General features: G+C 44.2%; 1 protein-coding gene and 1 long non-coding RNA gene across 7 annotated transcripts; both read right to left on the bottom strand.

Annotated features, from left to right (window-relative positions):
* Nucleotides 1-12,768: 12,768 nt before the first annotated feature.
* GRIN2B (glutamate ionotropic receptor NMDA type subunit 2B) lies at nt 12,769-237,694 on the bottom strand. 6 transcript variants are annotated; one of them, XM_038153478.1, is made up of 14 exons: nt 237,589-237,694; nt 236,352-236,790; nt 200,666-201,094; nt 150,436-151,034; nt 108,134-108,248; nt 63,740-63,948; nt 63,251-63,422; nt 62,429-62,582; nt 60,766-60,891; nt 57,693-57,922; nt 41,487-41,647; nt 38,366-38,553; nt 36,276-36,514; nt 32,552-34,459 (listed from the first exon to the last, which is right to left on the bottom strand). In XM_038153478.1, exons 3-14 carry the CDS (start codon nt 201,074-201,076, stop codon nt 32,552-32,554), a joined length of 4,512 nt encoding a protein of 1,503 aa, XP_038009406.1. In that variant the 5' UTR covers nt 201,077-201,094; nt 236,352-236,790; nt 237,589-237,694. The 6 variants fall into 6 exon arrangements, with proteins under 6 accessions (XP_038009410.1, XP_038009406.1, XP_038009408.1 ...); XM_038153480.1 differs by lacking the exon at nt 237,589-237,694 and adding an exon at nt 237,286-237,361; XM_038153477.1 differs by lacking the exon at nt 237,589-237,694 and adding an exon at nt 237,103-237,215.
* Nucleotides 237,695-273,476: 35,782 nt separating this feature from the next.
* Nucleotides 273,477-279,988, bottom strand: LOC119708841. The gene is made up of 3 exons (XR_005259230.1): nt 279,773-279,988; nt 277,065-278,525; nt 273,477-276,537 (listed from the first exon to the last, which is right to left on the bottom strand). It is a non-coding gene; the product is annotated as an uncharacterized LOC119708841 (long non-coding RNA).
* Between the last annotated feature and the right edge of the window lie 8,370 nt (nt 279,989-288,358).

Genomic DNA, 288,358 nt, shown 5'->3' on the forward strand with positions numbered 1-288,358 from the left:
GTCACTGGGAAAGTTTAGTCTTCCCCTGCTGGACTTCCGCTCGCTCCATGGCCATCAAGCTACCCTGTTCTGTGAGCAGACCACGTTGTGGGGGTGGCGCTCCAGACAGGGAAGGGATTGGCAGCTCCTGCACCCCGGAGTCGATCCCAGACAAAGTCCACCCGAGGAAGGGAGTGATGAGTGATTCCCCATGCCCAGACAGCTTTTGGAAAAGAGAGAGGTAGGTCACTGTCTTACACCCCTGTCACAAACATTCATTTCCTTGAGAAAAGTTAGACACAGAGATTTATAATGATCCTGTGCCTTGAAAATTTGCAATTTTTTTGGGGGAGATTGAAGCTTGCTCGAGATACTCAGCAGGCATGTCAGTGATATGAGACCTTGGACTGTAGCATAAAATAAAATAAGTCAGTGTTCAGCAAGGGATATGTGAAGCTGCCAAAAGATGAAACTGATCTCTGTTCTTGCAAATGGAGTTTACACATTTCTATTCCCAATTCCCATCACACAACAGGGACCATTTCAACATGTGCAGCCTGTGACACAGAGGAGCTCTCATCATTGCAGTGCCACATGGAGAACAGGTCACATGGATTTCTCTTCCTGGAAAAGAGAACAGGTGGAGGAGATGGTGTAAACCACTGGCAAGTTAAGGATCACTGTGTCTTCGTGCCACTGTGCAGAGGACACCATGTATTACAGCCTAATGCAACCCTCCAGCTCATGAAAGCCATTCTGGAGGGCTTGCATTTGATCCTTGCAGAGTTGGCATGACAGCAAAATTATCCCATTTCGAGTTTCAATTTGTGTCACAGAGCTGAGGTCTACAGCTACACAGACAGAGGTGAGAGCTGGCAGCTGAGAGGCAGTGGAGGCCTGCAATACAGATCTTGCCTAAAAATGCACAGGCACTGAAAAACACTGCAAGCTAGGTATCAATGCCAGGGTATGCATGTCAGCAGAATTGCCATTCAGCAGTGAGTGCAAACAGCAAGGCAAAAGTTGATAGAGGATTTTCTGCTCTGGATGAGAATGCCACATAGGAAAGGTGCCCTGTTTCTGCCATAAACTAGCTAGCAGACTACAACATTGATGATCCCATTAGAGAATGCTGTAAGGAAATACAACAGTATTATACAAATCTGAAGTATTTTAAAATTTTAAAAAATGGGCCCTCTGAAATAAAATTAATGCTCAAAAATAGCAGAAGAGGACCTCTTGACCTTGGAATCACCATGAGTACTTGTAATGGCAGTGAGGACAGTGCTCCTGATGGGCAGAATCAGATGACTGCTGGGCCTGAGCTGGCTTGCTTTTTAACATTAACTCTCAGCTGAGATGTGTCTGTAGCAGTGGTCACAACAGCACAGCACTTGGGAAAAATAAATGTTTTAACACTCTAGCTGACAACTGCTTAAGGTTACTTACTGCCCACACTGAAGCACAAGCTAACACTGCAGGAACAAATACACACCTAATTAAAAAAACCGTGGTAAATAGGGCAGGGACACAGCAGTGGCTAGACTGCCTTGCACTAAAGCAGAGACAACCTCAGCACAGCAGAGCAGTGTCCAGGCACAATGGCTCTGTGTCGCGCATGCTAGAAAACCATTGGAGAGAAATGTTCTCAGCAGAAAGAAATGTAAAATGAGTTAACTAAATGTCTCTGAAGGACAAAACCCTGCTGATGATTTAAATAGCTGTTTTGAAACCAGCCTTTACCACAAACTGGTTTGTGATTGACAGAAAGAAAGGAACAAAGAAGCAAAGGAAACATGACAGATCAAGCCAAGCATATCTACATCACAGCAAGCTCTTCTTTTGATAAAAATAATTTTCTGAAATGGCATCCCGGGGGTCCATGGAGCGAAACTAAGCCTAACATCTTTGGCTTTACCAAGACAAATTACAGAAGTGGAGTTTGTAGTAGGCAGCCTCACCTGGGTGTAGTTTACAGAATGAGTTGCCAATGACGACATTACTGTTGACCTGGGATGTTACACACAGAAACAGAGCTCCCTTTGGCACTCACCAAAGGGATTGTGGCTGCATTTTCTTAAAATTTCTTCTTTCCCTTTTTTTTTTCCCCTCATCAACAGAACTTTATGCATTTTTCTCTGCAGCATGCCCAGAGAAGACCGTTTAATGGAGCATAAACAAACAAATGAATAAGATTATTTAAAAAGAACTGCTGTGAAAAAAGCAGTTAAAAATCCTGGAAAGACATTACTAATGGGAAAGAAATCTGCTAAAATGCAGGACTTTAAATAGTGGGTAAAGTGATAGTTACACAAGGTATTTCTGCTTTGTTGCAGCTGAATTGCTGCAACTGAACTCATATAAGGAAAGGCTGAGAATGCTGTGGCTGTTCACCCTGGAGAAGAGAAGGCTTAGGGCCTGTCAATGTGCACAAATGGCTGAAAGGGAGTGCAATGACATTGGAGCCCAGATCTTCTCAGTGGTGAACGTTGACCAGAGGCAATGGGCACCAACCAAAACACAGGCAGTTTCCTCTGAACACCAGGAGACACTTCTTCACCATGACAGCAACTGAGCATTGGCATGGGTTTCCCTGAGAGGCTGCAGCATCTTTATCTGTGAAGGCACTCAAAAGCCATCTGGGTGTGGTCCAGAACAATGCTCAAGGTGGTCCTTGGCACTGTCTGATGAGCAAGGCCCCTTCTACCTCAGACATTCTGTGAACCTAACTGGCAACAGGATAAGCCTTGGAGAAGTAAAAGAAGATAACTCTGAAAGTTGACAGTCTAAGATGTTAGGTAGTGTGAGATCACAGAGAAGGAGCTGTTGGAAAGGTTATCAATCTATGGCATCAACAAAAATCCTAAAGACAAGTTGGCAAAGGATCCGTGATGCTCCTAGGGGTTACTAATTGTCCATTGTGCAGCTACTGTTTGGATTGAATGAAATGGGAAAAAACTATTCCCATTTCTGTGAAGCAAGCTTTGCACAGCAAGGAATGAGGGTTAATAGAAGTAAAAAATTGCAGGAGTTTTGTAGCAAGTTTTGGGTGCATTCCTAATTAGTAACGATTCATTTGTGTGTTCCTCCTCGATGTGTCATTCCAAGCACACCATCAATGCAGAGTCAAATAGGGTAAATGAGAAATCCATACAAATGACAAGAGTGCTGGATAGATCAAGTCCTATTGGATTCAAGTGATCTGTCTTAGCACAGAACAAAATATCTGGCAGCACATTATGAGATTTGCCATTTCAGAGATTCTTGAACAGGAATTCTGCCATTGTCTAAAAAGTTTTTGGATCCAAGATTAATTAATACCAAAGTTGCTACCAAATAAACCTATGTGCCTGAAGACACAGAAGACCTCTCTAAAAAGGGGGTCAAACTGTTACTTGCTAGAGAAATGAGAAAGAATTTGATGTGTCATAACCACTAAATGAGAGCATGTGGCAAGACTGACCATGACATGTTTGTATAAAGACAAACTACATCAAGAGAGTTTGAAATAGAAGGCTGTGCATGAGTCTAATTTAAAACACAGCCTGCCACTGATGAAATCACATCATGATCAAAGGTCCAATGGCACGGCAAATAGATTTTGAAAGAAAGGAAAAAAGCTGACGTAAAACACCTCTGCCACCCACATCTAGGTCACATGTCTGAGATGTCTCTAGAGGTACCCCCTGAGAGAAACAGAAGATTGCACCTCCTTTTCCAGGGCCCATACAATGTCAGTAATGTTGCTCTGTGTCTGCAGAACTCAGTCCTTCATGGCATGAAATGAAGTTATCCACCTACTGGAAACAAGCCAGTGGCAAAAGTGCACAGAAAGGACAAGTTTGGTAAACCAGGAATGGTTTGCTGATCAGAATAATGTCCTTTTACCACTGTCTGACTTTTGTTGGCTGGACTGAAATTACCTCTAGTAGTATTTTTTGATTACTGGCTTGATATGCTCTTAGGTGTTTTAATAAAATAACAGAATGCCACATGAACAAAGAGGAACCAGAATGTGTATCACTGAGGAGTCACTTATACTCCCATATTACAGTGGGAAAACAGGGAGATTTTTCAGGCACACAGGTATTTCTTTGTGTTTGAAAGCAGCAAGCTTGAAAGGTTTGTCTCAAGGCCCCTTTGCACCCCTTCAACAGGATTAAGAAAGGCTAAGACTTCTCCTCCTGTACATCCATAGCCCCTCACTTTTGTAGCTGAGTGACTGGATCACCTGTGTATATGGCAGATACAACTGGTCATCAGGCCAAATATGTTTGCACTGTCCCTGCAGCAGCTCTCCTTGAGCAGACACACAAACCTGCTTCCCCATCCTTGCAGCCACAAGGACACAGGAGAGAACGGAACTGGCTCATGTTCCGTCCATGCCTGTCACAAGAAGAGCAGTGCCAGGGGACTTCGTGCCACGTGTCAGTTCCCTTTGTAATATTTCTCCCTTCCAGTATTTCCATTCAGGACCCTTCAGCATTTAACAAAGCCAAGCAGCTGAAGGAAGTACAGGAGTGAAAGCAAAATGTCTAAATCCATCTAAACAGGAAAAGCAGCTCTGACACTTACCAGCTGGTCACATATATACCCTGCCAGGAGGATAGATCCCATTTTACTCCCAAGGGCAAGGAATTCCCATGCAATGCTGCCACTAGCTGCTAACCCACTCCATGAGTTTGCTTTTGTTTTGGGATTAATTTCCAAGAGTGCCCATGTGGTTTTATATGACTGTTTGTTTCTAAAAACATTTAGCTCACCCTTTTGAGTTCTGCTTTTCTTCCACTGGAAGATAAAAGCCTCACAAGGGACTGAGTCCCCACTGAAGTGCTTACAAATGTGATGTAGGTGGCTAAAACATATTGTTTAATTTCAAGAAGCTCACACTATGTTTGTGGTGTGGCACAACTTTGGAGACAACCTCAGCACATAGCGAAGTCCCACCTGCTAGCTGCTGCACAAGCACAGCCCAGAGGTTGTCCCTCCTGCATGAGTCCTGCACACCAGACATGGTGAAAAGCTGCTGGCACAGCAAGACTGCCAGAGGAGGCACAGCCCATCAGCCAGGGAAGAGGCAGAAGAGCCAACACAGGGACCCAGAGTGGAGATCCCCTTGTCAAGCCTTGCACCTATGCCCTGGCAGCTGCTCTGCTTTCCTGACCTCTCAGCAGTAGGATAATCTGTGGTTATGGCATACCCACTGCCTAGCCCCTCTCAAGAACTTGTTTAACTATCACAGAAAGAGAAGTCTGAGGCCAGAGAAACTCTAGAGTAAGATGGAGGGGGGAAGGAGCAGATACACACCTCTGCTCCAGCTATCTTTTCTCCCTCATCATGGCTTACCTAACCATGGCGTGGGTGGTCCAGCAGCAAGGGGTACCTACATGAGCATCCTCTCATTCATATCAGCAGTGACAGAATCACATCACAGACATCGACTGTCTCCACTCCAGGATTCACACTGAAGAAGCAATAACACAAGTGCCATTTGTGCTGCGTGCAGGTACCAACAGTCAGCATGCTTTAGGTGGCTGCTTTAGACTCATCCTCCTCATCTCAGTGCTCCTGAGTGATCCCTCAGAGAGGAGACCCTTCTTCTTCTGCAGCTTGTCTTTCCTGTGGCCTAAGACACACCAGCAGGAAAGGTAGTAGTTTTTCTTCCCTACCTGAGCTCTGCACTACCTGTAATTGGAAAATCCCCTCATGTCTTCCTCACTCTATGAGAAATTAATTTATGCTTTTGATTTTGCTCTTGGTAAATTTCAGCCAAGTTCTTGTTGGGGCACAACACTCCTACATTAATGTCCAATCTGTAAATTTGCTATTCCTGGTGCTGTACTGTGACAGTGGTTTTGGTCTGGACAGGTGGGAATTGATGAATCTGTTCCTCTCTGAGGGACATTTTGAGCCATGAGAACTCCAGCCAGCTGGACTGATGTGGAAAACAGCTGTAAGTCTTTCTAAGGACATTTCACAGGAGCCTTGCTGTTGATAAATATCTGCCTTGCTTTCCACAAAATCTGTTACATTATATATATATCTGATGTATGCAAAAAGAACCAATCCCTGGGACTGATTAATTGCAGGGTGAGAAATGTGAGTGCCGCTAATCTATAAAAAGGAAAAGCATGCAGCCTTTATGACTTTCTCTCTTGTATTAGGCTGGCTTGGAGTGTCTGTTGGCCTGTTCTTGACCATTCATCATGCACCTGTTTATTACCTACACTTTGGTCTCCAGCATCCCTAGTCCCATCATGCAGCAGCTCCTTGCTCATGCCCTGACAGCTCCCCAGACCCTCTTGCTTTGGATCCCTTGAATTGCCCTTCACTGGACCTCTATGATTTCTGCACTCCTCATTAATTACACCGTTCCTGTCTTCTCTCCTGTGTTTATTCTTCTCTTGGTATCGGCACACCTCTGCTTGTTTTACAACCACCTGGCAACACATGGTGACAGGGTGTTGAAACAGCTTAGTTGGTGAGGGCTGAACAGCCGTCAAAATGCCATGTTAGTTACACAGGCGCTGCTGACTGAGGAATTGGCTCAGACATTCAGTCACCCAGTACAGCACATTCACATTGCCTTTTGACTGAGCTGAGGGAGGGGAGAGGCCTGCCTGGCCACAAACATCACCACACACATCTCTGTGGGTGTGAGCAGAGCAGCAGAAACATTGGGCAGGTGAAGAGAAAAGCTACAGCCTCCTTCGCTATCTGATGCACACAGACAAGGAGACAAGGCTTGGGAGAGATGCTTGAAGCTGTTTGTTCCCAGCACCAGCAGTGACATCATTGTCCCACTAGTTCTCAACACTGTCCATAGGCTAAGGAAGCCAGCCATGGACACTATTTCTGCACTCTTCAGCCATACTGAATAACCCTCCCTCACGCATCTGCCCGGTGGTGGGATCTGCTGTGCCAGTGAGGACACCTTCCACAAGCTGAATATAGAGTCTAAGTACCTACCAGGCTTCCAAAAGGGTCAGTGGCAATTCTGCTGGCTCAAACTGATGTCCTGTGAAAGGGGACATACGTGCAGAAACCATCTTACTCACCACTAACATACAACCACCTCCCACAGTCACTGCTACCCAGGTACTGAGGTGGTCACAATCTGGCATCAGAGGTGAGGAGAAGGATGGGCAGAAGGACACATCTAAGTGCTTTGGGAGAGCACCCTGACAGCTCAAGCAAACGCCACTTTATGGGCATGTCTCATTCGCAGTCAAACAAAGCATCTCCTCACCAGAAAGTGTTTAACACTATCATTCCCACAGCAAATATGTTAATGTGAACAGTTTCAGTGTTGGCTACATTAACTACACAGCACATTGCCCAACAGAGTGGGGCAGAGCACCTTTGCCATGCCCGAGCTGCTGCATTCCTCCGCTTTTATAAATGGGTTAAAGTAGGCAATTCCCCATGGCAGGGCTCAAGTAAGAAAATACATACAACAGCCCTTCAGTCAGGCAGTAAACCAAAGATTTTTGGTAATTTTGGGACAGACATTTTCCTCCATGTTGTTAACTAAAAATATTTCTGCAGAGAATAGGTATCATCTCACAGAATAATCTTTTTTTCTGATTGCATCTCCTGAGCTCAGACATAGCCAAGTGCATGTGCAGTGCTGAGTATATGCCTGATTGCTGAATAAAGAGCAGCATTCAGATAGCTGGTGCAAGGAACACTATGCAGTAATAAGCAGTCAGTGTTCGGGAGATTTGGATAGTTCAGGGTATTTTCAATATATGGGTGCTTAATCTTTTTTGCTTTCTTGGCAGGATATTATTGCATGTAGCCCCATATAGCACATTGCATGATCACACAATAATTTAAGCAAAGTGAATTACAGCTTTTGTTGGCAAAACAACACAAAAGATACAAAGAGGGATGTAAATATGCATGCATACACGTATGTAAAGGAGACACAAAATATTTAAGAAGTCACAGGAATAAAAAAAAAAAAAAGAAGTTAGTGGTTTGAAGCTGTAGTTGGGAAAAGATGAAAAAATCCATCCATACTCATTCAAAATTACAGGTAGAATTTTTAGATAAGCAGAAATTAATTATACAAGCTGGAACTGGGCCAGGACACTGTCCTTTTCTATACTACACAACGTTATCATGTTTGAACATGCTTGTAGCAAATTGAGTCACAGGACACAAAGCTGAGCACAACTTTCCTCTGAGAGCAGGAACAAGCCAGCACAGCCCCCTCAGGGTCACCCTGGTCTTATTGTCATGGGACATCATGCTTTTGAATGCAATTTTTCCAGGGCCCTGCTAAATCAGTCAGGATCCAATCTCTGACTGAACACAGTGTTCAAGTACAAGGCACCACTGTCCTTCATGCTCTTGTAGCCATTTGTGCTAATGTACACCAGCTGAGAAGAGAGCTCACCAGGAATTAGATACTGAAAACACCCCTGTGCAGCTGACGCCAGGGAGCAATTCACAGGGGCCTGTAAGCTCTCTACTTGCACAGTGCTTTATTTACAGCTCATGTGGCAGAAAATGGGGGGACAAGAGGGGAAACACAACATTGCAGCTGACTGACAACCTCAGTCTTCTTTTTCACTCCTGACTGAAAGCACTGAGTACTTCTTACACCAATAGATCTTCCTGCAGGACCTTGTTTGCTCTCCCAATGAGGCTCTATCCTATGCAAGGCACCACCGTGATGACTTTTGCTTTACGGTCCTCTAATAAGCCTTCCTAATTTGAGAATAATGAAGACTGAAGGGTTCACATCCCTCAGGCCAGTCAAGGAAGAGGGCAGCCCAGGATAGTAGAGGTTGGGGAGAACACTAATATATTTTAATTGCTTGCTAAACTTTTCTTGTTTGTCTGGTACAGAAAGGGGCCCTCTTTGATCCATTAATTTCACTGCTGGCACATGATGGAGTGATTTCATCCCCCTCACCCTGCACGGGAGGATGTGGCAGCTGTCACAGGACCTTTCCTGGGGCAGCCATGTTTCTGCATAGCTTGGGATTAATGTTGAAAAGACACAAATAGGAAGATGGAAGGCAGTGCACACAATGCAAGAGGTGTTGGAAAACCTGCCTGCTCCAGATCGGTTGAGTCCATTTGCCAGCATTTTTTGAGGGACAGACACAGGACATGGTGCACTGTTGTGATGCACTGGATGGGACTGCCTGAGTGCACCCAGCAGAGGAGAGTTGATCCCCAAGGCAAGTGCAGGAGCAAAGGTCCTTCTCAACTACAGCTGCACTGTCAGCGGTGTGGAGAGTGTCAGGGGTTATGTCCTGAAGAATGGCAGTGTGGTTGTGTTCTGGGACAGACATGTGGGGACCCTTGCTGTACTGAAGACAATATCAGCCATTGCAATCATAAGTACCTTTGATTTCAGCTACATTTTTTTCCCCAAAGACATACATTATTTTCTGACTCTTTTTGCTGCTTATTGATCTGCCATTGAGTGCAGGCTGCCAAGAGATACTTCAGACAATAGAGTTCATTACAGTTCATTGTGCTCCCATTTTACATCACTCAGCCCTCTCCTCCTCTGTGCCTGACATTTTCAGCTACCCTGCAGCAAAGAACTTGGCCAGGAGGGAATTCCAATTCCACCTCTGTCCTCAGGGCCTGTCACTCAGTGCAACTCACCTGTAAGGGAGGCATTTACCCCCTAGTCATGTCTGCCATCTTCAGTTAAACACAAGCAGTGGGCTTTGGTTGATCGGTCCTTGGTTGTCTTCTGCTGAAGATGTCCATGGGTCCAAACTCCTAGCAGATGTTTCCCAGACAATGAGCTTGGTGGGAGATTTCTCTGAGCCAAAAGAGATGTCTCTTTGGAGAGGATGTAAATATTTTCTATAGTCCATTGACTAGACAGAGTCTAGATGCCAGTGAAAACCTAAGCATATAGCTGAGGTTTGAACCCCTAAAGCTTAGGTGAGCCCCTAAATACACACGCACACACACACACACTCTCTCCAATGCCAGTCATCTGAACAATCATAAAAGAAATGCTCTTCCAAGGGCAGTTGTGCCTCCTACTCAGGCCTCGGGCCAGCATAGCCTGTGTTTGAGAAATGCTTTATGCTTGGAGGAAAGAGGCTTGGAGATATCCCCTGCTAGACACTGGTTAGGGTGTCCCTGTTAGGGACATGCATGCCCACCTATGTGGTGAGGATAGCAGATCCTGGATGGAGCAGTGAATAACTCTTTTCTATCACTGTGTTCCTGTGCTTTGCTTAAAAGCTTTTTTTTAAACCTTGGCTCTTCAAAGAACCAAAGGGGTCAGTAAGTGCTGCTGACATCAGAATAAACCTATACTTGTCAAACTTGAGTACCGTTAGAGCTGTGATAATGTGATTATTTCCCTACATATTTTTACCCACTTTTTCATACCTAGTCCCAGCTCACCAGATTGTGGCTGAGGTGAAAGTAAGAAGAAAATCTATAGAGGAAAGCTAAGCGATCTCTTCCCACGTTCAGCACATTGTTGTCCATCTGGGAGATTTAGAGAGGCAATCTGATTTTTCAGTTGCTGTCCCAGTCACTGATAGCATCTCCAGGCCTCTTAAAAATCATTTGCTTCAGCTAAACCACTGTCAGTTGAGCCATTTAAAAAGCTCTGGTTGGATTTTATTTCAGTGAAATTTACAGAAGTAAAAAACCCCTGAGAAATACTTTTCTACTGTTCCAATCCTTCTTCAATCCCTTTTGATTATTATCTTTACTTTTCTCTCACACACTCCATTTATTTTTCTGTTTGGATTACTTGTAGTCAATTAGGAGTTTTCAAGTGTGCAGCTTGGCCAAAAGGTGAATATTTTTTAACCTGAAATTAAATTGGCAAACATTTATATCTTCAAAACAGAACCTGTCAATTAAAAATTTCAGTAATGAAAAATGTTTAGAATGGTATTGAAAAGATAAAAGCTCAAAACACTGAAACTTTCACACCTTTAGTTTCCCCTGCACCTCCATCCAAGGGTTCATTCTGGCTAGCAAGTGAAATCTCATGAATGCCTGCCTGCCTCTGGCACATGAACCCAGACAAAAAGCTAAAATTTGAATAAACTATACGGTATTTCAGCTAAGAGTTGGAAGTTAACCAATTTTGGTGAAGTATCCTGCATTTGAGTGGGACTTAATGCAGTTCCATTCCAGACGCAGAAAACAAAATTTTGTTTTCTTAACAAAAAATATGAGGTGCTGGCAGAATTGGCACGAAAATCACATTCAATTTTTGCATTAAGCTACTGCCAAAAAAGTAATTATTACTTATCAAAATAATGTTGTTGGAACTCAGAATTTTAAGGGTGAGTACCTTATATTCCCACATGATTTGAGACTGAAAACCAAAACCCCAATATTCACCTTTGTTTTTTTTCTGGTATCATTAAGGTCACAAGTGCACCTTGTGGATTTTGAGACTGGGAAGAACCACTGTCACAAGGCTACCCACACAAGCAGCAGCTGAGTCATTTCGCTGCAGCAAGCCCAGTGATTTACTGGGGGAAGGGAACAGGGCAGGTATATCAGGGGGTGCAGCTGTGACAGTGGAGGCCTGCAGCTGCACCCCTCATTGGGTTGCAGATAATGTCTCACTTCCTTTGGTGATGAACAGCAGTGCAGACATGGGTAATGACCCATTTGTCTGTCCAGCTTCATATAAAAACTGAGTATTGAGCCTTTCAATACTCAGTTAATAATAGCCTCTCCTGTGCTATTATTGACTTATTTCTCATCATTAGTACTTAACATCTATTTTCAGGATTTTCATGGGCTTGTGTATATATAATCCTATTTACCTTCATGTTTACTAGCTAGAGATTTTCTTTCCCTGGTTCACAGTTTTGCTCACCTTATGAATTATCTTCATTTACTAACATTTAATTTGTGTCAGCTGCTATAAGCTTCTTGGCTGAACACCACATTTTCTGTTCTGAATCTGACTTGGTGCATCTGAGTGTTTCTGCTATGTTCCACACTTTTAATTGCACCCCACAGGTAGTCTAGCATCCTCTGACTAACTCAGCTAGTCCATTTTCTTTATTTTTAGCTCCCCTAAAAATAACTGACTGCCCTCTCACCATTAAAGGTGATGCACAGCTCTGTATTTCCAAAAACATGTCAGTTCTTAGCATTTCTTTATAAATAACCTCTTGAGTGTTTTCCATTGTTTGGACCAGGGTAACCTCTGCAAAGATTAACTCCTTCCCTCAACTTTCCTACAGTCTTGGGGGTTGCGATTAATGACTGATGCCCAGATAAGGTGACATCATTGAAGACTTCCCTACCATCTTTGCCACCCCTGTCTTTGCCACTCCTCTTTAGTCTCAGTATGGGCTTTGTTTTACATAAACCATGTGCCAAACCTTGTCACTTGCTGGCTGACATGAGGGGTTCAAGATATCTCCAAAGTCTTGCAGGTTGGTTAGCAGGGATATCAGCAACTTTGTGGTGGTTTTCATCATGCAACACCCAGAAACACTTTCAGCCATTATAAAGGGAGATCCATCCCATTGAGACAATCTCCCATTCCCGTCTCTACTTCAATATTGTTTGTGTTTCGGTAACGTGATCAGTCTCCTTCATCCACTCACTCTCATCATCCAACCCCAAGAGTGTAGCCTCAACCCACAGCTAATAGTGGACACCAGGGCAAGAGGCCCTCTCAACTAACATTGTCATCCTAATTTCAACTCATCACCATTTCAAGCTTTCAAAACATTCCTCATGCAGCAAAATTCCCAGGCATCCTCCAAGTTAAGAACAAACTGAACAAAGACAACAAAGAAAATATTCTTATTATGGGTTCCAATTTTTTTAACCCTGATATTCTGTGGTACATTTCTTTATTTTTGAATATAAAGTGACAGAAATAATTTGTTGTTAGAAAAGAGAAAGTATCTTTGACTATTTACAGGTTTTGTACATCACAAAGGTTTTCATGTTTTTGTTGATTTTTCTTCTTTTTTTTTTTTCTTTTTTTTTTCTCCACATCCTTTAAACAATGCTGAACTGGAAATCTCAACAGTTCACAAAAAAACTCTTCCCCAAAAAACAAACCCCAATGAGAAACAAGAGAAATCGAAGGGGGAAAAAATTAACTCATTTCATAATTGTCCAGGAAATCCATTTGCTTAAATACATATATTTTTATATTTATAGATATTATTTTTTTCAAGTTCAAACACCCAAAATTCAAGAGAGAAAGGGGAAAAAAAACCAAAACAAGTGTCTTCCCCACCCCCCTCCAGAATCCGTTGATCCCTGCTTGTCCAAAATCAGAAAGAGTTATTTACAGAAAGAAGAACCAGAGGAGGGTGAGGGTGTAGGAAAGAGGAGAATGAGGTTGTGACAGGCGGAGAAAAGATTGTAGGATTAGGGCCTCGGAGAGGTGAGGCAAGCCTGAGTTCAACTGCGCTTTCCCTTGGGAAGACGCTACACTGGGGAAGTGTCCCCAGTGTCCCCTTGCCCCCATGTTCAGCGCAAGGGTGCTGCCTTTCTAGATCCTGTCTCAGCCCCACACCAGGAGCTCGGTGTTCGTCGTTGCCCTTCTCCCCACACCCTCCCTTGGTCTTCCCACGCCAGCTAGCCAGCCCTGGACGTCTCCAGCCAAAGGTACACAAGGAGAAGAGGGAGTGACTTGGGGGTGTCTGCTGCACCCAGCTGAGCCCCTTCACACAGATCCATGACTGACAGCAATGGTTGCTGCCCCTTTCCCTCCCACCAGCTGCTTTTGCTGCTCACCCATTTCACTCTCAGTCTGAAGTCACTGAGTGCTCAATTAAACTGTGTGTTCACAGGAGCCTAACTCCACAGGCCCACAGGTTCCATTATATGGGACTCATCCTGCTGCCAGCTAACCTTGGCACTCTCTTCTGTTTCATGACTGCAGGGCATTGGCAAGTAATAGGCACTATGGAAAGACTTCACAGAAAATCCACCTCGAATCCCAATTCTTCCTTCCCTCTTTACGATATTCTGACTTCAACTGCAACCTGCTGGAAAAGGTCTGCCAGATAAGTCAAATTTTACACCACAGAAAATGAAGTTTATGTTGCAGATGTGAGCCTGCAATTTCCACATGATTTGTGTGTATTATAATGTATTAATCAGGAAACACTATGTAAATGTGTGTAAATGCAGACCACGATCTTAAATCAGTTTTGCATAATGCAAGTAAACAAATTAATCTCCCAATGTGCTTGTAAATGTTAATAAAAACTTGACATTAACCGTTAAGATAATGTCACTAGATGATAATGTTACTGGATGAGAAAGCAGTGCTGTGTGTCACATGTGTCCTTTAAATGCAAATGAGTAAAATCTACATGTCCAAGAAACATGTTCTTGAGAACTCAAATTGCTGTTTGCTGCAAGTCATGTAAGCTCTACTTTATCCGTCAGCAGATTCTTTTTAAAACACTGCCTCCTCCCTGGAGAGAGTAAACCATCCAAAATGTAAGGAACCCTTGAATATTTGAAGAGTGGTAGTGACTGTGTAAGTAGGAGTATGCATAATTTAAAGGGGTTCTGGCAAGATAGACCTACAATTTTGGAGCAATTAATTAGGCTGCAAATTGAACTAAGCTGACCTGTAACCCTAGGAAATCTGGCTTTATCATCCTAGACGTTTGAAAACAAAAGGAAGCTGGGTCAGCCTCTGTCCAGTTGCAAGTTTGTTTGCACTTCAAACCATCCTTCAAGGTTTGAAAGCAATGCCCCAGAAGCAGTTGGCCAAAAAGTTCAGCCACTATTTAAACAGAGCAGGATGTCTTGGATGAAATTCATGAAGAGTTGCCAAGATGAATGAGCACTTTGCATGATACAAAGAGGTTCTTGATGAAGCTTCTCCAATGTGACAGTCTGAGGTGTTACTGCACACTGGTGGAACTAAAAGAAGGGAAATTATTTTCTATACAATATTTTGACAGTCTCCCTGTAAATGCTGAAAGTTTGTAGCAGCCTGACAAAAGCAGCAAAGGGATGCTCAAGACTACTTGTGAGGAGTACAGTAAGACCTTGATATGCAAGTTTCCAAAGAAGGGAAATGAGTTGTATTTTGAATCCTAGTAGAGATTCAGCTGAGAGAATTAGGTCAAGCTGGCAGGAGAGGCTGAGCCCCGTGCACTGCACACATCCTCAGAGAACATTTACAGCTCAGCACCTCTCTGGATTAGATCCTTACATGCATTTTCCCATGCTACCTGTAACAGTAGAGCTAATTGAAAATGCACAGAGCAATCAGAATTTATGGTTCAGGTTCTCTTTGTCCAAGGCTGGGATAAGTTACAGCATCCTCAAGGCTTTGCCCAACTGAAGAAGTGAAATGAAGCTGGAAAACAAGAGCACTGCCAGAATAGCAAGATTTCTCACCAAACTCACCTGAAGCAGATGTTGATTACCCTGGGCATGCTGTCATCCCTTCATGAATTCCAGAAGTGTAAGAAGAAAACATCCTTCCAGGTATTAAAGTGGTGACTCTGGGGTCTTGTGGCTTGCTCCTGAGTGGATCACAGATGCACCTCCTCACTCTTCCCCTGCCTGTGTAGGAAAACCTAATCACTTTGGAGCATGGGGGGGAATCTCTGTGGGGTGGTATGTGCACAATGCTGCAAAGACATGAGTGTAACTCTCTCAAATCTTGAAAAGAAACAAACAAACAAACAAAAAAAAATCCCAACAGGCTGAGACCCTGACTGGCCCTGGCCTTTCAGGTTGAGGTCTATCAACATCCCAAACCAAGTCTCCTAGCACAAACTTCCTGCACTACTTCTGACTACATCCCAGGAAGTTACTACAATGCTTTCTCCAAACAGCAATCATGAACATAATATTTTTCCAAATGAAAATGCCAGATGTCCTTTTCCTCTGTTCCTAGTCTTTATACCTCTTCATACAAGTCATACCAAGTCACCTGGCTTATCACATCTGGATGCCTCAATTATTTCCCTTATAAAATGTATGTCTCATTTAACCTCAAGAAAATTAGATGCAAATACATGCAAGATTTCAGGATATTTGCATAATATATGTAAACTATGGCATCTGTCAATTTACTTGTTAATGTAAATGCTAATATTAACGTATTTTAGTTTGGCATCAAAATTGCAAACCCTTTGAAGTAAGGACTGTGGCAGAGTGAAGCATCAAATGGACAAATCTTGTCTGAAAAAAGGACCTAAATGGTTTTGATCAATTTTATGTCAGGGTTTCACCCTGCTGGCACAGCATTTCACTTTACTTGCTGCTTTCCAAATGGACTGACATGGTCCAACTCCACAGCAATAGTGTTGTTAGGAGAGGTGGAGTAATTTTGATCAACACAAAATTACCCCTGAAGCCACCAGTCACTGCTTACATTCAATGTGCATCCCCAAGCATACCTTTCTGATGAAATCCTGCCCCACATGCTACCTACTTCCCCCTTAGTGACAGGAGCTACTGAGGAGGGGACTTTTGCATCTTCTCAAGGGATCTTCATATCCTCAGCTCAACCCAGGGCATCCTCCAGGATTAGTTGGTAGTTGAGATTAATATCACAATATTTTAGGCTCAGGAGAACTCAATTTACCTCAGTATTAAATACTCCAGCCCCTTCATAAAGAGATTTTTAAAAAGAATAAACATTTCTAGCTTCTGTAACGGAAATTTCTAAAGGCATCTGACCATCTAAGCACTATTGGCTTTCAATAAGAGGGGTTTTGATTTAACAAATTTCTTATGTGTTTTTAAAAATCCTTCCCTATGTGATGAAAATATGGCAAAAGCATTAACTGTTTATTTCTTCCCAACACGCAGTGCTGATGGCTCACATCTGGGGTTGTCTGGGGTGCTCTAGGGGGACTTGGAACAGAGCCAAGCAACTGGTAAGTGATTGAGACTTTGAACTCAGGGCTCATTCCTTGAGACCAAGGTGGCAAAGAAATTGACCCTGACCTCTGTGGCAGGAAGTAGTCTATTCCCTCAAAAAAACCCAAGTAGAAACATGCCCAGAGGCTGTATTTGAGCACCAGTCAAAGATCTGCCTTATTCTACCACTGCAAAACAGTGCTCTCCGTGGAGTGACAACAGTCAGAATTTCCAAGTGAGGGAGGAACCTTCCCTTTCTCCTTTCCAGGAAATTTTCCCTTGGGAGCTGGGGAAATAGAGAAGGAAGAAACCAATTCCCTCTTTGCTTCAATGTGAGTCTACACACAGCCTTGAAGGCGTGGCGAGCACACGGTGTAAGTCACTCAGCATTCCAGTGCATGTCCGCTGCTGAAGGACAAGCGCTTACCCAAAGCTTCACCTTGCAGCTGGCAGGCCTCGGTCTCTTGCCTCCTTGGCAAGAGAACTAATCAAAGGGCCACAGAGACAGGTCCAAAGCATCATGCTGCTCCAGTTTTAATCTAATGCCTCAGATAAGAAAGCAGCCACAAAGCCCTCACATCCAGCATGTAAAATGGGGAAGGTCAGCAGGGACAGCAAATTTGGTCACCGCTGCAGCACAGAGAGAGCCCTGAAGTGGCTTGAGGAGGAAGAACATCTGAACAGTTAGTTCCTAAGCAATGTGAAGCTGCAAAACTAGAAGAAGTGGCTGGTTCATTCACAACTAGCTCTTCTTCATTCCAAATAAGATGCTTTTACCTGTATCTTAGCAAGGTTCAGCCTCCAGAGCTGAAGAAGGAGTATCTCTGTTTAGGAAAGGACCAGAACCTGGGGAAGTGCCTTCATTACATGGAAAAGTCCTTACATGTGAAAGGCCTAAGAGAAGCCTAATCATTTGCTTCAATAAGTAAAGAATATCTGATAATCTTCCCCAGGTATGGGAAACACCCCTTTTCTGTAACTACGATCCTAATCCCTTGTTCAAATGTCAAAAAATCACATTGGATAGCTGTTTTTTGCTGACATAATCTTGGTTTCCTAGTGGTCACAAAAATAATCTATGAGGGCAAACAAACCCAGCAGCACTTGTTAACAGAGACATTTCAAGAGTATCCAAGGCTTGTGTGCTCCAGACCTCCAGACTCCTGCCTTTGCTGCACATATGTACTGGAAGGAGTTCTGTCCTCCCTCTGGCACGGTTGAATGTCTACCTGAAAAACCTGATATCTAAGCAGTTTGGTGCAGAGGCAAGGTGAGCAGAATGAAAGCTGTTCCACTTTGTCATTAGGCCACGTGGGTCTATGGGAAGATGGGCCTCCTGCTTCATTCCAGAGAAGGGAAGGTGAGCGAGCACACAGGCTGGAGTAGAATGGCCCTTGGCCGAATTTCCAGCAAAGCACATTGCCACAGCCCTGGTTCCAGAGTCTGAGACATTACGCTTGCAAATCTGAATCTTCAGAGCATTCCCCAAACATCTGCTTTAACTCTGTTCCACTGTATGGGTCCACCAGTAACAAATGCAGAGCTAGTGCAAAATGGTCACGGGTGGAAGTTACCATATTCTTTGTAAGGAAGCAGGTGGAATCTACAAGGTACTGGAGCAAAGTAAGATAAACAATACCTCTAAGTTGTGTGTAATGACTTCTCTGCCCTCATAAATCACTGAAGGATACAAAGGAGTCTCCTATAAAGGAGCGAGGGCCCTTTTTCTTAACATGCAAGGGCAGGAGGTCACAAGGGCAAAAAAGATGGGACTAGCAGACAGAACAAGTGGGAAGAGTGGTAAGTAGCCAGATAGTCACTGAAGGAACAGCCTAGATTTGTAACTAATAATGAGAAAAGCTTCATAAAGCAGACAAAGTCTCTTCTTCCCTGTGGGAGTCAAAAAGCAATCACAGATAGTGCATGGCATAGGGATTGGCAACAGGGAGAAACAGGCTAACTAGTACCCACAGAGGCCAAGAAGATGCTTCAGGATTTGGTCTTTTTTATGCTAACAAGACTCTTCTCCTCTTTTTTCCACCAAGAGGTAATGTTCCCATGGATCCTCTTTCACGCCTGGTTCAGAACTCAAGAGCCTACCAGTCTAGCCGGTCTACACCATCATTGCCTTCAGGTCCTCCTTATCTACTTCACCCAAGTCTATATTGACTTGAGCACAAGACAAGATTTTTATCCAGGATTCTTTTTCCTAGAGCACTGCTAGAGGTGTGGCCTAGGTTGATACTGAGACTTTACTGTTTTCCAGACTTCTCAGTCAGTGCTGAACACTATTTAATAGCTTATTTTAAGCTATATGGTACACTATTTGCTTCTTACCTTCCAGTCTAGAGTGTAGAAAACACCCAGACAAAAAGGACAGGAGCAACAGAGAACGTCCCCTGCTAGATGACCAGGCAATGTTTTAATGATTGTGTAGGAGACGAGAACATGAGGGAGCAAAGCTGAAATTCATTTGCAGGAGATGTGATTCACTCAGGCACGTGGAATACCTTCAAGGCAACCTTCGGAGCAACCTGCCAACTTTCCTTGACCATTCCAGAAACCAGCATCTCCTGTCTTCCAGGCAAGAAGGATTTACAGCATGTGCTGAGGAACCACCTTGATCCATAGCAGGGTGGGGTGAGTGCTATCACTTGCTCAAAGGCAATGTAGTGCTCCAGCACCTAGAATCAGAGCCCTCAGTGGAGATAAAGAGCACTGATCCCTAACCACCTTCAGGCGAGCAGAGGATCACAGCCATCATTTCTAAAAGGGTCTGGAATGCTGAGATGACATACTGTTTTGTCTGGAAGTTGTAGAGGCAGTCTGCTTCCTTTAGTAAACCAGGGAGGAGGAGTAAACTTTTTTAAAAGGAGTGAAAAATGGCACCAATATATCCTGCAAAAGGACACTACCTTATTCTTTTACTCAGAAGGAAATGTGAAGAGCCCCTGGTTTAACTTCTATAATTCACATTAGAAAAAAAAATTTTTTTCAGTCCTTCGTTAATGTCTTACCTCCTTTGTACTTGCCTACCACTATTGCTACCTCACCTACTCAACAATCTTAAATCAAGAAGAAAAAATCATGATGAATGCAACACTCAAAAGCAATTCATGGCCATTTTCAATTTACCTTTTGGTTTTTTTAGTCCTTGGGATTCATTCTGTTCTTATTTTCAAGGTTTTCTTCCCAGCAATCATAGATAAAAAAGATCTTTTCATATAGAATGAGTTGTGTTTTTTCTTTCTTTTTTTTACATAATCACAAGATTCCAGCTACCAAGATTGAATACCAAGACTGAAGAAAAACATTATGTATTGTGAATCTCACAGTAAAAGCCATGACTGCAGTATCCCTATCTCATACACCACTGCTTCTCTCTTCCTTCTTTTCCCTCAGTAACTAAACAAAAACACCCTTTGCACAGCTTTTATTCTTGATCATTTTATTTTGGTGGTTTTCATGCTACATAAAAATTAGTTTTTATATCAAAAAATTATTCACAATATTTCCAAAATAGTTCAAGTTTTTTTTTTCCTTTTTGTGTTTTTTTAATATTTTTAATGTATTTTTATTTCTTTTTTTTTTTACTGCAGCTAGGGTTACAAAACATCCCATTTCCTCTTGCCACCACCAATTCACTGTCAGTTCCCTTTTACATTTGCATATGTAAAAAAAAAAGAAAAATAACAAAACTTTTTCTGTCATTTACTTGAGAAATAAAAAGTCATTTGGCACTCATGTCTCTGTGGCTCTAATTTTCACCAGTGAAGTGGCTGGAGGTGGGCGTGTGTGCGTGTGTGTGCATGTGCACACACATATGCATGCATTAAGGGTATGAAGAGGAGGCAAAATTTAGGCAAAGATGGTCTCAGAAGCAGATAGGATATATCTGCTGTGTTCAACAGCCTGATGGGTGGCCAGGTTCACCGCAAGGTACCAACAGCTCAAGAGAAGAGGAGGTAGCAGTGTTGGGCAGTAGAAGACTTAGACTAGAGGTGAGTATTTCTTCTTCTTTTGGTTGATAGATTGAGCTTATCAAAGGTGCTCTCCAAAGTAAATGTACACTAGTTAGAAAGCAAATACAGCTGAAGTTGACCTGTGACAGGTCTAGAGACGCTACCTGCCCCAACCCTAGTAGACACAACAGTCCTCCACTGCTGCCCTCAGCCACTTCCATGTACCAAAGGATGAAGGTGCTGGGTTTTCCCTTAGGTGTCATGATATTGAGAGCTGGCCAGCTGCCCATGCACCACCTATAATTCCTGCTTCATGATCTGTGAGACTCTGCTCAGCCTTGAATGTTGTTGTCCAAGTTCAGAGTCATTCCTACCCACTTGCAAATAGGTCAGGAGAGGCAAGGCTGAAGAGCTCTGGCCCATTCAGGGTCATTCATTTGTCCCTGTTGTAGACCTACATGCCTGTCTCCTGCTCCAGTGTGGGAAGGACTGTGCAGGGATCAGTCAGTGAACCATCTTCCCCTGCCTGCCCTCCAGCCTGATCCACAACCCACACATACTAGAGGATGATCAGCTGTGGATGAGCATTCCCTTTGGGTCGGACCCCTGTGCTACAGGGGTCTTGTCACAAGAATGGCCATGGAAACTGCCAATTCCAGCCTCACCAGGACAATCTTGCATGGCTTCAGAAGGGCAGGACCCAAGGCTCAGACAGGCTCCCTGCTTTGCAGCAGCCTTTGGTGCAATGGCCAAAGCTCACTGGAGAAACATTTTAATATTTTTAAGGGAAAAAAAGAGACATTTTAAAAGGAAGGAAAGAGAGGGAGTACCAAAAAAAAAAAAAAAAAAACCCAAAAAAACCCCCACAACTACAACAAAAATCTCCAAAGCCCACTTGTGCAACAATTAAATATTTTGTCTTCTGTGACTCCATAGGGAAGTCAGTGAAAAGCTACTTCCCGAAAGGCTGCTGCCTCCACTATATACCAGGCCTCACCTCCAATTACAGATGGTGCTTTGGTCACTGGCAAAGAGACGTTTCAAGATAGCCCTGCCATTCAGGAAAAACATGTACAAAGGAAAGACCCCAAACACAGCTGAACCATACAAACAATAACCGCACAGAACTGAGGTCTCGGAAAGTTGTATTGCTGAAAACACCTCCCTGCACCCACTAAAAGGACTGTGTAAACAAACAAACAAACAAACATACAAAATAAATCAACAGCTAAACAATAAACCTTCCCCCCCCCCATGTTAGAAATTTTGAAAATGCAAAGCTAAAAAGAGCAGGTCTGTGTTTCTAACCTCATGTGAGAGACAGCCTGCTCCAAAGATAGGAAAAGCAACCAGATAGGCAGAGGCCTCCAAAGCTAGCAGCTTTCTGTGCTAACCTCCACACTGACTGCTGTCCAGTGGGAAGGTCATTTCCTACAGCACCTCTTGAAGGCTCCAGCTTGCTAGGAGTTTTTAGGTGTATAGCATGTTGATAATAGCAATAATATCTAAAATACGCACACGCACATGTACAAGCATTCACACACATATATCTTCTCTTCCATAAAAGACAAACCTGGCAGAACACAGGATACAATTTGATGGAGAGGAAAGAGCAGCTAGGCATGGAAGAAAGCAGAGGAAGTGGATGGAAGTGGTCTGACAGAATGAGTCATTGGAGACCACAGATTATTCTCTTACATTTCATATATATGAAGAAAAATAAACCATCACAGAGGCCCAGTGACACCAGCACTAAAGGGCTGGTTAAGCAGACTTAAGATAGGCTAAATGATGAGTGCCCTAGCCTCTAATGTTGCTCCTTCCTTGTCTGACTAATCACGGCATCTCTTCATTGGGTCCTGATTGTCTTTTCTGGCTGCTGACAGAGGACAGCCATGTCATGTTCAGCAGTTTGGCCAGTTGAAGCGCTGTGCCAGTTGCTATAGGGCCCTCCCAGAAGGTCATCCTCTCTGGTGCTAGCAGTTTTGTGATGTCTCCTGGGAATGAATGGGATGGAGAATGACTGCAGAAAGTTTACTTCCTTCTAGTAGAAGGAAGTAAAAAACTTTTCACTGTTCCCTCTGGAGAAATGGAAACCCTCTAGAGTGCAGGATTTGCAAGCTCCCTACTGAGCTCCAAGCAGCAAAAGTGATGTTCTTCCAAGTAATGGGATGGGAGACCAATTCACCTCAGCTCAGCTTTTTTGTGTATCTATCTGACACAAGAGCAAGAAAGGACAGGGTTAGTGTTTTCTTGCAACTGGAATTTCAGTGCTTGCATCGCCCTCGGAGGCAGCAAAATGAATAGCAAGGGAGTCTCTTTTTACAGTCATAGATCAGATTGACCAGATCTCTCTCAAAAGACCTTACCAGTCAGTGTGTGATTGTCTTCCTGCACCACCTACCAGCTAAGGCCAAAGTAGGTAATGAGTGCGGCACAATGGTTTGGAAATGTGGCACAGTGGATGAAGCACAGAAGTGAATGAACACATGGAATGGGTTTCTGATGCTGTAGTCAAACCCTCTACAGGGGTCTGCATCCCAGCCTCATCACTGATTCAGAGCTGGTCCCCTGGAATCCAGAAAAAGCAGCCATGCCAGGATGTACCAGGAAGGAACAAAAGGGTTGCCAATTTACCTGCAGGTACCTACCATCACCTGGTTTTAGCAGCATACGGCTCCCATCACTTTTGTCTCAGCTCAAACACATGCGTACAAGCACCTAAGCACACGCACAGTGGCACCACACATACAAATGTGTGCAGGCTGCATAAATACACATACCAACATGAACCCACCCCTGCCCCTCACGACAGACACGTGCAAGAAATACAGACAAATAGCAACAGGCATGCAACATACACATGGTGATCCCAAGCAGAGGGAACCCCTCTAAGCTATGTTCAAGCATGGTAGGCTCCTGGGAGATGAATCCTGGCAAAATACACTGCAGGAAGAGGCCCACGCAAGGAAGAGAATCCAAAAAAGCCATTCCAGGCATCTGAACCCCTAAGTAGCTCTTTCAAAAGCTCCTTGAATTTCACAGGAGTTTAGCTGCCTGTGAAGATGGATCTGGCTCCAAGGCCTGGAAGGAAAGCAGAGGGGAAAAGTACAAAACTTGAATCTTATCCTCTTGACTGATTTTTGTTCAGGGACAGGTATCACTTTTTTCCAGTTAACATGGGACTTACCAGCCAAGTGCCCAAGGACCTAGAGAGAAATCTCATGTAATGGATGCATTCTCTCTGGACACTCTGCAAGTGTTGCCTTTATGCTGTACTTTTGGGACATTGAATAAGCGAAGGAAACACAGCAAAGGGCCTCATGATGTTCAGAAAGGTAACTCACTATTTTGCCATAAACATGCCTAAGGGATGTTCTCCCAAGGAGATACCTACCTGCATCATTGCAGTAGCACTAAATGAGCCAGCATTTCCAACTCCACTTACGTTTAGCATTCTGCCAGGAGTCACTCAAATGAGCAAACATACACCTCCTCCCAGACTTACAGGTATTTGTAGCCATGGATTCACCGGTCCACATGGACCCTGCTGGGACAGTTATGCCAACATCATAGCAAGGGTACATCAGAAGCCTGACTACCCTCACACCTGGGAGCAGAGATCCATTCCCAGGTGGCTGTGGTGGTTTTTCTCACCCAGAAATCAGAAACACAGGCCTGCAATGGAATGGCAGGTTGAGCAAGAGTTAGCTGCAGCTGGGAGAAGACTGCTGCTCTAAATAACCTCTGGCCATGTTGATCCTTTGCATTGCTCCCTGCACTGCCCATGTACTTCCATACAACTACAGTACACACAGAGAGCCTGACTGGCTCTTTCTCAGACTGTGGCCAGCAGACCCTGGGGTCTTCAGGGATAAGCAGCCAGTGCCAGGGACATTGAGGATGGTGGGTTGGTGGACATTCATTAAGGAACAATGCAAATTGTCAAAAAGGGAAGGAAGGAGATGTCTTGGCATTTGCCTAGAGCCTCTACCAATCTCGCATTGGCTCTCTCCATGCTTATTCACCATCCTATCACTCTCCTTACTGCTATGACATCAGACCACCAACCCTAGCAGCTAATGCCAAGTACCAGTTTATACTGACTTGTCAGACAGAAAGGGACCAAATACTGCTGGGCATTCACTCCCAGGTCTGCAACACAGCAGAGCTTCACATAGGTCTTTAGAAGCTTCTAGGCAATAAAGGAAGTGCCCTGTGCTTTTAAAAGATAGCATACTTCTCTCCAGCAGCCTTGCTTTATTCACATAGAGCAAAAGCAAAGAAACTGTACTGATCCTGATATGGGTCAACCTGGAGTGGATAAAAACTGTATCTCTCCCTGCTATAAATTTATCAGTCAGCCATCAAGGACAGAAATTAGGTTCTTTCTCTGGGCTTTCTCAGAAAATACAATTTCACTGCTACCTTGCATGGGCAAATTTGCCATACTGATGATTTCTTGAGTGTGCAAGAGCAGAGCACTACCTCAGTGAACATGACAGAGAAGTCAAAAATAGCTACAAAATATAATCTTTTAAAAATCTGGTCATTTCCAGGAGAGAAGAAGTGGATACCTGCCCTTCACTCATCTTCTACACAGCATTGCACAGGCTGATGAAGACAACAGAGCAACAAGAGAGTAATAAGAGGAGAGTGGGAAAACAGCCAACATAAGTAATTCTGAGGGAAGAGGCATTAAGATGAAATTGAAGAATTGCTGTAAGATGGGAAAGTAGATAAGAGGCCAGGGAGATGAAGCAGTAAGCTGCTGGAGAGATCAAAAGACCTGAAAATGAGGTTCTGCTAAGAGGAAGGACAAAGAGCAGAGGGAATTAAGTGGTCAAAAATGGCACAAAGGGTCTGAGACCATGCTCCCTCCCCTTTCACTGGTACTGGAAAGACCACAAAAAGAGGGAGAAGGAAGGGTTGGCCAGGAGAGGAAGGCCCATAGGGAGGTCCCTGTAATCCACAGTAACAAATGTACCCTGCTGACATCCCAGGGAGAAGACAATGGGGACCAGGGAAGAGGAAGTAATCAAAGAGCAAAGCACATAGAGAAGGAAACAGCCTTGTGCCTCACACAAACAGTCCCTAGCAATCAACACGGCTTTTATTACAGGAAATTATTAACACCCTCTGCTACCCACCACCCCTTACCAATCCCAAACCTCCCCTCTCTGGGGACCCTTTCTTGGCACACACATATAACATCCAGATAAACTTTCCGAACCAGCAAAAGCAACCACTGAAACAACTTCAAACACCACAGACCAATAAAACCACAATTTAGAAGTTAACTTTCCCAACCCTCCCCATGCCATTATTTAATAAGGAAATACTGTACAGATATAAAACCCACCCTTTTCCCAACCTGAATATAATTGCTTGAGCTAGTTTCTGTACATATATACACATGTATTTACACAGTAATGCTGCAGTCAAGAAAGCAGATGATGTAAAAGTCACAAAGTGAATACATAAATTAAATAACTACCAGCAGAACATTAGGAAAGGTCACGCTGTTCCTACTTGGCAAAAATGTGTTGTGGGACAGAGTCATTAAGTGTACTGCAATGTACTCTGTGTCGTGTGTGTGTGTGTCTGTGTGTCTGTGTGTGTGTACATACGCAAACCTCACAGCTTCCTGCTGTCTCAGGTTTGTTCACGTATGTCTCACTTCCCCAGTATATCTTGTATGTGTGTGTGTGCCCAGAGGAACCCCTGTTCCACAGCATGGAATTATTTTCTGACCTGTTGGAGTGTATACAGTGCTTGCTGTGAACCTTTAATGTCAGGAAGCCAGCAGGTTAAGAGATCTGAACTACTAACACATCACGGAGATCCTTCTTTACCTCAGCACTCAGGGGACTGTCCCCTTGACATTGGCAGACATGAGTCCTGCTCTCTGCAATATGGTTTCACTGCCTTTTTCTGTACACAAGCAAGTTTGTGCTGTGTCAGTTTTGTTGTCAGCAATGGCAGAAGGGTGCCAGAATTCACTCAAATGGCATGGCTAGGAGAGGAATTTGGGGAATCTCAAGAAATGAAGAAAAAAACTGCAAGCCAATTGCAAAGTGGTTTTCATTGTTGCCATTCTAGTGGCAGACACCCAGGTTTGTCTGCAGTCAGCCCCAGGGAGGTCCAGAGGGCCCATGATGAAGATGAAGCAATAGTGTTCATATTGCCAGTGAGACACTCGGCACCCCAGTTTGCCTTTGATGGGGGAGGAGAGAGGAAGCCACAGGGAAGTGTAGGTAAATGCAGCGAGGGTCTATGGCTTGGAAATCTATTTGGCTGCAAATTGAAAATAAGCCCTTGTGGGGACAACAATCAGGTCCCACTAGTTACTATCTCAATGTAACTACCTGCAGCATCCAGCAGCATGGTAGGTGTGTTCCAGGTGGACACGCCAGGTGTGTTCAGCAGCAGGGAAGCACTTATGGGAAAGAGTGGGTGCAGATGGGGATCATGGCTTGGAGTCTGTCCCCATTTGTTGCCAGCAATTTGGTTCCTTTCTCGCACACAACTCCCAGGGATTCCTGTGGTGACCAGGCATATGGCACAGAAAGGAAGCATAACTGGACCCTACCCTTTGCCAGCTTGGATAGAGAAGAAAGGGTGAAGTGTAATTCCATAGAGCAAGGGCACAGAGGGTCAGCACAAAGTCCTTTCATCAACACTCCTGATGTTTATCTGCTTCCATTTTCTCTTTCTTTTTTGCAACCAAAAATATGTGGGGAAGTGCAACCTCCCACCCTTCTCCAAGAGAAGGGCTCATCAAAGGTTGCTTGACTGGAGTGGAGGATGTGTGAAAGGCCTAAGTCTGATCATTGGCTGTGTTCCCAGGCTTGCTTCCATCTGTTGATAAGCAATGAAGGTGGGAGGATATGCCATATTTGATAGAAAGCTCTAAAGCAAAGACTTGCCTATGAAGATCCCTGAGGTATCTCTGATCACTCCAACCTGTCACCACCATCATATTCATTCTTTATCTCCCCCTCTCTCTTTTGCTGGCAATTTTGCTGCGAGCAACAGCCTGATCTAAATGTACAAAGGAGCACTATTCAAGATGGATGCTAGTGTCTTCTTGGAGTGAGGAGCTCAACATCAGCAGACATTGCTGAAGAAGAGGCCCATCCTGGCAACTTTTAACCCCTCCATCAAATCCTTTGCAACGTCACAAAGCAAGCTTCCTCCCCCAGTATGCTGGAAATTGAAGTACCAGTTCCCTACAAGCAAAGTTCATACTTTGATATTGCTGAGCATTTTGAACCCACTGGGGTTCTCACCTGGAGAGTTCTGACAATGCATGCTGGATTTCAGAGAGAATGGGATTTTTTTGTTGTTGCTGTTGTTGAGGTGGGGACCGTGTGCTTCATTGTCTCAACTGACAACAAGTTCTGACTGCAGCTTTTCTTGCCTGCTTAGGATGTGACATTGCAAGCTCTGATACTGCCCTCGCTGGGAGGCATGATGGGAGACAGAGAACTAGTACACCAGCCTGTGTTGTGTTGCATTACAGTAAAAAGCCAGTGTGAATACTCCAACAAGGTTTATGATGTGGAGATCCATGGCTGCAAGTTCTACCTGCCAGTTGCTTTCTACTGTGTATGGCACATTTCTGATATTTTTTGCATATTTCCTCCATCTCCTTCATAGACATCCTCCCCCTGCTGAGTACATACACTCCAGTACCACTTCAGAAGAACATGGCTCATGAAAATACCTCTCAGAGAGCCATGCCTCTGGCTAGAAGTGAGGAGGTAAATGTCAGAAACATTGCCAAAGGTGCCTAATCTTTCTTGGGAGGCTGTCTGCAAATAATCAGTAGAGGTCACCAACTGTAGAGGACACAATGGTTTTTGCTCAGTATTCTTGTGTGCAGAAAACTTCAGAGAGAGGAAATATTCCCAGCCACTGCCCCAGGAGATACTGGTGTTTCTACAGCAGAGAGAGAGAAATGGTAAGGCAGGGGATGTGGAGTTTTGTCAGGCTCTGGTATGAAATCCCATTCTTTTCTGGACAGGTAATAAACAGCACATGGGTGATTTTCTAGTATAGACAACACCTGCTGCTAATATTACCTCTTTGATTCACTTGAATACTTACAATGAAAATACACCAAATCTAAAATTCTAAATATATAATCAGAGTTTAATAACATCATTGATTTATTTTCTTGATTATGAATTATACCCTCCCCCCTCCCACCCCTTCCCCTTCATCTCTGTCCCAAAAACTTATTGACCTGTCAGAACTAAAATAAACAAAGCAACCAGAAAAGATCACTTATAGGAGAAAGGATTAACCTGATGGACACTTGGCCTAATATATTATGGGAGGAGGCAAAATACCAGACTCCTGTGGTTAGACCAGTGGTGCAGTCCAGAATTTCCAGTTCTTCTTTTCTGGTTGCCCTAGAGCATTCATTTGAGTGGTTTGTGGCACAGTTAATATTTGCAGAGCACTCGGAGTGTTAACAGTGCTACAACAGTAAGAATACTAGATAATGATTTTGGCAAACTATCATTTGCCGATCAGTGGAACAAGGGACAGACCAGTTCGGAGAAAATACGAACCAACTTTCAACCCGGAACACAAAAATCAGAACCTTTAAGAAGAGATTTGAAAAAAGTTCCATTAACTTCTTTTTGGTTTGTTTTCAGCTTAATTTCCCTGCAGAGCCACCCTCCAGGTTTCCTCGTTCCAGGTGGGGAGGGACAGAAAAGTACCGAGATAACCACCAAAGAGATTAGCTGCCCTCGTCAGCTGTCAAGCTTCCCAACCCCAAGCCCTTAGGAAATACCAGAAATTATCACGAGCTTTCCCAGGTCCAAGATTTCTAAACCAAAGTAGCATTGGAGAAGTCTTTTAATGTCAAAATGATGGTCCAACCTGAGTGGCCAACTTGATGATTCACCCCACCACTATCAAGACAGGGTAGTGCCTTGAGGCCCAAATTCCACAGAGAGATGCTGGTACAGAGAGTTTATATGCAAAAAGGAATTGGGGGTGCTCCCATCAAAACATGAAACCCTGCTGGCAAGGCTTGAAGTGACGTTCCGGCGTCTTCCATTCATGAAGATAAAGGTGACAGGGCAATACAAGGGGCCTCAGGGGAACACAACACACACGGGTTTCTCTCTCTCTCTCTCTCTCTTTTTTTTTTTTTCCTCATTCATACGGCCTCGACCTGCGTAAACCGCTTCCAAAAATGCAGCCTGAAAAGTCATAGAAAACAAACAGAACGGAAACAAACTTCCCCTCCCTCCCACCCCACGACCTGAATATTCACGAGAAGAGAAACACCAATTTATACAAAAACGCAATAAAAAAGAAATATTTACAAAAGAAAGGAACGCCTTCTTGGTGGCTGCTATCAGAGGTGTCTGACAAGCTGCCTTGTGTTCTGGATTGCAGATCGCTCTGTTAATTTGTTTGGTTTCTTTTTTTTTCTCTTTTCTTTTCCTTTTTGTCCTTGTAATGAGAGAAGAGGGAAAGAGTAAGAAGTTCCCTTACCCAAAGACTAGGGGGTGGCATGACAAAGACTCTTCCCCTCTTCCCTCCTTAATTTCCTCTGTGAAATATAAGAAAATATTCCCCTCATCAACCCTGCCCATCCTCTCCTCACACACTTTGACTTTACAGGTAAATCCCACCCTCCCCCCTGCCTCAGCTTAAAAAATAAAGTAAATAGGTAAATAAATAAAAGGCCTTCTGTTGGCTTAAAAAGATAAGATAAAATCAACCATGGCATGTGAGGAATGTGAGAGAGGTGGCTTTCAGCTCAAGAAATGTGGCTCATAATGACAGGGTTGCCATCTCCCTTCAGAGTCAATCCTCAGCAGTGTCCCCATGCTCTCAGCACAGGCCTCTCTCAACCCCTCACCTGATGAGCCATGGTGATTGAGACACTGGGACAGACCCAGGATAAGCCATAGAGACTTTGCCATATCTCTCAGGATGGGAGAGGTCGGTCCACACCCCCACCTCAGGAGATAGATGACATATGAAAGGTGTGTTCAGCTTCTCACTCCTACCATTGCTCCTTCTCCTTTAGTTTAGCTTGCATCTAAAATGATACAATGAAAAGAAAAAACACTCTTACTGATACTAAGTGCACCAGGAAAGCTGTCACTACAACTGCAGGGATGGGAAACCCTAGGCTATTCCAGCTTTACACCTGTGCTAGTATCTCTCTCTTTCACACAGAGGCACACACACACGTACATATCTCAGCTTTGAACATCTTCAGTCTTCAGCACAAGTTTCTGTGCTCTCTGGCATTTATTCAAGCACATCCCTTCCCAGGAAGACAAGCTGTGTACTTCCTCTGTACATTCAATAGTAAATATACACATGTATTTCCCACGGGTGCATACACCCTCCTCCCATTTTCACATGTGCAAGGAGGCATTGAAACAGTCCACCGGCACTACCACCACCACACACAACCTTCTATGGCATTTCTTTTTTCCTTTCCACCATTGGCAGAGGGCACTCTATTTCTTTTGTTCCAAACTGCTGGCCAAGTGTAGAGAGAGCAGAAGGATTAAGCTCCTTCTTTCTCTCCCATCCTTGCTGAAAGGACATGCCAAAATGGGGTTGGTGTCCCCTGAAGTGACAGTGAAAAACTCCCCACCTTTCCCTACTCTTAAGCTCTGTTCCACTGTGTTTGTTCTCCAGACACCTCATAGGATACTGGGTTTATTTTGCTTTCTTCACACACATTTCAAGTATAAAGTTATCGTATATACTCGCAAACAGGCAAACCCATCCTATATACTGCTCCCACCCTTGAAGAATGTCGGAACTAGTGAGCAGCTCACAGCTAACCAACCAACCCTGTTCCTCTTTCCCCAAATCCTTCTTATTTCTGTGCAAACCAGCATCTTTTGTCTAAGTTTGGGAAACCAACCCTGGAGTCAGGAAGACTCAAACTCATACTCCACTTCTTTTCTCTCTCTCCCACTGGTCTGCCATAGATTCAATGGCTGTAATAGCCATAGTGAAACCACTAGCCTGACCTGCAGACAAATCTTCCCTCCCTCCCTCCACACCCCCCAGCAGACAATTCAAAATTTTAGCCTAAAATTTCTCAGCATATACGCAAATATATATATATATATATATATTTTTCAGCCCTAAACCCCCATAGTCTTCACAAAATAATGTAACAAGAACCTCAATATAGCTAACATGTAAGTGCATCATCAACTTAGTGTTGTTATTCTTCCTTCACTTTCTCCACATCAAACACTACTCTTTTCTAGGCAGTTTTAGGAACAGTTGCCTGAGCAAGCATATTTTCCTGCATGTCCATTACACTGCTGCTGCTGCCTCCTCCTGTCACACACAACAGAGACGTGTGCGCACGTGCCTTTCCCTGCTGAGAGCGGGCAGAAGTGAACACTAAAGTCACTGCTGCTTCTCCTCAGCCCATCCCTTCCCTGCCTTTTTCTCTGCTTCCTGAAACCATGAGCAAGGATATCCAACTCCGACATCACTGTAAAGTGCAATGGCCAGGAATGGAGGAGAATGGGAAGAGCGAGAACATGGAAAAAGAGATAAAACAGGAGGCTTGGGAAAGGAGGAGGAGGAGGGGAAACCAAAGAGGTGGCACTTGTCACCAGTGCTGCACTACTCACAACTCCAGTATCCCACAAACTAAGGACGACTCAGGAGAGTAGCTGATGGGATTGATCCCACCCCACCCTCCCATGCTCCACATACATCCCCAGTCCCTCCCCACGCTCTTCCCCTCTCACTCAAACGTCAGACTCAATACTGGAGAGTTTCTCATAAACATGCCCATTGCTGGAGCCATTGAAAGCCCTGGGGTTTTTGTTGTTAGGCACACAGGGGTTGGACTGGTTCCCTATACAGATGTCCTTCTGGAAACGGGCTGGCACAGCCCCATGAAGGGCTGAGACCACCGGCTTGTTGGTGGTGACAATGGCTCGGAAGTCTGGCCTGGCTTTGGGCCCTCCTGCCACCACAGGCTGCCTGAAGAAATAAGATTTGCTGCCGTGGAGCAAGCATTGGTCATCCCCAAAAGTGGGGATGAAAGGGTTTTGGGTGACCCGGTCGGGGTAGAGTGACTTGCTGAGCATGTAGCCCCCACTGCTGCCGGGGTTGTTGTGGTGGTGGTAGCTGGTGGCGGGCACTGAGGACTTGTTGTTGGCAAAGGTGGTCTCACTGGCTGGCATCTCAAACATGTGGGCGTAGGGGCTCCCCTCCAAAAAGCGGCCCTTGTCCTTGAGGCTGACGCTGCGGGGGGCCAGGGCCGAGTCATCCTTCTGCAGGTCCACAAAGGTGTCGTAGGAGTGCTGCCGGCGGAGTTTGTTGCGGTTCTTCTTCTGCACCTTAGAGGCAGAATTGGAAGGGCTCTGAGGATATTTGGAGGAGGAGGTGGCACTGGTGGCCACGGGCACAGGGGCAGGTGGCTGGTCCAGCTCTTGGAGCGAGTTGTCCTCACTGATGTCATACAGGTTGCCTGCTTTCTTGCAAGCCTCACAGCGGATGCAGGCCTGGCGGGTGGAGTTCTGCCCCACCGTTGATGGCGTGTAGTTGTGCAGTTTAGAAGGGCAACTGCGGCAGAAATTAGCCCCGGTCCGGTCTTCCCAGTCTAGATTGGTCAGGTTCTTCTCCCATGGCGCTGGGACCCCACTCACAACGCTATGCTTGTGCTCATTGCCTCCAGTAAACTCGCCTGAGCCGTGCTTGTGATGGGCCCTGTTAGTGCAGGATCCACCCCCTCCTCCTCCCGTGTCACGCTTAAACTCATCTCCCCGTTCTTTGTAGATATCCGTCAGGTCCACGTGTTCCCAGTGCGGTGAGTTCTCCTTCGTCCGAAACTGGTCAAGGTAGAAGTCCCGTAGCCCTTCCTTGTCCCTGAAGTAGCGCTTGTGGTCAGGTGAGCGGGGTGGGCGCCGGCGGTAGGCCAGCTCTATCTCATCAAATTCCCTCCGGGACTTGGCGGAGGCTGGGCGCTTCTTCAGGCTGTCCTTGTACTGCTGCTTCCGCCTCTTGGCTGCATTGCCCTCAATGTTGCCATAGGTGACCGTGTGAGTGGAAATGTCAGAGACGTCTGAGCGGATCAGGTCGTCATGGGTCCCACTGCCCCCATAACGGTCACTCTTGAAGGAGAACTTGCCATAAAGGTCACCCAGCTGGCTGTGCTTGGCAGGGGGTAACCCCAGGTCCAAGGGCTTCTTCCCGATGGAGCGCGACTGGGCGTTGAAGGGTGGGTTGTCACAGTCATAGAGCCCGTCAATGGAGCTGGTGCTGCCAATGCTATGGGGGCGGTGGTGGTGGTGGTAGTGGTCCTGATACACATTGCTGTCCTTCAGCTGGAGATTGCCAAAGGTCCTTTCCACCTCACTAATATAGTCACTAAAGAGGTTCTCCTCACAGGGGGGGTTGTTGTAGGATTTGCAGTCTGAGTGGGTGAAGCTGCGGCGGTGCTCAGAGATATCATAGACAGATGACTCGCGACGGATAAAGTCCAGGGCACTCTGTGGTGAGCCATTGACCCCTGACAGGTTGGCCATGTTCTTGGCTGTCCGAAGCAGGCGGAGGATGTTTGAATGGGTGTTGTTCATAGTTGCTGTGGGGGAGTTCATTGCTGACTGGCGTTCTTCAATGGCCACGCCATGGATGCAGCTGTAGATACCCTGAAATGAGAAAAAGAAAGAAGGTGAGCGGTCCTGCAAAGAAAACACAGAGAGGGACCTAAACTGGGAAGCACCGTGTGCATCAAGAGTTTGTTCCTGTAGGATAGTAGGGCCTACCAGCCTTCCATCATGAAGCACAATCAAATCAAATGAAATCAGATCTGCTCTACCAACCCTTGCTGTTCTCACCCTCCTTCTTGACCCTCACATTTTTCTTTTCCCTTCATTCCTCTTCCTCTGCTTTGTTTCAAGTTGTATCTCCAGGATGCAGGAATGCCTGCTTGCATCAGTAAGAGTTAGTCAAATCTAGCAGGTATAACACAGAATTGCAAATGGGGACAATAATATCCTTGGGAATAAAAGAATCAAAACAAATGATTCTGTGTGGATGAGAGGATGAAAGTCTGTTTTGGCCCCTGAAAATCATCTGGGCATCAGTGAATCAATGAGACAGGAGCTATCTTAAAAGGGAACAGCTTCATTTGTCATAAACTTAGCTACCTTTATCACCAGTACAGATTAGAAAAGGAAACAGAAAGAGCAGAACTCTAGAATAGGTATTTAGGTATTTTGCATGTGGTTGACTGAGCTAGGATAGAATTCTTAATTCCATTCTGTTAAATTTAACAGTAATAATAGGCTCTAAATTGACACCCCTGAAAGCAGAAATCCTCTATTCAGCCTCAAATCAGACAACAGAAAGGCCCAATTTCTCCACATTCTCCACAAGCTCATTTCATCCATGACTGTTTGCAAGGGCTATCCCTAGGAACAGAACGAAAGGGGCTCCTTTATTCTCTGACCTTCCAAATGGTGCCTGATGATTAATGTCAACTTTGAAATGGACACCATCACATCATGTTATCATGGTTTCTCAGCAGCTAGCAGATGATTAACACTTTTCAGACCTTTCACCAACCTGGCCCAGGTCTAACAGATAACCACAGAATGAAATAATCTATTCTTAGCTTAGGGTCACCAAACACAATGCCCCATCTCATCTCCAGACTAAACCACATTAGAAACTAACAATATAGAAGAGAGGCTGTGCCCTTGCATTCAAAAGGCTTTGTCATTTCTCTTCAATATGTTATGCAGCAATTATATACTCCTTGTACAATCAAAGTAACTTCTGCTACATCAGATGCTGAGCTAAAAAATGCCAAGGTTTGACCTCACTTCAAAATGGATCAGGAGAATGGACCAGTGACTTGAAAGAAGGAAAATAAAGCTCCAAATGGGATACTGCTAGTAACAGTAATAGTAGAAGATGACTCAGAAATGGCTAGAATCTGTTTTAAATGCAAATGTTGTACCCTAAGGCAGATTTGCATGAAGCAATTGCTAAGTTTATGTGGTCATCCTCTGTAAAAAGATTTCTGCATAGTTCAGGCCATGGCTTTTGGTTAAGGACTTCTGACTGTCAATGAAGGCACACTTCTAGTTAACAAAAGGTCAGCTGCAAAGCTGTAATTTAGAGGACAATGTAAAACTCCTGACTTTCTAATCATACTATCCATCATTACTTGATTACAACTCACAACTCACTTTGGAGGAGCAAACAGTCACAGTTAACTTGTCTTTTCCTGTGTTTTTATCTCCATGTGAAATTTCCATTTCCTTTACCATAATCCAGCAGAGACCAGAGATGTCACAGAAAAAAACTAACATGTTTTTGCAACATTAACAGAGCAAATATGAGACTGTGCAGACTGCCACCTCTCTATTAGACAGCCTTGGTAGATATTCCCATCTCCAGTACCCACGACTGTCTAAATAAAGCTTCTGTTCATCCCTGACAGTTAATGGCACTCACCCTGCTGATGGAGAAGACCACACCGGGCTTGCCAGAGCAGACACCCATGAAGCAGTGGCGGAATTGCCAGTAGAAGAGATGCTCACAGATGAATGTGATGAGACTGAGGGCCATGGCTGCTCCCAACATGTAGAAGACACCTGCCATGTTATCTATATCCAGCTGGCTGCTCATAACCTCATTCTTCTCATTGTGACAAATGCCAGTGAGCCAGAGAGCTTCCAGCTCCTCCATCTCCCCTAGAATGACAGACAGGAGGAAAGAAACTGGTTAGATAATCCTGCAATGGCTGAAGAGCTCAAACTGGGCAGACTGAAAGCAAGATCTAATGTAATTTCCAGTCTCCATGTTCTTTTTCCGCATCTATAACATCCATAAAATATCCTGACTGCCCTTCTGATGGGCGCAAGTGCCATTTGTCACAGGAAAGTCAACAGGATTTTTCCAAAGCCTGATATTAGCCATAACAAGCTGTACCACAGGACACAGCTATGATACTGCTGGATGTTTACACTGAGATCCTGAAACAGTTGTCCACCACGTGACTGAAGACCTGGCCTCACAAACTTCCATTTTCATTAAATCAATGAAGGGAAAAATTAGTGACTGATAGTGGTAGACAAAAATTAATCACTTTTAGATGAAAACATTGTATGTTTCCAACTCGGAATCAAAATATTGATTGTTTTCAATCAATTTTTGTTTCCATCATATCCATAGCTCATTAAAACCAGGTGCAATGTTCCAAAAAACATTTGAGTATTTTTACTTGTTTTTCTTCCCTTCAATTTTGTCCAAATTCAATACTTAGAAGGGCTTTGACCAATCAAAAATTTTACTAATTTGTATCAGCTATGAGCAAATGTTCTGTACTCTAATTTCATACACCACTTACTACCATTATGGTGCTTTCATGAGGGGTGAGAGAGAGGTAAACACTCACACACACGCACATACTGAGACATTCAGAACAAACTAATTTTGCAGGATGACAAATTGTTTCATGCTGTTAGAAAAGTTTGTTTTTCACATTTTCAATCTCTGGTCCAGTGGCGGGGGGAAAAAATCCATACATTTAAGTAGTCATAACAGAGTCTTTGAAGTTTTGTGGAGAACTTATATCCTTCTCTGAAATAATACATCCTAGGCTTTTTAAGAAACAGAACAATCTATCTGCCAGGTGGCCAATTTTCTGAAGTATGTCCAAGTTTAGTTATTTCCATATTTATAGTACCATATGTTATTTTCAGATTTCAGGGGAGAAAAAGAATACTTATAAATAAAATAACCTGTGAATTTTATTTAAACATAAAAAAAGGACAGAAGAAAATATAATGTGAAATTGAAAGACAGGAAAATACTTGCTAAAAAGGAATTTATTTTCCCCTGAACAGTTTTTATTAATACTAGCATTTTCTCTGTAAATTAAGAGGTGAATTATGTAACTATAAGGTTCTAATTCATTCCAAAATATGCTTCTGAGTCTCAAGTTTTTCTTGGTGTTTTTTGTTGTTGTTGTTGTTGTTTGGGGTTTTTTGTTGTTTTGGTTTGGTTTTTTGTTTGTTTGTTTTTGTTTTGGGGTTTTTTGGTTTGTGGTTTTTTTTTTTAGGTTTTGGAAAACATGATCTAGCTCTTTCACCCAGAAATATTTATCCTTTAATTCAGTAAACTCTGCATGAATTGATCCTGTCTAGAATATAAAGTATGGAATAACCACAGACAGTCCAGTATAATTAGTGGGTTTGGTCATGGCAAAACCTCAAAGCTAGTGAAAAATTCACACCAGAGTTCTTGTTTTTACAAGATATTTTTCACATAAGATATTTTTCAAACACACATCTGATCCTGTTCTATGAAAACTTTAGTGCTTTTGGCACTAAAGCTTTTTGATGATACCGCTACTCTGCATCAATAACAAGAAAGAAGTGACATTCTCGCATTTTTGGTGTGTTGCCTCTTAAAAAACCCCATTAATAATTCCATGTTCTCAACTCACATCTGAAGCACCAGAGCTGGAAACTTTCATTTCTTACATGCAAAACTTGGTACTTCTTAGGAAAATTTCAGCACTTCTTTTTCTTGTCACTTACCATCTCCAAAAAGCTGTAGAATCGCAAGATCAACCTGGCGCTTCCAGCCTGAGTCCTTCTGGATGGCAATGCCATAGCCAGTGGAGGCAAACACTTTCCCACTCCCAATCGTCACCAGCTTGCAGCCTTCATCTCTGCCAGCCATGTAGTTTAGCACTGCTGCATCATAAATGAAAGCATCCAACTTCCTGCACAGAGGCAAGAAACAAGAGGGTATAGTATAGAAAACATAACATCTGCACATAACATCTGCATGAAATCAAAGGTGGTTTTAGGTAGCTAAGGAAGAAATTAACCTCTTCAAGATGGACTGCAGTATGTCATGTAGAATCATAGAAAGGTTTAGGTTGGAAAGGATCTTAAAGGCCATCCAGTACCAACCCCCATGACATGGGCAGGAACACCTTCCACTAGACGAGGCTGCTCAGAGCCCTACCTAGCCAGGCCTCAAACACTCCTAGGGAAGGGGCATCCAAAACTTCACCACCTCACAGTAAAGTGCTTCACCACCATCATGCAGAGGATTTTTTTTCCTAGCACCTAATCTTTCAGATTGAAACCATTTCCCTTTGTCCTGTCACTACATGCAAACAAAAAGTTTCTCTCCAGCCCTCTTGTAGGTTCCCTTCAGGAAGGTCACAATTAGGCCACCCTAAAGTCTTCTCTTCTGAACAATCCCAATTCTCTCAGCCTTTACTTGTAGAGGAGGTGCTCTATCCTTTTAATAATTTTGGTGGCTTCCTCTGGACTTGCTCCAACAAGTCCATGTCCTTCCTATGCTGGGGACCCCAGAGCTGGATGCAGCAGTGCAGGTGGGGTCTCACCAGAGCAGAGCAAAGGGGCAGAATCCCCTCCTTCATCCTGCTGCCCATGCTCCTTTGGATGCAGCCCAGGATACAATTGGCTTTCTGGGCTGTGTGCACATTGCTGGGTTGTGTCCAGCCTCTTGTTCACCTGCACTCCCAAGTCCTTCTTGGCAAGGCTGCCCTTGATCCCTTCATCCCCCAGCTCATGTCCATACCGGGGTTTGCCCCAACCCAGGTGCAGCACCTTACACTGGGTCTTGTTAAGCCTCATGAGATCTCCATGTGCCCAGCTCTTGAGCCTATCCAGGTCCTTCTGGATGGTATCCCATTCTTCAGGTGTCATCTTCCCTTTCACCATAGTTAAATAAAAATCTAAGCCTAAAGCTGTCTTACAGGTGAATCTGGGTTATAAATGAGAATCGTCTATTTCTTTCTGACTATCTGCTAATTGTCATTTCTGATCTTAAAGGAAATTTGGGATACAAACATACTGCAAGATAAAGATGAATGAAGAGGAAGTGAAGGGGATCTATATCCTTAAGAATAGCTTATATTTCTGTACTGCCTTTCATCTCAAAAGAATCTAAAATGCCTTATAAAATATATCAATATTAGATAGTAAAGTAGGGATTGAAGTAAGGAAAATATTTTCTTCAGTTCAAATGCTGGCATGACTTAGCTGAGAAAAATGATTTTTTTTCAAATCAAATACAGTCAGGACATTATGTTTAACCCCTCAGTTACTGTGAAAAGTACTACCAGATCTTTACCAATGTCAGCTGGCCATGAGAGCAGCTTTACAGTTTACCCTGTTGAATTGGTTTTTGTTAAAGAATTTTCAGCTGAAAATCACACCGAAAATTCTGTTTCAACACAGAGAAATCCCCATTATGGACTGTGTAGAGAGCACAATGGCCTGATGAGAGCCTTTTCACACTGCAACAAATAGATGTGGATGTGGGGGACAGTCTCAGGAGGCTGCATCTTCCACAAACCCAAAGACAGCTGATGAGTAAATCTTCCCACTAGATCTGAAATGAAACATTTTCTGATAAATGACCTAAGAGCTTCCAGTTGCACATTCTCTCTCACATACTATGTTTACAATTCACCTCCTGCACATATATTTACAGTATGGTGAGTATCTCAGTTCAAGTGCTTATCTGTGAAGAGGTCTGTCCAAGGGTGACTATGTAGCCAGGATGACATCCATCACAAGTGAGGACCTCTATCTCCTCCATACATTTCCAGGACAGTGCATATTTATTTCCTGAATGATGACTATCCTGGCAAATGCACCTTCCCAGGATTATATCCAGCTATGGTACAGCCATTTGTAATGGGCTGCGGGCCTCTGAACCTGGCAAACAGGTTTAGGAATATTCAGTCAATCTAGTAATTAAATTGGCTAAACACCTTAATTTGTGCTTTGAAATGGACTTTCTCCTAAGGGTTCAACATGAGTGTAAGCAAAAATGTTTTTTATTCACTGTGGCTGGGCTCTGACAACCATAATGGTCAGTTCTGAAAGCAGGTCTTTAATTACAGAGGACAAAGGCTTGCAAAATGTCATTTTGAGTTAGGTCCTTTGCAGATTCACTGTTATTAAAATAGGATGAGCCATTCAAGCATGCTTTTTGCTAACAATTTTTCCTGTGTCTCCAAAATTACCCAAGGAAACGCTTACATTTTTATACTTCCATATCATTCAAATAATGTTTTGTTTAGTCCTTGATACTAAAATATTCCAGAGAGTAGGCTACTTCCAAACTATTTGCTTCAAACCTACCTTCCATTATATTGTATTAGCTGGTGATACACTGGGGTGGGATTAGTCTGACAGCTTCCTGATTAACATAATCTTTTATACACAGAAGGAGGGAAAACAAGGGAATTTCCAGATGACAATATAAATGCTCTGAAAAAAACTTTGTCCACAGAGACCTGGGAGCTTTTCTTCTGTATGCATAAAAACCTATCAGCATGAAACATCTTGATGAAGCAAGGTCTTTGGGACCAATACACACATGTATTATGTACACAGGGATACAGTAGGTCCTCTTTTTCTTTTTGTTTTTAAATTCTTATAAACACAGCAAAACCAGAAACTTTTATACAGATGTCAATAGAAAAACCTGGTAAAAAGAACCACAGAGTCACTCTCCTGTGCTACTGAGCTGTGTGTGGTCTTGCTGTACTTTTAACCACGGAATGACAATAGAGGGTCATTTTTCAAACCCTAAAACATAAATTTTCCAGACAAGCATGCAAAAACTCAGGTTTCTGTGGAGAGTAAGCATGTAAGAAAGCCTCACCCAGTCTTCAGTGAGAACAGTGCATCGTCCACCCCCCTCTGATTGAACTTCACCATGTAGCTGTGCATTTCAGGGTAGTTGTTGCGGATGTTCCTTTCCGTGCTGCCGTTGGGAACTGTCCCGAAGCGGAAAGGGGGTGAGAAGTCATTTGGTTTCTGGAACTGAAGAGACAGAAAAAGGAATATTTCTGACAGTCTTTCAGACTGAAGCAGTCAGCTGGTTGGGAGAACATCGGAAGGTTGATCTGATTTTATTTTACTATCATGTAGAACACATAATTGAGAAGATATTACATTTTATTGTTTTCAAACATGAATATCTCCTATTAATACCTAAGAAACAAGAAGTAAATCTGAGCAAGCTGTTCTTTTTCTCTACTCTGGATTAAGTGCATGAAATAGTGATCAGAGATTAAGTAGGAGGCTAGATAAAAGCAAAAAGGAAAGGGAAAATGTAACAGTGGTGCTGGAACACAGTCAAGAAATGGTTTCCAATAAAATCTATGTGATGTGCTTTTTACCCACAAACTGTCATTTAGTTCCTAAGAAGTATCTTTTTTAGCTCCGTGGATGCCTTTACACTTCCTGGTCCTGACAGAGATAGAAAAGTAATTAATGAGGAGAGATGCCTCTCAGCACACCTCACACCCACTTCACCAAACAAATTATTAGCTTTCAAAGTTTTGGGCAAATGTCCCAAATAAAATGCTGTTAGTGGCTGCGAGTTACTAGTTACATTTGATGCCCAGAACAGAGCTGGCAGAACACTCCAAAGCTTTTGCTGCTCACAAGAAATACATTCATCATAACATTCCCCCACGGCTGCAAGCCTGTGAGATTTTATATGCCACTTGCTTAACTCAAGTCATAATCAATGCTCTCTGGGACTTTATGAGGAGTAAAATTTAGACTGTCAATTATCAAGACTGCTTAAAACCCCTAGAACCAGCAGATGAGAAGGAGCACAGAACTATAAACCAGGAACTGAATAAGCAGTAAAGAAAAAGATGTAAAGGTAAGTTAAATGGAAGGAAGCCTCCTCCTCTCTGGATATACCAAGCAGTAGCTTGCCTTGTGTTATTTCTTGTCCCCCAACTGTGCCTGTGTATTTCTATGATCCTGAGAAGCATGCTGACAACAGGCTAACAGTTAAACCAAAACCATTTAACAGCAGGAGTGCACCTGGTTCATGAATATGTGGCATGCACTGCCACCTTCTATAGGGCTGCAATCTACAGGTAGTTCTAGCTTAAAACACGTGCAGATGAGCCTTGTTCTTGAGCTCTGCTTAAAGCCATTTTGGAACTTGTTCAGCTCAGCTGAGGAAGCCAGAGCTCCTAAAGCAGAGGGTCTCGTTCACATCTCAGCCATGAGGACAGCTAGAAGCTGGGTCTGTGGATAGGTGAACACACTGTTCACCTGTTTCTGTGTACCAGCCAACTAATCTCTCCAGTTTGGATGGCAAGATGGGCTAACTTGTACGTGCATGTGTGTGTGTGTGAGAGAGAGGACACGTATCCTACTGCTTTAAGCCAATAAAAAACATCGGGGCTGTTTTTCTGAACTCAGGTTAGTGCATCACCAACAAAACAGAAGTTTCACATAGCATAAAACAGACAGTAAGGTGTCTCTTAGAACTCTATCACACCCTCTAGGGAGGAAGACAAACTCACAGTTATCAAAGACTATAATGAAAGCAAACTTTGATGGGAGAAAAATCACTGCAGCATGCTAAAATTATTCTTTTTTACTAAGCTGATTAAAGAAGCAGCCTAGGGGACCCATCACAAGGAGGGCACTGCCATGCCAGACACAAAGAAACACAGTCTCTCCCCTGACATGCTAAACCAGGAGATTGCAGCATGGGCAACTTACTTTCCCAGAGGCTGCAGAACCCCACCTTAAAGGCATACAGGATGTTCCCATTCTCACAGAGCCCTCTGACAGAGTACAGTCAACAGCAGAAGCATCAGGCAGGCCTGACCAACATTTGTGTGACTGAGTTTTGGCAAGTCCATTTTATACTTCCATCCTCCATTCCCAGTGACACAATCTCTACTTTTGTCTGCTTTCATCATGGTGCCTACAAACTGGAGTAAGAAGGATTACAAAGGCAGGCATTTCCCTGTGATAAGGGAAATAATCCCAGCTCTGAAGTATCTTTTTTTCCTACGCTGTTCTAGAGCCCATAATAGCAGCCACAGGTGAAAGGCTCCAGAATCTCCTGGGCAATCAATAAATAAATGAAAACATTTCTCTTGTAAGAAATTACTGTTTCTGGCAACAGGAAAAGCACATTTCTAGAGAAAGAGGTCACGTTGATGACTTCTACAAATTCACATACTACTTATTCACTCATCAATCCTTACCTCCTGCTGATTCCTTAGTCAGAACAGATCTTCAAATGCAAATTACTCTCCACAAACCAACATGCACACACACTTCAGCAATACCTTGGTGAACAGCAAGACAGGAAATCATATGAAAGCATCCATACGGGGCCCACACCAGACAATTTTAGCTTGAGTGACCAAGAGGAACACAGATCCCCAGCTAACCTAGCTTAATGTTTACAAAGCTGAAAGTAACCAATGTCCAGCTGACTCCACAGTCGATGCAGCCAGAGATAACCGCCTACTTCTCCATATAGGAGAAGTAATAGCAATACATGCATGCAGCTTTCTGATAGGAGATAGCAGTTCAAAAATCCCCCTGTGTGTTTCTTGGCAGTAAGTGGGCACAGCCCAATCCAGGGATAAAGGGATCTCCAGTGAGCTCTCCAGAGTAAAAAACTATTGCATCATTCTGAACTAACTTCTGTCCCACTCAGCTCATCCTGAGGGAACAAGAAGACATGTGAGCCTTCCCGGAAAGTTCATGGGACAGATGGGGAAGGAGTTTTTCCTCTTCTGCCAGCATGAATGAGGAATATGTGGAGGAGCTGGAGATGATCTGCAAGGAGGAAAGTTAATTGACAGATTGTCAAGGAGTTCAGTCAGGAAAGCGACTTGTTTGATTTCCTCCTGGGGCTGGGACTGTGAGCCTGGATCATATAATCCCCAGGGAAGCGAGGCACTTTGGCAGAGAGGTCTATAGGGAGTCTGAGACACACGGCAGGAACTGATGCACAGTGCAGGGGCCATTACAGGAGGAAGCCTGTGCAGAGGTAATCTCAATGCTGCAGTGAACACATACAAAGGAATTAACCACAGATCTGGACAGAAAGGGTCAGAACGTAGATTAATTAGAGAACTGTCCCATTATTTAACGCAAAAATTTCTCCTGCCAGAGTTTTAAGTCACAACAACTCCACTCCAGGCATCTGTGAAGAGGAGTCCTGTGAGGTTCTAGCAAAAAAATATGTGTAATAGGGGAAGGGAAGATAAGCAACTACATCAGTTGCTGAGAAAACCCAGCTGTACAGAGTCCACACTTGTAGGAGCCCCACTTGCCTGCAGCAGGAAACCTGTCCTGCTGCCCAGCTCTACCTACCTCAAGGGGTGACTGCCTGTGAGGGAACCAGCAGAGCTCAGCTGCAGTCCCGTATCCAAAGAGCCCCAGACAAAGATGTATCCCACTTGCATCCTCCCACTCATTCACCATGGAACCTCTGTTGTGAGATACTCCCTGATTGTGTACCCATGGCGATGTGCACAACCTCTCACCCATGAAAGAAGCCCCACTTGCTTCACATCAACTGTGAAGGTGGATGCTAGAGATGGGGGTGAAAAGCAGGCACTGAGGATGCCTGAAGGGCTGCAGTAGCTCTGGAACATGAAATATCTATGTTCAGACCCCAATGGCTGCCTGCCTTTTCAACCCCTCCCTCCACAAACTGAAATCAAGGAGCATTAAGTGCAAAGCAGACCTCAGCTTTGCAAAAGTAACCTCTCCGAGTCAGAGAGCAGAAATCTTCCTCCTCTGGAGAGCAATAAACACACAGGCTGGGAGCTGTTAGCACATTCAGGAGGGAGAGCTGCTTGGCGACTCCTCTCCACATCTCTCCATGAGAGCTGTCAACAGCGGCAGTGAAAGCGGGTTTAAGTGACTCGGCTGGCAGAGCTGTTTCATTAGCAATTTGGAGCCATGCCGTGCAGAAAGCAGCATTGTTCTCAGATGTTCGGATATCAATCTGCATAATGAAACAGGTGATAGGAGCTCTTCCCATTCATGCAGCAGCAAATGGAGGGGATTTAGAGATGAGGGGAAGGGGTTATGTCTAATTGGCGACAATTAATTTGATGAGATTTCTTTTTCCAATATATTGTCCATCATCGAATGGATCCTACAGAAAAGCACATCTGCACTTATTTATCTGCCTCATGTAGGCCCTGTTTACACTGTAAAGTGTTTGCCAATAGCGTTGAAAGCAGTTTCCCAAACTCAGCAAGCTCTTGCTACAAAAAGTCTCTTTTTTATCAGCCGATCTACTTTTACACAGCTGAAAAAAACCCCAAATCAATGCACTGCTGAATAACATAATGAACTGGCAGAACTTGGTGCAAGGATGGGTGCGGGGGTGTGTGGGTGTAGTGCTTTACCCTTATACAGCTTCTCTGGGAGGACTCCTTACACTTTGTAAGGCCCTGATGACCAGTTAAAGTTCTCGACCACAGGAAGCTCCACAGCTCTGACCCATCAAACTGAGAGCCACAAATTCAGCTCCTCTGCTAGCTTAAGCCCATGTTAGATACTTTGAGCTCACTTCATTTACCCAAAAGTAAGTGCCAAGCTGAGATGCCTAGGGAATTTCACCCTGGGAACAGGTCTCTCATAGTCCCTGTGTCAAATTTGCCCACCACCTGAGGGTAGTTTGGACACCCCCAGTACAACTAAAATAGCTCTAGACATCTACATCGGCCCAAATGAATCTAGCCACTGGGTCATTCAGCTCTCAGGGCATCTCCCACCAAAAGGACAGGGGGCCAACCAGTATGGGTAGCAACAAGCCCAAAGTGCCCACCACCCCCCTAATGCACAACCTCTTTGGATTGCCCAAACATCCTCGATTGTCTCCTCTTGTTCTGGTTCAGCTGTATGTCACTGCAGTCAGCTTGCCCCTTTCTTCATTGCCTGAAAATCCAACCAGGCTGTTTGCACAAGAGCTTCCTTCAGAACCTTAAAAATTTAAGAGTGGGTCAGTGGTTTTGAGGTCTAACTCTGAGGTAGCTCTATGCCTATACTTAAGTCCTGATAGGTTACAGATGTCCACAGCAGCGTGTCTTGCCATAGCTGCCTTCTATGTCCTCTGTTTCAGCTAGAAAATTAATTCCTTCACAGCTAATGGACAACTCTCAAAGAGAAAAAGCTTGTTTTTTTCTTATCCCCAAAATATATAATTTTTGTCCCCAGGCTGTACCACAAACAATGCCACAGAATCCCAAACCTGGATTTGACCCTGAGAAGATGTCTTTTCCACCTCTGTCTCTCCGGTGAGTCCCTCCGGGGCATCACCATTCCTGACAGCTCTTAATCACTGTGGAAGATGGCTGGTGCTGGAGACTTCTCCATTCCCTGGTCAATGCCCACCAGAGCTTTACTACTGGAAAGTTCTTCCAAATATCTGAACTAAAGTCTTCCAGCTGCAAATACAACTAAAATATTTTCTGTTATCTTGTCTGTGGACAGGGAAATCCAAACAGTTTCTTCTTCTCTGAAGATGCATTTTATGTTTTTGAAGACCATTGTGCTTTTGCTTCTCTATGTTCTTTGAGTACAGCTAAAGAAGCCCAGTTGCTTTAGTCTTTCTTTGCAAGCTGTGTTATATGGACCTGCAACCATTCTTGCTGTTGTCCTTTGGCTGTATCCTGTAGGTCTTTCCTTGACTTACCTTTGGTTGGTGAACATGTGATCCACCATACCTAGAACAATATGATCAAGATCCAAAGATGCTGAGAGAATATTACAGTAAAAAAGCTTGCAGTAAGGCAACACAAACATTGCTAGTCAGAGTTCATGCTTATTATTCCTCTTCTCAGGGCCTCTCTGAATTATATCATGTTTTGTCTATCCTTCATTTTCAGCTTGCAAGTTCTTCAAAGCTGCAACTCTGTCCTGATCTGCATTCAGGTAGCGATCAGCTTGTTTCTGGAATGTCAATCAACTTTGCCAGCACCGTCTTCAGAGCTTTTACTGTATTCTTTTCTTTCTGCAGCTTGGATTGTGTGCATAGGCACAGCCACAAACCCATGCCCCCATTCACCTGTCCTGGTAGAGGAGGTGCTCTACAGATTTCGAGCGCAGAACTTGCAACTGTTGGTGGCTTGGTGTTGTAGGCACTTTAAAATCTACAAAATTGCATCCCAGCTAGAAGTGTGCCAGCTGTGCCAGCCCAACAGCATTGGTAGAAAATCATACTGCAAACCTAAATCTTAGCACTGGTACAAGTCGGTGAGGAGAGCAGACTAAAGTGACTATGCTGCTTATTCTGTATTATTAATAACTCTCTTGTACAGATACTTCTCGAGAGTCATTCCGAAAGTATTCCTCTCCCCTCTGCACAGTCATGTAGTTTTGACATTACAGACATTTTTTATTTCCAAGGTGGAACTCTCAGCCATTTCTAAGTTACTATGAGTTTTCAGATCATCCTTTTACCCTAGCTCTTTTTAGTTCCCTCCTGCATTCCATCACAGTAACATTCTCTGCTTCCTCAGCAGTGGCTGGGACTCCTCACAGCTCTGAACCCAGTTGCCACATCAACACTTCCTGAAACCCCAGTTTCTTGTCTTCACTAGTCAAACAACATGTCTTGATTTATAAACAAACAAAAAAAAAAAAGGAAGCTAAAAAAAGGGGACCAAATAGCACCAAATCAAATATGTCGATTTTGGTAGGGCATAAAATTACCCTGTCCTCCCTCAGACTTTGACTTTGTGGTTTATCTTATTATTCAGTACCCAGTGATGTTTCAAATTCTCTGTCTTGCTTTGCATAGCGCTTTCACCCATGAATTGCTCTAGATAAGTCCAAGAAAGGAGTTATCAGTTAGTGCAGCTGACTGCAGTGAAGTTGGCAAAGAATTCTATTAAAGTCCCTTTTAAAGGAAGATGTAGTGTGGGTCAGACCCATAAACAAGAAAGAAAAATATCTGTGAATGTCTGTTGGTGAAATATGGACACATGTGGGTCAGGAAAGGGAACGGAGCAACCTGGTGACAATGTAGAGGTGGGGGGGGGCAGGTGAAAGCAAAAGAAAAGAGTTCAAATATAGCAACTTTAAAAATAGTTGTCCTTGCAAAATAACTGAGATGAAAGCAGAGATCCAAATGGTGGAAGAAGCCTCCATCACATGCAGTTATTGCCAGAGCAGTGCACACAGTAGGACTGTGCAGCCTCTTTGCAAGCTGGATTGCCATGCACAGACCTGCTCTGCGCCACTTCTGCACCCTGGGCAGGGCAGCACCAGCCCAAACAGACGGCATGTCGGGGATCCCACGTCCTCCATGAACACACCTACTCGTGCCTGCTGCCACCACACTGCCTTTATGCTGACCCAGGTCTGAGGGGCCACTGCAGGATCCCACCATCATGTACAGACAGAGTCCATCCACCACCAGCAGAGCAGGAGTCTTTTGGGTGGAGCAAGTGCGTGAACATTACGCACAGTCTGTGCAGTTTCTCCACCTGACAGGTAATATTAATGCCTTAAATATTCCTCGGGACATATTTGGCAGTATGTAGGCTTCAAGTCACTGTTAGGTGTCCCCCAAGCTTGACCAGAACTGACTCACTGATCTTCACCAGTCAGAGCCAAAAGCTGCTTGCACAGCTGAAATGTTAGTACATATGGTATCAGAGCACCACAGTCATATCTGTTGAAATGAAGGGTGCTATGAAATCATAGCTATGGTACACTTAACTTTTGGTCGCATGCGTGTAGAGGATGAAGATCATCTGTTTATCCAGCATCAAATCATGCCAAGCATTTAATTCATGAAAGTCAGCTTCCTTGGAAGCTAAACACAGGGGGACAAAAGGTATCTACTAAATAATCCCAGGCAAACACAAAAGAGAAATTCATGAGGCAGAAAGATGCCACTTACTACACTCATGTTAATATCATTAGGAGTGTAGATGTTCATTCAGAGGGAGAAAATTAACTGATTAAAAAGACCTTGAGAGGAGAGGTGACAGCTAAGTACAGAGGAATTTGAAATCTGCTTTGTTTGCACATGAGACAGCTGGTTAACAAATTATGAAACACTCTGAGAAATTCAGAGGATGTAGTTTGGTGGGGAAGCAATGTCATTTTTCACCCATTTTCACTAACAAAGGAAGGTCAGATCCTCCTGTCTTCTGAATACTAAGAGTAGCCAACCTACTATCATGTGGGTACTATCCACTGGGCAGCAGGGTGAAACCCTGCACAAGCCTAGCAAACCTCTAGAAGACTTCACAGGGGCCATATTTTTCATCCAAACAATTTTAAAAGCTTAGTAATTACATTAGTGCAATTTCTTAAGCATATCTGTAGGGCAGAGATGCCAAGCAAAAAAGCAGGGCACTTCAGACAGGGCAGCACCTTCCCAGAGCTGGGAGATAATGCCTTCCTTTAACCTTCTGATGAAAACTGCCTCTTACCTGCAAGTGAAAGACAGAGAAATTAAGGCCATATCGCTCCCATGTGAGTCCTGGGGCACTGAGCTACACCTGAAGTAAACAAGTCTACTGGGCCACCAAGATTATGGGGAAATTTGACCTTGAGTAGCCAAAGGCCTGGGAGAAGCAGGGCAATAAAGTAGAGCACACAGTGAAGTAAAAATGCCTGGAAAGGTACAACCTGCCAAATATTTATCAAATGTATGTATGTGCACATAACTCCAAATGTCACGGTCACCAGGCATCAGGAATCAAAGTGTGGGGATACAGCTCTTGTATTTTTTTTTTTTTAAATCCTGTAGATCTTATACTCGCATCCCTTCCCCACCAGTAATTCAGCCCTGATCATTCAGCTGGAGGAGGCCAGCTCTCATCTCTCAGGCTGCCAAATTTTGGTGGCAGGGCCATTGTCTTTTATTTGACTGCAAAGTGCCAAGTACATTTATGGCACCATATAAATAATAAATAAAAATATTCATTGTTTTCCTCTCCCCTGACTTATACTGATGTGAGAAGCAGGACAACCCTTTGCTTCCTTCTCTCACTCTCCCCCTTACGTAATTCTCCAAAGACAGCTTTTTCCAGACTGCCAAGCAATTAGCACAGAAGCAACCAAATTTAACCTCTCCCTCCAAAGGGGGACAGCTCCGAGAGCAGGTGAAGAGGAAGATGAAAAGGAAGGGTCAGTGGTGGCCAAGGCCTGGGAAAGGCCAGGGTGCTGTGGAGGGGGAATCCAAAAGCTGCATGCTAAGGACTACATCACGGCCCCCTCCCCAAAGACCCTCATCCGGCAACTCTCGTCTGTAATTCCAACAATACCCAGGGGTTTGCATTTCTTCCTTTCCAGCAAGGATGAACTAAGCTGACAGTCTGACTCTGAGCATCCCCTCCACTCACATCTTACCTGCTTAAGTTCCCAACTAAACTGCCTTTTAACTGTCAAAAATCCTGAATAGTTCCATTAGAGGTTTTTACTCTCATTAAATAATAGAATGGGGTGGAGGGGACTTTAAAGATAATCTAACCCCAGTCCTCACGCTGTGGGCAGGCACACCTTTCACTAGACCAGTTGCTCAGAGCCCCATACAACCTGGCTTGAAAAGTTCCAGGGATGAGGCATCCACAATTTCTCTGGGCACCACTTCCACAGCATCACCACCATCACAGCAAAGAATTTTTTTCCTAATACTTAATTTAAACCTATTCTCTTTCAGTTGAAAGCCCTTACCCCTTTTCCTGTCATTACATGCTCTTGTTAAAAAGTCTCTCTTCATCTTTCTTGTAGGTTTCCCTTCAGGTACTGCAAGGCCACAATTAGGTCACCCTAAAGCCTTCCCTTTTTCAGGCTGGACAATCCCAATTCTCTCAGCCTTTCCTTGTAAGGAGATGTGCTCCATCCCTTTAATAATTTTGGTGGCTTCCTCTGGACTCACTCTAGCAGGTTCATGTTCTTTTTGTTCAGAAGACAACACCTCGGAGCTGGATGCAGCAGTGCAGGTGGGGTCTCACCAGAGCAGAGCAAAGGGGCAGAATCCCCTCCTTCATCCTGCTGCCCATGCTCCTTTGGATGCAGCCCAGGATACAATTGGCTGTCTGGGCTGAGTGCACATTGCTGGGTTGTGTCCAGCCTCTTGTTCACCTGCACTCTCAAGTCCTTCTTGGCAAGTCTGACCTTGTTCCCTTCAACTCCCAGTCATTTTTGATACCGGGGAAGTCCCTACAGATGAACAGGAAAAGAGAATCCTGAGAGACCAAGTGAAGGCTAAAGCACACTGCAGCCTCCTTGTTGCTCTGCACTGTACAGTGCTGAGCTGAAGAAAAAGAGAGAGAATGGCAAAGAAACTAGGACTGAAGCAGGGTGGAAACAAAACATGCTTGAAGACCCACTGACCTTATGCATTTATAGTCTTAAAATCTACTGGATCACATTTTAACACGCAGGCACAGAGGTTTGTTCCAAAGATCTCAGAAAGCATAAAAATTATCTCAATACAAAGACTGCAGAATGTCTAAATCTATGATAAATACACCCATCTGCAACTGCAAAAAATTATCTAAGATTATATTTATGTATACAATAAATGTAAGTCACAAATCAGAAAGATCTATTACTAACATATGATCAGCTGTCGCTATTTAATAGCTATTTATTAATAAGAAACTTTTAGCATAATATGTAATTGCACATAGTACACATGCATTATGTGTGTTTACACATAATATATAGCTACACTATATAATATTTTAAAATACTTCTTACTATAGCACCTGGTGATTTACAAGGACATGCAGAGAAATAATCAGATTTTAAGCCATAATAGTTCAGACTATCAGAGCTCTGAGTTTGTTACACTTCACTATGAACCAGTGTTTCTTTTATTAAGCACTCTAGTTGATACCACTGTTATTGATAAAGGTCATATTTAAGCAAAAGGCACAGTTCAACTCATTTACAGGGAGATGTACCCCCAGGAAAGCACTGTGGAAAGAAATTCAACTCTACCCCATGAAATAAGGTCTGGAGATTCAAGAACCTCTTTATTTTGGGGAGGTTTTTTTGTCAAGTAAGGTGCATCATATTTACGCATTTTGGAAAAGATCACGATTTATCACAAGAGGACAGGATTGGAAGTGGCATGGTCCTTCTTCTGTCTGCCGAACTCATATCTCCACGAAGGTGTCCTGACAATAAAAATCATTCTGCTGTTGAAAGATGACGTACTTTCTGCTTTTGGACACTGCCACATAAAACTTCCTTTGTATCCTGCTGAAATGTGTGGAAGTACCACAAATGTCAGTTAACACTAAATATTTAATCCCGTGGAAGATTTGTACTGCCTCCAAGCCATCCAGTTAGACAATCTTCCCCTCGTAGAGCTCACAAGGCACAAGACTGACCCTCACTTTTAGTCCTCCTGAAAAACATCTAGCTGAAGGTATCTGCTCTGCATTTTCCCTAGACTTCTCCAGAACAGGTATTTGTTGTACAAAAGCTGCAAGCTCGGGGAAGCATTTAACTTCAGTCATGTGAATAATAGCCCATTGACTTTAATGTCACCACTCATGAGCACAAAGTTAAGCACACACTTAAGTCTTCTGCATATCTGGGATCCTTGTATAATTTCGATTTAATGTGCCACAAAGTACAATCTGGGAAAGAATTCATTTTTCAGTTTCACAGCCAAGCATCTGTTACTGCCAGAAAAGAGCAGATCCTTTTCTTTCTGTAGGTTTTTCAGTGAGGCTTTTGTTTTGTATCAACCTCAAATGTTCCATTCACCTCACCAGATCTACCTATGTTATTTCTTCTTCAAATTATCTCTGTCTGTCCCCTTCCTTTGTTACAGAAAAAAAAATCTTTTTTCCACTTTTTTCCCCCTTAAACGTAGGACAGTTTTATGAGTAGTGCCTTTAGAAAATGACATGTCAAAATATATATCAGAAATATCAAAGAATTTTGTAAAAAGTATACTAAAATGAGCTATTTTGGAAAATATCATAAATTCCTTCTGCCTTCTTATACTCTCCTCAAGTTTTTTTCATAAAAATACTGGCCAGTTTTAGCTTCAAAACCTACCTTTCAAAAAAAGAAACTCATATCTATTGAAAAAATAACTGACCCATGCTGCATTTGTCTCAACATTGCATTAACATCTTAAAAAGCAAATAAGTCAAATACATGTGAAATTTCAGCAATCTATATTAATTTGCAGGCATGCAGAAATCAATTTCTCTCCCTTTCAAGTCAATTACAAATTACCATTTTGATACTTTATTAACTTCTTTGGCATTTCCAACTAATTTATAGGAAAGGATACTATTTTTTTATTATTATTAACCTACTGCCTTCTAAATCATTTTATTTAAATGCCCTGCTGGCTGTCCACATTTGCTTTTATTCTATTACTTCTTTATATGAATGGAAATTACGTATAGCTATTAGATTACTTCACACATTAGTTCATTTTATATAATCTTTCCTGTATTTATTGCCTTCGTTAGACTGAAATACCGCAGGCGCTTGTTTCTCTAATGTGTCTGAAGCTCTCCCACTAATGGAAATTGGGTTATATCTTCTGATTACACTCAGATGAAATCCAGACCCAGGAGCTGACTGCATACTCTGTGACAGGCCCTCTTACCACCGGGGCTTTCGCAGGGCTCAGGGCAGCAGCAGCCCCCCACATGGATCCTGCATGGATGCAGCCCAGCAGCATGTGCAAAAATTCTCCAGCTGGGCTTGCTGGGAGCTGGCACGGCCAGTGTGGCACTGCCCCTGCCAGGACCACCTCCAGCCCCTCTGCTGCACGAGGTGGACCAGTGGAGGCGGAAGGCGCTGCTTCGGCACCTGCACAGGAGGAAACTGGTTCAGCATGCCACAAGCACAGGGAGCTGGAAAGGAGCTTCTGTGAACAGCAGGACTTTTCCTGCAGAACTGACGGTGCCAGTGCTGCTCTCAGGCAGGAGCAGGTTTCCCCTCCCTCAAACTGCCCATGGCTGCCCCAGAGTTAAGAGTTAAGCTTGATGTATGATTTACCAGATCCCAAGGTTAACATGGGGGAACTAACAGCCATCATAAGGTGGGTTCCTGCACCAACTCTGGCACCTGTTTTGAGCCAGCTATGCTCAAAGGGTGGCATTCAGCAAGGTGAGCATCATCTGGGACAGAGAGAGAGTGGCAGAGGTCCCTACATTCATACTGGAGGCCTCCAGACACCCTCAGTTCAACCTGGTACCCTGGGACAGAGGCATCCACTCCAGCCCAGCTGAGACAGACATGGTCAAGCATCCACAGAAGCACAGTGGGAGCATGACGTTAGTCACTGTATTGCATGCCATTAGGAAGTAAATGCTGGGGCACAGCTAAGATATCATCCAAGAGACATCCACCATCCTGAGATATCTGGAGTATTTCAGTCTGCTTTTCTAGGGAAGTGGCATGCCAGCAGCTGTAGGCATCTCTTGCAGTGGTTTTTCCCAGGCAAAACCTAAGGAAGAGGGTCCAAGGAGATGCTCAGGGTTGCTGTTGCAGAGTGTAGCCAGCCTGACCTTGGCAAGTGCACCCCAGCCAGGCACAGGAATGGATTTTGTGAGTGCATCTGGCATTTTGGCTGCTCTACAGTGTCAGTGGGATGCCTTCCCCAGGTACTGTTGAACTACAGAGACGTTTGCAAGCAGATCTGGGTCTAGGCAAGTAGGAACACTATCATTTTGTTACTGTCGCTTTGTCAATTGGCTGGGATTACATCATCTGCTGAGTCTCTGTGCTGGACACAGGTGCCCTTATCAGCTGATGGAGAAGGCCAGGGGACCAAACTGCCTCACTTTTGCTGTGGACACCAGATCATACATTTGGGATAAAAGAGATTGGAAGCGACAGTCTTTCCTCTTGGAAAACAGTCTTTCCCACCTGGCTTTGAACAGTGACTGCCTCTTTTGAAAGTCTGAACTGGCTTTAAGCAGCAAGAGAAGTGAGGTAGAACTCAGCACACCTCCATGCGCCCTGGATGTGGCTGTGCCCTTCATCTTGGCCAAGCAGTGCATTGAGAGGGTCAGTGAGCTGCAAGCAGTGTGTGAGCTTCAGAAAAGGGTGAAGATGAGATTCAGAAGAGTGAATTCCTCCCAAACCAGGGGATCTTGAAGCACTCTGACAAATGTCTGGAGGACTGCTCACAAATCCTACAGGGCCCTTTGCATATTCAGAGAGTAAAATAAGCCCAGTAGATCAAGCTCATTCACTCACTTTATTTTGGATGGATTTAGTCCCACCTGCCTTTATTGCCCAAAGGCAGCTGTTGGCCTTCAGTTTCACCAGCCAATTTTCATTTGATTCCAGATGCTCTGGTAGTTTGTAATCTTACCCAAATATTGCACTTGCACTAGCAGCTATGTTTGAGGCATATCACAATCCTCTATGTACTATAGCCTTTCTTTTCCCCAAGGAAAAAAAGCACATATGCTTTAGCGTAGCAAAAGTAAATACAGGTACATTGGCAGAGAAAAGTAGAAGAAAATGGCCTCAATCCAATATACACAGGTGGCCCTACAGTGAAATCAACTAAAACAGGCCCAGAAATTTGTATTCAAAGGCTCTGTGAAGCTCCAGTAGTCACTGCTTTCAAATGATATTTCATGCACATATCTCTGCAGGTATGAAGAATATCTTGAAAAACGTGAGAATGAAAGCATGTTTTCTCCATGAGCCTAGGCACAGCCTGAAACAATAGATCACAGGTACAAACTATCCCATTTAGCTCAGATAGTTGAAAACCTAATGATGACAAACTAATGTTACTTCTGATAGGGCTGGCTGGTTTTAAACAGTATCTTTTAATCTGAAGGTCAGAGCTCACAGCTTCTAAGGAGTCTGCAACAATCTCCACCTGACAGAAAAGCATCCTCCCCTCCACCCCATCCTCAACACAGCACATTGCAAATGAGGAGACAATGTGAAACAAATTGAGGTCAAAACTAAAACAAATAACAGGAGCACTTCTGCATGAATTGTATTATTCTGTGCCATGTTTCATTCCAGAAAACAAACAAACAAACAAACAAAAAACCCAAAAAAAACCCAAAAAACAAAATGAGTAAGAAAAACTCGTATGGTTAATCCATCACAGAATTCCCATCCTGCTGAACAGGACACCTTATACACAGTAGGCCTGGCCACAAATTATTTCTAGACTGTCATGACGGACACAAGAGTCAGTAACTATAACCAACGCAGCAGCCACAACTGACACTTGCAGTCCTCCTCTTGCTGCTATCCCCAACAGCAATGTGTGCAACCCATTGCTATTTGGCTGCCCAGCAATGGCATGACCCCCTAAGCAGCCCCAGTGACTGAGTAACAAGCTCAGCACAGGCAATTGAGCCTCACAATACTCAACTCCTTGTGAGCAGCCTCACCACAAAACAGAAGTAAAGGAGTGCACAAAGCATTACATCCTCACGAGCCAGACAGTGCTACCCTGCATGTATCAGCAATCTTCTCAAAATCCTCAAGTGTTCAGAGTCCAGCAAAAGTGAATGCTCTGCATGGACAAAATGCTGTGCAGATAAACAAGGCATTGAAATGCAGTCTGAACACAAAATTATTTCTTGTGGTAAGCCTCCAAACACCTTGAAAAAACAACAGTATAACTTCAAATGCAAGCAACAGTAAATCATCAAAGGCACAGTGATTTACCCCCATGAACAGAACTTGTTTTCAGAATAAATTAACAGATCATATTTGCTAGCCTAATGGCCAGCATTCCTACCCAAACCAAATAATTTAATCCTGAAAAAACACGTTACAGCCATTATACGCATTGTCTCCAAAGCTCCATTAATTTGTTTCTTGCTGACAGTCAAGGTGTGGTTTGGGATCAGGCAAGCAAGCACAGTTCAGTTCTGTCTATAATTCATTCCTGAAGTGCTTAACGCACGCAAAAGTGCAACTGAATACCAATGAAGAACATTGTGCTATTTAACCTAGGGTCTAAAGCTATGATGTGACTCTGAAAACACCTGCCCACTTTCCTTAAGAAAGGAAAGAAGAGAGGGTAGAGCAGCCTATTCTGTGGAAAAGGCTGCTTTAGGGGTTTGGGTGGATACATTACCTTTTTGTCACTCAAGCCAGACACCTGGTCCACGTATTCCTCTTGGATCATGAAGGCAGCCAGGTTGGCAGTGTAGCTGGCCAGAAAGATGACAGCGAAGAAGGCCCACACCGACACCATGATCTTGCTAGTGGTACCCTTGGGATTCTGTACTGGCACAGAGTTGTTGAACACCAGCCCCCACAGCAGCCAGATAGCTTTGCCAATGGTGAAAGAGGGACCTCCTGGCTCTAGAGTGATGGAGAAACATGATCCCACAGTGAGCATCTGCGAGTAAGTGGTCTGCATTTCCAGTCATATACACATCTTGATTTCAGACTCAAGAGCAGAATCTATTCCCACTTGTGAGGTGAATACCTGCAGCTGCACTCCCCTAAATTCATGCTACTGTATCTCAGCTAAGTACAACCTGAAAAATTATTTTTTAAAAATGTCTTCAGGCTTCCACGTTTTTTTATCTCAGGGATTTACAATGAAACCTTATACAAGGGCTTTTTTTTTATTTGATTGAAGTATGTAGAAGACCAAACATTTAATTTTGGTTGAAGTGTTGTCCCCAGAAACAGAATTTCCTCAGAAACATTCTATCCTCATTTCCATCTGTTCAAGAGTAATGTCCTCAGACTTCCAGTATACATCTGAGTAACACATGGCTCTCCTTACTGTACTTGTAAAGGTATGAGGAAGAGCACCATCTGAAATAACAGGGTTCTACAAATACTTTTGCATCAATGTTTCATTACTCAGCCAGTTGAATATCCATGAACCAGAGAAGAACACAGCTCCCCCTCCCCATATTTTGTGTCTAAGGTACATGACAGTGACATATACTTGTTCCACCTTAAGAAAATCTGCAGGTCTGACCTAGATAGTCCAGGAGCAGATCCAATGTTTCAAAAGCTCCTATTTCCCCCTTATTCACTTTTCAGTGTGGAAGCTCAGTCATACCCCAGAAGCCATGTGTGCTAATGAAGCACTATATCTGAATACATGTGAAATGGCACCTGTCTCCCAGCAATCTTGTACCCCCAGCAAGTGCTGGTTCCATTAGTAGGAACCTAACCCAGAATTTCCTCAACTTGAGCACAAGAAGAGCTGAGAGGGAGAATGCCGGTGTGGTCACTCTTCGGACACTGAGAAGATCCTCTTAGGATGAATGGAACAGTTCAAGCATCTGTCCTTTCTCCAATGGTTCCAACCTGATCAGCATCCCATGCTTTATCTCCCCAGGCAGACTGATTGGGTCCTAGTGCTGCTGCCTGTGGTTAAGATTGACTCCAGCAAAATAGCAAAAGGGAAGAAAGTTTTGACGTGCCTCTCCAAACCTCCGAGCAGCAAATAGCATCGATCATCTGGAAACACTAACCATGTTACCCTAAATACAAATGAACAACACAAGGGGCTCATTTTCTACCCAGGGAACTGCACACCAAGTTCAGAGCAGAATCATCACCTACTAAACAGATGCCTTTAAATTCCAGGGAGATAAAGTTCCTAAGAGAAACATAGTTCGGCAGTCTTTGTCTTTTTACATGCTGGAGTGGTATTTTGATATCCCTCTCTACCTAATGTGTCCTAAGATATACAGGTGAAAGGCCTGAAAAACATCAGTGGGAACTGTATGGTGGAAGGAAATCTTGAGAAGTTCCCTTCTAAAAGCCTTCCTCTGTCCACTGATCACCCCACGTGCTTCCACAATTACTTTGTCAGACACAAACCAAGATTACAATGGGAGATTCCAATCCAAAAGTCTTGATGTCCGTAAAGAGAAAATGCAGCTGTTTGAGGCATACTGTCAGGAGCGTACTGTCATAGTTCAAATGCCGCCAAAGTAACATTAGCCAGGGTTCTCATTACCCAAATCAGCATTGCAGTCTCTGCAGCAGATTTCCGTATCTTCATATTTCATCTCTCAGGGATAATATCTGTCTGATCATGCAATACTCTTCATAATTACTCAGAAATATTGATACTTGAAGCTGCAGTTCGGCTAACTTAACAACTGCAGAACTGCATGCCTGTACTAAAAACTGCTTCCAGTTCCACATCTGTATTAATACCTCCTAAGAGACTCAGGTTTCTCAGTACTTGTGCCCACAGATCCATGCAATTATGATCAGGTGCCATGAAGGCCCTCTACAGCTCTATGTTAAGAGACATAAGCTCTCCACTTCCCCATATATGTAGTTCTGCTTGCATTCTCATCAACACTTTTTATTTTCACTCCTCTCTAATTTGATGGCATAAATTCACTCAAAGCACTAGATTTGGGAGCAAATGAGTGCATTTTCCAGTAACTGTCTCTCTCCCACTATTCTGTATGAACCAATAAATCCAGAAAGGTTTGAAGGGCTGATTCACCAGGGGATGAAGATATGCAGATGACAGAAGACTCAACTTGCTAATTGTTTTCATGTCAATAAGGGGGAAAGGCTGTATCTTAGGAAGGACAGACAGCCTTTCTTTAATTCATCTGTTTGCCTTCTGAAGATCAGAACCACAAAAATGGATCACTTGCTTGGTCCCAAATTTCCTGCTGCTCTAGAAAAATAATTCTTTACCCACTCCCAAGAAAATTAGTTTCTCATTCTAAGTTGGTCTTAGAAAGCCAGAAAGGCAGGAAAGGACCTGACCAGGTGAGAGATGTGGATTCTGGAGGACACAGCACTATGTCAGGAGGCCAGCAGAGTGACTTGCTCTGCAGGGAGATGTAGCACTGAAGAATGGATTCACAGTGCTGAGCTCTGTGATTGCCTCAGAGTGCAGCATCATAGGCCCTGCCAGCACCGGCTACCAGGGCCCATTTTCCTTCAATGAGAAACAAGTTGGAGCTGGTATGTGCTTTAGACATGAAAGGCAACACAGCTCCGTCTCTCACGCCAAGCAAATTATCTATTATACACATCTGCTCTCTTCACAGCCTTTTTCCCGCCTCCACCCCTGTCCTCTTCAGTCTGAATGCAGAGCTCAGAGTGGGCTAGATCCGTATTGCATTCAAGGCTAAGGAACACCCCAACAAACAAACAGAGACTGGAAACCAGAGGGGATCATAGCAAGAAACAGCTCCCCTTACCTCTGCCATCAGCAAGGCACCGATTATAGCCCACAGGGCTGAAGTACTCAAAGACAAAGACAGCCACCGCAGAGATGATAAGCAGCATCACAAACATCATCACCCATACGTCAGCACTGAAAGGTTCTGGAGAGGAAGAGAAAACCATGGTGAAAGACCTGATAACACCTCACCTCCTCTGCTCTCCAGAGAAACCCAGTGTGGGGCAAACTGGGTTGGGGAAAAGCAGAAGTTAAAACAAAGTCTTCAACCTGATTCTAAAAACTTCTTGAACTGGAAAAAACTGAAGTTTCTGTCTATGTAATAACTGCATTCCATCGTACTGTTACATTTGTGACACATGGCTCCATCTGGAACCACACACAGCCATTGTGGCATGCATTGATAAAATAAAACGCATTGATAAAAGATTGTTCCCAGGAAGTCCTCCAGCACCATCTGGAGAGAGTGGGGAAAATCAGGCAGAACTGGCAGAGTTTCAGACAAGCATCCAACTTTCAAGATGTTATCGAGCCAAAGAGCATCTCCAAATTTCTAAGGTTCAGCCATAATGACAGTAGGTTTTTAGTATTCCATCGCTCTAGCAATGGATGAACCACCGGCTCATTCTAGAAATGTTAGTGTTCATGTTCAGCAAGTATTTGATCTCTGCCAGGTTTTCTCCTTCTCCCAGCCTGAACAGAAAAAGATAGGACTGAACCAGATCAAAGAAACGCAGAACTTTGCTGCAGAGTATAGCCAATATTACAACTTCAGTTAAATTGCAGTTTAGAACTTTGGAGATAACTTTAACATTGCTTTTACATACCCCAGCAATATTGGTGGACTTGCTAAGGGAAAAAACTCCTGAAGAGTTAGCAGTCATGAAACTCATATTTAAAAAGGTCTGGGAAAATTTCATTACCCGTATGAAAGTATTTCTGTCTATGAATGTTCTCGGGACTCTGGCAGAGAGCAGACAGTAATTTCATAACTCATCTAGTGTGTTTGCAGCATCATAAAGCATTTTATAAAGCCAAATAGTAGACACTAGGAAGGCACAAATGTCCCAGGGAAATGCAGTATCATTTCCGTATTCTCTGATCACCCTCCATCGCTGAAGGACATTAGAAATGCCTTTATTGTAAGACACAGCGTCAGCACAGAACCAATGGCTCAACTGTTCTTGAAAAGATCTATTAGTTCTCTAACTTCTACTAGGTGTCAAGGGAGGGCCAAGTTAACAACATCTTTACAAATACTGTTTCTCAATGTGCAACTATTTATTGCCAATTGCTATCACCAAGTGTTACGGTATCCCCCCTATAAGATTTGAATCCATTTTCTTCTGGCCTGCACTCCTTGAACATACTATTGGTTGAGTCACTGCGAAACCACGTGCTGCAGTGTATGTGACAACTCTGAGTGAGCCCAATTTTTATAGGATTAGGAATGCAATTGTGAAAATGCCTTGGCTTGGAACTCATAGGCAGTGCCTATTTGCACTTGCATTTGCCTGGATTTGCTTGCCTGGGACTCAGTTCTAAAACATCACAGTTATTTTTATACACCTGTCCCACAGGTACTCCCAAAAAAGAGCTTTCAGGCTAAGAATCACAAGCAACCTTCACCTATTTTTTTTATGACCACCAGGTGAAGTTTTAATTTTAGATTGAAACAATACCTAAGAAGGCAGAAGGTGAGACAGTTCCATTGCTACGTGACACCATGACACTGATTCCCGTCTCAATGAAGGGCACAGAGAAATCCACTACTTCTGAACGTTCCTCATTAATGGTGAGGGATCCCACAGCCATATAGGCCCGTTTGGTGACAACCTGGAGGAATAAAAGAAAGAGATCACACACAGACATGAGGCAGCCCTCAAGCACCACAGTCAAGCCCCTTCTCATCTTCCTGCCTTTCAACACAATCCTTTTACTCCCGTAATCCCATTCCCTATATTGTTTGTAACATCTCTCCTTTCTAATCTTTTATCAGGACACCTTCTTCTTTCAGAAAACCTATAGACATTAATCTTCTCCTCAAAGCTGGTATGTGTACAAAAAATAAATCCACAGAGGACTTAGGATAAACACATCATCCACGGAGAAGACATCTTATCTCATTTTTTGTCCTTGCTTTATCCTCCCTCAAACACTGCAAAGCCTTATTTCATTCTTTATTCACCTTATATACAACCTAAGTATAATCTAAATTGCAGCAACCATGGTGAATGGATATCAGCCTCTTTCTAAGACTGTGTAGGCCAAATCTGTGAGACCATAGAGAATAATAATTAATGGTCAGACAAGAAAGGTTGTCATGGTCAGAGTGTCAGAGCAAATTAATTCACTCAGTGCCAAGAAAGAATGCAGGCCAGTCATTTCTAGAGTCACCTCTTTCCTTGCCTCAGAAGTGGACCCAATAATGATGAGAGGCTAGACCTGACCCATATCACCCAGCCCAGAGTTGAAGCCCACTGTGCCCTCCCTTTGCTGCTGACCTCTCCAATCATTCCATTCCATGTCCCATTGATCTTTTTTCCATGCTTGCCATTAGTCACCAAGTAGAGGTCATAGGTGAACTTGACAGACTTTGAGATTTTCTTGAGGATGTCTATGCAGAACCCCTTGCAACATTTCTTCATGTAATCTGGCTCCTCATCAGTTTTGTTCCTGAACCATCACAATAATAAGGGGTTAAAAGACTGGGAGAAACAACTGTAATTCCCCTCTGTTGTCAGTTTGCATTCCCCCTCCCATTATATAATGTGGACAATTTATATTGTGCTATCTGTGCTGGAGGGTGAAGGGACACACTACAATGATTTGACCAAAAGGGCCCATCATGAGTGGACGTGGAACAGGCTGGGCAAATGGAGGTGATTTTCTAAAAAGGATTACAGATTATGACGGTATTGACCCAACAGACGCTTTACATTCTGCTGAGAACAAAGAGCCCCAGATGAGCAGAAAAATACAGGGGTGCATACTCAGTCACAATGCGTTTTTGGCAAGGGACCGTGTTCCTCATGCAGGTGCCGCTTAGGGGGTCCACGTTCTCCACAATGACAAATGGCGCCTCTTCCAAGGTCACGATACTCAGGTGATCATCCTCACGTTCCTCAGAGTCAGGATACAGCTCAAAGCGCGGCCACACGTAATACTTCATCTGCAACTTTTTTTCCTTCCATTTCCCCACCTGTGGAGACACAAACCACAGAAGATAGATTTCTAATTGTGCCATCCCTTTGCATCAACCACAGCTACTGCAGGACTGGGTAAGAGGACCATTCTGGAGTACCCAAACTCATGACTCATGTAAGATGGAGACGTTTCTGGGGAGAAGGCTCTGAGTGAGTGGATTAAAACAAGGGGGAAGTGCAGAACAAGAGATATCTCTGAGCTGTCTCATCTCTGCGATGGTCTCACCTTCTGGGAGAGTGAGTGGATAACCATGGGAGTACTGTAACTGTGGTCACACAGACTTATGTCCTTCAACTTTTTCAGCCAAACAACAGGAACACAATGACTTGGTTATGTACCTTACCTGGAAACAAGGAATTTTTTTACATTTCTGATGCATGAAAACTAATAATAAGAGTATCTATGATGATTTTTAAATCTTGCTATTTTTTTCCTAATTCTCAAAACTTCCATAAATTTCTATTGTAATTTTAGAACACTTAATTTTCCATTTCCTAAGTGAATAGAGATCATATCTTCAGTAGTTAAAAAGGGGGCGGGACTCAATTATCTTATACCTACTGCTAAGATTGAAAGCTGTTTAGAAGCCACTGCAGTCCTTAAAGAGACAATACATGCAAGCTCACCCACTGCCCAGGCACACCATTTCTTGAAAAAAAAAATCTGGGAAAAAAGAAAATTTGAACATCAACTGTACTTTCAACTATCAAAGTCTCGCCTTTGTTCTCAATTCCCCCACCACCATCACAGTTGACAGTAATTAGCACCTTGGCTGGCAACCAAAGCTGAGAGGGTGAAGAAGCTAACTGGGCTTTAGAAGAAGCTTTCCTGCATGATCCTCAAGGCAAGTCCTCCAGGCCAGGACTGAGACATGCTGACTTGATGGCAGAGGCAGTGTGGGTGCATGGGAAGCTTGCATGACTGCTCTTGGTGGTGTACCTGCTTGATGGGTAAACAGAAATCTTCATTCCACTCCAATCCAACACCCCTCCCACAACCCCCAAATTTCAGTCATTTATTTATTGAAATGACAGAATGGGAGGGAGAAACATTTATTAAAGGCTCATTAGGTGTCAGTGGATAATCTGTGAAACTCAAAGCCCAGCTGGGGTTTGGCATTTGAGAGTATCCAGAATTCACATAAAACACTTGCCACCTTCAAAACAAACAAACACTTCATCTCGCCATGAAAGAAAAATCCACTCTGAGGGCTGTGGAGGGAGAAGAAAGGCAGAAGAAATCACCCAGAGACAGCAGTTTCCACATCCACCCTCCCTGTGCAGGGTGAACACAGCACCCCAGTGAGCACAAGGTGGGGTAGGGGGGGGCGGGGGGGGGGGGAGGGGTGTAAAAATATGGGCAGTTGGTCTTGCCTTCCCAAAGGCAAAGAGTGCCAAGGAGAGCCCGCCCATAACGATCCCTCCACCCATGGAGATGCTCTGTACTCATGCTAATATCTAAGCCTGGATGTGGAAAGTGAATTTCTAAGGGAATAAAGAGCACAGACTCACATGCTTGTCCAGGGTCTGCTCAGCCCTGGACTTCCCACTCATTCACCAAGCAGGTCAATTTATCATCATCTGTGCCAGAGATTTCTGCAGCACTACTTTAGCTCTCAAGTAACTGAGCTCAAATCCCCAAAAGTAGTAACTGCCACACAGGGCTCAGCAGGGACCAGTGATTAAGATGCTGCACAGAACAGCCCAGTTTTCAGCTCAGTAACATTAACCTATCATAGAAATAAGTGGCTGATGAAAGAGACATCTCACAGAATCTCAGCAGCACTTAGATATCTCAGTAACAGGCATGATATAACCCCCTAAGTGATAAATTAGATCAGATAGGCAAACCCAACCCATAATTACCTAGAAGTTCTCTGGGACAGAAAGGGGAGTTCATAAGGCTGTGTGCCAGGCACGTCTCACAGTGTTGTACTACACAGAAACATTATGAAATTAGGATAACAATGACAGCGTTGCCACAGCCTTCTGTGCACTAAATCACCTCACCTGCAAATACAGTAGCACACATCCATTCCTTATTATCCCAATAAAATAATTCTAAATTGTCCAAAGAGGAAGAAAGACAGGAGGTAAGTAAATGTTCTGACCTAAATCTCCAAATCAACCATGGATTGTCTCAAAAATATGTGCAAATGTTGCATTTTATTGCTAACCTGAACAATCAAACATGCCATATAATTCCACACATGTACAAATATGAATAAGAAAAGCCAGAAAATCATAGTGAATTAAAAGAGGGCAGACTTCTTTACATGCTTATGCATGCAAAAGTCAAATATATATGTGCATAGTTAAAGAAGGATGGGCATAAGCAACATGCGGGCAATAAGAAACACTACATGTGCAGAGGATCGAGACAATGCAAGATAAAGAATACACAAATGTGTATCGTATACTAGATAATCTGCCATAAGAGGGAAGGAGCAATTCACTGCAGGGACAGAAGTTAGCAGAATTAAATGTCACAGATTTGTCCAGGTTAAGATGCCTAGGCCTAAAGAATATAACCTAGCAAGCTGTGCAGAACAGAGCAAGGCATTTCAGAAGTATCGGGGTACTTTGTATTAACAGCCTATGAACTGTTATTACTTGGGTTCTGATGAGTGCTTGCCTCAGCAAAAAGAGGAAAAATAAACTATCCCAGGCATCCTTCATATTGGTCATCCTGCAGTTTCAAGACCCATTGGGTGTTCTCCAGTCAGTCCAGTCATCCAAACTCCCACTAGGAGCCCTGAAAGGTCACAGATTCAGTAAAAGTAAAGATACTAGGAATCTATAAAAACTCCTTTCTAATCATATTCTCCAATCCCTATATAATCTTACTTTATGCCAGGACACAGCTCCTAAGCAACAGAATTTCACCTTAACTGCCCCTTGCTCTATCTGATCTTGTCAAGAAAGTAAAGCCTTTGGCTTGGGGGTGAATTTGGAGGTGTTGAGGGAGGGGAGTAGCTAACTTTTACCTTAAATATGAGATCCTATTTTGGATAACAAGATTGGAAGTAGAAGTCCAACACATTTGCAAAGAAAGAAAGGGAGAATTATTGTAGAACAGAAAGGTAATCACACATGCTATTTGTTTGTCTAAGCATATAAGTTATCCCATGCAGACAAAAGGCGAGATTGCCTATGCAAGGGGAAAACAAGTGGGAGTCTTCTGAAAGCCTTCCAGCCAGCTGGCAAATTGCCTCAACCGCGGTATAATGCAGCCAGAATAAAAGAGTTCTGCAGTATGCTAATGCACATCTTTAATGAAAGGTGCATCACATTAGTTCCTTGAAACTAATTCTTAATAGAGGCTTTTCTCCCCTCCCAAGGGAAGCTAAGGCTTGTAACAGCCATTTGTGGCAGATGTTTCTCTAACCTGTCCCTACACTGACAGAGAGTCCGTGGTCTCCACAGGCAATCTATTCCAGTGCTAAGCTATCCTTCCCATTAAAAAGTGAGTTTTTTCTCCTGATGTTTAACCTAAATCTTCTTACTGCAATTTATACCAGGAGAGTGTATTTCCTTATTCTCCTACATGTGCTCTTTTCAGTGTTATCAGGTCAGTAAGATATTTTTAACAGAGAGGAGCTGATAGTCTCATTCAGTGGCTATCTTATAAGCTATCTTATTGGCAAAAGCAGCCACCTGTTCAAATGACCAGCATCCAGTCTCACCATTTACAAAATCCTTACCCAGATGGGTAGCATGGACAAGTACAAGCTACTCCCATGAATTTCCAAAATCATCTGTTCCAACAAAGGCAGAAGTAAATCCCTGAGTTCCTCTAAATAATGCAAGGTAGGACTTCAAAACACAAGAGCATCTGGAAAGACCTATAAATACTATCAACAAATGGAAAACTAAAACCTCCTAGAAATTTGGTTTTCAAGGGCTAGGCAGGAGAAAACAGTACTGAATTAAACCCGAAATGTTCAGATACTTTTCTTAGGCAAGATATCAGCAGCATTGCTCCAGTATTTGGGGTGGAGGTTCAGGAGAGAGCCTGAGCCTTCAGGTGCTTGTTTTTCAACAGGTTGGAGTAAAACTAGCTAGGTGAGGTCTCCTGAAAGTTATTATTTTATTCAGGCTCCTGTATGCACCACGCCTTGTGCCACTCTCTTTTCATTTACAATCTTATCTCAATTCCTGCTCTCTTTCTTCCCTGCCTCCCCCCACCCCCATCCTGCTACAGAAGAAATGCAAAAGGAACAAAAGGGATTTGGTTTCATCTGCAGAATAAAAAAAAGACCATTCCAAACTCACTTAGGACTTGAACTGCTTTCTGCATTTTCCCAAAAGCTCAATGTTTCCTCCCTTTTTATTTCTTTTTCCCCAGGAGCTAAAGAGTTTATTCATTCCAGTGGGGAAGCACTAAAGCAACAACAGAGAGCATGAATTAGGAGGCAGAAATTCCCTATTCCATGAAGAACCTCTGTAACTCGATCTGCACCCTTGTGGCTCCACATTGGGTAAAGCTGAGATAATGCCATGTTTTTACACCTGGGGTGCACTGGGTAGATAAACAGAAAAGACCACGAGGCTCACAGATACTGTAGATGTGAGGAGACACACACACATGTGTCTAGAGCTAGACGAGGGAACATATACAGCATGTATCTATGAATGGTATAAATGTGAAATGTATAAATGTGAAATGTACAAATGTGTATAAACGTGAAAACTTGCTGTCTTTAATCTTTGGAAAAATCTTACATAACTTTTATACCTGAATTAAAAACATGAAAAAATGGAAGATCAAATATAGAAAAGGTAAAGGTAGGATGTTGGACAAGGGGCAGAAAATAGGACTGTTATTGGTAATATAGCTGACAGAGAAGCATACCTAACCCCTCTGGGAAGCAGGGCAAGTCCAAGGAGAAATAAGATTTTTGTCAGTAGAATTGGTACAGATCATGAATGAGGACATGGGAAAACCAGAACAACTGGGCAGGACCTGAAAAGGGCTACTCTAGAAGCACCATAGAAATAGCAGTTATAAATGGGACACTGCCAATGGAAGTAGGAATAACTCAGGGTACATAAAATAAAGGTAGACCTAGGGGATGCTGTTGTAACCCTAATGCTGCAGTAGAGTGTGAAGAAATAAATCATGCATAAATAAAGTAGAATCATTTTGGATTGAAATAGGTTTTGGAAGGCTGGTGCAAGATATTCCATAAGGACTGAACTACAGAGATCTACTGTAGCTCCACAGGCTTGGCTTTCAGTTCTAGATGGAGATGCCATTACTGTTTCTAAAGAGAAATTTTATCAGGAACTAAGTTATTATGGAAGTCTTTAGCTTCACAGAGATTAGATGGAGAACAAATGCAAATTTTCACAGCAGCACCTTGATGTTTCTTTTTCTGGATCTGATAGCTGGCATATTTCTTTACCCCAAAATTACTCAACAGGCAATAGGTCGTGATGTTTTACACCCAGTTTGGGCAAAGCAGCAAGGAACTTTACAGAAAAGCTAGTTATCAGAAATAACCTTGGATTGAGCGATTAGGGGAACAGAGAGCCTGTCTTAAAGAAGGAGATTTAAAAGCTTGTCTAACCTAGATAAATGAAAGCCAAGAGGGGATATGACTGCTCTGTATAAATAAAGGGGGGACAGATACACAAGGGAGAACAGAAAGTGATTTTTAAGCAGGAAAAACAATGCCAGTAAAAGAACAACTGATTGTAAGGAAATTTGCCTTGAAAATAAGATAGATTTTAACCATCAGAGGGGGAAGTTCTGAAACAGCTGCCCAAAAGTAGCTGTGAAAACAGCTAAAATAGGGTCAAGAAGAAGCACAACTGGTTTGTATAGGGCTATATGATTTTGCTGCCTAGAGCAGAGAGATGGGACCAGATGAGCCTTTCCAGTCCAGTGACTATAAATAAGCAGAAGCAAGAGGAGGAATTCCACTGTGAAATGCCTTTCCCCCTCAATTTTTCCATCTGCAAATGTCAAAACTCAGTCTTAATCATCAAATCTCTGTCCCCCAGCTAACCCACAAGAACACAAAGACTCATGTAAATGATATCTCCAACTCCTTTGCATCTACTTCCCTTATTCAGCAGCACCACCTTCTCTAGTGCCCTGAGAATAAAACATTCCCCTTAGCCTTCACCCAAGCTGGTTAAGTTATTACTCTCAGATTTACAGTGCTGACATCACACCCACTACCAAAAGTATCATTCCTGTGATGCTACAGGTTTGTATCCTCACATAGGCTGGTCTACAGCAGATGGGAAAGAGATGCCACAAAGAGCAAAAACCCCCTGTTTACAGACATTTTAAGGTGATTAATTAACCACATCAGCCAAAGCAGACAAAATGGTTGTGAATGCTCCACATGCAAAATTAATTAACACAAAAACAACACTCCTTCCTTCCTTCAAGTTCACCTTCCACAACCACCTGGGGAAGGATGCTTTCTTGACTGCACCTGCAGAAGCAGGAATTACTTCTAATAGCCTTTCAATTAAAAATGTAGGCTGCAGGAGATGGTGTGATTTTCTCCCCTCTATATTTATACAGCACCTAGCATATGCCAGAAGGAGAGAGGCTGAGTTTAGAATACAGACAGGGTGAGGTACTTGCTCCTGCTTTACAACTCATTCTGGGAATAAAAGCTCTTTGCAGAAACACGGTCTTCCATCTCACTGAGGTCTGGCATTTACACAACTCTTGCCATTTTTGCTGAAACATTTCTTTCCTGGTGCATTTATATGCCTTTTGCAGTTGCTAAGGTCCTGTCCCCTGCCATGATTAGCCAGAGAAGGTTAATGAGGTATACTTTGAGCACTTCTGACTTCTGCAAAGTCAGTGAACTATGGGGCTTCACTGGTGTCACAAAAAGGTCAGAGCTGTGAGAATGCCGAAGAGTTTGCCTTGCTAAATCATTCCCCCAAACCAGAAGGCACCAAGAATTCAATACAGGTATAAAACCAGCCCCTCTGGGAGATGATGGTGTTCTTGATGGTAGCATTAACTTGGTATCCTAGAAAGTGGTTCATCCAGGCAAGGCTGGCTCAAGCTGGGGCAGCAGGGATGCCAGGGGGACATAGTTATTCAAGGACCTTAGTGCTACCTGATGTATATATAACCATGATTTATGGAAATGCAGACTGCAATCAGCACAGGCATAAATAGGAGACATGAGGAGAGAGGAAGCTGTTAATGGTAGCGGGGGCTATGATCTGAGTAGGCTGGAGAATGTAACTCTAAGCTTCTAGCAGGGGCAAATCAGGTATTAGGATTTGGGAAGAAGAATAAGAACAAAATTTATATCTTAACAAATACTGAAAACTGACTGCCATCCAACATAACCCACCTTCAGCTAACAGGCAGTGACAGCACCTGACTCAGACTCTTACTTAATAGTGTTGTATACTTAGAGCCATCATGCCCTTCTGAAATGACTGTGTGAGGACAGGGGAGCTTAATAAATGTCCCAAATTCCAGCAAGATCAGTCTTTTCTGATTCTGGTCTGGTAAATAAAATCTAAAGTCGGGGAGCTTATACTGTCCCTATCATTGTTCATCTAAGGTGAGAGAAGGTTTCACCTTGAGCATCTCTACTGCTCTCCTTTGCAGAATTGTGAGGCAGGAGAAAACGTAGCAGGGGTACTGGTAAGATTGCACGTTTTGTGTCCCAGGTGGTTCAGGAGTCACAATGGCTTTAAAGAAAATGTATTTTTATGTGCATGTATAGGCATCTAAATGCTTTATGTAAGCATTTTGCAGTCTCTAGGAGTGCATCCGCATTGTGCAGGTGTGTGTCTGCATCCAGTACGTGTCCATGCATGTAATGCCCTATCTAATGATTTTTTCCCCTTGGCTTTCCCTGTTCAGTTCTGGGTTTGAGTCTCATTTTGCTGAGCTTTCATTTATTTTGCTCAGACTTTTTTTTTCCCCCTAAAGCATGTTACACAGAGGGAGGGACGCTTGCCAATTCACTCTGCAGTCTGGGAGACAGTTTAGAGTTTTGGCTGCTAAGTGGGTCCAGTACAGTGGTGTACAAAACCCTGACACATGTGCAGTGACACCTACTCTTTGCACTGATTGAATATCTCTCCCAAAATCTCTTGGGATCTGAAGCTGAAGGAATGTTCAAAAATGCAGATGCAGAAGAAGGCCAAAGTCATTCCCTTATGCTGAGAAAAGCTAAATGTTGAAGCCAGCCCCAGCAGGGCTAGGAGAGGAGAAAACATAAAGAGAGAGGGGGTGAGTTACCTAAATCTCACTTTTTTCTATCCTCTGCAAGCAAGACTGAAGGCACAGCTTGAAGAGCATCTTTGAGAATATCAGGGAGAGATCTTTCACCTTTCAGTGGGTGGGGTGTCACAGTGGGTGAAACACCTACCCACCCCTCAGAGAGCAGCCAGAGCCCCTGCCCTCTGCCTGGCAGCCCCACATTGTCCATGTGCAGAGCTGCACGCCTGCCGGGAGCAGCACTTGGCATGGCTGTACGCACGCCCCTCTGGCAGAGAGACACAGGGTGTTCAGTTCTCCTCTCACTGCTGGAAAGGGAAGGATCAAACCTCTTCCAGAGGAATTACTGCACATGTTGGGACCCAGGTTCCAGGGAAACCAGTTACAAAACCACAAGTCCCCGTTTCTTTCTTCTCCCACCACTGACAGCCCTGGGCTGCTGATTGCAAATGCTGTCCTCAGTGGCAGAACACCCCTTGTCTGGATCTTGGGTCTGGATTCACACTGACATAGCCACAGCCAGCCCCACTACCTCCAAATCTTCAGGGTGCATGTCTGCAACCCCCCTCAACCTGGCACACAGCAGGAAGTCTTGTGCAGCGCACCAGAGCCACCCAAGGGGCAGCCAACTGAAACTGTTCCAAGTTGTCACCAGATCTCCGAACCGAGTTGAAACAACAGGTCTGCTCTGCATCCTGGTTCTCTGCCAGGACTCATTTCTTGGCTTTGCAAAGAGACAGGATGGGAAGCAAAGCTGTGGGATAGGAGCAACCAGGGACAACCTTGCTGCTTTCCCTCTATTCTGTAGGTGGATAAAGGGGCTGCTCACTGCATTCTTGCAGCTTTTCTTATCCACAGTCTCCCTTATCTACCTCTATGCAGAAAGCATGTAAATACCCTCATGCCCTGATTCAGTTTCTTCTCCTTCTTTCTTTTATTCACTCAGGTTCACCCCAGAAAACACAGGGGACAGGGAGTGGGACTGGGGGAAAGCAGCAAGAAAGACAGTCTCCATCTCACCTGTATAACAGAAATGGATGGTGGTCCCTCCTGCCAGGCTCATCGGCACCCCATCTCACCCACCCACCTACAGTCCTGCCTCCTGTCACTGCTGTGCACCATGGACACAGTCCTCACTGCACAGACCTGTGTCCTAACCCCTGCCTCCATTGTGTCTTCAGTCTGGTGCCCCTGTGCCAGGACCAAAGGAGTGAGACCAATGCAGGCACTTGAGAAACCTGCAGGGATGGGGAAGAAACTTTCTGTGTGATTTCCCCCTATCTCAGCTCCCAGTGACTTAGATATGGACTGGCTTGTCTGCATCCCAGCAGTGTCCACCTCTGTCCTGAAATGAGCTGCTGCCCCAAGCGACAGCAGTGTGAGCATTCTATGTCTCCACCAGCAGTGGGAGTTACCAGGGTTCTTCTGCCTCTGCAGCTGCAGATCAACCTCTCATACAGCAGAGACTGCCAAGCCAGATGGGGCTCCCCAGGAGCTAGTGTGGGCTGAACTCCCCAGCTGGAGACTCCTGCCTAAGAAGCTCAAGCCTCAGACATTCTGATGGATGAGAACACCAGAAAGAGAACCCATGAATTTCAGGACTCCCGCCTGACTCACTGCTACAGCCAAGTGCTGGGATTTGCTTGAAAACCACAGCATTCTACCAACCGTGGGTGGAGTATTAGACAAGACCTGCCAGCTCTACCTACAGAGAAGACCCAACCAGGATGGAGCCCACCAGCAGGACAGCTGGTTCATGGCACATATGTGTATTACTGCCGTGCTGGTTGTAGCCAGCAAGTACTCTGGGAGCATCAGGGAGTGATTCTGCCAAAGATTTTTTTCTCCTTTCCCATGCCTTACACAGGTACTCGCACACAGAGGTACCCCCCAGCAGCAGTTATCTTAAGCCCATCCGAGCTTGGAGTCCAAGCAGAATTGCCAAGGGCCCAGCTGAGGCCATCTGGGCTGCAAGGCATCTCTGGGCAAAAGGAGCACAATCAGACATGAGTGTGAAGGGATTGAGAGGTAACCTTGAAATCAGTGATTTGGAAAGGAGAGAAGAAGCGCTATGTATTTGCCAGCCCCAGCTAGCAAAGAAGAGTTAAGCCAAGAACTGTTTTCTTGGGAGCTTTGCCTCAAAGAAATGAAATTCTTCCCTTCTCTCAGACCTGATGGGACCTCTTTTTCAAAGATACGTGTGTCATTTTGGGCATAAACATGTCAACACAAAACAGATCTTGTGCCATTTCTGTGGCCTAAAAGTAGGAGAACAGGCATGACAGAGGCAGTCTTGGAGACATAAGATGAAGCTAAGGCTCTCAGCAGGCTGCAGGATATCTTTTATGATAGCATGTAAGTCCACACACAGAATGATTTCAGTCAGTCTAGAACCAGGTGGATGACTTTGTGCATTTAAATGTGTGTGTACTGCATAGCTACCACTGTTTTAAGGGGATAAGCAGCCTGTAATTAAGTTCTCTGACATTTTCCATTACAAGAGTCTTCAGGCCAGTTTCCTGAGAAAAACCAACATCTCCGTGTTTTGCAACAGGCATTTCAAAGTCAGCAGAGCAAAAATTCTGATGCTAAGGACATGGTTTTACTTTGGCCCATCAAATTTCATTCTGTCTTAGCTGCATTATAAACTGTTAAATAATCACAATTTCTTTTCTGTCACTTTCTTGCAGAAATCCTGGCAGACAGTCCAAACAGCATCTGAGCATAAATGTTTTAAGAGCTAAACCCAACACCTCAGTGTTGACACCCCACCAGTACCATGGTAAGTACAACACCTCAGCTTTGGCAGAGCAAGAGAAAGGCAAAGGTCCAATCAGGCTACACACAAAATGTGGACAAATCATCCAGGTTCTCTTCTATCTGTTTAAATGTGCCTCAATGTGAAAAGGTCACCTGCACTCCACTACTCAGGATGCAGAAGAAAGGCAAACCACTTTGAGCTTTCATGAATGTCTGTGAAACAAATGCAGGTTAGTCACCAGCACCAGCTTGAACAGTCAGACTCAGTGCTGAAAGCTCAGCATGCATGAGAATGAACAATTTATTTTACTGAAAAGATTTTGAGGGGTTTCCTCTTAAGAAACAAATTAAAACACAGTACATATAAAAAACCCACCACCAAACCATAAAACCAACTACATGAAGGGTAATTTATTTACGCTGAAGTATTAGAAAATGGCAGGTTTACAGTTTCCTTTTCAGCCTTTCTTCCATCCCACTTGTGTGTGGACATTTCAATTCAAATTTTAATTAATGAGTGCATGCAGCTCTCTCCATGGAGTCCCTCCCTCAACCCTTACACTTCAAAGAAACTTGAAGAGGTAGAATTAAGGTGGCCTGGAAAACAAGACTGGCATTTCCTAGCTTGACTTCACAAGCTAAAAATTGAATCACTGTTCTTTTATTTTCTGTATGTAATTGCTTCTACGGCTTGAATGTGCACGAGCTATTACAAAACCAATAAACTGGCCAAGAACTTTCTGTGAGGATGGAGAAAGAGCTATCCATGAATCTCCAAGCACTGGCAGAGAAGAAAGGAATAAAGAAACAGCAATGGACAGCAAGAAAACCAACCAATGTAGAGATTACACAATCCTATTTTATGATGAAAAAAGCAGCACTGACCTTGCCAAGGGGTTGAATGAGGCAAAGAAAGCAGAAGCCAGATTGGAAAAGGTGCATTGGAGAGAGGTGGAAGAGGGTGAAGCTGGCATGTCCCTCATTGTCATGATGCCCAGAAGGTGAGGCTAAAGGAAGGCACTAATCAGGCCGATCATGCTGCAGACAGGTTTCTTGTGTTGCAGCAATACACTCTTAAGAGACTAAGTGAGGGCTGAGGGCTGTACTGCATGGAAGGTGAGGACAAGACCAAGCTGGTCTGGTCTGTTTAATCTCAGAACAGAAGCACCATGGTAGGGGTGGATTCAATGGGGATGGTTACAGTCCAGATGCCATGTAGCCTTAGCCCAGCAAGGCCAAGGTGAGAGCCGAGGCAGCTTGCCTGGCTCACACAGCTGCCTTGCACCCTGCTGGCTGATGCACCCCCATGGCACTGCACTGCACCGTATGGATTTACCATTGCAAGCATATGCCAGCACAGGCAGCACATAGCTGTGTTCACAGGGCAAACTTGCCCTAAGCAGCTGTGTGGCAGCTGTGCAGAGAGCAGACGCTTTCTCCTCAGATGCCCAGAAGTGAAGGGACCCAAGTACTGGCTGTTATCTTGTCCTGTGCTTACTCCGTAACCTTAAGCAAGCCATCAAAGCTTCCTGAAGTTCAGCTCTCCCTCTGTTAGAGGCTCTGAGTAATCAGTCCCTTGTTGCAAGGGGCGTGAACAAGGACCTGACAGCTGAGAGCAATGACAAGGGTCAGTGCAGTGAGGAGATGCCTCAGCTCACCCACTCCAGAGGAGCCATGCATCTCAGGGCTGCACCTACACCACCTTCACACCTCGCATCAGAGGAAGGAGCTCTGCCAAAGAAGGCTGGTGGTTCGTGTGGAGCAGCCGCGCGTGACGGCAGCCAGCAGTGGGAATCGTGCTGATTAATGACAGAGCGGCAGAGCTGCAAGTCAGGCATGTGGATCAGCGGCTTTTAATGGAACAGCAGGATTTTACATGGTACTTGCTAAGGACTAGTTTTGATGCAGGAGATTAACTAAAGCTCAAGAGAACATTCTTGGGTTTTCTCCACCTGCTCTGGAAGCTGAAGCGATGCAAGTGACCAGGCAGCTGTCTTTCCTCACTCTCTGAAAATACCTTTCCTGGAAAAGGGAGCACAGCGATGCTCTGGCTGAAGCAGTGGCACTCAGCCCTGCCCCTTCCAGCCTCCAGGAAGCAAATGCATCTTATCTCCCACACTCAACATAAAGCTCAATCAGCTCAGGCCACTGGCCAAAGCTCTCCCTCATGGCTCTGAAGGAGCCACTGTGCCATCCAGGGTCCCACAAACTAGTTCTCCACACACAGAGGTGAGATGTGGGTGGAAGGGAGGGAGGGAAGGAGGCTGTAGCATTGCTTTTCCTGTCCTGCACCCCTCAAAGCCCACCTCCAAGGATGGTCCCCAGCTGTGGCTGAGAGCTGTTGGCTCACCAATGCAATGCTGTCTTCCACAAGGAAACGGAGGGAGCCTCTGAGACCAGGGCAGGAGAAAGACAGACCAGCAGTCCTCAGTGACAACACAGGCACTGTGGTGGGACAGAGCCCCACAGCTCGCCCAAGAACATACAAGTGCAAATTTTCCTCAGCTTTATAGGCCTGGCTGCTTTATTGTTGTGCCAAGAATATCCAGTAAGCCAGGTCTTACCCTTTTTTGCAATAGAAAAGATCGTGCTTATGACTGAACATTTATTCCTTCCAGGCTACTGATTATTTCACCAGGCAACCTGAACATTCCATTAATATCATCTTTTGTGGAGCTAAATATATACACTAACCACATATACAAATACATATAAATACATCTCTATCTAGCAGAGAATCCAATTAAATGAATATGTTACGCCTTAGCAATTAATGAATTCAACAAGATGAGCTGCCTCTTGCATATGATTAAAGTTCAAGCAATATCAATCATAACAGCAAAAAAGATTCCAGATTTTCTGACAGGCTGTCTACAAAGATGTTGTCAACACTTAAATCAATGGGCAAATTGAAGTATGTTTGCAAACCTCAGGAAACTCATATTTTCGATGATATACAGCCTATCCTTCAACTTATGGTAGCCTGTTCTTGAATGCGGTGTCTCAGGCCATCCCTGCTGCCTTATATATCCTTTTTGCAGCATTTTCTGGATGGCAGGTCTGTAAAAATGCTTGTGTCCTATGGGTCAAAAGAGAGCAAATTCCATGACTGAACAGATCAGACTGACTCTAATCACTTGACTCATGCAAACGTTTTCCTTCTCCTTGTGTCCAGTTGCCAGTTTTCTGTTCGTGTTTATACATGTGTGTTTGTGTGCACGGGTGTGTGCTTGTTCTTTCGCACATTAATCTTTTTCCAGGATGATCCTGTTCATGCAGTTTCTGCCTCTCAGCAATAGACAACACTGAGCCCTCTAGGGACTGCTCATTACCTCCTTCTCTCACAATACCCCTCCTCTGCATTCATAAGACAATCCCTAGGGGCAAGTACTACATAAATAAATATTTAGGTAGCCACTAAACCACAGAAGATGCAAAAAAAGCACGTGAGGGACTTGTCTGCAGTATTCAGGGCACAAAGGAGAAAGAACATGGCTTGGAGGGTTGGGAGCAGACAAGTGATGAGGATTTGAACTGGAAACACAACTATACCCTTCTCTTCTCTGACCCAGCCAGCACAGTGGGTTGGTTTTCACCCTGAGACCAGAGCTTATATAACACAGGTCTGTGTTAGCACAGCTGCATAAATCCAAAAGCCAAGAATGTGCCATACTGGGAGGCTGATGGAGGAAAGAGCCTTTAACTGAACCATCACAGACACAGATAATTAATCCTACTACTAGTGCCAAATCTTTTTCATTTTAACTGCTCCACTGCTCTCCTAGTTTTTTGCCATACTCCAGAAAGAGGCCTTGAATACCCAGGAAAAGGTTGGAGGTTCATCTCTGAGGACTGGTTGGGTCTGTCACAGAGAGAGGCCAGACATGAGACCCAGACCTGGTTGCTCCTCTGCCCTCTGAATTGGGTACCAGGAGGTTCCTTTGAGAGCTCTTTCCAGGCTTACCAGCTTAGAGATCCTGTGTCCACTCAGAATTACTTGTGCCTATGCCCATAGCACTACAGATTTCACAAGTCTCTATGAGATATCAAAGAATATCATTTTGATATTTTCTAAATTCCTTGAGAAACACTGTTGTGGAAATGGGTATTTTAGGGAATAGGGTATGTATTTGGGCACTTATGTCACCCATGTAAGACAGCAGTTTGAAGGGTGATAGCCATATAAAATATGCCATACTCCAGGAAACCGCATACTATTTGTATGCTTCATAACAAATCCAGGAGAGCTAAAAAGCTCACAGAAAATCAGTCAAGAGACAGTTTCTTGCAGAGCACACTCTAGCAAAAATCACAGAACCCACAGCAGGCACCAGCAGACTGGAAGGACCACTTGTATGATCAGAGGAGGGCATTTTTTGTGAACTGGCACACAGCTGTTGGAGGGTGACATTTCAGAGAGATTTGGAGAACTTTCCTTCAGGAGAATGTCCCAGATTTTTTACTTCCCCAGAGAGCAGGAAAGGTCAAGGAAGGTCCCCTTTCAGGTTCTCTAGTACTATTTTCTCCTCCAGTACAACGATTCTGGCTGCGACTTGAGTTGTGGTAAGAAGCAAGCCATTAGCAAGAGTTTTGGGCCCAAAGTGAACGCAATCAGCCAAATTCACCTCTTCCCTCTGTTTCATCAATTTCTGCATCTTTTCCTTCTGCCTCAGCAGGATGGTTTTTTATCACTTTTTTCACCCTGCTGTACATCAGTGTTCTTTAGAAAAGGAAGACATTTTGGGTTAAAAGCTTGTTATTGAGAATAAAAATAAAATAAAATACCCAATCTGTATAAATAAATCAAAAAACCAAGCCTTTGCACATATGCAAACTAGGTGTTCAATGGGAGAGGGTATGTTTCTTCACCTGAACTCTGTGCAATAAGTGTATAGAAATGTACCTCCTTTCCTAGGCAACTTTCTTCCATTACAGGGAGAAGCACCCCGTCCCTCAGCAATCTGAAGAGTGAGAAGAGCCAGCAGCATCCACCAGAGCAGCAGATGGAGGTGCCCTGTCAGTGTGGTGCATACCACTGAACATGAGAATTCAGCCCGTTCCTTCCATCCATTCCCATTTCTCTATAAGCAGAGTGGAAAATGAAAACATCCTTCCCAAGATGTCAATCCAGTCATCCAGATGTCAAATCATAACTGCATTTGCGCACTTGGGATTCCCTTGGGATTTCTCACAGCCACACAGCTGATGATTTTCCAAAGTGGCTGCTGCACTGTCAGGTTTCTTGCAGTTTGCTTTCTGTGTGGCATCAAGCCCTTTCCACCCATCACCTCCTCCCTGTCTGTGATTACCCCCACCTGTCAGCACTGCAGTAAATAAGTGTATATTCCTGGGTCTCTCATTTTTCACTTTACAGAACTTTCTCACCTAAAAAATGCAGACTTTCCAAACAGAACAGACACTAATATAGAGAACAAACAGAAATTTTTGACAGGCTAATGGGCTCCATTCACTATCCATGCATCTATCTACACATAAGAACTTATGCCTGCTTCCTGCAGGTTATTGCACTTCTACAACTGTGCCATCATTAAGCTGTTGTCAGAGGTGCCTGTAATCTTATAGATCAGGAAAAATCAGATCTCATGAGAGCTGGACAAGATATCTCCAAAAAACAGAAGTCCGGTGACATGCAGCAAGCAGCACAGTGGGACTCAGTGAAGGAGAGCTCCATGCTCAAACTCCTGGGTACAAAAAAAAACCAAAACAAACCCTGCTTCTGGACAGACTGTTTTTTGGAGGGGAACATAGCCAGACTCCTGACCCCATTTTGTCTTCGAAGATGCAGGTCTGAGGTTTGGGATTAGGACCCAGGTCTGTTGACCGTCACTGACATAAATGATTCTGCTCCCTTCCTTACTCTATGATGCTTTCACTTCGGCTGTGGCAAATGCCTCTCAGTCCCCCAACCCTGCACATCCATTCTGAAGACTGTTTCAGGGATTATTTTCCTGATATAATTTTTCCCTTTTCTTTTCATTCATCCTTTGTCTCCCCTTTCAGTTGTATCAAGTGCCTCTTTTCCAAGACATTTCATGCTCTAACCCCTCAGTCAGTAACAAGATGGGAATGCTGACCTGTTCCACTTTCTTTGGGAGCTTTTCAGAGACCCACACAATTTTCTTCAGTTTGGCCTTCTTCTTGAGGGAGCTCCCATGAACACCAGTGAAGTTATGTCATTGCTTTTTGTCTTACCCTACCATAAGTCTCAGTTTTGCCCTTCTACTCACTTTCTGCAGATAATTTGCAGTGGTCAGGCTGCTGCTATGTTAAGCTTATAGTCTACAAAACTCAAAATTCTCAACCATTTACAATTCTTATGTCCCTAGCAGGCAAATGCAAAAATATTCATTGCCATCAGTGGATAAAATATGTCATCTCATTGCAGACCTTCCCCAAAGTACAAGAAAAGTAGAACAAGAAAATCCTGACTATTTACTACTGTTCTTAAATTGCCTGCATTCGCTGTGCACTGGCTCTCCCATCTGTCTGTGTGACCATGTTTTCTCAGCTTATATTTACCTGGTGACTATTTAGTAGCTACAGCCATCATCTACATCTCCCGGTGCAGCTCACAGCACAACAGGGCTCTGGTTATTGGCAGGCTTCTTCAGTGAATAGAGTAACACAGATAATCAAAATAACCATAAAGCTTGTTCTGCACAGTTCATAAATCAAACTCACCAGGGCTGGTCTTTGCATGACAGAGAGTGATAGTCGTACTGCAGCCTGAGTGCTCTTCATTACAGTGTCTGTTCCCCTAATTACCCCTCCATTTTCACACATTTCCTAACGGCCAGTTAGAAGGGCTTTGCACTGATGAACGGCTGCCACATCTCATCCCAAGAAAACACAGTTACATCTCTACAGAGGGAAAAGAAACCTCTGTGAATAGAGTTCATTCTCACAGCGCTCGGAGACCCCCCAGGCTCAGGGAAAAGAAGAGATCTGCTATGCTTTTGCCTGACCATAACAAGTTCATAGGTATCTGGGAAGTCTGTCTTGAATTTATGTAAGTAATTTATATGTATTTAATGGCACTTGAAAAAACAGCAGAAACTCAAGTAGTGTCTATTTTTTTCCATTCATACATCAAAAGCTTCTCTCCCCACCCCCCCAGCTCTCCTTCCCCCTATCCCAGCATGAAACACAACCTTTGAAACACTAGCTACTCACTCCATGCATGTGACAGACTGATTAAACTCACAGATAATAACCTTGCAAGGCAGAGTCAAACTTGCAGCAGTACACGCTGTTCTCATCATTGGCTCCCAAAAATAGTTCGTTGCCAATAAGAGTCAATCAGTTCAGGCTTTGCCAGCCTGCACTTCTACTGTCCTCCCCCATCTCAGGGGTTGCTGACACAACTCATCCCCTCCAGAGTGGTTGCAAGGCTGTAAATACCACCAGGAGTTGTGTATTGGTTGCTGAAAATACCTCAGGTTTGTAAGATTACTGCACAACAGGCTTCCAGGGGTCCTTCCTGTCTTTGCTCCCTTGTGTAAGGGAGATACGAGAGTCCTGGCCCACAGTAGCTATGAGACAGCATTTATGGACTTCAGTTGACATCTTCCACAACCTCATAAGACATAAACGCAATGATGATCCTGGAACAGCTGTTTCAGCTTTGTCTGAACAACGCCTGCTGCAAGGACTCGGCACAACCATCTCCAAAGAGGGAGGAGTGGAAGCATGAGACTGCAGACAAGCCGATCTGAAGGCATTTGGGAGGATACAACACAGAGCAGAAAATAAAGTCCCAGGACAGAAACACACAGAAAAGAGGTTCTCAGTCTGCAAGGGTGGAGTGCAGCATTGACAAGAAGCCAAACTAAGCCTGTGAATGAGTCGTTTTGGGGAGAGAAAGCAGTCCATTATGTCTTAGACCTGTTCATTTTGATATCTAAATTGCAAAAATTTCCTCCTGACGTCAAGCAGTGAACCTACTCTGAAGTCAATGGAATTGCAACACTTATGCCAGAGGTGAATTTGGCTCCCAAAGGACTTTTCTATGCCATGATTTAAATAATGAGCCTTCAAAGCTTACATTGCGGCTGTAGTGTTAGTGGAGGACAAAAGGGGCCAAAAAAGGCTGCAATAGAATAGCCATCTGTCATACTCAAGTCTAGAGCCCAGCTAACTCAGCTGAGCCTAGAGCTCAGCTGTGGCATAAAATAAGGGCAAGAAATATTGGAAGTTAATGAGCACCCCTGGAGGAAATCCTACCCCCATCTAACAGTACAAAACAGTACAGATGTGTTAATACAGGTCTCTTTATGAAAACTGCATCCCAGAATATTTTGTGAAGTTAAATACAAGGCAGAAAATGGCATGCAGCATAAAGAATAGCTGGTGCACTGAGCAATCAAGAGGCAGTGCAAATGGCCATATAATTTTGCCATTTAAAAGCAACTTCATAAAAGCTCATTCATCCATAAAAATGCTGCGTTTCTGTTTTCTGCCTTCCTAGGAGCTTTCTTGCCTGCCCCCTTTATCTTTAGTTATAGATTTTAGATCTTCTCAAAAGACTAAGAACACCTGTCCTTCCATGCCCAAATATTGCCTCTGCACTTCAAGGTTGTTTTATATAGCTCCTAAGTATTGCCAGATAGGGCTAATCAAAGAGTTCACAGGGCCTCAGACTCTTAATCTATATTAAAAGTAATGCAGATGATAACTGTCTCTGAACATTACATTACCAGCACAACCAATAACACCAAAAAAAGAAAAGTATGTCAAGGTAGTATGTGGTGAATACATTTGAAATTTAAAAAATAGAAATTAATGGGGTACAGTTTCAGGTATGGAAGACTAAATTTGTTTCCCAGTTCCTTTGAGAAGACAGAACTTGGCACTCCAGCATCCAATGGAATCTAGACATCATTTTAAACACCATGACATTCAGCCTTCAAACTCTCTCCAGCTTTGATGTCTGCAGGAGCTATTCAGACAGCAAGTTACAAACACCATTCATTATGCTATAATACAGATACTTCATTTCCTCATGGCACCCAAGATCTCCCACTCTCTCCATATGTATTTTTAATTTATCTACTTGTAGTGTGCAATATCTTCTTTCAACACTTTGAGAGACTGACCTCTGGAAGGTGTTTTTGTGGTGCCTAATAAAAGACACCATAATAATGACATTAAAGATGAGACAGTTGATATATGCAAGTCCTAGGGAATTACAGCAACCCAGAAGACAGATACAAGAAGTCCAGAAGAGTGGAAGATGAGGCAGTTAAACCACTGTGGATATATACTGGTGATAGATAGGAAGATCAACAGACATATACACACAGAAAATAGAGATGAAAGAGAAAAACAAAGATAAGGCCAAGTAAGGCAATAAAGAGCAAAGCCTGGCTTAAAGAAAAAAAATAGAAGAGACAATATGTAGCCTTTATCCTTCTTCCAGGGTTACAGATGCTGTGCAGAAGATGACCTGCCAACCTTCCAACCTCACCTTGAAGACCTGAGCTGACACACAGCACAGACAGTGAGTGACTGCAACACCTCTTAGGCCCAAGCAGACCCTTGGCCTAGATGCACCCACTCATTTCAAGTGAGAGAGATTCCTCATGAGCCCTGCTCCCTTGCTCCCCTTCTTTCCCGTGACAGCCTCCAATCACTATGTTGACCATGGTCCAAAGGAACCGTTCCAACACACGGGAACTGCCTTAACCTCTATCCATACAAACCACATCACAGAAATGCTTCCTCCATTGGGGACCAGGTAAAAGTGCGGACACTGTCACTGATGCTGCCACTTAGTGCTGCCAAAGGGATTGCTGCAAATGGGGAAGCTCTGAGATTCAGAGTCCATTGTCTGTTGTGCAGTCTCTCCCCCTTTCTCCTCAGTTCTCCAGGCTACAACCAAACAATGCCAATTCATTAAATCATTGTTTGTAAGCCTTATTTTCTACATTCCTGATTACTCTTGCTGCTTCCCTCAGCGTCATTCTAGTTTGTCCAGACCTTTTGTGAAGTGCTATCCACAGAACTGCAGAGAGATTTTAAGCCTTACCATCGCCCAGCAAAGCACAGAGATTACATCATATGCCTTGCAGGCTAAACTCCTATTTATATGCCCAAGTACAGCATTTGCCTCTTTCTCAACAATACACAACCATGTTCAGCTTGTGATCCTCTTTTATCCTTTCCCCCAATCCTTTTCTGCAGAACTGTGATCTAATTGATCTTTCTCTGCACTGTATTTATGTAGTCTATTGTTCCTGCCAAGGTACAATAGTTTGCACTTGTCTCTATTGAATTACATCACACTTTTTCAGTGTACCTCCGGTTTGTCAAGAGCATTATGAATTCCAACCCTGTTCTCCATCAAATTTACAGTCCCCCCAGCTTTCTGTCATCTTCAAATTTAATATGCAAATTCTACATCAACTACCAAGTCTATTAAAGAAAACTGAAATGAGCACAGGACAGACCCTCACAGAACTCCAGTCCATTCTCCCTTCCCTTTTGACATTCTTATTCATTTTGCATGCATTTGTTATTCACTCTCTTCAAGACCTTGTTCCTCTAGATTGCTAGCAAAGTGTGATAAAAGAGATGAAAAAACCTGACTGGAGTCCAAGTAGATGACACTTTAAGTTTCACCTCTGCCCAAAATGTCTGTTACCCTGTTACAGAAAGATACGAGATTGGTCTGACATAACTTGTTCTTAACAAATCCTGGTGGACTTCTACAAGTCTCCATGTCATTGTTCAGGTGCTGACAAAGAGTTTAGTTGATAATTCATTTCATATGCTTTTTTAGAATCAGGGTTAAGCAACAGTGATGCCATAAATCTACAATTCCTGAGCTCCTTTCCCTTCTGCTCCCTCTGATCTTTTTTAAAGACAGGCATTGATGTTTCTCCAGTATCTGGCAAATACCAGCTGGGTCAGCTTTACACGTACACATTCAATGCAGTGCCTTCAGTGAATGCCCTTCCTGTAGATTTGCTTTGAAAATTGAGCAGTTTGGGTAGGTAATGTGTGCCTGCAACAGGAGAAAGGAGGTTGTTACTAAGCAGTTTAGTCAGTGTATCTATGACCCCATCTGCAGCATCTCAACTATTTCAGTCCTTCCTGCCACTCAACACACAGTTTTGTCAATATGCCTCTGTCCTGCCAGCAGCATCCACAGCTGCTCTGTCCTGCTTACCCTATCCAGCCTGTATGCTCAGCAGGGACTGATGTTAAGCTGATGGCTTGCACCTTCCCTGATATGACAGTTCTCACCCACTGTCCTGGTTTCAGCTGGGATAGACTTAATTTTCTTGCTATTAGCTGATACAGTGCTGTGGTTTTGATTCAGTATGAGAACACTATTGATAACACACTGATGTTTTAGTTGCTAAGTAGTGTTTACTTGAAGTCAAGGACTTTTCAGTTTCCCATTCTCTGCCAGCAAGCAGGTGCACAAGAAGACTGGGGAGAGCCTGGCCAGGACAGCTGATCTGAACAAGCTGAAGGGATATTTCATACCATAGAATGTCATGCCTGGTATATAAACTGAGAGGAGTTGTTTGGCAGTCATCAGTCGCTGCTCAGGAATGGGTTGGGCATTGGTCAGCAGGCATTGAGAAATTGTATTGTGCATCAATGGTCAGCAGGCAATGAGAAATTGTATTGTGCATCAATTGTTTCTCTTGGTTTTTATTCCTCTCCTTTTTGCATTTCTTCTCATTACTATTATTAGTATATTTTATTTCAATTCTTAAACTGCTTTTATCTCAATATATCAGTCTTACCTTTTTTTCTGATTCTCTTCCTCATCCCACTGGCAGAGGTTAGCAAGGGACTGCTTGGTGCATAGCTGTTGGCTGGCATTAAACCACAGCACTCACACCTCCTTCTCCATATCTGCTGAGACATTTCAACCCTGACTTCCTGCTCTCTCCTGCACCCACAGCTGTGTCAGTGCATCTTTCACCTCAGTAAAAGCAGGAAATCCTGGGCAGGCCACAAGTTGTGAAATGTTTCAGTGTGAAAACCCAAGCTGTGGAAACCCAGGAGGTGATCTGAGGTCTGCTACACTTGTTCCAGTTACAGCAGAGGACAGGCTGGACAGGAGTGATCAGGGAATAACCCAGTGGAGGAAGAAGGCAACTGAACTGTGCTCTGGTGTGACAAGTGGAAGTCAACAGCAGGCACAAGTTCTGTGCTGGAAGAAGTGAAACAGTTGAGACAACTGGAGGAAGGAAGTTTCTCTATAACTACTGAGAGATCAATTAACTGGTGTGCTGGGGAAACAGTGCTGTTCCAGCAATGAGCTGTGATGGGCAAAATAGCATTTTCATGTACTAAATACCATGTGCACTCTTCAGTGCAGACAAGGACTCAGATGCTCATCAATTATTGAGCTTGCTTGAAAAGGCATTTAGGAGAACTGCACAAGAGGCCAGTCTGCAGTTCTACCTCAGTCCCAACTGGGCTGCTCTTAGCAACCCAGCCAGTGAGAAGGAAAGAGAAAGGTGGAGGTGTGGGGAAAGAAGGAAGTAAGAAGAGAGAGAAAGAAGAGGGAAGAGCCTTCCCCTTGCTAGACGGTGCAGAAAAGGCCTCCTTGATGGCCCATAGTATCATCCATGTAGTATAACCCTTTTCCTTCCAGAGCAAATTCCTGTTTTCCTCAGGATGCAGTCCATACCCTCTGAGGCCAGCTCCAGGACTGCAGAGAAGACCTTGGACTGGAGTCAGGTAAAGCTAAGGACCCATCCTTGCCCCAGCAGCACTGTTACCACACCCTGACCACTGCACTGCCCCAGACCTCAATGGACTTCACAGCTTTACAAAGAGCTGCCATAGACTATGGCATAGCTCAATGGGCTATGAAACATCTGATGCTCCTTTGTGCCAATGGCCATTTATGGAAAAGCACAGACAGCCCTTACCCCGAATGAGCTGACAACATTTAAACTCCCACCCCATCTATCAAACACATTTTCGCATGGGGATGTGATAGAAGACTCTCTCCTAACAGCACAAGCCCATGCATCCACTACACTTCACCAGGAATTTGGCTATAGCCAGCATTTAATCTTCACTATTGTTTTGGATATGAAGCACAACTCTCCAGAAAATTGCATGTCTAGGCGCAGCTCTCTCAGGAGATCCACAGCTGATGTACTTTCAAAAAGAGAAAACTAGAAGAAATCTCAAGAAACAGCTGCAATCTCAAGGAACATTCACTCACAATCACGCAGAACATTTCTATTTGTGAACTAGATTTGCTTGGATGTGAAACACCACTCAAGCCACATAACAAGCATGAAGCTAAAATTTGACCAACCACAGAATTTATACTAGCACTAAAAAGTGTTTCTTTATTAAAAAGAGATCTTTTTTTTCTTCACAGTAATAGAATTTGAAAAATACTTAGTAAAGTCAAATTCTAAATGCTTTTTTTTTTCAAGATGTTTGTTACAGTTTTGAAATTTTAAAGAAATGTTGAGTCAAGCACATATGGAATAAGAATATTTTGGATTACCATGATCCTCAAAAGGCAGAGCTTTCTAAACTAGGAGATTGTAGAAGACTAAATGAAAATATAGAAGGCCACACTAGAATCAAATTGCTTACAATCCGTAAATGAAAGAAAGTCTTATGTTTTGAATCTGGAATATTTAAAAAGTGGCTACAAATTTGTTCAAATTTATTTCTATTAGTGTCTTTCATGTAGCATCACACATACATGCTTTTGGGACCTAGGAAATACTTCTCCACAAACTAGAACGTGAGATTATGGAGCTTGCTGTCATAGCACAACAATAGGGAACATGGCTGGGTGCTGAAGGAACAACTGAGCACTCCCAGGTTTAGGAAACACTCCCAAAGTTGCAATGGCAATGATTAGAAAGAAGCAAAGACAAAGAAACTTTTATTTCCAGGAGTGGTAAAAACTCTTGTGGTCCATCAAGAGTGAAAGAAGCGACGGTGGCCTTCGGCCCTGCACACACACAACAAGGCAGTGCTCCACACACACTGTGCAAGGACCAATATCTCTTAACTCTCACACAGAAATGCACACAGGACCACTACACTTCCATACCTACCCTGTTAAGCCCAACCATTCATATTCAGATCTGCAACTTTCTGCAGACATCAAACACCACTCACCTATGCCCCAAAGAGCAACATGCAAAGTTTTTTCTGCCCTACAGCACCTCACAGAAGCATCATCTCCTGGAAGCACTGCAAAAATGATCAAGATTCACACCCAGTACCAACCACTGCCTGCTCACAGCCATGCTGAGGTTTGTTTCTAGGTTTACACTTGGTATATTGGGTGCAGAAGCAGACAAAAGCCAGAAGCTAGCCTGGATGGTAAATGTAAAGTAGAATGCAACATTGCAAACTTTCACACTAGGCATTTTGGTTGCCTGAGATCTTTGGCCATTGAACAGAAGTCCCAGACTGCAGCCAAAACAAGATAATAAAAAAGACAGAAAAAAAAAAGTCACCCCAAAACTAAAAACTAAACCTATTTTCCCTGAAGACATAACAGTGATGGGGAGTCTAGCTCATTCAATTATGTTTAAGCCATTCCACAAGTAAATCTACCTCTGCTGACTGTCCCGGCCTATGGGGAACTCTGAAAGAACACAGCTTTGAACACAGAATTATGCCAGAAAAATGCTTGTCTCCAGAACAATTTTATTTCTTTTCCTGGGCTCCAGAGGACCACATACTTAAAATATCCAAGGGACAAAGCCTTATACATGAAGCCCAAATCACTGGACACTTAAATTAGTCCACTGGCATTTTAACAGTTCTCAGCATCTGTGGAGGAGTCTGGAAGGACAGCCTGAAGATGCAACTCACTCAGCTCACCAGAAAGCAGAAACAGTCCTGCCTTGCTACTGAAAAAATGGGACATTATGTCTTGAGCCACTCTGAAGTCTCCCACATCATTTATTGCCCACATTAAAACACTACCTGCTGTGGAGATGTTACACTTCTACCCATGAGCAGAAAAACCTGTAGCATAGAGCAGAGGTTTCATAGCAGCTGCTGAAAGAAACTCCACTTTTTCTGAAAGTCCCTTGATCTATCTTCACCACAAAGTTAAGTGGCAGAGACGTTGGACTGCAGGAGATGTTTAGGATTTAACATGCTCTTTCAAGAAGTACTTCTCTCCATCACCTCTTTCTCTTCCCACCATTTAATTTCAGCTGCCATTTCTCAAAATACATCTTCCTCAGCAGTCAGGAAAATCGGCTCCTGTGTTCAGGGGAGGGATGGAAAATTTCCACAAGGACAGCTCCACCTCTCCTCCCTCGGCTTTCTTGGGGAGTTTGTGCACAGATTTAAGAATGAATTAGTCTATACCACATGCCATCCGTCACAGGCTGCAGGGGTACTACAAGAAGGTCCTAGAACAACCAAACATCACCCTTTCAGCGGCAACTGCCACCTTACAGTGTTGCATTAAAAACTACTGCTGTAAAACAGGTAGTAAGAAAATAATATTTGCCCACAGCCATAAGCCAGAAGATCATTGGTGGTCAGCACGGCTTCAGGACAGAGAATTGCAAGATGTCAAAACTTTCCTATTCTCAAGTAAACTAATTTGTTTGAAATGGAGATACAGAGGAAATTCTCTTTCTGGGACAATAAATATTGAACAGATTTATCCCAGAAATATGCCACTTTGTAAACTATATTGTCAAAAGACTGAGAATAGAAATCAAAGCAAATAAAATTGTGTCCTCTTCAGGGGAATTTAGAAAAGATATCATCACAGACAGTTTTAGTGAACTGCAGCAAAACCCTTCAGGGGTTTGCTCTGAATGTAGCAAACTGTAAGAGGTAAGGGACACTTTCTCCAGAAGAAAAGCCAGAAAAAGAAGGACAAGTAGTTTATTAGCCAACAAGGATGCTCCAGGCACCACAGATGTAAGATTTGCCAAACCTCATAAGATCATTAGGTTTATTTACTTCCCATTCTGTATTGTGTATTATTTCAATCTCTCCAAGTGCAATAGCAATAAAATTGAAAAACATCCATGGAAACACTTCCAATTAATACAAGGTCAGAAAAATTACATTAGAGACCTCCACAGCCCATAAAGAAGAAAAACATCACAGAAACAGCCTCAGCAAGCAGGCAGGCAATGCAACTTGTCATAAAGGTCAGCAACCTTCTGCCTGTGTTTTACCAAGAGCATGGGAGAAAGTATCAGTGTCTAGCACCCTGTGTGAATACCACACCACCTGTAAGCTACATGCACAAACCTGATTTCAATCCAGGCTGAAAGATAAACCTATAAAATACTGAGCATGCTAAGCCACAAGGGCTCTGAAGAACAGATTCAGTACCTTCAGTTGCACCAGAAACACAAAACAAGGTAGATCTACCCCAGAAAAAGATATGTACTGTAGGGTCAGTGTATGAGCACTATTCAGTGAAATATCTCTAACCTCACTATGACTTTGGCACAGGCTCCCATACACCCAGTAGCAAGAGAAATAGTGACTGCAGTAAGAAGGGAACAAAACACAACAAGCAGAATTAAAAAAAAAAAAAAAGTTTTTAAAAAGCTGTGGTGCTATGTCTTGTCTGTATGTCCAATACAAAATAGATGGGACACCCCAGTACCAGGAGAAGAGCCATCCAGTCTCATTTCATGGGCAAACTGGCACACTGTCTAGTGCTTTTCTGAGTTCTTGTGGCTTCTTCCAGTCAAGTCTGAGCCTTGAAAACTACCAAAAACAGATGGTGCTCACACTCACATGAAAGTCTTATCCCCCAGACCAACCACCCTTGTAGAGATAAGCAATTACCTTAAACTACCCTGAAGCTGAAGTGAACAGAACGGAGGTGTTAATGAAAAGCTTGTGTCTGACTCAGCAACTGGATGATGGTAATTACAACCTTCTCAGCTTCCCTGTTCCCAACCTAAGCTGAAACAGGTGAAGAAAATCAGAGATTTTTTTCAGATCTACTTCTACACAAGGAACTCAGAAACTACCTTCACCTCCAAGGAAACCCTCTGACAGGTGGGGAGATAAAGGGAGAGGTCATCTACTTTGGAAGACAGGTGTTCGCAGTATCTCTTAGAGCTTCTCACAGAAGGCTGGTAACCTGTCTCCTTCTCTTTCTATAGAGGCCATGGTGATGTCAGAAAATCCTTGAAGTCTGTTCCAGTTTCCTTTGCTGTCAGTGCTATGCTGCAGGTAGATTGTTGACTGGCCACGTGGCAGTCAGTATTCAGTTCACGGCTCTGCAAAGTGCTGCAGAAACAGATGACCAGTAACTGCAAAATTTCAAGCAGAAATAACCTTAGCTTAGTCTCTTCCCAAAGATACACATTTGTAATCAAGGATGCAGTCAATTTTCTTTCAACACAGATCTCATGAGAGTCCTTTATTTTAAACCTACCACCTCTTCCCCCTTTTCTTGGCTATCTTCCTTTCCTGACTGCTGAACTCTCCACAACAATCCTGTCCAGCACTGTCTGAAGGGACAATGTTGGGAGAACATGAAAAGACTTCCTCAGCGTGTGCATCTCTCATTAAGAACCAGGCATGAACTGCTGTCCCAGCCTACCAGCAGACAGAGACTGTGCTTGTGCCCCAGAAAGAGGGGCTGGGTCAGGAACTGCAGTACCATTTTTACAGCATCAATATAGCTCAGAATAGTCTTGTTTGCAGCCACAGAAGTGGGAGAGAGCAGAAAGCAGCAAGGAAAAGACACATGCTTTGCATGTCACTATAGAGGATGGTGTCGGGGATGGTCTGTGGGAGAGGCCTTTCAAGAACAGAACATCTCTTTTTTGCTTTAGTTTTTAAGAACCATCTTTAATTTTTAGGAACTACCAAAGCTATGATGCTGTCTACTTATTTATCATTGATTCTTATATCTCTTTCCAATAATTTCTGTATACTTCCTGCCACACTGCTGTGCCCGTGTTCACCATACCTTTCCTAACCCTCAACAGGGTTCACAGCTTCAGATTTGGCCAGGATCATGGACTGGCTTGAGTTGGAAGAGACTTTGAAGATTCTCCAGTCTCAAACCCCCTGCCATGGGCAGGGACAGCTTTCACTAGACCAGGTTTCTCAAAGCCCCATCCTACTGTCCTTGAACACTTTTAGTTCAAGGATTTCAGCCTTGAACTGATTTCCATCCCTAGCTTTTTCCTCAGAAATCAAGGTTTGGTTATTCTATTAGCATCTGCACAACTATGCATTTATCACTGCAGAACTTTCTGGAGCAGAGAGAGATGATAATTTCCTCTGAAGGAGGTACAGTGGCCAAAAGTATGTTCTTTTTTTAATACCAGAATCATCTGGTTCATGTTTCTGGCTTCCTGAAGCACACAAAAATATCCATTTGAATAGAAATGAGAGGAGGTCCCTGACTCCTGCTGCTGAAAATTTCAAAATAGTAGTCAAAAATCTGACACAAGAAACAAAACAAACTAAAACAAAATGTGCCCATTTGTAGCCATAAAAGACTCAAGAGTGTCACTTTTCAATCTTTCAGACTTCTCAAAAAAAGAAGGAAATGAAAAGATGAACTTAAAAAATGAAAAAGGACTTAAAAAATTTAAAAATTAAAATACTAATTTTCCACCAAAAAAACTTTCAGAAGTTTTTCTGCAAGTTAATTCAATACAAGTTGCTTTAGGCTGGAGTAACCCAAATACATATGTTTGCACGTGTAGGCCTCTTTCCCAGGGCCTACACTTAAGTATTGTAACAAATCAGCATCAACAGCTCTTCAGGTTATTACATATCCCTGCGACAAAGCCCCCGTGACCAGGATAGAAAAACCAGTGCTTCTTCCAGGATAACAGCCACGCTTCCATAATATGAATATTTTCATGAATATTTTCATGATATCCCTTTTGGTGCATTTCTCTACAAGAAATTTTACTTAACAGTTTTCCTTCCTGGGATAATTTACCAGTAGAAGCCATACTAATTGAGAAGTCCTCAGCTTGAAGTCTCTGCCTGACTTTATATCATCCCTTTAGAAAACCTCCACTGCCTTTCACTTAAACTTTGCACATCTGTACTTGTCTCAGGGACAGCAACTGAGGGGGGACAGAGCACCCAGCACAAGGGCAGGAAGCATGGAGTTCACCTTGCATCCTTTTTTATCCACTTTGAATGGATGCTTAGCAAGCCAAGTCAAATAGCAATCTCCCATTATTCTCCTGCTGCTGGCTCTACAGAGAGGTTCAACAGTCCCCAAGGGCCCCCTCTCCTGGGTGCCTCTATTCTGGTGCCAGAACTGACATCCAATATCCCCAAATTCTGGTTTTGCCCACTGCTCCCCACTTCTGCTCTCCATGTTTCTCTTGTGCCCTTCACATGTGCCACTTAGTCTCTGAGAGCTTCTCCTAAACCATCTTCTGACCTTCCCACAGGCCCACCAATTTAACCCTTGAGCCTCTTCTGAAGTCTCCCCTGCAGTGCTCTTTCTGCTGCAGCAGCCCTGAGGGAATGTGAACACCTCCCGGGGGACAGGCCATCCCGGCAGCTGGCCCTGTGCTGCCTGGAGGAGTCTGTGGACACACACAGCTTATCTGGGACCTCGGGAATGTAGTGCCAACAGAGCGATAGCACTTGTGAAGTAGAGAGGAGACCCACAGGACCCACACTCGTCCTAACTGAGCCTGTTTGAGGTTGGACTTTTCAGGTTCTCTCTGTACTAGAGGAAGCAAAGGTGCTTTTGAGCCGGGCTGACTTTTAGGCACTTTGAATTGCTGACTGGAAGAGTCAGTCTCGTGACTGGTCACAGGTCCAACCTCATAAATTTCCCTTCCCTTTTTCCTGGGATCCCAAGCTCTGAGCCTGCTCAGGAGCAGTAGTGTCAAGCAGCACCCCAGGTACCAGGAAGGCTCTGTGCTAAGCTCCCCCTGACCTGTGAGACTGTGCTTGGAGGTCCTGCTTTCCTCAGCTGCCTTCATCATCCATATCCTCTACTTACTCCTGCAGGCACTGCACAAAAAAGGCAAAGGCCCCTTTTCTGGAGCAGGACTTGAAAATGCCTAATCTTTTGCTCACATTTCCTTCATTTCAGATCCCAGCTGAAATCACGGGGAATTTTTTTCCTCCCTTACCTACCCCTTTCACTGCCCTCTGTCAGAATTATTCAGCTCTCTGAAGCATTATAAGATCCACTATGTAGGAAAGATATGGCAGAAGAAATTAAATAGTATTGTTAGGTATCTATAATTACCCCAAGTATTTTTTTTCCACAGTGCAGCAATTTGAAATCTCTCGCAGCACTCTCTTTGGATAGCAGATGTTGACCATGTCAGCTGTGTGCTAAGAATGCATTTTCATGAATTGCATTTCTTGGAATTTGCAAAGTGATGGTGTGGCAGAGGGGGATGATCCTGGAAAATTCCACCCATGCAGGCACAAAGCAAGCAGTGCAGAGACCTGCCAGCCTCCTCAGAGTATCAGGGGCTTCTCAGCCCTCTCTCTCTCTGTCATGGCACCTGCCCCCATCAAGGAAAGGAAATTTCTTCTACATTCCTGCCCATAGGAAGGCAGGCAGGACTCCTGGGGGAAGAGCACATCTGGGAGAGGGAGGGTTTCTCCTGGGAAGGGGGATTTGTGCTGCTCACCTTCTAGAGAAACACACTGACAGACATGGAACAATAAAAATAAAAAATTTGGTGGATATCTCTGCTGTCTCCTCTCCATCTCCCTCCCGTGTGGTTTGTCCTGTCCCATAGTCAACAGTTACAGCAACCAGGCTCCCAGCATGTACATCAGACTACTGTTCTGTATCTTCTAAAAGAACCCACTCTTCTCTGATACTACATTTAAGTGCATTTTTGCTCTACCCTCTGCCTCCCATTACTCTTTAATTACATTCACTTGGACTGTCGTAAAGAAGTCCTTCCTTTTCTCATTGAATATTCCTTCAAACACTTGCAGAAAATTATCATACTCCCGACCTAGCAAAAATGTATATTTGGGGAAAATCTACCCTCTGGAACCAGGCAAAGGTCCAGTGAGACACAGGTGAGCCAGAGAAAACAGATTTTAACTAAAGTTCAAGTAACATTGCACAATAAACCCTGGGAATTCTTCAGAGTGTTTATTTGAGAAAGGGGACTTCTTAATGGAGAAAGTTCCTAGTGCTGATTTCACTAGACTGTACTCTTTTAATCCTTATTTATTTATAAGACAGTGTCTCCATTAGTCCCAGGCTGGAGCAAGGTGTCTGGGCAATGAGCAGGAAAATTTATGAACACAAAGAACTTATTCTGGACCCAAATAGGAGACAGAGCATGGATAGGACAAACGTTCAAATAGAGACACCGGGAGTTCTCTATGGGTCTGTTCCTCAGCCTTTCCAAAAACTGAGACCTCAAACAGCAGTAACCTGTAAGAAAAGGAACAGGGCATGAACCTGGTGGAAACTACAAATGCAGGCTGATCTATACACACAGGACAAGCTCAAGGAAAGCAGATGTCCACAGGTAGCCCCTGTCAAAGGCGAAAAAAGCTACAGAAATGAGATGCTGCCATAATCCCAGCAGTCTTTACAAAGCAAACATAATTTAATGCAGCAATACAAAGAACTCTGGCCTTGGTGAAAATGAGCACACATCTAAGAAGAAAAGCAAATAGTTCCCACTTCTAAAAAAGAACAAAAGTAAAGCACTCGCTGAAAGAAGTGACCTGAGCAATTCTGAATTCTTAAAGCACCCAGATGATGCTTAGAGCAAACAGTTAACTCAGCGTGCTGGTGCTGATCTCCAGCAGCAGACTGCAGAATGGACTCTCTGTTACTTCCAGATCTCCCAGCTTGGATGGTGAGACTGTTGTATGACACTGCTTAGACCGGAAAACTTGCAGCACGTCTCTGCTGTCCAGTGCTGCACCCAATATAAGTTGATTTGCCAGCAAAGGCTATTTCCTCTCAAGAACCACATGATTACATAAACCAGGATGGATCTAAGGGGAGAACAAAAAAAATGTGCAACACCTGTTAGCATTTACACTTCACTCTGCAGTTTCTCCAGTCACATAAGTGCCCACATTTCATGCTCCACCGCTGACCAAAATGGCGCTCTGATGAAGCTGTGCAAAAAAATATTTTTCGAAGAAAGATATGAACAATTAAAAAAAATTTAAACATTAAAGATATTACTGCAATCTAAATCCAGGTATTTCTTCCATCTAAACACAGGCTTGTTTGCTTTATAGAATTTTCCACTAACCAAAGTCAGTCATTCAACACACACAAAAAAATCCTGTTCTTTACCAGTCATGGAAATTTGGATCAAAACACACATCTGCAGAGACACTTCATGTACTCACTAGCAATAAAGTATCAAGTTAAAAAATAAAATAAACTATAAAATCCCAGTCCCAAAGGCTAGACCTTTCTTATGAGAGGTGACAGAGACCACAGTTTAAGCCTCCATTCTGAGTCAGGCTGAAATTACTTGAATACAATTTTCACACTGCCTAGTGTCCATCCTGACTGTTTGCCTAACGAGTCTCTGGTTTCTGGGGGAATGCTGCCATTTTCTCCTCCACATCACCTTTGTGAACGGTACCTAAAGGCTTTTGTGAGTCTGTATGAAAACACCAAGATGTCCCTTTTCATTTACAGCAATAAAACTTCAAAATAAAGCCTCAATATCTGGTAAAAATTAGTATTTTCATTGATCTTGAACTATGTTTTTTCGCACTCATTTTGTTCTTCCCATCATATTTCTGAGGCTTGGGCTTTATTATCTGGAAAGAGAAGGACACAGGAATCACTCTTCTTATTTAATGATCCATGTCATTTTCCCCACAAACAGACTTTGTCGACAAAGTTGGCCAGAATCGAATTAAAAATTCCTCGCCTCCTTCTGTTTGAGACTCCTGTTCCTTACCTTACATGGTTGTGCAGCGCTATTTTGCATCATTAAACAGCCTAACCCCTTTCCACCACAAGAGCAGCTGAATGTTACTCATAGTGAAATGTTGTCTCTATGTTAATTTTGCAAAGTGCTTAGGATCCTTCTCGAAGGAAGGAACAATAGAAATGTAAGTCATTATCGTGTACGGGAACTGAGGAAATAAACCTAAGGGAAACGAGCACCAGAAGCTGCCACACAAAATGCAGACCAATTTGAAAGCTTAAAGGGGAACAAGAAAACGGCTGTCAAACAGCCTCTCAGGCTTGGCATGGTGGGAGACATTGCAGCATGCAGCTAGCCCAGCAGAAGGAAATTAAATAAGATTGTCAAACTGCTGAGTCAGCAGAATACAGCACAACTCCCAGTACATTTTAGAATTAAACCCAGGTCAGTAAATGCCAGGTCCTTTCACAAGGAAGAAAGGCCAAAGGATGGTGACAGAATCTCAGACACCACTGCGAGGCGAGGCAAGGCAAGAGTCAGAGCCGGGATCTAACATTACCAAAGGCGGTCTGAATACAGACTTGGGGAAAACACAGTTCAGGCACAGGGAAAACAAACGATGCTGAACATATTGTATGCTCAAATCAATGACACTGAGCACATGCCAGAGCTCATGAGCAGCGAGAGTAACTCAAGGACAGAGTAGCTCCAGTGATAACCACAGCTCTAACACTGAAATATCTTTGAAAAACAGCAGAGAAGTTTACACGTAACAGTGCGGAGAAGACCACAAGGGAACAGACTGTCCTGGTCTAGTAAAAAATACCGTCAAGATGCGGTTCAGCATCAAGCCAAGTCAACCACATACAACCAGGGTTCAAACACAAAACAAGGAGCATGTGAGAACAAGCATGGGAACACTGAACCAACACCAGAGGAGAGAAACAAACCAAGCCAAAAGACAAAACAAACAAGCTATTTCTTACTGAAAAATGTCTGAGACATTTCATATTAGGAAAACCTTATTTCAAATTAATTCAGAGGCAAATGTGACCAGACTTTTACTGCAGGAAAATCAAACTGCCAAAATCTTACCAAAACAAATAGAGAAGTGGAGGAGGAGGAAGAGAAAGAAAAAGACAAAAGAAAGAAAAACATAGGGTCCTATGAATATGCAGCACTTCCCTTCTCTCAAGCCCCATGGAAGGAAAATAGAGCCTCCAGTTAATAATATTCAGATAATGTAAAAATAGAAAAAGCAAAGGATTCACAGGCCAAGCAAAGATGTCGTTGACATGAGACAGTTTCAAGCAAATGCAACTGAACAGATGAAAACACACCCTTAGGCACTGAGGGCACGTTCACTCACTGTGAGTCTCCTTCAGCTGCAGCTCTGCTAGTTCTTTCTCCAGACTCAGTCTGGTTGGCTGCTAGCTTTCTGTGCCCTCATCTCTTTATGCATTTCAAATCTTAAAGCTGCCTAAATTTCCATGCTTTCTTCAGCTGCCTTTTCATGGCACAGTCTGGCCACCAAAAGCAACAGAAAATAAACTTCTTCTTCCAATGGCACCTGTGTGACTCCTCAGTGCTACAGACTCCCTGAAGTGACTTCCAGTAGATGACTGGGCACAAAGCAAGGGAAAGTGAAAGTGGGCATGCTGTGCAAGTCTCCAGGATTGAAGGATACATGACCTGTTCACGTCACTCCTGAGTGGAGTACAGATGAAGTAATTACTGTTGGGCTGATAAATAGTCACAGAATCACAGAATCTTAGACTATCCTCTGTTGGAAAGGACCTACAAGGATCACTGAAGTCCAGCTTCTGGCCCTGGACAGGACCATCCCAAGAATCACACCATATACTTGAGAGCATTGTCCAAACACGTCTTGAACTATGGCAGCCTTGGTGCTGTGATTACTTCCCTGGGGAGCCTGTTTCAGTGCCCAGACACCCTCTGGGTGAAGAACCTCTTCCTAATATATAGCTTAAACCTCCCCTGGCACAGCTTCATGCCATTTCCTTGCATCCTGTCACAGGTCACAGAGAAAAGAGATCAGTGTCTGCCTGGCCACCTCCCCTTGTGAGGAACACCTGCGCTTGTGGGTCGATCCTTGTGGGTCCAATCCAACTCCAAATGTCCTGTGATTCCGTGAAGCCATGAATTCTGTGAGACTGCTATGAGGTCTCTGCTCAGTCTCCTCTTCTCCAGGCTGAACAAGCCAAGTGACCTCAGCCACTTCAGTTAGCTCACTTGTACATGGAATTCAGGGAAAAATCACTCCTGTGTTCAAACTGAAATCAGGGACAAGATCAAATCACCATCCCTGGTCTGGGGTTTTTTTGGGGTTTCGGGTTTTTTGAGGATGTTATAGACTCATCAGGGATGATGGGGATGATGACAGGATGGATCCTTGATACTGTGCTGTGACAGGAATATGTAATTACTGTAACCATACCTGAAAGCTCATCTTCCCATAGCAAATCAGCTATCTCCTGCATTAAGATATCTATGTTTATTTTCAACATGCTGAGGTGAAACATTCCCACAATCAATGAAACACTGGAACACAGATACACAGCAGCATCTGACGTGCCATAGAAATCTCCAAGCTGCTGGCAAGCACAAGGGTTTCAACCAGAAGCAATGTGGCTCTGGCACTAGCACATCAGCCCTGTACTGGGAGTTTGTGCTGCATTGAAAGACGTGGCCTTACTAGAGGATTTTTGGTTCTCTGTAAAGTTAGGATTATCCCCTCAGATATTAAGAAGACTGGAAATTTTCCATCAGCATTGGGTATTTTTGAGCTGTTGCACCGTCTCAGCTGCAGCTCTCCAAGCACCTTTACTGCTTTTCCCTGTCTGCCCTTCACACTCTCAATGAGGCTCCCATAAGCCTGCACAAAGCCAGTTATAATTTTCCACTGCCTACCAAAGCCTTCACAGGAGTTAGGCAGTTGGTGTGTAAAGCCTGCTGCCTACCATGCTGACTAATGTTGTCTGATTGTTCCCTTGTACTCCCCCGTTGGTCCATCTGTATCCATCTGCTACCTTTAGTCTTGTAATTAAAGTGTAACCACTTTGGGGTAGGAGCCACCTTTTTTGTTGGTGTTCACTCAGCTCCCTGCAGAGCAGAGTCCCAAGGCCATAACTGAGCGCTGGGGACAGCCATGATGATGTGCAAGAGGTGCATACACACTAGCAAAGGGTTACAGCAGCACTTCTCACTTTGTGGCATGAGCAAAGAAAGCTCCAGACAAGAGTTCTCATGTGGACTACAATGGAGGTGAGGGTAGTCTTCCCTTGTAGCTGGATGTTCTTATCCCATGCTGTTATTAGTACACCAAGCACAATCCTCCAGGATCCCCTGTTCAAGGAGTTAGGTTGGCAACCCCAGTAAAGGTCAGATGGCTGCTATCACCCTCATCAGCTACACCAGCAGAGAAATGGTAGGAGGCATTCTAACTACAGCCTGGGCTTAATAAAGATCTCCAGATATTCCAATATCTGATTTGCATAAGAGGACAAGGTGTTTCCAAGAAGCTGTCATTGTTTCAATGTAAGAATTCCCTCCAGTAGCAAGGGAGTACGGTCTGGTGGAGAAGAGCCAGAATATTTTTCTGCAGGCTCATGAATCATACAAATACACTCCAAAATTCAAGCAAAGTCAGGAACTGCTTCAGCAAGAGGCAAAGAGAGCGGACAGCTTATAATGACATAACACACAGTGGTTAGGAAGAGACATCCAACATGTTCTCTTTGGTCAGAGCTAGACTAGCTTATTATTGCAGGATGCAATAATCCAGCAAAGACACAGTTTGACCAGCGTATCTGCAAGATTTATATAGAAGGCTTTTTCAGAAAGATAGTTCTATTTATCCTCTGATAAGGAAGGCTTTGTGTGGCACTTGAATCTGTCCTTCTCCTTAGGAGCTGGTGTAAGATTAACATGGCCATAATTAGCCACAAATACATACAGTTAGATCCTGGGCAACTGTGAGAAGTCAGGCCAAATCCTGGCAGTGGATGCAGCATAGGTGCACAAATAAAGCCATCTGGTTGTCTGATTGAATCAGGGTCATAAACAGACCCATCAGATGTGACCTAGATCAGGTGCCTAAAGGACACTCACTTGGGAGTGGGATATCCATAAAATATGCATTCTTTGATGCAAGTCTGCTGTCTAATGAGAAGTAAGGCATTCAGCAAATTATGGTCTCTTAGAGACATGTCCAGAAAGAAGACTTTAAAAATAAGGGGAGGAAATGCATGTACAGACTCCCGTTCTAATTTCAGCCGTAAGTGCTTGAATCCAGAACAGTCCCTCTGCCCTAAGAAAAGATATATCCTTCTAACAACTGGTTCTGTGGGAACAGAATCAGTCTCCTACTCTGAGCAGGTTTAAACAAACTTCTATGCCATTTCTCCCCAGGGACAATGAGTCATAAATCCCCATGTACACAGCAAAATTAGCAAAACAAGACTGATTGGCAAAAACAATCCAATCTTGTCTCACAGCAAAAGGAGTTGGGGGAATAAAAAAATCATTTACTCCCTGGACACACAGGCAAGATGCCAGAACTCCACACACAGAGCAGAACCTGACCAAAGGCAGTAACTTCTACCCCATGGAGACAAGCATGCATGTGCAAGGCTTGCCTAGGTGGGCACCAGACAACATGAGGAAGAAACTGCCTCAAAACATCTAGTTTTCTTTCTAAAGGCAGGGGAAGGCCTTCAGAGAAGACTTGGATTTGTACAGCTGCAGTTTTCACCTCACAACCCTACGTTCTTGTTCCTCTCCTATTTTTAAAGAGCCTTCTTTAAGGAGGCTTATATTCTCTAAGAAAGTGAAAAAAAATCGAAGTTCTTCCTTCTGCTAAGCAATGTAACAGATAGGATAACATGATTCATATTGATTCTTCACAGAGTGGTCAGTACCTCATGGACTGTTACTGAAAGCAAAGAATACTGATCGTATTTTCAGTCCTCTCCCCTGTTATTTCTGCCACTGGGACATTGAAGCACACAAAGAGATGACAGTGAATATTTCTTTTAATGCACAGTAAGAGATCAGGCCTGAAGGCTGCATCATCATCAAATGCTACAGCCTCTTCAGTGTCTCTGTGGTGTTCATCAGCTCCCCAAAGGTGCCGACTTCAGGAGGTGAAAAGTGTCTCCGTAAGAGCTTTTGTTCATAGACATGCACAATAGCCTTCATATGCCCAACTGCCTGCTCGTACAAAAGGTTCATGGTGGAATCTTGAAGAAATTATGCCCTCATTGGATCAGGCTTGAAGTTTCTGCTGATCAGCTTGTCCATAACCCGGGTTGCCTCTCCTATGAAATAAGCTGCTTTTTGTGAGACACTCTTCAGGTTTGTCTTGCTCATCTAATCACAGAATTGTAGGCAGGCAGAGAACCACAAGAGATCACTTACTGCATCCACCAGCTTGGAGGCAGGACAAGATAGACTGAGATCCTGCACTGTTGGATATTTTTCTCTATATACTCCAGCAAATGAACCTCTACCAGCAAATGAGCCTCACCATGTCTCACCATGCCAAAATTTAGACAGCTCCCTACATATCTAACTGAAATCTTTCTGCTTGACAATTTAGCAAGACAACTTTTTCTTTCTCCCTACTGGGGCATGAAAAGCAGCTGACTAGTATGTCCTTTGTTCAACAATCATTTAGGTGTCCAAAAATTTATCTTGTTCTCTTTCCTCGTTTTTTTTTTAGATAAGAGAAATCTTCATTTTTCATTTTTCTTTTCTAAATCATTCTTTTCTTTCTGTATCTCCGTCCCGTATCTCAGGGGAACTCTTCCCAGACATAGATGGGCATAATGGTGCTCTGTCCCAAGCTGAAGACAGGGTCACAGGGTTCACTGCTGCAGCATTAGGAAGTCCTGGAAGGAAGTCCTCAGTCCCTACAGTCACTGAGGCAGTTGAGAGGATGTCACAGCAAATGGCCCCATTCCCAGGGAGCACTAATGTGTACAATGGTGTAAGGGTACAGGCTAGGAGCAGCCTGCCTGTGAATTTATAATCATGGTCACACCAACGGTTAGAGGAAGCAGAACAGACCCTGCTGGAGTTGAAGAGTTCAAAAGTCAAGTGCTGATAATTATAGCACCAGCAGCAGGCAAAAATTTTATCTGCTGAGCAGGGTGAAGGTTGATAGGAGCAGAGGATTAGTACATGCCGAAAGGAGAATGAATCTTTCATCAAAAGTTTCCCATCTGTCCTCTAAGATGGCTTGTAGTGGCACCCTGACCAAAACCACCACCTGGGGCTTTGCTTGTCCAGACAGGAAGAGGAGTGAATGGGGCATGCTTGGTAAGAGATGGAGGGAACTTGTGAATCAAAGGGCTCTGTGGGGTGGCACAAGAACTTGGTGTCATGAGCCTCATGGAAAGGTGCTCTGAATCCCCAGGGACACACCTAAGAGAGAGAGGCTAAGCACAAACTAGCAATAGAAGTGATGCCAAACTCACTGGTAAATAAAGTAGAGAAGGAATCTGAAAGAGGGCCCCAAAGTTCATAACATTTGTGTCACCCCCAGGTTTGCTGGGGGAAAGTGAGGAAGCAGATGGGAGGATCTGGGAGCTAATGGGACAGGACTGTTGGCAGGGAGCTAGTGGGATAGGACTCAGTAGAGAAGGAGGATGTAAGCAAGAGCTGGAGATAGCAGCACTTGCTAGCTCTCACAAAGGGATCATGAACCTAGAACTAAGTTCTCATCATATGTGGGATCATAAGATAGCAGAAGAGAAAGGCAAATAGTGAAGAAAAATACTGTGTGAAATCTCTTCCCACACAAAATATCACAACCCACTGACACAAAACCTAGTGTAGTACTGACCCTCTGGCTCACTTTGCAAGACATCTGGCCCTCAGTCATCACTGCATTGAGGCATAGTCCTTCATGGGGCGTAAGAGTAGACATCCTCCACCATCTCCATCTGCATACCTGCACCTCCATGATAAATGCAACAGGGGCATCTAGGCACCCAAAACACACCTAGGCTATCTGACCAGTGAAGCAAAGAGCTTTACTAACCACCTGATGAAACAGTAGTGTGGAAAGGCATGCAGCGTTCTGCCCCCAAGGAGCAGAGTACAGAGAAGTGAATGAAATTCAGCGCATTTGCTCATCATGATGAACCATTACTCATGGTTATGACAAGGAGAGCTCAAGTTACCGCCCCCTTGCAGAAACTGAATTTTCTCCTTGTTCTTTCATGATTGTCAGCCCTACAAGGCTTCAGTTTGTCTGAAGAACTCATGAGGAGATTTATAATCATCAGAGTTTGGGGGCAGTTGCAGTGCCTCTGGAAAATTAATTTCTGTTCTGAAATAACTGGTGAGGTCGTGAAGATATTTATTGGGGAAAAAAAATCAAAATCACAAAAGATTTCACAGACCTGAAATCCTGAAACAGTTCAATCACTGTCTGGATCTTTGCTGCTCAGAAAATGGAAGACTTCACACCTATTTTAAAACATATCTTTTTATATATACTCCATGAGACATACCCTCAAAATCCATTTGCCATCTTTCAAGAATTAAATGCACCAAACTGTACAGAGCTGCAAGCTGTGTTACTAAATCCAGAGGAGACTAACAGAAATGATCAGAAGACTAGAAAATATGACCTACTAAGAGGGACTGAACAAATTCATGTTTAACCTACACCAGAGATGACTAGGAGACAACATGGTAGAAGACTTCAAACACTCATGAGGACGATAAGAGTGGTAGAGAATAAACAATTCCCTATGTCCATTAGGGAGACACAAAGTATTCATGGGCTTAAATTGCAGCCAGGGAAATCTAGGTTAGACATTAGAAAAACTTAGCAGGGTAAGGAGAAAGCAGCCGTAGAAGAGATTGACTTGGGATTTCATGGGATTTGTAGCATTGAAGGTCTCTCAGAACAGGTGAGATAAACATCTGTCAGGAATAATTTCAGTCTAGTTAAACCCTCTCTTGGGGCACAGGGAGGGTCTAGTTGACCTCTTGATGTTCCTTCCAGGCATAGCATCTGATTATAGATAAGTGTGTAGTCAAAGATTGAGCTACAGTGAATGCAACTGGACCAAATCAGTGTTTCCCATTCAGCCTTTCATCTCATGTCTCCTACTGCCTGTTTGCCTAAAAGTTCCCAGGATGAAGCACCTTGCTATTTACATAAAATTAGTGAGAATTTGGATAATGTTCCAAAGCACTATAAAGGTATTGGAATTATGTGCTAAAAATATATTAATAATTTCTTGTATTGTGGCATTGCCTGGGAGCTGCTGTTAAAGGCCAACAGTTTGTGTTGCCTCACTCTTTGCAAACATGGAACAAAACTATGATCTTTGTCGCAAAGATCTCTGCTTCACACTTATATTTTTATGTTTGCATTTCTGCGAATGGAAAAAAAAAAAAAAGAAAAAGAGCATGAGGTTCCAGGTATGAAAGGTTTTGGTCTGTGATCAGAACATGCTGGAGATTACTTCAGTGTCTTCCAGAAAGAGCCTGCCAGCATAAAATTCAACCAGTTCAGAGTTTACTTATAATAATCTGATCCTCTCTGAGGAAGACATCCACTTCAAGATAAAACATTTGTGTCCAGGAAGCACTACGTGTTTTTCTTACCACTAATACCATAGTTCATCATAGCCTCATTTCAGTCCAGCCCCAGCTCCTATGAAATTAAGGATTGTTTTGGTTTAATGGATGCCAAGTAGTCCTCACAGACAAAAGGGCTCAAGCAGGTCACAGATCTAACCGCAACACTCTTGATAACCAGGATCCCTTCTACTAATTGTCTGGTTCATCTGAGACCACAAATTCACTCCCAGAACAACCCTTCTTACCACTGACAGAAGTCACCAAGCCTTCACTGAGGGTGCGACATGTGAAGCATGTGACGGGCAAGATAAAAACAGGACTGTATTTAGCTGTGCCTCCCCAAAGACTGCAAAGCATTCCAGCAACAGATTCCCACAGCCAGGCCTGCTAATAACCCCTAGGAGGATTCATGCTGCTACTGCTTCATTTTCCTTCTCTGACGATGGAATTTTCCCCTGTGAGAACAAATGGGGTGCCAGCTAGGAACAAAATCCTCCTGGACTTTTCCCGGTAAGCTTTAATGAAGTTGAGTGATGGACTGAGCCTGACTTGGCCCACTGAGACCTCCCAGACCACACACCCTCTTCTGGTCTGAAAAGTGCCAAGACCATGAGGTAGACAGGTCCTCCTGGAAACCAGGCACAAGCTGGGGGCTTTCACCTTCCTCCCAAATTCCTGCAACTACTGGAAGACCCTAGTGACTGCCAGGCACCCATGTGATTGCTCTTCTGTCTCATTCACAAGTTGTTCCTACAGCTCTCTTATGAATACACTTCCCCTGACAGCTCCCCATTTCATTCTCATTTCCCCATTAATTTCTTCCTCACTTTCACCAAGCAAGTCACTTGCAAGTCCATGCAGAGAACAAGCAGGCAAGGAGAGAAAGTTTTCTGTGCATGGTGGGGCAAAGGGGCATTTTTCTGAGCCATACACATGATCACACACAGACCTGCTTCATATCTATCTATTCTCTTTCCTTTGCTCTGACTTCTCACACCCAAAACTTTTTTTATATCTCATTTTCTTAGCCCTTAAACTACCCTCTCTGCTTCAACAGAAACCCTTTGGGAATGCTTGTTCAGAGCCTGGACCACTGACATTTATGTGGGAGGTGAAATGAACCAAAACTTCCCACTAACTCAGAAATTCACACCATTTCTAAAATGGTGCTTTGGGTTACATGAAAATTATTCCAAAATATGCAAATTTGGATCTTTGAACAACTCAATATGATCTCACGTTCACATCCTACTTAATACGCCATCCCATTGCAAGGGACACTGGCCAGATACATCAATAGCTAATCATCACAGTCAATACTGGCATGAATTACTAAGTATGACTGTAGCTCAATCATAGTCACTTAGTGTACAGAACTTCACTGCCACCAAGCCATACAGAGAAATATTTTCTGTCTCAGCCATTGAAACTCATGGCACAGAGGAGGTACCTTCTGTGAAAGGCCAGAAAACTTATGTTCAGAGATTACAGAAAGGAAGCTGATGAATTTTTTATGCATGCTAATGGAAGACTGTAATGGCATCCTGCATGGAGAAGACAGCAGCCTGGGCATTGGAGATACCAGTGGTCCGGGATACAAGAAGCAGATTGCCAGCCCTTGATAAGAAGCACAGAGGGGTGGGGAGGATTATTTGCCTGGAGCCTTCCCCCTTCTTCTTCCCTGACACAGCTGGAGAATTACCAAACGTATCCTACCCTCTCCCACTTCCTCTCCTTGGTCAAAAGGATGATGACCAGCTTGGGATGCATCTGGTATCCGTCCTCACTGAACGACAAATTCCTGCCTTCAAAGGTGACATTGATCAGGTACCTGTGGGAGAGAGAAGAAAGCAAGGAGAACATTAATGCTTGGAAACTAAACCCAAAACAAGACCCTGCCCCCCTCTTCAGCTCACATCAGGATGGTAGAAGCACAGTGCAAAACAATGGAAAATCGAAGAGGAAGTGAGTTAGAAAAACAGGACAATTAGTTCAGAAATTGGGACAATCAGGCAAGGAAGGGCAGTTGCCCCCATTTTGTGACTGGGATAGGGAAGTGATGTACTGTGTTGGCTCTCAATGGATTCCTAAAAGCATGTCTAAAAGTCACACACACATGTGTGCCCAGTCTCTGGTTTTCCTCAAAGGGCAGACTGATCCTTAGCAATCAGATATGTAAACACACTCCATAGCCTTCACTTCACTCACTCTCCAAAGGGGATTTTGCACGCCAGTGGAGGACAGTGATAGGCAACAGGTGAAGCAGTGGAGACAGCCTTCCCCCAGCCCAAATATTGAGGCAATGACTCAGGAAGCAGTGGAGACCAGAGGAAGGGGCAGCACACCTGCAAGAAGCTCTATCCCTATTAGAGCCAGCACATCTCATAGGGCCCAGAGTGATCCTCATAGGGCCCAGAGTGAAGGAGCTTAGGAAGAGGGATAAGAATGTTGAAAGAGTCGAGTGAAAGTCCTTTTTGCCAGGGACAGAGTCGAGCCTTACACCCAGTAAAATCAAGCTAAAAGGTGATCAGCCCTGCAGCCAACATCAGCGATTCGCTTTGTCTGGAAAGGCCCCATCACTCCTGAAGAAGGCACTCCCTCTTGGGGCATTTCATGTCAGCTGTACAAATGGACAGTTAAACAGTCCAGGCTTCAATCTCATTTATCCTAAAGCCTCCTTACTCAGCTCTGGTAATAGGGAAGGCCTTTAAGTGGACTGAGATTACAGCTACACTCATTTCAAGGCCTTGCTGCATTGTGAGAGCATGTTAAAGGGGTGTTGCTGTAAATAGAATCAGGTCTATTGTTTTCTTAACTGTCAGACCATCTAGAAATACACTGTAGGGAAGAGGAGGTAAATACACCTTTCACAGTTCAGTGGTTTATATGACATCGCCATGGCACTCTGACAGTTTACCCTGTTCATATATTTCACTTCAATTCACAATCCTGTTGCATGAAGTGGATTTTACCTTTGTAAATCTGCTCTGGCACCAGTAGCATCACATCACCATGAGAGGCAGAGGTGACCAAGCTGCCTGCAGGGCTGGCCCCTGGACTCTACACTCCCCTACTTTGCACAGTTCTATAAATTATACAAGCAACATTTCTATTACAGACATGAGAGGTTTTCTTTTCTATTACACCATGACATCAGGAAACATTTCCTAATATTCAGCTTCAATTTGTCCCTTATGAACTCAATTTCAACCAATTTCAAGAAAATAAATAAGAGGGAAAAAAATCTGGGTTTTCGGTGGGTTCATGCTTTCCTACTATCTGCACAAAGAGACCTCCCTGCTAATCTAATGAAATCATTGTATCAGGGAAACGTCTTCAAACAAATAAAAAAGCAGGTCATTATTTTAGTTTCTTCCTTTTTCAAACTTTTTTGTTTTAACTCGATTAATCAACCAAACTCATCTACTCACTCCCCATTGCCAAGTGCAATCAGCAATTATGTTTATTTCTAAAGGAAATTCCACACTTGCTCCATGTTGTGACCTTCAAGGGACGTGTTCAGCATTGGAAATACGGCCATAAGGGAGCCCAGCATGAAACATCTGCAACAGGACAATTTTCAAAGGCAGACTATTGGTTATTTTCCAAAAACCAAAGCCATTTGGAACCCAAACATTGAGTGAACCCCAAAACATCCTCTACCTGGAAAATCTTAGCCATGCAGTTGTTTGTAATGGCATAAAACATCCCATGTCAGGACCACACATGCTCTTCTTCTGTTGTTTTTTTTTTTTCCCCCAGCTGTGTGAATTGTTCTGGTACTCAGGAATGCCAGGCACGGACCATTGCCAGGTATGTGCACCCTACAAGAACTAATTAAGGCTCTGGTGGTGGTGGTGGGACGGATCTTCCAGTGGACCAAGATTACAACTTCATGACTTCTCTGTACTGGCCACCAGAGTAAAGACAAAGAAAGGCTTCAAGAAGATGAGGATGGCATTAGCCTGATGGGAGTTGCAGCTTTATATGTCAGTAATGAGTAAGCAATGCCAACATCTAATTAAATAAACACCAATATTAAACCATTCTCAACCCTCTTTCTCCTCACACCCAAGAATGATTCCACTACAGGAATCTCCCTTGCACAGCTTGACAAGAAGAGTTCACGGAAATCAGCAACAGATATGAGACAAGAGGGTGTCATTTATGCTCATTTTCACTGGAAAGATTAGAACCTCTAATAATAATCAAGGCGGGATCATCAGCGACTCCAATCCTTGGAGCAGCCTTGAGATTTACACTTAAAGCAGCACTAAAATCCCTTGCTTCACACCTTAATGACTGAAATTAGTCTCCAAATTTGGCATTATAACTCTTCAGAGTGTTTTCTTTCCAACCCATTAACAATATGTTTACAAAAGTTTACAGGAGAAGTGCAGAAGAAGTGGCATACCTCCCAGCTTTCCCTGCTCTCCTGTACCTATGCTGCCAGCTAACACAGGGATGCAGGGTGAAAGCAGCTCACAGGGAGCTGCAGGGCTTGCTCGGGTGCACTGAGCCTATGTGACAAAGCATCAGGGCTTGAAGGACTCCCAGGCAGGCCGAGTCAGCAGCATGCTGCAAGGCAGCCACAGTCGAGTGGCTCTGCCCTCCATCATTACTGCAGCAGCAGTCACCCTCTTCGGCAGCAGTGCTGCCATGGTACACCAGCACCACTGCTGCTTGCTCTGGCCAGGGGGATTTAGTTCCTCCCTACAGCCTACACACACTCCAGTCCCTAAGCAGGCAAGCAGAGGGCTGAGAGCTTCCCTGACATGTCTGAACTGAGCCACCAGATGTAACGGGGGCACAACATGAGGGCAAGCAGGTTGTCCATGCAGGTGGCGTAAACCAGGAGGAAACTGTGCCTGTAAAAATCTTAATCCCTGCATGTTTGGCACTCCAAGATGGAGAGAGTTAGAGAAAGAGGGCATGTGGGGGCTGACACAGGAAATTTAATTTAATTTGCTAGAATCGCCTTTCAGCAAAAGATTTTGCTTATGTGGCAATTTCTGGAAGTACTTGATGCAAGCACAGAAGGGTTGAGCCCTTTGCCAGCCCAGTGGCGATGCAGCAGATGCAATGCCCAAACTCAGACAGGTGAGAGCAAAACATACACAGCCTGTGGAAACAGGCTGACACCCGAGCCCTGTGGTATGGACAAGCAGGCAGGAACAAAGGGACATGCCCTTGGGCACAAAGCAAGTTAGACCTAGGGGGACCTAATTCCCCATCCTGGGCTCTGAGGTAACATCACCCATCCTGGACATAAATCTTTCAGCCCTGCAAGTTAAAGGAGGGTGTTTTAAAGCATAGCTAATAGAGCATTAACACCACATCAGATGGCCAATTTAGGATCAGCAGAGAGATGATGGCATTTTAAATGGTTTCAGCCATGATGGAGAAAGCCTGGAGAGACAGATGGTGGGTGCAGGGGGCTTGAGGGAACACAGAAAGGGTGCTAACCAAATTTTTTTTGGCCCCAGAGACAGGTGTGAAGGAGACACATTTGAAATCAGCTCTAGCCACTCCTACTTCTGCCTCCAGTGCCTTGCCTGGAATCGGCTCCTCCTAAGCCTGCTGACTGGAGGGGCAAATTTGGACATTGCATCGGTTCACTCTGTCACATTTCCCTGCCTCACATGCATGCAGCACACACACAAACACACACCCTCCCCTGCATCCTGTCAGGGCTTGTTATGCTTCAGTGAGACAAGCAGTCTGTCTGAAATGGCGTGATTATCCTTCCATCGATCGCTTCCCTGAATAAGACAGACCGTATAAATAAAACAGCCTCTCCACAGTCAGCACTGGGGAGTCATCTCAGCAGCCCAGCACACGAGGGAAAAACAAGGTGTAGGTGGACAGTGGGGAAGGAAAAACTGTGGGATACCTTTTACCTTTGCAGGGTAAAAGGCAGGTAGAATGTGATGCAGGATAAAGGGATGGGGATGCACACCACCATTGTCCTGTCTGGAATCTCACTGTAATGGGAAAAACTGAGGCCAATCATAACAGCAGTGAGATGAAAGCAGTGAAAGGCCTTTACTCCACAGAATCTGCATAGTGAAATAGCCTTTTTTCCTCCTAGAGACAGTGTTAAAAATTCACCAGTTTGAGGTATCAGGGAACAGACCCACTTCATGCCCAGGAAGGAGCAAAAAAGCAAAAGCATGTTACTGCATTTTAGTAGAAGTGCCCACAGCTCCAAACCACATTCCCTTTCTCAGCACCAGCAAGACCAACCCAGCCTTGCCTGATGCAAACAACCAGGGCAGAGTACATCAATCCAGCCCTGCAGCAGGGTCCTGCCCATCCCTCCCGCCTGCTCCTGAACAAGGATGGACAGACAAAAGGATGGGTGGACTCAAAGGACAGGGAAAAGGGAGTCTAGGACCAGTATATTGATCTACAAATGGGAATTCTGACCTTTAAAGGGCAAATGATTGACAGATAAAAGACTTAACCAGCACTAACTATGCTGTTAATGCCTTCATCAGAGTGATTGAAGTATTGTTGATTTTTTTTAATGAGAAAACCCTTTTGCTGAAAATCCCTTTTGCTTCTGACTTATACCTCCATTCTCCAAACCCATGGAAGGCTTAAAATAATACAGATACTATTTCTCTATACCATTGTTCAAAATTTCCGTGGCTGACTCTGCCTCAGAGCACAGCCAACTCAGACAGAAGAGCCATCCAGACCCAGCTGTGCATGCAGGAGTTCTCTTGAGGTAAGACAGGCTCCACAGGATATCAAACCAAATTGTTCACCCCGAAAAAAAGGTAAAAAACAGGCTCTGCCTGGACCTTTGATCAAATTTTACCATGGAATCTGTTCTGAAAATCCTGATCCCAGCAGAGCCTTTCAGAGGTTCTCTCATTGCTCCCTGGCCTGCACTGTCCCTTACGCTGCTGCACTGTCAGTGGCTCATGGAGTTGTGAAAGGTGGGCACAGCTGGCTGTATCTGTGTAACATCTGTCTGGTGTCAGGTGCAATTTAGAGTGAAAGGATTCCATGCAAAGGGCATGAGTGCAGCTGATTTTATATAACAAGAGGCTATTATGAAGAACAAAACCAAAACAAATTAGAAAGAAAAATAGAAGCAACCGTTGACTGGGAAAATTTAATCTTAAGGGAATGGTATTTCACTCTTCTGCATTTATTTCTTTCTCTTTCACTGTCAGTGAAAGAGAATATGGGGAGATGCATGGTAAGAAAGAAAGAGTAGAAAAGAGTGCTATGAAATTCCAAATTGTACAGGCATCCTGCACCAGAAGATTTGCCCAGACTACAGCCTATATTACTTCTGGGAATCAATCTGACCAGTAGCCTTAGACAAATGCCCAGAGCTCAAGATTGTTTTCATTAAGCAAAAATATTTGGAAATCATCTAGATTAGGAAATATCTCCCAGGCTAAAAGATAACTGAGATGTAAGAGATTAATTTGGTTTGTCTCTGCTGTCCACACCTTTTTAGAAGACAAGAGGGCAGCTACTGGGCTGCAATAAATCAGTGATAGTCATCTGACATCAATGGAGTGATATTGGTCAATCCACTGAGACTGGCCCCTCACCTCTAGGAAGATTAATTTTTTTTGGTGCTTGATCCTGACCCCTGAAATAACCATTTCTGGTGGAAGACAAATTTCTACTGAACTATCCTTGCTTTTTCTCCAACATATTCAGCAAAGTTGCTTTGAAAATAGTGTGTATGTGTGCTGAGACTTCCAAGTGAAAGCTCCTATGTACAGTGGAAGGATTAATCTTTTCTATCAATCCCTCTCTTAGTCCAAAAAAAAAACCTGTGCTTCCACTTTGTTTCCCATTTCTTCTATTTACCTACCACAAATTTGTCATTTCACAAAGACTCTGAGATGACAGCTCCTGGGGACTGAGGATATATCTATCCTCGGAGGATGCAGGGAGCCACAGCAATGGCAGGGCTGCTTTCCTACATGCATTGCTTGATCCTAATGAGACGGGACCATTCCTGGGAATGAGAAGCAAAGCTCACTTTCTGCAGCATGTGCAGCCCCCAGCCTCCCTCCTGAGGATGTAAGGGGAAACTCATCATTGCACCACAGAGTTTTGCTTCACAGACAGGTATCCATAAGCAGACAGGGTGGGGGAGTCATTGCGCAGGGTCACTGAATTACCCCTCAAAAGGGAACACGGTGCAGACATGACAGTAATGACACTGAGGTGGAAGGCTGCTTGTGTGAGCTTCAGAGTTTTCACAATAAATTCTTCCTCTGTCTACATATTGTCATCCAGGACCTGATCTCCCATTTGCTTTTCATCCTATGCAGTCACTAATGGGGAAAGAGGTGCCATTCAGGCCTAGTGGCATTTAACACTCCCTCTGCCAGGGCGCTGCTGACAGTCCCAAAGCCAGACTGTATGTAGGATAAACAAATATACAATAGGATGAGGTAACTTGTTCATGGGAAGAAGAGAATGTGTTCATGGGAAGAAGAGCAAGATAAATCTTGATTTTGCCCTGTGTGCTCTGCTGGTCACAGCAATATCTTGAAATTTCAACCAAAGACAATTTTTTCTCACAGACATCCTGACTAACCTATTTTCACGAATGCCAGAGCCATGAAAAATTATCTGGCAAAACCACTTTTTTAAATGAGATAAGAATGTGGCCACAACATTTTATCATGAAGAGGTCAATGTTTTGTTAGCAAGAAAAAGAAATATAAGATCTGAAAACTGTAGTAATTTTGGACAGCAGATGAAGCTCCCGGTACCATCATGCTCCCACACAGTCTGGTCTGTTGTGTGACACCTTCCACCCTTTCTTCTGTGGAAAAGTGTCCCAGTTAAAACGCATCTGTGATGTGCCACATAGAAAGAATCCTACAAGGAACAGCATCACCTCAGCAGGGAAAGGAATATTTTGTTCAAGTTTTGCAAAGGAGAAGTAGGAATACAAAATTCCCACGCTCCTAATCACAAGAGACAGCATATAGGATTTCCATGTCAAAATGGAAATCCCTTTTAAATGGAAATCCCTTTTAAACCCCAAATACTTGATTTACAAATTCTGATTTCTTCTAAATTTATCTATTTTTTGTCCTAAGTAGCTAGAGAATATACCTTTACATCTTCTGGCCCCACTGGAAATAAAACAGAAATAAGGAGAAGTGTTCTAAGAGTATAGTCTGTTAAAGCTGGAACTATCTATAAATGTCATAGGAAATCAGCCTATTCTCAGAAAGGTTTTTTTAGCCAGAAAAGCTTTGATAAAAACAAATATACTTCTGAACTGACTCACCAAACCTTTAAGTAACAGAAAATATCTAATAGAAAATTAGCTTTAAGGTCAAAATTGTTACAGTCACTGCATAAAATAAAAACTAAATGTTCAGTCCAAAATTGGATCAAGCTGGAAAGCTTTACAGAGTTATTAAATTCCTGCCAATTACTTTCTTTAAAGAATTATTTTTTATTGCTACACCTTTACATCCTTCCTTATTCATTAGGTACAGATAACATATCACTTTTCTCCAAAGCAAAAATAGCTTTCAAGGTATTTCTTCCATATGAAAGGACTAAAAATCAGCTTACATGGGGCAGTAAAAGCATGGAAAATTACATTTGTTAGAACAGCCGACAATGGGTCATAATTATGTCTTGGCACCAACTAACAGGTCACTGATGAAAGCCATACCACTAGAATAAAGCAAATACTGAAAGGTTAGGAGATGTCCTTCAGATCTGTTTATCTGTCTTAAGGGGTAGTCATACAATCATTGATTGGAGAAGCAGTCACAGAACAGAAGTCAAATGAGGCTCTTCAGTGATTTTTCACCCAGGATGATGTCTTTCAAGCTCTGTCAACTTGAAGAGCTGTAAAAAAATATTCCAGTTGAACTATTGTCCCTGTGCAGTGAATTTAATCCCACTGACAGTAGTCTTACTTTTCTTAATAATTTTTGTACATCCCCTTGAAATCTCACATGGCTGTGGACCACGGCTTAAAAAATCTGGCCAAGCAGATGTGCATGCCAACGACCTCTTTGGTCTTCTGAAGGTGGCTGGAATGCTGCTGTGCAGCCAGCCATCAGGGCATCTCGCTATTTACCTGGAGCTCATTCCAGTTTCTGTCCTGGGAGTCAAGACCAGCAAACAGGTGAACACATCAGTTTTCCTATAGAGCTTTCAGAACATTTTTGCTTGTGGAAAACCACTCAAATCTGCCAGAAAGGTCCATCTCACTGACAGAAGCAAGGCAAGGCTGAAATAAATCCTTTTATTATATTCTCAGAAAAAGCAAACTAGCTCAACATTTTTGACCCAAGGAGAAACCACTAGTGATTTTGGGGTCATTCAAGTTTATCAAGTGTTGGAGGCATTCGCACATTTGTAAGGGGTAATGAGTTCACAGTGTTGGCAGTAGCAGAGTCACGCCTGCAAAGAGACTCACTCCAAAAAGTATGACTCGATTTTCTTGGGTCTGTAGCAGTTTGGCCAAGCTGGCACCCTATCACTTTCTTCCCTATAACGTTTCCAAGGGGAAATCGATTCAAAAAATAAACAAATAATCACTCCTGTCTGCAACTGGGAAGGGAAGGTCTGGAGGTTGCTCTTCCTTCACCAGAGGAGCCATTCTCCCTCTGCTGCTATTCCCTCTCCTTTCTCCCTCTTTCTCTCCCTCTGTGGGTTGATGTTTCCATAGAAACATGTTCTTTACTGCTGCTGAAATTACATTGCATTTAAAGCATTAACCCTTCTTTGGGCTGAGGAAAGTCTCAGAACTATTAGGGTTTTTTTTTTTTATTTTCACCGTTTCCTTTAAGCTTTCTTGTGATTTTTTTTTTCCATGTAGCATTAGGAAAACCTCTTTTTTTCAAGAAGGCCTCCCAGCTAGCATTTGTTTGACAAGGGGCACTGGATGCATCACCAGTGGGGTAGTGTCTAAATTAAGATTTATTAATTCCCTTTTTTTTTCTACATGAAACCCTTAACACATTTCTTTCCACACTACATGCAAAGAGGGAAAATGCTGCAGTAGCAAATAAAATGAAGAGTAAGACAGAAGGAGAAGCAAGAAAGCCACAAGCTGGCATATGTGAAGAACATAGCTTTGGTTAATACCAGAGCTCAAACCCTTGTAGTCACGCACTGATCAGCATCTCCTTCATTACAAAGTACCATAATCACAGACCTCACCACTCCTCCTCGAGCCTGTCTCCTCTTCCTCTTCAGAATCCTGGCTGTAATTAGTCATTCTTGTCCTCACTCGTAGTTAGCACTCCAACAACACTTGGTGCAATTAGTAGCCTCCTCACCATCAGCACCTTCCCTGTGTGGCTGCTTCTCCACCCAATCTGCCATGTCTGCCATCCTTCCCTTTGGCTCTCTGCTGGCATCCACCACTTCCATCAGCACTTCCAACACAGCCATTGCTGTTACACTGCTGCCTTCACTGCAGCCGGCTCAACTGCACAACTAGTACTTTCTCTGCTCTGACTGTGACAGCAAGGCTCTAAAAGTCAAGTTGTCCCCATTTGGGTGCCCCTTGGACCCCGCTCCTTGGTCCAAAATTACCCTGCAAATCCTCAGCCCCCAGCCTTTGCTTATACCTACCCCAGTCACAGCAACAACTACTCTATGCTCTTCTTTCACTGACATCATCCCTTTTTCAAACACTGGGAAAATATGAGAGATAAATACCAAGAAGTTCCTTCCAGTTTTTCAAATGGTTTCCTACACTCAGACATGCCTCCTTTCTGTCCCAAAGTCCCATGTCCTGACAGCTTGCAAACTGCTTCTGTTAATTCCACCTGTATAGCTACAGAGTCCATACTCCCTTGCACCATCTATTTTGGGTTTCCCAACACACACTTCAAGCCTATCTCACCATTCTCAACTCTTGCCCCAAAAGCCAGGGTGCGAAGAATCCTGCTTTGAGCTGGGTGCATATGCAGTGCCATGAGGATGGATCAGTGTGGGAGGAAGATGCTATTCTGAAATGAATGATAAATATGGATAATAAACCCAACCTAAGTCTTTTATGCCTGTCTCTAGTGGGTTCCCAATATGGGAGATAGAAATATCATGGGTACATTTTGAACACGGCTGGGAACGCCGCCAAAGTCCTACTCAGAGTTCACACATTTACATCATTTATATCATATCCGACTTGTGCCTTGTATTATTAACTTTGTAGAGTGTTTTGTGATGTAGTTTGTAGTCCAGGCTCTGTTAAATCAACTTACATGCCTCTCTCTCTCTTCCTTTTGGTAAAAAAGAGAGAGAGAGAGAGAGAGAGATCTGGGGCTACACAAGCTCTTGCTAAGCACAAGGAGGGTGACTGGTTTGCTGATATGATCAGGGCACTCCTACATTCTCATATAGTGTTCTGGAAAATCTTTTGGGATCCATCCCTGAGGTCTGACAGGTGCAAAAAGAAGGGAAATATTGCATTCTGGTCAATAATTCAACTCCTAGATCAGATTGGCAGTGTTTGAGTTATTTTTCCAATTGCTGCTAAGTGTTCAGAAGCCTCTGTGTCCACCTGATAGGTGCCCAACATGCCGCTGCAACTTCTCAGGCTTCCTCCTCAGCAGTGTTGGAGAAGAGGTTGAAAATGGAAGTAGACAAACAACTTAGGGCATGGAACTGAAGAAATTATGTTTGTCTAGAACAGAGTAAAGGCATATTGTCAAGGAAAAAGTAGAGTTCTACTGACAGATCAGGCTTTTTGCAAGCATTGCTGAGATATCAGGCTTTTTGCTTTCTGTGCAGCAGACCACATTCTGTGGTAGTTGGAAATCTATCACCTCCCAGGGATTAATCCAAAAGAAGAGGCTCTAAAATGACCTAGCACTATGACTTTATGGTTTTGTAAGCCAGTAGTTTTTCCAACAGTCTGAAAAGACTCAATGTTATACTCCATCCCCTACTCCACATGTCCAGGCCAGACTCCATGACTGTTGCGGCATCTGAGGTCAGGTGAGCAGCAAGTGACTCAGATGCCTAGTGCACACAGACAATGGGAAGAAATAACCATGATGAGCAGATAAGTAAACTGCAGCAGACCACCTAAACGTAGTCATATATATGAAAATGAAACAGAGCATGCGTCCTCAGTGTTTCCTGAAGCAAGAAAAGAGTCAACTTCAGCCCATGTTTCTTCATCTCCAGTGAAATAAATGTGCCATTTTATTCTAGAGTTGCATTTGATCTTGAATTACTTCTCTGCTTCTTCTCTGAGAAAAGGTCACTTTAAAGAAGCCTCAGGCATGATACTAACATTGCATCCAATAAAAGACTCTCATGAGGTCTGAAATAAGTACAAGGTCCAAATTTGGGATATATTATCTGAACCTTATTCTTTCTCCCTCCTGAAAGTCAGAGTAGGAAACCTGACAAGATTATTTCTTTGCTCAGGAGACTTACAGTACTCCCTGGTCCTAGAAATACAGTGAAAACAGTTTTCCAGCAAGCATCTCAGCATTCCAGGCCACAGTTCTACGGTGGGAAATCTGAACACAGAATAGATAGAAACAAGTGTCCCAGGAGTGAGACCAGAACATTGCCATGGAAAAGTGCAATGAGAGGGTCAAGCTCCACGTCTATTACCATACGACAGCTCCCTCCAGTTCAACCAGCTCTCAGAAATTTAACTATTTTCACCTTTAACTGGTACTGAAGCTAACAAACTAAAACATAACCCACAAATCTCGTCCACAAGTCCTGATGGATGAGGACATACCCTGAAAGATTGGGAATTAGCCTGAGCACCAGGTGGAATGGAATAATGTGGGTTCTAGTTCTGGTCTCGTTCAGTACCTTTGGCTGCATCATTCCCACAGCTCTTGCTATGCACATATTGTGGCAGCATATGAGTTGTCTGCACCCTCTTCTGTTGGCAGCAGTCACTAAAACCACTTCAGAAAAAGCAGCCCCAAGAGGAGGGACCTTTCAGAAATCTCTCACTCCTCATTTTTCTCCAACATGTCTTGGGCACTTATACATCATTGATTCAGCTGCCAAACGACACGGTCCCTTCAAAAAACTGGTCATAAACTCCAGTGTCATGTAAGCATTTCTCAAGACCATAACCCTGATGGGGTGCCCATTAGCTGGCACTCCCATGCAGAGCTTCATACCCCTCTGCCTCCAGGTGGACCTCCAATTCCAAGATAAAGACCTCCCTCTTGCCCAGGCACAAGGTTTCAAAGAGGCAGATACAGCCTTCCCTACCTACACATTAAACTGAAAAGGAAACTTTTAACATGAAAAAAAAAAACCAAAACAAAACCCCAAACCCCAATGGGTGTGGGGTGGGGAGATCTGAAATTCTTTGCGGATTATGACTTTTCCATGGCAACAGGCTTGGGAAACAGGAGGGCTGGGGAGGGGGGTGAGGAGAGGGAGGGAATGGGAGGCAGAGTGCTGAGGAGGGAGCAAGCAGCACTGGTACATTGCCATGGAAACCCTCTTCCATCGGCAGCCAACTGCCAAAGCCAGTCAGGATCCGAGAAATGGACTTGGAGTGGGGCCTGGGAGGTGCTGGGGGAGTCACCTTGCCAGCCCTGAGGCTATCTCAACCCCAAGAACCCCAGTCCCACTCCTCTCCCCCTTTCCCAATAGCTTTGGCACTGCTTCGACCCTTGCCTCCACCAGACAGAGTCAAATTTGGCCCAGCTGAAGAGTGGGAGGAAATACAAGTCAGCAAACGAAACAACGAGAGCGGGCAGAAAACAGTGAGGCAAAGAGGGATAATTTTTCTGATAGCCCTTGGTTTTCTTTCTACCTTTCAGGATCAATTTGGACCAATCAGATACATTTGTCTTCACACCCCAGATGACTGCAGAAAGAGGATGTCACTCCTAATCACTGAAATTAAGATGGAAATGTTACTTCCCTGTAAACTTAGCTACCAAGGAAAGAAAAAGAGTTGTTTGTTGGGTTCACATTTGCACAAGGCCAGGTTCCCTTCAACTGTGTCTGTCCCACCCAGTATAGCACACGTCCCAGCCTACCTCTAAAACATGACAGGTGTCACAATATTGTGGCCAAGCAAAAATTAGAGGAGATTCTGTTAATAGCAATGACGTACACAGTGAAAATAAGTTAATTCTGCCTTCTAACCACATCTGCAACACTTGGAGGGCAGGCAACTCAGTGAAATGCACAACCATTCACACCCTTTTTCACACTGTATTTTGTCAGAAGCCTTTTGGTGCCATAAGAAATGGTCAAAGACAGAGTTTGGAGAAAGAACTTTAAAAGGGCTGGCAAATTCTACCAACCCTTGCTAGTATTTATAGTTGCACCCCTAGCATGGTAAGGGATGGATGAGTCGTTTCAGGCTGCAGACGGCTGCAGACGGCAGGAAGGAATTGACTCCTACTCCAACCACACAACTGGCTAAGCAAATTGTGGAGGAAGATTCCCTTCTCCTGAAGCATCTGTTATCACCCATCTGATTGCACAATGAATCAGTAGTATGAGGACAGGCTGCTGTGAAGGTGGGGGAAGAGGGAAAGAGAGACTGCAAATCAGGCAGTTATAAAGCAAGGAGATGCCAGTTTCCACCTCATCACAGAAAAGGACACGGACCAAACAGAAAGGGCCTGGTTTGTATGTTTTGAAGTTATGTGTTTGGATTACTACTGATAGTATAGCACCAATGAAGTAGCTTAACTTTTATTGCAACAGCAGCTTGGTCTTCCCACATATATTTCAGAGCTGGGGATCCCAAAGTGCTCTGATCATCCATCTCTCTAAATGATCTGCACTGATGAAATAAAGCAACCAGGCTGCAGACAATGCTCAAACAGAGGGAAAAATCCTTGCCCCTGCACTCTGAGCCCAATCACAGCTCTGCTGGACCACCAAGTGATTAATCTGCGCTGCTCTGCTTGTTACTGAGATTGGAGCCCAATCCCAGGCCTCCAGACCAGTTCTAAGATCATCTAGTCACATTATATGGGATGAAGAAAATGAGCACCGACAGAGGCAGAATTTTTCTTAACTTTCTTGATGAGGGAAGAACAGCTGACTGACTTCTGAGCTTCATATGTGTCTGATGCAAACATACCACAATAATGCCTTCATGATCTCAGCATCAGGCTGAAAATTAGTGAAAAATCACTAATGGGTCAAACTCTTACTTAACTGTTATTGGGACCTAAAACCAGTCAATATTTTGGAGGAAGACAAAATGAAATTATAACAATTACCTGTTACAAGCTTAAGCAGTAAACAAGTCAATGCAGAAAAGAGTCAGCATAGGATTCGTTTTTTCACGTGGACTTTGGTTGTGAAACAACCAATAAATCAAATCCAAATCAAGTGCGGATTTTCAGATCTGACAAGAAGCTCAACATGACCTGGTATTGTGCATTTCCAGCACAGAAAGCCAACCACATCCGGGGCTATATCAAAAGTAGTGTGGTCAGAAGGGTGAGGGAGTTGATTCTCCCCCTCTGCTCTGCTTTGGTAAGACCCAACTTCAGCGCTGCATCCAGCTCTGGGGTTCCCAGCATAAGGAGGGCATAGTTCAAAGCCAGGCTGGATGGGGCTTTGAGAACCTGGTATCCCTGCTCATAGCAGATAGGTTAGAACTAGATAATTTTTAAGATCCTTTTCAATACAAACCATTCTATGATTCTATGGTCTGTATTGAGAAGTTTCTGGAAAGTTCGTTCTTTTGGGACCAATTTCAAGCAGGTGACCTCACAAGGGGATTTTCTTTTCAGGTTGGGCCCCTTTGAAATCTTGAAGTAACATGTTGGGAGTCATTCTGTAGGCCAATATAAGGGATGACATTAGGGAAAGGTAGTAGGCCCAGATGAGTCCAAGTTTGGGTCATTTTTGAGAGATGTGGTCTGATTTGGAGCCTAGATGAAGTAACATGCCCTAAGGGCAGGAGAAAGGCATGGGGGCTCCCACTAGATGAGAAAACACTGTGAACCCTACCCAAAGGGCAGCAAAGCTGCATCTTAGCCTCAGACAAAAGGGAAGAGAGGACAGTGCACAGCCCAGAGCCCACTATGCATACAACAACGAACCATGTACTAACACAAGGAGCCAATATCAAGTATTTTCTTTCTGAATTCACTGTTGCAATTACTCTTCAGGAATACTCTGCAACATTGGATGCACAGGTCAAAAGGGGACAGATTTATTTATTGCGGCCCGAAGCCTGGTTTCAGAGACCTTCTAGTCCTGAGCTCAGCAGGGGCTCCCAGCCAGCTCACTCCCAGTTATTTACCAATCAAATCACTCAGTGGCAGTACCAAACAGGAGCCTGCCCCTGGAAGCCAGACTCCTATTGGCTACTTTGTGCCTGGCACTGACTTTTTTATCCCTGTATCCCTTGCACCTGCACCTGCCCCCAGAGAAATGGAGAGGCTATTAAATATGGACTGGTATCACTTACAAGAGCTTTGCCGGCCCATCTGTGAAATTGCTCTGTGTCTCTTGAAGGCGTGCGCAAGAGATGTTCTCTCCCCCCTCCCTCATCCTCCACTGATGGATTGGGTCTGTCAGCTTGTCAGCTCTCATTGGGCACTGTTTGACATCAGTCCACACTGGGGCAGTGAAAATCTGTTTGCAGTCAGCTCTTCCAATAGCTCCTGCAAAAGAGGGGAGGCTGACCCTCTCCAAAACATGCTGCCTCAGCTGGCGTCCAAACAGCCACATATGATAATGGTGAGAGAAAACAGCTTGAGAGAGGGTGGCAAAGCTACAGGTTTCTTTGGGGTCTGTTGGGCAGGTCAAGGAGAACACTGAGAGCTGGGGTTGGGCCCTCATGACTCCTGAATCCCATGCACAAACATTGCCGCCAAGACCAGTAGTCAGCAACTGAAAAAGAGGAAGTTTACACAGCTGAGGTTGTGCAGGGACGCAGCTCAGTGGAGTGGGCCCTGGAATAATGTTCTGAGCATCCCTGGCACCTCAACTTGCAAATGTCATCTGTCAATCCTAGACTCAGTCCTTCCGGAGCAGTTCTGACAGGGGTAGCTGAGAAGGGACATCAGAGGCAAGCTAGGCTTGCAGAGCCTCCAGAGGGTCAATTGCCATGGTACATCAAGTAGCCAGTCATTCAAAATAGAGTTTCTTAACCCTGCTTTCTTAATGTCTAAAAAATTCAAACTGTTTGATATATCTGAAAATCCTTCTCGGTGTCTTTACAGAAAGCCAGAATTGAGGCTCTTGTGGCTTGGAATGAGAACATGAAATCACTAGGAACACTGAAGCTTCCATTATGCCCCCTTCAATTCCGTTTATTTTGACTTGGGAAAAGTCATGTGAGAAATATGAGTTTCTAGGAAGAAGCTGAGGTGCTATGATGGGTAGTTGAGAGACTAAGAAGACCTCGTGCAGCCTACAGAGATGCGCAAAGGGAGCCATTTTGACAGAAAAGAAAAGTGAACTGTACTGCAAAATTCACATGTAGGTCCAGTTTCAGCTTTGCAGTTCCACTTCCAGCTGCAAGCCCTCATTTAGCTCTCTGAAATTGTAAAGGCTTTGACCCCATTTGTTATTGCAGCCCTTGATTGGCAAAACACTTCTAGAGATGAGCTCTTCAAACTGCCATTTTTTGCTCTCCTGCAAAGAAGAAACACTTGATTGGATTTCAGTGCCTAGACAACAATATTCCAGATACTGCCCAGTCCCACGGTGCCACGCACTGTGAGACAAGCAAATAAAAACACACTTCAGGATGAAAATATCACTACAGCAAACAGGATTTTAAGAGTCACAGAGAAATTCAGGTTAGAAAGGACCTCTGCAGGTGACCTGGCACAGTCCTCCACTCAAAAGAGGGCCAGCTTATGTAATCTTTTCCAATCCATTTTTCAATTAATCAACCAAACATCAAACTATGATCATTAGCTTACTTGTCATCTATTGTTTCATGTCATAGTAACCCACTCTTACACACCCGAATGACACATACTCAGAGAGCTTTTGATCTCCATCTTCAAAAAATAAACAATAGGTCTCTTCAGTTACTGTAACAAATAGCATAATAAAAAACAACTAAATAAAAAGACTAAAGCATCCTGCAGTTAGGTATGATGGGTAGAGTGGGAAGAAGGTTCAAGCAAGAGAGGAAAGAGTGAAGAGCAAAAAATGTGATTGTAGAATGGTTGTATGGAGAGGTGGAGTGGTGTGGAATGACGAACCTTTGCATCTGTGATAGAAGTATAGCAAAATAAAATAAAATAAATTTCACAAGCAAGGATTAGTTTTTTTGAGTTTTCTAGCTCAGCACTTCAGAGTCTATGCGTATGGGTAGTTGAGCTAAGCAGCCATGTTTTAGATACTGAAGGGAACTTGCTTGGTTTTGGAGTATCCTTTCCACAGAGCCTCAATGGGGGCCACCTCCCTGCTGGGCTCCCTGACCACTGAATCTGCTCTCCCACCACTTCAGCCAAGAGGCAACCCTAGGTGAAGGCAGAGGGATCCATGGCAGAAGCAGCTCATGTGCACAGCTGTTAGAGTGAAGGAAAGCTGATGACATTGAAGAGGGAGCTGATGTTGCTTTCCTTGCACCAAGACACGTGGTAGAAAAAAGAGGGATGAAGGGCTCAGAGTGAGTGGTAAGCACAGAGCCAGGCAAACTCATGTAGAGATGAAACTTTCTCCACCTCAGAGCCCTGTCTGCGTGTTGGTTTCATCATTAGCGATGACAATGATGACTGAGGATTCCCAACCTGGAACAGAGATACGAGAGCATCTGCAATTCCCTCCTATCACTGTCCAAATGAACTTCCTGTCTCTGCAGAATTGATACATGAGCTTTCATTGTTCCTACCAAGCCCTGCGTAATAGCTGGAGTTAGTCCTATTCAGAAAGCTGGTAATCCATTATGGTTTCTTTTTAAGCTATTTGCCATAATATTCCAGCTATTTCCATATTTTAATTAGGCACTGTATTTTAAAGTCTCCTCTTTTTAGTTTTTTGCCTTTCATGTATTTTACCTCAGGAAATACTATTTGTTCTTGGAATATTGAAGAAGGTAGGGTAGGGTCAAGCACGGAAGTCTCAAGAAATTAGTACTGAAATGGAAGAAATATCAACGAACTCTCAAATACAAAGGTGGATGCAGCTGAAAGGCAGCATAGCAAATACATGTCAAAGGAACACTGCCTTGAGAGCACCCTGCAAAGGCATCACCATGGCATGGGGGGCACACAGGTGAGAGAAAGGACCTCATAGAGTGTGCTCAGGTCAGTGCAACTTGACAGGGACGCATTTTCCCACTGCGCTCTCGGCAGTCCTGAGTGAAGCTTAGCAGAGGTGTATCCTTGCCAATTTCCTTTAGTAACAGGGTCCTGTTACCCATGACTTTTTGTGGGTTTCTTCTACTAGTGTTGTCAGTATGGCAGCTGACTACCTGAAGAAATTTATTATAAACCACAAAGCAGGAGAGTCTGCTTTTTACTCCCATCTCCCAGTCATTGCTGATGATACTGAATAAAAGGAGTGGAGGTGCAGAGGCAGAGGGCTATGAGCCCCATGCGCAATGCAGGGTAGCTCAGACAGGGCTGGCTCTTCAGGGGTGTGCAACATGCCTGAAGAACCAGTCTGATATTTCAGATGAGAGCTTTAGGCAGCAGTAAGCCTTGCAGCAAAGGGCTCGGCACTCACTTGGGACTAAAAACAGAGCACTTCTTATTAAGGAGGCTGATGTAAAGCCCAGAGCAGGGGGAGTGGTGGGGGGATGATGCAGGAAGGAAGGACATGTGATATTCATTCAGTAAAAGAAAACCAACAGCTTAAGAATGCACAAGGTTAATATCAATTGCTTTTCCTGCCCTAGAGCCTTTTGGTGCTCAGAAGCTAATTTGGGTGGGGTGATTTCTTGACATACACAGCAGAAACACACACCACACACCCCATCAGCCTCCCACAGTTTGAAAGAGGAGTAGATATCCAAACCATAGACTAAAGAGAAGAGCTCTGTAGGGGGAAGTGCTTGACTGAGGAAAAAACTGGTCCTAGCCCGGAAATCATCAACCTCTCCAACTCCAGGGATGAGGACTGCTTTCTCAATGTCAGCCATTTTCAGCCCCTGAGCACACACACAGCCACTCCCTGCAAACTGAAGAGGAGTCACAATTCCTGTAGGAAGCACATGCAGGGTGGGAACACCCACATCTTGCCCAAATCTATCTCTCTTCATTACTCCCTGTCTAAGCTTCCAGCTTTCCCACTCCTGGTGCTAGAGGCTCTCCCACTACAACCTCTGTGATTTAAGAGACTGAGGGTGGCACAGCCTTTCACTCCTATGGTCCAGCACAGCAACCTCACCCACCGCGAGGGCCAAAGGGAGAATTCTCTCCAGGGGAGGAGAGGACCCTAACCCCCAGAGTCTCCTCTGTGTAGCTCTGGGTCTGGTCACCATCAGTCCTTTGGCTCCAACATGAATGCTCAGACCTATCCCCACTGCTTTAAGACTGGTTTATACCCTGGTTTCTGGGTGCTTCTCATCGTAAATTGGCTAGCCCTCCCTACCCCTCTCCCCAGCGCACAGTGCAGCCTCTTTGCACAGTCACACATGGCTCAGAATCCAGGGTCACTGCTAACCATATCTGAAAGGAGGAACCAATTGGGGAAACTAGAAAGTTCATTTTAGCTTCACGTGACAGCCAGGGAGAGCTAACAAAGATGAAACAGAAAGGGTGGCAAAGCAAGACAGATGGATGGACAAGAAAGTTGGCACAACATTTATATTTTCTTTTACCCAGATGTAAATGGATTTGTTGCCCTGCAGCAATTTACAATAGCTGAAAACTGGTCCGCAGAGCCCAAGAGGGAATAAGGACATCCCAGAGAGCTGAAAAGGTGGATTCAGTGCTGAGCTGTTGCTCACTGGGAGTCCTTCTAGATTCACAGCCCAATCAAAATACTCACCTCAGTATTTTTTTCGCACCATGACCAGATGGACAGGAAAAGTCTGCTCCACTGACCACCTTCCTCCCCCCAGTTGCCTCAGCCACGTGCATAACAAACTAATAATTCAATCATGCATCTTTACCACACTTTCACTGCAGCCCACACACTCACCCACCTGCTGCCAGAATAGGCACCCCCACCATTGCCAGAGTCAGTCAGGCATGTTTTTCTCCCACTCGTGCAGTCCCACTCAGCTCCCTCCACACCCCGACTCTGTCTGCCTTTAACAATTATCTCCAGCTCTGGGAAGGAGCAGTGCAGATTTCCATCCCTGCCTTCCTTCTAAGTGCTTATTCGTTGCATCACAGAACATGCCCTGAGCTGGAATGAAATTTCACCCTTTGCATATCCTTACTTATTTATACTTGCTGCCCATGCTGGTTGCCTAAGGGATGGGAAGGAGGTAGGAGGGTATTAACAAGCTCTTTAACATGATACCTCTTAGAAATAGAGTAACTACTGCTATCTGCATCACTATCTTTCACTTGAGTGAAAATCAGGCAATGGACGCTACTGCTGGCTGCTTTCCTATGCCCGCACGGTACTATAAGACACACTAGGAATTTGGGCTCGGCGGCTGACCCATCGATTTTAAAAGATAGTGTTCACACACAAGGATCAAATTTTACGTGTGAGATGGCAGGTGTTTTCAGACACTTTTCAGAGCTCAAGACAAGGTGATGCTCTTCAGAGACAGAGCCTTTTACAATTCATGTCCATTATTCTACATCATTATTCACAGTCTTTTGGATGCATTTAATCCTCTGCTCTCTTCACTGCCTTCCTCTAGTCAGCCACCAAGACCTTCCTTCCCTCTCCAGAAAAGCCCACTACTTAAGCCCAGTAGTTAAAGCACTGGGTCCTCAAATCCTAAATGCCTGACTTCAGATAAGGATGTCAAGCAAAGTCTCCTTGGGAAGGTGCCCTAAATTTGAAGATGTCATATATACTGATATAGAAGAAATTCTCTAAATCACTTTTTCACAAGTAATTTTATATCATAAAAAAATACTCTGCATGGGCAGAACACTCAGACCTTCAACCATACACACACCCGCAGCCCCAGCCAATCATGTGGATCTGCCAGAGGCACGGGCACGGAGTCAGAGGGAGAATGCTTTTACCAAATTGGAGAATATGTGAAGAGGGATTTACAGGAAATGGAGTCTGTCAGAGGGGCCACTTGCTGGGAGGACAGCTTGCTGGCATGAGACAGGCAGATGTTTGAGTGTTTGCAATCAAGCCCTCACCTACAGGTGTACACGTGCAACAGCCCTCCCTCTTCAGGAGGTGGCTCAGGGCTCTGCACATGACATTCCAGTGCCCCTGCATCACACCCCACTGCCTGCATCGGCTGAGTCCCCAGGACAGCAGCTGGCCCTGAACCTGCACAGCACCCCCGCAGCCCCTGGCTGTGAAGCTAATAAAGGATTGTTGTAGTAATACGGTGTGGAAAAGAACAGAAGAAAAGTGTGGCTGGAGAAGGGGCCATGAGGTAGTAGGGCAGCACTTTTCCAAGGCAAACATATTTGTACTTCCTGGAGATAATACAGTACACAGTAAGGGTGGGAATGAGGCCAAGAAGCAGCTATGGACTGTAAGGGGGGATCAAAACCACCCAAGCCTTCTAAAGCCCTCTAACCCATTTCCAAAAAGGTGCAAAAAATTATCGGTGCGTGATAGTCAATTTGCACAGAAAGTGAAACCTGTCTTCAAGGCAAGGAAACCTATCTATGAAAAGATACCTCAACCAAGCCCAGTGAGCACCCCCAAGATCCTGGACAGAGGAGCCCCTTTCCCATGGTGCCACCAGGCTACACCCTCCCCAGGGAGCTGGGGGTGTCTAGCCTAGAGAAAAGGAGGCTCTAGAGAAAAGGAGGCTGAGGGGGGATCTTATTGTTCTGGAAGGAAGTCATAGACAGGTGTCAGGGTGTCAGTTTCTTCTCCCCGGTAACAAGAGATAGAACAAGAGGAAATGGCTTCAAGTTGAGCCAGCAAACAGGCTGCCCAGAGAGGTGGTGGTGTCACCATCCCTGGAGGTAGATGGCAATGTGGCACTTACGGTCACGGTTTAGTGGTAGACCTGACAGTTTAGATGATTGCACTCAATGATTTCAGAGGTCTTTTCCAACCTTAGTGAGGCTATGATTCTATGAGTCTTTGAAGTCTGAATCTGTGGCATCTAACAGTGTCATCACTGCAGGCTATAGTGCCAGCCCCAACCTGGCTAAGGGTAGATGCAACTGTACTGGTAATGAAATATAGCTGCCACCCCTAGAACAGTTGTTCCTTGAAGTCACAGAAGTACCAAGTAGAACTTCTTCCCTGATACAAGCAATTTGTGTGCACAAATAATACCAGCCATTGGGACCAAATCAATTTTTTCTCCCCCAAGCTCTCCCATCCTTCATCACTGATATGTAGCTGAGGCTACTTGGGAATGCAAGCAGAAAAAAAACAACCTGCTCCTATTTTTTTTTCCCATGGATGCTGGCTCATGACTATCATGCTGAGGAAGCAGAACTACATCCTTTCACACTCAGATCACTGAGTTCCCCTCTCTGCTGCCAAAGCCTAAGGCAGACCTTATCTCAGCTATGTAGGTAAATCCCTGTGACTCTATTTAGTTTTTCTCTGCTGCTCAGTTCTTCTGTGGCACTCTTCAACACACTGATATTACAGATTTCTACCATGATAATTAAGGATAGAGCTTTGTATTGGGTCTGGCTGAGATGGAGTCATTTTCCCACAACAGCCTTCACTGTGCTGTGCTTTGCATTGGTACCTAGAAAGGAGTTGGTAACACACCAGATTTTTGGCTACTGCTGGGCAGCGCTGGCACAGCATCCCACCTGAGACTGAAACTGTGCTTCCAATTCCTATAATCATAGGAATAAATCATAGGATAAAGCTAAATGTTCATGCCTTGCCATTTCACACATCTTAATTAATCCACTGATTGTTCCCATACTCTCCTAGATTAGGGTACCCTCTCCTAGAAAACATTAGCTTATTAACCCCAGTCACTCCTTCTAAAGCAGTCCCAGAACAGATAATTGCCTACCCCCTAAATGCCAAGGTATTCATAATGTTCTGATTTACCAAGAGGCATTGCTAAGTCTCTGAAGTATTTGAGTGGAGGAATAACACACAAGCTCTTTCAGAAGCATCATTAAAACCAGACAAACCTTTCAATCCATTTAGGGAAGTGCCTGGAGGCTGTCTTTTCAGAAGGGAAACAGAAGTAAATACAGCACACTGAAATTGAATACATGAAGTGCCACAGGCAGCAGCCCTCTTGCACATCATTTGCGATGCTGGTGTTTTTTCCTGTTTCCTCTTTTTTTCAATTTATACTCAGCGCATTTCAGGCTCATGTGAGGAGGGATCATAACAACTGTGGAGACTTTTATTTATCCCTGAGAAAGATATAAAGTGGACATCAGCCAGGCAAGTTACCTCCTCTGTCTACTGAATGTCAGCCAGGAAGTATCACTTACCTGCCACAAGAAGGCAGTTCATAATTCAGCCCCACTCAAACCCTCATCCCTTCTGCTGTGGACAATTCACAAGAACTATCTGAGAACGGCCTCAGGAGAGGGATGATATCAGCACTGAACCAGACTGAGATACCTTGTTCCTCTCATAAGTCCCACACCATTGCCGTTAATTGGCTATAATAGGATGAGAGAAAATGGCCTCAGGTTGTGCCACAGAAGGTTTAGATTGAATATAAGGGAAAATTTCTTCACTGAAAGGGTTGTCAAGCACTGGAACAGGCTGCCCAGAGAAATGGTTGAGCCATTCTCCCTGAAAGTATTGAAAAGATGTGTAGATGTGGCACTAAGGACATGGTTTACTGGTGGACCTGGCAGTGCTGGGTTAATGACTAGACTCAATGATCTCTGAGGTCTTTTCCAACCTTAATGATACGTTGATTCTATTAATATTTAGCTAGGGCTAGTGGTGAGGTTCAAGGCTGCACCACCTACTCTGAAATCTCTTCCCAGAACTTAGAATGCCTTTCATGGAGTACAAAGAAGTAGTATTTTTCACTATGTTTTTTCCAAGAAGAGACCAAGGGAGGATGCATCAAGTGTCAGGAGATGCTTGGCCAAATCTTTGTCAAATCTCTCCCAACATTCTGGCCCCAAACTTGCCTCTTCCAGTCTGCCACACTCTGTAGCTCTCAGCCAGAGCTCTCATCTGGAGCCTGTAACCTCAACGTGCCACTTGGCTCCTAGAAACATTCTACAAAAAACTGAGAAAACACAGTATCTCTGGCACTGCTTTCTTCCCACTAAGGCTTCCCATGTTTGGGGATGATTCATGAGCTGCAGGAGTTAATGTGTTTTGGTGAAGGCAGGACTGCAAAATACAGCACTGTAGCTGAACACCCATGGCTGCAGCAAGGAGGGAGGGAGAGAAGAAATAAAAAAAGGACAGCCTGTGGAGGACTGGATTTTTTTCCACTCTTATACTTGTTTTTTCTAACTGTTTGGATGGTTGGTTTTACTTCCATGCTGGGGACTGGTACCGATCTTCTTTCATTGTGTGACATTTGTTTTTAAATGAACATTAAAGGTGCTAAAAGCCTGGGGTAGACACTTTTCCTCTTTTTTAAAGAAATATCATTTTCAGTTGAAACTGAAAAAAAACCAATTAGTTTCTCTGCTTGCTGACTGAGACCTAGGTTTAAGACCCTACAAGAACACATTCAGCCAGTGAGCAGATCTACCTTGACCTCCTAAAAATGTTCCAGGAAGCCCACAGATAGAGGAGACATTTGCATTGCTGGAGCTGGTATCACCATCTCTTCAAGCTGTCTCTTCTTCCCAAGGTAAAGCCTTCCTTGTAGATTCCTCTAGCAATGCCAAATTTTATCTTTAAGAGTGACATTTTCCATATCAGATGTTCATGTCATGTCTGATATTTGACAAAGATTGAAGTTAAAATGGTGCATTCTTTTCCAAAAACAGGCAAGAGGAAAAAGCTATTTTACTAACATTAGGGAAAAGATAGTGACCTTTATAAAAAGCTCCCCTAGTTCTCTGCTTTCAAGGGACATGAATTTTGATGAGAGAGGAAAGCAAACATTCATTTCATGCTGATTCTTCCCATACTTGTGAAAACCTAGACAGGTCATAAGCCGTTGGAAAAACTGCAATTTACAGTTGCTCAAGAAAAATTATTGGAGCTTTCAAAAAAACCCCACCATTTTTAAACTCCTCTCCTGACTGGGCCTTCTGCAGTCTAAGGCTCAAGTAAGGCTTATGAGTGGACTGGGGAAGCAGAAGAGGGATGAATACTTCTGTTGGGTTTGTATTTCCCATGATTGTGCCTGCTCACTGCGCACAGAGATGGCTGGAAAAGGAGGCTGGCTAATTCCAAATCAGCAGGAAAGAGCCAGGAAGGTAATCAGGATACACTGACTTGGGACACTGCAAGAAGTAAGGGGCTAAAAAAGAAGAGAACTGGGAGGTGTGACACCTGGACTACTTGGACAAAGAGACTGTGACTTGTTGGAGCTGAGGGAAGGGGAAGACAGATTGGACAAGGAGTCAGAATGTGAGATAAGTGGAAATGGATGAAAATAAGTGACACAGTCCAGCAGTGGAGGCTGGATTTTTCTAGATCCAGGTTCTGGAGCTTAGATTATTTTTCTGTAAGACAGATTCTAACTTTACTAGGCAAGAACCAGACTGGGACAAGAAGCCAGAAGGGCAGAACAGACAAGGCAAGCTGGTGGAGACAAGACAAAAGAGATCAGCAGTGGGAAAGAAAAGCTAACAAGTTTGTGACCACTAAACCATGCAGTTTGGCAAAGTGCTGGCTTATTCATTAAAAAAAGTAAAGCACTGCAAAAGAGGGAAAACTTCATCATTATAGTTATTTAACCAATTTGAATGCATCCCATTTTGCATAATGACTAAGAATCAGTCCTGAATCAACAATTTTTCTTGCAGGACCCTGATCTCATTGAATGCACTAGACAGATTAATTTGGTAATCAAACTTAGCTTTTTGGAAAGTGGGCAGTAATCAAGTGAGAGGTTGAGAGTGGCTAGGACAAACAGGAAAAATCATATTGCTAAGCCAGCTGAAAGGTGTACTGCAAGGCTGGATTTGTCCCAACCTCTGCACAAGGCCATGGTGGCACAAATAGAACAAAATATTATGTCAATCATTATTATTACAATATATTCTAGTCTATTCTATTAGTTATAATCTATTTCAGTTGAAAGGGACCTACAACAATCATCTAGCCCAAATGCCTCCTAAATACTAACAGGCTTGGAGCAATGACCAAGAAGTCTGTTCCAGTGTTTGACCACCCTCTCAGTGAAGAAAACTTTCAAACCTTCCTAACACCCAGTCTAAACCTCACATGGAACAGCTTCAAACCATTCACACGCATCCTATTACTGGACACAAGGGAGAAGAGATCTGGAAATTCTCTTAAGCCAGATTTTTTACAAGCAGTCTCTAAATCTGTGTTCCCCATTTTCTGGATGCTTAACAAAAGCTGGAAAAATCCTCTGGCCCCTTTTTTGGTTTGGTGGCAATTCCAAACAAAAATAAGTACTGTATTGAGAGCCCAATTTTGGCAGATCAGTACATATAAAGTTCTGACTTTGTTGAAAGAAAAAATATATCTATTCAGCCTGTCTTCTTTGAATCTGAGCATTTTCAAACATTTTTTTCAAATGAAAAGAAGATACATATTGAAGTTATAAACTAATTGGAATTTGAAATCCAGTGTTTCATCTCAAATATATTGAAAGAAATAATTCAGATTAAAATTAAAAAAGGGAAATGGTTTGGAGAGTGTTTTGCTTTTCTCCTGGGTTCAAGATGATTTCTGCAAAACAAACAATTATATGGGGTATAAACAAACAGCCCATATAACTTCTATGTCACCCAATTTCCATTTCTACATTAATAAAAAATCAATGAAAAACAGTGTTCAGTCCTAGGTAAGACTTGGCAGGGGGCAATTGAAGAATTGCTGTGCTGAAGACAAAGAGAAATTTGCTTTGAACACTGAAAGCATTCTGTAATGATCAGTACTTTGAATAATGAGATTCTAGGTGTCTCAGATGGGCCATGAAAAATTAATAGACATTTTTGACCTTAATCTTGCTGCGCCTCAGTTCTCTGCCTATACAATGGATTTACATAAGGTAGCTTGTGTCCTCTCATCTCGTAGGAGTAGGGTGAAAATCCATGAACTTTGTGATGTACCGAGATACTGGCCTAACGTGCCACAGATAACACCTTGAGACAAAGAATCCTCAATTCTCAGCAGCCTGTGAAAGCAGACACAATACGAAGCTTAAAGATACACATTAAGCAAGGCGAAGGAAATGAAATACTGAATCACTGCTCAGTCAGGAAACATTACCCATCATGCATACAGAAGCAGGCAGGGGTCCTGTCTTGAAAGATAGTACTGAAACCACTGCTCTATAATGCATAGACACAAGAATGCCAAATTAAGATTGCAGCCTTAATTCTGGCATTTCCTTCTGTTTGAAGTGCTTGCCTTTGCAACCTAAATAATATTCTTCTGACACAGTTGAGTGTACATAATATATGAAAGGCTCTTGGCTCGGGGGCCTTGGACTTCACAGAATATTGCAGCAGTCCCCCTGAGTTTTCCTCCCCAGTTATTTTGCTTCCAGCTCATACCAGTTTTGCAGCACTGTATCAGAGCTTGTCTTTTCCTGTCTCTCTCCTTTACCACATGCCCTTCCTCAGAACTGCTTCCTCACCTCCAGCCACCCATCCTGCCAGTTCCTCGGCACCAGCTTTCATTGCTGCATTGTTAATTATTTGCTTGGGCAATCACGATCCTAGGACTACGAACACAGACAGAGGTCTCGCTTCATTAGATATAAAACAGCAAAGAAGTTCCCTAATTTCAGGGCAAAATTGCAATAGTGTTGGCACTCTGCATCCTTCCCAGATCGGGTCCATGATGCAGAAGTGCCTGCCTCCATCTCTTCTTTCTTTGCAACCTTCCACGCAGTAACTGTACTGGTGGGTGGCAGAAAGGAAAACTTTGACTCATCACACCTGTCTCTAATGGCAGTTGTCATGCTCCTCATAACCCCAGGTTCCCTAACATTTTCACTTCTATATAACTTCTGGAGTATTATAATATTTATTCATACCTCTTTACCTGAACAGCAGCTTAAACATTCCCTACTTCTCACCTGAAAACTTCTTTTGGAGTAAAACTACCTTCAGAGAATTTCTGTATGGTTTTGTTCATCTTGCAAAATATGCCCAAGGCCTTATGCAAAGACCATACAGCCAACAAATCAGACATTTGCAGACAAATGAAACAAAGAGACCATATCAGGGTGGGAGTAGGACCTGATGCTTAGAAAAATTCAGTGCAGAGGGAAAGATAACTTAGTAATTGCCAAAAAGGAACTACTTGGGAAAAAAAAAATAGTTCAGAGCTTCTTTAGTTTTCAAGGGGTTTTTTCCTACTAATATTAAGCTTCAGAAGCTGAAAATGTCAAAACAATAGACAAAGACCAATCCAGTCTAAAACTGTGGATAATCCTTCTCTTCCTGGCATCATGACACCTGTCAGTGCAAGATTCTCCTTTGCTAACACCCCTTGTCCTGTCCTGTTGTAAGTTACTGACTCAGTCCTTTTTCTTTTTCTCTCTCTCCTGGCTCTCTCCTCTGGCTCTCCCTGGTGAACAGTGAGCTGCAAGAAGCATTCCTGGGCTAGAAATTAACATATTAATGAAGAGAGAGCCTTGAAGAAGCCTTGAGAGATGGGGAGAAAACAGAGAGAGGAGGCAGGCAGAACAAAATAACAAAGGGAAGATATTATGAAGAAGGGACACAGAGCCAAAGCACAAAGGGAGAAAAAAAAAAGCCTTTCTGGGGAACTTGTGCTACTTCAAACACTTCCATGGGAAGAAAAGATGAAAGAGAGAAAAGAAAGGGGGTAGGAAAAATGGGGTGGTTCTTCTGGTTTGAGCTAAGATTTAATATTTCTATAGAAAAGGATCACCTATTGAGGGAAGGATAAGAAGATGGAAGATGGGAGTCATGGAAGGACACAGACACACACAAAGGGGGCATGACTGATAACAAGAGCAGTGGGCTCATCCCTGGCTGTTTGCAAAACACCATGAGCATGGAATCATGGAAACACCAGTGCAATAGGCCTTGCCTATGGGCTATTGCCTCCCCTGCAACCTCCTGTTCTTTCCTTCCACAATGTAAGCCTGCAAGCCTGCCCCAAAATTATGCTAAAAAGGAAGGATAAAATGTCAGTTAGCAAGGACTACGGTTGGTCTGGCAAGCTCACAAGCACCCCACTCCCAACCCCTCTCAGCTCTCTCTTAGGCAAACAGTGGGAAACCCATTAGGATCAGTGGATTGAGGAGGAAGGTAAAAAATTGTTAGTTCAAACGTTTAAGTACTTGTTCCATCCTCTCTGTTCCTCTATTTGACTACCCACCATTTACATCCTTCTTTAGAAGCACTGCAGAAGAACAGATCCTGAATAATGCAAAATTTCCTCTTGCACCCACTGGCCAGAACAAGCCCACCATTCCCATGCCTCACGACAAGACTAAAGGAGGGGGGAAAAAAGGATTCCTGGCCTGAAGAAGGAACAAAACGAAATAGCATTTTTAGTGGTGAAATATATAACAGACATTGCAAAACCAAGGCATAAGGACTTGATTAGGAAAATAAGCTTTTTCACATAGGTCTACATCAGTAAAGATGTGAGTTGTTACCAAAGAGCCATTCTTGTAAAACAGACCTCTCTCAGTTTGTCCACATCTTTCACAGTCCCACCAGCATGTGCCACTACACAAAAACTTGTTCCACAGCTTCCAGGTGGTACCAAGCCTGCTCCTTGCTACCTCACCAGGCTACTGCAATACTGACAGCACACTCAATACCCTAAGTATTGACTGAGGCCCATGGTCTTGTGCAGCAGCCTCTTAGAGGTGTAGTAATTAAGCAAACAGCCACAGGCAAAACAGTGTTTGTCTCCTTGACCAGCCCAACTCCTCCTTTCTTTCATAATGGTGAGGGGAGCGGACCAAGGGCTGTTTGTAACTCGGCCATCACCAGATGAGACCCCTAGGTGCTACCACACAGCTTTCTTTGATACTTAAAGAAACTTCCATCACGAGCCTCTGTCCTAAGTGTGACAAATTTGCATGGCTGCTTTCCCTTGACTTCCCAGATGACAAGAGGAGGTTCAGGGATTTCCTGGCATAGGAGTTCCCACTGCTCAGTTTCAGCAGAATGGCCAAAGTCACAGCATCCATACAACTGCCTGGTTTTGGGTACTACAGCTGCTCTGACCTGTGGCATCTGAAAAGCCAAGGCAAGCTCCAAACCACACAGAGGAATGAAAGTTAGTGTCACTCACAGCCCTCCCACTTACAGAACCAGCTGCATGTCCTTCACAGTGAGTGCTCGAAAACCAAGCTCAGTGATGCTTTATATTTCCCCAAGTGGTCCTTCATCAGCACCACATCCCCACACTCCCCTTCTATCAGTGCCCTTCTCTGGGGACCTGCTTCCACACTGACAACTGATGGCTGTGACAAATGTTTCTGAGCTGCTGCAGCTGAGCAGCAAGAGGCAGAACCCCTTCTGCAAGCCTTGTGAGGATCCAGAAGAGGGTGACAAAAAGGGAGGAAACCAGCAGCAGTGCAAACCAGCCTGATCTGCAATGCAAGTTGGTGGAAAACTCTCACTTGGGCAGCTCTCCTCTCCCTTGTGGCTAATCCCACCCCTAAATGCCTACATACCCTCCATACTGGCTTACACAGTACTCCCAGTGCCATCCACTGTTGCGAGCACCATGCTTTTCTCATTTGGCTCCCTCACTCTGCCAAACTTCCTTGTTAAGCAATTTCATGGAACTATAATAAACTATTCCAAATCAATTTCACAGCACTGCTAAGCTTGTGCCTTCATCTGTTCAAACTTGAGCCTTCCATGAAAAATTGCTGGGAGAAAAAAATACAAATCAGTAAAATGAGTAAACTTCTCACTCTAGACAGTCAAACTGGAGCCTTTTCCAGAACTATCATCTTTCCACAGCCACCAAAGAAACTGTGGCTTGGTGCTACCTCCAAGGCACTTGTTGGAGCATCTCTTTCGTGAGGAAAGGCTGAGAGAATTGGGATTGTTCAATCTGGAAAAGAGAAGCCTTTAGGTTGACCTAATTGTGGCCTTCCAGTACCTGAAGGGAACTTACAGGAAAGAGGAGCCAAAACTATTTTCAAGAGTATGTACTGACAGGACAAGGGGGAATGGGTTCAAACTGAAAGAGAGTAGGTCTAGATTATGTATTAGGGAAAAATTCTTTACTGTGTGGTTAGTGAGGCACTGGAACAGGTTGCCCAGAGAAGCTGTGGATGCCTCACCCCTGGGGGTGTTCAAAACCAGGTAAGATGTGACTCTGAACAATCTGGTCTAGCTGAAGATGCCCCCGCCCATGGCAGGGAGCTTGGAACTAGATGATCTTCGAGGTCCCCTTCCAACTCAAGCCATTCTGTGATTCTGTGATTCATCTGACCTGTAGTCTCACACTTACAAAAAGCAAGACCCTCTCCATCTCAAAGCTACATTAAAACCAAAATAGATCTGCAAGTAAAGCCTCCCACTATCTTAGCTACATGCCTGCAAGGAAAGGAAAAGGAAACTGAGACAAGGGCAGCAAAGCATGCAGAACTCCGAAATAATGGTTCTGCTGCAATTCCTGAATCTGGGCAAGTCAAATGCTGGAAAGCCCAATATCCCACGCTCCCCTGCAGAATAGCTTTCTCACATGAACACACACTAGGCATACGGGAGAGTAGTTGCTAGATGTTCAGATTTATTCAGAGGCTGTAAGCATCTGTATTTTGCACCTCAAAGTCTTCACAGTCCCTTGGTGATGCTGAAGAGCATTTTATGGTGGCTTAAGTACCAGCACTTGTATGCACTCACCATGCCATACGTCACCACTCAGAAGCAGAAGGACAGCATCAGCATCTTTGTGAAGAAGGTAGAAAGCATTGCTTGCAGCAATCTGTTTGAGGTACCTCTTGTCACTCACTCACAGGGCCTAATCTGTCAGTGACACATTATTTTAAGGGGGAAGAAAGCAATGAAAAGTATCCTTTTGGGAGGACCATCTGTTATATATGACACCTATTACCCATGTGGCTAAAACCCCTCAGAGCTTCATTGCAGTCAACCCTTTTGCTCTCCATCCAGTTCTGGTTATCACTTGTTGGTAACCACAGCAGCCTTGCTGGATATCTCCCACTGCCCAGGGCTGTCTCCAGGGGAAATAAGCTCATAATCAATGTAAAATCTAGATATATCAGCTCAAAACATGTCATTCTCTGGGGATGAAGGAGGTCACTGAAATTAGATATCATTTGCTCTTGAAGTCTGCACACTGGAAAAACTGCTAACCTCTTTTGTGACACCACTTCTGGAGCTGCCTGCTGCACACAGGCATAAGAGAGGCATGTGTGGCACTGCTGCTAATATCTTGCACTCATTAAACACCCCCAATGTCTTGGCAAAAATCCACCTCGAGTAAATTCATTCTGCCAGCTGAAATTCCTCGTGCAGCTCCAGTGAGGTGCAGTATTCATCTCTACTTCATACTATATTCTGTTAAACAGTTGCTCTATTTCACCCCAGAGATGGCTGCATTTTTTTGGTGAATTAAGCCATCCCCTTCTACTTTGTAAAGTGCTTTGGAACTGCAGATAAAAGATGCTACAGCCTGTCATAAATAGGTGTAAGTTGCTGACACTGCTACTGGAGGTAGCCATCTTGCTGAAAAATGATTTCATTTGTGACACTAATAATACAGGGAAGAACACTGGGCAAGACACTAAAAACTCGTTTGCATCTCATTTTAATACAGCTTCAAAAATCAAGAAAAAAGTCATCATCGAGTCAACATTTGTGCACTTTTAACCACCGTCAGGTTACAGAGATTCATAGGTTTTCAGTCCATTGTGGCAGCTCTCTTTCACCATGACCACACCATCAAGAGGGTGAACTCTTCATCTGATTATCTTCTGTCTCTCCAGATCCTTAACAAAGACCATCACTGAGTTCACCAAAGCTGTTTTTCCACCATTTCTCATGGTACATTACTGCAAAGGGGAGGCCCAATCACCTTACCATCTTTATTCAATCAAGATGGCGTAGAGACCTGTTTGGTGTGATGTAATAAGATCAGAAATCTCTCCACAGGGGCAGAAAATAGCTTTCTTTGTATGAAGATGGCTGGCAGCACTCAGTCTGACTGATCATTTCAAGGGCAACTATGGTTAGATTTTAATATTCATTTTATATTAAAATGCTAGCAGGCTTGAGTAGGGACATTTTTATTACTTGAATCAGGAGAGAACATACTGCAGAAATGATAGAGCAGGGTGTACTGAACAAGCTGACAGGTCTCTGCTATTTCTATTTGCTTTGTTATTATTTCACTCACATTCAAGCATTCTAAACACCAAATTTCTAGATTATATTCCGTTCAAATACTTCAAGAAATATAGTGCACAGCGAATGTACAATACAAAAAAATATGCTAAGGTAACATACATCACCCTCAAATGTTTATATTCAATTCAAAATCACATTTTCTAACCTTAGCAAAGCAGGAATCCCTTGTCTAACACTGCAAACCAATTTCTGAAGTTTGAAGTAAAGCTAGCTTTGAGTTATTTGTCCACACTAACAGAAACCCCACTGCTGGCTAATTATTTGAAAGCAGAACAAATTCATCCATTTCACACTCTCTTAACTCAAAATTGGATGAACAGGGATTTTTTTGCTCAGATTTTAAAAAAAATGTTCACCTTTGGACTGTGAATGAAAACAAAATTTGCTAAGTAAAACAAAATGTACTTTAAAAATTATTGCTACTTGAAAATAGGCCAGTGGAGAGATATGTACACTGCAGAGGGAGGTCTGGATTCTACACAGGTAACAGGTATGTAAAACCTGTTACCTGTGCAAACTTTAGTAGGGTCCCTTTCAGATAAGTATTCACCTGCCCCACAGATATGCACATCCACATTTTCCCAAAATGTGGAAGCAAGACTCAAGTAACCCTTCAAGCAATGATTTTGAGAGGAATTTCATCAGCAGCACCTAGTCAGGAGTGCTCTAAGCCTCAATTCAGAAAAGCACTTAACCACGCACAATCTCTTGACAAAGCATAGATGGCAAAAGCCACTGAACAGCAGGTGCTTCTGCAGGGGAGCAGGCAGCTGTTTGACAGGGCTCAGCTCCATCACACAAGTGTGTAAGACAGAAAGGGGAAAAGAACACCCCACTGAAAATTAAACCACAGGAACAGTGTTAAATCTGCAGAACATTAAAAATCTCATCCCAGACTCGCCAGGGTTAATACCTCCACTCTTTTCCAAGAAAGGTCACCTGACTTAATCTTTTTCCCTTTTTTAGTGAACACAAAGGCTGTCATCGTCCATCCTCCCCACCTCGCCTTCCAGGAGGGAGCACTAGGTGCAAGCAGCACTTGTCAAACCGAATTGGGAACCCAAATTGCATCAAAGAGAAGAAAAAGCTGCTCCAGAGCTGCACAGGGAGCCATAGCAACGCGGCAGTTCCTATTTTTAAAAACTTGAAAGATAGTAAGAACATTAAGTCTGAGGGGAGGAGAGAGGGGAAAAAAAACCCTACGTTTCTAAAAGAAAGGAAAAAAGACGCACATGCTCCTGATAGGCACCAGTGATGAAACTACATATGGCCAGCCATCAGTGTGCAGGTGTGCAAGCCAGAAAATATCCATTTCCCCATCAATCCAGTTCTTGAAGGAAAAAGATATTTCTCATCTTCCCTCCACTGCGCTGCTAAAGCAGGTTCTCAAATTCCCTGAGGCACTTTCAAGCCCACATCACCCTAAATGCATTTTGTGATCAGAGTAGGATCAGCAACAGCATAGCTGGTGCTAAACTGTGGTCCAGACTGGGTTTGTGGTTTTCAAGCTCCACCACAGAGAAGGATTTTGACTCACTTTCTATGAGGAGTGGAGACAGTCTGAAGGCGCACATTAAAACATATTGTCACCAGCAAGTGAAGTTGCCACAGTACTAGCACTAATTGGACTTGGCTACAGAGCAGAAGATGTCTCAGAGGGCTGGAAGCAGAACACGGACATTTTCCCATCTGGAAACTGATGGTGCATACCAAAATTCATTCCCAGTTCATGGATTTTGGAGGCGTTTATGAAAGGGTATGACCTTTAATGAAAAGATAACCCTTGCCAAAAACCCATAATTTTGCTTGAACCCTTCTATTAGCTCAGTTGGTTAGAGCAAGGTGCTAATATCAGCAAGGTGGCAGGTTCAATCTGTTTACAGGCCTTTCACTTAAGAGTTGGACTCAAAGATTCTTGTGGGTCACTTCCAACTCAGAATATTTTGTGATTCTGTGATCCTATTTTAATTGCAAAGAGGCTGAAATACCCAACTGTCCACTCTGAGCAAGTACCTACTCTCCCCCTCTGACAAAGCCCAGCTATGCAGGACTAAGGCATCCTGTGGTGCCTGCTGAGGAACAAACATTTTTGCTGCGCTATCATATACTCCCACTGAGAAGCCAGGGATCTCTATCCTACCATCATACAAGTTAGTTGGATGTTTGTCCTTCCACTGTAGGACAGCTGTGCTTCTCACTGCTCAAGAAGGACTGATTAAGAGCTGGGCAGAGCCAGGAGGACAGCCAGATGCAGACTGCTCTTCTGCACCCAGCACCCTCACCAGCCCACCTGTAGCGGGGAGGTTTGCATCAAGAACATCTTACAAACTGCCCTCAGCATTCCTCTCCAGTGACAGGAAAAAAAAAGGAATCAGAAGAAGCCAACACTTCCTCCAAGATGTGGTGGCACACAACTGTTCACCTCCTGACCAGGCAACATGAATATCTGGTAGCCCCAAGCCGACAAACCCAGTACCAGCACTGCACACTGCAGTGCACACAGGGCAAATGAAATGCAATAGGAGATGCAAGATAGGGACAGAAAAATGCGATGGCAGTACACACAGAGAGTGAGATGGCATACAGCAAGGGATGCAGGGAGGCAGAGAGACCCTGACAGAGGCAGGAGGTACAGGCCAGCCCCAGCCTCCAGCTGCTGCTGGAGCAGTGACAGGAACAAGCAGATTTCAGCAGCAGGGATGTCTAATCTGTCAGCAGCGCTCAAGCCACGTGCCGCCACTCTGCACCAGCCTGACAGCAGCAGGACACACCAACCAGTGGGAACATAATGAGCTGCTAACTAGACATGGGCCTAAAGGCTTCAAAAGGTCAAAAGTTACATATGCTCCTTCACCCTCCAAGTTTTGGAAAAGAGCAATTTCTGCATCCTTGGGAACATGCCACTTATACCTTCTCTCACCACCTCCCCAGCATTAAGAAGCAAGTCCCAGTACTGTGCCTGCCACAGCTGGAGTGCCACAGGATTCATGGGCTGGAGCAGGGCTTCCCAGCCAGCTGCCAAGCAGGTAGATGCAACCCTGTCAAACTGAGCGAGACAGGGCTCCTGTCTCTTAGTACAAGGGTAACTTGAAAAACCTGTGAATGAAGAAAGAACACTGCAAATGGTCCATTGTCCATTCCTGCCCTCAACTCCCCTACTGCACTCTGTGAAATTGTGCGACCCCCTCAACTAGGAGACAACACAGAGTGGCTCCATGGCAATACCTGCAAATGACATACGATGTCCCCTGTGTCTGACATGGAAGGTGATGGCTGCCATTATTAGATAGGAGAGAGCAGGAGGGTGGGTTGAGGGAGATCAGAGAAACAAGGAAAGTTGTTGCCTGGGCACTGACCCGGGGTAAACAGGTCCAGGGTGCTATGAATATGGTGCTGCCCACAGGTAGCAGGGTGACAAAATACTCTGAAAGGGCACTGCACTTTTTTTCTGGATATGTACAGCCCATATAGTCTTGCGTTTCCAGGGAAGCAATTTGTTTGTACAACCCAATTTCAAGAACTTTCGCTGCTCACTGACTCACTGTTGAGGTATCTAAGGCCCAGCAATTCCTAGTTTCTATTAGGGAAATGTAGTCATGTGAGAACAGAGCTTGCCCTGGTTGTTCCAGGAAAAACAGTTGCCTGGCACTCAAAGGTTCTCCTGCATTTCTTATCTGTTTGGCAAGGTAAAACTACAGATGAATGTTACTTCCCCCAGAGTGGAAGTGTCATGTCCAAACAATGCACTGAGCAAGCTTGCCAGCTGTTTTCCTATTTGAAGAATCTGAGGTACAGAATTGAACCTAACTTTGTTTCCCTCGAAAAGTATTTCTTTGCAAAGGTGGTATAATTCCACATTTGTATTTTAATTCCAAAGCAAATGCTCCACTGCGCTTTTTATTAAAATGAAATCTGCCGTGTGCAGCCTGGTGTTAAATGAGCGACTATTAAAGCCAATCAGTGGAGAACTCATTAGAAGCCCTACAACAACAAACTACTAGTTATAGCCCAGCATTCACAAGCAGCCATGACAACAAGGAGAAAGAATCCAGGTCTCATTGAAGGCTACAATAAAACCACAGCTTATGTAGCCCAAAGACTGTGAATATCCATACAAAACAGCTGAGCTTCCATTCCTCAAATATGTGCCAGAAATTATATTCTTTTCTCATGACTCATCTCTGAATTCCACTCCTAAGAATACTCCTGTCATTTAGTTATTTCTTCCCATTTCTAAAATGTAATGAGAAGCACCAATCCAGAGCTCAAGGAAATCTGTCCCATCAATTAAAACAACGAAATAAGCAGAAGGCTGCCTATAAACACATCCACCTCTGCCCACTCACTCCTCAGCAGCCATGGTGAAGGGAAAAAAGATGAGCTTTGCAGGATGCCTGGAAGCCTAGCAACTCTCCTAGGAATGGCCAAGAGGTAAGAACTCCTCATCTGAGCATTTCCTTCCCAACCTTTGAGATCTCCTCATCCAGTAGAAAAAAGCAGAGCACACGGTGGTTTTGCTGGGTGCCCAGAAGACCAGATATTGGGATAACTATAAACTTGGTAGACTGAAATATTCAGATCAGATTTTTTTCTGGGACAACGAAGGAATAAATGAATAGGTAATTATTACGAACAGAACAAAGAATTAAAGACTGTAATTGAACTGGGAAACAGCATTTGGATATTTGGACTCCAAATTACCACCTAAGCCTATTATCAGCATAAATTGAGATAAATCCCTCACTAGAGGAAAAATTCCTCAAAAATCATTCAAAAAGATAAGTAACAAGCCTTGTAGAACAAAACTCTCTCAAAGTATCATTTTACTGCTCTTTGGTGGAGTTTCTCATCAGCAGGTTCACTTACTGGACAAAATCCAAAATGTTCAACGGTCGTGATCATACTTCTGCCGTTCCAGTCTAACACAAAAGAGAACCAGTTTCAAAACAGAAACAGTTGCTATGCGACCATTAGTGATACAAGAAGATGCAGACCAAACACCTACATTGTCAAGAAATGGCATTTAGATAACAGTCTGTCTTGTTTCTTTTTGTGCTTACAGCCCTACTTCAAATAAAACTTTTTTTGCACAAGTTCTTGCAAAAATGAACAAGTGTCAGGGTAAAAAGGAGGAAAGATATAGAGAATCTAAACAACATTCAGTTCATTTTCTCCTTACTCCATTATATACCCAGATCAACCACTGGCACCACATTGATCAAGACCATTTGATTTTAGCTGCATTCAGAACAACTGCTCTTTTAGAAAGACAAGGGCAAAAAAGCAAGAAATGGTCAGAGTTCAAAGGAAGATTTTGGGAAATGACTAATTCACAGCCAGTGTATAGTGTGCCCCAGCTGAACTAAATTACACATTTTTTTTGGTTTGAAGTGTCACTCTCCAAAGAATAAAATGAGAAAATTCCTTTATTGCTTTGCCTCCCCAGCTATGGATTTGAAGTAAATTGGACCCCTCTGGATTAGCTGCAAGAGTTTCTGAAAGAGTAGCTACATGGTGATGCTTTATCTGAGGTCACATACACATACACTTTGTCTCCCCAGACATCAAGCCCACATACATGCATTTCTTTACTCTGTGTAGGCATAGGAGGGGGAACTTTAAGTTACAGATGGCTGAATATAGTATTGCTAGGTCCAGAGCAAGGCTAAAATTAGCCTTCCAGAACCCGCAGTCCAGTCCAAAATGAGCCAAACCAGGTTCCAGACATGCAGGTATTGCTGCTACCTGGTGTGCACAGTGCACAAGTACTATAGGATCCTAATAGGTGGAAGGGGTTAGGGAAAGGATGAAGTAGCCAGGTCTGCAGAATCTGTAATATCCCACACAGACAAAGCATATAATGAGGGTTTCAAAGCTTAGCACATAGGGAATTTCACTAAATTCAATGGAACTTGAAGGTATGAACACAGATTACAGCTATTAATCTCTGTGGGTTTTGGCTCAGTGAGGCAAACTCACATCTTCATGATTGCCTCCTTCCACATCTTGTGCTTCTCCTCTACCTCCTCTTCTCCACAAACTTCAGGCACGAGGCTGAGCTTGAAGCCATCCAATTTCTATCGAACCCTTGGATTTGTAAAAGCAATGGCTTATTTCAGACACCACTAGCTTTTAAACTTCAAAAGGCACCTGAAAGTAATTTGACTTAAATAAAAAAATAAGCACTCAACTCACTGAAGTGAAACTTTTTAACTATCTCACTTGGAAATACAGACAGTGTGGAAACATGGGCAGGGGGAGGGGAAAGGATGCAAGGTCAGAACCCCCTCACAGGTCAGCACCTTGTCAGGCAAAGCGAATATTTGCACTGTGCTCACAAGTAACTACAAAAGTATAATTATTTCTGAGTTAGCTCAGGTGCCTGCAGCTACCTACACAGTGGCAGAACAGAGCCTGGCACTGATTAATTTGACTGTGCTTCTCAGTGAGACTGATGTCAGTACCCAAACTAAGCAGGGTGTATCTACGTATTGGCACTCATTCCTGTGAATGCTGTACCCAAAGCAGACAAGGGAACAGAAACAGCATGATTTGGGCCATGAAGGGGAAAAGAAAGCTATGATCTTCACGAGTGACAGGCACTGCTTTCATGGGGGGTGCCGAGGCTTCAGGGCATATCTACACAGCCCAACAGTGCTGGCATATCTACACTCAAGAGTCTCTGAGCTGGTGACTTCTGAACAATGTAAAGAGGTGTTGTGCAGAGAGATTATGTTGGGTCCTTGAAGCAGCACAGCTATATGGGTGTGATGTTATGCATAGGCTAACAGAGTGTCAACAGAACTCATTAGCAGAAGGTCTCTGCAGAACACTGCATCACATAGCAGGGAATGTTTTGTTTTCTAGATAACTGCTGAAAAGACACAATAGAGCTTCCTCCAGAATCCCTCTTCATTTGGAAAGGTAGAACAAAAGCCTGCCTCAATGTTACTTCTCATTACTTTGTATATACTATATATATTTTCCCTGCTTAATCATTTCAGTGATGACTCAAAAGAGCAGCAGAAAAAGCCCTTACTTCTAAGCCTAGCTGGGAAGGAAAGAGATAAAAGCTTTGGGCACCTTTGGTAGTTTCAAGGCCTGCATAGAGAAAAAAAAAACAGCATGGGGAGGATGAAGTAAAAGCAATAAGACCTGGCAACATGCCAATGGATCATAAAGACAAAGAACAAATAGCAATATGGGTAATATATTGGGCCAAAGAATAAAGTTCTCTCACAGTCCCCAACGTTCAGGCAAAGCAAAAATCTTCCTCCTTGTCCTTTTGTCCCTCTATCTGCCTAGTAAAATTGACAGTGAGAGGTCACACCATGTGAACCAATCCATCATATTTGCACACTCAGTGGTTCAACATGACAAATTAACAAAGACATTGAGCTCTGTGTGGCCTGATGGCTACTGCCTGGATTCTCCTCACCACAAAGGATCTAACATGTCCAAGAATTTCATATGCAAAACATTGGACAATGACAGCTGAGCAGATCAGGGGGCATCTGGATTCCATGTCTAATTATCTGGATTGCTTTGCTACATGCTAAAACTCCATCTGGGACAAAAAGGAACATTTAGTAATCAGAGTGCTGTTCTAGAGGTTGTTCCACCGCAAGCTTCCTCTACGCCCTTAAAGAGATGCCTTAGCACTGTTTCTTAGGAAAATTTGAATTTGGATAAAATGAAGATGTTTATTCAAACAGCTTTTCTCTATGTTTAAATACCCTTTTCAATTTGAAAAATGTGCTGTACTAATCAAGGTACTAAGCTTTCTGCATAAGGTACACAAGAAAGAATGGTACCCAAAACACCCAGCAGACAACGGCCAGTGAAGTGCCAAAGAGCAGGGTGACAGCACAAGCCCTCCTCTGAGGTAAACCACATTCTTAAGACATCCAAGGTCTTTAAAGGCTTTGAGTATGAAGAAGGATCTGAGCAGAGTTGATGGCTCTAACTCTTTTTGCAGCTCTAGTTTTCCACATCTCTTTGCACTTCCTTCTACCCTGTATTTCAGGGCGAATGGACAGCAGAAAGACATGTTCAGACAACAATTGCCATGAAACTATTCCAGGTAGGTTACACAGCCACCACCTATAAGGGACACCTGTTCACATATAGCTAGTGCCTGGAACAGAAGCTGGTGCCTTCTAGACTTCAACATAAACATTCCCATTGCTTGCAGCAAGAACCTACCGGAGAGCTGCAGACCCAGTCATGCAAAGACACCCCAAGAAGTTCAGTGCTGTTATGAAAGCGAATTTTTTTGCATTGAAGGGCACACTCAAATTATTGCACCATGCCTTTGTTATTCCTTTTCCTCATGCTGATTTGCCCTCTGTGTTGTATGAAGGCTTTCTAAGAGGGTGACAACACTGGCACTCATGATGCACAGCAACATGGGTCCCACCATCACCTCACCTCCCCTTGCCCAGTTCTGGCCAACACCATCTGCTGCCCCAAAGCACCACATGCCTAGAAGAAATATTCTGGTATCAGAGGTCATCTTTGACCACCTTTTTGTGTGGCTGGCCTAGCTCTTCCCCTTACCTGTTGAGCATGTTGGACTGGTAAATCCTTTTCTCCTGGGTGTTGTAACAGCTGCTCTTGGGCTCAGGGATGAAGCTGTGTTCAGACAGCATATCAGAAGCAGCCGTGGTGATTATGGCTATTCCATCCCTTACTCTGGCAGGAAGACCGTAGTCCCATTCATCATATGAGACAGAGATGAGCCCGGTGGGGAACTCAGATGGCACTGTGTCTGTATCCCCTGCCACCAGGCTGGGCACGATCCACGTGTAACCATAGCCTGTCAGACCCACGGAGTTGGCCACCTCAAAAATGTAGGTGGCCTCTTCCTTTGTGCAGTAGAGGAGGATAACAGGGCTTTGGAGCTTCTTGAGCTGGTTCTGGATCTTTGAGTCCCCATCGTCCAGGGACATGTCCAACAGAAGGACCTCCTCCAGTTCCCAACCCACAAAGCTGTGCTCAATGGTACTGCGGATCTTGTTCACAAAGTCCTGGTAACCAGGGAAGTAAGTAGTGACAATGGAGAAGATGTACCAGTCGTATTCTTCCATGATGTTGAGCATGACAGAAGCTTGCTGTTCTATTGATGGGCCAAACTGGAAGAACATGGATGACTCATCCTAGAATACGAAGTCAGAGGAAGAGAGAAAAAAAGAAAACAAGAATATGTCAAAGGAAATAAACAGCATTCCTAGCCAATCCATTGAGCAAAAAGGGGTAGGCACACAGTCAGAATCTTACTTCATATCTTGGCCAGAGCTTAAAGATTTTTAACTTTTTAAAATTTAAGTGAAGCAAGTGAGAAGGAAGTAAAATCCTTTTTATGACCAGCTGTCCTTGCTTTATTTTTAAAGGCAGGTTGCCAAAATTACTTAAAGGTTTCAACTGTTAGGCCTGATTCTAACAGACAGAGAACAAGTGGTACACAAGTGAGGACAGAAAAACAGAATATGTACAAAATATTTCATGAAATTAAGATCTTTAATCACAGGATTATCATAACCTTATATGTAGCATAAACGGGATACATAGCAGTTTTGATACTGATTTTTGGGACAGTCGTTCTGGTTTGAGTATCCAGACTAATGTACAAATAGTAGACAAAATCATTGGATACAAATAGCTATGACAATCTCTACTGCTAGCTCCTCTCAAAGCAAACAGCAGCACAGAGTTCTGTACAGTTCTTCTCAGTACAACTGTGAAGGCTCAGTCTCAGAATGACATAAAATACATTAAAATAAAACAGAGATTTCTAAACTATGATGAGGTTTGTTAACACCATGTTTTAGAGAAATATCAGCTCAGTATTTCTCTTGGTATTGCTTTCATATCCTTCAACCATACTAAGTTAATCTTTGCAAAAATTAGAACTTGTACCACTTTACAACCTCGAAGACTCCAAGGAGTTTTATACAGATCTCAGCTCTCCAATGGCATAGTGTAAATCTCTTCTGTCCTGGGATTTCACCAGACACCAGGCTTTCAAATTATGACATCCAGAAAAATGCAAATCTCTGCTTTTGCCCAATTCATGAAGGAAAGGAACAGAAAAAAGGTATTTGCCAATATGCTCTCTTAGGGATATATCGACTATCTTTTAAAAGCAATTGCAAACTCCTCCTGATTTCTATAGAGTAGGATTAGATAATAAAAGAAAACCCAACCACAAATTAAAAAAAAACAAACACCACAATTAAATTGTATCTCTATGTGTAGAGATTCCCATCATAACAACAAAGTTCTCTAAACCCAAACACTGTTTTAAGGAATGAGAACAGCCCAACCTTCTTTTAATAAGCCTGGAAAACTGGACCACAGGTACAAAAGGATATACTTAGGAGTTTGAGACCTGTGAAAACTGAATGTGCCTCAAGACATTACTTCAAGATAGTCACATTTAGAACAGCTCTCTACCAAATTAAGTCTCCTACAGCCTGGCAGGTAAAGCTGTTTCTCAGCAGGGATGCAGTTAATCAATCATCCATTCATCCTTTAGTCACGGTTTTGATTACCTATAGCCATTTCCTATATTGACAAAATATGCTATACCTCAGCAACTCCAGAAAAAAAAATTTAAAATAAAGGCCTGATGCCATACCTAGTCTTGAGTTGCTTGATTTTTCTTTCTTGAGCTCCCTATGGGGCGTATGCTATACAAAAGAGTCCTTGCTCCCAGATCTCCATGCCTCTCTTATGAGGTCTGGTGATTAAACTCTGTTTGCTTCCTCCATACAGCTCACCACCCACATGTGAAAGTTCTCTTAGGGCTGCTCTTTGCTTAGTGGAAAAATAAATGCATGTAAAAAGAAAAAGGAAAAGACGACAGCAAAAAACTGAAGACAAGTTTGAAAAAAAAAAACAAAACAACAACAAAACAGGAGCAGCAACTGGAGCTGCTCAATATATGGAAAACATCTCATATTTTTTATCACTGAAATTCACCCTCCTCTCTCTGAACTGTGCTCAGGAAAAAAACCTACTCTTCTAATAAAAAGATACTTTATGTCTTTGAAGCTTATGCAGAAAATTAGAAAAGACAGAGGAAAAAAAAAATCAAACTATTGTCACAACATATGCCAGAATTTGAAAAAATCCTGAACAAGCATCTCCAACACCCTTCATTGCATAGTGCCTTTGAAAGCCACTTGTAGCAAACTGAATGCTAAAGTGCGAAGACTCAGCCTTACTGCAACATGAAAAGGCGAGACAGCTACGCTGATGACTAGTATTTATTTTTATATTAAGTTCAACAAGAGCCTTTCTACACCTATGCATAAGAGCCTCTGAATTGACTGCAATTTTTCACCATTTCTAGCAGAGAGTCCAAGATCTGAAGGACCTGGTTATTGAATTACAGGAACATTTGACACACATCATCTGAAAGTCTTGTCTGGTTGCTTCTCAGTGACAAATGGGGGACACTAGGTGGTAAATCCACTGCTATTTAGAGGCTACATTCACACTCTCTCAGGAGTTAGTAGGCATGATAGCAAGGTGCAGGAGGTAATGCCCTCCCAGTGATTTAAACAGGGTCAGCTAAAATGCCTGCTGACAGTTCGTTCCACACGAGTGCACCACCTAACTGTCGGAGGGAATTCAGCCCCAAAAGACTCAGGGACAAAATTCAGAGCTCCTCACTAACCAGAGTGTATGAACATCAAAAATCGATACACCAAATAGACAGCTTTATCACAACCCAGCAAAACAATTCCACTCCACTGAGAAATGGAAGCACCCCACTTTACATCAAGCACAAGCCACTTGGCTGTGCATGCAATAATTGCTCTTGAGCAACTGTTGGCATTTCTATTACAGAAGCAGCAAGAAGAGGCAACTTATATTCAATATTCATATTATTGAGAGCATTAAGGAGGTGCAAGCCAGTCCAGATTTTGGTTTGCCAAGATGTCTCTTGGCACTTAATCACCCCAATAGTTGGGCTAGCCAAATGTTCTTCATTCCCTGACCAACTCAGCACTCAGAGAGGGGTGAAGAAGAAAGGACAGACAATAGCAGAGAATAAAGTGTCCCTCTTGTAATAAATCACGAGAACTGCTGATAGAGTTGGATAGAAATCTCAGCCACTACCTTTTGAGGGGGACAAAAAGCAAACTAAGAAAAATGCCCAAATGCCACAATTTTCTTCCCAACCTTGTTTTTGGGCATGCCCGATGAAAAGTCAAGGAAAAAGAGGAGGAGCTGAACTGATACAGAACTGATACAGTGGGGCTATCAGAGTATGAATTTGACCTCACTCTAGTGCTATAGTGAAAGTTTTTTTAATTAGGAGACAGGTCTAAGGTGGTTTTACCATTTTTACATACACATACCCTACAGAATCATTATTGCTTTATTACAGTCTAAAACCACAAAGAAGTATTTTACCCTTCCAGACATTATGGGGTTTTACAGAACATTATAAGTTCCTGGTTTTCTCCTGAAGAAATTTCACATTTTTCACCTTCCTCTTTTACCTTGAAACAGCCAAGATATGGTTCAGCATTGAGACAGTTTTAAGTTTGGGACAGGGATAGGTCAAGTTTTAATCAGAAGTCCCTCACATGGCACATCATCCAGGTGAAATACAATCCCCTGGCTACAGCAAAAAGCTTGTCTTCCTCCTACAGCCCTTTCACCTCCAAGCTCAGGCTTTCCATCACTACCTGATGCAAGACAGCAAGATGCTGCAGGGTGTCCTTCACACAGTCTGAAAGAGCAGAGGCTCCATTACAGGACCTCAAAGCTTCCAGTGATCCCAGTACTCCTCCCCTGTCACCCTACAAGGTCAGGGATCTGTAGTTTGCAGAGCTGAGCTGGAGGTGGAGCTGATCAATTGACACAGCACCACTCCCCAGTTGACAGATGGCTTCCCACAGAAAATCTGCTCTGAGTTTACCAATGCTGGGACAAGTATTGCCTCCTCCTCCTGCACGTTTAACCCTCACAATAAGAAGGCTGGATTGCACACAGCGTAGGTACAAACACACTCACTATGAAGCCTCCTCTTGCAGACTGGTGGCTAGTGAGTTCCTAGGTGGATGGGAGACAGTTTGCAGAGGTAGGACAGGGTTTAGAGTACTATCACCAATGCTTCTAAGTTCTTCAGACTCACAGATAGGCCAGGTCTGACCCACACCTCCCTGAAGATGTGAACCCTTAGCGAGACTGCAGGTAACTCTCCCAAGAGCCCTCCTCCAGCTGCACCATTTGAAACCGATCACTGCCATTTAACGAGCCATTTACCTCAGATGTGGCAGGAGAGGTCCTCAGGGAGCTTTTCTCACAAGTTCCTTCCTAACAGGTACTCTAGATTCCCCAGGCAAGCAAATACAATTACTGCCTTAAAAACAGGATCTTAGAATCCAGAGCAAAACTGCTTCTCAGCATGGGGCAGACTGTGAAACATCCACAAAGTAGGGGAATACAAGATCCCCAAAAACAGTTGCAGTGGTCTATTCATGCTGAGGAACTGGCCAGCCTTCCACTGAGCCATGGTATTGACTGCTGACCCGGCAAGTGAGATCAGCATGCTATGTTCCCTCTGTGCAGCCCACCTGAATGTAATGTGGTTCTGTGCTCCAAGCACTGGTGGCTGGTCCATGAACACATTTTTGCTTGTGGTGGCAAGCTCCTTTAGCTTCAGTCGAAGTGCCAGACCCCCCAAAGGCAAGATGTGTCAAGTTATGCACAAGTAATTCGAGTAAGGAGCAAGTCCAGAGCACTTGTTTGCTTCTAGGATTTTAAGAAATATACCACGTCATTGCAAAATGCCCTACTCTGCTGTCTCCACATAGGTGCAGGACAAATACAATTTGTACTTTTAGGCTAGTAGCCCCTTTTTATTAGGCTTTTGGGAACATCTGTGTATTTAACCCTATTTGCTGCTTCATTAGGCTTCCTGTGCAGTCATAATTTAACAACTGGGGTCTGCCCTTCCTCTCCAGCTCACAGAGGGGATCCGATCAGATCCTAATGACTCAGACCACTATCACTTTCCAAAGCCCTCTTCTCATTTTCTGATTTGGAAAAAAAGCTGTTCCTGTGTCTTTAGTACAGTCTTGATTTGCAAAATTACTCTATGACCAACAGCCAAACCACACAAGGCTGCCTCTTGTTTAGATTTTAGTCCTGTCTACCACATAATTTGGAGGGGCAAAAAGGAGTGAGCAAGCACCAAATAACTTCTGGGAAAACACAGGCTTTAATTTGCCTACCTATATATTTCTTTTCTTCAAAACTGAGATACCAATGTGTACCTATTTGTCACAATCCTGGTGGGATACTTGATTCACTGGGAGTTTTACTGCTCATGATGGAAAATGCCACTACAGTTCAACGTCTTATAATTTAGTTTCCTATACGTCTGAGTCCCGTTTGTTATAACATATCTGACAGGAAATCAGGATCTTTGTTGCTTAAGTGTTCATTTACTTCTGTTTATCTTACCACAAATCCATTACTGCCTCAGGCTAGCCTACAGTCAGGATCCTCTGTCTGTTTGTTTTTTTCTCTCCAAATTTAATTATTTTATTTCGTTTTCAACAACTCAATACAATATAACTCTGGCTTTTATATTCCATGTTGTATCATGCTGTGTGAGTCCTTTCTTGAATGCTCGCAGTAGGGTCTATGAGAACGTGGTGACACTAGAGACCTAATATTATGTCCTCCTGGTGGAATTGGCATCTAAAACAGAATCTCTGCCTCTCACACACGTATGCACACTCACACTTCCACAAATACATTCATAGCAAACCTACTCAATGTAAAGTTGGAGCACGTTGAATTGTGTCATTTCCTAATGACTCTGCCTAGTTTATCTATTTAATAAGATTTCGAAACTTTCCTATTTTACTGAAATAGGTTCCCTGGGTTACTAATGATTTTGACTAGCATAGCACATGACTTCCTGTAATCCTTTTCCCACGTTCTCATTCACTGAGGATTGGATCATCCTTAGCGAAAATCCTCCAAGCTGCCCTGGGAACATGCTATCAGTGGGAAGTTCAAATTTCTTAGATGAACAAATGTGGTTTATATAACCATATCATTTATCAGTTCCCTCCCTTGTTCTTGCAATAATTACTGAACACACTAGACTTATTTGACAGAAGGATATATAGCTCAGAGTTGATGGTTACAGGAATTGGTGGATGAGAGACAGCAAGAGACCCAGTTCAATGTCACCACTGATAGAAAGACAGGATACACTGTGATAAATTAATTAGGAGAATGGTTGTCGACTCTCTAGGTCTTCTCTGGAAGCCACAATCCCTGATGGCTATTAATTGCAATGAAGAATCTAGAATTGTTAGCACAGTTCAGTTGTTGCCCTGGTAAATGATAACAATTGACATGTGTAATGACATTACCTACACATAAAAGTTTCATCATAAACACAGATCCCAGTCATGGATTGGACATTCATCTCTCTGTAGCAATGGAAACAGATCTGCTGCAGAGAGCTCTAACCCAGGAGCAACAGTCCAAGTGCTCCAGCACCAAGGAGTTCCTGAGAGCTGCAACAAAAAGGTCTCCAGTTAAAGATGACTCAAGGGCTGAAAACAGCTAAGTGATTTCCACTTTCTACTTAAGGGTCTGCAGAAATAATTTGTTCAAAAGACTTTGCAACAGAGGAAACACAAAATAACCTAGATTCTGTAATCTTGATCTTGGTGTTGTTCCACTCTATACCACAAGCAGTTAATAAAAAAAGATAAAGGAGTCAAACATACCAGAGCCATTGTCTGACATATACAATTCAGAGAAATTCAGTTGTTTGGCTAAAGAGAAGGTGTAAAATTTGTGACTTTTATAAACAATGACTGGTAAAAGCAGACTAATATATGGTGGTATTTTGTACCAGCTTCTTAGAGCATCATGCATGGATACCAACATTTTTCCACAGAGGAGAAACAGCAGTTATCAAGCTGCCAGGATAAACAGTTTCCCACCAGGATTGTTACATTTCCATTTTCACCTCTGTAGGTGTGTATTTCCTTGTTTGATGAAAGTACATGGACAGATTAGAGCACTGGCCATGCTGAGTAGAGTCTACCTCCCAGGTGATGTTATACCATGCGGACAATTCGGGCAGCTCAGGACCAGTTCTCTGTCCCAACTCAGAGAAGCACACTAGGCTGGCTTAATATCTTGACATTGCCAGGCCAAAACAAATGAAAGTCAGACTGCCCCATTACTCATCCATCTGATTACATCATGGTGTTTGCCTGGCTCTTCTTTTCTGGCTGTCTTACCCTCCAGACTAAGGACTGAATTTTGACTGTAAGCTGAATGGGATGTCATTTGGTATAGCCTTATTAATCAAGAGCAGCCATAAAACTATCCAGCACTTAAAAAAAAGTCCAGTCACAGTATTTGGCAAGATGTCATTGAATAAATTTCTCAAATCAACTATCCTGGGTGAAATACTATTTCTTTTTATCATTTCTAAATTAACTGCTATCCCATTTCATCAAGTATACCTTTGGTCTCTTATTATGAGCAAACCTTCATATGAGCTGAAGCTCCAAAAGTTCACAGAGTCAATTTACATAAGTCCTGGAAGTTCAGTATTGCATCCAACGCCCCCTGAGCCTCTCAGGAGCTTAAGATCTCTCCACACTATGGTCCAGCTGAGGACAGGTCAGAGTGTGTCTGTTAAGTGCCTCTATTCCTCTTCTCTCATAAAGTAGTGATACCCCCTATCTCTCAAATTTTGCCTTGCTTATTTAATTTAATTATTAACCTTCTGCAGGCTAAGCTGTTAGTTGTTTTCTCTGTCCTAAGAGATGGCACCTGCAGTCCTAATGATGCCAAGGTCTAGTCAGCCTTTATGGGCAGAGTGAAGTTGGCTGTGCCTATGCTCTAAGATGGACAGCCGAAGTAAAGCAGTCAGTTTAAAGTAATATTGTGCCAGGATTTAATCTTTTCTCACAGGCTGGTATTATTAATGAGTTTAGATCATTTTTAAACCATCGATATAACTTTCATACCCTTTGGATCAGAGTTGGCTTGCCTTAGAGTACACATGAGTGAGCAGCTTCACACAAAGTCTGTGTAGATGTGCCCTCTGCTTTCCTTAAGGCAATGAGCAATAAAAGGCTTCAGCCTCATCCATCCTGGACAGCAGTAAATGGGCAATTCTATCACTAGAAGGAGATAAACCCCACTCACTTAAACCTGGAGAGCTCTCTAGCAAGTGGACAAAACCAAGAGCTGGGGTTTGACCACATTGCACAGGCTCCAGATTTCCCATTACCTCATACCTGGCTGCCTCTTCCCTAAGAGAGTCATAATTGAAATTCTGAATGTATCCCAAAGGAAAAATAAATTATTAAAAAAAAAAAAAAAAAAGAAGAAAACAAGAAAAAAAGATAGGTGGGGAGAGAGAGAGAGAAAGAGAGAGAGAAGTAGGCACCGGTCCTGTCCCACCGCCCTGGTCCCAGTTCGGTAGCCAAGTTCCCTTGGCAACAGCGCATACGAAATGCCGCTGCGGCCGCAAGCTGCCGACCGCCGGCATCCCGCCGAGAGGCACCGCGCCGCGCCCGCCAGCGCTGGGGCCCGGCCCGGCACGGCACGGCATAGGCCCGGCCCGGCACGGCACGGCACGGCACGGCATAGGCCCGGCCCGGCACGGCACGGCACGCCCGGCCCGGCACGGCACGGCACGGCACGGCATAGAAGCTGAGAAGACTGGGGCTGGGCGTCACTACCCAAATCACAGTGCGGGACTCATCCCCCGACAGCCTGCTGGGTCTGCAGAGATGCTCGGGGAGGGGAGCGGGACTGAGGGGCCACTCGGAAAGAAGGGAGCCCACTTTTCTCCTCCTGAGCCTGGGAGTGAGCACTCACCATTTCATACTCACGGCTTGCTGAGACAGCGAGTATCCACAATTCCTGCCACCGCACCTTCCAGATCAGATCCCACCACTTTGGAAAGGGGATGCTGCTTGCTCAGAGTACAATTCCTTGTTGCCTTGAGCTCTCCCAAACCTGACTCATCTCACTTCAACCTGTGTTTTACAGCAAGGGCTGGGACAGGAGGAATGCCAAACCATTGTTCTGTATGCCAGGCAAGAAGGCAGCTCTGAGTGGTTTTATTTTAAGAGGGATTTTACCCCCTGCCTTACACTTTCAGAACAGGATGAAATAATCTGGGCATAAAATGGAGAAACGGTACCCTGGTCCATTTTTGTTTGGACATGCTGCTGGCAAGCATCTGTCTCATTAGCACAGAATGTGTATGTCTGCACCAGGCAACAGGAGGCACAGAAACCATGCACTGGCCCTAAGGCATCTGTTCATCAGCACTGTGTGGAAGCTCCAGCTTGTGTCCAGAAGAGCTGCCAAATCAGGAGAGCTAACTAGTTCAAATCCCAGCCTGCACCATCCTGGTGACCCTTATTCTGGTAATAGATCTAGCTGGGGACTCTCCAAGTCTGAGAAGAAGATGGATTCCTGACCAGGACCAGGCCTCATGATTAAGTCCCTGCTTTGGAAAGCAACTGTATAACTGAAGTGTGTTGTGAGAGTCCTTGGCTGAAACAACAAGGATTCCAATATGCTTGAAGACCCAATCCCCATCAGAGCTTGCTTTGGCCATAGTTAGTTACCTCTTGTGTTCCCGGATGAATGAAAACTGCACCTACCTTCTCTGCCCAGCTCTCCTTCCTAATCAACCAGTGAGGAGTGCCCCTGTTGGGAAGCTGTGGTCATGTCTGTCTTGCTTGTCGAATTGATTGACAAAGTTTTAAATGATTATTGATTGTCCTCATCCCCAATGGAAACTCTGAGACCAATGGAATTATTTACACAGATTTTAGACAGGAAAGAAGCTCCCCTCTCAAATCTTCTTGAGCTCCCATCTATTAAGTCTCGAAAACTCAATAGGACGTTTTCTACAGCTTTACAGATAAAACCACTCACAAATACATGAAGTCTCCTGCATGCACAGATGCCCATCCAAACATATGCAGCATCTTCTGCCAAATCCACAGCTGCTGCATCATTTTTTTTCTATTAGTTTTGTTTGGGATCATAGCTCTTCCATTTCTTTTCTTTGCCCTGATGATTAATAGCTATTTTTCATGGCTCTTGTTGTTATGAGACAGAGGCACAAATTGTGGCAAACTCCCTATCGATGGAACAGCCATTTCTGAAGTCCGAGGAATTGGAAATTGTTCTTGGTAAAAGACTGGAGACCACAGGAGACTTGTCGAACTAGAGCCTGAAATCATCCCCACTACTCCTGAAGTACTTAATATTTACAGTTGCAAGAGTGATTGGTGCTGTAAGGACCATTATATCCACTTCCATGATCTAAGCACATGAACATTTACACTCCTCAGGATTCAATGAAGAGGATTTGAAAGTGGGAATTGGTCTGTCTGACTTTGCAATAAGGGTGATGCAAGTTTCAGTTCTGTATATTTTTTGCTTGGATGATGAAAGTCAAGAAGCCCATTTCCAGTCAGCTTAACTCTGTGCCGAAGCACACATAATTGAATTCAGGTTCTTTCTATACTTACCTGCACATTAATATATATCTATATATTCAATATGCCCTTGACATAACTTGAAAGCAGCAGCATAATAAATAAGATACTTTTTGTACTTGAATTCAAATTTTTCTATCTATATTAGGCTTTGTACTTTTTTAAACAAAACCCAAGGCTGAGACTGAACTGCCATATCTTTTTCAAGATCACACACGCACATGAGACACTGAGATTTCTGTCGAGGATCGACACAGTAGAGAAAGGGAATGATAGAGCAGCAAAAGAATTTGCCTCTGCTGGTCATTAATAATAAGAGTAACAAAAGCATCTAAGAGAATAAAAGCCAGAGCGAGATGTGTTATGTATAGAAATAGCTCTTTGACTGACTAAAGGCAAAGCTGGTGTATCTTGTTTTCCTGCATCTCCTTGTCTGTCCTCTTTCTTCACCACATGCTCTGGCACGATGGGGGAGTGGGAAGTAGATGGAAGCATCAGCAGGGGCTACAGCAAGCAGGGGACAAACGAGCTATTCAGTCTAAACACTGCCTGGCCAGGGCCTGTGACAAAAGACAAACAAATGGCCATATGAGGGGAGAAAACAAAAAGTCGTGTCTAGCACTGCACTGGCTGCAAGGGAAGAACCATAGGCTGTGGTGTTTTGTCTTTCCTTCCACTTTGTATCACTCCAAGTCATAATCTGTCTTCCTGCACTCCTGGTTTGCCACTGCATGCAGGTGTGTGTCTATATAGACATACACATGTCCATGTGTACAAAGGCAATTACTTGCAGGATGTCTCAAAACAGGCAAAGTGTCTCATCTCCAGTATGCCAGCTACACTCCAATGCAGGCTGGCAGCACCTGAATTGGCATCTGACAATGATCCCTATGAAATCAGGTGACAGTGCAGCCCAGACTTACTGAAGAGCAGTGTCTGCATCATCACACATGCATTCAGAGCTAATTAAGCCTCTGGTTTTGTTCGCAGGGAGAAGCCAGGGTTTACACAGGCTGCTTCACTACACAGCCCTGGCCACAGCCCAGATGAAGACAGATGCCTTCAAATCATGGGTGAAAACACTCAAGATATAATTTTAACAGACTTTATTTCTTCTGGCAAAATACAGTCCTTCAGGACTCACCCTCCATGGAGGCAAGTAGACATGTAAATAATATACATCAAGAAGATCTGAGTTTAAAAAAAACAAAAACACAATAAAACCAAAAATGAAAAAAAAATCAAAATTGTCTTTTCTTTAGGTAGGTCATAAGAGGGAATATTTGTGGGAAGGGTTTAGCCACAGGAAGGTTTATTTCAGGGTGCAGCTAAGCAATTCTGAAAGCTGATACAAAGCCATCACTCTTCCAGCTTCAAGATAATTTTTTTTACTAGTAGGAAGTGTTTTTTCTCTTTTTTTGTATAAAACTTCTGAATATCTCCTCCTGAGAAGCACTGAGATGAAAAAAATTTCCTTCAAGAGTGGTGGCTAGTGCAAGGAGCTCAACCTTTTCATTATCTCAGTGCCTTCAGGATGTGTACATTCCTACACTAGACATTTGTCTGCACTGCGTAGGAGCCTGCAGCAGTAGCTGTGCACCCTTTATCTCAGAGGACATTCTCCTCTTCTGTGTGCTAAGAGTAGAAGGAGCAGAGTTGAAGAACTACGTACATTTATTATCTTGGTGTTGGTGCTCTTCAAGGCATGCAGCCTTGCAGACTCGGCAAGCTCAGTGAATGAAGCACACTGCATGGAAAACATCAACCCAGCGTTCTACAGCTCATTTGGTGTCCAACTGCTCTTGTTATGTCACCCAGCAGCTTCTAAGGGCTGACAGTAGATCTCTGTGCTTTTGCTCCTCAGGCTAATCCCACTAACTTCATAGTGTAATCATACTCTCTAAATGGAAGTAAAAATATGGTCAGGCTCCCTGTGCATTCTGCACTAGGCTATGGACAAACCTCTCTATTCATCAGTGGAAAAACACGGCCTTTTCACATATCCTTCACTGGCCTTCCTACTGAATCTCTCTTTATACTGCAACTCTGGGATATTCAAGGAAGAAAAAGTAAGCAATATTTTGCAATATTTTTACATATTTTTATGCTTTACAATGTACATACTCCATTCCTATATAAAGTGCTGAGGATGCTAAATCAAGGGCCGTGCATTCCCCTTCAGCTATCTTCTGGGGGGAAGGGGCGGGGGGGAGGGTGGGTGTTGCACAGCCCATTGGTAATTTGTGTGTTTCATTGCTATGCATCAATTGTTGGATCCCCAGAAGATTTTCATTTCACTCCATAAGCACCAGCATGTCTGTTTCAACAGAAATTAATCATACAAGCCCTCCCAGTCTTGGAGTCCTTCTCAGGACACTTTGCTTCCTTATACAAGGTCAGTTGTGTATCTTGGACTTGGACAAAGTTCTCAGTTCTCTGGGAACTCTGACAGCAGCATTTTAGCAGGGTACAGTGATGCTGTGCAAGTCCAAACTTAACATGAACAGCATTTCAGACAGAAGTGTCAGGAGTTTAAGCAGGCTGATCATAATCTTTCCTGCTGGGATACGGATATATCACCATTGTTATCTACCATATACCAGTGAATCTTGGTAGGGGGTTTTTCAGGACTGCAAGAGGGCAACATCTTCCATCCTACAGCTTCCAGCAAACCACCTCCTCAGAGTTTATCAGTTATCTTGCACTCTTTATGGCAGATTATTGCCTCTTGAGGTGTCAAGAGCTTTTGCTACAGCTTCTGGGTTTCCCTGGAATGCCCTCTTCTAGGTATTGATTGAGTTAGGTAATACAACTGAAAAGATTTTCATTTAGCAAATCTTTCTTTGCACTCCTCAGTGCAGAGGGAATACATTAAGTGAGATCTCTTCGCTCACCCATTTTTGCATAAGCTTGTTCTAAGTGCACTATGCAATTGCTTTAATTCCCCAGCAACAGCCTCCTCACATTTTCAGACCTCTCAAAACCATGTCTATATTGTATAATGCTGCATCCCTACCTCAGAAATGCCAGAACTAACCTCAACAACCTAGAAAGACTGTAAGGCACAGCAACACCTTGCAGAAGTATTACCTTGGGTACTTGAAGCTGCAGAGTGGTTTCAGTATAGTCCCTGAGCTGAATTTGTTATGATACAATTGTACCATTCTTCAAAGTAGCCTGTTGGGTGCTATCTAAAGGTCCACACATGATGCCATGTATCAATGACCTTCTCAAGACTCACTCCCTTCCTGCAGGGTCTAGGCATCCCAATATCTCACAGTGCTCCCCACCACAGCTGCCACAGCAGACTTACCCTTGCTGCCTGCTCCTCAGGCTCCCTTTGCCCCCAGCACCTCAGCAGAGATGTTTTCTACTCCCAGGACCCAGGGAACAACTTGAACCTCTCTCCTCGGACCCTCCTCCTGCACCCTCAGCGCCACAGGGTCTCTCCACACCAGCTCCCCTCCCACCCACTTGGCATAGGACAGTCACAACCACGCTGGGACCGGGGCAGCAGGAGGTGAGGCCAAAAGGCCAGCAGACGGTGGGTTCACATCCACACGCATCCCGATTAAGGATCCAGCTTTGTTTCCATGGCAACGTGCAGAGCCACGGCAGCACGGTCCCTTCCCGCAGCGGCCGTGCTCTGTGCTCCACACCGCTCCATCCTCCCGCCGCTGCCCTCCGCGGCCGCGGCTGCCAGCAGTGACCCTCTGTGCACCTCCCAAAGCCCGACAGATTAGAGCTCACAGATTTCCCACCCACGATGTGCCAGCCAGAAAGAGGCAAATAAAGATGTGCCAACTAATAGCAGTGACAGAAATAACACCTCCCATCGCAGCTGAGCTGTAAACCCCTTAGAACGGCATTACAGGGAAATGTGTTTTCTTTCCTAGAAGCCGGCAAGCATAAGCAATGCAATGCAGTTCAGGGAATTGAAATAAGGGGTTGCTTTTTTTTCTATGCGCAGGTAGCACACAGCCAAACAGCCCACACTCACCTTGATCTATACCAAATGCTACTCACAAAGCCCATCCAACTCCACCTTTCAGAACAGGTAGTCCCACAAAGCACACCTTCCCATGGGACAGCACTAACACTCTTTCCAAACAAGGGTATCACCAGGCTGCTCTGCTTGGCCCCCACAGCAGGAAGGGAAAACACCAGAGACCAGTCAGGACTCTGGGCCTGGGAGCTTGCACCCTCCTCAGCACTTCTCCAGGGAGAGGCATGACATGGCCAGGTGTTTCTTCAGGCCTTCTGCAGTCAGAAAATCTACTTTCCAGTTTAGCACCAAATCACAAGCAGGACTGCTCAAAATTTCTTGGCCATTTCTACTACATATAAAGGGTCGTCTGATGAGAAACGGTTGGGAAAATTAATCCAAATTAACTTAAGTTGTGAGTTCAGCATGAATTCATTAAATCACATTAGCCTTGAATGGACACAGTTCTTCCAAATTAAAGCAACCCTTAGAAGAAAATTGAACCAAACTGAATTAAGGTCCTTTTAAATCTGAAGAGCAGAGTGCCTACATGGGGTTTGATATCATTAAGAAACAGCAGTCTGGGAGGGATGTCCCAGCCCCGGTTTCCCAGAGAGTCTTTCCATATTATTCTTTTCAGGAACCAAGAATGCTCTCACTGGAAAGAAGTTAGGTTTCTCACTTTCCTGTGTGATTTGAAAGTTGCTGTGCTGATGACTTTCTGCTGGAGCCCTTTCCTACTCAGTCAATACCTTCACCAGCAGCTCTTTACCTTGAAGAGCACTATCGCTGCCAGGGTATTTTCACCTCACTCATTTTAGTGGAAGGCAGCCTCTTCTGTTTTCTCAGATTGCATTTTGCCTGGTTAGATAAGCTACACAGTCTTACTCTCCTCCTGTAAAATGTGTTCTTCCTTCTCTCTACCAACCAGATGCTTTTCTGGCTTCACTTTGCTTTAATTGGAATAACTGGAATTGTACACAGAATTATACACAGAGGAAATTACAGTAGAGACTTTTACAATGATACTGACACGTCCCTGCCTTGGCAGGGAATATCCTGCCTGGCACCTAGGAATATAATTGCCTTTTATGCTGATGTCTCATACTGAAGACTCAGTTATCACATCAGTAAATAATACTCCCACTTTTTCTCTTTTTCATTTGCTTATAAGTGATAATCCTATTGTTTCTAGGATCAATTAGCAGGAGTAACAAAGAATCTTTCCATACAGACTAGCAGACTGTGCAAAGTCATACAGACCAGTTAGAAGAAATAGAAATATGTTAGTGTTGCACTCTCCAAAAAAATTCTGCTGCTCAAGTCCTTAAGATCTAGTGTGGGTCTTACCCAAAGCAGGGCTCCAAAACAGGCACTGTAGTCACATGTCTACCTGCATGGACTGACTTCACACTGGTGCATTTCAGCCTACTTCTACACTGTGGTCCTCGAGAATGTCCAGCTCTTCCTGTTTGCTCCCTGTTACATTCTGTGTTGATCACACTACACAACTTACTCCCACGTGTGCCCAAATGTCCTTATGAACACAATCTCTCACAAATCTACACCATAAACCAGAGCCAAACATTTGGAAACTTTTGCAATTCTGTCATTTAGAAAGTTTTGGTTTAGCCACACTACATCTTTCTGAGACAGAAAAAGGGAGCTGGGGAGACAAGTTGGAAACATGAAGTGAGAAAATCAGGTCTCCCATTCAGACAAACACTACCCATTGAAGGACACAAGCACATTTACAGCAAGTGTCACATGAATACTGCCAACTAAAAAAGAAACAGTCTTCATACAATAAATGTCCAATCTTTCCTTTTACTATGGGAAGTCATTGCACTGATCAGCAGAAAGAGGCAAAGAGGAAAATTATGAGGTTATGATTCAACATTCCATTATTGCCATTCAAGATGGTGTTTACCAAGGACTAGGTTACTTTGCAGAAAAATACAACTTTTGTCCTGGTAATTTAGGCCCTTTAAAAATATTAATTCACTTTTTTAATGCAAAATTACTTAAGCCTAGCTTGTCTGTGCTTGTTTGCTGTCAGTGCTCCCATATAGGGGTTTTATCTGCATATTCATGTATGGAAATTTGCAAAAACTTGCAGAAGTGTACATCTACCACGTTCATATGCAAGTATTGAAGAGAGAAGTGCTTGTGTGCTCATTCAACAAGGGAATAGAAACAATACCAAATAGATCTCTCTGACCAACCATAATTAAGTAAAGCAGCCTGTATCAATCCATAGAGTAAATATTTTCCAAGAAGTTCACTAAGTAAATTCAAATAAATTTGAGGAAATTATGATCTGCACAATTGATATTCCATGAGCAGAAAAAGCAGCTAAATTCACTGAATAAATTACATGTTGTGAATTAGTCCCCCAGCTCAGCAATTACTATGGCTGGATTACTAGAATTAATGGATAATTTAGCATCAATAATACTACTTTATTTTATAGGTATTGCTCAACATCAATTAAAAGACAGATTTTTGTTTAATTTTCTTTGTTTGGAGCTTTTTTGTGTGTGTGTGCGTGGGTTTAGGGAGTTGTTGTTTGGTTTGGTTAGGATTTGGTTTGGTTTATCTCTATATTTTACAGAGAAGGAAAATAAAGAAACAACCTTTCTGGTGTCAGTGTGTGTCAAAATTCCCAGTGTGCACCAGCTCAGTAGACTGGAGGAAATACAACCCATATTGCTGAACAGCCAGCTCAGTAGACTGGAGGAAATACAACCCATATTGCTGAACAGCCAGCTAGATCCTCTTTCCAGCAACAGCAGAGGAACTAGTTAGGACATGGTCCCTCACATACATCCCTTGTATCTCTGTATGAGAAGATGGCTGCATTTGAGATGCAGGAAGAGCAGGCATCCTGTCAACTTAAAGCAACAGGCAACAGTTCCTGTTTGAAAGTGTCTCACTACGTTTAATGGACTAGTGAGCACTAGATTTGCTCTTTTAGAACAGGTCCTTTGGGAAAATCCATTATTAATTGTGATCTCTTCTGTAGTGTCCCCGAACTATGATGCTCAGCAAACACTGCTCCAGTCTGAGAGGTAAATTAGTTAATTCATCAACTAGAAATGATATTGAAACCAGTCTGTTACCGCGAAATAATTTGGGAAGCAAGCTGCAGGGTCTCCCGCTGAAATACCTCGTTCAGCACCACACACAGAACTGCCGCAGGAACAAGAACAAATGCTGTTGCAGGAAGGCAAAGGGTTTAGGAAGTCTGAGCTCCCAACTGGCTCCTGGGGGACTTTCCTAGAGCAGGGGCGAGACACTGGCCCAAGCCAGGGCAAGTAGGAGGGCAGCTGCAGGGCAGCCCTCTTTTGTGATGTGCCTGGGATGGTAACTAAGAAAATAATTTTGTGCTTCAAAAACCATCAGTTTGGCACCTCGCACCAGCCTCAGAACTATTCTGGTTTAAATGAATGAGGCAATTTCCTGATAACTTCACTAAGCCCTCCCTGTTCTGATGTAAAGCCACGGGTTAGTGCTCGTCCATTCCTCCCTTCCCCAGGTGCTGTGCTGCTGCCACACGCGAGATTAACAAGGAGGTTATATTTAAACTTCCAAGAGGAGCTGCTGTGCGATTATGGGTCTATTTAAAATCCTCCGGGCAGCTGCAGTACATAATAACAAGTCAGCGGGAGGGAGGGAGGGAGAGAGTGGAAGGAGAAGAGGGAAAGGAGGGGGATCAGGAAAACATCACGGATTGTCCCTGAAAAATTGATTGTCAAAGTGGCAGGGGTGCAGCCACGTTAAAATGCCCCTGGCGGGAGCGAAAGGAAGAGGGGGACACGCGAGAGAGGTGGCAGCGGCAGGGGGACTGAAGAGACCAGCATGGAAGGCTGCCAGTCCTGAACCTCACTGCCTCGGGCAAGGACGTCATTCCCTTAAACCCACTCCGCTGGCTCTGGAGGGCTCTGTCACACGCCACTGGATGCCCGTCCAGGCTTCCTCAGATCACAGGCGTTTGAATGAGTAAATAGCTATTATTAGACTTCTCCTGCCTGCCCACGCACACACCTCAGCCTTAGGCCAGCATAAAACTACCCCCAAGAAAAACACCACTTTTACCTATTCCAAAGGGCTTTACCCAGTCCTGAGTTCTGCTACAGCACTTGGAAATGTGTTCCCCTGCCAAAATTGCAACTAAAGGAGGAGGGCTTCCTCATGACACCAGAGCAGGGACTCGGCTCTTCCTGCCTCACCATAAATCATATTTTCTGGGATTTCTTTCCCAACCCTCTCAGCAGCTGACTGCACTATCTTCTGTGATCAGGGAATGGACAAAATGGGCTAAGGCCCCCAGGTGATCACTGACACATGTTCTCAGCTTGCAGTGACACCAGAGCTCAGTGACATCATGTCTGGTGAGGTTCCACAGGTGGACATGGGGCAGGTGGTATGGCAGCAGCAGTGGCCAGGCAGATGAGTGAGAACCATGCACAGCACTGTAAGAGGCTGTGCTGGTAGCACCAGCCCTGAAGTGAGGAAAGGGGCCCTCAGTGCTCCGTATCACTGAAGGATGAAGACTAATTCGTTCTTCATTGCAGGGGTGAGACCTTTGAGCCGCAGGTGTGTTTCAGATAAGTTCCACACCATCACACAGTTTCACGTCTAATGATTTCCCTTTGGTGGTATCACAGCCTCCTGCCTGCCTTCTCCTAACCAGCTGAAATTCCATGTCCTTTCAAAGACTTGCTGCAATCCAGCCAAGATGACTGCATTTCATTGCTGACTGGAGCCTTTGCGATGCAGTCTATAAAACACTTTGGGAGCTTTCCAGAGGAAAGATGCTCAAGAAACATCACTCATAGCAATCCACACACATTCACTGACACTGTCCTATGTGACCCTTTCCTACTCATCTTTCTTCCCCATCCTCTGATCCCTACACAAGCATTTTCAGTACTGGAGGTTGTTGGTATCAGGCAGGGAAAGTGTGTCTCTCCAGAATGAGATTTGCCTCAATTTCCATCAGCAACACAGAAGAAGGGAAAAAATTGTCCAAATTAAGCTGCTTGATTACTGAAATTAATCTTGTCACTTAGCATCCCTGTTCCACAGAATGGGGCCTTTGATTAGCCTCCTTGTTTCAGAATATTACAAGCAGACGTTTATTAAGCAGAAGGCAATTCCTCTGCAGGGGGAGAGGGGCAGCTGATTCCAAAGGGAAGGCTGCTCTCTCGATAAGAGATGTCCACAGCTTTGCCTTCATCCCTGGCAAGTAAGGAGATGCTGCTCTGACAACACAGCCACGGCCCCCAAGGATTCTCCAAGATCCTCTCCCCAACATATGACTAAGGACCATCCTGTTATTACTGTCATAGGCTTGGTATTTATAAGGCTGAGAGCTCTTGCAGCAAGTTATCTCTTGTTATTACCATCATCCTGAGAGCCCTCAAAGGTTGTGAGGTGCTGTGTCCCCCTGTTTGGCTCCCTCAGGCTGCTAAGGAAACACAGAAGGATGGGGAGCACTCCCCAAGGCAGCCAATGGAGCAGTGGACCTGCACGTGGGACCTTCAACACCCACACTTCCCTCTCTGCTTCCTCTCCACATCCATGCAGCATTGCCAAACACACAGCGGTGACTCTGCATGACCGTGCTGTCACAGGCAGCTTTGTGCTTTTCCACTCCATAGGGCACAGAAGCCAGTACCTCACTGTAGCTGTGGGCTGCCCTTGCAGACCTGATGCAGTGTACTCTACTGGATGGGATGGCCAAAGGGAGAGCTCCGAGAGACCAGTGAGGGGACCCACGGATGCTCTTGCAGCTCCCTGGGAATTTCAGATTGACACACCTTAAACAGGCTCCTAGGAGGTGACATTCAGGAACTCCAGGGTCCAAAACTGGCACTGCTGGTACAGAAGAGGGATGAGAAAGGGTAGGTTGCCTCTCGTGACTTGTTCTGAACTCTGCTCCACCAACCAAAAGGTTTCTGGACATTGTTACTGGCATAGGCATATACTCAGCAGCATTCCAGGCAAATTAATGACAAATTTTAAGTAGGCTAAACAGATTGCTGGGTTTCAAGCTACACTGGTCAAATTCAGCCAGCACTGAAAGGCTGTAAAATCAAAGATCAACCTTTATGCTATCTTCCTTTCCCTTTCTGTGCAAGGGATGTTCCTGGTATTGCAGACCTAACAATCCCAGTATTACTATTAAAATTGCAGTATTGCAGCCTCCATCCTGCAGGAGAAACACAGATCAGAGGGAACAAGAGGGTGAGGCCTGCATAAGCTTCATGTAAATTTTTTTTATAGGCTGTTTTTCTGAAGGGTGGCAAATTTTGGCTGTTATCTAACCGCTCTCACCAGAGGGCCTCAAACTACTTTCCAAACATTAGCTAAACAACTTTCCCAGTAGCCCAAATCCTGCAAAGACTTACTTGCACTGGCTAGTGAAGTCTACCTTTCCCAGGCTATGTGAAGGTATCATCTCTGTTCTACAGATGGGGAAACTGAGGCACGGGGAACCAAAGTGATTCAGAGATGGTCATGAAGATAGGCCAAGAGCAGAAGAGAGCTTTTCTTGGTTTGGATCTTCCTTAGCCCTCTGCTTCCCCACTCTTTGCAATACACTCAGAATCACCAAATCAATTAGGTTGGAAAAGACCTCTGAGATCATCAAGTTCAATCTATGAAACACCATCTCATCAAGCAGACCATGGCACTGAGTGCCACATCCAGTCTTTCCTTAAACACCTCCAAAAACAGTGATTCCACCACCTCCCTGGGCAGCCCATTCCAAAGCCCAATCACTCTTTCTGTTCAGAAATTCCTCCTAATGTCCAACCTAAACCTCCCCAGCACAACTCAAGACTATGTCCTCTCATCCTGTCACTGGATGCTCGGGAGAAGAGGCCAACACCCACCTGGCTGCAGCCTCCTTTCAGGCAGCTGTAGAGAGTGATAAAGTCCTCCATGAGCCTCTTTTTCTCCAAGCAAACAACTCCAGTTCCCTCAGCCATGCTGCATAGGACTTGCCTTCTCCCCCTTCACCAGCTTTGCCACCCTTCTCTGTCAAAAGTAATTCCTAAACTGAGGAGTCCAGCAATGGACACAGCATTCAAGGTGCAGCCTCACCACTGCCAAGTACAGGGGAATAATCACTTCCTTTGTTCTGCTGGCCACACTAATCCTGATACAAGCCAGGATGCCATTGGCCTTCTTGGCCACCTGAGCACATGCTGGCTCATCTTCAACCTGCTGTTGACCAACACCCCCAGGTCCTTTTCTGCTGGGCTGCTTTCCAGCCATTCTGCCTCCAGACTGTAGCGTTGCCTGGGGCTTCCAAACTGCATTCAGCAGCCTACATATAACAGCAGATCAAAGATTCTAGCGTTGGTCAAATTTATATGAACCTCCAGAACTATTCTGAGGGGCCCAGATGGAGGTGGGGGGATAAGGGTGTAACAAGCTCTAATTTTAGCTGATTTGTGCTTGCTCGTCCTTTCCTCCCCCAGGGCAGCGGGTAGGGTGTACAGACTGAATGAGAAACCATGCTCCAGTGAGGCATCTACAGGTTTGGTGGGGTTTTGTTTGTGGGTTTGCTGTTTCCTGGGTACCAGAGCTGTGTGAAGAATTGAAATTCCACCCTGAGCAGCAGTGAGCAGCAGAACCTGTTTCCATAGCAGTGCCATGGAAACAGCACTCTGCGAATCTGTGCCTTCAGGCCCCTCTGCGGCTGAAGCATCTCACTGCTCCTCCCCAGCACCCACCTCCACACTACAAGCCCCCAGACCTCCTTGTGTGCCTCTGGTGATTAAAGGGTGCAGTACACAAGAAAAGCAGAACCTCCTGTTTGGCCTCTTACTGAATCATAATAATGTGTAAAAGTATCCCTTGAAGATAAATGCTAAAAGCATGCTTCTTTCCGCCTCTTCCATGCATAAAAGTAGAAAATGCTACAGTTAAAATTCCAGTTGAATTGCACCAGTAAAATTTCACCTGGTAATATATTAAGGCGAGAACACAGTAATCTCATGCAATGGGCTCTTTTATCTTCCTTTGTCTGCCAGGAGCACCAGCTTCCAAAAGTGAAGGATTTAATTAACTGTAAGAATATAGAATAGTCTCCCCTTAATCTTCTCCTCTGGTTTGGGGCTTCTTCTTGCTTCCCATCCCATGGTTCATACTAAAAAATACTCATGGCAAGGGCTCCATAAAATGGAGGGATAAATCAAACAATGGATGTATGCAAGACACGTGTTATTTCCTCCCTGCATCCACTGAGTGCCTGAGGAAGCACACACCAAAACGCACATGCTGCTGGTATTTGAGCATCTCAAAGACATACAGCTTATGAGTCTTAGAAACCATCTCCAGTGCCTGGAAGACCACAGGTCCACCTACCACCTTGATAAGTCAGTCCTTAACAGGCTTGGTAATCATGAGGAGTTTTAGTTGTAGTGCTTAGACCCCCTATCCCAGGAATGGGACAGGAAAACAGTCTAAATTTCAGGGGGACGCTAACAGAGAAGCAAGGGAGAGTCAGGATCAAACCGACAGGCAGCAAAATGCTAAAACTTCTTCTTGCTAACCTCCATCATGGGTCCTGGGGAAGGGATCATATCCAGAGCAAGAGAGAAATCTAGCCTCTCTGCTCTACCAGCAACCCTGGTCTCTGCCACAGCTATGGAAAAAGACACTGTGTTACCAGGATAGACCAGAAAATTTTGTTCCAAGTGGGTTGGAAATCACCCACAACCAATGACACAGAGATGCTTTATACACTGTAAAAAATGGCAGCTGTCATCTGACATGCATGGAGCAAAGTAAGCCCCCAGATGCAAAAAGGATTGGTTTTAACTGGCTTAGGTCAGAGACCAACAAGGGCACAGACCCTCACCTCTTCCTTTCCCAAGCAAGTATCAGAATAACAAGAATCAACAAATATCAACATAATACCAAATTTTGCATATTTATAACCTGTCCACTGCCTACTCAAAGAAGTACATTGAGTTACTGTCTAAGGCAACCTGTGCTATCACATGAACCAGCTCTTCTCCATGTGCAGAGCAGTGTTGAGTCTCTCAGTCACATCGTGACCAGGGTCACATCTCTCACCTGCTGTGGCTGTAACTCCTCTGAAGCCTTGCTGAGCAAAATGACTGATTTGCTGCACTCCCATGCGGAACATGAAGATTGCCTGTCTTCCATCATATGTGTCCAGCTGACCTGACAGTCGCCTACAACAGAGTATTTTTCTGTGCTGCTAAGCCCATCCCTAGCTCTTCTTCTCCAGCACGTGTGAATAAAATAATTTCATGAAAGAAGCAAGCTTCTCAGGCTGCAAATGCTTTGAGATTTTTGGTTTGCCTTACTTGTTCCTTCATGTAACTAACCACAAATCCCAAGTCACTTTGACCCCGGTTTTTGACTCCAGTTTTCTGTTGAACAAAAAGCCTGCAGGAGGCACCTCACCCTGTAGATGCCATGCTGTGATTTAAAAGAGCTTAATAGAGATCAAACTATAACCCACATCCCTTTCACTGTGTTCTTTATTATTTTAATGAGGTTTTCAACCCATCTGTTAAATCATGGATGAAGAAAACTAGCAGTTACATGTCAAAATCCATGCAAACTACTTAAAATTCATGCCTACTAAGCTGGCCTATAGTCAGATGTTACTAAGTAAGTCAGGTATACGGCATCTGGAAAAACAAATTTCGTATGCATGATCACCTACTTAGCTGGAGTGTCTTCTAATAAGGTTAACTCGAGGAAGTGAGAATAATAGCTTAGGACAAGTACATACTGAATTGTTTTATTTTTGTGTTAGTTGTTTTGCTGCTTTTTCCAGGCAGCAAGGGGACAGTTTTCCTTGTACCACTAACTCTTTCACTTGACGTGGCCTACATTTTACATTTTTGGTATGCGTGTGAAAAGCTTTGACAGCCTCTTCAATATCACCGCTCTTCTGAGTTCAGGATAAAACCTCTCTGGCCCCTCTCAAGTTCCTTTTAAATCCCTAAATTACCTTCACATAATCTTCAGTTTCTCATCTTGTATTCACTGGACATCTTGCACAGAAGTGCTCTCAAGACCTGGGCTCTTGGAACTAAACGAGGCACTGAAATGTCTTATAAAGTTGTGTTACTTTTTCCTTGTCGCTGGGGCACTGTTGGCAACACTGTGATCTACCTGCATTAACAAATCTTCACAGTATGTAATTTACACTTCATTGGTACTGGTTCCTCAAAAGATCTGGTAATGGCTTTATGGAGTTTAAATGCAGCTCAAAATTTCCACTGCCTAAATGTTCATGCCCACTGTCTCAGAATTCTACCCCTCACAGTAGCAGGAACTGTTCTATTTTTAAACCTTTATTTACTCTTTAGGATTGTATGTGTCCAGCTTTGCACGCTTCATCACCTGATGATTTCCAGAGGAATAAAATCTTTATTTACTCTCCACTTACAACCAAAATGGAATTTTCTAGGGTTATGAATCATGGGCTGACTTGACTCCTACCACTCTACCCTATAGCTAGGCAGCTTCCCTCACCCCTGGAAAGTACCCTCAAATAGTTCCTTGGAGAGAAAGGTTAGCTGGTTTTGATCCTTACAGACCATTCCTTTTTAAGTTAGTTGGGCTTTTAGCCACACTTTGAATTCAGCCACTTCCCCTCAAAAGACCGACCATTCCCATACATCCTAAACTTTCCTGCTTTATCACTTCCTTCCATTATTTTTATTTTTAAGGCTAAGTCATTTTTTCTGGCATCAGACTAACATGCTCCTGTGCAAGTTCACTTCAAGAAGTATCCCACTTCCTTTGATGCCAACAACAAAATCATCTTCTATTGCAGAACTGTTCTTTTCAGCTACAAAGAAATGCCCAGTTTTAATGATGATGAGGACATCTTCATTACTATATTGGGACTGCCTTTGCAAAGAAAGCACAGCACTGCAGTTCTGACAGTCTTTTCTCAAATGTCGGCACTGTCTTGGTTATTGCTGTTTGCTGCAACATTAGCGCGTCTCTGTGTCATTTTTGGTGGACGCTGACTTTGAAAAGGGAAGGTGGCCAAATAGCTTTTTGCAGATTCCTTCTTTTGCAGCATATCAGGTTCCTTACCAAATCCAGGCTTTCACTGGACTCAGTGATTTCTCCCATCAGGAAATTCAGAATACTTTTTCAAGGGGTACCAGAGAAAATCTTGTGCTCACGTTCTCTCTCTGGTCACACTCACTGAGTTTTGTTGTCTCCTAGCACCATCCAGCTTTCCATAAGGGACTGGTTTAACATCTCAGAATTGCTAGATATGGAGGACTTCATCCTTTTCACTTTCACAAGCCCTCTTGAGTTTTTTGTCTTCTTTTTTTACTCTGGTTGAAAACCACAGGATGAATTTACACTAATACCAGGATCATAGAATTTATGCACTCCCATTCCAAATGGAAGCTCATATGGACAAAAAGCCCTGAGAAAAGCCCATGCTTCCAGCTACCCATGCTTTTCATTTTGCTTGCAGGTGTAGGGTCAGTTACCATGCACATGTTCCCTTGCATCACCCGCACTTCCAAAGAGAGTCAGCTATGGCAAGGTTTTTGTCTGCTTTGTTCTTCTACTCGACATGCTTTCTTAGCTCATTTTACTCCTGGTGCTATGTATTTTCCAACATTCACTCAGAGTCAAGGAGCCACCTTCATCCAGCATCCATTCACAGCTTGCTTCACAGGAGTAAGGGAAGCATTCCTATAACACAACAGCTGGCTACAGCTGGGTCATGCCAAAGCATCCTGGAGAATGTGTCCTCTGTGAAAAGGCTTCTCAGGCAGCTCAGGAATCACTAAGCAGGCAAAAGCCTACTGAAACAAAGCACACACTGCAAATCAACATTACCCTTATGTGTGGGATTTGACCATATACAGTCTGGTTTAGAATACATTTCTGGTGATGGACAAACCTTTCTTGGAACAGTCTGGTGATCACTCTGTTTTTCAAGGGCTTCTGGTCATGCAGAAGCAAAAAGAGGTGTTACTGGGGAGTGACTAGCTATCCTCATTACAAACTGGAGGCAGATTTAGCCACCCCCACACTGCTTCAGGATGGACTCTCTCTAACAGGCATGTCCAGCTCAGGTATTTTATCAGCCATGCTCCTCACAGAGTTTTCACTTCTGCACCCCAATAACCCCTGGATATTATCCATAGCACTGTATTTTGGACTGGCACTGCTTTGCAGGATGACCAAGAAGATCTGCACAGGTCACCCTGCTCACAAATTGCAGATTAGTGCAATTGCAGAAGGTAAATTATAAGCATCCTGGACAATCACCATACAGAGTCCAAGCAAGGCACCTCTCCTACCCACATGCTACCCACCAGAGCTTGGAGAGAAGAACACAGACCTAAGGCTCTGACTCTTTCATAGCTGTGGTTTGGATGTACTAGGCCCTGGATAGCAGCGTTCTGTAGAAAGGTCCAAAAGCTCCTTTTTTTATCTAGAGCCTCCTGGAGATATACTTGCATGCATAAGCGTGCAGACACAACATCATGGACCCGCACAAGCTCCCACTTAATGCAACAGACTAGGATGTTACGCAAGAAGTCAGCACTGAGCACCGAGCACCATCCCTCTGCACATAACATGTGCGTGTCCTCAGAATGGAAACCTCTTGCTTCTCAGCCTGTCCTGCCCCCCCATCCCATCTGCCTTCCCCAGATTTCTGACAGCTTCGGCTCAATGTCCCTTCACTGTTCCTAGTAAACACAGCCTTCCCTCTCCTCAGTATTGCTGTTACAGACTGTATCACCCTGCTCTTACAAGTCCCCACTGCCACAACTCCCTTCTCTGCCCCTACAAACCCCACAGGCCACCACTGCCTCTCAGAAGAAGGACATTTGTCCTCAGCAAGTGGGTGCAATGGAGACAGAGATAGCTCAGATGAGTCCCACACCACAGAGGGGACTCCCAGAGGAGAAAGAAGCACCAGAGGAATCATACATAAAAATTTCTTGCCTCTCTCCTCCATCCTCTATGATTTCTGTAGGAAGGTAGCTCTTCTCATTTGCCCCATCCCACCCTATACCCTGCATCTAAATATGTCTTCGGGATGGGGAAGCATCTGTGCCGTGGGTGGTGATGCGGGGGTGCAGCCAATAAGGCTGCAGCCTAAAAGGACTGAAAGAGAGATTTGATAGCGATAGAACCTGCATGCTTTGAGCTTTTGCTGAGAAGGAAGGCACCAGAGCAGTTTGAGGGGCATGCCAGAAGTCGATTTTGTCTGAAAGGGTGTATTGCGTCTGAATGAGACACAGTTCATTTCTGCCTTAGCAGACCTCACAATGCTGTGCTGTGCACTGGTAGCTGTAAGGGTGCTGATAATTGTGCTGCGTATCTTGAGCTGGCAAGAACACAGAATTGCTGTTCTGTTTGGAGTCAGAGAGCAGAAAGTTCTCTAACACGTATGAAAAATCAAATATTTGAGAAAACTTACAGAAGACAAATACTTGAAAAACTCCAGTTCAGGAGATTGCATTTTTAGTTTGTCACCTACTCAGCTGGCAGGCAAGGGATCTGGAAGAGCTGCACAGACTCTCTGCAGACCAACCAACCTGCCTCATTTCAATCCACAGTTGTGACAAGCCTGACATATTCACAGTGCACTTTTCATTCCGTAGAATCAACAATTTCCAGCAGAAAATTGTTCCACTGGAAAACTTTCAGGTAGTTCTACTAGACATTTAGAAACATTTTGTATATACCAGTATGTTTGGCATATATTAGTATGCTATCCAGATACTCTATAATCTCCAGATACTTCAAGTGCCTGTCTGTAAAGAGAAGGTAGAATATGCCCCTTAAAACGCCAATCACAGTTAAAATGACAAATGACCAACACAAGGTTTTGCAAGAGAAGCTCATAGGTGGACTTTAATTTTCATTCTTGCTCCGATCGTATGGCTGACTGCAAAGCAGCTTCTGCCATGCTTGTATGCTTGTGAAGAGCCTCACTGGAGTCCATAAGGATCTGCTGACAAGCTGTAGACACAGGCATTATATCAGCACACAGAACTCAAGTGTGCCATCCCTGTATGTTTTCTGTCACACAGAAAAGTGGGGATATTTTGCCCGTGCATACTGGATTGCAGACTCAACTTCATCTTTTTTTGAAAGCTCTCCTCAACCCCATGAGCTCTCTCCTGTGGGATTCCGTGGCTGGAAAAATTAAAAATTTGTTTCCTTTAAATGCTATAATTCTGCTTTTCCTAGAGGCAGCTACAATTCTTTCTCTGTGATCTGAAATTGCAGCAATAATTATATTTCCTACTTTGTTCACTGCAGTTGACTGTTTTGGCAGTCATCCTGTAGCAGTAATCCACACATAAAGAGTCATCTTGCATTTTTCAATCCAATTTAAAAGGAATTGTTTCTCAAGGAAAGCAAGAGGGTGAAAATGTTCCCCTCTGGCAAAAATTTCAAGCACTTTGGTATTACATGTGAGAATTTTACCTACCTGTCTTATTCATTGTTGCATTTTACAAGCATTAATTTAGATTCTTTGCATTTCTAGGAAGGCCTGAGACTTTCTTCATGTGTTTTTTTTTTTTGCTTAGTCCTCCCATACTTCTCCCAGACATTCAGAAAGAGAACTTCAGCTCCCTCTTTCCATATGATGCTCAGAGCACCAAGTGCTCTTGTTTTGTTCTTATTTTCTTCTGGGGCTATTTGTTCATTCTAGAACAGGGGAAGGAATGCCAAAGAAATTAAGGCAAGGGTGCATTAGGAGGAAAAGGAAACATAATTTATTCTTGCCATCAGCTCATTCATTTGGTTTGATTTACACCAGTTGCCCCAAAGTTTTCCTTCTAATTTTTTTCTGAAATGCCCACAAGCCTTTAATAATGGCATTTACATGTATAATGTAGCATTATTAATGTAAAACAAAGCCTTTGAACTCTTCTCCATTCTGCACACCCCATACCATTTCAGAACAAATTATTTTCACAGTAACCTCTGCTAGGTACAAACACACACACACACACACACACACACACACACAGCTGCTATTTTATTAATTTCAGATGCTTTTTCCTTTTCCCCACACATTTTCAATCCAAATATTCTATAATCTATAAGAGCAGCCCAAGAAGGAAGGTGCTGTACCATAAACACTATGGTCAGGGCAGACAAAGCAAGGTGACTAGAGATTCAACCTTTAAATCCAACAGGATTTATCAGACAGGACAAGCACCTGAAATAATAGAATAGCAGTACAAGAAAGAAAAGTTTCAGGATATCTTAGAACAAATAGAAGAAGAGAGTACTGAAAGTTAAGAATTGTTGTTTGGGAAGCATCCTGCCTCCCATCCCAGCACATCTTATGTTTTTAGCCAGCTTATACCACCAAAACCTGCACTTCATCTGAGGAAGCTTCAGACACATCTGTTGCAATTACAGGAGCTCTGAGGAGCTTTGTTCCTCTTTTTTTAATTGTTGTTTTAATGATCTTTTTCACCTCCCAGGCATGCAATGATTCAGGCGTCAGTTATTTCTACAAGACCGCTGCTGCATCCATCTCTGTGGCCCAGCTGCTGCTCTGATCAGCAAGCCAAACTCACTCCAAGCCCTGTCCCACACTTTGTTCTCTGCTACTGGGGCCTGTTTGAGCATCCCTGTGCAGCTGGGCAGGTGGGCTGATGGAAACCCAGGGCACTCCTGCTGCAGTTACCCTGCCTGCTGCAGCTTCCCAGGGGTACGGTAACTGCTCCTGGGTGCTAAAAACCCACCTGCTCAGCATTGCAGCCCAAAATCTTGTTGTGTGCTTCCTAGAGGAATGCAGGAAAGGGACAAAATCCTAATAGATCAATGCCAATTTGAAAAACTGAAATCAAAGGGGGGAAAAAAGAGTCACAAAGAGCTTTTGTACCATACAGACAATCCTAGAACTTTTCTGCATCTTACACTCATGTATCATCTCTGGAGCATCTCAATGTCACTTCATGGCATCCCACTGAAACACTGGCAGGACAGGGTTTGAAGGATCCCCTCATAACAAGGCCATCACCAGCAGTAGATCTGCTTAGCTGTAGCTGACTCAAGGTCCTTTCTCCAACACTGTACTACCTTACTATTGAAATTCTTTTCCCGTTGTCCAAGGACCTACCATGGCCTTCCATGACACTATCTGGCACTACCAAGAACAGATTAGCACCATCACCTTCATAACTACCCTTCAATCAGGGAGGGATACCTGCACCTCTTACCCACATCTCAGAGGGCAGAGCCAAAAACAGTCCCTCAGGACAGCAACAGGGTATGTTGTGCCTGTGTCAGGGCCAGCTCAGTTAGACACTGCGAGTAATTTCCATGGCCTATAGATCTTCTCATTCCCAGTGGAGAGTCTCTATGAAATACCTTCCCACAGAGAGATGCAGAAGAGGCAAAAAAGGGTATGAGGATGGATGACACAACTGGAAAAGTCCTCCTGAGAGTCAACTAAATAAATTACTGTTGTCCTGAAGAAAAGTGATGGTAAGGACTTCTAAGGTCAGGGGCTGGGTAGAGAAGATGAGGAATGTCTAACTGTTAGGCTACATTTTTTTTTCTCCTGTCAAAGAATGAGGAGATATATCAAGATCAGAATACCAAGGAGCAAGTTTCCAACTAAGACCTTCTTCACTCTATGAGCAGTTAAGTGATGAAACTCTTTTGTCTCTTGGATGCTAAAAACATGCCTGGGTCCACAAAAGCCAAGAATTTGTATGGTGGTAAGGGTATGGAAGAAAAACCCATCAAGCACTACTAAATGCAGAGACACACTGTCTATTTTAGAGACTTCCAAGTCACAACTCATGGGATGCCTAGAGAATATTCTAAGGAAGTATCTCTAATTGATCCTCTATCAATTGCTGTTGAATGCAAAATCCTGGACTAAATTGCCTTTTGATATAAACAAGTTCACACATCACTACAAAAAAAGTTTCTAAAATAACATTTAACATTACTGGATAACTTTTAAGTCTTTCAGGACAGTGATAGCAAAGTTCCTACCACTATCAGTCAAACCAATATACAAGTTCACTCACCTCTTTTTATTTAAATGCTGCACCATTAAACAGAAAGAAGGCTCTTGGCTTCCTTGAGAAAAGGCAGGACATTACCACTGTCCCACAGCAGCCAAACACGCAGAGCACCTGGGTTTGAGCCCAAGGACTTCAGCCATGGAACATCACTCTGCTTTGCTCTTCACTTCACAGCCAACTGCCCCCAGCTTCAAAGCATCTTTTATGAAAAACAGCAATGGCTGTACCATGGCTAGGAGAGAACACTAGGCTAGGCCAATCACTTTCTCAACCAATATTTGTACCTTCATCTCCACTCCAAATACTCACAAATATTTTTGTCCTCCCCTGATTTTCTACTCTCTGCTATACGTAAAACTCCCAAACACAGGGTTAAAAACCGGTCTTGGGATAGTAGCCCATTTGGCTAGAGGAAGAAAGAGCAAGGAAACCTCATCACCTTTTCATTTCTGCCCTGATGGGTAGAAAAGCTGGATTGTACTGCTCTGCCATGTATCACCTCACACTGTCAGGATGACACTCCTCTGGGACAGTGGATCTGCTCTCAGTTCCTGACAATACTCAGCCACCCGGACCTGCCCCATATGGGCGTGCCTCAATTTCTGCAAATTTCTAGTGCTGCCTGTGCCAACTCTTTTCCTACTCCCTTGGGTCAGATGCATAGCCCAGGGAAGACAGTTTGGCTGGGGGCATCCATGTGTCAGACTACTCCCAGCTGCCACAGGGGCCCTGGGAGTCTGTCAGCAGCCAGAATAAATTGAGGTGGGTCTGACTCATGCCAAATCCAAAGCCAGCAAGGGGAATATACAGGTGCAGAAGTGGTACAAAGCCAATTGCCTGCTTCAGCACACTGTCACGTACCAGGTATAGCTCAGTGTATCCAGGGGACAAGATCCAGCAATCACAATTCCCCAGTGAGACAAATGATTCCTATGGTCCTCCAGCTGCAGGTGCCTGCCCCATGGAGGATGGGACCTTTGGGAGCCAAGGCTGTCCAAGAGATCTGTGCATGCAGATCTAGCACATTTACATTCACCCCAGGTTTATTACACCAGCTTTTCTAGTCCTAAAATATATTTTAAGCTAAGCAGCCCTCACCTCAGCACCCAGCTCCAGACAGCCCTGGCAGCAGCCAGGCAGAGATGAGGCAATGCTGTACTAAGCAGGGAATGAGCACGCCACGGTCACACGCTGCTGTCCCCTCCTAACCTCACCACCTTTACACCTTCCTACCCCTCCTCGCCCTGATCCTGATTCTGCAGCAGGTTCATTGTGGAGCACAAAGCTGGTCCATGCCAAGCTGGCACAGGCTTCAGAGGAATTAATTTAGACGGGTAAAGTCTGATCCCTTTCAGGGAGCGTGCGAAAGAAGAGGCAGCGCTCAGCACTTTAGACATCAAGGGAGAGTAAGAGAAAAAGAGATGAGAGAAAGCCTCGCATAGAAAAGGCAGCAGGAAAAAATGTCCTAATTTGGAGAGACAGGGCTCATTGCCATGGCAACCCAGAATCGCCCCAGAGCGGCCAAATACGACTTTATATGTGGTGTTAAACGATTCAACCATTAAGAGAAAATACTAAGGGGAAAAAAAATAATGGGACTGTGGAAGGGAAAGTATTCGGCAGCAAAGAGCTTTCCTCTGGGGATACTCTGGAAACAGAAGTGAACCTTTTGAATCTTAAGTTGTATTTTTTTCCCCCCATCCTTAGGTGCAGACACATTTTTGTGCATTTGCTTGTTTGGGGAGAATGAGTCACTCCTTACTGCCTTCACTGCCTTCCCTCCCCAGCCTGATGCTCATCAGCAGTGGGGCCAGATCCTGCCTGCTGGGCAACAGAAGGAGGAAAGGCAACTGGAGCCCCTGTTCCTTTCTTAAAGTCCCCTACCAAGACCTCCCAGGACAAGGCAGAATCTGGCAACGCATGGCAAATCACATGGGGACACTGCAGGGTGGCAGCACATCTCACCAAAGAAGCAGCAACATGATACAGGGTGGCAGTGACCACCAGGAGCTGCAGCCTATGGTCCACAGCCTTGAGATAGCACATACGGGATGTTTGTAAGAGATCTGGGATTGCTGAGCACATCTGGCCATGGGCTAAGTGAGAGAAGCAGCAGGAGTGATATTGCTCACTGTAAGTCACACAATGCACATGCTGCTGGCTGAGAGAGGAAGATGAATATCTGCAGTTGTCAATTAATTATATCTGATCTCACCCTGAGCCCTTTCTATCTGCTTTAGTCTATGAATTACTTTAAATATCTTATCAAACTTCCTCATCCCACACCCTCGCCTCCTTCCACCCTCACACTTGGGATACCCTTCCTCTACACTGCTGCCCTTTGTCAAACACTGCTATTCAGCAGACCTTCCCATCTCTTTTCTTACCCCTGGCAAAGTTCTGTTACATTTTCTCAGTCTTTATGAGAGGTCCCACCAAGTCTGCAGGAGCTACACCTCATAGGGTGCTGTTACATGGAGGTGGACCAGTATGAAGAATAGTAAGACCAGGTGAGTGGCAAGGAAAATATTTTTTCTTCAGGAGGTTACCTCCTTGTAACTGAAGGTATGAATCCCAGTGGATGAGTTCCCAGAGGACCCTCCCCTACAGATTCCTAAGTGCAAAGCAAGAATTTGATTATCAGGGCAAGATCCTCATCACTCATGTCTAACCTAGTCATGTCACCTCATTTCCCTATCCAATTTATTCATCAAATGCAGGAAAACATTTGGCCAAAAGGACTCCTTGAGAGCAGAGATGGATTCAGTGTTGAGGACAGGACATGCTTCTGCACAAGCATGGTTACACAGAAACACCATCACATGTCTCCTACATGCTGTTATCCATTCCTATACTAAACCATTTCTTCCTGACCACAGAAACTTAAACAAGTCAAGCAAGATAATCCTCTCCCTAGTATTTTAGTCTAGACTAGACCAGGAGAGGGAAAAATCAAAAAACTAAACTCACTCTACTATTACCAAACAAAAAAAAAAGCCTTCAATGTTCGATTCAAGAGACTTGTGTATTGTGTAGCAGCAGAACAGCTTGAGCTGCTGGCTGGCTTCTGGCTCTCTGGCAGCACAAAATGCTTCCCTACAGCTTGTACTGTGTATTGCTGAGTTTTATTATAGGCACACCTCAAGACATAGAGCAACAGACTGCAGGACCAGTATAGTGACCAGCGAGTGACATTGTCAGACAAAAACGTGGTCCTATGTACAGCAAGAGACAAATATCAGTCACAACCTCTCCTTCTCCTCCCAGTGGTCAGTATCACAGCATGGTTTTTGCCAGCCTCTGGTGAGAAAGCTGCCAGCCACGGCTTCAGTTTATAACAATTAAGCAGTAGAAACCTCAAATCCACATGTGCACATAAAATCTTCCAAGGGTGCTCAGACAAGGGCAGAGGGATCAAACAGAGAGAACGGCTGGGACAAGTCCTGGTGAAGATGAGCCCTGCAGTCTCACAGCAGGACATGGAGACAGCAAAGGTTAATGGCACCATGGCTCATTGGGGGAAAATGGACCATGGGCACCAGCACAGCCTGGTGAGGTTTCTAGCCATTCCCTAAATGAAGCTGTTCCACCATCTGCAGGCGAGCACACTTTGGCATTAAACAGTTTGCATGAAGGCCTATTTAATGGAGCACAAAGTGACTTATTAAATCTAAATTAAAGAACCAATTGACTATCAAAAAAATTAAATCTCTGGGTAGGTAATGGCTGTGTCAAACATTTGGATGTGCCCAAAACACATCAAAACTAACCTCACAGTTATACAACAAAATAGAAGCCGGCCACATGGGTTTGAGGAGTCTCTCAGATGACCAAAACTAACAGAAAGAGATGGATGACTGGTTCATCCTCTGTCCAATTCCACCTTATCTCCCTCCACTTCAGCAGTGCTGTCCCCTGCAGACATGCACATACTCCAAAACTTTGTCAGTCCCATTACAGACCATTTCAATGGCCAGACTGCAGCTGCAGAGATTAGCCCAAAGAGCCATGTTCAGAGAGACAGCCCAAGTTTGCTGGCCACTTCCCTGACCTGCATTTCATCTCATTATACTGCTCAGACCTCCTCAAGTCTCCCATTCCCAGGATTTCAGCCCATTCAGCACACTCCCTCATTAAGATCAAGGCAGCCATCCTCCCTTATTTTCATCACCAGGCTGGCCCCTTCTCAGCTCACCCAAGGCACTCAGTGATTAGAACATGCCTTGATCTTCAGCACCAGGTGAGGAACTCAAACCACAACAGTTTGCTGTAGGCTTGCCACAAGGCTAAGAATAAAGCTAGACAGAAAGCTCAGCCAGTCAAAAGGAAGGAAAAAAAAAGTGGGGCGTGTCTGCTTGACAGTTATGAAGGAAAAAAGGCACAATTCACATTTTAAGTGCAAGTTTTAAGTCTGCATTGAGAATACAGTTAAAGGCACGTGTCTTTCTCTTCCGTGGAGGATACTAACGGAATAATCCGATTACTGCTGCTGACATCAGGCTAATTTCTTTTCTCAGGAGGTCTGTCGTGGGACAGAAATATTAAAATCTCCAAGCCTCGCGCCATGCTCCCCTTCAAAATCTCACCGATAGGAGCATGCGACACTGAGCAAGCGCGTGTCCGTGACCGTGCCTGCCTCGCTGCCGCAGCCCAGCGCGCAGCGTGAGTCACAGAGCGCGCACATGTGCGCCCCGTGCAAGTGCCAGCCCATGCCCGGCCCCGAGAGCCGGCAGCGCCCGCAGCGCCCGCCCGCCCGAGCGCAGGGGCTGCATCACAGCGAGTCACCGTGGGAGCGCCCGGCAGCCGGGGCGGAGCTGCGAGCGCGCTCGGGATGCGCTGTGTGCGCTCGGGATGCGCTGTTTGCACTCGGGATGCGCTGTTTGCACTCGGGACACGCTGTGTGTGCACACGGGACACGCTCTGTGCGCGCACACGGGACACGCTCTGTGCGCGCACACGGGACACGCTGTGTGTCGCACAGGACACACTGTGTGCGCTCGGGACACGCTGTGTGCGCTCGGGACACCCTGCGTGTGCACACGGGACACCCTGCGTGTGCTCAGGACACCCTGTGTGCGCTCGGGACACCCTGTGTGCGCTCGGGACACTTGCATTGAAAGCTCAGCTCCCGAGACGTTCCGGCACAGAGCCCTGCTCACCTTCTGTGTGCGTTTTTAGCTTGTTTCCTTTAGGAAACAAGACTCCTGCGCACCTGGGGAGGTGTGTGTTTGTGCACAGGTGAGTCAGGCCTCCCAGTAACTCTTGAACCCGCTGGCCAATTTCCACCTGATTTGACAAAGGGGCAGAGGACTCAAGGAAAATTAAATTCTTGGAGTGCTCTACAAAATACAGCCCGCAACTGCAGGCAGTCCCAAAGCCTTTGTTTGACTCCACAGCAGCGTGTATGATTCACCCACTCACAGTCAAAGGCTCGCTAGGCAATCAAATGGACTTCATCCTGACCTGGCAGCATGCCTCTAGTGGACAGCCCCTACACATAGAAGCCTCGGGCCACCACAGTACAGCTCTCTCATAACTGTGCCAGCCAGCGACTATAAAAGGCACAGTGGAAACTGGGAGAAAAACAACAGGAGATCTAGAGAGAATGGTATTTTTGTAGGGAGGAGGTGTAGACAGGTCCTGAAAAATTGAAGCTGCTGTGGGTGCACACACTTATTTGGACTGGTCATCTTCTAGTCGATACAAGGCAGTGGGTGAAGAAATGTGACCCTTTTAATGCCCCTGCTCTTCACCATTGGGGGAAGGATGAGTCCAGCTCTTCTGAAATATATTCACTCAGCTAAAGTTCTCACCTCTGTGGACATTCTGGTGTCTACCATCAACTAAGCTCACATTACTGCCTTAGTATGTGATTCAGTTAAAGAGTCAATTAACTGTGAGATGTGAATCCAGTGAAAACAGGATTCATTCATTTGGGAGCTGACAAAATTACTTGTTCCATTGCCATTCCGCTTGCTGTCTTCTCAACAAGCTGTTCCAATGTTAGGTCATAAAATTCACTTTCAAGTGTGCCAAATAAGGGGGAAAATAAATAAAAGCCTCTAGTGTGCATTTGCAAAAGCAATGAGGGACGGACTCAGAGTGTCCATTCAGAGATACAACATGAAAGACTCAAATTTCAGAAGATGGAGATGCCCAGCATTTTCTCAAATGTAAGCTGCCTTAACCTGTCTCATGTTGGATGTTGAAAAAAAAGAAAGACCTACATTCACTGTTCACACTTAAAACACTCCAGCCTACTTCTTTGACTGCCATCGCTTCCTGGGAGGTGGGCAGAGCCCATTCAGATACCAGGTGTCCTGCGCCTTGCAGCTTGGCAGCCGGTGCCGCGTGGAAAAGGCGCTCCACTCCACCAGCCTCGGTGCCACCTGTTCCCAGCCCTCCCGCCGCCCACCCAGCCCTGCCATGTCGAGGAACAGTCTGAACCTGGCCCACAGCCCAGGCCATGAAGGAGCCCAAATGGAGCCAGGCAATTTGGAGACATGGAAAGCAGGCACTTCTGAGAGATGCTCTCCCCATACACCGTTATCTGACAAATACCCCATTATCCAACAAGAGCCTCTCTCGCCACTTCCCAAGCAATTCTCTCCTCTCTTAAGAATTCACTGACCCCTCCTTTTTATCTACGGCGCTGTCAAAGAAGAATCTTTTTCATTACATATCTCCTGAGCTCACAAGGTGGTTTGTGGGGCTTTTTTCAACAGTCTCTGGTAGATAACTAAAAGGTATTGGTAACCATCTGCTCAGTGCATGCCCTGAAGGAAGGCATGTACTCTCCTTGCTCAAACTCCTTCCATACTGCAACAGAAACAGGACATTCTCTGCTCTTCACAAGTCTTTGTGAACTGGAAGCAATGGAAACACTTCATTTCCAATGGCAGGAGTCTCAGCAAGAAGAAGCTATCCCCTTCAGGGGGAAAGCTCATTTACCTAAAGAGGGCCAGACCCACACATGGCTACTTCCAAGAAAGAACATTTCTGGCAATGATGATTTTATCTCACACTCTAACCCCACACAGGGTGCGTGAACTCTACCTGCTGATCTGGCAGGCTTAAATAGAAGTTAAGAAAACAAAACCATGCCAGATCTCTGACCTTTGATAAATATGAAGAGCTGGTTAATGCAGCACACCAAATATTGAATCTTCAGCTTGAGTAGGTTTGTGTTGGAGGTAGCCCCTGTCAGCTGGGAGCCATGAACCGTCACTGCACACCACTTCCTTGGAGGCAGCTCTGCCCCAGCTGAGGTGACCCCACACACTGCCCCAGGCCAAGCCCCTGAGAGATCAGCAGCCTCATCCCTTAGCCCAGGGGAGTGACCAGCGACACGCAGGGCGGTAACAAATCATTCCCCAAGCTTCGCCTCCCCTTACCCTCTCAACCATGACATCGATGCTAGCCTGCATGTTTGGCTGTGGTGAGAGGATCAGGAGCTTGTCAAGCTGGTGATGTGGAGAACGGTATTAACTGAGTAATTAAATCATTTCTGTAATTACTCTCACACAGCTATAAATAATGTAAGCCCACACGTTCTCTCTGGAAGCCACAATAGCAAAAGAGAAAGTGAAGGATGCTAATTAAAAAGAAGAAATAATAATAATACTTTGCATTTATACAGCACTCTGCATTTCCAAAGCACAGTGCAAACAAGAATTGAGAAATGGGTAGAGTGATAGATAGGAGAGGGCGAGGGGAAGGGAAGCAGGAGAAGGGAGAAGATAGGAATGAGGATAGGTATGAAGCAGGATTTGAGAGCCAGCAGGGCTGATGACTTGGTGTATGCTCAGCCCAGCCCCGTGGCAGGGCCAAGGGCTCTTCACTGCCCAGCTCAGTTCTGCTGCAGGAGCCGGGGGGGCAAGGACACAGCTCTGCCTCTGCAGAAAGCGAGTGAGCCGAAGCGGGAGCAAGGACAAAGCGCTGCGCTGCAGGAGCTCACACATGGAGGAGCTGGCAGCTCCATCATGGAGCTGATCCCCTCCAGCACAGAGGCCTGACAGTGACTGTGCTGGCCCCAAGCCAGGCAGCTGGTGGAGGCTGTGAGAGCCTTGTCCCCTCCTCGCAGGAGTTTTTCTCCCTGCCCATGAGGATGGGGCCCTGGAACAGGGCATGCTGGCTGAAGGAGTGCACAGCCGAGCCAGTCCCAGGCACACTTTGGAAGACCCTCTGGCCTTGCCCCAGCAGGGAGCACTGATGCCAGTGTCCCAGTTACTCTGCAGAATCTTTTCTGACTTCCTCTGTGGCTCAGGGCAGAATGGGAAGGGAATATTTCTGCCCAGCTGGAGGGAAGCAGCACACTCAAGGAAAGCATCACTGCCCATTCCCACTGTCCTGTGCCCTGCCCCAGCCCAGATCTGGTCTTCTTAACTACACAGTTTCCACCTGACAGGTTTTCCACTCCCATTTTACACTCCTCATCCCATTTGTTCAGCAGTTCTGCCACTCCCTGTGCTCCCTGGCTGTTGCCCCTGCAGCCAGCAAGGAAGCATAACCTGAGCAGGTTTCTTTTTCCCTCTTTGTGTTTTCCCATCCACCATCTCCTGCTTCCTACCTTTATCTAGTCCCCCTGCCTATCTCCTTGTATCAGGACCTCTTCCTTTTACTCACTCTCTCTAGTGGTTCCTCCGAATACCCTGCATGCCCCCCACCCCACCCACCTTTCTGCCCAGATTCCCTGCTGCACAGCACATTCCTGCTGGCTGGATCCCACCAGGAACCCACAAGAGATTTCCACAGGAGCATAGGAGCCTGTGCAGCCCCCAGTGCCAGATGCAGTTTTGAAGCACAGTTTGCAAGGGCAAGTTCTTTGCAAGAGAGGTGGCAAACATCTAAAAAGACTCCATGCATATTCTCACATGTATACCAAGGTCAAACTTGGAGCAGCCAAGCAGTGGTAGCAAAAGCACATCTTTGGTTACAAGTCCTGCTCTGCAAGACACCCCTGCTCCAGACCCATGTCCTTGCTCTGAGAACATGTGGTGGTCAGGCAGAACCTTCGGAGGAAAATGGGGCAACACTTGTGATATAGATAAATCACATATCCTCCTGTGCCACATTTTCAGAGAGGGATGTTTTATTTTCCAAATAAGTATCAAATTAAATCAATCAGCTTGAGGCATACACCTGGCATAGGAAACTTTTCTCAAACAGTCATAGTCTGGCAAAATTACAAGAAACCCCCAAGAGAATTTTATCATGGGGAATGCTGACCAAGCTTACAAGAGATGGTACTATCAGCTCTGCATAAAATGAGTTCTCCAGCATGATGCAGCTATTCAGCCTCCGCCTCTAATGAGGGTTAAAGCTTCTCCTCCTGAAGTCCAGATTTTCATCTCAAGCATTGTATTTACCTCAGTTAGAAAAATCCAGTAATTGTTTCCTAGTAATTAGGTCACCTTTGCCTTTTATAGAGCTCAAACTTCACAAAAACATTGTTATGGTCTTCTTGTAAAGCACAAATTGCTGTAGACAGCAGTTGAGCAAGTGCCTTACAGTCATGTTTTATGGCAGAGCTGCAGTGAGGACTAGGGTCTATTAGAACTGCTGGATTCTGTTGGCACCTTTTAGAGCAAATCTCCTCACTGCATGTACCTGCCTCCTTTACTTTTTTGCCCGCTCACCCTAGGACTCTCCACATCCTTCGTTCCTGTCTTCTCCCTTCCTCTGAAACCTACATTTATTGTTATTACCAGGAACCTCACAGATACACAGCTAAAAGCTATTGCCAAGCACAGAGAAAAATTGCTTCGACAGAGCCTTTAAGGTATTTTTTTCCTTACTCTCAGAACTTACTCTTTTTTTTCCCCTAATTTTCTCCCCATGATCCTAGGTTCAGGAGATGTTTTCCTATCTGTCTTTCATCTTCTTTATCCTTTTTCTCCTCTGCTTCATCTATATAGCATTTTCTCCAGCACTTAGTTCAGTCCTATATGAAAACAGCTGAAGAAACATGGTTTCCATATTCTTCCCTAAGAAGTCTGGAGTACTTCCAAAGAAAAGTCAGTGTGTGAGCCTTTTTCTTGATACACATATATATCAATTAATATTATCATTTGATGTATCATAATACATCATTTAATATATTTCTCTAACTTTATCCTGTCATTCCTATGTCTGCTTCTGGCAGCTACACTAAGCATTTTTTCTCTAATCTTAGTCTCCCTCTATTCACTGAGTACATAAATCACACCCTGACTCATTGTTCAACCAATCTACAGCACACACATACAGCAGTTTCACTCTTTCTTCATATATCAGCTCTTCCAGACTGTTAACAGGGTCACAGACTACAATTATGTCTTCTTCTTTACCCTGTTTTTTCCAGCCTCTGTATATGTAATTCTCTTAGCTTCCTTCATAATCCATCCCCTCCAAACTTGGCTAATGAGGCAAATAAAAGGCAAAAAAGAATAAGAGATTCCCTGGAAAGAATTGTTTCTCTCTGTCCTGCGGTTACTGGGGAATGACATGCAGATCTAAAGCAGCAGCATCGGGCAATTTCACACTCGCTGTTTTCAATTTCATTTTGAGGCCAGTTTAGGGTAGGGACAAATTTGAGTGTAATTAATTTAGATTTTGTGAGACAAGTTACTGCTTGGGGTTGTAATAAAGGACTGCCTGTCCAGATTGAAGAAACTAATCTCCTTGTCCGGTTGGGGATGGCACAAATTGATTTAAGACCTTTCTGTTGGGTTTTTTGTTTTGAAGAGAGGGATTGTGATTAAGATTATAAATAACCATTGGTCAGAGCTCATCAAGCTTCCAGATTTTCTTCAGGTAAGCACTTACAGATTTGGAGATGTACCTAAATATCATTAGTGTGAAAATCAAGGCACAAATTATACTACCCCAGTACCCCCTAAGAATAAAATTACTAACCTAAATAAGTTCCCACAATAATTACCAAAAAGATATTAACTCATTTGTAAAAATAAAACCTAACAAAACATTCCCTCAAAAATTAAAAGTAGCCCATATAACATCAAACAACTCACTATAATTACTCCTAGTGTTAAAAAAACCTTAATCCAACAACACCCAGGTCTAAGCTGGGTGGAAATCAATGTTTTCCTCACAGAGATTTCAACAGTTCTATTTCCAGGTAGACAGTGGCAACATTGCATTTAAGCAACAGGAGTGACAAGGTTAATTCACCTTTTCTTTACCTCAGGTGGGTTGCAGAAGTTGCGTGCAGAGCTAGGGAAGGAAAGGTCTTCTGTCCCTTAGAAGAAAACATCACTATAACAACAGAAGAAAACGAACACTCTACTCCTGGAGGAAAAATCCTATGACCCAAACCAAAACAGCTTATAAATAGCTGCAGAAGGCTGATGTGAAGGAATCAGACTTCACTTTTGCTTGACATTTGTTGTCTGAGACAACTTCTGCTAAAAGAAAGCACCCAGACCTCTGTGTGGCCATCCTCTCCCTCTGCACTGCCCCAGCCCAGAAGCGTCCCAGGGCACCTGAGCAGGGCATGAGTCTCACCAGGGTACCAGGTTTCCTCCTGCCCAATTCTGTGCCACCCAAACTCATGTAACACCTTCAAGCATCAGGCGTCCAAGGCTCAGGGCAAACATGAAGTGCATCCAGTATAAATTATTAGGAGGCAAAAAGCAATAGGGGTATTTCATGGAAAGTTACACTTCTGTAAGAATTTTGTTTTCTTTGTTTTTTTTAAAGAGCCTTTCTTGTTGCTTTTAAGTGATAAACCAAAAAGAAAGGAATCAACTCCACATTTTTTTTCCTGTGACTTTTGAAAGCAATACCCCAAGGCCTTGAAATAAGTTCCTCCCAAGAAAAGTGAAGATGAACTTGAGGAAAGTCTTAAAAATTAAAAAAAAACCAAAAACAAACACACACAAAAAAAAAAAAAAAAAAGGACACTATTTTAATAGGGTAATTAATAAAAGAAATTATACATTTCTTTGAAAAGTCATATTTTCATTGGAATAATACTAATAAGAGTATTTGAGCTCTTGTTTAGAAAATAAAAGTTCACATTTAAGGATTTATTGGCCCTAGGGAGAGGATAGACCTCTCAAAAGTTCATTTCCAGGTTTCCTAATATCTGATAAAAGAAAATGTTATTTTGTATGGGTTAATTAGACACAGATGTAAACATAAATTACAGACCCACCTGGCTTTTTACTGCATGAGGGAAAAACAACACTGGCATACAATACTGGCTTTGATTGTCTATGTCTCTGTGACTTACCTTTCATTCCTTTTCCCCAACCTTTGCAGCAGACTTGTAATTTGAGGGCTCATTATATTTAGTTTGTTATTTGTGAGCTACAGAGAGCTTTATTTTGGCAGCAAAAGAAAACAAGAGAGTACCAAAAGCAAAAGAAGTGTATTAATCATGTCCTTAATAAAATTATTAAGAGCTTGGAGGGAAACTGCTGATTTCTTTTAATTTTTAAAATCAAACTCATCTTTGCTAATCACTAGATAAGTTTAAGAAACATTTAAACTATTACTATCATCAAATGCAGTTTCAGAGAAATGAAAACACTTTGTAAAATTACGTGAACTGCATATAAATTTGTTTTGCAGGAAAAAGGGATAGAAACCTTTCAATGTCTACAGATCAAAATGTGCCTTTTTCCCCTCTTCAGAGCATCATTTTGTTTGGAATTTATTTTACTTCAATTCATATAATCCATTCAAAGGGAACTTTAACTCCTTTTTAAATTTTTTTTAAACTGAATTTCCTTCACACAAGGGCTGGAAAAACTTCAGATGTCATCCCTAATGGAAATGAAACAGATTTACACCCAAAAAATGAGGTTTTCATTCCCTATGCATCCCTATTACTTAACCTTTGAAAACCTAAGAGTGAAAGTGCTTTCCTTTTAATTACAGATGTTCTGCTTTTAGCAGCGCTGTCCCAGTGTCTTTGACTTTGTCCTGGTTTCAGTGTGTATCTAGGTGCTCAGCTTATCCAACTAGTTTTGGCTTCCCTGTACCTGCAGCATCACTTTGCTGCACTCTGGCCAACAGCTACTCTCCTTGCCTGGTGCTTTACTCCCACTGTCCAAATTTGGACTTGCTTGCCACCAGAATACCAAAGAAATGACAGCTGCAGCAGCATGGCCCAAACACGAAGCAATCACAGCAACCTTTGGCATTGAAGAAGAGAGACAACGCGTCTTGGAAATCTTACCGAAAACAAAAATGAAGTGGACAGGGATTTATCAAGTGGGGATACAAAGGCAGAGAAAACATCGCGGCTTTGGTATAAACAGAAAAAAGAACAGGCTAGTGGAGGGAGTAAGAAAAAAGCCAGTTCCATGCCATGTGGAAAAAAGGAAGGAGAATCTGGCTTAGAACAAATTTTAAATTTCAGGTTCGTTTTATGCAGCTTTTATACAAATTATATTACTGGCACAGCTGAGTAATAGATCACTCTTTCCTACCGTTCTATTTCCACCAGCATGCTGATGCATACTGCGTGTACCCCTCTGTGGGCAAGCCCTGGAGAGAATAGGAAGGCATGCAGAGACAGAGAAGACTGATTTTCACCTGGGAAAACAATCATCCTCTTCTTCCAAGACTTTTTTCCTCTTCTGCCTGTGCACCATTGTGTTACTATAAAGCTGCACAAGACAAGAAGCTCTGGCAAAATAATGTGACTGTTGAGAAGTAATGAGGAACAGTTCTAGCTAAAATGATGGCCATCAGCTGTGCTATAAGAGAATCCAAATCATTTTCCGTTCTTACCTTTTTTGCATTCATTATTACCAAGTTGCCTTTTTCTGTTATTTTAAAACAAATAAATAGTCTATTGTTACAAAATGGACCAGTCAGCCAAATGGTGTAGTCATTTTTAGGCAAGAAGCTAAATCTTTTCCAATGCAGTAAGTTTTGTAAATCAGAATAACAATTCACCCTTCCTTTGAGATACCCATAAATGTACATTCCTAAATGTTATTTCCTTTTTTCTTTTTTTTTTTTCTTTTTTTTTCTTTTTTTTTTTTTGTGATTGCTCCTTTACCTCCTAGCTCTGGGCAGAACTGATTTTAGGTAATACGGAAATGAAAACGAAGAAAAGCCTAGTTCAGATTTCCAGTTTCAGGTCTACAACCCAAGATATTGGTTTGTGTGGTTATCTGAACTGAAGCTTGGTCTGCAGTCTTGAAGATTTACTTCCACCATCAGTCTCCTAACACAGGGCATCCTCATACAATTTAATTTCTGCTTTCAAAACAATTGGGGAGAAACAATAAATTATTTTCAATGCTGGAAGGCCAGCAGATATGCTTTCTGGTCAAAAGTGCATTGCAGTCCTCTAGACAATACAAACTAATGCTTAAAATCAGGAAACACAAAGCTGTTCAAAGTCAGGTCATTGCAGCAACATCATGCAAACTGAAGGGACCGGCAAGCTTCCACGAGAAAAGTTTTTGGACCACAGAAACCTAACGCTGGCGGTGGTGCACATTTCTCTCCTCTCCATCTCATCTATTTCAGATTAAACACAGACCACCACTGATCAATGCTATTGCCTTTCTAATCACAGGTGCTGGTGAGATGATGCTATTGCCCTAGTCCTTTTCAAGGAATCAGCACGAAAATAAGGTGTTTGCTTACAGAGCTGGAACTCTTCTACCCTGCCCCAGAACAACAGCCATGCTCCTCTGAGAGGAACTAATTTGGGGTCTGTTGGACCCCTAAGCCATCACTCCCAGGCCACCCAGCCTCAACAAAAGGACTGCTGCACTTCACTCCATTTGGAGACACTGCTGGCATGCTTATCCAGCTCAAGGGACTGAACTGGCTGTGACAGAACTCTCGCTCGGCAAAGCGGCCTCTCCAGAGCTCGAGTGAGGCACATCATGTGTCTCTGCTTCACTGCTTTCCTGGAACTAAACCCAGATCACAGTGTGCACACAGATCATCTGGTCAATTCTTCTTATGCCAGATTAGTCAGAAATTAAATGTAACACTCTGTAACAGGTAAGCAGGTGGAATTAGAGACACAAGCACCAAGGAGTGAAAACAGGAAAAACATGTGAATTCCTGTATACTTATTTTTCAGAGGAAAAAGGCAAAATACAGGAAAAACAAACTAAATAAATAAAATATAAACATTATTTACAAAATCTAATCAAGTACAATATTAAAGAATGTGAGTTTGAAAAAAATCAAGAAAAAAGGATGTTACACTTATATCAACATACCTCCACCTGCCATGTCACACCTAGGGCAGGATTCATGGCATTTAACTTGAGACATCATGAACACATTGAGGTGCAGCCTTCTTCAGTAATCGGTGGGGAGACACAGGACTATCCCATGAGCATTTCACTGCACCCCGAACTGGGTGGGGCGAATTGTCCTCAGCTGGTGTCTCCATTACCACTGATGGTAGCCTAGACCTCCAGCTGGTGGGTAGCAAACTTCTAGATGAATATTAACTGAGATAAAGCCAGCGTATTGTGCACCTTATACAATATTTCTGTCTTTATATACAGGACAAAAGAAAATTTGGGCTTGAAATCCTAATTTTCTTCTTTTTTTTTGCCTGCCCTTTTGTGCCTCAATTTACCAGCTGTATGGTACATTAAAAAGCCCTTTTTACACATGACCCACATTTCCTAACAGAACACTTACTAAACCCTCACTGAAGGTAAAACAGAATTTCACATGCTGCTCCAGGAAAGGTGGGGAGTTTTTTTGCATTAAACTCCAGCAAAGAGGGGCTTATCTGTCACACCAAGACATTTGTGGTTTCTGGCATTCCTTAGGTTTGCATTGGCACTACTGATCACAAACACACGGGGAGCATAACAAAGCTGTAAGTGCAGATCTGAACCTGTGAAATGCTGAGCAAGTTCAATCACAGCTGACTGCTGTGGGCGTTGAGGGGATGCTGAAAGAAGCATTCCATGCTTGCAGGATCAAACCTCAGCCACACAACTCATCTGCAAAGAATATGACTAAGAGTCACTAAAAGCAAAGCCTCTGTCAAGGCCCTCCATGGAAAATAAATTGCTGAAGGACTTACCAGGCTGACTTCAGTATTTTTAGTAGAATTTCAGTGTATTTACACTCTACCATATTTTAATTCAATTCGTCAGATAAATATTATCCATTAAAGATTACACACCTGTGGATCAGAAGTTGTAAAGGTCAGCCTTTTCAAATTATTTTTCAAAGAAACCTTGGCCTTTCTTAAAACTGCACATCTTTGTACATAACCTGCAAACCTCCTGTCTGCAAAACTACCAAAAAAAAAGAAAAATATTGGTAAAACAGAAGTCTCCATTCATAAGGCTTCCACCTTTGAGCTCCCTGTGGGCTGCCTGCCTGCCAGAATGCTCTTTAGAAGCGAGCCAGTGGGGTACACAGGGCAGTGGCAGGAGATGCTGCCTTCCTAAGGAGAGACTAGGGACAGGTAGAAAGAAAAATCTTTTCAAAGTTCAATAGGCCAAATTTCTCTTTGAATTACAGCAGCATAAATCTGATCTAATCCTGCCAAAGGCAATGGGGCCACGCTGGATTTACACTGCGGGAATCTGAAATCAGAATTTGGCCTGCCATGTTCAAAGTCACAAGGACTTTTCCTAGTGCTTAGGAGGTCTTCTGTCAGTAACTCTTACACTTGTTCAAAGATGTAAGATGTCACCCCAAGTGTGAAATGCAGCACTTGAGCACTGCTTCCAACCCTCCTTTGCGCAGACATAGATAACCATGCAACACAGCAGGCAGGAGAGCATCAAGATGCAGCATTGCTGCCTGCCTGGCCTCCAAAGCAAAAAAGCTTCACTGTGGGTGGAATAGGGCAGTGGGACTTCAACACATGTGCAACTATTCAAGGAGTGAGAGAAAAAAGGCCCACGATTATTCGGTGACTATTTCAGTTTGAAGGCCAATACGAGAAAATAACACTGAATACTAACCATGTGTTATTTGGCAACTGAACGGTTGGTCAAAAAGTGAGAAAATAATTTGTTAGCACCTTCAGTAGCCTGCACTGGATAATTTACTTGCAAGGTAAATAAAAGAGAATGTGCCTGGATTTCTCATCTCACTATATCTCTTTCTGAGGAAAAGCTGCCATAGTGGCCAAGCCAGTTCTCGCCCTTCATTCAATTAGGCCTGATTCTGCCTAGGTAAATGTCTCAGACTCACTTAAGAGCCATCTGTAAAAGAAAAAGACTGTCAGCTTGCATCCCTATTTACTTCTTTGGGATGCACAAAGAATGGTCAAGAGGTCTTCTCAATAAAAGCCTTGGCCTTGACTGTCTGGCTTCAAGCCTGCAGGAAAAGGGACAGCCAGCTTCTCTCACATGTTCCCACTGGCCAACAGTAGCCCCAAGGCCACTGTTAGCCACACTATCTGGCCAAATGCACATTCAGGTGTGAATTGCTGCATGTCCTGTTTGTGAAAGGTGGAAGACTTGTATCAGGTCCACCTGCACCCCATGGAGGCTTTACTAAGAGTTATTAGCTGGCCAAAGATGCTACTCCCTCTCTGCATCTTGCCCTGTTCAAAAGCAGTAGCAGGATGGCTTGTTTGTGTAGCAATTCTTTAGAGACTGGCTAGGGTTTGGGAAAACAATGAAATGCCTGTGACATGAAGGAACAAAGTAGTGCAGTAGAAAAAAGAAAGATTTAGCTGGACTGGTTCAGACTGATTAGTCACTTCAGCTAACACCTATTTAACTTCAGGAGCTAATGAACACTTTATAGAGAGGATAGCTTTATTAAAGATTCAATTATATTCCAATTAAGATGTAAGAGCTGTATTAAGCATCCCTGAAAATACCACAATGTCCTCCAGCTACATGCAGGAAAAAACCTAGGCTATGATCCCTGGCTCTTCTAAAGTAAAACACAAGCAAAAATAAAACCTTTAAAAATTTACAATTGTCAGGGGCTCTTTACCCTTCTTCAGGAAGAAGAAAAGGGCTGATTTTTTTGTGGGTCTCTTCTACCTGCTTCTTTCCCTCCTCAGTTTTTCTCTGTTGCAGATAATTCCACATGATTAATAGGCTCTTCTCAGTAGTGCTACACACAGTTAGCTCTTTTAATCTGTCTTTGAATCTGAAGCTGTCTAATCCCCCAAGCCTTTGGCCCCATGAGACACCACCTGAGGATCACAGAATAAGATACTTCTCTTTGTTTTACATTTGGATGCACAGGTCTGCAATAGAAGGAAGCTCATTCAAATTTACCTTATCTGCCATGATCATAGAGGAGCCTCCATGGATGCCCAGGATGGGAGTGAGGGTCTGGGCAGAGATGAAGTCCAGGATCTGGGCAATGGCTTCCTGGTCTGTGTCATCAGCGAATACCACCCCTTGGATCTTCCGGTCAGACATGAGGTCACAGATGCGGGTGATGATGCTCTTGGGATCTGTCTCATTCATGGCCACCAGCTCCACCCGAGGCACCACTGAGAGGTGGTGGAAGTCATCTTTCTCGTGGGCATCTTTGATGGCCACTTCGTCTGAGGTCCCCACCAGGATGACTGCAATGCCAATGCTCGGGTGGCTTTTCTGGGCATGGGCCCCGCTCCCTGTTGTTGCGAGGACTGCCAGCACCAGCCAAAACCTTGGAGAGTAGCACTCCACCCTGGGCCTCATCTTCAGCTCTTACACTCCCTGAGTGAGGAAGAAAAAAGGGGGAAAGTAAAACAAAGTGATTAATTGACAAGTCAATCATGCACTCAGCCTTCAAGGTAGATCCATTGATCTTGCTCAGCCACTAGCTCTCCTCCCAAGAATCCTTCTAGTCTGGTGCCGAGCCCTTTGGCTACATTCAGGGCTCTGTTAAAGTTGGGGGGGTCAGACCAGTCCAGCCCCTGCTTCAGAGTCTGGCATCACTTAAGAGAACAGCTGTCAGCAGAAGATGGGATCATGTCATCTCTCAGGTCCTGTGTCACTTTGAGACCCAAGTCAAAAGTGATAGAGAATTGTCCTTTGACAGCTGATCAGCTGTCTTTGTGAAATTAATTGCTTATGTCAAGCCCATGTCAGAGTGCTCACCCTCAACACAAAGGAATGACTGGTGCTTGCAATCAGTTTGGACTTATGCTGGAGGTACAGGCAGGGAGACTGAGGAGACCAGGCAGATAGGGACTCCCTTTTCCTTTCTCAGCACAGTCCCTCCAGAATAAAGTGAGGACAAATGGGCAAGGTCATTGGATGTATATGTATGTGTGTCTCCATTGCATACACCACCAGGACACTCGCAGCTCCAGTGTGTAATACAGTCAGCCGTATGCTTTTCACCAATACAGGATTCTTTAAAAAGAAAAAAAAAAAAAAAAAAAAAAAAGGAAAAACAGGAATACAAAATTTCCCAGCTGTCATGGCCAAAACTGGATCAGGATCCTCCAAGTCCATATGACAGCTGTGTTTGCACAGAAGTAGAAATGCCAACAGAGCTTACAATGGTTTGCCCTCAGCTACTACAGCCAGGCATGCTACATTAATCTTCTCCCTGAGCATGTCCACACTTTATTTTGTAATCACAACAGCAGAGATGAAAAAAAACCTGATGAGGTCATCTCTCTAGCCCCTGCCTGACTGGGACAGTTCCCTGCGGGACTGTTCCTCACTCTTTATTCAGTCCCGCTTTAATAATAGTTCACATTTCCACAGCACTTTTCATCCTCAAGGCACTCTACAAACGCTAATGAACTAATTCTTACAGCACCCATGCAGTGTAAATATCAGAGACAACAGAACAGTGTCCCCCCCATCTGCCCATCGCACCTGTTGGAGGTAGCACTGCTTGGTATGCCCACCCAGGCATACCCACTGCTTGGTATGCCCACTGATGTCCCAAGGAGATTTCAGGCATTTCAAACTAAAGAAGATTTTCCCTCAGCACAACAGGTCCTGCTTAGCTACTCATGCCCAGAATTCTGTTCTTCAGCAGCCAGGCATACTTGAAATAAATACACCAGCCCTGGACTTCTTTGTGCTACACCTCTGGCCTTGGGTGCCCAAGAATGGGACTCTTCCACACTGTTCATTGCTACACATGCCTCTATCAAATTAACAGAAAGCACCAGCAGCAGGGACAATGCTGGCAAAACTTTGTGGAAGCAGGAAGTCCAAAAACAACCCTAGCTGACACTAGCCACCCACAGGGAAAAGGCCCAAGAGGCCCCATCTTGCCCTGCCCAAGAGAACACATGGGCTCAACACCTGCTCCCTCATTGTCATGCTAAGCAGAGAGGATGTATCTGCATTGAGATTACCAGATAAATAAGCAGATAATAAAATAGATAATAAATATGCACCGGAGAAACCAAATCCACTTAAGAAGCTGAAAGGGACTGTGGGTGTGAAGCACCAATCGATTCTAAGCTCTCCAAAGGATTCACTTTCTGAGAGATGCTCACAAGGAGAACCAAGAGACTTTGAGAGTTTGGCAAAATGAACAGTTAACTTCATTCCAGTATGACTGTTATCCTCCAATTACGAGTCACTAAATTAGATTCCTTCACAGTGAAATGCAGTCCCCATTTCTGCAATGCTTTATTAACTTTAATGCACTCTGTACGCTCTCTGTCTCTCACTCTCTTGCTCACTCACTTAAATGCTATATTCGTCCTCTTAAAGTATGTCTCCTGCAGTCCCTCTGCATCGACTCATACAGTGTATTATGGTTGGTTAGACAATGGCTAGTTGTGATGCCCAGGGAGGAGAGTGTAGGTTTTTCCCAGCGCCTTTCCCACCAGGAATAATTTATAGGGCCTTCCAACCCAGGGCTCAGGTAGCATTCAAGCAGGAGCTATACAGGCAGTCACGGCAGCTGTCAGCCTTAACGCCCAAGCACATGCTTCTCCCAGTAGGAAAAATGGCAGCCAAGAAACCTATTCCCTACTCTTCACTTGCATGAAAGCCAATAAATCTGTAGCATCTACCTCCAAGTGGGAGAAGACAGCCCAGATCCTGAAGAGTACATAGGTGCCAATCTGTTGGGTGTCTGTGCCCCACTCAGGCAGATTTTTCCATTCAATACAAGATGGAGTTATCTGCTCAGTGCCAGATCCTCAGGCTTTTGCCAGATATGCAGGGGAGCAGCCAGGGCTAGGAAGAAGCTCATTCAAAGAGGAGGTTGTCTGGGGCTCAGTAGTCAACCTGCCATCTCCAGTTTGGATCCTCAGCCATAAGCCCTCTCTGGATCAGGCAGAGCAATGCTCAGGTAGCCTGTGTCGTAGCAGCCAAGACATCTCTCCCTCCATCTCTCACTCACACATAACACATCTGTCAGGCTCACGATGGCTTTCAGGCGCTCCATGGGCAGTCTGTGTGACAAACAGCAGGGTTCTTCCAAGGGAATAGCAGGTACCAGGTCCAGGCTGGGCTCCCTCATAGGATGGGAGCTGGGGATGTGATAAGGCAGGAAAACATCAATAAATCACACCCAACCCAGGGCTGAGTGTGGTTTTCACCATTCAGCTCCCACAAGGCAGCATAGGGGTGAGCTGCTCAAAGACTAAATCAGGGATGCTTATGGTGTTACAATCCCTTCCCTCCTTGGAGCTGACTTGTGTTCAGGTCAGTAGCCACTCTTCAAACAGCTGCTCTCATGGGCTGGCTGTTAGAGAAAGGGACAGAAAGGACATCCCAATACCAACCTCACTTCGTGTTCCTCCTCTGGTCTGGCTCACTGCATGCCCCTTTTGAATGTGTGCTAGTAGAGACAAGGCAGGTGTAAACCACCACAGACTTATTATCAGATTTAGGGGAGCCCAGAACTACTGTGAAAATGTGTTTCTGTATACAGAGCAACAAGTTTTGTCCATGATTTCCACAGTGTTCAAGTGCAAACATTCACAGTACTCAATTAAGAAAGCACTGGAGTCAGCATGCAGACCTCCTCCTAAGTGTGTTCCTGTTTCCAGTGAAATGGGGGATGAAGAAAGTCACACACAAAGAAATTCATAAGCACCTGACAAGGCTACAGCTGTAAAATAGGACATTTACTGTTTGTCGTTTCAAGAAACTTTAATAATTTTACAGTATAATTTCACCAGTCAAGAATGATTATAAAAACATGCAAATATATTTTATTACCAAGTATTTCACATGAACAGATTTTCCTTTAGAGGTGGTGTGGGGCCACACAGTGTTTGAAGTATTTTCTGTGATTATGGCACTCCAAAACAATTTAGTAAATCCCAAACTCCAGACTGGTACGTAAAATTCTTTACACATTACTGCACACTATTATATTGTCTCTGACTCCCTAGAAAATAATATATGGTAGGGCCATTAGATAAAGTAGTTTTACAGACATATCTATATTTAGGTATAAACATGCCAGTAAAATCATTATACCTCTATAATCTTATTTTACTTACCAATAAAATATATCTACCACTGTAGGGGAATGCAGTGTGTACTTACTGCAGAGCAATGTTACACAATCACTTTCAAAATGGGAAGTGAAAGCTAACTTCTCCAATTGAAAATGCAAGAGGAATGTAGGTAGTCAGACAGTAATTATTCCAATTGGAATTTAGCCAGGACCAAAGGTTAGATTGCTTAAAAATATCACGAAAACCTTACTTGACACTGCACTTTTACGTGGATCAGACCTAAGATAAGTATTAATAGAAAATTATTAGGCTGCACAGGCAAAATACAGCTCAGCATTAAGAGATAGTTCTGGATGATATTTCAAAATACAGAAAGTATACAAATAGGTCACTGTTCATTCAACCAGGTTAACTGTAAACAGACTATTACTCCAGCAGTGTACAGCAAAGCCAGGCCATATTCAGGTCAGGTAAAGAAACTGAGGCAGAACAAGGGCTGGTCACAGGATTTTGGGGGTAGTTCTGTTGTGTGCTGACACTGGTACCTGCTCCTGCTGCAATCATGCCTTCTAGGTAGCCTTGCACAATACCCTCTAGGAAGGGTGTTTGCAGGCTCCCCAGACCCAGTCTCCAAGCTCAAGACAGCAAGAGAAAAGGAAGTCATGTAATACTGCAGTTCCAGACAAAAAGCTGTCTTGAAGGCAGCTTTCCTAATTAAGAGGGAGACAATGCTTGGGAGAGGAGGCTGAACAATGCCCCTAGCCATTATCAAAGGAAACTTCACAGGGATACTGGCTCCATATGGGAGAATGAAAAGCCTACCTCCAGCCTCCCCCTCCTATGCTTCATTGGAGGGACACAAGGAAGTTCCTATCCCAGTGGTTTTTGGTCTCTGCTCACTGAGAGCTCTGATGCTCTAAGCACTGCTTAAACTTCAAGCCACAGAATCTGAATTCAGCAGCTAATTTTGTATCTGTACCAGCTGCAATGCTAATTCCCAACCCTTCTCTCATCACTAGCCCAATTCCAGGCCTCACCACTATCACACCCTCAGCCCCATTACTACCTAAAGACAGATGTCCTGCCAGACCCAGTGTGAGACATCAGCATTACCCTTTGGCATTTGCTCACCTTTGACAGCATCTTAATTCACAATGCCTTCATTTCTCTGACAGTTTGAGCAGTACCAGACAATGAACCCAAAACCAATCCTTATGTTTCAGGATCTAGTTGGAGGTAGGAAGAAATCCATCTCACCTGTGAAATACTTTAAAAACCTCGAAGGTGCTTTGGGCCTGGCATCCAACACACCACCCGAGAACAAGTGCACTAGAAGAAGCTGTAGGGAAGTCAGCATTGCACTAGATGGCTACTGGGCTCTCCCACAAGGAGATACAAGTACATCCAGATCAAAGAACAACACTATTTCTGTATTTACCAATGACAGAAGACTGGTGGCATTTTGATCATTTTTCTACTACCTGCCTTATGGGCAAACTGAAGGAGCTAAGAAGAACCATGGAAAAAAAGAGGCAGGACAGACTGGAACCTTATCAACTCTTATTCCGAAGAGCTGGAGTTTAAAGCTATAAACCACACCACAATTTACACCTAAGTTTCTCCATCTCTCTGATTTTTGATGACCCAGTTTCAGCTTAGGACATGCTCTCAATCTCATGGTTACTCTGCAATGTAGACATGCAGCATATTGTGTACCTCTGAAGAGGCATTCCTCCTCTAACACTGCTGTAACTATTATCCTACCACACCTTCAGCCCAGGCTATTTGTACATTAACAACTCTTGTGCTGCTGTTTCCCGTATTATTGCTTACCACATAGGTGACATAAGTGCCCATAAATCTTCTTCTGGCTCACAGCCCTGTTGTTCCAGGAATTTTGTCAACAGACACAAGAGGAGGATGGATCTGGGGCACAATAGATGTGTCTTGAAAGCACCTGCACACTTCAGGTGCTGATAAACAAAATGAATGATGCTGCAGGAAAGTCTCCATACATTCAGAGCAGAAAGATGGCAGAGACTAGGGACAATGGAAATGCCACACACAGTGGTGAATGCAACAATCCAGCACCCGGACCAAAAGGGTTTATTATGGTGACCCTGAGTTAACAGCCCTCCAAGGGCATTTCAGCAGTTTCAGATGAAAACTGATATGGTTTAGTTTATTTTAACTAGCTTTGGACATCACTAATATTCTCATTCTGAGCTACAAATGCTCCTACAACAGTGGCAGAAACATTCCTCCAAGGTCTTTTGGACAGGTCTTCTTTCTACTCTTCACAATCACTCCCTCTCCAACACGTACCTTTGTCCATGCCTGTAACATCCCACAGATCCATTTCTATCTAACATACAAAATGTTTCCAATTTTCCCTAATTTCTCCCAAGTCAGCCTTGTGCTTTTGGGGGATGCATCACATACCCCCAGCCAAAGCCTTCAAAGCCCATGGAGCTCCCTCATTACCTCACTGTTAGCTTTCTTTCCATAGACACTGGGTGGAAAATAGCACATATGTTTACTTCTAGTATCTATTTATTTTCTTTAGAGCTGTTCTTTCTTTACTAAACCAAGTACAAACTCCTGCCTGACTTGGGCAGTGTCAGATACATCAGACGCTAGTTTGCCTCTGTCTATCCAACAGGTATATGCAAGAATAAGGTGAAAAAGTGCTTCCCCTTCTCTAACCCATGCAAAGGAGAAGAGCAATTCTCTCCCTGCACTTAAGGCAGTACAAAAAAGGCTTTGATCATCAATTAGACCCATATCATTCCCAATAGATGAAGAACTATGCCTTATTATTTTAAGCTTGCCCAAGGGTAAGTTCCCAATGTCCTTCCCACTTCCTCCCACCCACATATTTTACATATCACAGCTGATAGCTTATACAGCCACAGCCTGCAACCTTCTGTTGAGACCAACACCAAATGATTCATAGAAATCAAAAATTAAAATCCTCTTCTTAATAGTCGTGCCCTTCCCCCAGTCACTTCAGGATTACTGTCTACAGGACCTGCTTTAGCATACTACCTGCTCTGAAACAACTCAAACAATAAGATTACCACTGCTAGGAGATGGCTCATATTTTGAAACATATCCCTAAACTCAGCCTAAATTTTCTCTTTGCTCAGCTATCCTGTAACTTTAGTAATATCTCCTTCATTCAGCCTAAACCATTTCTCCCTCTCAACTCACCGTTTCCACCATGAAAATGCTTGTAGGTGGTTATCTGATCACCCCTTGAGACTTTCCTCTGCTGCAGGAAAAGTTCAGCTGTGTTTATTGCTCCTCATAATTCGAATCCCCTTGGATCCCCATCAGGATGAGCGAGGGAGAATGAAGGAAATGGCTGGGCGAGGGAGCAAAGGAGTGGGTCTGACCTGCTTACCCAGACTGGCACACACGTGCAGAGCTGCAGGACTCAGTGTCACACACACAAAAGCCATTAAGAGAGACAGCAGGTCAGTCTGGCATTGCCCAGTGCCAGCTTCTAAATGCCAGAGCAGAGAGGCTTGGCACAGCCACCCCTCTCTGCAAGCCTGGCTTGCGGAGCCAGGCTAGAACCACTATTCCCCTGCCAGGATCTCACCCTTCCCCCAGCATCCTGCTTAGAGAAGTTTAGCGGGTTGAGACAGGTCCTCCCTGCCAGAGACTGAAATATCCTCACCACCTGGAGGGTTCAGTTGCCACAGCTGTCACTCCATGCATGTGTATGCTCCGCTTGAAACAAGGGATTTCAAAGCTTACGAGGCATACACATTTCCCACTTGCAACTGTTGTCTGCCCCAGCTCAGAACTGAATCTCGGCTCAGAGCGAGACCATCCAACTCAAGGGACACGCTGCTGCATGTGGGGGCCCCTCCACAGGATTTCAGCATGGCTGAAATTCAGCAGCTTTGCCTCCTGAAGCGCAAGACTCAGTTTAAACAGGCAGCAGAATGCTGCGCAGAGCAATGCCAGGTTTGCCTCTTAAATAGAACTGAAGCCCTCTGAAAATCCATTGGACAATCCCTTCCTTCCTTTCTTAATTCTCCACTTCCAGTTTTCATTTCCAAGCAGGAATTGACAGCACATTAATAACATGAGGATATTAAAGACCGCAATTTCCAAAAGCTAGGGATTTAAATACCTCCGATCCATTAATAACCATGAGAAACGCACATTTAACTTCACTTGGATGGTTTGGAAAAGCACATCCTTGGCATTTCTCATTATTTGATGTATTAATTGGAGGTTTTCTATTCAACTTTAATCAACTCTGTATTTTGTGCATTGACAGATTGATACAATAAATTTCAAAATTTAAAAAACAAGGAGAATTTTAATTTCCAATGGTGGAAATAAAATGGGAAATTTATTTTTTCCCAGGCTCTCTCATGCACCTCGCTCAGTACCTGCTCATTCCCTGCATCATTTCCTTCAGAGGAAAACACAGAGCAGGTAAACAGAGTCTGCACTGGCTCTCAAAGGCAGCTGCCAAATTCCACACCAGTGCCAAGATCCCCACTGATTACTCAAGGTCTCACATCAAGAGACAGTGTTAAATTATTTGGATGTCAGATGTAAACAGTGTAAAAGCAAAAAAAAATCAGAATCCTTTTTTTTAAATATACCATAAACAGGAAAGAAAATATTTTCTTTTTTAGGCCAAAATTGAGTGATTCCTTCTTCTCTAAGTCTGAGAATTCTAGAAAGGGCATCTGAGTCAGAGGGAGACAGCCTCAAACTACACTTGCACTTTGGACACAGTCATATTGTTTGCTGCCTATCTTCTCACATATAGTGTATCACACAGGATACAGTTTTAAAAGCAGCATAAAGCTGCCCATCCCTTAAAAAAGATCTTCATGGGTGCACATTCCAGTTTTGGAACCCATGCAGCAGGGACAAGGTAGGAAAAAATATGCACTGCCTCTGTTCATGATGGCACTGCTACAGCAAATCTGAAACAGCCCTAAAGCAGAGTGCCAGGGTTCACCAGGCCTGATCAGACTCTTATGAATGTGTTACAGACAGTAGAAATGGCAGAAAAGGTGACTTGATGCCTGAAGCACCAAGATGTGATGAGGACAAAAGAGCTGCTAAGTGGAGGTAGTGGTGTGGAGAGAGAGATGCATCCTTGAGCTGGTCCAGGACAAAGCTGCAGTGCTGCAGAGGTGGATGGGCCACATTTCACAACCCACCAACATCCCTCAGGAGCCTTGTGGCCTCTTGTTCTCCACTGCTGTGTAGCATTTTGGAAAGTGAAGTTTAGTCACCAAGGGACCCTGTGACAGTGCCAGCCTTGTTTATGAAATAAGACAGGGAATTAATCTGGAAGTGAAAGGGACCGAGTTAATGGGTTTAGCATGTGGAAATAGGCATGACAAGGTCACTGAAGCCAAGAAGAGTCAAAGGTCAGGCCACTAGAAATGATAGAGGACTACCCAGAAAACTTTGGTTTGAGTCTCCTTCTTTGTGATTGCCTGTCTGTTGATCCCTCCCTTCTCCTCACTCTGATCCTTGGTAAAGGACTTTTATGTTCCCATTATCGTTACTTACTGAAAAATAAAACTAAGTCTACTCCAGAGTAATAATAAGGCAAGACAAATGTATGACACCTAAAAGGGTACAATTGAAGGTATTTGGAGCTGTACATTCCCTATCCAGAAGCATCCCAAAAAACACTTATCACTTTAGAAAAGCTTGATCCTTACAATAAACACTAAAGCCAGGATAACTGGAGAATTGATAACTGCAAATCAAAAAAATTTGTGATCCTCTCATTTTTCTTGTCCTTTCCCTCTTTCTTCTTCCAACCCAACTCTCTTCCCTTTCCCTAACTTTCTGAGTTCAATGACCAGTAAGGGACCAGCCATCAAGCAGCTGGATACAATATGCTTTCACAGTACATTAGTGCTGTGCACCAGACCATGCTGTGCCTGCAATTGTATGACAGGTCAGGGCCAATTCATCTTACTGAGACCTTCAATCAGCAGTGTCCAGAAAGCTCTCCCAATTGGAGGGACCCAGCCCAGCAGCCACTGACCTCTCCTTCTGCTCAGCACTCGATCATATTTACAGCGCTGCAGTGAAGGAAAGATACACAGGCAAAGCTATGTCAGGACCACAGCTCATCACCGGCTGTTGATGCTTCAGGGACAGGGATGGGAAGACCCAATCCAAACAGACCAGATTTGGCTCAGCTGAATGCCATTTCCATGCCTTTTTTTTTTTTCTGTTTTCTCCAGCCTCTCAAATTCATTGATGCTGGCTACTTCAGGCACCTTTCCCAGTAGCTCATTCCACATTTCATTCCTCCTCATGCCAGTGAGTGCATGCGAGGAGGTACCAGCCCATGTCAACTCCCAGACCAGCTCCACCAGTGACTTCATCATGGTGCAGTTCAGCTCCCTTGGACCACATCTGCTCTACACAAAAGTTACTATAGCTTATTTTTGCAGCAGGAAAAAGAAGCATTAGCAACAAGAGTAAGAGATAACATGTCAAGAACACAATTGTCACAATACTGAATACCAGTAAATAAAAATCAATACTATGGAGAAAGTGTAGCCCTGGCTCCTTAATACTTTAAGATCAGTTTAGTTTTAAAATAGTATAAGAGGGCTTAGGGAAAAAAAAAATCCAGTATTTCAATGTTCCCTATCAACTTCCTTCAAGCTGCAATGTATGTCCTACTCTACCACTCTTCTCCATCCATCATTTTTCTCCAATCCATTTTTCTGTTCTTCATGGCTCCATTTCCCACTTTAAGCACTGTCATATTTTTGGTCCATCCTTTTTACCTCTTAGCTCACTTGTATTCACACCATTCATTGTCTGGGTTTAAATCTTAAGAGCATGGAGGGAACAAACCACAACAGGTGAAGTCTTGTTCTAATCCTTCATATCACCATCTAAAACCAATAAGCATTTTTTGAAAGTGTAAATGCCATTGTTTTTTTTCTCACGCTTTGCCTTATTCTCCTCATCAGAAAGATGGAGATGCATCTTCTCTGCTTCATAGAGTTGGAATGTTTAATTATTTATGGTATTTAAAGTACTTTTGACTCTCAAGCAATAGAAGCTACAGCAGCTGAGATTATTATTATTGCTTTCCACTGCACTTACCCGAAGGCAGCAATGTCTTCTTGTGAGATCATACCCAACATTACTCACAGGATCCCAAGAGAGTGTATTAAAACCTGTATGTCCAAGATCTTGAGGACAATAAATCCTAGTTTAGCTACGAGCAGAGAGAAAGGAAATCCTGTAATACCACAAATACTTGGCAACTGCCAAGCTAATTCTTGATACTCAATATCGACTTTGCCACATTGACTCAAATTGAAAACCCTGCTGATCTGTAGTTTTTGATGAAACATGTTAGCAACTGCAGGTTTGTTAAGCTTATGCTCACAAAAATATCTTAACTCATTATATATTTCACCTGGTCCTAAGCCTTGTTGGCAAGGAAGAGCAAGAGCAATGCGGAGCTTTGGTGAGGGAGGCAGAGCTGCCATGGGCAGCCAGCCTCCAGGGGTGGAGCTGCAGCTCTTCTCAGCACCAGGGTCCATCCTCCAGGCAACTTCCAACCAGTCCTAGGAAACTCCTGTTTCATCAAGAGATCTGTCCTGAGGGTCTGACACAGATCCAGGAGGTCTGGTTCCAGCAGCTCTTGGACAGTGGAAATGTAAAGCCCAGTTCCATTTCAATTCACTTGCAGAAACTCAAAAAGGAGATCACCTAGGCATGGGTCTCCAAAATACAGAGCCTGGATTGAATTTGATCAGGGGGAAGGTGGGCAGACCAGAGCCAGCAGGCTTTGAACAAAAAATCTTGGGAGCTCTAGCTCATTCCCAAACCAAATCCAGGAGCCTGCAGACCCCAAGAGTCCTGTCTGGGGCTTCAGTATCAGAGGTGCCAGAAATCTGGGATTCATGGAGAAGTCCTCACATGTAATTTTGAGGCCCCATGCCCTTAGACCGGACCATGAGTTACAGCAGCCCACAACTAGAAGCCCTGGAAGCTGGGGGAAGAAATACAGCTGTGACAAGTTCACCACAGTTAATTAGTGACTCTTACAGGTACCTCTGAACTTGCAGTATCCCAACCTTTTTACAGGGAAAGGAAGGGAATTTCGACATTACGTTTGGACTAAAAAAGTTCCGGCCTCTGAAGGTATCCCCCTGTGTGGAAAAGCTTCTTGCACCCTGCAGGTTTATGATGCTGTCAGACTTCACAAACTGCACTGCACTGTGCCTGAGCACCTGAGTGACCCCTGGGGAAAATACAAAGGGTTTTGAGGGGTTCTGGAAGCCACAGGGTAGTTGTTAGAGACAAACTGCTTTGCTTTGGGGAATTTTTCTGTTGAGCATGGACAAATGATGATGGCTGGAGTAGTCCTGGAGTCAAGAGAAGAGATGCCCACCCTGACTCAGTTTCTTCTTTCAGTTCCCACTATTTCCTGGGTTACACTGCCAGAGAGCAATGTTGAAAGACTAGTGAATTCCCACTACAGAATTAATTGTAAAGTAAAATAAGGGTGCATGTATTTTTTACATGCACACACACAGAGTATATATTTTTTATATAAACATAAAGAGTTTGTTATCAATTTTTATATAAATTTAGAGGGTATATATGCACTCCATCTCATCCTGAACCAGGAGACAGGTCTGCATTTCTTCAAAGGTGGAAAATAGGTGAGAGAAGCAGCTCTTTCCCCCTTTCCTGTCAGACCTGAAATGGCACCAGTTCCCAAACATACTAAATCCATGTATTCCTGAAAATGGGAAAACTCAAAAACCATCCTGGGACAGAAAAAGAATAGGTGGAGACAACATTCAAGTTGCATCCCTATTACATCTAGGATGTAACGGCCCTTGAAGGAAATCAACTTCTAAGTCAAAAAACCCAAATGTTACTGCTACATCAGAGGCCAGCACCCAGCACAAAGCAGCTGTTCTACTCCCTAGAGTAATTTCTGGGCTGGAAGAAGAGGCACCACTCAGACAATGGGTGGGGGTTCAGTGGCTATATTGTCAGGGCTGTCTTTACACTGCCCATCTTGAACTGCTGCAATAGCACTGAGGTGCCAGTCCTGCTTTCTGAAGGACTTTTATACAACCCTGAGGTTATTATGGCAAACAACCACCGTGTTAAAGCAGTCAGTTAAAATGGTCTTTACCTAGGTCTCACCCTTGTTTGTATACAGCAGTACCAATATTGACATCGTCGATAGCCAAAGATTATAGGTTGCAAATATTACTCATCCCCAAAATGATGTAGATAAAGCAAACCCAGTTGTGTATATGAACTGCCTCTCCTAGGGCCTTGAGCACACCACTCATCCCCCTCTAACTTCCTGGGGCTACGCTTCCTGGGGCTACTTTGGGGTTTTTGTGTTTCTTCTACTCAACGTAGCTTTGATTCTTCTCCAGGCCAGGTCAAGGCCACAGTGAAGTGAACTTCAGCCCCATGGGGTCCCCTGGTTCAAATAAAAAAAAAGATTTAAATATCAGCCCTTAGACACCATCCTTGCTTCCTGCAAAACCTCTCTGACACAGCCCTGCTTTGGTGTCCTGTTCAAGATGACAATGTGGCAGGACCTTGATTCCAGGCCAGGAGGCATTTCTGCACGCAGCCGTGTCAATTGTTATATTTATGAAGATGCCAAAGTATATTAAAATTCTCAGAGGACTTTGCACTATTCATTTCCATTACCACTGTGCCAGAGGGGTGTAAATCCCCTTTGATCTGATGTGGCAGCATCTTAAACCTACTTTGCACAGGTGTTAGCACCTTTTTGAGGTACTGCGTGCCACAGGAGGGGGTTCATGATCTACATACAGAGCATACATCCAGATAGAAGCCTCTTGCCACACTCCTAGTGGTACTTGTCTCAGGGGAGAAAGGGAAAAGCTGGAACAAATAAGACACTTATGCATTATCAACTGACTACACTGTTGGTGTTCTGGGATCCCCTCCTCTTGTTAATACTTTATCTTCAGAGCCTGCAAAGCTTCAGGGACTCTCCACCTCCCTGACCATATTCCTAGCACAGCCCTGTCATCACTTCATACAGAGTTGGGGTACTTTAGCAAGACAAAAAACAATACCCATTTATCATTCCTTCTTTCCTAATTAAAGAAATCAGAGGACTCAACAGACCTGGAGCAGAGGTGAGTCGGTGGGCAAGCTGTGCAGCCTTCCAGGTGATTCATCCACCCAGGCTGGCCTGGCATGCAGCTAAGGAACCATCCTCTCCAGATCCATCTGCCTTCCAGATTCCCCCCACTGCTATAATTTTTATTTGTATATAAAATACAGTTGCCCAAAATCATATATTTAAAGAGAAAAAAAAAAAAAAAAAAAAGAAAGAAAGAAAGAAAAATCACCACCTTATACCCAAAATATCAGATACCCAGACACTGGGGAAAAAAAAACGCACTCAGGCAGTGCATCAACTCCCTAAGGGAGGTACTCAGGTTTGAGTTACTGCCAAGATGACATCTGTAGGGAAATAAGCCACCAGATGCAGGGAATGGACAGCAGGGGCCCAGAGCAATGGGAAGGGGAGGGAGGGAAAAAAAATAAATAAAATAAAAAATAAAAACAGCAAGCAAGAGAGAGAAATAAATCAAGAAATTAAGCAGTCCAGTTTGTTCATCACTAGCTATTCTGCTTTACAAAATTTACAGGCGTTTTCCACTCCCTATCTCTACTGAAGCAGTTTCACAAATGTCCCAGTACCTGCTTAAAACCATCTGGCTTGCCATACCCCAGCCCAGCAGATTCTCAGCCAGAAAGGTTTCACTGCCCATTGGATCAGAGAAGAGACATCTTCTCTATGGGTTCCCTCACTTCTTCCCTCTACCTAGAGGGTCCGCAGTCCCCTCATAAAGAAAAATAATCTCATACACATTCCAGCTTTCAAAGCAAGGCATCTTCCCAAGCATCCCTTTGGTAATGTCGCTCCTGTCTCCCTCACGCCTTCAAGCCCACTGGTGTGAAGAGGGGATATGTCCCATGCCAGCAGAAATGGGAAAAGAAGAGGTTAATGTTTCGCCAGATGCCTTCGGACTTGTCACAGCAGGGAGAGAAACATACTTGAAAAACCTGGCCCTGGCATTAACCATCATCTCCTGGACTGGTAATGCAGGGCAGCTGGAACTGCTGGGGCTGAATACCAGATGTGAGATGACAGGAATGCAGAGCAGCAGTCGCACAGGGCAAACATGGAGGCAATAAGAACCACAGGCTCCCTCTGGGACTGCAGTGACATGTTCAGCAGACAACACATTTAGAGCAAGAGCAGTGGAAAAGATGCACGTACCAAAGAGTCAAGGGAGCAGAGTAATGAAGAGTCAAACCATCTGACCACAGCTTACAATGAACAGCATCGAAGCAAAACAAGCAATGCATGAAAGAAGGGCAAGGTCTAGGGAAGGTTCTGCAGCATAAAACATGAAGGGCACCAGCCTCTCTACAGAGTTCACCTGCCCAGAAGACTTCACCCTGCCCAACCCAGCATCAGCCCAGAATGAACACTAGCAGCAGTTCTAATCCTTGTTTCACAGAGGCCCTCTAAAGGTCCTTAGACATCATGCCTGAAAACTCAGATGCCCACCAGACAACTGTATTTTGTACATGTGAAATCTTTGTACTTGTGAAACCTGTACCTGTTGTCCAGCACCTGAAGGAAGCGAAGGAAGGTCCTTGTCTTTTCCCTACTGTTTGCTGTGTTCCGGGAGACAACTCTCTACTATTACAGAAAATATCATCTGATGCTGAAACCTCACTCAGAGATATCCCTTTCTTTATTTTATAACCTTCACTGGAATTTTTTGTTTTGATGGGCCTCATCCCAGCTCCAGGGTGTCAGCCAGATGTCAGCACAGCTGAAACAAAAGTCTGCTGCAAGTAGACAACTGGTGGGACAAGGGGGTCCCATGGGGATGGATGTGACCACACTTTCAGTTGGATGACTGAGCCCATGTACCCTTTTCCTACAAAAGTTTCAGCCAGAAGGGGACTAAAAGGAAAAGGACTGCCCCACAGTGACAGTCACAGAGCAACTGGCAGATGTGCTAAGAGCAAAGCAGGTAGTCCTTGCAGATAGAGCTGCATCGTAGAGAGAAGGATGACAGAGATGCTTTGCCTTTTCTTGTCTTCAGGTGCTTACTACTCCCAAAAAGCCCATCAGCCTGCGCCCTTCCTGTAGCAATGCACACTTTCCCAGGAGGTGGCCATGCACAGTTAGGTGCAGGCAGTCCCTCCACTCTATCACAGGCTGACATCCATGCCAGGTGCAATGCACACACCCACATACCCATGAATAGTGACCAGAGAAAGTGGATAAAAGCTAAGGGAAAGGAAACAGCAGAGCAGAGAAAGGGAGGACAAGAAGAAATGTAAGTGAGAGGGACGGTGAAAAGAAGAGATAATAATGGGAGAGAAAGTGGAGAGGGAGTTACTTTGCAAGTGGTAGCTAAAAGTCTCCCAACGTTTACAGCAAATGATGCATGAAATGCACTGTCAGAAATGTGATGCCTAGAACCTATTGCTGCTAAATATTTAATCTGATTGGCAGGGAGCCGCTAAAACCTCAGAGTCTGGATCTCAAGTTTCTACAGAGCAACAGGTAAAGTAAATACTTCAACATGTAGTGATTCACCATGGGTGTCACAAGTCCTTCCAACCTGCAGCTCTTGGCAGGGAAAAATGTTGTCAATGGATATTAGCAACATTAGAAACAGGCTAGAGGAAGGGTGCTGTTTGTGGAGTTTGGCTCCCACTACAACCTAGAGAAAAGGGGAAGGTGGATATGCCAATTGTCTTCTTCAATCTACGCTGCTGCGAAGATCTCACACAATGCAGTTCACGTCCCTCAAGCACAAGAAAGTCATGCAGAAGCGTGGTACATCAATGCTGCAGTTCTACTGGCTCACACTTCCCTGCATGTAATCCCCGAAGCCAATCTGCAGGCAGACCAAAGGCTGCCTCCAGCAATCAGCTTCCACCGTCTGTCGAGCATGAAGCAGGTCAGAACGTCCTGCACACGCGTGTCCTAATGCCAGCACCACGAATGCAGCCGGGCAGCCGGGGTGCAGGCAGGTACACAGCCCTTTGGGGTAGGAAACCTGATTAGCTGCTGCTGCAGCATGGTGAGGGGACACAGGGCAGCCACCTGCTAACAGGGGCTTGCACACTGCACACCCAGGGCAGTGTCCCACTTTGCTGACTCTACCCATAAAGCTTTCAGAGGCGCTGCCGTGCATGTCAGCTCTGGTGTCCTCGAGCCAGCAGCTGAGCTGGAGCTGCGTTCCCAAGCAGTGGCTTCTTAGAGCTTTGCAAAGGAGGAGGATTGTGTTTAGATAAAGCTTTTGCGGTTTAAAAGTACAACTCCATTCTGATTTAGAGTCAAACCTGGCCACTCAGAGGTAGTCTGAGGAAAGAAACAGACTTTCTTTTCAATCATTTTGTATTGTTCAAATCCACTCATTTCCAGAATGAAGCTATTTAGAGGGTTGTTTATTTAGGTATAATGTAACATTTTAGATTTTCCAAAACTAATAAATGTTAAAATACTCAGCTCCGCTATAGTGAGTTTCACACCAAGTTCCTCACCACCATCCAATACTCCAGCAACAGTAGTACAGCTCTTCCTAAGAATTCTACAGGTCCAGGGCATGTGGTTGACTCAGTGCTGACTGGCATTGATAACTTACAGACTGCATGAGCCAAGTAGCTACCTTCCAAAAAAAGAATAAATAGATATAAGTAAATACATAAGAAGCGGAAAGCCATGACAGAAATCTAGGGAAAAACCAATATGCTCCATACTTGGTTAAGATGACATGGGATTTTACTGTATCCAAAACCTTATATCACATAAAACACCTGCAAATCTAACACTGGCTGCACAGCATTGGAAGTCTGGGATGAGGGCTTCACAGATAAGACAGCACTGAGATCTTCTCTAGATCTTGCAGATCTTCCAATGGATTCACCAGCATAAATCTCCCATCATATTCCCCTTTCTGTATTTCTGGCTGCTTTGCTGTCCCTGTTGCAGCTGTTCAAGGAGCTGACTTCATCAGAATCTGCTTTGTGAAGTGCTTTTCTGCTCTGTATGGTGCTTTTACTTGCTTGCTTGCTTTCAGTAAGTGCCAAATCCCTGAAGAATGCCAAGGCTAGAGCTCCGAAAGCTAAAACCAAGTAAAGAGTAAGTATGATTCTGTAGCATCATCAGCTGAAAAGTGACACCTCACAAGCACAAAAGGAAGTGTGACTTTTGAGTACAGCTGTACAGTGTTCATCATCCCAGCTCGCAGCAGCACAAGTAGGCTGAGTGACTTGCTCATGGGCTCTGACAAATCCTGCTACTGCTTAAGACTTGTCCAAGCCCAGCTTGCTAGGCTTGTGAGAAGGTACCGTGGGCAGCTGGCAAGGCAGAAGGAGACCTATACCTGTGTTTCAGCTACTCCAGCTGACAGCCTGACTATTCTGTCCTCAAGCACCAACGAAGGTGGGCTTGCCAGACCACTGAACTGCTGCAGGAAGAAAGTGCTGGGGCAAGGAAGCAAAATGACTTTACTGACAACATTTCTTGATTAACTAAATAAAAGCCAATTCATAAACAGTCAGATAGGTGGACCCTGATGATATGCCTCCTATCTTTACCACAAATTGAGTCTTCCCTGTAGCCCAGGACAGCACAGCCCCACACTTGCACACAGTGCTTCAGCCTTTGCCTTAAGAAGTGCCCTTACAAATTTGCAGCAAGAACCCATTTCTCTGATGCTGGGCTCCTGTCACTCTTTGAAATTCCTCTTAAAATTGTCCAGGAACGAGCTGTGACACCAGGACATAGTCACTGTCCTACAGGGAACTGTGTTGAAGCACTTATTCTACAAATGGCCCTGCAAACAGGTATCACAAAAGAATATGTTTAGGATGCTCTTCACATCACAATCAACACAGCTATTCACCCACAGAGGCTGGAGCCACCAGCTGAGATACTGCACCAGCTAATGGCTCTGTTTTTTATCATCACCTCTTCCTTTCACTCGAAAATGCACTCAGTCTTAAAAGCAGATCAGGAAATTAACATTTCCAGGTATAAAATACATCCATGTATAAAATAGCCTAGCATGTGAAAATGGGCTTTATATGAAAAACATGCAGAATTTTTTAAGCACAACTGGATGGGAAATACTGTGATAAGAGTTCTTGCTTCAAATTTTCCCATGCCTGTCAAATGAGGAGATACAGAACTGCACACTTTTTAAAAACTAATTAGGCTATTTTATTCCTCAAAAAAAAAAAACAAAAAACCAAACAAAAAAAACCATTCAAACCAAAGGGGCAAAAAAACCCAGCTAATCAACACTTTGTTGGAACTAACCCCTCATTGCATTTTTTGTAAGAAGTGTACATTTCCTCCACAGACCTTCAATTGCAAAAGACAGCATTCAAACAGATCTATAATCAAAGAAAATATAAACAGAAATATTAATAAACATGTTGATACACATAATATGACTAAAAAACCTGCAAGAAAAGGCACCACAGCTCTGTCTTGTTCAGAAGCTCAAGAAGATTTTAGAGGCTCCAAAATTACATGAAAATTTACTGAATCAAGATCAGTTTCTCAATGCCTACAGTGTGTGATAAGCAAGTGTCTCATGTCACCCCTGGCCATTTACATGCATAACAATTCCCCCACCCCTCCTGGCCTCCTGGTCACCCAGCACTCAGGCTTCTTCTTCACACAGGTTCTGCTTTTCCCAGCTTCAGGCAAGGGCCCACTTTCTTCTAGATCTGCCCTTAGTGACTAAAGGGAATAATTGGCCCCTGTCCTCTCTTTGTAGCAGTCCTTTACAGAATTGCTGTTTGGTTTCCACCCACAGTTATCTTTCCTCTAGACTGGACATGTTTGGCTCTCTAAGCTTTTCTTACAGGTGTCATCTACCCCATCCCTGTGCTTGCTCCCACTCCACCCTGCAAACTATCTTTTTGGAAACACTGCACCCTGACATGGATGCAACACTACACATTCATGGCCAAAAGGACCAGGGAGAAATTATCTATGGATCCTGCAAATCAGCGGGAGAGGACTTCTCTGGGAACACCACACCCTTTTCCTCCACCCCAGGAGAATTCTGGACACTGCTTGTAGCAAAGCTTCAATAGTCTACCATCACTCCCCTGGAAACAGTACTTTAGCCTCTGCCACATTTCACAGCAGGAACTGTGCTGTCTATTCAGCGCTTTCTTTTGTTCATTTGCTGCTATTGTTTGGCTACAGCTACTTCTCAGTCTCTGCTTCGGCTCCTGCACAGCTCTGGTAGCAGTGCAGAGCAGGCACCTGACCAACAACCACTCCGACAGCACTAAACAATCCCTCGTTCTCTCTCTTCTCTGTTTACATTCTTAAGCACACACTTTAAGGCAGTCATCACATCTCTCTTTTAATTGTCATTTGGCCAAGCTAAATGTAATTAGTTACTTTAATCTTCCGTCTTAGATCAATCCCTCCAGCATCTTAATCATTTTTGTTGCTCCACTGAATTTGTTCTAATTTGCTGCCATCTTTGGGGCACTAAGTTCTCCAGAAATTAGACTAGGTACGCTCAGAAGAGGATCTGAAGAAAACATGACTAGAAACACACAGGAAACATTTCCTTGCTTTAAGACACAACAGTTCTGTTTATGCAATCCAGAAATCACATCAGCCTCTTTGCTGCCGCATTGTACTGTGAGTGCATATCTCATTTGCTAACCGGTATAACCCCAGTGTCATTTCTAGCATTACTACTTTCCAGGGGTGTACCTCTCATCTCTGCTTTCTTTCCAAGCACAGTCTGATTTTAACTCCTACTATTCAATTTACTATCCACTCTGTTAATCCTCAAATCCTATTCTGAGGTATGACTGCTTAGCTTGCTATGTATCTCAAATCTCTTTGATTTCCAGTGGAAATACTCTCACAAAGCAAAGGCATGAGGTTTGTCATCAGAGTAAAGTCAAGACATATCCCTAAATTCACAAGACAATATGGATTCTTTACAGACATGTCCCCATCATCTGTCCCTCACCAAAAACTGCCAAAAGGTTTTCAAGGGCTTCAGTTTGCTTTGGTGGTGACCAGTGCTGGGCTGCTGTGTGACAGCCTTGCTGCCCTCAGACAAAGCAATGGGCCCTGGAGACCCAGGCAAGGCCCTGTGACAACAACTGGGAGCACTGAGCAGGTGCTGCTTAAGCATCACTCCAAGGTACATTTCTGTACACTGCCTGTCCCTGTGCACACCCTCAAAGTAGGCACAGCACCTGCCCAACAGTCTGAACATCAGATCCCTCCAAACACTGGTGCTGAAGCCTTCTCTCTTCCTTCATTCCAGAGAGTGGGGAGGTGGGAGGCTACTTCAAAGCCCTTCTGTGAGACATCACATTTGTGCAAAGCACACCAGATGCTGCCTGAGCAGCAAGTAGTCATAAAAGCAGGACCTGGGTGCAAAGAGTATTTTTTAGGATTCAAAAGGAAAAAAACCCTTTCCCTCCTCCAAAACTTCACCTTCTGAAATCTCCTTCAAAACGCTTCCCCTGCCCCTCCAGCTCCCAGACATCACAGCCTCCAACAGCTCCCAAAGTAGTCCAAAGGCACTGAGACACTGGCTTTGCCTCCCCAGCCACGCTAACCACCTGCAGGACTGCCCCAGCCCAAAGCTGTGCCTTACAGAATGAAGTCCAGTTGGGCTTGTCCAGATGGTAGGAAGAGGAAAGAAGATGGAAGAACAAGGGAAAGGTGGGGGTGGGTGGGGAGCCTGCCCTGGGCAGCATTGATTCACTGCCTCCATGGCTGCTCAGCTCCATGGAGGAGAGGCTGCTGAGCCCTGTCCAGCTTGTGATAACCACAAGGCAGCTATGGCTCAGCAGTGTCTAAACGAAGTGGGGGTGGTCCTTGACACTATATCTCTGACTGTGCCTGCTGCCCTTCTGCTCTGGGACCCAGATGAAGGGTGCACATCTACCACACCAAGTGGGTTGTAGCATCAGCTTCCCTCTTCAAAGAGAAGTTGAAAATACAGTAACAGCTACTCCCTTCCACCCTCTCCCATGAGTATGTACTGCCAGTGTGGGTAAACGTGTCAGCTCTCGCAGTCCTTCACAGTCCAAGTTTTAGCAGGACCAGAATATAATTTACAGCCAGTGAAGTCCAACAAGGTGTATAAATCTGTCTTCTGGCCACAACCTATTCTCATAACCCCTGTCATAATCCTAAGCTCACTTCCCCCTCACCAGCACCAAGAGAAGGTTTTCTGATTAACTTTCCCAACTCAGAAGGGTCAAAGGAAGCTAAGCACAACTCAAGTCACTTGAAAGGCCACAATATGTGTGACTTGGCTGGATTCATGACAGCTGTTACCATCATGACAAAGATCTTTATAACAGAATCCATCTCAGCAGAGAGAGAAAACAAAGTGGGTTGCATAGAAATACAAAATTTTATCTGTCCTTTGTATGTTCAGGAAATATGAGATGGCGCAGATGCACACATACACCTGCCCCACACTTTGCACTTACTTGAAGCCTAAGGATTCTCTTGCAGGACACCTGTGTGCTTCTAGTTGAAAAGAAAGACCAGACCTATGCATGTATCTAAAGCAGAGGAGCTCCATCCAAACCACCTGACTGTATCTCCAGGCACAGACCAAGGATAGCCGCTTTCTGCCAAATGCTGATCAGCATGTACTAGACCAGCTCAACCAGGATGGAGGTGGTCAGCTTGGCTTCACCTAACTGGGAGCTGACTGTGGCCAAGAGAAAGCTTAGTATGGCATTTACCTTCCCAGTCTAGCACATGACAAGATGATTCCCAGTTACATCTTCTCCAAGCCCTTCAGTTTTGCACTGAGGAACTCCATCCATTCAGCACACAAGTTCTGGTCAAGGTTCTACAGCTATTCCGCAGTATGTTCTTCTGTTTCCTGGTATGAATGTTTCGTGTCTCATTCACAGTTACGAGAGGCACAGCTTAACATCCTCCTCCCGAGTGAAGCTTACCTTCTCTTTACATTGCTATTCTAATCTTTCATGCAACATATAATCTCCAGATGATTTTATCCAAGTCCTGTATTTCTTTGGCTGGTGTAATAAATGTGGCATTTCAGTAAAGCCAAGATTCAAGCTGAGTCTTTTGCATACAAACTCTTTAAATCCCAAGGCTTCAACTAAATAACACACACAGATTTGTCCTATGCAGGAGGAGCATTGGACCAAGCATTTTTGCCACTAAATATTTAGACATCCTATAAGGAAATCAGAAGTTTTACAGGGGATTTACATTTGAATGTTTTTTTCCCCTCTCCCTCTGGATCTCTGACTGTAAAATCAAGTTCTAGGATTTTTCCATCACGTTTTGTCCTCTAGCTTTAAAACCACTTTATATCACTCTTTCAAAGTAGTTCAGATTATGAGAAAACACAGTTAATTTGCTTTAAAAGTCTCAAATCTTGTTCAGATGGAAATTTCAACTATGCCAAATACAGTCATTTCAAGCAGTTCTATCAGAAAGCATTGATTTTTCTCCCCCAGGCACAGTCCATGAGGATTTAGGGGAGCAAACCTGATACAACTTAATCTGATCCCAAAATTGAATGTCAGCTAGATTCTATACCTACTCCTGTTTCATACTGCAGGAAAAGCAATACATTACATGATCAAGAAAACCCCTGAAAACTTAATGGAAAAGAAGTGTTTAAGAATCTGTTGGACTCTTATAGTCATGTTATTTAACATTTGAGAAAAAAGGAAATCATCAGACACAAGGACAAAAAATAGCACTTTTTGTATTAACATGAAGCACTAATGCAGCATTCATTGCAGGCACTGAAAGAGCAGCCTAGACAGTACCTAAATAGCTCTTCATAAGGTCTCTCCAGGTACAAAAGTGAACAAGTTTATAAACAAAAATACTTCAAAATTAAGCTGATTCAAATAAATATTGGAAAACCTTGTGTCTCGTACCACAGAACAGACATCCAAAGTCTGATGCTGAATCCACAACCAATGCCAAGGTTCCCCATTTCAAAGGAACAGCGGAGCCAGGCTCTGAGCCGCAGCTGCACCCTTGTACAGGCACACATTGCAATTTGTCCTGCCACAGTTACTGAGTTGCACTATCATAGAAGACTATCACTTCAGAGGACACGCAAATTTCTGTGTTATCCTGTGCACTTAAAAGGACACAGACTGTCAGGGCAAACCTTCTCTCTAATTTTCTGTTTTGTTTGATTTTTACGCTTCATCATGCAAGCAGTATTTTCTTAGGAAATATGTGCCTTGATGAAGACGGGCAATGCTCCTAAATGCATGCAGGAAAAAATGCATGAAGACATATAATAAAATGTCATTCTTAAATTAGCTCCCTCCAGGGACACAGTGGTGTTACAAGCAGCCAAGCCCTGGCCCATCCCTCCTTAGCCTGTAACATCCAGAGAAACAGGTCTCTGTGGGGTGCCACAGACCAGCCCTATACCTGGTCATGTCAACAGACCTCATGCACCAACTTGCCACTGTCTGGTGTGAAAGCAAGATCTGAGAAATCCATAAATTGTGGTTCAGCTGACCTAAGGGGACATTGGTGTTACTTGCAAATTCAAATCACATTTGAGAGCCGTTTACAGTGGGCACAGACTAAGGAATCTCCAGGGCTTTGCGTTCAAGAAGAGATGGACTATCAGGTATGCAGTCTTCTTACAGAGGAATAACACAAGACAGAGAAACGGGCACTAGGAGATTTTGGATTCCTCACGGAACATGACTGCTTTCCAAACTGGGTGGTGAAAGAGTAATAATTTAATACTCCTCTTGTCTTTTCTAGCTCCCAACCCAGTACATCCTTAAAATGCATAGACGCAGAACAAAAGAGATAATTAAAAGCTTTTAGAAAGCTCATCTATGTAGGCTACCTTTGACCTTAGTCAATAGGGATTAGCTTTTCTAGAGGGCAAGCTGGAGCACATCCATGGGGCTCCTGCTCTATGCTGCCCTTCGAAGAACCTGGTCTGTCTCCACTGACTCCCTGGAGTTCTTCTGGAAGCAAGTCTCCCACAGAGAGTGTTCACTTCTGGAAGAACTCCCTTTTCCATATAAAAGTCAAACATCTCACCAAGCTTATAAAAGCAAATGTATAACAAATGATGAGAGGGGATATACTGAGGGATATGAACTGCAGGAATGAAAATCCCAAGTGATTTTAAAGATCTGGAGACAATTGTAAAGAGCTACCTGCACATTAAAGGAAACGATAAAAATTTTCATTGGAGCAGTAACTCTGGTTTCCTGTCACAGAGTCCATAGTTCTCATCCCTCATCCTTAGTTTAAGAGCACTTGCCTGAGGATCAGATCTTTGTTTCCCAGGAATTCACCTCCTCCTGTCACTTTATTCCCCACCTGGAATCAGCACTGGAGCTCAATGCTAAATGAAACATTTTGTTTTCATGTCACCGGAAAAAAACAAATGCATCCAAAGCAGAACAAGAGCAAACCTGCACTGACTAATTTGGAGGAAGAATTAGCTCCCATGTCTCCCATGTCTCAGAGGACTCCACTGCCTCTGGGCTACAGAGCCTGTGCCTCCATTTCTTTCAGGCTGAAATAAATTCTCTTTTTTTGAGTAATTACTTTGTATTGGGCCAAAGAAACAAACTACCTCCACAGCCCAGTCGTTAGAGCGCTCCCTCTCCAGCACAATGAATAGGCATTTATATAAAGTAGAACAGTTCCAACTGGAAAAGTTCCAACTGAGAAAGCATTACTGCAGAGGACCCAGTAGTCTGAGACCTCATCTTGGCTAGGACAACCTCAGGGACAAGTTCCCACTTCGAAGTATGCAGAATAAGGATGCGTCACACAAAACCCTGTTAGTTTTCTGCCCGCCAGGCTGCTAGTTATTCTTTTCTCTGCTTTTTCATGAAAACACATCAAACACTCTAAGCTCAGTGCACAACTAGCAAAACCTCTAAAATTACTTTTTCTTTTTTTTTTTTTTTGGTTGGGCAGTTAACCCATTTGCAAACCTCTTCTGTCAAAAACATTAATCATCTTCTCTAATGTCAAAAGCTGAAATCAGGAATCAATCTGTCCTAACAAAAAACACCCTAACAAAAAAAAAAAAATACAAGACTAATAAGGCAAGGCATGTAATTAAACAACCCTCATCTATGCATCTCCTGGTTTCTGAAAGTTGTTATGCCCTCCGGTAAGAAAAAGGCCATTGCACAGAAAGGGTTGTTCATGTATGATACCCTCTGTGACATCCAGCTGCTGCTACAGAGAGCACCAAGGTACAGGCATTCAGATCCTGCAAAGTTCTCTGAGTCCTGAAGTTCAGAGAGCCTTGGAGCCCCTTTACTCTATATAGAAACAGTGCAATTTAAAAATGGTTAATGATCATTGGTTAATGATCCTTGGCCCTCTCTCTGAATCCCTGGCTTGAAAGTTCACAGACTTTTAAACCAGGGGTTCAAAGTGCTTTCTGCAAAAGCCACTGTATCTTTCAAGGCAGCCATCCCACAGCTATCCTCTTTTTCTAAACCACTTAATTTTTGTCTCCTCCTGTTTAGGACACCGGTGCCCCATCACTTACTGAAATTATTGCAATGTTTTTTCTGAGATTCTATTTATACTTTCATGACATTTACCACTGTTACTTTCAGACTGAGTCTTAAAAGCTTCCTTCCAGAAAGACAGTACCGCAGACCACATCCACGCTGATTTTATTCTTTGACTTCCAACACTTCAGGACACTATCTATATAATTTCAATTATATATGATAGTCACCTTTTCAGTAATAAATTAGAGGGTAATTTCAAGTTGCACCAAAAATGTGGAGAGCTGAAAGGAAGAGACTATGAGAACAGATTATGTCATTCTGTCGCTTTCATTAGACTCTCCCTTGGGGATTGTCAGCCTCTGATGTTTCAGCTTGCCTCTGCCGAAACACACGTCTGACAGGAGGGAATCTCCCCTGAGATACTTAGGCCACTGACTACAGCAGCCAGCAATAATAGAGAATTATAGAGGAGGAGAGAGAGGGGTGCAGGGATATGCAGAACCTTCCCACGTGCTTTCCATACAAGCGTATGCCTACGTGCAAGTAGCCGCGAGTTAGTGCGTTTAGTGCATTTCCTCTGCCACAATGCACTTCAAATGCATTTCTAAGCAAAGCCTTGTGACAGAAATTCCCCAGCAATCCAGCTGTGTACAATTAAACAACATCCTGCTTTACCTGGCACAAAGAGCCAGCAGCAAATTTACAGCAGCAACCCTTCCTCCGTCCTCCTCCTGGAGCAGGTGGCAGCATCCTGACACTTTTCCATGCAGCAGTGGAGCTGTTCTTCTCACTGCATAGGCTTCAAAACCACTGCTGTGAAGAGTTGGGATTGCCCTTGGCTTTAGGATCCTAGCAGTTCTTCTGCAATTCATTTCCAGGTGGTATTGATTTAGGACCTTCACTTTTCACATTCCAAAGAGCCACTGTGTCTCTCCAGTACCTCCTTTCCAGCTGTGAGTAGCAGAAGTCCCATGTGACACAGGGAAACCACAGTCCCTTGTTATGACAGACTTCAGTCTCTAACTTACTCATGCCCCACTGTATCCTGTTCATGGCCCACAGCCAGAGGTAACAACATGGGACCACTGCAATCTTAAGCGATCCATGAGGCTATTATGCCTGTTACCTGAAAACAATTTTCTGTTCATTAGGCAATCAGCTGTGATGTAGGACATGGCATTTGCACTAGTAAATTATCATCAGGTTGGTGACACCAGATCTTATCTGCCTCAGCTAGCTCCAAGTAGCCATCTCACCTCCTAGTCTATTTTGAAGTAGTGAATTTAGTAGTTTTACATTTGTTTCCTTTCCTCCAAATTCTTCAGAGGTCATATATGCAAGAAAATACATCCATGTGAGAGAGTTGTATATGTTATCTCCCAAAAAGGTCATGGCAAACTTAACTAAGAGATTAGGTAAGAAACTAAATAAAGAAGGTAAATAAAAATGTGAAATCCAAGTATAATAAGAGAGTATATTGTGTCATTCCCTCCATTTGAGTCTGAGTGTGTCCTGGATACCTGTATAGAAAATTCCCGATTCCCACAAAAAAAAACCCAGAGGTCAGGATTACACGCTTGTCACTCTTTTCTAAAATAGTGTAATCCACCAGCAGGGCTGCACCACAGTCACCATTTCTGCTGATGCACAGGAGGATTTACACTGGTACAGGCCTTAGGCCACACAGCACGTTCCCAGTGCTGGCCAAACTCACAATTTCAAAAGAGCCTTTTCAGCCATCTCATCCTCTGGCAGGGGAATCTCTACTGATCCGAGGTAGGAAGATCCCTCACAGAACCCACTGCCAGAGCTGTTCATCCAAAGCCCAAGCAGGCACAGGAAGCTCCTCCAACTCAGAGCACAAAGAAATGTGGCTGTGAAGGCTGGCTAGTGAAGCGATGATCCTCAGAAACCACAATGCTCATGGCTGCCCATATCCCATTTTATCTTCTGGAAGCAGCAAAGAGGAGTAAACAGAAGGTGTTTTTAAACTGTATCTCACCTCGCAAGACAAAGGAGTGACATAATGCAGTAGCAAGGTGTGAATTTTCACATTGTTCAGTGTGTGATGGTCAACCTCCCTTCCCCCTGCAGTATCTGGTTTTGGCACAGCAGCTATTCAGATGCTGAGATAGTGTAAAGCCTTGAAAGCTGTGGCTTTATAGCTGAGGATTCTGAATGAAAGAGACATGGTCTCAATCTAAACAGCCCAGCTTATCCCAGCATTCAAGAACTCTGCTTGCAAATACTAAAGCATTGTTCACACAAGACACGTTTGTAAGCTTCTTCTTCCCGATTTCTACACTGCAATTCTTGCCAGTCCCCTGGACAGTATGAGCTGTCACAACCTACCAGAGGTTTTGTAAAGCAGGCATCTTTGGGGAGCTCCTGAAACACACAAGCTGTGCCACCAGTTGACACCATAATTTTGATTCCTACAGGTACCAATGAGTATGAGATTCATTGCACAGAGCCAAACCCAATCAAGTTCCTCCAATGGGACAGTCTCTCCCTCCTGCACACAGGACAAATCAACCTCATTATCTTTCTTACAAAGTTGTTTGGTTAGGCATGCAAATATCATGATCTGAGGTTCACTGGAGACAGACTTCATTAGATACAAAATCCTGATAGTTCAGCACCTACATCTAGCTTTAAATATTGTCAGTCACAGCTAATCTGCCAAATTTATCAGCTCTTCTACTGTCACTAAAACATTAGTGCAGTAAACATTTAATTTGATGTTTAATCTGTATTCTCTCTGCTTCATCTTCAAGTCATTTATTTCCTGATCTGTCCTCTGTGACTAATGAGAATAATTGGCCCCTGTCTTCTTTCTGTAACAGTCTTTTATGTATTTGCAGACAGCTAAGGATCCACCCACAGTTGTCTTTTCTCCAGACTGAGCTTCCCTAGGTCTCTCTCATTCTTTCTTTACAGGTCTTGTTTTCTCTGTTCCCTGATCATTGTCATAGTTCACTCCCGCACACTCCCCCCAGTCCTTCCCTCTCTTAGAAGTGCTGCCCTCAAACAGAACAAAGTTACCTAAGCAGAGCTAAACCACATCTGTAAATAGGTTCTAGACAGATCATTTCACTGTTTCGAACAAACAAGGATTGTATCAGAGCTCACACACGGGCTCGACAGTGGGTTTGGAGGAGGATGGTGGTAGCTACGCTGCTTAATTCCTTGATCCGTGTTTGAAAATCCAGACTGGAAGTACAGCAAGCAAGAACTGTTACCATAACTAAATAGCTACACAGACACAAAGTAGAGTAGGCTGACTGCTACCTTGAGAAGCAACTTAAGAGTTTGTCACATGGACAGTTAATTGGAGGTGAGCTCCTACAACCCCAAAATGCCAGCGGTGTGCAGGAGTGGCAGAATAATATCCCATGGATTATTCAGGCCAAACAACCTGGTGGCCCTGCACCTGTTTTAGTGGAGGAGCAATCAGTACAGATAAGCCACCCAACATGAAGATCAAATTCACATTTTTCCCTTTAGAGTGTTTGTTTCCTATAAATGTTTCAGCACAGCCTTGCACACCAATTTAGTAATACTGTACGTGCTTTGGGAATACAGAAACATCTTCAGTATTCAGAGCTAGCAATCTAACCTTTTACCTCAGCCACTTTCAGTGATTCTTTTCAGTTCTGAACCTTCCTTGTGGATAGGGTTTGAGGTATAGGGAGTGAATGGTGCAGAGATCTCAGGCTAGTATCCCTTTCACTTTGTGCCAATAACCACTCTCATTCAAAATTTCTTTTTCCCCACATGTTTAATCAATTCATCTATATTGATACAGGTAGATTATATCTATTGATATAAAACGTGGCCTTTGATTGCTTTGTGTTAGAAAGGGAAGAAAGCCACCCAGCATACTTTGCAGTCTAAAAATACCAGCTGTATTGGGAAGATGAGCTGGCAGTGAGTCTCAGAACACATACCCTTTCACTCTTCACTTTTTTTGGTGACCCTGGGTATGGAAAAAGAAGTGTTTTTATTCTTCTCACATGAAGCATATTCAATGTATATGTAAAAATTTAATAAACAGAAGTCTGTCCCTTCTCCTGCTCAGAGTCAGTGTTCTCTTCTGTTTCCAAGAAAACGCTGAATAAAAGGCAGCCTTGCCTCTAGAGGTCCAAATTAGCCATGGTTTGAATTGAATTTGAATTTGCACAGTTTGCACACTGCCTTATGCCATACATTTGTTTCTGAGTGCATAGAGAGGGGATTTTTTTCTCTGCAGTGACCTCAGGCACATGGAAATATGCTGCTTGCTTTGCACAGATCACCACCCTGCACTTGGTCAACTTTTACACACACCAGTTCACACTCCAATGTACAGTTCTAGCTGGGAGCTTGTGGTTTTCAGCTTAAGGAAGCAATGAGCTCCTGAAAAATAAAGGATGGGTCTGCTTGGATTTTTTTCCCCCAACATAAAAGGTAGCTTTAACATTTAACCTGGTCAGATCAATCTCCTAGTTCCCAGGCACTTAGCACCATGGCACTAATTTTGCCAGAGCGAGCACCAGTCCATACCTGCCAGGAACCTTCTTTCCTGTCTTTAGATAAACAGACAAGCAAGAAAGGTAGGTCAGAGGGATGGTGGAGCCCCCTTTGTGGTTGGAGAAATGGGTTTTTTAGTTCCCGTTACAAGGCACTTTTCCTTGTAAGCAAAAAGCAGAAAGCAGAAAGACAAAACTCGTAAGAAGGGACAAGGCTGTAGTAGCAGGTGGGCCATGCTTAGCTTCAAATATCTTATTTTCCTCTGATTCCCCTTCTACATATTTCAGTGCTGTGATCTTCAAACCGCCATTTCATTTCACACAGGGAGGTACCCAAGGCAGCAGTGAGTCTGTCTGACTGCAGCAAAGTGACAATTAATAAGTTGACTCACTTTGGTGTAAAGAGTTCTTGTGGATGGGTGGACAGAGGACAGATCAGGGTAATAGCAGATAACTGATCAGCTGTGCTTGTCCCAGTCACTTTGTGCTTTTCTCTCAAGTATAAATAAATATCAAAGAGAGCTAATCACAGAATTGCAGAAGAGCCAGGCAGGCCTAGAGCCCTGATGTCAGGCAGAGTGGATACCACGAGCATTCCATGGTGGATTAGGCAATCACAATACCCTGAGCCATTTTGCTCAGAAAGATCATCTAGCCCATCTTTCCTATTAACTAATCTTTTTTTTTTGTGTGTGATTAATTGCAGCTTACAAAAAGAAAACTGTATAAATTCAAAAAACCCTCTGCGTGTTCTCCAGCTGCAAGATAGCTGTCTCGCCACTGCCCACCAAACCATGCTGCTAAGTATAGAACAGGCAGGGTAGAGCTGTGGCCTCCCTAAAGGCCAAGAAGGGGACCAGACCTCCGTCTGGACTATCTCATAGGCAGCTTTTGTGCATCCTAAGGATGGGAATGTGGAATAGAGCCCATCGCAGATACAAGCAGTGCTCCCACCCTCTGCCAGCTTGGGGGAATGAAAAACAGCACCAGGAATCAAATCCATACCTCCCACATGGTACTGCAGAGAGACCAATTCTTGGTGCCAACCCAGGCAATGTGAGTCCAGTGTGGGAATCCAAGCACAGCTCCACAGCTCTGGCACCGGAAGCGAGCGGTGTCAGAAGCACCTGCCCTCTTCCAAACCAAGCACAAGAAACAGCCCCAGCAGGATGAAATATAAATTAATTCCATCACCTTTTCCCCCTGTAGGTTAGAATTTGGGGTTCAGGTGCTGGTTCACAGGTTGATAGACTTTTTATACAGGGACAGCTGGAAATCCAAAATGAGGATAGTACAAGTCAAAGCGTCAGTTATTAGATGGGGATGGCAGCTTGGGACTTTTGCCCTTGTTCGGTATTTTCCACCTCTCTGCGATCTCTTGCATGATGTTCTGGCACGTACAGATGCAATGTAGAACTCAGCCAACAATCTTGGTATCCTGAGACCCTTGCCCAGAACAGGATGGCCGGGCATCGCTGCTGACACCTTCCTTTGCTCAGCAATGGTCTCACTGGCACAGGGATCACAACAGGTACCAGGACTGACACAGGCTGAACTGGCTGGTGCAGCAGGTGTGCCAACAGGGTCAGAGCCCAGGGTCCCTGGGAAGAGGAGCTGTGGCTTTCACCATGCTTCCTTCCTTTTCTCTACTGAGATCTGCATTGTTACCTGTGTAACAATGACTGAGCCAAGAGGAAGTTGAAGCAAATCTCACCATCCCCAGGCTGTTTCCTGACTCTGCCCTCAACCTGTTCTGTCATGTCCCAGCCCTCTGAGACCTCCACCCTGGACTGGGAGACAAGCTGGTGGGGTGAGGGACCAAAGAAAAGCAAGATATACGGAGGCGACAAGAGCTGCTGCTTTGGGGCGGCGTGGGTGAGCAGCTGAAAATTGCCCACACCCACACCTCCCCTCCTGCAGAGCACCCTGCACCCACGAACAAACTGCTGCTCTCTGCAGAGCTGCAGCTGGGGCACACCAGGTCACCGACACAGCAGGGTGCTGTGTCCCTGCTCTGCTCCCCAAGTTGGGGTGTGGGACAGCACTAGCACCCCATGAGCTGGGAGTGTTGCATGCCCAGCCCTTCCTGCCTGCCAAAGGGGCAGCTCAGGAGGGATCAGCTGCCTCCATACACTGCTTGCAAAGCCTGAGGTAGCTGTGCTTGATGGTGGGGAAAGCAACGGTAGTGGACATCTCCTTTTGCCCATACTGGAGCTTGCAGAGAAGATGAGGAAAAGTCACAGGTAAAGGCAGCAGTCAGAGAGCCTGGGCAGCGAAGAGTGAGGACTTGGGCCGGTGCTCCTAGCTCCCACGGCTGTGCATCAAAGCTTTAAGACCCCTCCCCAAGTCCCACCTGCCCTGCTCCACCGCTGCACGAGCCTGGCCCTGGTCACGGCATGGAAGGGCTGTGGCAGGGATGCGGCACCCGCTCGGGCCGGCTGCCCCGCGGGCAGGGCTGGCGGCTGTGGCAGGCAGCGAGCAGACCGAGATGGGCACCGCTCCCGAGGGGAGCAGGCAGCCTGGCCCCGCTGCCGACGGCTGCCACCCTGGCCAGGCACCCGAGAAAACCTCCCCCTCTACCGTCCGATGTGCCTGCAAAACCCGGAGTAGGGGGCAGAGGGGCAGGGACTGAGCCCGCTCCCCTTTCCGCGCATCCCCCCCGGGATTTGTGCTTTTAGGGGCTCTCAGGGGTAAGCGATGGCCGATGAAGGGGGCTACAACCCCCCACCAGTCCGGTGCTGGGGTCCTGGGAAGATCCGGGAGCTGCGAGGCCTGAGAAATTCCTTCGGAAAACGGGGGAAAGGCTGCCACACGCCCTCCTCTCAGCACAGGTAAACTTTCTACTCCCACTTGCGGCGAGGGAGGGAGAGCTCAGGCAGGGAGGATCCAGGCGCGGATACCCTGGGAAGCCTTAGATATTTATAGAAGCACAGCCAGAATATGTCAGGAAAGGTGGCTCTCAAGCCCTTCACGCGGAACCGCTCTTGGTTTTTAACAACAGGCCGACAAAACCCCCCCAGAAATGTGGCGAGGAGCTACTGGAAGGATGCAGGCAAAGGCGGTGGTAGGAAAGGCGCGCCCCCGCCTCGGCGTGCTCGGGATGCATCAAGGGCTCAGAGTGCCTCAAGGCTTGCCCCACCCCGCAGCAGGGCTGGAGGATGACCCCCCCTTCTTCCTCCCTCTGCTGTGGGGTGCGCCTCCCGCTCCTCTTGCCTCCCCCCACCCACTGCCAGGCTTCCAGTCTGCAAGGGAGAGGCGGCTCGGGGGGAGCCTGGGCGGGGGGCTGGCGATGCGGGTAAGGGTGCTGGGGGTCCGCCCCCGGGGGGGCTGTGCAGCCGCTCACCCCTGCCCCCGCCTCTCGCGGCGTGGGGGCGCGCAGACCCACGCGTGACGGGCGAAGCGGCGCGGCGGGCACGGGCTGAGGCTTAAAATAACCCCGAGACGTTCAACACCTTGTGCCCGGCGCTCCCGCACCCCCCGGCTCCCTTTGTCTTGCCACCATCTTACGGAAAGACTCACATGTCACGTTACGGTCGGGATGCACCGGTATCTCTCGCGTATCTACAGCCGAGCGGCACGATAGCCATTTTGCATCCCTCCCGAGTGGGCTGGGGAAGGGGCTGCCGGCGCGGGCACACGGGGTGCAAGGCGCGGGGGATGGGGAGGAGGAGGGATGGGGCGATGGGGCGAGGCGGAGAGGGGCCACGATGCCCGCCGATAGCACCAGGGGGACGGGGATAAATTAAAACACGTGAAGTTGCCTGAATACAGCGCCTCGTAGGTTCAGGCTAAGTCGCTTGACGTGCTTGGACTTAAAATAGCCCTCCACCTCCACGCAAGCAGGCGCACTCGCCCCGGAGCTGGGCGGGCTCCTGCCGCGGTGCCAGGGGCGGCCCCGGCCACTCCCCGGGCCCCGGCCCCGGCCCCCGCGTTAGGCCGCTCGCCATCGAGAGGCCGGCGTGGGTTTTCAGTAATGCACCACCCTCCTCGGCAACAAGCAGGTTTCTACGTCCTGGTGTTCCTGACCAGCTCTGCTTTCACATCAAAGCATGGCAAGGAGCCGCTGGACCAGTGAAAAGGAGGAGGCAGTTTGCGGCTGGATGGATGAAAATTATTTTCATTTTCACGCCTTTCAAAAGCCGTGTTCCTCTTCCCGTGTCTCCCCCGACCCCACCTGCCCACCCCCAAAAAAAAAATCACAAGGGACTTTCCCCCAGTTCACAACGTGGTACCTAAGTCAAACCCTTTTGCCTTCTCTTCGTGTCCTATTTGATGAGCCAAGAGGGAATCAACATGTCTGATGAATGTTGGGGGTTTTCTTCCCTCTATCTGCTTCTAAAAGCAGCGTCTCTAAACCTTTTGTTCTACCTTGAGTGATCTTCTCTGGGCAAACCCGTGTACCAAAATGAGCTGCGAGCAAAACCACAGAAACAGGAATTTCCCTACCTTGGTTTGTAGAAGCAGAACCTCTAGACGGACAGATCAAGGGAGAGAGCATGTTGGGAATGTCCAGTCTCCTCTTCTTGCTTGCATATCCACATAAGAAGAATAAGGGTCGGGGGCAAACGTGGGGAATGAGTTAAAAACAATCCTATTTGGCTGTAAAAAAAATAGAGGTTTCTTTGTGGCAATCTTGCGTCTTGAAGCGGTGCAAATTCAAAAGCTGGAGAGAATCACTTCAGAGGATATTCAGCGCGAGTGGTGAGGATCGTCAAATGCAGGTTCCAGAGTAAGCATTCCTTTCGCCTTTTTAATGATTATTCTTATAATTATTCTCTTTTTTTTTTTTTTTCCTGGAGCCCTAGTGGAGGAGGTTGTGTTTAATGCAACTGGAGGTCGGTGCCGTTCTTCTGTGAAGCATGATTATCCTCAAAGCGTCCCCTTCCTGAAGGGAAAAATAAGCATCAATTTTGTATTAGAGGGATCTGAAGGGGATAGAAAACGCTCCCCAACAAAGACATTAATATATTGAGAAGAAAGGAAGGCAAAACGCATTTCCCAATAGTGCACACAAGCAGAATTAAAAAAAAATTAGAAAAAAAACCAGCTGGCACGAGTCTATAAATAATTCAGATACGGGCTGACTACACCATTCCCGGGATAGGCATGCATACGAGACGAGAAAGCGGGCGCGATGTGAATCGCGGAGAGAAAGCGGCTCCCCCCCCACCCCGCGGCCCCCTCCCCATGCACGCACAGCATTTCGCCCACCCCCGGGCCCAGCCCCCGAGGGCTGGCGAGGGCCGTGCCCACCCCTCTGCAGTGCTGCCGGCACCGCTGCCCGCCGCGCTCGGCTCCACGGGCAGCGCGGGGCGCGCTGGGCGCACACACACGCACACGCACCGCCGCGGGGGTGGGGGGCTCGGGGGGGCTGCTTCACCTGCCACGGGGCCGGGCTGCATACGCGCCCCCCGCCTCCTTCGGCCACGGCAGCACAACCCTCGGCTCTCCGGGCTTGGCTTGGGCTTTTTTTTTTTTTTTTTTTTTTTTCCTGGGGGTAGGTGGATGGCTGGGAGTGTCCCCACCACCACCGCGTCCTCCTCCAGCACAGCCGGACAGGGCTTACAGCTATGCGGGCATTTATTTAATGAAGCCGCAGATATTTATTTCTTTTCCCCTCCTTTCTCGCTCGGTAAAAGATTCACACTTAGAGCTGTCATAAAATCCAGACCCACATACATACCAGCAAATCCTGCTTCAAGCACTCGGGCTGCTCTGAGTAGCTACTGCCCCCCTCTCTGCCTGCAAGGCTGATCCGCCTCAGACATGCTCAACTTCTTCATTCTCTTCTCTGGTACTGCCCGGGTGGGAGATGAGGGGCGGGGAGGTGGAAGTGCTCAGAGCATCACTCTAAAAATACATTTTAAAAAAAATTCTCTGCAATATAAAAGCTCCGAGAATGCTTCCCGGAGGTGGGGAAAGCATGGGAAGGTGAATTAATAAAGCGGCTTAATAATTAATAATGATTAAATATACCCGCGGAAAATGGTGGGGAGGGGGAAATAACAAGGGGCGGGGAGGGGAAGCTGTGCGAATGAGCAATGGGGGAAACGGGGGGAGAAGACGAGGAGGAAGGACAGTACAGGCAACGGGAGACCAAGCCCTGGCCACTGCCGGAGGGAGCAGGTCTCGGCCTCCGGCGGGGGCGAAGGGGGAGCCCTCGCCCGGGCGGCACCTGTGCCTCCGGCCGAGCCGGGGCCGGGCCGGGCCGAGCCGCCGCCGCAGCCCCGCGGGGACCGCCCTGGGCTCCCCGAGTCCGGCACCCTCTCGGACCACGACCCGCATGTTTGGAAGCAACCGAGAGTAGGAACGCTTAAAAAAAAAAAAAGTATTAACAATAACCATAAAATAATAATAATGAGAAGAAAGGAACGGGCACCCAGCCAGCAGGCAGGCAGCAGAATTGGATCCGAACGAAAAGAAAGCAGTGAGAGCAGAGATAACGCTAATATCCAAATTGGATACTCCACAATTAAGCTCGGTGCTTTAATTGCTATTCTCAGAGCCCCTTGGAAGCTAAGGAACGTGAAATCAGCTAGAAAAGAAAGGAACTTGTGTCTTCATCCTCATCCTGCCCTGCCCATGGATGCCTGCACCCTTGCAGCCCATGGTGCTCTCAGCCTCACTGCGGCAGGGCAGTCCACTCTGTGGTCACAGATCCATCCCTGTCCCCTCCCGTGCCATGGGTGGCCTGAGCAGAGCGTGCCCACCTACCCCTCTCAGCACCAGAGAATGGCCCTAGGGTAAGTCTTGCCCCCTACCAGGAAAAGCCACAGAGTGGGTAACAAAGCAAACTCCCTCCAGGTGGAAGTGTCAAGTGTAGCCTTCAGGATGTGTAGTCACTCTAGGGTTGCAAACACCCACCCTGTCAATGTCTGAGTCTTGGTAGGAGATTGGGAAGAGCTCAGATGGTCCTTGGTGACGCCCTAGAAACAAGAGCACTGAGGAACACCCTCCCCATGCTTCCCTGCCAGCTACACTTGTCCTGCAGGAAATCAGACCCCAGGCCAAACATCACATGCTCTGCTTCAGTGCCGATGCAGACTGCATTGTCCAGCCTTTGCATCCCTCTCACTGAAATGAAGACACAGTTGCTTGGACCTACCTAGCATTCTCTGGGTCCAGGAGCAGTGAGGAAGATGCTGCTCAAAAGACAGGCAAGGAGGGCTGGATCCCACATGCCAAAGAATTGTGTCCCAGTGAGCAGATGAGCACTCAAGGCTGGACCTTTGTTGCAGGTATGTATTTGCAGGGCAAAACGTGCATATGGCCAAGATTTTTGAGGGAGGAAAGCCTCCTAAAAGAACCACAGCAGCTGTGGACTCTCTTAACCCCCAGGTCCTTTCTCAGTTTGTACCTCAGAATCGATCCACATGCTCCAAATAGAGTTTGCTGGTCTGTAGGGAAGGTTATGGACAGCAATGTGGCTGTAGCACTGCCTGCATCTATATCAATATGCCATCTGGAGCTTGAATGAATTTCTGTTTCCATGTGTAGTGTGTGTACAGTGATATTTTTTCATGTAACTGCAGTGACCACAAGCAATACCAATCTGTGCTTGAGCTCTTTGACAAAAGCAGACACCAATATTTTCATTTTGACAGCCTGGATTTTCCTGAGGATGCTGGTAAGGGCTGTTCTCCTGTAAGAAAGATTTTCCTGGCATTTTTAGGCATGCTTTAAAAAGTGACTATGATATTTTGCATTCTAATTTCAGTAAAAATGGAAAACATATTAGCCAAAGCCTAAAGTAATCTGAAATTATCTCAGAACAGTTGGAGAAAAGAACTGTAGAGTGATACTTACATACAGAAGCTGCTAATAGCTGAAGAGATTAGTCATTTGACTTTGCCATTCCTTTCACTGGTAATAGTGATACAGGAATAGCAGATATGATTTGGCCAAGGGATGTTTTTTCCTTTCTGTATGGCAAGAAGGGATAAACTATGACTCTACAAGTCCTCCTGCATTCTTCTGGGTGAAACAAGTGGACAAGGAGCTTGACAAAAGGAGAAGGAGTGGTTTTCATCCAGCATATTACTTAGAAACACAAAATGGAGGGTTAAGAAGTATTTCTAGGAACAATTTCTGACAAGGGGCTACAATCATTTTAAGCAAGCCAACAATATTTAAGGTTATAATTCTCTGTGATCTTAGGATGAAGGAATTCGTCAACTGTTTTTCTTTATAAAACTACACAGCTCCACAGTTACATGGTACATGAAAGCCTTGTTTACTTTTAGGATGAGACAAGTTGCCTTTCTAGTTGATAGATATCTGTGCACATCTTACATAAACATAATGCATATGTATATTTATAATTCCTTCTTAAATAAATCATAAGGGCTAAGTTCTGTATAGTGATTAGAGGCCTGAGTGTCCAGTTCAACAATTTTTTCCGACAAAATGCGTACATTCCCTTTGATCAAAGAAATCAGGCTCAGTTACAAGTTTGAAATCAGGCATATAAAAATGCCAATTGCTTCAGAATTATCTTCTCAAGATTTTGCACAGCATCTAACCCCCAAATTATTTTTATATTAAGATGTAATAGTTATTGTAAATAATGTGTGTGGAGGTTGGCTTCAAATAAAAAATGTTGCAAAATCTACAGCAGCACAGTACCGTGGCAGGGTTTACTCTCACTAGCTGGGGTAGGCTTTTTTTTTTCTCTCCAATCAACTAAGATGAATAAAGTGCATAAAATGAAACAAATAGCATCTCTGATAGGAAACAGTTTTTCAAACATCTCTTCAATTCAAAAACACTTAAATGTTATTTGTAAGACAAATTGAGGGATTTATTTTAAACGGGTCCATGTTTACTATAAATTAAGGGCTATTTTTGTCCTTCCTAAGATAAAAGAATGTGAATGAAAGTTCTTCTATCAAAAGCAACCAGGGCTGGATGTGGCAGTGATGATGTTGGGGAGGATTCAATCCAGCAGAGCCATGCTGTCACAACAGAACAGCCTCTGCCAGCACTGATGGGGACCAAAGGCGCTACAGTAGCTTTGACCCTTAGTCAAAGACCCTTTGACCTCCAGTGACTTCATAAAATCAGAGCCTATTTCCAGGGCCCTAGATAAATGGGGTCTGCAGCTAAGGGAAAAGACTGCCACTTCATAGGTCCTCGGTTCAAACACAGACACACTTGCATTAGTAGAAGAAAAGCCATGTCTATGGAAAAAAATTTCTTATATTCAATGAAATGGATCAATCGTTCTGGATAATTAACGCCTTAAAAAGGTTTTTCATACTAGCGCTCCTTTGGATGTTTGCACATGGGCTGCAGAGCATGGTAACCAAGACTCCAGCTGCTTTTACATGGTGCTCCGTGCCCTGCTCTGCTCAGCCAGTCGGATTATAAAGTGGCTGAATATGTCTATGCCCTTCTCCTGGTGTTCAGATACCAGGCCTGTGTCAGTTTTGGAAGATCACCATAACATTGGCCACACAGGTCCACAAACAAGGATGCCATGTCATGATGCATTAAGAACAGCATGGAAGAAATTTTATCAGCTAATTAAAGGGAAAGCAAATGGAGAAACAAGCATACAAACCTGACAGCGGCAACCACCTGGCTGAAGGACTCAGCTAAATTTTGGCACGAAACCTGTTTTCCTTTCTTTTGCACATGGTTCAGGACCAAGAGATGCTAGAGCAAGATTGAGCCAGAAGCCACTGGGTGGGGAGATCTTATCAGTCTTTTGCAAGGACACCTGGGCACAAAGAGACTGATCACTTTGTTTGCTACTCGGAGGACACTCAACCTGCCAGCAGCCCAGCAGAAGGGAATTGTGAATGCTGCTGCGGTTGCTTTGAAGTGTTACACATGTTGTCTCAGCTGTCATACCAGGACACTTAGCTGAGCGCTCATCATTTTACACTGCAATAGTTGCAGCATCCCCTACTGTCTCTGCCATGGTCAGTCTGCCCCAGAAATCCTAACAACTAGCAGACTGGTTTTTTGTCATGCAGAATCAAAAACAATGTGAAGCAGATTAAAGGAGAAATAGCTTTCTCTGTGTCTTTATAGACTTGTTTTATTATTTGGAGTATGGAATGTCAGGCTCACTGAAATTGGTTTTCCTGGATGGTCATTTATGTATGAAATACAGGCACATTAAACTAAGAAACTGTGGAGTTTGTTCTTTCAAATGGAAATGTGTTATTTTCAAACTGCAGAAGTACAGACAGGATTTCAAACTGACACTGTCACTTTTCTAAGATGATACATGGCTCTTCTACCTATAGCACACCCAGACTGAAGAACCTATCTGTCAAAAGGCACCACATCTATCTAACAATAAATAGTAATTAACATGAAATGCTGTACTGTATTTCATCAAAGCATGGTACAAACATTAGCCATAGATGCCATCCCTTTTACCCTGCCATTCAGAAGCAGAAAGGAAAGGCTGAAGCAATCTCTGCCTTGCATCACTCTGAGGAAGATGCCTTTCTTCTCCACCTCTGGGGTGCAAAGATCATTCCAGTGGCTGGAGATTTTGTCCCATCTCACTGGTCTTAACAAGATACAGTCTCCTGACACACTTGAATGAATGGGAAACCATAACCCTCCCGGCAGTCATCTCCATCCTGTTCCAACCCTAGCAAGACAAACAGATTATCTGGGGTTTTTTTCTAAAATCAACTTTCTGGTTGATGAAAATCTTACTGGTTCTCTCCAGATTCAAGTGATGACTCTCTTCACTGGAAGAGCTGCAAAATGGATTAGGCAGATTGCCTTCACGGTTTAAAGGAAGCTGAAAAACCGCTTTCAGTAAAAGATAAAGTGTGGCTTTTGCCAGCTTATCGTGATGAAAAGCTAAAGAAGAGTTTCTTCAGGAAAGTACCTGCATTCACCTATTCTCCATACAGGGCATACAGCAGCCAGAAAAATCACCCTTATGTCTGAAAGCTGTCTTTAATGTTCTAGCAGATGATCCATCAGAGCATTCAAAACTAAATTAAAATCCCAAGGAGGAATAGGGGATTTAATTCTAGGATTAAGCTTTGAAGTTGCTCCCAGGAAATAAATTATTATTGGATGAGAACCAACACACCAATTATCTAGTTTACTGCTCATGCTACTGAGAGCTGCTGCAAGCACCCTCAGGGATCCGCTTTACCTAGATGGTCTCATCTTTAACACAATATCCATATAAAGGCAAAATCTCAACTAGTCACATGCCAAGAAACTTCCCAGCCCCCAGTATTAAAAGAGAAACTGCCCACTACAAATATATAGGACAATAAGTTTTCAGTCATTTAAGTTCCCTGGCTTTGACCTTTTAACTTGTTTTGTTGTAGATAATAGAATAGTTAGTAACATGCCACTTCTTTGCTCCGTGTGTTACAGTTGGGTCAAAGTTCTACAGTATTGGTGCTATCACAAATAAGCACATTTATTTTTCTTACCCAGAAGGCCTACATGCTAGTGAAGTGGCTAGTAAGCCCTACTCCATTTCCATGGCCTCTAGACAAAACAATGGGCCATTTCTAGCTTTTTACTTGCTATTCCACAGATTTCTTAACACTACCCAGAATACCTCACCTTCACGTATGCAGCTTCAAATCCTTAATGGTTGTTCACTGGGACATTACTAAAACATGTACCACCTCCTATGAAAAGAATAAGTTAAATAGCTCCAAGACTGATAAAAGTGTCTGGAGCAAAAAAGAGTACAGAGAGACATCAGAGCTGATATTTCACTCAAACTAAATGGTACCAGTTAATCAGTGCTATTATAAATGCAGTTGGAACATTAAGTTACTGCAGGTAAAAAAAATAAATCCTTCACTCTTAAAAATACATGTGTTACCACTGAGGCCAAATCTAACAGCAGCAGTGTCCACAAATATTTGGTTTTCTCCTAAAGGATGCATTTTTTGTTTAAACACCTTATGACATAAAAATACTGTCACCAAAGCATCACTACTATTTTCCTCTCAAACACACGTTACCTATCTTTTCTCCACAGATTCCTTCCAGTCCTTTACACAGGGAAACAATGTACACAAAGCAAAGACAAAACACCACCCCCCTCCTATGCCCTCCTTCACCTGCAAGCTCTGTCAGAACTTTTGATACCATTTATTACACACAAGAACATATGGAGAGGGTATATCCAGCAAAGGGATTCACTTTAATGTCACTGTGGCAAAGAGGAGGCACTGGTAAGCGTCACCAGCTGGGCTCCCTGTCGGCACAGTTCTGAAAATCCCTTAGTTCACAACATCCCAACAGCCCCTGCTTTTGTTCAGGAAAAGTTTCAGGTTGATAACAGCACAAAGTCTCTCTCTGTTCATCTCATTTCTCCTTCAGGTGAAGCAGATGGTTTTACAAATAACTCACCAAGAGGGTGCAGGGGAAGAAATGGTAGAGAAGGAAAATATTATTTATACTGTCAAGGATTCTGAAAAAGGAGCAGCATGATGTTAGAAAAGCAGAACACTTTTCTAAGACAGAAATATGGGCCTGAAAGCCTTCCTTGAAACAGAAGTATGAATGACTTCACTAGCAAGCCAAGAGCCTGTGAGCTGGAAATGTTCTCACTGGGTTTGAGTTAGGTGCTCACTACAGCATTTCTTGTGCATTTGCATTGACCATTTAATTTAATACAAATGTTTTCTTTAGACACACTTTAAAGTGAAAAATTAGTTCGGTTAGCATGCAGCTGTGGTCCCCCAGGATAGCTCTTTGCCTGGGGGCAAACAGAAGAGAGACGTTAAAGAGCTTAAAAATAGCTCTGAAAATCGCTGTCCATGCTCAGTTGAGAGCCAGCAGCACCAGGGTCACTTGCTCCTCTGCCCATTTATTTAGTAGTCTTGTTAATTCAAAAGATGGGAAAGCATGTGCTAAGCCTGAATATTCACAGTCCTGGGAGGGAATATCTACCCACAGCAACTGAGGTTATCCTGCTGCTGCATCACCACCACACCTTCCTGATAAAGTAAGACCTACCCTTGGCAAATTACTTTATGCAAATGGAGATGGATTTCTTTCGCTTGAGCTGTTTCCAAGTGAGCCAGCTGACTCAATAATTCAGCCCTCTGGCTGGAAGAAACATTAAGATTTCTGTCAGATTACTCTATATTCTAAAGAAAACTGCCACCTTCTCTTCTCCTTTACTTAGACATCTAGGAAGAGGCAATAAGCAAAAGACCTCTAGTACACTTCAGCTGCATCTTTTAATCTACCATCAAATTGAAATTGAGGCATTTGTCTCAACAGCTTTGAAGCCCAGCAGCCCATTTTTGCTCTCCTGTTAGGTCTGGCCCAAACTCAAATCTCAGCATTTTAATGGCATACACTACCCACAAAATGTCTCATGCTCTGACTTTTTTTTTTTTTTTCTTTCCCCATACATCAGCTGTAAACCTGACCCCAAGACCAGGCCTTACTCAAATAAAAATTCTCTTTCACCTTCACTGTGATTATGAGCTCAGAGCCAGGGTTATCTTCAGCTGACCAGCCTCTATCCTCTAGCAAGTCTGTAAGTATGTCCTCTACCTGCCATGTTACTTCCAGGATGCAAGTGTTGATTGTGTTTCTATGCTCTGGCAGTGGGAAAATGTAAAATATGGACCCTTGCTGTGAATGAGCTAGGCCTTTTCCTCACTCCTTATTAAGCACTGAATTCAGAAAAGCACACGATGTTCTGTCCCTCTTCCCTCGTCATCTTGAGAAAATGTCCACCTAGAGCTTTGGCCACACCCTGGCAACTTTCCCAGTCCAAGGACGGAGGCTGGGCATTACAGCAAGGCAACATTTATTGGAAGGACAGCTTAAAGCAGCTCACGGTGAAAATCTTGGCTTCCTCTTATAGATAGGTTTGCCTGAGTAGAGGGAAATCTGTGACTGTATTCTGTGGGTTTACAACAAGGCCATTTGTCATTTGTTGTGCCCTTTAAGTGCAAGTACATTAAACTCCTGTGGAGTTATGGCTTGTTCCCCTGGCAAAAATGCAGCTGGACATCTCTGCTCCAGCCCACATGTTAGTCAGGAGTCAGAACCCTGGGCTTGATGTGCTACTGGGTAGCTGTGGCCTTGTTGGTCATGGTTTTATCCTAGGCCAAGGACAGCCATGTGTTTTCATGCTACCCGAAGGAACTGTACATTTTTTGTCATAAACTGACTGGTGTCTCCTGCATGACTCAACTTTCTTAGGCAGCCATCTTTTGCCTAAAAGATTTTTTGTTGTAGCCCAGCCTCTGCAGAGAACTCTGTCTCAGTGTCACAGACAACAAAGGGACATTCCACAACCTAAGGAAGTAAAAGCACAGGGAAGATGGGTATCACTAATGCCACTTTTCCCAGATATTTTCATCTTCAAAAACATTAGAGAGGGTCTGTGGCTCAGTTATATTGTTCCTTGTGGCAGCCCAGGGGATGCAGAGAGAAGAGATGCTGGGAGAGGAAAAGGAAGAGATCAGTATTTGGCAAAACTATGACTTTATGTCAGGGGTCATTTAGGTGTCATATTGGGAAACGGTTTGTCACCCAGAGGGTGACTGGGCACTGCAACAGGCTCCCCAGGGAAGTGGTCACAGCACCAAGGCTGACAGAGTTCAAGAAGCATTTGGACAATACTCTCAGGCAGATGGTGAGACTCTTGGGGTGTCCTGTGCAGGGCCAGGAGTTGGACCTGATGGTCCCTGTAGGTGCCTTCCAACTCAGGAGTCACCCAATACTGGTGATGTGGTTGGGCTGAGCACAGGTAGGTTTGACTTCAGCAAATCCAGTGTTGATTAAATGGCTCCTTGTTGGCCTCACTGTCTTGTGGTGTCCAGAATAGAGTACAGAAATGTCAGCAAACCCTGGGATGCTGCTACAGGTGACTGGCTGAACATGCACATTATGACAAATCAACAGGACCTGAAGGCATAGTGCAATGTCCATGATGGCCAGAAACAGCCAGAAAGAGATGCAAGAATTAGGATAAGCTGCATCATTTGGAATGCAGGTTGGTGGCTATGTGCTAGAAAAGTTACTGTCCACAGGCAGAAAAAAGCCTCACCTGGCCATGTTGACAAAGAGAACTTCTGATTATGCAGGTATCCAACACATACCAAACATTGACTGCCTTAATGCCCATAGATAAGGTCAAACATCCTATTCAACTATTCATTACTCCCTATGTTATAATGGCATAGTAGTCCTTTTTCTTCATTTGGCGAGCTATCATCTCAGGCTGACAATTTGTAGAGCCATGGGCCCAGCAACTGGAGAATTTGTTTGACTAAAACTGTTAGTACTCCCTTTGGGACACTACAAGGCGTGCAGTGACATGGGGCACATCTAGATGGGATAAAAAGTGAGCACCATGACAGTGCTTCCCCCTCCTGTGACAGCCTCAGCGATGAACAGAGGCTGCTGCCCATTCAGAGAAGCTGACAGCTGTCCCTCTGCACCCTTGGCCTTAAACGCTGCATGCTGGCAGTCTTGGATGTGTGCAACTTCACGGCACAGCAACTCCAAAGATCTTCACATTTATGCAAGCACCTGTACCTGCTGCTGCTGGCCTTAGCAGATGCAGAGAACATCATGAACCCATGGAGTGTTGGTCCATGTCTCCCAGAACTGATGGTCTACAGCACAGAAGCAGGAATTGGGGTCAGTCACTTGCAGCTGGGGAAAAAAACCATCTAAATAGTGCCTCAAAAAAACAAGGGGGTAGAATTGCTTCTTCTCTTTGCCCAGATATACTGGGTCCCAGAGTTGAGAATAGACAGGATTCTGGAAAAGGCCTTGGTTCCAGACCAGGTCCCCACCAGAAGAAAAGGATACCACATCACAGGATCCCTGACAAAAAACATGCAATAGCGATAAGATGATTGGGGCTGGGTGCAGGCATCCAGGTACCATAAAGTTAGCAGCTGAGTTCAACGTCTTCCCTGTTCCTCAGGTGATTCCCACTGTCTCCCTCAGCCTTTATCCCCCAAAAATGCAAACTGAGAATTTTGCCTTTCTGAGAATACTAAAAAAAAAAAAAGTCTAGGGGACCATAACAGCTGCAGAGAAGTCTGACTTCAACTGTCATTATTCCAAACATGCAAATCTTCAAGGAAGAAGTGAGGAGGACTGTGCAAGTGGCTGCAGGAATCCCTATGTGAAATGGTCATACTTGGTAGAGGGCACCAGACACAAGTGGAAAATTCTGGTCACCTGATGCTGGAGGCAGGCTAGTATTGAGTAGATCTCCACCACACAGGATAGCACTGTTTCAAAACCCAATGATCTGAAAGGACAGCTTACCTAAGAGGCACTGGTGTACTTGAACATGGTGCTGACATGGAGCAGAGTCAGATGTCTCTGGTAAGGTAAGGAAATGAGTAGGGAAACTGGTTATGATCATCTGCTTCTACAGTAATCCAGGAAACAAGTCCTTAGCTGTAAATAAACCAGCTCACAAAAAAATAAACCGAGTTGTATATTTTTTTTTTGCTTAATGGAAACACCATGATGAGGTCACTGATACTGGCTAACTTCCTGGGACACAGAAGAACAACACCAGGCTGATAACGGCCCCATCCTCCCAAACTGTCACAAGGATCTGCATTATTCTTCTCTACCAGTAGCTCTACGGCATAGAACTGAAATACCTAATCACACAATCTCACAGCTCTCAGTGTCACAGGCTGTAATGATAGGCCCCAAACTGTAAGACAGCAAGAATTTTGCATATGTACAGACAATAAATGCGCCCTGGAGTTTCTGCTTAAAAGACCACTTTCAGAGTTTTCATCAGAAAGGACTGTCTCCTTAAAAATCTCTTCTTTCTTCTGAAGCTTGACAGAGTTCTGCTTGGTGCTTCTGTGTGCTTCAATGAAAGAAGTATAATCTTCTTCGAGGACCTAATTGGGAACAATGGGTTTTGTTATTAACTACATATCTGACTGTCATTGCATCGGTGGCATTTTTGTTTCCAAGTTTCTCTTGGTGGCTGCAAAGGTTGGGAACTGTAGAGGTGCTGTAGAACTTCAGGTGCTTGGCCTGAAGTCTGTGGGCATCTTACAGCACAAAGTAACAGCAGCCCTTCCTCACCAACCAGGCAGCCATAGGATCACAGGATAATTCAAGCTGGGAGGGACCTCAGGAGGCTCTAGTCCAATCTCCTGCTCAAAACCGGGTCACTTGGGAGATCAGAACCATCTGCTTAGGTCTTTAACCAGATGAGTCTTGAAAATATCCAGAGATGAAGATTGCACAGCCTCTCTGGGCAATCTGTCCCACTGCCTTCCTGTCCTCAGTCAATTCCTGCAGAAGCATGGAAGTATGCTCCATAGGGTCTTTGAGCCCAAAATTCTGAGAAAGACCATGTTGGCTGGACAGACCAGCATGCCTTCACAAGGGCATGAGGAGGCCTGCTCCACAACCCCCACACACTCACATTTCATGTATCTCTTTTCTAAAACCCTGGTTGGTACCAAGACAGGGTGCCCATCCTCCTTGTCACCTGCTCTGCCCACATCCTGTACAGCATCAAGATGCTCACCAGCTCTCTATCTCCACCATGGTTACTGTACTGTACCCACCCTTGTCCCCCAGCTCCCCATTCTCCTCCCAGTGAGAATTAACCAAAGCGTCCCCTCCTTGGATATTGCATCTGAATGGTGACAACAGGGTTGCCAAGCAACATGAATCCTCCAAGCAACCAACCACGGCAGATCGCAGCAACCCGTCGCAAACCCACTCCAAAGCTTATGGGCCTGACACCATTTTGTCTCTTAGCGTCTCTTTCATCCAGCCATAGCTCAGTTCCACTCAGATCCACCCTCTTCTCTTCCCTCATCAACCAACAGCACCATCCTAGGCACTCCTGCCATTTCCAACCTAAATTATCATTCTCTGCAACATACTGAAGGTCAGCTCCCTCTCAACAGACCAAGACAAATTATTCAAGTGCCCACCACCTGCCTTAAGTCCTCCTTCCGCTCCACAGGACTGTTGCAACACACAGAGTATTTCCTCCAGGCTCACCCCAATCTTTCAAATGAAGCAAAATGTTTTCATCTGCCTTTGGAAACACACCTTGTCCTTGCAAGCCTTCAGCAGATGCAATGATGTGATCATCCTGGGGAGGACGGTGGTTCAACCAGCCATCAGAGCCACAGGGCAGGCAGTCCCCAGCTGGCCACTTTTGGAACAAATTCCTTAGGGGCTGTAAACCACAATGGCAGAAGACAAACACACAGCAGCAAGATCCAGAAGTGACTAATTGCTGAATTGCTGCTCTTTATTCTGTCTTTCTGCTTTTCTTCAGGTGCCAGTCACAGCACCTCCTGGGACCAGCACTAGTGGTTCCCAAACACCAAATCCTTTGTCTCACAATCACATAACTTCCTGTACAAGGGAGATGGAGGCAGAAGGTCATTTCTCTGCTTTGCTTTCCTGGAGTTTTTAAGCAGATGCTGTGAGCAAATGAGAGGCAGTAAACTCTTGGAAGGCACTCATGGCACTCAGGAGAAACTGAAGGCTTGGCCTTACTGCCTGCAATCAGCTGAGTTTAGAGGGGGTGGAGATTTCAGGATGAGCCAACTGCTGTCTTCACTCAGCACAGCTGAGAAAGAGGCTCCCCAGGCTGCCTTGGGCCATCTCAGAAGTCACCCCAGGAGAAGGCTGAGCTCAGGGACTCACGTGCTGGCACCATGAGCCTGGGATGTGTGGCCATACAAGGGCAGCCCCAAAAAGCTAAAGGGCACACTGTTTTTATCAGGTGTATCACCATTAGGGGCTGGGATCACCTCCATGGTTTGCTCCAAGTTGACCATCCAGGGAGAGAAGATTTAGTGGCCTTTTCCAATGCACATTGCCTTTTGTCCTGAGAGACTTGGAGAAGGATGTTGGTTTCCAATTTGATTGTTAAGTTTGACAGGGTATGTCTTCACTGCTCCATGGTACAGTACACTGACATTCAAAAATCCTAATCTTGGCATATAATGATGCCATTAATCAGCCCATGTGCATTAGTTTGCTGATAGGAATCCTGTATTTGGTCTGTCCAGACCTAGGTTACGTATATCCCCCCTCCATCTCCATTGGCTGTACAGCCATGCCCTTGTAAAGATATATTTTAACCAAAGCTAACTGAAAAGGGTTCAGATTAAGTAAATCAATCTTCCCACATAAAGAAGCTGCATAGACTTAATTAAATTGATAACTGGGCCAACCTGAACTAAACTAGCGCAAATTTGGGTATAGACAAGGCTTTATTTTTCTTAATAAAATCATTAACTAATCCAAGCTTTAATTGGCATTAACTGCATGGTAACAAAAGTGAAGACTCAGTTCAGTCTTCTAGTGCCTCTGTCTCCATCTGGCCCCAAATATAACACTTGCAAGAGCTGGACACACTCCTGAACATGCCCTCAGAATCAGTATTTATTGTGTTCTTACCTGAAGCCCAAAGGACTCAGTAAAATCGCTGCTTTTCCCATAAAAATAACTTTATGGAAGCATCTATACAAGCATTCCTCATGGAGGAATCTGAGCAAGTCTCGCTCTCACAGAGAAGCTATAATTTCTGAAGAAGCAGCAGTTAACCAAATAATTCTGTTCCAGCATCTCATCTATGGACCCTGTATAGGGATGATGGTATTATCCTATTTTTCTTTCTCAGCTAGTTAATAGGAAATCCCCTTTCAAAGGCAATTTCCATTTTAAATCACCCACATTAAGAGAGACATGTTTAATACCAATAAATCCGCTTTCTTAAAAGAGACATAGAAGCCAGGCTCATCGGCTGACTAAATCCTCTCCCCCCACCCCCATTCCTGCCTTGCAATCTGTAGATCTTGCAAAAGGGTGATCTAAGACAGCTGTAGTTAGCTAGCTACACTTCTGAGCACTAAGCTGCTCCTCGCTTTGTATTCACTCCATGCCAAGCCAAGGTCACAGGGACACGAGGAGCTAAAGTGGGAGTTGCAGCCAGAGACGCTTGGAGGCTGGGTTTCCACACACCTCCCATGGGAGCCTCTCCCTACATCAGTCTCCCACTACAAGTCAGTGTGGGGTGAGTACTATCTAAAGCCTCTGCAGATGAAATTATTTTTTCTCCTCAAAGCTTTTCATAGCACACTGAGGAGAACCAGCCACCAATTCGCTGAGGGATCACGATGCTCAAAACACATGCCCTAAGGGTCCCTCGTCATCTATGGGGACCCTACTCCATCTTCACCACTGCTTCTCCTATCCAGAGGGATTTCTAGCCTAATTGCTCCTGCAGACAGCTGTACCACACCTTTGGCAGAGAAGGGGGTGGCAGCCTTTCCAGGTCTCTTGTGTGCCTAAAGCCACAACCAGCAGTGGGGGCAATGCTAAGGCAATACTCCACCAGAAGCCAGAGAACGGTGACTTCAAAGGACCCCCACAAGGTCAGGGCTGCAGTGGCAGAGGTATCTCACTTGTCTGACAGGAAGAGACAAAGCGGAATGAAGTCCCTGTTGCTTCCCCCTGCTGTGACAAGTCTAAGGAGCAAAAATTACAAAGTAAGATAAGGCTTAAGAGGGAAAAAATCAAAACCAAGGCACAGCAGAAAACCTTGGTCTGGCGGCTCTTAGTGCTGCCAAGTACTGCCCCAAAAGCCATCCATGTGATTTTGCTCAGCCTCATCATGCAACTCCTATAGCCAGACCTTCTGCTGGTAGGTATAATAATGCTGTGACCTTGCCTCTCATGGAAGACAGCTCCCTTCCCTGAGACGAGATCGTGACGCAGCAGTAGGAATCCCAAAAATTACTTTGGACCTTCTATCTGAAGCAGATATAATTCATCGTGCCTTTTCCCAGTTGGAAGTCTGAACTATTTATTTGGCAAAACAATCCTTGTTTGTTTGATAGCAAAGGGGTCCATTTGCTCTGGACACATGCCTGTTCCCCCATCAGGCTCCAGCTCTGCAAGCACCCCTAGAGGTGGTGCATGCCAAAAACAGCATCACCATCAGCAAGTACCCACCCCACCTGTGTGCCTGTATGAAGTAGGGCCCCTCAGAGTGGTGGGACTGAGCCCAGTGACCGAGGAGGGCCCTTCAGCAATGTCCCCACCCTGCAGCAGGACCCTTACAATCAGATCCTTCCTTTCCAGGACCACTGCTCCAACAAAGCCTGTTGATAGAAAAACATTTCAGAAAGAAATTTATTTCTTTAAGGAGCATAAAGGTAAGAACAGAAGATTCTTTTTCATGCTTTATTGTTCAAAGAACCTTGCCCTCATTTTGCTCCATGACTCTGTGACTGACTGGGCACTGCTAAGCAGCAAGGACAGTCCTTCCACTGTGGGAAACCACCCTGCCTTTACTGGAGCAGGAAGCCATCCTCCTCCTCCTCCTCCTCCTCCCTCACAGCACTCTTTCCAGTCTAGATAGCATGGATAATTATATCTGTATCTATGCTCTGCTTAACCAAAATGGTATTTCTTAAACAATTCCAGAAACACAGACAAGAGCTCTTTGCTTTCAATCTTGTACTTATTTTCCACCTGATAGTAAGATCCATTTCTTGACCTGAGAGTGCCTAAACGTTAAAAAATTACTTAATCCTGTAGTCAGTCGAGAGAAAGAGGAAGGGCAAAAACATGAGTTGGGGGAGCTTCATGGCTTTCTGCTCTGCAACATGTCATAATAGGTCATAGCAGTTAGATTACATTACAACACAAGACCAATGAATGTTATGTAGATCAGGGTAAAGCATACAAAGATTAATATAAATTTTATGCAACAGCTTGCTTAAATAATGCTTCTAGGGAAAAATAAGTTAAGAAAACAGTGGGAGGGAGAGCACACAATCCTCGTTTTCTGTTATTCCAAGACAATTTTAACCTGTTCAGTGGGCAAAACTCCTTGCTTGACCAAAATATTTATGCTTTAAAAAGATGAATTAATACCATAAGTAACTTCTACCATGCCCCAGGGTGGAGTTAGGTGCGTGCTAGAATGTTCCTATCTGTCTGTATCTGCATTGAACTGTTAAGCAGATGCTCACTGAGGAGAAAATAGACTGCAATAAACTGGCACTGACACAGATCTGGATCGCTGGAACTGCTATAGAGATAAAATTCATTTAAGAAATGTGGTTTCCATTTCCATTTTCCTTTAATAAAAAGCTATTGAAACATTAAAAATATCTACTATTTCAAGCAGCATACTGTACACATAAGTAAGAGAAGAAACAGAATTCATTTTATTATGTAAAATGTAATATAGCCTGATACTGCACCTCACAGAAGAGCCAAATTAAAGTCCTTTTTCAGAGCAAGGAACAAATCCTGTTCTCATTTACAGAGCTGACCTACAGTTAAGGTCTGGTCCATTTTCAAAGCCATAGTCCACGCATGAGGACACACCACAGATCCCAATAGGAGAACTGCACAAGGGCGAGAAGAGAGCATACTGTGCAACACATCCAAGTGGAGACCTCTAGCTATGCTGGCAGTGGACTGCCTTCCTCCCTCGATCAATCTCCTCTTTGGTCTTACTCTCAGTGCTCTCTCCCAGTCACTACGCAGTGTGAGCCAATACACACTCGGTATATTAGCACTGCTCTTCCCAGAATGTGGCAAAAACCTAAACAGGCGATTCTTTGATCTTCATGCAAATCTCCTCAAGTTCTGCCCAGGCTGCTTCAACAGCATGTAATGAGCTCCTATCCTGTGAAAGGAGTAGTCATGACAAAACCCCAAAATTACACAGATAAATCATTGTCTCATGATACCAAGAATAGTAATTATTCTGCCAAATTAACCTGCCTCCAAATCAAGCCTTTGGTCTTGCACTCCAGGAAGATTTAAGAGTAGGAATTTGAAGTACTCTTAGTACTCAGATGAGATCAGAAGCAGGAGTGGAAAGCTGTAATGGAGAGCTATATGCCCCTCCCCTGCCCCTGTGTAAGTCAGGCCAACAGCTCCAGAGCTGGTGGTTGTCACACCAGCCTCCTAGAGATCTGTGAAACCTGAAAAGATACAGCACCCTAAATGCTTTCATTATGTACCAAAAAGAAATATTGCCATGCTAAGCAAATAGATGATCAGGTCTTCTTTAACCATGTGACCAAAGATCATCACGGACACTATAAATTGCTGCATAATTTCAACTCTGAAGAAAAATGTGATGCGTTTTAAATCCCATTTTTACTGGCTATGACCCCCCCCACAATTCCACCTTGTATATTTCTCCTAGGAAACATTAGCATCACAGTGCCCAAATCCCATCTCTTTCTGGTCCCTTGTATTCACTGCCTTGCACCACCTTGTTGTAGGAGAAACATGGTCCAAGGTGAAACATCATCCTTGTTGCTGCAGAAGGTTTCCAGGTCACTAGCAGAGTATGGAAACGCAGAATTAGCAAGAATATCAAAACTGACAGAAAATTAGCACAAGGCTCATAGCTATACTAAGTTTCTGGTCTCCAGGAAGAAGCTGAGCAGCCATTTCATTATAGCCACACTTTGAACGCTCTTGCAGTGGCATAAGGAAAGCCAAAAAAGTACCAGTGCTCTTTTCAATAATGCCTTGAAAAGCATTCATGATGGAGAAGAGGAAAGTGCCGCATTTGGGGGTGGTTCCTGATACGAGACCCTTTAGGTTCTCAGGGAGCAGAAGGGGCAGGCTGCTCCACAAGGAAAAGAGAGAAAAGCTGGGCACTGCAGGACCACACCATCACCAACACAGGCACAGCACCTGAGCAAAGCCAGTACAGCAGTCACCTTACAACCACAAATCAAGTCCAAGGTCAGTCCAGGAAACACAACAAGATTCTTCAAAGCTGTGCTGCTCACTGCACAGCTCAGGCTCAGAGCAAGGCTGAGGCTAGAGGGCATCCCCAAGCCAGGGAGCAGTGAGAGTCAATGGGTGGGGGTTCCAGGTGAGGTGCACACAGCAACTGCAGCCCACCAGAGCAGTGGGGCTCGGCAGCAGCTCGCAATACTCAGTTTCCCATGTCAGGGCCATGAGTCAGCTTCCATGGCTGCTGCTCCAAGTTTTTCACCTAGCAACAAGACAGACAGATGAATGGGGGGGTGTTAGGAGAGATGTTGAAGCAAAATGAGATGAGAAAGACAGAAACTAAATTGTCAGGGAGATTAAGAGAAAGATGCAGTGCCTGAAGCTACTTGAGCTTCTAAAGGACAAAGTTTGTGGGTAGCAGAGTCCCTTCTGCACTTTAGCCTTCCTGGGAAAGCATGAACACCTCTCATGGGGTGAGGGACACATCCAGCTCCGTCTTGAGACACACTGTAGGTCTGTGGGCTCCTGTGCTTTGATCTGCACGTCAAAAGCTCTGCACCAGCTCCTCTATGACCAAAGGCTTTGTAATTTGCAGTGCATGAGCTTACCATGATTCTCCTTCTCACCAGGCAGCACAAAGTGCTCTGTCAAGGGGTAGCCACGAGGCAGTCCTCACCGTGCCCACTGAGGAACGGCAAGTAAGCACTACCATAGCTGATTTTCAGCTGGTTGAACTGAAGCCACTGGGAGGGTTGGAAGGCATGAAGCCAAGAGCTGCCCAGGGGATGAACCCCATCCAGGGCCAGAGCCCTGTACCCTCCCCCAGGATACACCGTGCTGCAGTCTTTCCTGCTGATGGCAGGCTTAGGATCAGGGAGAATAGCCAGGCTGCTGCACCACCTCTTCCCAGAGGAGAGGGTGCTCTCAGAGACTTGAGGGTCAGCACTGGGGAAGGCTGTGCCTCCTCAAGCTCTAAAAAAAGGACTTTGTTCCCGCTCAGCAATTTTTTCCCATCTGGGCTAAATCCACTCTTAGAAAGAGATAGCTCTATCTCCAGGGAAACAGGCTCTCTGCGCTCACAGGGACTCAGCCAGCTCCCCCTCTCCTTTTGCTATGGGGTCACTTGGCAGCGAGGCTGAGGCACCACAGGGCATCAGGCTCTGAGAGCCACCCCACCTCTGGAGCTCTGCGAGCACAGCATGCTCCAAGGCAACATGTGCTGGTCTCTGTGCTGGAGCCACACAGCACCTTTGTGAACTTGCCCAGCTCTGGAGAGCTCACACAGAAGTGATTACAGAGATTGACCGTGCTCAGAAGTCTCTCATTACTGAGAGTGACTCGTGCAGTCTGCTTTGAATCTTCTTATTTGCCCAAAATAGCTTCATGTTCTCAGCACCAGTTTTCTTTGCAAAATCATTCACTGCCCTCTTTCCCGCTACAGAGAGCCAGACATGTCCTGCTCACCAAGAAGTCCTCCCCAGCTGAACTACACCATCCCTGTCCCCCCTCACAATCACCCTCCCATCCTCTTCCCTTCTGGGTACTGCAAGTCCATGGGATGCTTTGGGCAAACTAGGGAGCCAAAACAGAGCAGAGGAAATCAGGGTGACACAACAAGAGCAGAGCTCATTGCAGAGCCCCACAGGCCCCTTTTCCAGTTAGCTCAGCCCAGTAATGACCTCCTCCCCATGCCTGCCTAATCTTTGGGCAAACAATTCGTGTCATGGTGGAGGAAGGTTTCACATAGCAGTTTTTGGTTTTCCTCTCTCTAGGATCAACCCTCAAATCTGAGACCCAAGGAAATTACCCCAGCAGCTACATTTTGGGGATCTGAGAGAACTGTTCTGCACCAGCATCTGAGCTAGAAAGGAAACAAGTCCACAGGGGTCTTCTGAGCTACAGTCCCCCTTTCCATGCATGGACATGATACCTCTCCTATGGGTACTGTCCCAGGTAACTCACCCTTCCCTGCTTTGGGGACCAATTTCCAAATCTGTGACCACTGCTTCTACGCTCAGAAGCAGAGACAACCAGTGCACCCCACACTGTGTTGCAGGAGAGTTATACTCAGGTTACCACACAGCCCTGCCATCAGGTCTGCCCTGCTGGGACCCCAGTCAAAGAGGAGCACGCATGGGCAGCGGACACACTGCCTTCCTACCCCCAGACTCTGGGGCAGAGCACAGTGCAGGAGCTCAGCCCTGACACAATGCCTGCCCAGAGTTAGTTGCAGGATCTGTGCCTTATCTCGCCTCAGCATCTGAAAGCAGACTTTGGCTAAGTCCTACATGCTGCTATTTAAAGTAAGCCAATTTGTATTCATTCTGCTTGCTACATTCACCAGTTGTTCTGAATTGTGTTTGAAGCTGAAGGGAAGAGGAAATGTACAACAAGAAAAAATTATACACTGGTAAATTTTGTGCTAATCCCTTCTCCTCCCATTATCGCTTCCCCCTTTTTTTTGGGTTTCTTTTTGTTTTCTGTGTTTTATGTATTATTATCTTTAGCATAATTTTGACTGAGAAAATACGTAGCTGATAGGATGGACTAATTACACTACCTAGAAGAATTAATTACACCATCTGTGACTGACAGTGGAGACTGACTTGTTGCTTCCTGGTAGATGGAACTACACTTGCAGCTGCCCCGAATATTTCCCTGAAGAAGGCAAAAGAGGAATTACTGTCGGAAGCATCGTTTAAAAGCCATTACTTCTCTTTTTGAGCAATTTAACGCCATTGGGTGACCTAGCCTGGCTGGCAGAGTCAGGGATGAGGCTCATTTGCCTTCCCTTGTGATCTTTCTACCAATATTTCTACATATATCCTGGCCCTCTGTCACTAGCAATTAGGGGGCTCAGTCAATCCTAAGAGCTAAAATGGGCCAGGGCCCATTTTCAAGGCAAGTGGTACAGTGTGGTTAATATCCCTAGAGCTATCCTCCTCTTCTACCTCTTCACATCTCCTGGAACCACCTCTCTGGATGAAGCTATCCATGAGCTGGAGCCAGGCTTTGTCTGCAAGTTGGCACAGCCTAAATATGTTTTGGGGGTTGCACTAACAGTGTGACAGCCAGGATCATAATAGGACATCCAATGCCCTGACTCTGCCCAGTGGTCTCACAGAGACTCCTGAGATCAGCGTTTGCTGTAGTTCACCAGTTGTGGGTGGGATGGGAGGGCAGGCCATTCCCTCAGCACTCACTGTGCATGGAAAAGAAGCCACCACACCTCAGGGGAAGCAGGGACCTGGAGGCAGTGAGATTCTTCCTTCCTGGAAAGACTGCATCTCTTATGTGTTCACCCACAGAGTCCCATCTACCTGCTGCTGCCCTGCCATCTGCAATGGACTCTGGCTGCAGCCACGAAAGGACCGTGGCAACTTCGGTGTCTGCAGCCAGCTGAGGCTCTGTCCTGGTTTATATTCTTGTTGACAATGGGCCTGCTGAAGATTGTGATGGCTGAATGTGGGTGATGCAAGATCTGTACAGATGCACAGACTTGAATGTGTGTTTTCAGCTAAGGGAGAGGAGTCGTGCCCACATGGGTCAGGAAATTTTAAGTAGTCATGCTTTAAGGTAGCTGTTCCTGCCCTTTTTGCCTCCAGCTCTGCTGCAGTTCTTTTCCTCCCACTCGTCTTTTAAGCCCACTCAATTTACAGAGGGTAAGCTGCAGTTATGTTAGAGCAAACCTCCTGCTTGCATAAACACATTCCTAAGCAAAATTCAGCATACAACGGTACAGATACCCCCTTGCTATTGTTTGACAGGCATACATTACATGGACAAAAAACCTCACTCTCCAGCCCTTGACCCCTATTTTTAACTAGGGTTCTGGCTTCTCTCAGTGCTGAACAACTTAGTGCAGTGATCCTTAGCCTGAGAAACCTGAATTCTTCTCCAGATAATCAAGGCAGAGCTCGAGAGACCCACTGAGACCTTATGTTTGCCTGACTCAGTTTTTGCCCTGGGTCTTGAACAGCATCCAAACCATATATGGGTTAAGCCTTGTCTTAGGTTGCAAGATGTGGCTGGGGTGTGTATTCTATCGCCATCTGTTAGAGGTGGGGTAGTTTTCTTCTGTTAATCGGGCCACCTGTTAAAACCAAGTGGGGCAGTTTTCTTTATCTCTTCCACGACCCATCCTCCCTCCAGGCAGGTATCTTCTGTTAATGGGCCATTGAGTGTCACTGCATGACTGATAAAATTACAGCATCCCGTTGTGAGATGCTCCACCCAGGGGGAGGAGCCAAGCATTCCTACCTGGATATACTCTGAGATTTTGGAACACCAGAGACAGCCTTTTCCCACTGGATTCCCAAAGGACCAGCTGTCTTATCCACTGGATTCCCAAAAGAAGACCAGGCCCATCTACACTGGACCTTCAGAGGAAAATTCCACCCTTCTACAGGATCACTGCTTCAACAGAACCACATCTGTCTCTCCAGGAGGACTGCAGCCACAATTCCAATCAGACTGCTACCAGCACCCAGACCCACAGGGTGTCAGGTATTATTCTGATTCTGTCAGTGGCTGGGTTTTTTTGTACTATTGCATTTGTATTTTTAATTTTCCTAGTAAAGAACTGTTGTTCCTATCCCCGTATCTTTGCCTTTCAAAATTTCAAAATTATAATAATTCGGAGGGAGGGGGTTTACATTTTCCATTTCAAGAGAGGATCCTGCCTTCCTTAACAGACACCTGTCTTGTCAAAAACCAAGACAAGGCTCTAGGAAACACACACTAGCAGGACACAGACAGATCCTGGGGAATTCCCAGGTGCTCACAGGGGAGGTAAGCTTTATCTTGGAACTGATATTGGGAAAGGCCTGTTATGGCAACAAAGGACTGTCAGTACACAAAGATGCTCTGGCCTTAACCTGTAGGCAGGGTGTTGAGAACAGCCCCCAACTGTCTAAAGGGCTTTTTAAACATCATAAAATTCCTCAATGAGTGCTGAAATACCAAGGTACTAGCCCTGCATTGCCAGAGCAAGGACTCTCGTCTGACTTATAACAGATATTTGCACAGATGCATTTCACATGGGACAAACTTCCTGAAATCCTTCTCCTATGAAAACTGAAGAATTTGGTGTTTTTTCTCTCTTCCTCCCCAGGTAATCCTTGTGCTCATTCTCATTGAATGAAATTCTCCACCTCCAACTTGGGAGTGCTTTTTTTTGCAGCCTATGGCTGCTCCCAACTCCAAGGGCATGCCACCAGTTTCTCTTGGAATGACTATTTTCTGCATCTTGCCAGGTTCTGTATATATGTGGGTGAAGGGTGGAAGAAGAGCAGGCTGGAGTAGAGCTGGAGAGCAGAAAGGAGATGTGGCAGCAAAAAAAGGAACAATAAGCCAGAGAGGGTCTAAGGAAAGGGAGTCTATATGAAGTAAAAGTATGTCTGACTAAGGGGAACAGTCACTGGGGAACAACAGGAAAAATCTGGGGAACAACAACAGCAACGCAACGAGTGAGCAAAATGAGAGAGTTTAGGAGGAGCAGATGCACAGAGAAATGACAGGGACACGCCAGTCTGCTGTTTGCAATTCTGGAAATAGTGATGGGGTGAAGGATTTGGACCTGATACAGGATATTCAGGCACACATTTTTCAAGAAGCTGTTCCTGCATTTTCAGCTAGGTATTTCTGTGACCTTGAAATGTCACTTTATTTCTTTATACCTTCACTTACTTACCTATCATTTAGAGGTAGTGATAATTCAGTCACAAGAGCATGGGTATAATTAAGCAAAAAGCTTCAAGATCGTGGGTGAAACTGCATAGTATTGTCACACTTAGATTTCACACATGTACAGACATGCTCAAATGACCTTGTACATTTATAACAACATGTATGTAGATTCAAATATATCACAAAGATACATATGCCTTATTTATTTAGGCCAAGCTGACATTTCATGGTTGCCTAGTTACCAGAGAACAATAATGAGAATCTGCTTAGTATATACTGCATGATGAAGGGAACGGAGAGGGCAGATGGGTATCATGTCAGACACAACCACTTGTCAGGTAGGTTAGCCCTTTTCGTGGGAAACATAGAGAAAGGCAAAAGAGATCAGAGCTGGAAGGAATTCAGAGGAAAGCAATAAGCTGGGACAGGAGGTATGTGTGGTTCTTGGAATTCCCATGGCACATCTGGGAGCATGAAGCAAAGCTCAGGTCACTGGAAGCTGTGAAATGTTCATTACTTTCATGACAGATTCCAAGTCTCAAGTTAAACAGACATGGGGAACATGGTAAGTGGTTACAAAATTTGCTTTTACTTACACCAGACCTCTATCGTCATCCACACCAGTACTGGTACCCTTTCTTCAAAACAAATGCCTTTGCTTACTGTAAGGAAGAAGGAGGTTTTGCTGAAAAAAAAAAAAAAAACAAAAAAAAAAAAAAAAAAAAAAAAAACCAAAAAAAAAACACAGCACCAAAAAAGTGCATTTTTCCCTTCCAACTGCATTAATTTTCTCCGAGATTTGCCTCCACTGGAGCTCCCAACCATTTCAAAATTTGCTTGGCCTGATTTTGTAAACTCATGGAGGAGCCTTAAGGTTCACAAACTCATCTGACTGTTTCATTTCATGCTAATGGTAGTCTGTGTAAATTTTTAGATGGAAAAAAAATCTTTCACAGATTGACATCTTGTGTTGCCAGATCTCATACAAGCCCAGAAAGCTTAATGAGGGAGCTTGACTTCATCCCAGGACACCCTGAGAGTGGTTTATGGTTCAACATTCCTTTCAGAATAGAGATTCTGGAGTTCAACCTTCCCTGAAGGCACTTCTGATAGCAGACAAAGAGGTTAAGACAAAATTAAAGATACAGTATATTTGCCAGTATCCATGTATTAAAAATAGAATTGCTAAGCTTAGAGACAAAAAAAAAAAAAGAAACAGGCTTTTGCTATAGTTAAGCTGCCAGAAGTTCACTCTCTGCATTATCCAGCTTAAAAGATGCTAGAACACAGTCCTTGTACTAAGGATCCAAATCTCAGGCAAGACCCTTGTCCTGGGTATTTCTCAGACACATACTGGATATGTTACTTACCTTAAATGCATAGCTTCCTCACAAAGTTGCACTGAGAGTTAAGGCTTCTTTCCATGCTCCTCAATCTCCAAGAACTCCCTATGACTCATAACATTAATATTTAATCAAGCTATGTTAACATTTCTTCCAAATGATTATTGACTGTCCTAACTTTAGAGATGCTGCTGTTGTCCCTTGATCATATCTAGGAACAACTCCTGACAAGATAGTTAAAAAACCTTTTTGCTGGTGAAGTTAAATACCAATGTTTAACTTGGCTCCAAACAAGCCATTTTAATGCTCTCAAAGAAATATTGCTAAGACTGTCAAAGCATATGTCTGGTACTGGACCCAAAGGACCACCCAGTCCAGTGCTCTGAATACAGCAAGAACCAGCAAAGGTTTAGGAAAAGACAGAGCAAATATACAGTGATACCTCTCTACCTCTCCCATTGTATTCTCCCAGCAGCCAGATATCTGTGGCTGAGAGTTTCCTGAGCCAAAGATCACATCTGCGTCAATGAATTTAGTAGATCTTAATGGCCTTCTTTTTTTTTTTTTTTTTTTTTTCCATCAATGTGTCAAGATGCTTTTAGAACTATTTATAATTTTGACCTTCACACCATCCGGTGAATTCCACAATTTATGCATGCACCAGATGAAAAAAAGTGCCTCTTTTTGATTTTGACTGATGAATTTACTGGGGATTCCTACTCTTCATATTAAGAGAAAAGAGTAATTTCCAACCCATCTCTGTGATCCTCCTAGACCCCTGTCATGCCCTACTCAGACATCTTTTTTCCAGGCTCAAAGTCCTAACACCCTACCAAATAAAAGGGAGGGTTCGAGTTTTGCTGCCTTATGAACTGAGATACTGAAAAGCATGCAGAAGTGTAGAAAATTATATGTTTATGGTATGAAGTAGACTTACATTATACAAACATACTAATGAGATTAGTACATGCAGTCAATTGCAGGCTCTTGATGAAGATGGGACAGAACGGCAAACAATCAGCCTTGGGGAGAACAGTGCTTGGGACAGATCATGCTTGCCCACTATGGAAGGATGTTGTTATATCAGAGCAGTAAAAGCAAACATTTTTTCATAATTCAAACCAGTTTCAGCTCAAATAATATGATCCCAGAATCAGCTGTGTTGCCACAGACATCAGATATCTGGTGTATTTCTATCCAGCCAATTACAAAGCCTGTAACACATAAGGCTGGAACCCACTCAGCAAAAGTGGCTCTGGTTGCCTAAAATCTGATCTAAATTACAGCTCCAGCAAATTTTAGATCAAACTTAACTGACAAAGTTTTTAAACTACCTTGAATTTTGGAGGCATATTCTCCAGGTCTGGAGTTTGGGGTTTTTCTGTATTCATATACCCAGGTAAGTACAAAATATTGCTTTTTAATCCCCTCTGCAGGACAAAAGTTGCCTCACCACCCAACCTTCTGGGCTGTGCCATAAATCATGCTGAGAGCCAAGTGCACAACATACAAGAACTAAAGAAACTACAGCAGAAAAGCAAAGACCTGAAAATGTCCACTGGCAAATTACAACTGAACTTCACTCCCTAGCCTATATCCTCAAAGGTTGTGGCAACTAAAGCTTGTGAGATATTGAAATGACCCTTGACTATTACTGTCTACCTCCTTAGCAAGGCTTATTTACTTCATGTTAATCATGCAATCTGAAATCATCCAATAATAACTATTCTAAATAAGTCAACCACGTTTTCATATTTAATGTACATACTGTAGCTAAATAAAACCACTTTTGAGGGGTAAATAATTGCAGAGGAAGAGAAAAATTCAAGAGCGTAGGCTATGAAGATGCACTTTCAGCTGAAATTTTTTAACAAGCAATTAGTTGAGGCAGAAAAGCAGGAAAACTGTTCTTATATGGCTAAATCAACACTAGAGGAGGGTTTCACACTCACTGTGGCAGATAAGTAGAAGAAAGCAAGGTGGTACATGAGGGGAGGGGTCGGTAGGGGGTTATGGTCTAAAAGATATAACAGATAAGAGCAAGGAACCTGAACCATAAAGTTGCCTCAGGCTGAGTCTGGGGGCAAGTCCTTTAAATTCCTCTGTTTAACAGATTTTCCATTTATAGTGGAAAGAACTTACAAATGGGGTACTGTAAGGATTAATAGAGTGAAGACATTTAGGAATGTAAGTGCAGTACAACCAGCCTCAAAGAGTGAAAAAACCCAGAAGCTGGACTCCAGAAAAGTCACTACAAGGTCTTCGTATTTTTCCCTCTGGAAAAGCTGCTGTGTTTGAACAGTCTTTGGAGCACTCGATTCCCAGCTCCCCAGCATGTAGCATTCACAGAGTCACCAGCATTCCCAAAGCAGATGGTGACTCTGGATCACCTCCGCAGTGACTCTGGCCCCTTAGAGATGCAGAAAATCCATCTCCTCCCCACAAGTGTCAGCAATTTCCTCTGCTGCACACACCTCCTCATCTTCAGGACCAGCAGTGAATTACTAACTTCTCAGCCCCACCTCTCCTGATGCTGTCCCAGCTCACAGGAGTTACTTTCTACTTCTCCCCCTTATTCCTTGGCCTGCATCTACTGAGATTCCTCTTTGCTCTACAACCCCTACCACAGCCCACCACATAGGTTGCCATGAATCAAAGTGGAATAGGACGGGGTGAAACTATACAACCTCAGCAGCATTCAAGACTTCCTGATTCTTTCTTGCCTGGGGGAGGGAAGGGTTTGGAATCTCACTTTTTCCTTTTCCACACCTACAATGCTAAAAGTGCATGGAGTAAAATGAAGTCAACCCATTTTACCTGAAGGTGACAAGGGAGGAGCACTGCACAGAATATCTGTTCCCTCTACCGTCTGCCCACAGGAGGTCCACTGTCCTTCCTCCCAGTTTAAAAACAGTTTTCCAGTCTTATTCAGAATCCACCAAAAAACAGTAGCCACCCCCTCAATGAAACTAGGATCACAGTTGAGAGCTATGAACTGTCCTCTGGCACATAGTGTGAGGTGATAAGGGGACCTTTATCAACCAGACCAGCCAGGTGGGCAGGCTAGGCAAGGGCAGAAAAGGGTGTGAAATAATGAAACAATGCAAAAATCACCTCCTAAATCACACAGCAATTGCTCCATTGGAGAGAAGAAGAGAACAAACCTGGAGAAAGATGTGGCAATGGACAAAGAGGATCTGAATTTAAAAAGTAAGGGTTTTTCTGGAAGTACAGTTGAGACAATTGGTGTGTGCAGGTCACACACGTTATCCTACACATAATGACACCACCGTGGGGTTTGTTCCACCTTGGATTTGGCCGGCAGTGGAGCATGAGGAAACAAAGCAGGAACTGTGTTGGTGGCTCTGCAGACAGCGCTCTGTCACCAGAGACAGCTCTGGATGAGCACGTCCCTGAAAGACTGTATCTGAGGATGCTGTCTGCCAGATGGCCACAAATTCTTCCCAAGGCTTTGGAGTTTGTCATGATTTCATCCTTTTTTAGGACTATGAAGCCCTGCCTCATGCTCACTGCTTTAAGCAGTGGTAAGGCAGTGCATCTGAGAGCTCTCAGAATAGGAGACTGGCGTTTCCACCCAGCATTTGCAGGTAACTCTGCTCATACCACGGGCAGCTACCACATACTCCTATTTCAAGTGGGGATGAAGCATGTCTCCCCAGGTAGTAAGAAATATGCCCTGTGGAGGGGGAGGCTGGGTCAGGAAAATGGTCAGTTCAGGAAAATACTTGGAAGCAGTGGTTTATAAAGCCAGAGTGGTCTAGGACCATGTCTGATCTCAGGGGAGAAGGACACCACCAAAGCAATATGACGTCCAAGGGACCAGAACTGATAAAAAGGAAGAAGAAAAGAGGAGAGCAAGTGGAAATAGGAGGATGCTGAGAAGCAGAAAAAAACAGCATATGAGATGGAAAATGCAAGCTGGATAAACACTATTCTATCCCTGATCCTTACTGAGCAAAAGCACTTTGAAAGTAAGTCATTATTATTATTACAAACATAAAGAAATAATCCCACTTTTGCTCTATCATCTGTCCGTTTGGCTGAGAAATGTCAGATGCTCAGGGAGGGGAGGAGGAAAGGTTGACATCAGACAACATCCATTTGTAAAATTGTATCTGCCAGTTTCCCAGCAGCTGCGATCTCCAGTTAATATCAGGAGTGAATGTGAAAGGTTAGACAGAGGGGAGCTGGGGGTGGAGGTATGATGATTTTCAGTTCTCCCCAGCAATTCTTGGCACGAAAGCCAGCACTTGATAACAAATTGACTCAGTCACTAACTCACATAGGCTCCCTCTCTAGTAATGGACTCCAGTCTCATTAGCAAATACAATTGACAGTAAAAATAAACACACTTGCACCCTCCCCCTTGTGTGCTGCTGACACAGTCTTGATTGACAGATCTCACAAGTACATCAATGAAAGGAGAGGACAGCTGCTGTTATCAGCCAGCCTGAACATGGAATGGAGCTAATAATAATATCTTACTTTTACACAGCTTCTTTCTGTCACGATCCAAAGCACCATAGAAAACAGAGCAGTCTAGCAAGCTCTGAATGGTTTGCCATAAGTAATTTTGAGAAGGAACTTCTCTGTTCAGTTGCTCAAAGGAGCCGTATTTTAAATTTATTAATTTTCTGCTAGCACTGACAGTGAACAATACCCAGGGTTAACAGCCTAGAAAAGAGAACAACAAAAAGCAGCCAGGCTTTGTTTTGTTTGCAAAATAAACAAATCTCAAACAGTTCCTTTGGTTCTGAAGCACGACTGCACATACCTAGACCTCATACTAGTGATGAAGTGTTCTGGCAAGCCTCAGAAAAAGTTTTCAAAGACATTATGCCTGAGTTATCTGAGAATGAAAGGGGGAAGAGATGGAAGAAAGTATCTTTACAGCCTTTAAACAAATGATTAATCAGATATTTTTGCACTACTGAAGTGCAGGTAGTTGAGATTACACTTTGGTGAGGAATTGTCATAACACCAGATCATAATGAAGAAAAAAATATTAATTGTTTCAGAAGTGTGTCTGGGCATTAGCAATGTACACTTGCAGTAACACCACAACATTATGCACAGAACATGCCTAGCAGTCTGCAATGCCAGATGCAGTTTTATACAGAAGCAACCACTTCCCATCAAAGATTATACATTGCAAAAATTCCAGCAAAGAGCCATTATGCACATACTCCACAGGCTATGTCTGAAGGCACTATTTAGAACAAGAGCCATATGCAAGTCTCTCTCAGTATGCATTATCCCACTTCACACTACTCACTGCACAGATCCTCCTGCCTGAACTGTCAGCTGCAATCTCACCAAAAAGGGCAAGAGAGTTGAACCCATTCCCCTCATGCTTAATATCACGGAGTCTGGAGTGCAGTTTCACTCCTTGGTGAGAAGGTTTCTGGCAAGGCCCCCCATTTTCCACAGCCCCAGAATTTTCTATGGAATACATTTTATTTCCTTTTAAACTGCAGCACTGCATTCTTCAGGTAATGACATTCTACTCTAAGATTGTAAAGAAACCTTAAAATACCAAACAGATGTAATCTGATGCCATGCGCTCTCCTGAATCCACAATCTGCATGGAAGCGCCCTTTTCCATTCTTCTCCAGGGAGGTCTTATGCCTGAACTAGTTCTGTGGCTCTTCAGCACATGTAAGGCAGAAAATCTTCTCTTTTCCTTACTGGCATCTAATGCTAATTAAAACAAAATTATTAGCTCTATTATGTTCCCTTTAATAGAGAAAACAGATGAACAAACTAGGGGTTCCTTAGACGCAGTACAGACAGTGGCTGATTTACCAAACCCCAAGCTACCATCGCTTCTCTCACTGCTTTCCCCATCGGCTGGTTCAGCAGTGAACAGCAACCAGTACAAAAACTCATTTCACATTGAAAAGAGAGATGCTGTGCAAAACAGTATAACTTTATATGTAAATACCTTTTATTTTTTAAAAAAATTCTTCTACAAATTGTACGAGCTATGTAAAGTAAGGAGTTTTCCAGTAGCATTAAGACCCAGTCACTGAGTCTTGAGTTCTGTTTCTAGCAGCTGGATGGCAAAGCCATCTCAGACATGGTTCCTCCAAATAATCCAGCCTGGCTGGTTCTTGCCCAATCACTTCTTATCTCTTCTGCTTACCCAGCACACTCCATCTACTGCCATATGTTTCCCAGCAATGCTTCTATACAGTAATCTGCGGGCATCAGCTCGTGGACTTGAAGGAAAGGGCATCAAACTCAGCTAAACTGGCAGCAACGAGTAGTGTTAGTGACTGGAGGTTGCCAAAATCTCAGTCCCTTAGAGGCTGAAGATAGGATTTTCTGCATAGATGAAGGTCCTGAGGAAGTAGAAAAAAAGTGAAAGGTTTTCTTCAGGAATGAAGAAGAAGAGGAAGAAGAAATGAACCGATCCCCACCTGTAAGTTCCAACCATGAAGAACACACCTATTCTTCCTGAATGCTTTGATGCAGAGATGGAAAGCCATCATCTTTCGTTCCCAGGCTAACCATGACACCATGTTTTGCACAAAAGCCCATCTGTTGTTGATGCTCAGTGTGCTCGACAGTTCTCTGTTCCCCTCCACCACAAGCTGTTGCTGTGGGGTTCAGTACTTCTCTTCCCAAATCTCATTTGCTTTCTGCAGCCAAAAAGCTGCAGCTCTGAATGACTCCTAAAGAGAACAGAAGACATGCAGTTTCTGATGTTGCTGATGGAAGAATTTGCTTTGTTACCTTTACCTTTTTTATTCCAGCATACAGGAATTCCTCTGTGTACAAACACCCCCTTACTTTCGTACCCAATTGCCCCAGATTCTTTCTCCTCCTAATTTCTGTCTAGCATTCAGCACATCCTGCCTCCTGGGCCAGACCCTTCTGATAACATCAGGTGACTAGAATAGGAGAAGTTCTATAATAGAACATTTTGTTTATTTTAAATCTATATTTATCATGCCAGTGTGCATAAGAGAAGATTTAATTAGCCAGTGAAGCTTGCCTTTGGTATGTTTTCATGAATACAGTAAGAGTTTTGATGCATGACTTCAGGCTACTACCACAAACAAAGAAAACATACCATGAAATTAAGAAACATAATAATATACAAGAGAAGACACTTGGCTGCTGTTACACATTTCAGTGAGAAATAGGCCACCACCAAACCTGGATCAAGCTGCCTAAATCTGGGGATATATTTTAATTCAGATCAAATTTTTTCACTGCAGTCTCAGTTAATTGCTGGAAAGCAGTTAATTGCACGTGAGCTGCTGCACAGGACCCTGGGCAAAAATGAGAAGAGAGAAGAAAGCATGGACAACTAAATAAATGACACTGATGAGACACATTGACAAAACCTCATGGTTGTTTTGCATTATTTTGACAGCAAGGGCTCCAAAAAGACTGCAGTGCCAACCAGGACAGCACCAGAACACAGCATGACCCTGCCCATGTTTCTGCCATGCTCCCTTTATGGGTCTGCACAGATCCGAAGCAGACTCACCCACCAGCACAAGTGCTCACATAGCTCTTTGGAGCACAGTTAGGTCCTGCTGGTGTCAACGATGTGGTACAGCCAAGCAAATACTAAGAGTCAGCATCAAGAGTCAAACAAAGCTGACCCCTTCTAAGCAGCTGCAGAATGGCATCCTTGGGATATCCAGGCCTCTTCTCAGTGAAGGAGGGGTTCAGGTCTTCCTAGGTATACCTTTGACCCAGTTCTAACTCCACCACACATGCCTTGCCTCGCTTTCTCTGATGAGCAGAAGTTAAATAATACATTTGACTTTGCAGGTATGTCATAAAGATTCATTATTTATAATTTACACTTCCCTGTATATACTGCTGTGTGATGCCATTTATTATCTTTCAGTCCTCCATTCATGTTCAGAGGAGAAATCAAATACAAACCCCCTATTTCAGACTACCTAGAGGAAAACTATCCAGCTCAAATTTCTAGAAACTGTTTTCAATTTTATCTACCATGATTTCTAGATAATAAACTTTTTCTCCCAAGTTTCAGAAATGCTGGTAACATGCAACCTGAAGGAGCAGCACTACATCAGGAAACTTTATCAGGCATGGTTTTGCTGGCAAATTCCTTACAGCTTTACTGTGCTTGCAGCACCCATTAATGCATGACTGTCTTTCCCGTTACCACTTCCACATAGCACAGAGTGAGGAAGAAAATAGCACCTGCCAGCAGACACCTGGGGTTTGCATCCAGGTGTGAGCAGCTGGGGCTCTTTCACATGACTCTGGTTATGAGGAAGCGAAATTTGGAGCATAAGGATGAGGAGCAGTGTGGGAAGGTCTTACCAAAACTGGCTCTGTCACTTCAGGGCTGAAGAGAAGATTTCATTCTCCAAGAGCTGCCAATCTAGTACTTTTCTGCTAGTGATAATATTTCCTAAGTTTATTTTTAAACTTAGTGAAGTATGTGCTACCTAACAATGTATGCCTCTTCAGTATCAGGGAAAAAAAAAAAAAAACAGAAAAAACTACTGAATATCAAGCACTCCAAACCCAGATCAGGTGTAGCCAAATTATAGCTTAATAAGTTTCAGGTATTCCATTTAGAGCTTCTGATCTTTCAAGGAAATAGGTTTTCCCCACTGAGAAATGTATATGCAGTGAAATTAAAGCAACTTTATCCCCATGTGAACCAAAAGTAGGTTGGGCATCTATTTTAAATAATCATCCAAATGTTAATTTTTCATGATGGAAAGAAGACCTGGGAAGAAAGGAATATTCTCTTCTTCTCACCCATATGTTCACCTCAAAATGACTGTCTTTGCTACTCAAGCCTGGGGTGTAATACAGCATAAAACCCAACTGCTGCTATTTGCCATCTTTGGAGACAGGACAGGGCACAAGTGGCCTGGGGAGTCCTCTTTGAATATCTGGGGCACCAACCAAGTGCTATCTAGCACAGGAGGAAAACAAGATGCCAGGGTGAGGGGGAAAAACCCAGCATATGTACAAGCCTTGAAGCTCAGACCCTTCTTCCATCTGAAGTCCATCCTTCCTCTCCCCTTCCTCACTTGGGAGGCAGATCCTGAGGGAATGGTGGCATCCCAGGTGGCCACATGGGCAGGGAGCTGTGTCTCAGCTGGTGTGGGACTTCTCCTGCCACCCCACACGGGTGAACAAGAGGAAAAAATAAATCCACAGGCAAAGAAGGAAGGCAAGTGCTGCTAAGTGGCTCATTGGTTTCTATGGCAACTGGCTCCGCTCTACTCCAGCTGCTTACCCCACAGTCCCTCTGTCACCCTATTTTTATCTGAGAAATCAAAGAAAAAGAAAAAGTGGTGGAGGTTTGGGGAGGAGAGAGTTGAGAAACCTTCTTGGGTTTTGCAGAGAGAAGGTTAATACGCATGCAGCCGTGTCTTGCTTTGAATCACAAGTTAAATCCTCTGTATGGAGGCTTCCTATGGGATTCCTCAGACTTGATGCACCATCCGTTCCCACATTTGCCACCATCATGAAGCAGCATGCAAGAAAGGCAGCCCAGCAATGCCCTCCTACGAATGAGAAGCAGCTAGGCTGTGAATTTGACCTAGGCATTGACACCAAAATGCACAAGAAGAATCTTCTGTTAGGGAAAAATCTCCCCTCCCGCAACCCAACACAATGAAGTGATGGAAGTCAGAACACCAGTATTTTAATAGTTCTTTGTTCTGAAAAGTTGTTTCCTTTTCAAAAAAAAAAATGTTGAATCTGTCCGTGATCCCTCTGGCACCATGTCCTGCATGGTGGCAGAAAATCCTCACTATGAATGCAATGTGTTTTGCTCAAATATCTCATTAAGGCATGAGCCAGAACCACATTTACCTGGGCTGTGCCAAGACTAAGCTTTAGTTCATCGATTTTGGTGTTGGAGACTTTGATTGTTGAGTTTCAATATATCTGCTGGTAAATCTAGAAGATATTATAGCTTGAAGTTTCAGTAAGGGTAGGAGCGTGTCTTAACTAAAGCATGGAGCTCTTGGCCTCTTCTGACTGACTACAGAATCACCAAATCAAAGAATATCCTGAGTTGGAAGGGGCCCACAAGGATCATCGAGTCCAACTCTTGGCCCTGCACAGCACCATCCCCAAGACTCACACCTTGTGCCTGAGGGCATTGCCCAAAACTTCTTGAGCTCAGTCGGGCTGGTGCTGTGACCACTTCACTGGGAAGCCTGTTGCAGTGCCCAAACACCCTCTGGGTGAAACATCTTTTCCTGATATCCAACCTAAACTTTTTCTGACAACCTAAACCTTTTCTGAACCTCAGGCCTGGGTTCCCTTGGGTTCTGCCACTGGTCACTACCTGCCTTTCTGAAATAAATGTGCCCAAACACAAGATATTTTGGCAGATATTTCTAGCTTCACTCCCCTCCTTCTCCCTAGAAATTCCAGACGTTTCATAACAAAATGTTGCAACTATCCTCCAAACAATGATGCTTAAATTTCAAAGAAGGCAAATGGATGCCATAAACATCTATATTCACTTTTTCCATTTCAACTGCCATGACATTTGATGCTTACATCCACGCTGTTCTGCTAACAGGACTGTGGAAGTCTACCTTTGCAGCACACATTTTCACTTGCTGCCACAAGAAGGGATATTGATCTGTGTATCTCTGCTCACACAGCAAGGCTTTCCATTTGGAGCTGTGATATTGTCGTACTAAGAGGACAAGGAAAAGATCAATGATTTCTAACAATGATCACTTTTAAGAGGAAGAGCATTGGTAAAATGACTTACTAGTCCAAGTATCGCATTTGCAGTCTCTGCAATAAGTTCTGTATCCTGGCAGGCATTAACTCCATTGCTTTTGATAAAAGCAGCATATTGGGAGAGAATCACCCACTTCAGAAATGTTACTGACTACGGCATGTGATGGTATAGACTTTATATAGAGCAGGTTGCAGCCTTACAAAACTGCGTAGTAAGTCCCAGGGCCCTAGGAAGGCTGAGGGCTCCACAGGGACATCCCTACAGCCCAGAAGAGAAGCAGAGTATCTGAGAGGCACCAGGGACAACCCCATCCCATGGCATCAGGTACCTCTGTGGAGCAGCAGAGCCACGGCTGGGCAGGACAGAGCTGTGGGGAGCTGGAGAGCATCCCTGCTGCAGCATCACTGGGACAGAGGCTGATGGCTCTGGGGCTCTGAGGGCCTGGGACCTGGGCAGAGTGGAAGAAGCCCCAAGAAATGCTGGGCAAGGACAATTAGGGTTGTTGGTGTCCCCTTGAGAGGCCTTGAGAAGAAGTTGTACAAGGCATCTCAAGAAACATTTCAATTCCTAGGAATTTGGAAGCTGGCTTACTCCATAAAGCTACTGGGATTTTTTACTTCCAACTGTGGCCCCCAGAACATACAGTGGCAACCCACCTCATGGTTTATTCACCACTGTGTGAAGTAGCCAGGTAGTGCATTTGCCAATTTTTCTCCAAATGGCCCTTTGTTAGTTTCTGTAAAGACACGAAGAAAAGGTGCTCCCAATGATACTCTCTTCTGATACACGTTACTTCAAACATTTTGATCAAGTCCCTTCTGAATTAATTTAATTTCTTGAAGCCACTACCAAGCTCATCCTCCCAGGGAACCTTGTAAAATGCATTATCAATATCTTCTCTGGCACGAAACAACACATGCACCCTATAGCCCTCCTGCACCTCTGCACAGTCTGGGGGACTGTGAGGATGAAAACAGACAACAGGAAGCAGAGAGGACTCAGGACTACAAATCTTTGTCTGACAGCCTTGGAAAATGAGAGGCCCCTGAGAACAAGACAAGAACAGAAAGAAAGATACAGAAGACTGAAGCACACAATCAGGACTCTTCTGCCAGGACATTTGCTGCAGGTGGCCTCTGGCCAGCCCAAGAGAGATCCTTTGCAGCGAGGGGCACTGAAGGCAGAAGCAGAGGTGACCTGAAGGAAAGCAGCAAGGCATGCTTACAAGGCCTTCAGTTCACAGGATGGACAGCAGCCTCTGCTGGGTGGTGATGGACAACCTCACGTCCTGAGCAATAAAGGAAAGGGTGAGTGACTCCTTTTAAAAGGGGTAGTCAAGGGCAGAAGTGAAAATAATCAAATGTGCATCTGCACTTGCCTCTGCAGGTTTAGCAGAGAGGTGGAAGCTCTTTGACTGCCAGACAAGTGGCTTTACTGAGGAACAGTGTCCCATTTGCAAAATTGGAGGCTATGATCCTGACCTTCCTTGTAGAGCATTTTCATAACTACAGATCGAAATAACCAGCCCTAGGTGGTGATTCTGATCATCATTTATTCTGCTTTCTGACAAGAGGGGTGTACAAGCACTTTGAGATGAAATGTGTCTGCACATTTAAAATTAATTTATGGAAAGTACTCATGTGCAGTCTTGACATTTGTTTTCCACACATAACAGCAACAGGAAAGTCAAGCCTTTGAATGTTTATAAGAAATGAGCACACATGCAAACAATGCTGACAGAAGATGATTTTCTTTACAATCTGAATATTTTCATTTCTTTTGCATTTCTCATTTGTCCTTATTCAGCACATTTTAGCCTGCAAATGTTATCCTCAAAGGTCATAGGAAACTCATATTGTCAAATAAAGCTGAGGCACTGCAAAGATTGTACTTGGTAAGACAGACTGAAACTGACAGAGATATGTGTAGAGGAATCTTACAGAGGTCTGACCATAGTGTAAAGTCTGACAAAAGAATCCTCCACTCATCAATGGGGACCCTTAGCCCTATCCACCATAAACTAGAAGACCCAAGTTAAAAAGGAAAAGCCATATTAATTATCAAATATGAACTGGCTCCATGGAATAGTCTCTCATATCTGTACTTCCAGATAGCCCGTGGCAGCAGGGTTACACAAACACTTCAGTCTGGCTGACACAGCCTAAAACTCAGTACTGACTCCTTCACTGAACTGCCAGGACTGTCCACAAACACATGTTGAGCAGCTGCAAAATCTTATTTGCTCTGCAGAGCCCTTGGATAAATCCCTTCTTAGTGTAGTCCTCAGGATGACTGAGCTACAAAGCTGGTGGGTGCCAGTGACCACTCCAACACCTGCTGTCTCACTAATGATCTCAAATCCCTCATCCTCACAGGGAAGCAAGATACATCAAAAATAGAGAGAGAGGAGACTCTCTCTGAAGAGGGAAATAAGCTTTTCTGAGTGTCCCATCCAGCAGTTCAGGGGAGTACTAAAGGGAAGAAAGGTGAAAATCAGACAAACATCTTTTGTTCCTTTTTTGTAAGAACCACTAAGGTATTTTGCATTAAAGAGATGTTCCTTTGTTAAGGGTAACTCCATGGCTATCAGATCTCTTTTAGCAATGTCATACATGGATGTTTATCATCTGCTGTGTTAGACTTTGTCCAAGCTCAGTCTCCTCGATATCAAGCAAGAGTGACTTGTAGGTCCTAGTCCAGGTGTTGTGCCATTCGTGCGCTTTGCATTCTGGGCACAGAAACAGAGGAACTGAATCTTGAGGCTCTTTGTTTTCTCATCAGTTGTTTTAATGAAGCAGAATAATTCCATTACTCTATACAGAGGGAGCAGGCAGTCTATCTTGTCCTTCTGAGGTTCTGTTTGCTGGTTCATAACTTGCAGTGGTGATCTTGAAAAAGCTGGCATAGTTTACAACCAGGCACTCTTTAGAAAGGAGATATATCACTGCGAATTACTTGCTTATCAGGTCACTCTCCCCATCATCCAGTGCAAAAGGCCTGCAAGGTAATTTTCATTCCACCTGGTGTCCTAAATCCATGTCAATCTGATGTTTGCAGTAAAGGAGTTCATTCATTTTATTTGCATCCTTAAAACTCCAGCCACCTTGGTACCCAGTGACCCTGGTTGCCTTGGCTGCAAAGAGATGGCAGGGGCATATCAGGATCTTGTGCCAGCAAAAGAAGCAGCAATAGAATGAAAAACGGAGGAGGATGCTGTACTACACAAGACATCCAGGAAAGACATTATGCAGGTTACTAGAAACATCCTGCAAGAGAGGCAGACTTCCAGGTATTTTTTCAGAGACTGGGAGTGTCTGAAACATCACAGGATGATGATGTTGTGACTACTTCAGTACTTCAGCATCTCCACCAGGAAACAGCTCACAAGGTGCTTACACTGAAAAGCAGTAAACAGCTAGCTGGAAGTTAGAATTGCACAGCAGCAATGGTCCACAGGAGAGATCCAAACACCAAGCACAAGCATGCAGTGGCATCATTTGAAACACATGAGCAACTGTGGCTCACCCCTTAATACAGACTTTCAACTGGATCAGTGAAGACTCAGTTCAGACAAGTGATGGGATAACACACATCCTGACAAATCTGGCAGACACTAGACTTCTTTAAGGACATTGATGCACACTGATCTGTTTCTCCTACCCCACACTGCACAGGCACATCCTTTGCTCCTTATGGTCTGTGTTAATGGATTGTCAAAGATTTTTCTCTCTGGTGTACTGCTTTGAGACACCTTTGCAGCAAATTACATGGCATCATTCAGCAAGAGACAAAGGTCACACATCCAGCTGTGAAGTGGGCTAGTAACAGCATTCTGCATGGTTCCTAAAACTGGCTGCAATAATGGGGATAATGTAAGGGACTGACATAACGGCAATCTGACGATTTAGTGTTGCTATGCAACTTGAGTTGGGAACAGACTTTTGCAGTTGCTTCTTAGTTGTCCATTGAATGCTCACTGACAGTGTCTGGCAACATTCCCCACTCATCACTTTACCTAAAGCGGCAAGAATTCATGTGCAGCTTTTGTGCCAAGGTGCCCTCTTCAAGCCACTAGTGTAAGCAAACTGAGATGCAGACACTTGCAATGCTTTTTCCAACCTGAATGAGATTCCTGTTGTGCTACACACACACACAAACAGCTACATACCTTCACACCCATTTCTCTTTCCTCTGATTCATTGCAGATCTTCCCCTTTTTCCTCCTTTCTCACCTTAAGGTCATCATGAAGATGACCTTCTTAACAAAGAAGAGCACTGTCTTTGGAAGCTTTTCCCTGGCCATGTCACAGGTATTATCACACCCCTTCACACTGTTTTATAACTTTGTACATGTGATTCCTTCAGACCTTTCCATCTTTCTCCCAACTGTTTTCTCAGACTCATACAAAGTGGAAATAGATACAGTACTTGCTCCATCTTGTTTTATTCATTTGCCCTGAAAGTGCCTTGACCTGTCTTGAAACTGACCAGTTCTAAAACCCCCAAGCAATGATGCCTTCAGCTCTTTCCTTAGGACTCTGAAAGATGACAAAACTCAGTGGCTAAGGAAGCTGACCTGCTCATCTCCCTTGCTGAAACCTGACTGCTCCTAGTGACATCTCCTTGTGCCGCCCTCAAAAACTTGCTCTTGCATCCTGGTATCACCTGAACACCAAGGTGATGGCTATTCTGCATTATGAGTAATTCATTCCCTATGATCCTTTGTTATCACTTCTCAGACCTCTGTCAATTTGTTGCTTTTCTGTGAATTCCTGTGCTTTCCACAATCTGTTTTGTGGTGTTGCTTGTGTGATGTTTAATAGCCGCAGCTCAGAGTTGGCTGCATTTCAGTAGTAGGAGGGGGAGCACAGGGAACTGTGAACTGAAACTCTGTATAATGTTGCTAGAGATGAGAACAAGTAAGGGAGTGTTTGCTATGCACGCTATCTCCAGAAAAACATCTTTGCAAATGTGTATCTGTGCAGGCATTGTGGAGATAGGGATTACGTTATGCAGAGGGGAAGAGGATCTGACTGACAGTAGAGATTTGCAGTCCATATTGATGTTTCACAATTGTGCATCTGTCTGCAGAACAGGCATGAAGCTCTTGAAGCCGTTGCACTAAAAATAAAAAAAAATAAGGAAAGATAAATCAATAATTTCACTCACCCTTTTACCACAGCTTTATCACAGAGGGTGAAGGAGGAGTGTGTCATAACAGCTCATACTAGCACGAAAATTTTAATCGAAACAGTCTTCAACCAGAATAGACCACTTTGATAAAATCAACATTTTTTTTTTTAAATTCTAAGTACAAATGAAAAATCCCTATGTAAAAGGAGGCTGAAACAAAAATTTCAGTACTGAAAAGTTTGCCTTAAGGAAAAAAATGACAGATTTTCTTTCAAATTAAAATACTATTTTTGAAAGCAACCTTTTATTTTCTTAACATATTTTTCTGCTTGTACTGTTTTTATGTTCTTCAGTTAATTATGGGAGACATTGATGTGTTGAATATCCTGCCATTAGCCTGGAATCAGGTTTCCAGGATATTAAAAGCAATTGGTCCCTAACTAGTACCCAGAACATTGCTATTTTAGAGTGCAAAAATTTAAATTGTTTCATTCAGCACAGACTAATAAAGCTGCTATTGCTTTTGATAGCAAACTCATTACTTCATACAAAAATAATTTGTTTTTAATATAAAATATCACCTGTACTAAATTATATAACAATATTTAATTATTATATTCCTGGTGTGTTATGTTACTGGTAGGATTGCATAACGTGGCCTCATATGAGACTTGACATGGCATAACTTAATTCTGCATTTCAACTGATATGTGAAATTATACCAAAACTTCACTAATTTTTAAAATAAAATATCAGTTATTTTTCTAAAAGTATCTAACTGAAATATTCATAATTTTTAGTTTCAGTATTTTTATCACTAAAAGTAACAAGATGCCTTGAAATCATAAACTTTGACATTTCTCTCAAATGAACATTTCAAGTTTCCTCTGGCTCTCACTTAACCTGTGATTCATTCTTTGTACTAACTCTAAATCTCCCTATTTGGAATAGTTTTCAGATTGAAGGCCTTGTCAAAAGCAATCATCATAAATTCAGCATGCACTTTATCGTAGCTGTTTCTACCAGCATTTGTTGCAAGATAAGGCAGCTCATCAGTACTCACTTTCATCCCAATATTAATTCTTTTCTATGCACTCACAGGGATCTCAAAATTATCCCCATCAGAATACATAAATGAGGATAAAAATAAATCAGGATAAATTACATCAATCTTGCCACCCAACCACACCCAAGAACACAGAGGATTTCAAGGCTCCCACCACAGCCCTGCTCACAAGATCCTGTTGCAGGGAGGACCCGGGATGGGACTGACACTTCTCCTCCATTCCTCTGCTCACCCCACGGCGCATCAGAAGAGCTTGGACTTCCCTTTCTAGCATGTGAAGGCAAGAAGAAAAGAAAAAGCTCTCTTTTCTGAAAGCACAAGTCCTCTTCTTCCTGCCGTCAGCAGGTGCAGTGGAACTGCAACCCAAGGCTTCCACCTAGTGTCTGCCGGCCAGCTCGGCACAGCAGCTCGCTGCAAGGCTGGGGCGCCAGGGGTGCCCTGGAGCCCACGGCAAGAGCAAAGCCTTGGCTTACTTTTGAGGTGGGAACATTTTCCTTAGAATACAAAACCAACCCTCGGTTCATTATGGACCACCCAAGCTGTCACCTAGAACTAACCAGCTACTGGTTTACATGTGGAAAATAAGATTGTGTGCTAAAATCCAAGGTTTTAGGTGGACGCAACAGAAAAGAGGAGAAGAGAAGCTTGTTGAATTAGGTAGGATCATTCTCACATGCCCAAGGATATTTTCTTAACCTTTCTCTGGTGCTGACTTGCCTTCAGGGTAAGCCCACAAGAAAACTGAGTGACTTCTAACATTTCAATTCTACTAATTAAGAGATACTTAAAAATTAGGCACGGCCTTTAGAATTGATATGTGATGGACGGACACATTTCTTCCACTTGTTTGACTCCTTCCTCCACCTCCATTTCACATTAAGGTGATGACTATTCTGCATTATGAGTAGCTCATTCCCTGTGATCCTTTTTTTTCCCATTTCCCAGACAACTTTTGCAGACTTGGTGGGACTTTAATCAGAATAAATAATGAAGGACCTTTCAACAATTGTTTCTGCCTCTCCCTTTCTCCATCCTATGAAAAGACAGTGTGTTTGCTGTTGGATTTTGATTTCCTTAAGGGCATCTAAAGCAGTACAATCTTGGTAGCTGTCAAAGCAGCACCCTTTGGGTATTGTCACTCTTGTACACTCATACAGTGACCTGATATGAAAGTGTCTTCTACTTTCTCTGGTAAGTCCAGCTTTTAAAAATCTCTAGTGCAGATGTTTCCAAGACCTTTCACAAAAGGAAGTTCATCAGTTTTAAAATGCTTCTCTTGATCTCTCCGCTTCAGCTTCCTTGAAGCAAGTTTCCTTCTGCTTTGGTTTATGTAAGCTAGAGGCTGTGTTCTTCCTCCAACACCTGCTATTAGTCATTTGGGCAAGTGGGCGTGTATATGTAGATCCATCCATACACCCATTCACAAGAAAACTCTGTTAAGAGGAGCTCAGAGCTTACAACAGGGCCCCAGAGAGCCTTTTAGAATACGTAGTCACACTTGGAAACTGGAGTCACTGAAAGCCATAAAAACTCACCAAGCCATAAAACCGGATCCAGCTGCCTCAGCATTCCAGTATCCCACTGCTCTCACCTACAAAAGCCCATATTCCTTCAGCTTCCCAGCTGCCTCCCCTTTTTAGGATGTGCATGAAATTTGGGGTATGTTCTATGGGGTTAGAAGACCATTTTAGCTGAATCAGTCTGTGTGCAATGTAAAGGTAAACAGGAAAGGAGAAGCCGCTGATGGAAGAAATGGCTGGAGCTGATGCACACACGTTACCCCTTGGGGATGATGAAGGACTGTGCAACACAGACACAGCATCCTGCCACACAAGACCAGCAGACTCTTATGCAGGAGCTCCACCAAGTACTGGTAGGAGCTATAGGGTGAATACAGAGAGTATATTTCATTGACGTCACTAGCCAGCATTACTTAGAACAGGGCTAAGCACAATTGCAAAAAGAACTGCCTCCAAGCTATTCTATTTATATTCCTACCAGAGCTACCATTGGTACAGTCATCCTGCTGCTGAAATCCTGACCCTGTCGTTACCAGTGTTGCCACAGACCAGAGGAGATCATTTTGGATCTTTTCAGAATTTGGCACATCTTAATACCAGCAAAAGCAGCATTGGCAGGGGGTGGAGTGTGCTATTTGCACAGGACCTGCGTCAGGATTGGCATTCAGTGAATAGCAAGACATATGAAGGCATTTTATCCCAATATAGAGAATAACGCATCTTCCTCTGCGTTGCTGGTGGTAACTTTGGCAGTCCAAGGAACAATGGTAATTGCTTGTTACTGTGGAAACAAGACCTCCAGAAATAACACTAATGAGCCAGCAGGGTCGTGGGAGAAACACAAGCATACTGTCTCCTGCAAACATACATGATTTGGCTGCACAGAGGAGATGGAGCTCTGTGGAAAGGAGCAATTTATTTTAATGCAACAGGCACCCAGCACAGCCTCCATTCATCCCCCAAGCCAGTCTGAGCCTGCAAACAATTTAGGTTACTTGAAAAAAATGTTCAGCTAATTTGGGAAATCATTGCTTTTCACCTTCCTCCCTGCCTTAAATTTTGGGGAAGTTGACTGGGAGATCCTCCTTCCTTTGGAGGGAGCCATTTTGTGCAATACACCTGACAGGAAGATGTCTCCAAAAATCTCTCGATGAAAAATACATTCTTACAAATTTCCCTGCCCAATTCGGCAGATGTAAGGGATGTCAGTAATCTGGGAGATGGGTCTAAAAGCATCTGAATGGAAAGGTCCTTCTCCTAATAACAGTCTATTCATGATCCACCACTCCACCCTAAACAAGACAAAAGGAGGAGTGTGCACGACAGAAGAGGGGAAAGAAAGCAGGAGACACCAAGAGCTTGCTGCAGCCTCAGCATGTGCCTTTTTCCCCTTTCATGCTGTGTTGCTCTTGACAAAGAGAGGAGAAGACAGCGCAAAGGAAGGGAGATGGTCGATGGTAACCTCTGAACACAGTATTTTTGGTGCATATTCTTTTGCCTTGTAAAATCCCCAAAATTATACTTTCTGCCCCCAGTCCCTACTGGGACAGCAGCGTCACGAGTGGCATATTAGTAGTCAGCTCAGCCTCATGTGCTAGATGCCAGGAAGTGGACCTAGTGCTCAAACTGTCCTGAAGGATTCTTCCTTCTGCCTGACAGGGGCTCCGAGGCTGTTAAACTTGATCTTCCTACTTAAAGGTGGCATACTTCAGATTAGCATGTGGCCTCAAAGGAGCAAAGATAGGCACTGAAGCCAGAGCTAGCCTGGGCCAGACAACACTTCCAAACACATCCTGCCTTAACATGAAGAAATGTTTTTGATTGCTCCACCCTACAGCGGAAAGATAAGAAGATGTAAACATCAGTCATAGGGAGAAGAAAGGCGTACTCAGATGACAGGGCCTTTTCTACTGGTGGCTCCTGTGGCAGGCCAGGAGCTTCTCAAAAAAGCAAATAAACAGGTAGGGTCACCACTTTGCATGTTATTGCACTCCCTTGAATAATTTTTATTCACTGTTGTTTTATTCTATACCAAGAAGCCTCAGATAAAATCAAGGCCCTACTGCACAGATGAGGAACATCCCTGACAGCAGCTCTTGCCATACTGTATGCCCACACAACAAGCAGAAGAAGAAGAAAGAGAGTGTTGTCTACAGACGAGGACCTAAGGCAGAAAGACATGGAATGACTCAGCCATGGTTATGTCAAGAGTTAGTGGCAGTCAGTAGTTCACTAATAGCAACTTTGGTCTGCACAGCCTTTGTCCAGAGCTTTAATCGTGAACTCCTCCATCTTCCTACAAACCAAAAATAGAACACAGGCATGCAGTGCGAAGAAGTTTGACATATAAATGGGAAATAAAAGTCAGAAGTTAAATGATCAAGATGTTGACATGTCCTTCAAATGTTATTGCATTGACACAATATTGTGGGCAAGGGTTCTCCATAGCTTTAATAATTTTAATTTCAGAAATCTTAATCACATTTGTGTGAAGGTGTTTTGACTCCTCAGAATAAACAAAAATTTAAAAAAAAAAATTTAAAAAAAAGTTTAAGGCCTGAAGTTGCTCTCAAGACATGTATGTCAAACAAAACAAAATAGAGCTGTGTGCATATTGAGGCCAGCAAATGAACAGTATGCTCCCCACTGCTGAACTGCTGTGGCCCCCGTTCAGAATTTCTGCTTTTCCCAAGCAACAGTGGGTGACACTGCAGGTATTGGAGCAGAGCGTGGTCCATCAACACCTGGAGAGCCAAACTGGTTTGGAGCTGCAGTCAGAAAACAATGGAGCCAGCTGAATGATGAAATTGCCCCAAACACTGCTCCTTTCAAAAAAAGAAAAGAGTTTAAATCCATACAGCCTCTCTCTGATCTGGTTACGTGAGCAGTGTCCAGTGCATAAGAACCTCACAGATGTAAAGAAAGAGAGGAGAAAGAAACTCAGTTTGGGTAACAATTTCTGAGGTTGTAGCTGCCTATTTGCCTAGAGCATCCCACCCCTCCAAAGACAGAAGGTTACCATGGTGACAAATTTCAGCTGTAGGTAAGGAAATGTTTCTGTATGAGAGCCATTTTGTAGACATATAAAACCTAAAGATTAAGCCCCATTGCACCATTTATAATCTTCGTTGCCACATATTCACAACTAGATGAGCTTTCTTGTCTCAAGAACAGTTAACCAAAATGCAAATAATGCTGTTTTGTTTTAATTCATGTGTTCTGCTAATGGAGCTCATCTCCGTACAGTAAAATAACACTCTCAAATTCAGCAAAAAAATGTAGGTACTCATTTGCTTCCAAATTGTGTCTAAGGGAGTTATTAATACTTTTGATTCTCAGAAGACAGATCTATTCCATCGCTTGACTGTGAATTACAAGAAAATTGCCTTAAATCATGCTTGGATCCAATTCATAGCACCTTAAGCACAGCAAGTCCCCAGTGCAGCCTGCATCACGCAAGCACAGCAGGGAGCCAAGCACAGCTCATACTGTAGATTTCCTCCCAGTAACTTAGGTTACAGCCCAATGATCACATGTTCAACCAGGCCTAAATCATTGATCAACTTATGAAAGCCATCACAGTAAACTCCCCCTCCTCCCATCCTAGGATTCCTAAGTAACTGGCATGTTCTAAGGCGCCGCTGCATCACTTGTCCCAGCCTGAGCAGTTCTGCTCCTGCTGCTTTAATTTCTCTGAGTCTTAGCACAAAGGGAGGCACACAGCCTTGGACCACCATCACCTGGGAGCCAGGGGTATAAATTGCCAATATTACTGATGGGACGTGCCTTGGTTTGCCTGGCCCTGTGTCTGAACCAAACAGCGGCAGCTGAGGTGTTTTACCTCAGAGACACTATTGTCTAGCTGGATGTTGTAGCAGGGCAGGAGAGGACAAGTCCAGGCATGCCAGAGCCCCAAGAAGCGGCGGGATGGAGTCTTCCTCTGGCAGAGGGTCTGTTCCTCAGGCTCTTACTGCCAGAGATGCTTTGAGGCGATGGTGAAGGAAAGAGTGAGTTCTGATAGAGGGTTTCAATCCAGAGATTTTATTCTGGGCCGTGTGACCCCTGAATGTAGCAACAGCTCTAACAGAACTCCTGACCACGTGGTCTGCTTGCCCTTTTACCTGGGGGAGAGGGGAAGGGGATGGAGAGGAAACCCACCAACCAGGTATGGGAGAGGAGGTCTCAGGTGAAAGGGACTCCTAGATGGGCCAATGGCCCCCAGGGGTGGAAGGCATCTTTTGAACTCTGCCAATCACTCGACACCCTTCTGGAATGCCAGGACTGACAGACAGCACTCAGCAGGGGTCAGGGTGTGGGGAAAGGAGAGGTGATTGGCACCTGGGGAAGGACCGGGATAACTGAGGCAAGCTATGACATCACACCGCAACACAGGGGCAGAGTGCCAGCTACTACAAGCTCCTGTAAGATTACTGACCTTAACACTGCCAAAGCTTTGTGGCATTCAATGATGCCTTTCTCTGCAAACTCTTCCTTGCTCCTTGTGTCTCACACAGACACCAACCTGGCTGTAAAACCATCCCTCATAGCCAGAGCACAGGTAAGTGACCCTCTTGCTTTAGTAGAGTCAAATGAGCAGCAAGACAATCATAGAATAAACCCCTGCCTTAAGCAATGTATCCTTTTTATGAAAATTGGGGGAAAAATGGGCTGGAGCACTACTGAGCATAGGTCCATGACATGTCTGGCAATGCCATTCCACCTCCTTTGTCTCCACTGCAGGAATGAAGGCTTAATCCTTCCTTCTCCCCATGAGCCCATGCAGGCATGACCATCCTATTAGCATACACAGCCACATCACAAGCATTGCAGAGAATTGCAAGTATTCTCCTTTTGCCTCAAATCCTTTCAAAATACCTACTCTCTGAAATTCCAACATCCTGTTTCATCTAGTCTTCAAATTGTCTTTCAGTCGTCACCAAAATGTATTGATTACAATTCATTTACTGTGTAAGGATTTACAGTGAACTATGCCTCAGTGAATCGTGCCAGGTTAACTGTGCACTGAGCTCAAATACACAAGCAAAGTTCAGCCCTCACCCAGCTAAGGGGAGAGCTCTCTTGGTAATTTATGATGTCCTCTAGCCCTGGGAGCAGAAGAGGGAGCAATCACAAACCAGTAAAGCCAGCAGCAGCTCTGAGTTTTTATCACACTGTAGCAAATGGGCCTTTGTGGTTTGCGATAGGATGAAGATCCTTGCTGCTCACCCTTCTTCCACACATTGTCAGAGGAATGATTGTACTGGAGAGTCCAAGTTAAGAAAAGATTGGTCTGGTCAGAGTTCAGATGGGCACAGGACTGTGTAACCAGTCATTTCATCCACTTCAGCAGGACCAGCTATTTAAATCTGCCTATTGGTTTTGCACGACCTGGTTTTGGTAGCAGGAGGCTACAGGGTGGGTTCCGTGAGAAGCTGCCAGAAGCTCCTTCCATGTCCAGCAGAGCCAATCCCTGACGGCTCTAAAGATGGGCATGCTGATCAAGGCTGGGTCAATTATGGTGGTAAAGCCTCTGTAATAACACATTTAAGAACAAAGATGAACAAAAAGTGGTTTTTGTTCATCAAAAGCATAATTTTAACTGGAGTGAGAACTTGTGAGAACAACTATGCAGACACCAAGGCCAGTGAAGGAGGGGAGAGGTGCTCCCAGCACCAGAGCTGGGATTCCTCTGCAAGCCATGGTGAAGACATGGTGAAGCAGCTGTGCCCCTGCAGCCCATGGAGATCCATGGGAATGCAGAGATTCACCTGCAGCCTGTGAAGAAACCCTACGCTAGAGCAGGTGGATGACTGGACATTCGTGGAGAGAGGGGCCCTCCTCTCAGGCTGGAGCAGCCTTTCTGTGAAGGACTGCACCCTGTGGAGAGTGACCCACACTACAGTGGTTTGAGGAGGACTGTTGCTTTTCAGATGGACTTGTCTTGCAGTAGTTCACAGGGAGCTGGTAATCATGAGATGGACTCATATCAGAGAAATTCATGGAGAACTGTCTTCCGTGGGAGGGACCCCACAGTGCAGCAGGGTAAGGACTCCTCTCCCTGAGAAGCAGGAGAAACCACAGGTGGTCAACAGACAATAACCCCCATTCCCTGTCTCCTTGCACCACTGGAGTAGGAGGTAGAACTGGGAAGGAGGGAGGGGTGGGGGAAAGGTGTTTTTAAGGGCTTTTTTTACTTCTCACTACCCTGCTCTAATTTCATTAGTAATAGATTCACTTCATATCTCTAAGTTGAGTCTGTTTTGCCTGTGATGATACTTGATGAGCGATCTCTCCCAGTCCTTACCTCAACCCATGAACCCCTTGTTATATTTTGTCTCCTCTGTCCAGCTGCAGAAGGGAGGGGGTGAGCCACTTCCATGGGTGCCCAGCATCCGGCCATCATCAACCCATGACAATCTGCCACTGCCTGCCTCCTCAGACAGGATCAGCATCGGCCATGCTCAGCTCAGCCACCAGCTATCTCACTGCCATTCCAGGGGCAAACCCCAAAGTCTCTCTCCTGCACAAATATCTGCCCCACCTCCAGAACTGGTGAATATTATCCTGGCAGCCCAAGACAGAAGTTCTCCATGGGAAAATCACTTGGGAGAAGGAGGGACATTCTCTTGGGAATTCAGTCTTTTCTGGAGCTTGCAGCAGTTGTCTTCTTTCCGGATGAAATAGAAACTCAAGGTTCTTCCTGCTAATAGTCATTAAATAACTTTTCTCTTTTTTTCCTAGTACCATTTCAGTATTTTGATCAAGTTCCAGCTTGGTTTAATTACATACTTTCTATCTGAATTCCTGCCCAAGCTTCATTTAGAGAAATTATTCATTTCCTATCTTCAACATTATTATTATTATTATTATTGTGCTTATTTGCACGATGTGCTTAGCATTCATTGTACACATCTTCAGTGCTCTGATGGGCTCATCAGAGTGGTGCCGGTGGGCTGGAACAGAAGAACACTCCTCATCCGCCACCCTGAAAAATCAGCCCTCCTTCCCATCACATACAGGCAATTCTGCATTGCTGCACGATAGGGAATGCTCACAGTCACATCTGGGGTATGACACAATTATTACCAGTTCCTCCTGAGAACATGCCTGAATGCTGAACAGTAACATTATTTAGAAACAAAATCTGTATCTGAGTGCAAATAACAGGTGAAAGGGAAAAAATGTTCATTTCAGAATATTAATTTTTCCAGGACACACATTCCCAACAGTGAAGA

This window comes from Motacilla alba, chromosome 1A (assembly GCF_015832195.1).
Source record: "Motacilla alba alba isolate MOTALB_02 chromosome 1A, Motacilla_alba_V1.0_pri, whole genome shotgun sequence".
In the NCBI taxonomy this organism is placed as follows: Eukaryota; Metazoa; Chordata; class Aves; order Passeriformes; family Motacillidae; genus Motacilla; species Motacilla alba.

What these genes read in the sequence shown, in the direction of transcription:
- GRIN2B (XM_038153482.1), bottom strand. Translation starts at nt 201,076, where the DNA reads ATGAGGCCCAGGGTGGAGTGCTACTCTCCAAGGTTTTGGCTGGTGCTG. An exon ending in CTGGCTTGAGTGACAAAAAG is followed by an intron (nt 41,648 to 57,692) that starts GTAATGTATCCA and finishes CTGTCTCTTCAG; the next exon opens with TTCCAGAAACCAAATGACTT. An exon ending in TGGTCTTCTCCATCAGCAGG is followed by an intron (nt 34,460 to 36,275) that starts GTGAGTGCCATT and finishes TTCTCATTTCAG; the next exon opens with GGTATCTACAGCTGCATCCA.